General features: G+C 35.3%; 9 protein-coding genes and 1 long non-coding RNA gene across 22 annotated transcripts in view; 3 read left to right on the top strand and 7 right to left on the bottom strand.

The window, feature by feature from the left end:
• The window catches only part of cep170ba (centrosomal protein 170Ba), a 30,799-nt gene extending 18,239 nt beyond the window's left edge, over nucleotides 1-12,560 (bottom strand). For 4 of the 6 annotated variants that reach the window (XM_051868447.1, XM_051868449.1, XM_051868451.1 and 1 more), the window contains exons 1-6: nucleotides 12,363-12,559; nucleotides 11,188-11,325; nucleotides 7,320-7,409; nucleotides 5,939-6,017; nucleotides 5,567-5,625; nucleotides 4,795-4,927 (exon numbers count right to left, since the gene is read on the bottom strand). In XM_051868447.1, the coding sequence (XP_051724407.1) occupies nucleotides 4,795-4,927; nucleotides 5,567-5,625; nucleotides 5,939-6,017; nucleotides 7,320-7,409; nucleotides 11,188-11,292 (466 nt within the window). In that variant the 5' untranslated portion in view covers nucleotides 11,293-11,325; nucleotides 12,363-12,559. Of the gene's footprint in view, nucleotides 1-4,794; nucleotides 4,928-5,566; nucleotides 5,626-5,938; nucleotides 6,018-7,319; nucleotides 7,410-11,187; nucleotides 11,326-12,362 lie in introns of all 6 variants that reach the window. The other 2 variants (XM_051868448.1, XM_051868450.1) reach the window with 2 other exon arrangements.
• A 4,430-nt stretch (nucleotides 12,561-16,990) lies between these two features.
• Nucleotides 16,991-72,869, bottom strand: akt1 (v-akt murine thymoma viral oncogene homolog 1). Its single transcript, XM_051868325.1, has 14 exons — nucleotides 72,672-72,869; nucleotides 67,542-67,674; nucleotides 43,007-43,135; nucleotides 38,525-38,636; nucleotides 38,179-38,305; nucleotides 36,488-36,619; nucleotides 33,865-33,930; nucleotides 32,747-32,815; nucleotides 32,539-32,664; nucleotides 29,239-29,367; nucleotides 22,757-22,971; nucleotides 22,538-22,625; nucleotides 21,064-21,166; nucleotides 16,991-19,689 (listed from the first exon to the last, which is right to left on the bottom strand). Exons 2-14 carry the CDS (start codon nucleotides 67,588-67,590, stop codon nucleotides 19,610-19,612), a joined length of 1,425 nt encoding a protein of 474 aa, XP_051724285.1. The 5' UTR covers nucleotides 67,591-67,674; nucleotides 72,672-72,869; the 3' UTR covers nucleotides 16,991-19,609.
• Nucleotides 72,870-80,733: 7,864 nt separating this feature from the next.
• zbtb42 (zinc finger and BTB domain containing 42) lies at nucleotides 80,734-85,810 on the top strand. Of its 2 annotated transcripts, none has more exons than XM_051869028.1 (2): nucleotides 80,734-80,858; nucleotides 81,916-85,810. In XM_051869028.1, the coding sequence occupies exon 2, from the start codon at nucleotides 81,933-81,935 to the stop codon at nucleotides 83,307-83,309; it is 1,377 nt and encodes a 458-aa protein (XP_051724988.1). In that variant the 5' UTR covers nucleotides 80,734-80,858; nucleotides 81,916-81,932; the 3' UTR covers nucleotides 83,310-85,810. The 2 variants fall into 2 exon arrangements, with proteins under 2 accessions (XP_051724988.1, XP_051724989.1); XM_051869029.1 differs by lacking the exon at nucleotides 80,734-80,858 and adding an exon at nucleotides 81,414-81,564.
• A 10,302-nt stretch (nucleotides 85,811-96,112) lies between these two features.
• On the bottom strand, nucleotides 96,113-99,638 carry siva1 (SIVA1, apoptosis-inducing factor). The gene is made up of 4 exons (XM_051869067.1): nucleotides 99,355-99,638; nucleotides 98,775-98,960; nucleotides 96,443-96,596; nucleotides 96,113-96,363 (listed from the first exon to the last, which is right to left on the bottom strand). The coding sequence occupies exons 1-4, from the start codon at nucleotides 99,473-99,475 to the stop codon at nucleotides 96,315-96,317; spliced, it is 510 nt and encodes a 169-aa protein (XP_051725027.1). The 5' UTR covers nucleotides 99,476-99,638; the 3' UTR covers nucleotides 96,113-96,314.
• A 3,553-nt stretch (nucleotides 99,639-103,191) lies between these two features.
• adss1 (adenylosuccinate synthase 1) lies at nucleotides 103,192-114,356 on the bottom strand. The gene is made up of 13 exons (XM_051867376.1): nucleotides 113,916-114,356; nucleotides 112,723-112,825; nucleotides 111,338-111,400; nucleotides 111,161-111,211; nucleotides 110,995-111,061; nucleotides 108,740-108,847; nucleotides 108,586-108,667; nucleotides 108,384-108,510; nucleotides 107,662-107,816; nucleotides 106,045-106,169; nucleotides 105,843-105,940; nucleotides 103,655-103,804; nucleotides 103,192-103,573 (listed from the first exon to the last, which is right to left on the bottom strand). The coding sequence occupies exons 1-13, from the start codon at nucleotides 114,102-114,104 to the stop codon at nucleotides 103,521-103,523; spliced, it is 1,371 nt and encodes a 456-aa protein (XP_051723336.1). The 5' UTR covers nucleotides 114,105-114,356; the 3' UTR covers nucleotides 103,192-103,520.
• Nucleotides 114,357-115,657: 1,301 nt separating this feature from the next.
• On the bottom strand, nucleotides 115,658-150,977 carry LOC127498241 (inverted formin-2-like). 6 transcript variants are annotated; one of them, XM_051867370.1, is made up of 23 exons: nucleotides 150,689-150,976; nucleotides 141,290-141,724; nucleotides 139,503-139,618; nucleotides 137,542-137,701; nucleotides 136,725-136,758; nucleotides 136,486-136,627; nucleotides 136,270-136,402; nucleotides 134,144-134,785; nucleotides 130,271-130,413; nucleotides 129,909-129,970; nucleotides 129,718-129,820; nucleotides 128,814-128,899; nucleotides 127,222-127,322; nucleotides 126,996-127,066; nucleotides 126,655-126,762; nucleotides 126,499-126,569; nucleotides 126,289-126,409; nucleotides 125,697-125,861; nucleotides 125,476-125,578; nucleotides 123,681-123,833; nucleotides 120,678-121,316; nucleotides 119,091-119,144; nucleotides 115,658-116,273 (listed from the first exon to the last, which is right to left on the bottom strand). In XM_051867370.1, the coding sequence occupies exons 2-22, from the start codon at nucleotides 141,687-141,689 to the stop codon at nucleotides 119,092-119,094; spliced, it is 3,606 nt and encodes a 1,201-aa protein (XP_051723330.1). In that variant the 5' UTR covers nucleotides 141,690-141,724; nucleotides 150,689-150,976; the 3' UTR covers nucleotides 115,658-116,273; nucleotide 119,091. The 6 variants fall into 6 exon arrangements, with proteins under 6 accessions (XP_051723330.1, XP_051723331.1, XP_051723332.1 ...); XM_051867371.1 differs by having other exon boundaries at nucleotides 120,678-121,313; nucleotides 150,689-150,972; XM_051867372.1 differs by lacking the exon at nucleotides 119,091-119,144 and having other exon boundaries at nucleotides 150,689-150,977.
• Nucleotides 150,978-153,694: 2,717 nt separating this feature from the next.
• On the top strand, nucleotides 153,695-211,139 carry LOC127498244 (dnaJ homolog subfamily C member 17-like). Its single transcript, XM_051867378.1, has 11 exons — nucleotides 153,695-153,930; nucleotides 158,502-158,571; nucleotides 162,625-162,683; nucleotides 162,931-163,018; nucleotides 163,110-163,186; nucleotides 166,707-166,800; nucleotides 167,721-167,758; nucleotides 172,667-172,744; nucleotides 176,160-176,240; nucleotides 177,998-178,114; nucleotides 210,952-211,139. Exons 1-11 carry the CDS (start codon nucleotides 153,853-153,855, stop codon nucleotides 211,069-211,071), a joined length of 900 nt encoding a protein of 299 aa, XP_051723338.1. The 5' UTR covers nucleotides 153,695-153,852; the 3' UTR covers nucleotides 211,072-211,139.
• Nucleotides 189,732-195,712, bottom strand: LOC127498245 (cdc42 effector protein 3-like). The gene is made up of 3 exons (XM_051867379.1): nucleotides 195,212-195,712; nucleotides 194,904-194,971; nucleotides 189,732-191,042 (listed from the first exon to the last, which is right to left on the bottom strand). Exon 3 carries the CDS (start codon nucleotides 190,977-190,979, stop codon nucleotides 190,404-190,406), a length of 576 nt encoding a protein of 191 aa, XP_051723339.1. The 5' UTR covers nucleotides 190,980-191,042; nucleotides 194,904-194,971; nucleotides 195,212-195,712; the 3' UTR covers nucleotides 189,732-190,403.
• Nucleotides 211,140-211,808: 669 nt separating the features above from the next.
• Nucleotides 211,809-215,170, bottom strand: LOC127498246 (GTP cyclohydrolase 1 feedback regulatory protein). 2 transcript variants are annotated; one of them, XM_051867380.1, is made up of 4 exons: nucleotides 215,006-215,170; nucleotides 213,606-213,700; nucleotides 213,166-213,327; nucleotides 211,809-212,460 (listed from the first exon to the last, which is right to left on the bottom strand). In XM_051867380.1, the coding sequence occupies exons 1-3, from the start codon at nucleotides 215,039-215,041 to the stop codon at nucleotides 213,189-213,191; spliced, it is 270 nt and encodes an 89-aa protein (XP_051723340.1). In that variant the 5' UTR covers nucleotides 215,042-215,170; the 3' UTR covers nucleotides 211,809-212,460; nucleotides 213,166-213,188. The 2 variants fall into 2 exon arrangements, with proteins under 2 accessions (XP_051723340.1, XP_051723341.1); XM_051867381.1 differs by lacking the exon at nucleotides 211,809-212,460 and having other exon boundaries at nucleotides 212,691-213,327; nucleotides 213,606-213,697; nucleotides 215,006-215,156.
• Nucleotides 215,171-221,593: 6,423 nt separating this feature from the next.
• LOC127498530 (uncharacterized) overlaps nucleotides 221,594-225,000 on the top strand; it is a 6,701-nt gene continuing 3,294 nt past the window's right edge. The window contains exons 1-2 of the long non-coding RNA XR_007925911.1: nucleotides 221,594-221,928; nucleotides 224,398-224,511. This is a non-coding gene — a long non-coding RNA (uncharacterized LOC127498530). The remainder of the gene's footprint in view (nucleotides 221,929-224,397; nucleotides 224,512-225,000) is intronic.

Genomic DNA, 225,000 nt, shown 5'->3' with positions numbered 1-225,000 from the left:
TGACATGACATTTTAGAAATACAGAAAAAATAAAACCTATTTAAATAAATGTATAAAATTATAAAATGTAGGTAATTTAAAAAAAAAAAAATATATATATATATATATATATATATATATATATATATATATTAAATGAAAAAATAAACTATAAAAGAAATCATTAAAAATCAAATATGTGACTACTTATTTTAGAAATAAAGAAATAATTTAAAAAACTATTTTAATATTTATAAAATATATAAATTTAGGTATAAAAAAAAAGTACAAAATGTAAACATTTTAAACAAACAAAAAAGAAAAACTAAAATAAAATCGCTGACATTTTTTTAAAATACAATTATAAAAATGTAGGTAATTTTAAAAGTAGGTAAACTATAATAGAAATCATTGAAAATCTTTACGTGAATACTGATTTTAGTTTTAGTTTTTTAATAATTTAAAAAACTATATTTAAATATTTATAAAATATATAAATTTATGTACAAAAACCATTTATAAAATCTAAAAAATTTAAACAAAAACAAAAGAAAGAAAGAAAGAAAGAACCTCCTTTCACTGTTGAAAAGGAACCAAATTTGTTTTTAAACCCTATTAATGTCAGTGCCAGCAAACACAGCAGCTTGATTTAAAACCAAATTAAATGGTTGGAAAACGTTCCTGCATATTCTGCATATTTGGCCTGAAGCCCTCAGAGAAGCAACAGTAATTTAACAAACAACACACTGGCACTAGAAAATGAAGAACAGTCTCGACTCCACCCGACTCCATCTGTAATCAAAGCATCTAAACTGTCAGCTGCAGTGTTAATCTACCAGCCTACTGTCTGTCAGAGATAACCAGTCACGCTGGTTAAAGCAAGCCACAGCACGGACACTGTTGTCAGGGCGACGCTGTTTAATATCAACAAAGACAAAGATGGAGCATGCAGGAAACATGTCACTTAATCAGAGCAGGGAGCAGCCGAAAATCAGGACTAGCTTATTTGGAAAGTTATGGAGACACGTCACAGATGTTGACCCACTTCTGACCGAGGCAATCGAGTTTGGGTGGCGATACTATGTTTCACCCTTGATTTTAGACACACAGCAACATCCAAAGGTTCTTTATTGGCATTGATGGTTCCATGAAGAACCTTTAAACTTCCATTGCACAAAATGTTCTTTATACTGGAAAAAGTTCTGTAGATTTTTAAAATATTTTTCACACTATGAAACAGTGCAAATAGGACAATGCACACAGCCGTATTGCACCGTCAGCCCATTTCACGGTGCGGTTTCTCGGCCGCCACAGAGTTAAATTTGTTAAAGTGGACATAAGGCCATGAAATATGACTCACTGTCTGAAACAAAGCCAAATTTTGAGCACTTTTTACTGTATCAGTCTGTTTTATGGACCCTTAAACTTGGCAAATAGGACAATGCACACAGCCGTATTGCGCCATCAGCCCATTTCATGGCATGGTTTCTCGGCCGCCACAGAGTTAAATTTGTTAAAGTGGACATAAAGCCTTGAAATAGGACGCACTGTCCTAAAGAAAGCCAAATTTACAGCACTTTTTACTGTATCAGCCTGTTTTATGAACCCCTGAACTTGGCGAATAGGACAATGCACACAGCCATATTGTGCCATCAGCCCAATTCACAGTGCGGTTTCTCGGCCGCCATGGAGTTAAATTTGTTAAAGTGGACATAAGGCTGTGAAATATGATGCACTGCCCTAACGAAAGCCCAATTTTGAGCACTTTTTACTGTATCAGCCTGTTTTATGGACCCTTAAACTTGGCAAATAGGACAATGCACACAGCCATATTGCACCATCAGCCCATTTCACAGCGCGGTTTCTTGGCCGCCACAGAGTTAAATTTGTTAAAGTGGACATAAAGCCTTGAAATATGACACACTGCCCTAAAGAAAGCCAAATTTTGAGCACTTTTTACTGTATCATCCTGTTTTATTGACCCCTGAACTTGACAAATAGGACAATGCACACAGCCGTATTGTGCCATCAGCCCATTTCACGGCGCGGTTTCTTGGCCGCCAAAGAGTTCAATTGTTATAGCTTCTTCTTACTGGTACAGAACTAGGAAAAAAAAGTTAAATGAAATAAATAAAAGTAATAAAACATGATTCAGTCCCATGAGTCAGTTGGGCAGGACCAGGTCAGAAAGCACAGGAAGCTCAGGACAGAAACTTTCTCATGAAGTCATTCTGAGATTGAGTTTTTACTGTTATCCTTTCAAAAACCCATGCGCTTTAATGCTTTTTAAAATGTGTTTTCATAGGTAAACTACATACAATATTTATTTTCTTAATTTAGTAATGGGTTTAGTAGGTGTGTTTTGTTTTGATTGTTTTCAAATTCAAATTATGTTTTAATTTTTATTTTCTACATAATTATTAGCTTTTCATCCCCTCGGAGAACAACAGAATCCTGCTCTATGCCATGCTGTCCATCTGAACTTGGAAAAATCACATCATCTACAAACAGAAGTCGTTTTTACCGGATGATTCAGGGCTTCCAGTTCGCTCAGCCGTGAAACCTCTCATTTTCCCATGAGCAACACTATCCCTCTTCAAGATCCCTAAACAAACATGTCTCTGTTCATTCGCATTTCTCTATGCTGATGCTTTAATAGTTAGTGTTGGAGGTTTGATCAGATCACTAACCCTCAGTATGAGCTCTAGTAATAGTAATGACTGACTTAGCAAATTCTACTGCACATGAAGACAGACGTGTGAAGCACACAAGTCCAAACAAATCAAACGCACTCAGTGAGAGTCTGGTAGAGCGAGTGTGACGGTAGTTTAGCAGGGTTTAACAGTAATCCCCTAAAGGTACATGTTTAGTCAATGTGAAACAGATTAATCGAGTCCCAGTGTCTGGAGTCTTCAAGATAAAGAGAACGTTTAACATTACACTAATGGGTATTTTAAACACGAGTTAATGAAAGGGCAGAAAAGCCTTTTAAATCACTAACAGCCAGCAATATTCAAACTAGACTTGCACTTCCTGAAGGAAACAATAGCGACTGTTAAGGTAATTCAGCGAGTATGCAAATATTACAATGACATCATCGCTGTTGGTTAGATTCTGAACGCTGAACATTATATCAATCAATAATGATTTACAGACTTTAATCTTAAAATTTAAGCCAAGCAAAAAAAACACATGGCAAACCTACACTCTGAAAAAATGCTGGGTTAAAAACAACCCAAGTTAGGTTGAAAATGGACAACCCCAGCAAGTTGGTTGTTTTAACCCAGTGATTGGGTTGTAGTGATTGGGTTGTTTTAACCCAGCGACTGGGTTGTTTTAACCCAGCAAGTGGGTTGTAGTGATTGGGTTGTTTTAACCCAGCGATTGGGTTATAGCGATTAGGTTGTTTTAACCCAGCGAATGGGTTGTAGTGATTGGATTGTTTTAACCCAGCGATTGGGTTGTAGTGATTGGATTGTTTTAACCCAGCGATTGGGTTGTAGTGATTGGATTGTTTTAACCCAGCAAGTGGGTTGTAGTGATTGGGTTGTTTTAACCTAGCAATTGGGTTATAGCGATTGGGTTGTTTTAACCCAGCGATTGGGTTGTTTTAACCCAGCAAGTGGGTTGTAGTGATTGGGTTGTTTTAACCCAGCAAGTGGGTTGTAGTGATTGGGTTGTTTTAACCCAGCGATTGGGTTGTAGCGATTAGGTTGTTTTAACCCAGCGATTGGGTTGTTTTAACCCAGCGATTGGGTTGTTTTAACCCAGCAAGTGGGTTGTAGTGATTGGGTTGTTTTAACCCAGCGATTGGGTTGTAGCGATTAGGTTGTTTTAACCCAGCGATTGGGTTGTTTTAACCCAGCGGTTGGGTTAAATGTTTGCCCAACCTGCTGGGTAGTTTTATTTAACTCAACTATTGTTTAAAAATTACCGTATTGCTTGCTTAAAATGAACCCAAAGTATGTTGGAAATTAACATTTATTTATATTTTTAATACATGAACATTTATTAATAAGATTAATGAATAATAATTAAACAATAAACATTTATTAAATTGCTTATTAATAAATGTTCACCTTTTGATTATTATTGTTGCCTCTAGTAATTATGTGTCTGATTTTTAATTTCCAAACTATTTTGGGTTCATTTTAAGTCAGCCATACAGTCATTTTTAAACAATAGTTGGGCAAATATTTAACCCAATCGCTGGGTTTGTCCATTTTCAACCCAACGTGGGTTGTTTTTAAACCCAGCATTTTTTTAGAGTGTGTGACTGAAATTATCTAGAAAGTTTGTGCAAAAATATGAGATAAATAAATTTGAGGAATTTGCTATGGAAGTAATAAAGTGCAGAAATATCACATTTCATCTGTGGCTCAAAGTCAGGCATGGCACGGAAATAAAAATAGTGATCCGTCTTGTTGGCAAGAACTAGCTAAAAATATAACGTTTTATAAAAGAAATAGGTGATAAATTCATTCACAAGGCAAATCTTTGAAAGGATGCAAGTCTCATTTTTAAAGCCAACACGAAACAACGTTCAATAACCTATTTTACTTCTGTAATGTGACATTTCCAAATAAGTAGGGCTTGATTTTAACAATCAGAAATGATTGAATTGTGAAAAGTGTCTATATATAGATCGTTTGAGAGGTGGAGAAAGTCATTACATTATAATGAAAAATCATGAAGATAAACACTTATTTCTTTATAGTACTGATGAATCAATCACAATAAGACCAGAAACATGAATTAAGAAAGTTAATTTTGAATTAAGAGAGTCAATTTTGATTTCATGTATTTCAGTAGTACCGGTGATGTTTTTCCGCTCTGTTTTTTCGGATTTAGCACGTGGTGAGTCTCGGCGTTTCTCATCTGTCTGGATGTGCTTCTTGGTTTCCGGCGTCTCTTGACCCAGCTGAAGCTGACTGGTGTATTTTTCATGCTGGAACCCAGAGAACATATAAATTACATGAGCGATCTCTCAACACACAAATACTGTATGAAAAACCCACAGTGTTCAACAACCAATGGATCATTAATTAGCTCATGCCATTTCAATTATTCTGGTTATTTACAACTTCTTGTATATATGTATTCCTGTGACATGCTGCTAATTACCACACACAAAAATTAAAATCAACCTCTTATTTTTATCCGATTTCTTTCAAACTCAAATCAGTATGATGTCAAAACATGGCAGATGTAGATCTGTGAAAGGATTCTTGATGTCTTAAATACTGTTGCCATGGCAACATGTCAAACTTTAATATTGTTTTGGGGTGTTTTTGAGACTCTTAGCATGCTTCAAATTGCATGAAACTTGACACACACACATCAAAGATGTCGTCCAGTAAACATCGACAAAGAAATGGGAGGGGCACTATAGCGCCACCTTTTGACAAAAGAGGGGGGGTTAGTTTTGCCTAGTCACCAAACTCAGTACATATATTGGTCTCATCAAGCCGAACAACTTTCTAATTTACAGTCATTAGCTCCGACCAACCGGAAGTCAGCTATTTTGGTTTGAAAAAAAAAAAAAAAAAAGTCAGTCGTTTTTCCCCTTAAAATTTGAGAAATCTACCTTGAGGGCTTCCTCTGGCACTTTGTGTTGGCTCCTCTCCAGGATGTATATGTGTGAATGTGTGAACAGTCAAGAACAAACACACTTACGAAACAAACCATCCCACAATGATCAGAGAGAAAGGACACAACAGCGGGACAAAACTCATTCGAACTGCTTGTAGCATCATTTCTATCGAGCTGAGCACAACACTGTCCTGAACAAATCTGTCTCATAAACAAGAAAGCTGCTTTTCTGCTCATTATCTGCAAGGTTATTATTTCTCACGGCAGGTTTACTGGATTTTGCTATTAGCGAAATCAAAAGCCCTGAGTCAAACCACAACGGGCTTATATGCCCATTTTATTCCGTTTTGAGTTTGAGGAAGGATATCATATCCGAAGCGAATGACATCTGATAACTTCAGGGTGATGTACGTCTGATCAGGGATGCGAAGGTCATTCACGAAGGTCTGAGGAGACATGAGATGACAAAAAAAGGTTTTGTCAATGTTAAACGCTTCACCAAGACTCAATATAAAAGCAATACTGATAGTGAATCATGACTACACACACATATTCTTCAATGTTCATTTTTATACAAAAGTTTTCAAACTCAATAGTGAAATCAAGCATATAAAATCCATACTTGCATGCAGAAATTGAAGCCCTTCTTAAACATGAGAGCTGCTGTTTCAGTGTGATTTACACATGTTTTTCAAATAAATTTAAATTAAATTCATTTTCAAATTAGGCCCGTCACAATCATGAATTTTGTAAATAATTGTGATTTAATTCTGTTTTGTTTATGTCACTTACAGTGTAAGCCTAATACATTTTTTTTTACTTTAAATCATATATAATAAATAAAAATGATAATAAAATAGACCCACATGATTTACTTTAATGGTGTGAAAATTATTATGTATATAAAATTAACTATAATATAGTTTCATATATAATATATAAATAAATATATATAATATAAATAATATAATTTAATAAAACTATAAACATATTAATATAATATAAAATATATAATGTAATATATTTATATAATTTATATTATATATATATATTAATTTATAACATTAATAAATTATAATATAATAAATTACAATATATAATTTATTATATTATTTATATAATTTATATATTATATCGTTATATTATATTATAACATAATATAATAAATTATAATATAATATAATACAATAATATAATGCAGTCTGATTAAACCCATATAATATAATATATAATATAACATTTATCTAATTTATATTATTGTATTATATTATGTTATAACAATATAATAAATTATAATATAATATAATATAATTTATTATATTATTTATCTAATTTATATTATTATATTATATTATATTATATTATATTATATTATAACATAATATAATAAATTATAATATAACATAATATGATTGATATAATATAATATAATATAATCTGATTAAACCCACAAACCTTCATTTCGAATGAAGGAAGTCCTTTGACTATCTTTATGAACTTTACAACAGTGTTTTTTTTGGCAAAATGTGATTAAAATTTACACTGCACAATTATTGCGGTTATTTCAAATAATTGCGATTAGTTTGAAAAACGACGATTAGATACAGGCCCATTTCAAATGGTACTTTGTAAATTGCACCATTTGACCAAATTGCACTAATAATTTTAACCAAGAACAAGCAGCCCTATATAAAATCCACATTTGTATTTGTGCATGCAGAAACACGCAGAGGACGCAGTGAACTCACCCCGTTGAGGCTGCCCAAGTCTTTGACCAGGTGCTCGTCCGTAGACGTGTCATAGTTGATCACAGCGTGTTGTTTGTCCACACTGCGAGACTGCGAAGGTGCAAAGAACAGAAAGCAGATTAGCTACATGACCTTATCATAAAATAAACGTGCACGCAAATCCAATGTAAATGCTACAAAGGGCCAGAAAACAACCTTTAGTGTTAAAACGTCTGCTGATATATTTACACAGTGGGACAGAGTGGTTTAAAAGAACAGAAGGCCTGTCTGGAGAACAGAGCCATGGCCAAAGAGTGTGACTGCACAATATTATCAGCGTAGGAGGGCAGAAAACAGTCTTGTCTGTGGAGAAAATCCTATCAGTAAACTTGCAGATAAACATTTACATCTGGCCACAGGAAGGCACAATTACCCAGCATTATCAGAGTCAGCAGTCTTCATACATCAAAGCAGATCTGCCCACACTCATTTACAGCCTCATTAGTGAGCTGATGTCATTGTTCGGAGCCATCGAGAGACTCTGGGACTTCATTATAGTCTGCGCAAAATGTTCCGCTTATTGAATCTAACCGAGCCTCGGAGACCCGTGTTGAATGGGTTTATCTACGTAGGACATGATGCATTTGCCTTTTCTGTCATTTTTTACATGCATCATATGAATGAAAGTACACTAAAAATGTCATTGCATCAGATAACAAAACATTTTAAATGACTAATAATGATGCATCTTGAAAGAGATTTGAAGCAGCGCTCTGACATGGTTGAACGTACGCCAGAGTTCGCGGCTGGCGAGGAATGCAGCGGAAATTCATGAGCAGAGAGGGAGAGGCCGAGGTTTGGACGCATGAATAGACAGGACGAGGCTTTTGACTCGAGCAAACTGCTGCGGTGAGAGGGCCGTGCCGAACTAACCGCAGATGAACACAATCATATAAACAGATTCAAAACACTGCATTCTAGTGTCAGCAGAACAAGAGACAGAGAAAACAGAGCGGGACATTTGTTTGAGTTTGAGTTTAAGAGAAAGACTGTGTCAGTGTCAGTAATCGACCCTACGCTGAAGGTTACTGTTGCTCAGACTTCACAGCACGAGCTGTATGAATGAACTGGAGATTTTCGTGGAGTGTGCATTTCAGGGATAGTTCACCCAAAAAGAAAATTTATCCCATGATTTACTCACCCTCCAGCCATCGTAGGTGTATATGATTATCTTTGGAAGAGTGACCTCTGACCTGAGGCATGACGTATTGACGAACATGGAAACGCAGAGGATAGAGCAAAACAAAACACCAGTCACGAATTAGAAGTCTAAATTAGAGAAATATCGGAGGATTTCATTATAAGAGAAGAGTAGGCTTATGCTACTCCTACATCCTAAGGTGTCCCTCAGGGGTCTGTTTTGGGACCTATTTTATTTTTCTTGTATATTAATAATATTTGTGACAGGGTCAATGATGTGACGGGTCATTTTTTTTGTTCAAAGACCTTAATAATAATAATAATAAAAAACAAAGATGACATCCAAAGTATGTAAGGTAGTACAACTACATCTCTTTTATTGAATCCAAAAAGTTTTAATTATATTTTGCGACATATAAAAGGTATTTTAAAGATTTTGAAGTGTCAAAAGGTCATTTGGTTTAACCGTCCAAAGGCCAATACAGCCAATTCATTTGTGATTAAAATATCTTAAAATGTAATAAATGTATATATTTTTTATTCTGGCATGATTTTATAACATCATATATCAACATAGTGCAAAACGTTATTAAAATTATGTGTAGAAGTCGTTGCTTTGTTATGAGAAAGAATGTCCGGAAAAAATTATTTCATTGATGTCATTCGGAGTAACCGATATAAAGGGACCATTTTGGATCAAGTCATGTGGTCAATATCATGTGACAGGATGTGACATCATTCAGACACCGGCAAAGGACCACATGGTCATGAAGTAACTAACTCTCTCTTAACTATTTGAAAAATTCATGTTTTCACTTGATCATACACATGTCCCGAAACATCAGTTCATTCAGTTCAACCGCTATAAAAGAGAAAATGTTGTAATATTTTAAAAACTTGTACTAAATGTAAAATGTTGGATTGTCCTTTTTCTAGCTAGCTAGATATCAGCATTGTTTGAAAATATTGTCATTCGGGGTAACCAAAAGGGTCATTCGGTAAAACTGAAATTTTGGTTAAACCGAATGACTTTTTTGATGACAAATTTTGTCCATCTTGTAAAAAATGACAAAAGCAGTGTTAACTGATTATAAAAACCACATAATCTCATTGTTAACACTTGATAAATCTTCAAAATTAATTATATGATATGATTTGCTATATTTTAAAAGTTCCTCGGGTCGAACAGAGCTAGGCTTTAAATATAATGCTTCTTCTGCTTGGAAAAATTTACAGAACATCTTAAAGCTGACTATGCTTCCATCACCAAACGAGTTTAAGTTACTTTTAACAGATTGTGTTTTATCCTTTATCTTGATCTTTGATTGTGTTTTTATGTGTATTTGTATGTTTATATTATTGTAAAATTAGTTTTTTAACCTGGTTAAATAAAGAATGAATGAATTAATGAAATCCTTCGTCATACATCACGTCAGGGGTTACTCATTTGTTGCAAGTCGACTTGTGTAGGCCGTCTGCCGGAAGCTAGTTATTTTAGTTTATAAATATTTAAATATGGATATTTTTCTTACAAAAACCCATCGCTTTACTTCAGAAGGCCTTTATTAACCCCTTGGAGTCGTATGGATTACTTTTATGATGGACGGATGCGCTTTTTTGGGCTTCAAAATCTCGCCCCCCCATTCACTACCAGAAACAAAACACATTCTATGTGGAAATACCTCCAACAACTCCAAAACGTAAAGCGAGGCGAATCACCTTTATTTCTAAAGCGCTTTATACAAAACGGATCATTTCAAAGCAGTGTCACATTGATAAACAGGAAAATAACAACAGAATCGATGCAAACTTTAAAAAAAAATGAGACAAATTCTGCTGTAAAGCAGCTCTAAAAAAACAAAAATGTCATTATTCAGATCAATTCAGTTCACTGTTGATTCAGTTCAGTTCAGTAACAGTCAATGATGCAACGTTAGTGTTATTATCCATCTCAATTTAGTTCAATTTTGGTTCTCATCCGGTGTAGTCTTGTCAAAAGTACTGACCGCGATACCAACAGCGCTCAAAGCGTCACATTTTTAAAATTTCAGCACCGACTTGGTATCATGGTCGGTACTTTTGACAACACTAATCCGGTTTCAGGGCAGTTGAATAGATAGTATTAGTGAATATTAATCGTCTTTTAAAATAGTGATTACATCAAAAACATGATTTTATTTTTTTGCTTTGACACTGCAGCTGTGTGTGTGTGAGTGTGTGCATCTGTAAAAAGTGTGTATTAAAGTACTCCATGTGACTACAGTGGTTTATCCTCAATTTTATGACGCGAGTGCTTTGTTTGCTTTAATGTACTTTAATGATGTCTTCACTGCCTTTCTGAGGCTTAAAAGTGGTAGTTGCGTCGACTGTCAATGGAGGGACAGAAAGCTCTCAGATTTCATTAAAAAGATCTTCATCTGTGTTCAGAAGATGAACGAATGTCTTCTTACAGATTTGGAACGAAATCCCTTTAAAGCCACGGATCAGTAAGGCACTGCAGACACGTCCTATGTGAAAGCACAATGAGTGTGTGCCGATACGTACTACAATACATACTGCATACAGAGTATGTGGGAACCTGGCGTAAGGGTTTGGATTAGGCACTCAGGTGTGATGGGTAGGTTAGAGTAAGGAGATTGTGTCAATGAATGTCCTCACAAAGACAGATTGTGCGTGTTTAGTGTCTGACCTGTAGCATCAGTTCACAATCCTCTCTGCCCACAAAGATCATCTCACGGGGCAAACGGTGGCGTGTGCCGGAGCTGCTCACCAGGAACCACGACGTCACGCTCATCTTCAAACAGCTCCTCAAAACTCCATCAACTTCCTGCAGGAGGAAAATCATCCGTCATATTCTGAGAATTGAGCTTCAACTTCCTAATCATAACGCAGACTCGTGACAACACAACTGTTAAAACCATTTGAAACATTCTGATGTATAATATATTAAACACGCATATTTTATGATTTACATATTTGTAGTGAGATCATTTGAATATATGGGAACTTTCATTGAGGAACAAAGTTGTATCGATCAGGAATTGATTGTATGGAGGAAAAATTTATTTTTAACACCAGAATAGAGACAAACCCGGATGTGCGTTTGCTAAAATGGTGGATAAGGACTATTTGTCTATTGGTTAACATTATCCAACAGTCATCTAACAGCATTTAGAAAGAAAATGAGTGGATTTTGATTTCACATCGACTTTGAAATGGTGAAAAACATGAAATAGCAACATACACTTGATTTTGACAAACTGTTGAAGTTGTGACATAAAATGAAGGAGAAATTTTCTAGGTCAATTGTTAATTTGAACAGCCTCAAATCATGCTGGATCACATATAATCAATCAATCAAACTATAATCAATATGTCAAAGTGAAATGATCCTGGTTTGTGTTGCTGGTATCAAGGTAAAGTTGTTATAATATTCAGATAAGCAAGTTTTTTTAGTTTCTGATGTGTTTAAAATTGAATTGATCAGGACAAAGTTCCTTTAAAAGACTCTCTGACGGAATCTGTATGGAAAATAACACATTAAATCAGAAACAGACCAACATCTGTAAGGTGTACAGTGTAAAATAAACTATTAAAGCAGCAGAGACGGAATTAAACCCTATTAGCGACTAACAAACCTGTAAATCAACATTAATTAATATCAAACTGAAGAGTTCACGAACTATATGCGGATTTCCAACGGTAATCCAAACCTCACAGTCGATATTCCGCGTTCATGAGCCACAACTGCAACATGACAACACGAATAAAGCACAACAGAGCCATTTAAACATATAAACACACACAAAAGAGACTCAAACGAGGCAGAACTGATATCATTGTCCAGGTAAAACACTCACACACCTTCTTCAGTGAAGCTCCGGGCGGCTAAAGCTCAACAGGAAGTTTATTCCTGACATTCCCGAACATCCGAGCGCTTAACGACACACTTTACAACATCTAAATATGAGCTTAAGCCGTCTCCATCACTCCTAGAGGAAGTGAAATAATGTAGCTGGAGTTCGCGGCTGTTATTCCCGATATATTGAGACTTTTATCCGCCGTCCGTCCGCGCGAGAGTCTGTCAGAGTCTGTCAGGCCGGCGGGTGAGTGACGTCACAGCCGCCGCAGCGCCTCCACCTGAAACTCGAGCCAGAAAAACTAGATCCACCTTTAATTACTGGATTACAACATAAAAGCCTCTGTACGCGATTATATTGTTCAAATGCTTTTGTTGCATAGTTACATACAGAGGTTAATGTAGCATTCTATAGCACAAATAGTAGGCTATCTGGACACTAAAGTCACACTTAAAATGTGTAAATGTCATTGCATTCGATAAGAAAATAAGTGGAAGCAAGTGTTTTTAGATAAGATTCGTGCTAAAATAAACATATAAAGTATTGTGACACACACACACACACATACATATACGCGATTAATCGCGATTTGACAGCACTAGTTTTAACGTATGACAACCACAAAGTGTGTGTATAAATATATATAGTGCTGTCAAGCGATTAATTGTATCCAAAATAAGTTTGTTTACATAATATGTGTGTACTGTGTATATTTAATATGTAAATATATATATATATATACACACACACACACAAATACACACACATGCATGTATAAATTTAACAAAAAAAAACACACACAGACATGATATATATATAAATATATATACACAATATTTCTCAAATATATACATGTATGTTTGAGTTTTTATATATACATATTAAATATACACAGTACACACATATAAACAAACTTTTATTTTGAATACAATTAATCGCGATTAATCACTTGACGGCACTATATATATATATATATACATACATACATATACACACACATATATACTTACACATTTTTATGTTAGATGCGATTAATCGCAATTAATCGATTTGACGACATTAGATAAAACGTGGTAATTTGACGCTTTAACCTTTATTTTACATTAAACAAATCCACAATAATCCAAATATACAGTAAAGGGATCATTTCACATGAGTCATAATCATTATTATGGAAGCCCATTTCCACCCCAGGGGAAAATTGTGCTGTGGTAGATTGCAATTTTGACACAATTATGAATTCATTATTATGACATATGACATAAAAAGTCAAAATTATGACATAAAAATCAAATAATAAGTCATAATAATGACATACCAAGTCATAATTTTCACTTTTTTTTGTCATAATTGATATAAAAAGTCGAAATTATGATACACTAAGACAAAGTCCGTGACTTTCTGTCATAATTCTGAGTTTTAAACTCATCATTTTGACTTTCCATCTCACAAATAGGACTTAGTATGTCATAATTTTTATTTACAAAAGCATTTTTTTTTTTCTTATGCGTTGGAAATGTGCTTCCATTCTTTGCAGAACTGAGAAAAATTAACCCATATTCTAATGTTCCGTTGCGTTTGTTCTCCGCTAGATGGCGCTGTACGCCACAGGAAGATCATCTGATCTGAAGTCATTTTCAGACCAAGAAACAAAAAACATGCTTCAGTTGTTCTCAACCAGAAGTGACAACTAGGGGGCCTCAAGATAACTTAAAATCATTTGAAATCAAAGTTAAATAAAAAAAAAATAATAAAAAAAACTTATTTTACTGACCCTCAACAACCATGTGTTTCACTGAAGAATCAGGATTCACACTGTCTTGGAAAACCTGAGGAAATTTAGTTTTACTTTTAGTTGAAAATCATGACATTCAGTACTCATTATGAAGTGAAGAAGCTGATTCTGACCTCATCATGACTAAGTCATTTACAAACAAAACATTATTTTCTGTTATCATTTGTAAGAACCTTCATATAAGATCATGTAAATGTTGTGCATTAGTCTGGAGCTGTAAAGCACAGATGCTTTAATCGTCAGTGTTGAAAATAAACATGAGTAGCTTGTGGGAAAACTGTCCTGATGTTTAATTGTGTTGCAGTGGGGAAGGTCTCTGTGAAGCAGGTAATTGTGGGAGAAACAGCTGACGCCTGTTTTCTGTTGAATTGTAGGTGAGATATTTTTGCAGTCTTGCAGCATGTCGTGCGTGAGCCGCGGCCGGTCCGTTTCCTCTGGGTTTTGTCCTACACTCCATCCAGCTGTGAGGGTTTGTAACCAACATCTGGCCCACAGACTCCACCATCTGCTTCAGAACAACACATCTGACCAACTGCACGGAGACACCGGGGCTAGTTGTCACACTTCATACTCCAATCAATACTTGTCAGGATGGGTTTATTTTTCAAAGTCAGTTTAAATGGTAAAACAGTTTTGAAACAAAATAATTTATGCGATGACAAAAATAGAAAGGTTACTTCTGAAGCATTTCTCTTATCATTAATCTTATTCCATATTGATTTCAACATTTACTAATACATTATATGTGCATCTGTTAATATTATTTAATGGACTTGGGCTAACAATGAAGTTGTATTTATTCATATTTAAAAAGTTTAATAAAGTTCAATGTTATTTAATCAAATTATTAAGTACACTATGTAACTTTTGGCCCTCTAGCGGCTAAAAACTGCAGAAAACATCTTGCGGAGGAACATTGTTTTGGTTGTGCTTCGGCTCTGCGTGACTGTGCGGATGAATTTGTCGCGAACACTATGGCAATTTATCTGTTCAATAAAATACCTTGCTCACCTGTTGAGTAATAAAACGCCATCATCTCCACGTTGCTTTTACATTTCGTCTGCGTCCGAAAACTAGAAAATGCTGCCTTCGGAGGACACATTTCAAGGTAGGAAGGCATCAAGGCACGCCCGAATCCAATGTTAGCTTCACTTCCTGTTTCCTGAGATACCTTCATCTGATCGATTTTGGAAGGCAGCATAGATGTATTCTTCGCTGCCTTTGATATCCCACAATCCAATGCATTCTTTTCGTGACAGTTGAGCTAGAAAAATAAAGATGGCGTCCGAAAGTTGCGTGTAAATGTACATTTCTAACCAACATTTTCCAATTTTGATGTCATTTCTATTGAGAAATTAGTACTGTAGTAATTACATATTTGTTTAGTTCTCACCAAAGCTCGCGCTATTTTGCTGTAGATCATTAAACTGTTACGCTGCCTCAGAAGTCTGTCCGAAATCAGTTTCATGAGGCGCCTTCAAGCACAAACGCTGCCTTACAAGTCATTGCCTGATAAGGCATCGAGGCATCAAGTCAGCTGCCTAGGTTTTCGGATGCAGCCTTCAAATCCCTCAGTTCTAATCTCTGCCACTCCCACAACAGACACGCGTCAAAGTAGGCGGAGCAACTGTTCGGAGGCTGCGTCTGAGGTCGCATTTTAAGGCTGCATATGTGATCAAGGATGTCTTATTTAAGAAAAGTAACCGTAATCAAATTGACTGTTATTCCTCATGAAGTGTAAAGTACTGTAATTTCTTTCTTACTTTGCAATCTAACAGTTACTTTTCTTAAATGAGACCGCCTCGATGTTGTGTGCAGCCTTCAAATGCGACCTCCTGAGGAGGCAGTTACGGATATGACGAGACACGCACGGGCGAGCGATGAATGTACGAAATTTCCCGCGAAAACCATCCCGTCAGGTCTAATGCTGCTTCCAGACGGATTTTTCCTACCTCTTTCTAGGAAATAACGTCTGGAACGCCATTCAAAGTCGGATATTCGGCGTGTGAACTCGGAACATCGATCAATCCCGACCTCAGCGAGAGCGTCATTTTATGTCACTTCCAAGATGTCAGCGCGTCTCGTTTCCAATGAATATGAATGTAAAAACAAACTTTAACATTAGATAATACGTTAATGTAATGTTACGTTCGCTTTTCATCAGCTGTTTTCAAAGCTATTTATGTTATTTTTATTTTGCCATAATTGACACAGATATGCTCTCATGGTGTCATGGCGATGTCGTGCGTCATGTCGTGTGGTCAACATGTGAACGTGACGTATTGTGATAGGTCTGAAGCAGGACATTTAACTTGGGGTATTTCCAACCTCGTCTGGAACGCAGCATTATTTAAGAAAAGTATTGACTGTTATTCTTCGTTAAGTGTAAAATACTGTAATTTATTTCTTACTTTGCAATCTAACGGCTACTTTTCTTAAATGAGACCGCCTCGATGACGTATGCAGCCTTCAAATGCGACCTCCTGAGGACGCAGCCTTCGAAATGAGAATCAGCTTCTATTTACGGATATGATGAATGTACGCAATTTCCCGCGAAAACCATCCCGTCAGGTCTAAATTGTAAACACTTATAATAAGCTTACCACAGTGAATCAGCGTAAGACAAAAATACTTTTTGGAAGAAGAATTGGTGATATTATTTAAGTTTTGTTAATTTTGAACAAAAAAAGTTCCCTTTAATGAAACCTTATTGTAAAGTGTTACCAAAACATCAAACCTCAGGGTTACCAATGTTTAATTAACTGTAAATTTAATTTTTACTTGGAAGAACACAGATGTATAGAAGAGGTGTGAAATACTGTGAAATAATCAACCAGTACAATTTAGCCAAAAGTTTATTTGATCAATTCAATGGAAAAAAAGTCTAAATCATAAAAACAGCTGAACAATGTATACAAATTATTATTTGTATCCTAAAGCTGGTGTTCTTTAGTTTACGTATTAAAAAAGACAACAAAATTAAAGGATATAAAAGTAAAATATCTTCCCATTTAAAAAAAAGATCAGAGGACTGTATGAAAAAGCATAATTCATATGAAACATCAGATCTAAAAAAATAGGAAACAATTGTTTTGCATATATATAATAAGGTAATAAGGTGAAAAGAGAGGAAAGGCCTTTACATTCATTTACGTATGCTGACCAACATCTGTGTGTGTGATTATTACACATACCATCAACAATGATCAGAGCATTTCACAATAATAATAATAATAATAATGTTTAAAACACACATAACCAGCCAACAGATTCTCACACGTGTGGTTGTGAGTTAAATCACAAGTGCTTCAAAACAGTTTCGTTATATTTACACCAATGTGTAGAAATGTTGCTTTAAATAAGTTGTACAATACACTTTTAATGCACAAAATGAATCTGTTTTGCATGGTGTGTGTGTGTGGAGCACACAGTAAATCACATAAGTCCTTTCTAGTTGTTAATATTTAACTAATAAACGAATCCAAGCTAAAACACAAAGTCATTTTAAACAGTTAGAAGGTTTAGATGGTCCCTTGGATTGTAATTGTTCATCAGTCGCTAAAGTACCTCGCCGAGGCTGTGCAACACACTGGGATAAAAACACACGCAACAGAACATGGAAAACACAGAAAATAAAACAGGAAGAGGATTGATGAGATGGAGAATACAAAAAGCTCCTTAATACGAGACACTGAAACCCATCAAAACATGTCAGGCTCACATAAAAGAAGAAATTATAGGATTTAAATCATACATTTTTCAGGATGGATTAATTTTTATAGCCAATTTCTGCGTTGACCTTTTGTGACAACATGCCCCAGTAACATCCTCTATAACATTTGAAATGTATTGTGTCTAAGTAATGGCTTTTATGCAGTATTTATATGGTAAAACAGTTATGAAACACAAAATAATTTATTTATCATCAAACAGATATTGTAATGATTCAATTGTATAAAATTGCATCATATAATAAATTAAGAATTATTTTGGTGACACATTTAAATTGTATAATTCCTCATTCTCATGGATACATTTGAATCGTAAAGGCCCGTTCACACCAAGAACGATAACTATAAAGATAACGATAAAGATATAGTTCTAAAAATCGTTCTAAATATAAAAGAATGGCACTGTCCACACCACAGCTATAATGATAACGATCATTGGGATCACTTTCAGAACGGTTGAACGATAAAACACTGACAGCCAATCAGAATCCATTCTAATTCAACGTCTCGCGAATTTAAAATGGCGGACGATATTGTGGAAAAGTGAAAAACCACCGCGGTTTGACAACTCAAAAAATGAGATCATAATGCTAGGCTAGCAAACAGTGTAATATAAAATTACCTCAGGTATCCAGCGCTAATTTTAACTACAGCATTGTCTTGCTTCCTTTGAAGTTGCAGTGAAAAAGATGCAGTGAAAGGCGTTGTTTTGATTCCACTATATTGATTTCGTCACTGTTAGATTAGATCGATTACGCTAGCTATTCACTCGAAACATATCACGCTGAGGACATCTGCTGATTAAAGCCGTGTAAGTGCAACAATATCAGCAAAAACATGTTGTACACACTTTAAAACCGCAGCGTGTGAGCTTACAAAAAACAGACCGTTATCGTTCGTTGGAGCTGAACGCAAATATATTTTGACGCGTCCCGTCTACGGCGTAGGTATCGTTCTTGGTGTGAACGGGCCTTAATACCGTCATTTTTGGCCCTAAACTCAGGCTTTATTTTCTTAAAGAAAAATATAATTGTTTATTTCTCGCTTTTGATTTTAGGATTTGAAATATGATCCAGACATGTTCAGATTTCACTCCTTTGCTATATTGATGGTGGTGGTTTTTAATAAGTTAATTTCTAGTTTTGTGGAATTCAGTCATTTTAATAAGTAATTAAAAAAATGAAATAAAATAATAATTTATCTACATTTCTACTATATTGCACATTCCATGCAAGTGAAATTTAGACCAAAAATTCTTTAGGGGTCGAGACACAGTTCAATTCAGTCTATACATTTATACAAGCTGCTTTTTCATTCATTTCAATTGGTCGATTCATATAAATGGTGTTTTTGAATGGAAATAAAATAATATTTGGCATGAGGTTAGTTTTAATACTTCAATACTAGACTAAAGATGTGCTGTACAATCCATTTCTTTCAATGCTATATTAATGGACATTAATTTGGCAGTTCGAGTGGAAACATGTTTCAGTGTTCCCTCTCATATCCTCAGAAAACATCATGAAATCAAAGGCCACAGAAGCAAAGAGAAACTAGTTTCAGGACAAACATCACAGATCCAGACGTGCTGGTAAACATCTCCCTTCACGCTGATCTCAGAGCAGCTTCTGTGAAGCTCGTGTGATGCTGCGTCCGTCAGAGGAAGGGGAAACGTCTACCTAAAGTGTTGGAAATGCTGGAGCAGAGGCAGATATCGGGACGCTTTCATGCCATTCCACTGGCGGAGTAGGAGAACTGTGGGAAATGTGGCCTCCTCTCGCTGTCGAACGGCTCCATACCATCCTCTGTTTACAAGATAGACACAGTCATAAATGCTTATTTCCCCTTTACATTTTTTAATATGCTTCTTTTATAACTAAAGTTGGCATGAAAGTAATTGTGAGCAGTTCAGTAACACTTGTTAAGTTACCTAGAGACTCGAAACTTGGTCAGATGATAGGTCTCAATTTGGGGAGAGACTGATTGGCCAACAGGTGGCGCTACAGCGATCAAAAACGCTAAACTGCTCATAACCCCTACCTAGACAGTTTGTCTTGGACTCAAGTGCCTTGTATCTTTGGAAACGAACAAAACGTATATCTCCGATTTCATTTGCGCCTGGAAAAATTTTCCGCCATTTTGAATTTTGTCCAAAACCTAGTCAAACTAGTCCTAGGTTTTTCCGCCAGATCGGAACCAAACCAGTGCAGAAATGTTCTCTGGAGAATGAATATCCAAAGTTATCAAAAAAAAGTTGCAATTTTGATTCACGGTCGCTAAGGGGCGCCAAAACGTTCAAAATGGGCGTGGCCACTTTTACTAAAATGGCTGTAACTCTTGAACGGAACGAGATATTTTCACCAAACTTGGTATACTTGTGTATGGGCTCAATCTGTGGTCACAGTAAAAAAATCGTAGCGATTGGACACTTGGTGGTGCTATAACATGAAAAAAAAAACCATTAAAACAGCTGTAACTCCGCAACCGTTAGTCCAATTGACTTGAAAATTGGCATGCAGTGTCTTGGTCCAAGGGGGCATGATAGACTATGAGACATTGGCGTATCTCAAAAAACATGGCCGCCATCAGCCAATGAAGTTTGTGCACCTATTAGACAAGGTTAATAGAGGCCGATTGGAATGAAACTCAGTGGGCATGTTTGACTCATGGTCCGTAAGAATTTTGAAAGAAATCGGCCACTAGTTGGCGCTAAAGAGTTTTACACCTCTGTAACCACATGGTGTTTCACACATCCACACAATATGCATCATTTGATAGATCTCCTCATGCTGAACAACTTTGCCTCAAGAACCAATGCTGTTAATCGAATCGTTCATTAAATATTAACAATTATGTAAAAAAACTATTTTTGCGAACTAATCCTAGGTTTTTCGCCCGATCGGAACCAAACCAGTGCAGTACAATTCTCTGGACTCTCTAGATTAATAATTATCAAAAAAAGTTGAACTTTACCCTTTGGGTAGCTATAACAGGGTCATTTAGAAAAGGGGCGTGGCAAAATATACTGAAAAAGCCTATAAATCCTAAACGAAAACTCAGAACTTCACGAAAATAGGTGAGCACATGAGACCTGTTCTTTTAAACCAGTATTTTGTATCTGTGCATTTTGTCTTAAAGTGACAGCAGCCTAATATTCCAGGTGTTTGTGACGGCGGTACCTTGTCCAGGTGGTGTGATGGTGATGGTCTGTCCTGTGAACTCTTCATCAAAATATCTGGTGTCTGTTTCTGAGGACACTTGTGGTTTGAACGGAGGAATCAGCTGAGGAACAGAGAGAGACTGTTAGACAATCCTGATCAACCATTTTACAGCCATTCTACTTCACTACACTGAAAAACTGCTGTGGGATTTTCACTCAGAAATTGCTAGTAAATTTCACAAATAACTGCAGAGAAATGGCAAGTGACACATTTACTTAAATGTGAAATAGCATTAACTGCAATGTCATGACAGGCGCAAATGGGTTTAGATGTTTTTTGGGGTGTTGAATAATGGCACAAACACCAGTAAATTAACTAGCGCAAACCTTAGTAAATCAAGTTGCATGATTTATTTAAAAACTCCTGAAGGGAAACTCCTATAAATGCAAAAATAATTGTAGGATATAATTTATTTTTTTAATAAATAAATAAAATTGTGATTAAAAAAAAAAATTAGTTATTAATGTATTAAATAGATTAAATTAGATTAAAATAAATAAATAAAAATTAGATTAATATAAATTAATAAATAAATTGATTAAAATTAAATAAATGAATAAATAATACATTTAAAAGTACATTACTATAGGGAGTAGAAAAAATATAAAATAACGTAGCATATATTTATAATTTATTTATTTATATAAATTTTTCCATAATACAAATATAATTTATTTTTAATAAATAAATATTTGATTAAAATAAAACATTAGTTATTAATCTAATAAATAGATTAAATTAGATTAAAATAAATACAAAAATCGATTAATATAAATAAAAAAATAAATAAAAATTAGATTCAATTTAAATAAATAAATAAGTAAATAATGCATTTAACAAAATCGATTAATATAAAAAAGAAATAAAAATTAGATTAAATTTAAATAAATAAATAAATAATGCATTTAACATTCTACTTTATTTATATTAATTTTTCCATAATACAAATATAATTTATTTTTAATAAATAAATAAAAATGTGATTCAAATAAAACATTAGTTAGTTATTAATCTAATAAATAGATTAAAACAGATTAAAATAAATACAAAAATCGATTAATATAAAAAAAAAAAAAGAAATAAAATTAGATTCAATTTAAATAAATAAATAAATAATGCATTTAACAGTACATTACCATAGTAAAAGAATACATATATATAATAACAAAACTTAATAGAAACTAATTTTAGATTTATAATATTCATTTTTCAGTGTATAAATTCGGGTGTTTATAAAAGATAGATGCCTTTTAAATTTTAGGATGGGGTCCTTCACACGAGGATGATCATATTTGGGGGTTCATGGCATCTAAAAGACTGAAAAGCCCTGATCTACTGAACGTGAGTTTGGTGATCTCTCTGAGATATGATCGTGTGTGTGTGTTTGCTGTGCTTCTCCTTATATGAGATGTGATCATACGTGTGTTTTTACCTTCTTCTCGTAAACATCTTGCCACTCAATTCCAGTGAAGAATTTGTGCTGCATTATCTCTTTAGCATCATCAGGACCACCACCTAACCTAAAAACACACACACACACACACTCCATTACTGACACCAGAAACACTTGACATGCTAAATATCAGTAAGTGTGCTTTGCATGCTGGGATACAGTATGAAGAGCAGTATGGCAGTACGTGATGACACCGACCGTTGCTTGGGGTCTTTCTTGAGCAGGCCGGACAGCAGCGATTTTCCCTCCGGAGCGAGTGTGCGAGGGAAGCGGATGTCCTCCATCAGGATGAGCTCAAACAGACGCTCGTGATCCTGGTTATAGAAGGGCAGACGGCCACACATCATCTCATACATCACCACTCCCAAACCCCACCAGTCCACTGCACGGCCGTAGTCATTGTCCTCCAGCACCTGCACACACACACACACACACGTTGAGTTTTCATGTTTTATGGGTGTACAAACTGTATATTCTCTCCCCTATCCCTAAACCTACCCATCACACACTCACTCACACACTCACTGTTTCTGAACTCCCTGAAACGCCTCCATTGTAGTCTTGAGTTTTCTTCACAATATTCCTCATTTAAATAATTTATACGCAGAATAAAGGGGCGGGGCCTGGTTGAGTTAGTTAGTAGTGTGTTGAAACTGGAGGTTACGGTAAGGGGCGGGGCATTTCCCAAACACCAATCACAACACACTGCTCCAGCCGACCAATCAGAGCACATTGTGCTTTTCAGAAGGAGCGGCTTCATAGAGATAGGAACTAAACAGAGCGTTACTGACAGACGGAGCTGAACAATGGAGAATATGAGGAAAATAATCAACATTCAAGCATAAAAACCTGTTCTAGTAGAGCCCAAAAACACAATCAAGACATTATAAAAGGGAATAACAGGTCCTCCTTAAATAAGAACAGTGTGATAACCGAGAGCTGATGGTGCCGGTGTGTTTGCGTGTGTAACAGCTCCCACTGAGTGTTACCGAAACCCCGACCGCGGGTCACGGGGAGAGAATGACTCAGTCCGTGCGGTCAGTGGAAAGGTGAAGCCACGGAGCTGCTAGAATTACTGACCGCTGTCTATTTCCAGCGCCGCTGTCATGTGACTCACGGAGAGAGACAGCTGGGCCTGCAGCTGCCCCATATATGTAGAAGAACAGCACAGCTGTGAAGCTGCCAGGAGCCCAGGAGCCGCCGCCGAGCCCGAGGAGACCCACGTCTTCAGACGGACTGTGTAAACAGCAGTAAACACATCCCAGCGGCACTGCGCTGACGTGAACCAGTCGCTATTTCCATGACATGACCAGCAATGTAGAGTAAACTTCACTCACACAGCGCCAGTCCTAACTTGAGATAGTGCTATCAATATTTATTATTTTTAATTTTTTTTATACGTCTATATAGTTTTTATTAATTTTTATTTCAGTTTTAGTTTTAGTTATTTAAGGACTTCAAGTTAAACTAAATGAAATTGAGAAATGGCAATTAGCTGAAATAAAATAAGTATATTATTTCAGTTAAAGTTTATTTTATTTCAAGGAACTAGGTTTTCTATGGTTTTAGTTATCTATAATAACCCTGGTCATAACATCTCACCGTTATAATCACAATATTTAAGTTATTAGATTAACATTACTGGATTAACTGCATTAACACCTTTTTTTCTGTCACTACTTGTGTGTAAAACAATCATGACAATAAAGTACTTTGAAAGTGAAATTGAGGCAGCCCATTGAACCGTATGGTAAAAAGTTGTGAAATTTGGCACACAGATAGAGGACAGTCTGAACATTAACCACACCGATTTTGGAGTCTCTAACTCAATCCCTCTAGCGCCACCAACTGTCCAAAGTTGCACTCGCGTTTATGTAAATAACTTTTGAACCATTAGGGCTAGAAACTAAATTCTTCAAAATTCAATTCTAAAATTATAATTTTTTTCCTCAATTCCTTGGCTGAAGACGATTCAAATCCACCATATGACATTATTTTCCATCATGAAAATATCCCCACCATTTTGAATTTACCAAAAAACCTACTTTTTTGAACTCGTCCTGCCTGATTTTCACCAAAATTGCGCATAAACAAATTCGATGAAGAACACATCAAATTAGATGCAAGGCTATATCTCCACAACGCTTTAGGTTCTCGAGACGAATCTTGGTACATGTCATCACAAGCATGACCTGAGGCTACATGCAGCATTCTGGCACAGCGCCATCTACTGGTCAAGAGATATGGAAAATGGCTATTTTTGCTTATAACTTCTTATGGAAGTTGGGCATTTTGGGCGTCAGCCATTTCTAATTTTGTCGTAAAATGCTGTAAATTATACACACATTAGCATATCGTTACGAAATCTCGGTATATGTCATCGGGGCCATAAGTTTCGCAACAGTGCCACCTTCTGGTCAAAAATTATAAGGAAATTTTAAAAAATGCTAATAGCTTTTAAACAATTTTGTCTATTTTAATGAAACTCTGGTCTTTATAGATTCCTTGAGTCATATCGAGAACAATGATACCAATTATGCTATATTTAGTCGAACAGGCTGTCCGCCATTTTGAATTTAAAAAAAAAAAACTTTTTCAAACTCATCCTAGACCATTGGTCTGATTTTTACCAAAATTGGCTCAGATCATCTTCAGAACATTCCGCCAAAAAGTAACCAAAAGCTTTTCAATTGACCAAAACGTTCTCGAATAAGCATCAACGAAATTGTTGGCAAGATGCCAAACTGATTCTGAGGCTGTAACTCTGCAACGCTTTGGCATATTGACTCCAAACTTTAAATTTGGTGTCATTTTCACCTCACACTGACCACACCATAATAATTTGATAACAGTGCCACCTATTGGTCAAAAGTGATAAGCAAATAAAACGTATTACTAGTGTTTGTATTTGTGATTTTTCTGCCATTTTGACTAAAATAAACTAAAAATGTATTTAACCACTCATTGTTGCAATTACTCTGATGTTTGTCTGATTTTCACCAAAATTGACTCAGATCATCTTCAACATCATAAACCCAACCATTCTGGAATAACGCGTAAACAAATTCGACAAAGAACACGTCAAATTAGATGCAAGGCTATAGGTTTAGGTTCTCGAGAAGAAACTTGGTACATGTCATCACAAGCATGACCTGAATCTACATGCAGCATTCTGGCACAGCACCATCTACTGGCCAAGAGATATGAAAAAAGGTTATTTTTGCTTTTAACATCTGAACGTTTTTTTTTTTTTTTACAGAAGTTGCCTCTATTGGCCATTTTGGGCGTCGGCCATTTTAAATTTTGTCGTAAAATGCTGTAAATTACATACACATTAGCATATTGTTACGAAAATCTTGGTATGTGTCATCAGGAACATGCTCCGAAGTTACTCAAAAAGTTTCGGAACAGCGCCACCTTCTGGTCAAAAATTATAAGGAAATTTTTAAAAATGCTAATAGCTTTTAAATAATTTTGTCTGTTTTAATGAAACTGGTCTTTATAGATTCCTTGAGTCATATCGAGAACAATGATAACAATTATGCTATATTCAGTTGAACAGGCTGTCCGCCATTTTGACTTTTTCTAAAAAAAAACTTTTTCAAACTCCTCCTAGACCATTGGTCTGATTTTCGCCAAAATTGGCTCAGATCATCTTCAGAACATGCCGGCAAAAAGTAACCAAAATCTTTTCGATTGACCAAACTGTTCTCGAATAACGCATCAACGAAATTGTTGACATGATGCCAAGCTGATTCTGAGGCTGCAACGCTTTGGCAGATTGACACCAAACTTTGTATGTGTCATTGTCACCTCACACTAGTGCTGTCAAAAGTAAAGACTTCGGCACTGAAATTTTAAAAATGTGACGCTTTGAACGCTGTTGAGCGGATTGATTCATAAACACCTCTGACTGGCTATTGTGTTCACATGTTCATCAGATATGTTTGTGATTGGCTACAATGATCAACACTTCAAAAACATGTTGTAAATACTCATCTGTGATGCTCTTCACCGAGTGCTTACACAGATACACACGCAGACAGGTCCGCCTGCTTGCAAACGCTCCCGCTTTTAGAACGCTTTCAAATTTAAACGCTCCCGTGCGTTGATCGTTGTAGCCAATCACAGACATATCTGTTGAGCGCGTGAACACAACGGCCAATCAGAGGCGTTTACGAATCCGCTCAACAGCGCTTAAAGCGTCACATTTTTAAAATTTCAGTACCGACTTGGTATCGAAGTCAGTACTTTTGACAACACTACCTCACACTGACTCTAATAATTTGATAACAGTGCCACCTATTGGTCAAAAATTATAAGCAATTAAATTGTATTACTACTGATTGTATTTGTGATTTTTCAGCCATTTTGACTAAAATAAACTAAAAATGTCTTTAACCACTCATTGTTGCAGTTGCTCTGATGTTCCAGCCATGCTGGCATGACTCATTATGCCATTATTGTGATTGACCACAATAATTGCTGCTTGCTTTTTTGAGGTAACATGTTTTACCTTATTCTAAAACATATTTGTTTTATTTAAATTATTTTAAGCCATCTTTGGCCCCCTAGTGGATCCTGGTTGAGAGCCACTGCTCTGTAAAGCACACAAAACATCAATTTTTCCATGTGTCGTTGTGCATTTAAAACACTTCCACCTGTTTTCTTCCGAATTCTCTCATCCCTCCCTCACTTTTCTCTCTCTGGGCTGGTGGAATATTTCCAGACGTAACAGCATTCCAGAGCTCCACACGCACAACAAGGTCATTGTTTACAGCGGAACAACCTGTAACACGGCCTGGGCCCAACTCCAGAGAGGCCACCCGTCTCCATGGCAACACCCCCCGAAGTGTCCCGTGCTGGGCCGTGTTGTCATGTCAACATGGGGATTGAACTGAAGTTGCCGGGACGAGGAGAGAAAGGTGACACGGGTTCCTGGACGTCTCGTATGAGGGCGTCTAACAGAGCAATCATCATTCTGTCATCATGATGTTCCAAACCTGTATGACTCTGTTTCAGTGGATGTACAGATGTTTAACAGTGCTGTGGAGCTACAAAAAACTACAAAAGACTGTCTATGAGGAACAGAAATGAAATTTAAGTACTTATTTCCTCAAAAATCTTGTGATTCTTATTCACACTGATGCAAACACAAACACAAAGATACCGTATGACTTCAGAAAACTAATATTGCGCATAAGTCATATGGGCAACTGTTGTGACGCCTTCAAGCTGCTTATTTAGTCATTTTGCGGTTTTTATAGAAGAGATACTGATAAACATTTCCTTTTGTGCTTAACAGAAAAAATACATGTATATGAGCTGTAAATGATGACAGAATTAACGAGTTATTCCTTTTCTTCAGGGATTCACAAATTTTTTTGTCATCTAAACCAATTTATTATTATTATTATTTATTATTATAATTATTAAATGATCACAAAAATGATGTTTTCAAGTTAATTAAAATGAAAATTGTAATAAATAATTTTAAAATAAAGTACACCTGAGACTAAGACATTTAAATAATTTAACACATTATAACATTTAACAACAAATTATTATTATTATTATTAAATGATCACAATCATGGTTTTCTCAAGTTAATTAAAATATAAAATTGTAATAAATCAAGTAAAAATATTTTTACTTCGAAAAATATTTGTAACATTTAACAACAATTTAAAATATTATTATTATTTTTTTATGTTATTTAACTGAAATAAGTTACATTATTGAGTTATTTTACATTTTTATGATTTAACTAATTATCAGCTTTTTATAAACTCACAAACCTCTTGCTATTTTAGTTTGGGAACTCTGCTCTGTCTCGGAGAGTAACATATTCAAACATTATGAGTCAAAATGAGAGCATAGACTTTTAAATAAAACTAGTTACTATATACTAACCCTGAACCCTAAACATTTTTAGAACAATAAACGCACCATTTATAGCCAATCCACACATGCACACACGCAGCCCCCACAAGAGGGCAGAGGAAAGCCCCAGTCAGGGTGTTGTTGTCCCATGATATGATGTGGGGCAGCTGTGGGCGTCAGCTGGAGCGCTGGTGGCCCGTCTGACTGCACCGGGACGCTCACGTTTCCCGCAACTCTGCCAAGCCCCTTTCCCAGCAGATTCCAAAATGGTGGGCTAAAAACAACGTGGCCGCAACTGTGTCAACATGGGCAGCCCTTCTCCAAAACACACACACACACACACACACCCTTGAGCTGCCACATGTCATACCTGCAGTAGCGGCCTTTGCTATGCGCCTGGGGCAAAAATGCCACCAAAATTAATAAAAATGCTTCCAAAAACCAAGATATGGTGCAAAAAAAAGTCTCTGTATAAGTTCTTGTTTTTAATATTTCTAAGCAATATCACACGAGCAAAAGTGCTGTTTTCCTGAATATCAGCACGTTCGCAAATTCGATATTATTAGGCTATTAGTTGACTTACATTTTAGATACAACAATGTCTGTTTTTCCTCTATTTTGCCAATGAAAATATGTTATTTTGCCAGTGTTTATAAATAGACTTAAAATATGCAAAATACGATTTGTTTTGTGAATCCCTGCATTGGAGATTCAAAAGGTTCTTGATGTTTGATTACAGGCTCTTCAGATCAGCATAATGGGTTCTGTGAATGGTTTGATCATGTGGTTGGTCTCACCTCAGGGGCCAGATACTCTGGAGTCCCACAGAAGGTCTTCATAGTGGCTCCGTCTGTGATGCCCTCCTTACACAAGCCGAAGTCAGTGATCTTTATGTGACCGTCTTTATCCAGCATCAGGTTTTCCAGCTGTGAAAGACAACGGCAGAATAGAGAGAGCAAATATTTCAGTTGCGCTGTGACCATGTGATCATCTAATAAGAGCAGTTTTTTTTTCTATAGAATCACAACAGTGACCGCCAGAATTTCATAATTTCCATCAAAGGTATTTCAAAAAGGCCTTGAGCCAAACCAACCAGCTCCAAAAAGCTACAATCACACCATTTGAGAAGAAAAGAAGTAAATAAACATAAAATAGTAAATAAATAATTAGAATGTAAATAAATAAAAAAAACATGTAAAAAATATAGAAATAAATAGATAAACTAAAAACTAAATATATGTTAAAAAAAAAAAAAAACGAAATAAAAAAGTAAATCAATTAAGTTAATAAACACATTAAAAGTAAATATATAAATAAACAGTAAAATAAAAAATTAATTAATTAAAATATAACTGATAACCGATTATTCAGAATGATATATGCCGATGCCAATACCAATAACCGATTATTCAAAATGACATCTGCCGATGCTGATACCGATAACCGATTATTCAGAATGATATATGCCAATGCCAATACCGATAACCGATTATTCAAAATGACATCTGCTGATGCTGATACCGATAACCGATTATTCAGAATGATATATGCCGATACAATTAATTAATTTAAAAAGTAAATAAATAAATAAAGTAAATACATTTAGAAAGTAAATAAAAAGTAAATATATAAATAAAAAAGTAAAAAGTAATTGAATAAATTAAAAGTAAATAAATTAAAAGAAAACAAATGAAAATAAATAAAAAGTAAATAAATGAATAAAAGGTAAATAAATACATTAAAGGTAAATATATAAATAAAAAGTAAATAAATAAAAAATAATTAATTAAAACGTAAATAAATAAAAAGTAAATACATTTAAAAAGCAAGCAAATAAATAAAAAGTATATAAATATATAAATAAGTAAAAAGTAAAAAAAGTAAATAAATTAAAAGTAAATAAATTAATAAAAAGAAAATAATTAATTAAATAATGAGTAAATAAATTAAAGTAAATACATTTAGAAAGAAAGTAAATAAATAAAAAGTAAATATTTAAATAAAAAACAAATAAATAAATAAAAAGTCAAATTTAAAAGTAAATAAATAAAATGTAAATATATTAAATGAACAAACAAACACATAAATGAACAAACAAACACATACAAACATTTAGGATTTTAAAAGTACACTTATCATCACTTAATGTTTAAACTCATGGTTGGTCTTGAAATATTCGTTATTATTAAACATCAATGTCAAACCTCAAACTCTCACAACAGTGTTTCGTTTGTCTCCCCGTCTTCTGTTAAACCATTTTATTTTACAGAGAGCTTGCTGATATGTTATAATCCGGCCTGGCTTGTGTTGCGTTCTTGTGAAATAGAAATGTCAACCATCCAAGCCAGTTCCATACAACACTCCAGTTCAAATGTTGGAGTGGAAGAGTACAGGACGGCATCTGCGGGCACCTCTGTCGGTGTGTGTTAATATCAGCACGTCCTCACAGTCACCTGGCAGCTGTAGCTCACACGTGGCCAGAGGCCCGAGAACATTAGTCAGCACAAACACCCGTCCTGCTACACCGGCACTTTCACATGAACCTGAGCAGCCCAGAGCCAAGACAGAAAGAGAGGAGGAGGAGAAGGAGAAACGAAGAGAAAGCAAAACACGGGGTGTTCTGCTGACCTACAGTATCATCATCTGGACGGGTCAGAGAGACTTACAACATCAACTTCACAGTTAAAGGGATAGATCGCACAAAATTAAAATTTGCTGTTAATTGACATGCTCAGGACTGTTTGCAGAGACTGTGGATTACAGATTAATAATTAAAGATGCAGCAATACTAAATTTCTCCACCGATACGATAACCGATTATTCAGAATGACATCTGCCGAGGCTGATAACCGATTATTCAGAAGGATAAATTTCTCCACAGATACAAATACTAATAATTCAGAATATCTGCCAATGGCGATACCGATAACTGATTATTCAGAATGCTATCTGCCGATACCAATTATTCAGAATATCTGCCAATGTCGATAACCGATTATTCAGAATGATATATGCCGATGCCAATAGCGTTTATTCGGAATTATATATGCAGATTCCATTACCGATAACCAATTATTCAGAATGATACCTGCTGATGCCGATAACCGATTATTCAGAATGATACATTTCTCCACCGATACTGATAACAGATTATTCAGAATGATATCTGCTGATACCGATAATTCAGAATATCTGCCAATGGCGATACTGATAACCGATTATTCAGAATGATATCTGCCGATGTCGATAACCAGTTATTCAGAATGATATATGCCAATGCCGATAACCAATTATTCAGAATGATATCTGCCAATGCAAATACCAATAAACGATTATTTAGAATAATAGCTGATGCCAATACTTATTATTCAGAACGATATCTGCCGATGCCGATTATGCAGAATATCTGCCGATGCTGATACCCGATTATTCAGAACGATATCTGCCTATGCTGATAACCGATTATTCAGAATGATATCTGCCAATACGATAATTGATTATTCAGAACGATAGCTGATGCCAATACTGATTATTCAGAATGATATCTGCCGATGCCAATGGCGATTATTCAGAATGATAGCTGATGCCGATACCGATTATTCAAAATGATATCTGCCGATACCAATAGTTTGATTTTTCTTAAGGAAAGAAAATCTCTCCCAAATAATGCTGCAAACTATCAACAACATCAAACTTCACAGGTAAAGCTGCCTTACAAAACAGACTCTTAAATCTGACTGGATGATCCAAATCTGACATCAATATTTACAAATTTAAAATGTTAGAATACAGCATTGTATACAAAACAAATATAAATAATAATAAAACAAATATAAATAACAAAAATGATAAAACTAAAATCCTAAAATGTATTATTTATGGCTATTATTATTAATTAATTTAGGCTATTTATTTATTGAACATATACTTTTTAAGACATTAAGATGTGGATTCATCCATAATGACTACCATAATAATGTATAAAATGGTTTATTTAGTGAATAATGATGCCGTAGAGGAGTCACTGAGGATTTGGCAGCATTTCATTCCCACATGTAGACAATATATCTGAAATTATGAACAGTTGAGCTCCTGACCTTCAGGTCCCTGTAGACCACGTTTCGCTCTGAATGCAGGTAGTCCAGCGCAGACACGATCTCCGCCCCGTAGAAGCGCGCTCGGTCCTCTGAGAAAACCCGATCCCGTGACAAGTGGAAGAAGAGCTGCAGGAAGGAATGAATGCTGGAACGTTTATTACTGTAAATGATCCTTTCAAGCTCTGGTCTGAGAAGATCCCAACCTTACCTCTCCTCCGTTGGCGTACTCCATGACGAAACACAAACGGTCGTGGGTTTGGAAGGAGTATTTCAGAGCCTAAACATGTGAATTCATGCATAGAAATACAAGCAACAATGTATTAAATAATTATATTAAATATTAATTATAAAGACATTTAATAACACAAGCAAAATGTGATGTTCTTCCTCAGTGTTTCTGTCTTGTGTTCCAGCACAAATATCTAAACATTCTTAAATCAGGATACATTTACTGGAGATGCAAAATTACATATTAAATCTTTTTTTATGAAAAAATTATCAAAATGACGTGAGTTTATGCTTAAAATGAGAACAAATATCCTCCAATGGGATTCAAAGTGAAAACAAGTTTATTTTTCTGACTGAATTGGTGGATATTTGTTTTTGTTTTAAGCATAAACTCACTTCATTTTCATTAATTTCTCAGAAAAGAAAGATTTAATATGTCATTTTGTGTCTCATGTAAATGTATCTTGATTTAAGTGTTTAGATATTTGTACTGGAAAACAAGACAGAAATACTGAGGCGCTATTAAAGGAATAGTGAAAAATTCTGCAGTCTGAATCTCTGAAATACATTTAAGCATCGAATTTCTGCTTCACTATAGAATCACCAAATCTTGTTTTCTGAAAAAAAAATATCAAAATGAAGTGAGTTTATGCTTAAAACAAGAACAAATATCTGCCAGTGGGGTCAGAAAAATAAACTTGTTTTCCCTTTGAATTAAGTTTATTTTTCTGACCCCATTAATATTAATAAAAAACACTTAATATTGATATATTTTTCAGAAATTCAAGACTTAATATCTTAAGTAATTTTGCTTATCAAGTACATGCATCTTGATTTAAGAATGTGTGCTGGAAAACAAGACAAAAATACTAAGTAAGCAAACATATTTTGCAGTGTATGATCTAAGAGGAAACTTTTGCTATTCAGTGGTGAAGGAAGCGGAAACAGGCGACATTATTCAATTTGAAGAAGTAGCTTGAACTCTTCTAAAACGCATTGTGTAGATGGATAAACAGGCAGACGTGCTTGAGACGAGAGGGTGTTGAAGAAGAAGAAGAGGAGATCAGGAGTGTTTGGATGAGCCTGAGAGTCTCTCACCGTCAAGAAGGGGTGTTTGGAGTTCTGAAGCACACGGTTCTCTGTGAGTGTGTGAGCCACTTCATCCTGAAAGAACCAGTCAAGAGTTCAGACGCAGCTACTCACTCTTCAGCATGACTGTTTTACACATGTTAGAATAATAGTAAAGTGATGAAATCGCACACATGTAAGTACGGGAATGATGTAGTCATTAAACGTGACATAAAAAACTCACTGAAAACAGGGGCGTCAATTGGGTATATTATCATACCTTGGCTTCCTGGTCAGGTCAATGCAAAGTAACATTTTTATTGCAGGATTAACAGAGTTATATTACTACAGGTAACATATAATTTGTTATTGTTTAATACAGGAGAAAAGAAAGTAAATTAAAGCGATCTGATAGTTATATTCGTGTCACACAAGTTCAACGGCGCTGCAAAGGTGTCTATTTACAACATGATTTTGCAGCATTGAGTATTGTAGCCAATCACAAGCATTTCTGTTGAAAATAATGACCAATCAGAGGTGGTGAGAATCTCCTCAGTATCGCTCAAAATGCTGAATGAAGTGCGAGTTTACTAAGTTTTATACATGCACAAATCCTCTCATTATAACAAACAAAGCAGAGACATGATGTAAATAAAAGATTCAGTGTGAAGTTTAGTCAGATTCATTGATGCCGATACCGATTATTCATAATGACATATGCAGATGCAATATAGATAACAGATTATTCTGAATGTTATCTGACTATGTCAATACCGATAACAGATTATTCTGAATGATATCTGACTATGTCAATACCGATAACAGATTATTCTGAATGATATCTGACTATGTCAATACCGATAACTGATTATTCAGAATGATATTTGCCGATGCCGATACCAATTATTCAGAATGATCTATGCAGATGCAATACCGATAACCGAATATTCAGAATGATATATGACGATGTCATTACCAATAACTGAATATTCAGAATGATATCTGCTGATGCCGATACCGATAACCGATTATTCAGAATGATAAATGCCAATGCCAATACCGATAACCAAATATTCAGAATGATATCTGCTGATGCCGATACCGATAACCAATTATTCAGAATGATATACGCTGATGTCGATACGATAACCGATTATTCAGAATGATATATGCAGATGCCGATACCGATATCTGATTATTCAGAATGATATATGCAGATGCAATACCGATAACCGATTATTCAGAATGATATCTGCTGATGCCGATACCGATAACTGATTATTCAGAATGATATCTGATGATACCAATAACCAATTATTCAGAATGATATCTGCTGATACCGATAACCGATTATTCAGAATGATATCAGCCCATGCCAGTACGATAACTGATTACTCAAAATGATATCTGCTGCTGCCGATACCGATAACCGATTATTCAGAATGATATCTGCCCATGATGATAACCGATTATTCAGAATGATATCTGCCCATGCCAATACAATAACTGATTATTCAGAATGATATATGCCGATGCCAATACCGATAACCAATTATTCAGAATGATATATGCCGATGCCAATACCGATAACCAATTATTCAGAATGATAAATAAAAGATTCATTGTGAAGTTTAGTCAGATTCATTGATTAAAACAGGAATTTTCGCACTCAACGATTTTTCACTGAACTGACTGACAATGATTATAAAGGAAGCGCTCTTTACTCACTTTCTGTGTAATTTCATTCGCAAATGAAATACAAATATTTACTTCACACTTCAGTACAAAAAGTGACAAAAATAGACAAAAAAATTACAAAAACTGATTTTTTTAAATGTTATAATAGTGATTTGATCATCTCTAAAAAATAAATTCAAAAGCAAAATGTGAAAAAAAAAAAACTGTTAGGGAGTAGAAATGGCTAATGAGCCAATAAGTGGTCCTCTGTTATTTACATCTACTGGTTATGATAATAATTTAATGTATTTTTTATATTTTAAAATAAAAGTGTTTGTATTTCACCAAGTGTTAGTTTTCCTACATTGTGAAACGTTTAGTTTTACAAATTTGGACAATCTTTGAAGGATGAACAAAAAATGTTTTTGGTCATCAAATTAAAAATAACACTTAAATTGGAGAATATTCAGACTTTTGAGCTGTGCGAAGTAATTGAAAGTCCTAAAGTCCTTAATTCTTATAACAGTGGTCTATAACTGTCTAATTTGCTGGGTAATGATCAAAGCTATATGTGACTCTTGTGACTATATGTGAATCTTTGGACGCACCACACACACACACACACACACACACACACGTCGCCTTTTTTTTTCTTTCTTTTTTTTTCACACACACTTGTTGTCATGTAAAGAAAGTAAGATTTGATGAAGTCATCAAAGTTTGCCATAGCTTGGCTTTTGGTAAAATAACGTCACTGCTATAACCTAACCCACACCCTAAACCTAACAGAAAACTTTCAGCATATTTATTTACTTTATTTATACATCATTTCACATCAACTAAAGGAGGCTTTGTCAGATTTAGCTCACTTCTGTGGTCAAAACTGTACTCAAAATATGGTTAAGCACACAAGCACAAACACACTCAGTAGTCAAATATTTCTCAGTTGTCTTATATTTTTCCAGCTGTTACTCACTTTAGCTACAATCACTTCTTTCTTGAGGATTTTCATGGCGTAATATTTTCCCGTTGCTTTCTCCTTCACCAGAATCACCTTCCCAAAAGTGCCTTTTCCCAGGAGTTTGAGGTATTCAAAGTCATGCATAGTCTGAAACACACATCAGCTGTCAACAAACAAACACCTGCACGAGTTCAACACAAAATACTGACACGACTGACGGGCTGGAGCTATATGTGACGGCTCCGTGTTTGACCTTTGAACTGCTGCAAATGCTAAGAATGCCAGAAATGTGAGTGTGGGAACTGATGTTTTATACAGAGCAAGTGCACAATGTTCCTCATGCTGACATTTTATTTAAGAACTAATGAGGTTCTTTTGATTAAGATGACTCAATTTGGACTCATTAAGCATTTGAGTTTAAAACACATTAACCCTATTGTAGTCTTTGGGCATTTAAGACATTTTAGATGTGTTAAAAGTTTTTACTTAATTGAAATGGTACGAAACTTGGTGACTTTTATGGCAATCGTTATGTGAACACACACACAAAATCTGTAGGACAAAGCTATTTTTTGCATAATTTGCACTTCAATTCAACATGTCAAACAAATTCTAAACTTTTGACAAAAAGTAGCAGTTGATAATGTCTAAATACACAAATACAAACCTAACAAAAGTAAGTAATTATGTCTGAAAACACTGTTCTCTGCAACTAGAGATTGCACAACCCTGTTAATATATTATTATATAGGGCTATACAGGCATCTAGCGGTTACATCATTTTATAACATAAGATTTTCATTATTGTTTTCCATCAGATGGCACTAATCTGCCTTGATTCATTGGATTTTTGTTCTATTTTTAACTTGAATACTCAGAAATAATATAAAATGTGTTTTTTTCTCATATTTTATTATTTTAAATACAAATAAATGGTGCATATTGGAGAGGTGAATATTGTTAAGTTTCATGAAAGATATTAGTGAATTAAAATATTGTACATTAATTTCATATTTTAAAAAAATTACGTTGCACTTATTGTCTTAAATTTTTAATATTTTATTTTTTTATTAATTTAATAATAGTAAAAAATGTTAAACACTAATAAAATAAGTTTCTTTTTCCAATATTTTATTATTTAATATAGAATTAAATTTGTGCAAATTGTAGAGTTGAATACTGTGTGATGAATATTATTAAGTATCACGAAAGATAAAGAAAAAATACTAGTTAACTAAAATATAGTACATTAATTTAAAATCTTTAAAAAATTATGTTGCATTTATTGTCTTAAATAATAAAAGAATATGTTTTTTAAAAATATTTTATTATTTTTATTTATAATAAGAAATGTTAAAATAAAAAAAAAAAATGTTTTTTTTTTTCATTTTTTTTTCTGTAATATAGAAATAAATGGTGCATATTACAGAGGTGAATATAAATAAGTATCATGAAACAAAGAAAAAATATCAGTGAACTAAAATACAGTACATTAATTTCATATTTTTCATAAAAATATATATGTTTCGCTTATTGTGTTTGGTCAGTTTTGAACGCAAACTTGATCAATTTTACCAGAGTTTAAAAAAGTTTTCAAAAAGGTTGTGAATAGTTGTGAAACGCTTTCATTTTTTCTCTTTAAGTTACATTTGCAAAGTTAATATTTTATTAGCATTAATATTTAATAAACAAAAGAGTGTCTGTACCACTTTGTGCGGAGGTTTGGTCACACACGTCTCCATGTGCATGTGGTCATGTGAAGAGTCCATCATCTCCTCCTCTTGTTTCTTCAGACTGTTGGCCACAGTCTGAATGGCTTTGGTCCATTCCTCCCTACAACAACAACAACAGTGAACATGCAAAAAACACTTCTTCTTGTATTACAATTATTGTTGGTTCTGACAAATCGGCTGTGATATTCCTTTGTAAGTAGATAGTATATAATAACTCTGGTTCTTGCACACTATTTTGTTTGTAGAATAAGCGGTGAATATCTGAGCTCTGCATACAGTGAATAAAGAGCACATATACAGATATATGCATGTGTCTGACCGTTCCTCGGGCTTCTCCACATGGAAGGTGCGTTCAATGACAGTGGTCCACTGCAGGCAGCGTATGATGAATGTGTTGGGTTTGGGCCGTTCCGTCTTCATCAGCTGACACTCTGGACACATCCGGGGAAAACCACACCAGAGACACGGACAGGGAGAGAAATGACGGTTGCAATCGTTTATCTTTATCTGCGTGTTTCTGCAGCAGTACATTACACACACTCAGTAGGGAACCACAGCGGCACGCCGGAGCCGAACAGGTGTGCTTCGCACGGCACACGCTCAGATACAAACTTTACACAAGATTCAATGTCTGATTCCACTTTAAAATGGCCTCTTAAAAGAGAAAATTTTTGCTAAAACAGAACCTAAAACCTATCAACAGCATGCCGCAGAAAAACATTTCAACTCGCCCCTCAGAGAGAGCGTAATGAAACAGATGGAGGGTTTTCTGAAAGCCTTTTTAAAACAAAAGCATTTTGACGCAGCATCTTAAAATCTACGCTATATATATATATATAGAGAGAGAGAGAGAGAGAGAGAGAGAGAGAGTTTGTCAGACCATTACAGGGGGAAATGCAGGGTTTTCTAGAAGCATTTAAAAAAAAATGTATTTTTAATTTTTAAAACTATATTTAACTTGATATGGCATGTTAAAAACACAAAGCTCATGGCGTAAGGCGTAAAAAAAACAGCAAGACGTGACGCAACGGCCAAAAACACTTTGCATAGTAACCAACATTAATATAATGTGTAATACTATTAAATGAAAAGTCTAAAATAGTCGTAAGGATGCAAACAAATATCAAATTTATAGTTTTTCTTAATTTTTTGAGATATATTTTTATAAAATTATATTTTACATTTTGTTTTCGAAATGTTTCAGTAATTTTGTTCTATGTTTTTGCCATTTTTATTAGTTTTTTATATCATTTTTATTAAATGTTATTTATTAGTTTTAGTTTATTTAGTTTGTTATATTAGTACTTCATTAAACTAAATAAAAATGAGACAAAACAAAAATGTTTAAGCTTTTTTATATTTTATTTGAGTTAATATTTACTTTATTTCAAGTAACGAAAATGTTTTTTGTTTTTTTGTTTTTTGTATGGTTTTAGTTTTAAATAACGATAATAACCCTGCATCAGACCATTATAGGGGGAAATGCAGGGTTTTCTAGAAGCATTTGTAAAAAAAAAAACAACTTATTTTTAAAACACGCAATATTAATGTTGATTATAATGCTTATAAATTGAGAATATATGCTCATTTTTCACTGTTTTAGATGAACGTCTTTGGGCATTGCGTCGCATCTCGCTGTTTTTTTTACACCTTACGCCAAGAGCTTTGTGTTTTTAAGATGCCATGTCAAGTTAAGTATAGTTTTAAAGATTAAAAAAATAAAAATTGTTTTGCAAAATCCCTGTTTTGCAGGGTTATTATCATTAATTAAAGCTAAAACCATAAAAAAAAAACATTTTCATTACTTGAAAGAAAGTAAACATTACCTGAAATAAAATATAATATAAAAAAGCTTAAATTTGTTTTATTTCAGCTAGTTGCCAAAGCAACATTTCTCATTTTTGTTTAGTTTAATAAAGTACTAAAATAACTAAAACTAAATAAACTAAAACTAAGTTTTAATTACGGGCCATTACGGGGGGAAATACAGGGTTTTTGCAAAACAATTTTTATTTTTTAATCTTTAAAACTATACTTAACTTGACATGGCATCTTAAAAACACAAAGCTCATTGCGTAAGGCGTAAAAAAACAGCGAGACGTGACGCAACGCCCAAAGACATCCATCTAAAACAGTGAAAAATGAGCATATGTTCTCATTTTCTGCATTATTATCAACATTAATATTTCGTGTAATAATGCTGTTTACTCTTAACATTTGCTCACAAGGGTGTTCTAATGTCAGAAAGGAAGTTTTACATCTAAAAAGTTGTTGCGAAGAGATGCAAACAAACTCCACACGGCCCTTGCGAGATTCAGAAAGAAGCTGCGATGATGGCAATCTGATATCAATATATCTCGGTTGTGTTTTCGTTTCACACACAGATGCTTCTGCAATTCAAACTATGAATGCACAACTGCGTCTAAGGAAAACAGGAATGTCATCAGTTGTTAAAAACTCAAACTCACGTCTTTTTTCCGAGAGAAGCCGAAATAAGCTGTGTCTGTGTTCTCTCCCCTCAAAAATGCTCACTCAAAGAGTAAAAGTTATGCTTTCAGCGCGACAAAGCACAATCCGCTCGAACATCCAGCAGCGATTCTGCCAGCGCTTTCCCACAAACATATGTCGAGGAGAGACCGTGGAGGAGACATGTGTCACGTAAGAGACGACACAAGCGGCCTGTCGACGAGATGGAGGAGCGGGGTGAGACCACCACTGAGATCCAACCGGGCTCCTCGACAGCCCAGAACGCTTCAACCAGACCCTCCATCAGCGGCGAGATAAATAATGAGGATCAGCCACTTAATAACCACTATATTTCACAAGTGTCAGGGAGGAAGCGTTCTCTTGAACAAACATTATGGCTGTCTAATTAGTCTGTTCAATCATTTCAACAGTTTTCGCAGGGATGGCGGGGCTTCTTGGGAAAATTCTGCTGAGGTGCGACTCGAGAAGAGGCCCAAATATGCTTAATATGTTCTGCACGTCCCTCGAGGAAACATAAAACTGTTTGTGTTGATGGAGGTCAGATGGAAGCTCGCACGACCTCGTGTCGAACCAGTAAAGAATAAAATCAGGTGCAGTCATGCATAATATATTAAATTAAGCATGCACAAAATAGTTTTGGATGATATATTTAATTGTCACTTCTCATTTCCGTCTATTGAAGATGTGCTGAAACTTTTCCGCAACATTAGTCTGATATCCAGAGAATCCATTGTGTTCATTGCTTTTTCTGTGCCATTTATCAAACATGATATGTCAATCGATTTTACAAAATAAAAAGGTGCAAATAAAAACTACATATAATCTTGCAAATTAACTTGAAATTATATTAAATACAACTTTAATCATCTGTTTTGCCTGTCAAAAAGTTAAGACTAATTTTTACACAAAACGTTGTCAAAAAATGCAAAATGTGTCAATAGATTTTACAAAAATACATACTTAGAAAGTGCAAAAAAATATTTATAATGTTGCAAATTAACCTGAAATCATATTAACTGCAATTTTTAACATCTCTGTTTTGTCTGTCAAAAATTAAGACTTTATTTACACAAAATTTTGTTAAAAAATGCAAAATGTGTCAATCGATTTGACAAAAATACATACTTAGAAGATGCAAAAAATTACTGCAAATGTTGCAAATTAAGCTGAAATTATTTTAAATGCTACTGTAAACATCTCTGTTTTGTTTGTCAAAAATTAAGATGTTTTTCAGACATAATTTTGTAAAAAAAAATACAAAATGTCTCAATCGATTTTACAAAAATATATATTTAGAAGGTGCGAAAAGCAACTTAAAATGTTGCAAATTAACCTAAAATTATATTAAATACAATTTTAATCATCTGTTTTGTCTGTCAAAAAATTAAGATATTATATTAAATTATATTAAATGCAATTTTAAACATCTCTGGTTTGTGTCAAAAATTAAGATTTTTTTGTGCACACAATTTTGTTAAAAAAATGACTTAAAATGTTGCAAATTTACTGAAATTATATTAAATAAATCTCTAATTGTCTGTCAAAATTTAAGACTTTTTTGTTGTTGTTTTTTTACATAAAACCTTGTTAAAAAAATGCAAATTGTGCCTAACAATTTTTACAAAAATAAATACTTAGAAAGTGAAAACAATTACTTAAATTATATTAATTATATTAAACATCTCTGGTTTGTCTGTCAAAAATTTAGACTTTTTTTTTTTTTACACAAAATATTAAAAAATGCTAAATGTGTCAATCAATTTTACAAAAATAAATACTTAGAAGGTGCATAAATGATTTGTAATGTTGTAAATTAACCTGAAATTATATTAAATATCATTTTAAACATCTTTGTTTTGTCTGTCAAAAAAAATAACTTTTTTTTTTTTTTTAACACAAAATTTTGTTAAAAAAATGAAAAATGTGTCAATTGATTTTACAAAAATAAATACTTAGAAGGTGCAAAAAACTGTATAGGTGTATAATGTTGCAAATAAACCTGATATTATATTCCACGCAACTTTTTAGCATCTCTGTCTGGTCTGTCAAAAAAGATTATTTTTTTACTGAAAATTTTGTTAAAAAAAAGCAAAATAACTGCATTTATTGTAAAAAATCCTTCACTGAAGTAAACATGTAATGTGACAATACTACATACTGCATATCATGAAATAGTTTCATATCACCCCTTTTTATTGCTGCTGTTCACATAACATTTTTAATAAATACACACCGAACAACCACGACATGCGTTACCATCTCAGGCTTTACTAAAGAAGACTGCAGTGAGTTTCGGTGCGGGCGAGAGACTCACGTGCCACTGAGAAGTTGTTCAGCGGCGTCTCCAGCTGATCAACGTCCTGCGGACGCTCCTTATAGCCGATAAACGTACCGTCACTCTTCAGCAAGAAATACCGCGGCCTCCACGTCTTTATATACTCTCCTGAGGAACAGAGAGAGAAGAGAAAACATTAAATAAACCCTGTGTGTTTCTCATGTTAACAGAGTAAAAGGTCTTCTTGAGCTGTTTTTTCCTCCATATTCTCACTATATATAAGAATATATTATATCATGTCAGGCTTTATAGGGTTAAGATCGTTTATTGAATGGACAGCTGGCACAATGAAAGAATGACACAAGCATGCATCTAAATTTAGATTTAAAACCCTGTTTGAACTTAAAACACCTCAGTTTCCTGAACAGCACAAGAGAAAGCGGCAGAAACTGCTGCCGTATTCTGCTTCCAAAATCAATTTGTGCTGAGGAACGTGCAGAAATCACTGCACCAGATGTTGCGGAATTGGAAATGAAAAAAGAAACACGGAGAGACACGCAGCCGTGGAGTCTGCGGCACGTCAGAAACACTGAGACAGTTTGAATAGTTATCCAGGAAAAGTGTAATTTATTTTTAATTACGGGAGTTGAATATTAACCCCATGCAGGGTCTGAGCAAGCTGTCCTTAATTGGCCCATTTCCTCTGTCACTAAAGTGTGGATGTGTCACGGCAAACGTCTGTCTCGCTGAGTTTCAGATGCTTTTTGGCTCATTTCAGCTGTGACAGGCCAAAGGAGCAGCGAGTGGCCCAAAACAAGCAACTATACAGGCATTTATCATTTAAACTCATATTCCTGCTTCATAACATGAGAGTCTCATGGAGAGTTCAGATCAAATCACACCTTTCTTAAAGGAATGACCATTTTCTGATGTTCAAACTATTTCAACTTGTCCATTTATTAAAATAAATATTTGATTAAAACACCTACTAAAAGTGTATTAAATCGTTAAAAAAAGGTAAAATTATAAATATTTTGAGAATAAGAACAGCCGAAATACAACACTTACTAAAAATGATTAATATCATAATGTAAAATTGAAATAAATAAATGATAATTAAAACATACAAATGTAAAATTATAATAAATCATATAAAATGTAAAATTATAATAAATATTTCTTAAAAAAAGTCAAAATACAACACTCACTAAAAAGTAAAATCATAAGAATGTAAGATCAAATAAATAAATCAAAAATTTTCAAACAAAAGAAATCAAAATAAATTAATTAAATCATATAAATGTAAAATTATAATAAATATTTTTAAAATAACAAAGGTCAAAATAAGACACTTACTAAAAATCATTAATATCATAATGTAAAACTTAAATAAATAAATAATTTCCAAATAAAAACAATCAAAATAAAACACAAAAAAATTATTAAATCATAAGAATGTAAAATTGTAATAAATCTTTTTTAAATAAAAAGTCAAATTACAACACTCACCAAAAATAAGTAAAATCATCAGATGTAAAACCGAAATCAATAAATAATTTTCAAATAAAAGCAATATAAAACACTAACTAAAATTAATAAATCATAAAAATGTAAAATTATAAATTATAAAAAAATTATAAAAATATTTTTAAAATAAAAACAGTCAAAATTCAACAGTTACTAAAAAAATTATTAATATCATAATGTAAATTTTAAATAAATAAATAAATAAATAAAAATCAATTAAAATAAAAAAAACATACAAACCATAAACATTCAAAATTATAATAAATATTTTTTAATATAAAAACAGTAAAAATTTACTAAAAATATTAAAATAATAAGAATGTTAGATTAAAATAAATAAATAAATAATTTCCAAATAAAGGCAATCAAAATAAACCTCTTACTAAAATTAATTAAAGCATATAAAATGCAAAATTATAATATTTTTTTAAATAAAATAGTCAAAATACAACAAAATACAACTAAAATACAACTAAAATTATTAAAATCATAAAAATGTAATATTAAATAAATAAAATCATTCAATAATTTCCAAATAAAAGCAATCAAAATTAAACACACAAAAATTGATTACATCATATAAATGTAAAATTATAATAAATATTTTTAAATAAAACAGTCAAAATACAACACTCACTAAAAATTATTAAAATCATAAGAATGTAAAATATAAAGAAAGAAATACTTTCCAAATAAAGGCAAATCAAAATAAACCACTTACTAAAAAGATTTTTTGTGTGTGTGTGTGTGTGTGTGTGTGTGTGTGTGTGTGTGTGTGTGTGTGTGAATGTCACATGACCATTGACCTACATCAGAGAACCATGAGCATTTAGGCTCAAAAGGGTTCAGCAGACAAAAAGTTTGGGAATCCCTGGTCTAACAAGACAATCTGGAACAGTCTAGTAATAAAAAATTACTTACAAACCACATAATACATCCTATATAGACTCTATAAGGCTCCTGAAACTAGAGCAGCACAACAGCAGCCCGTCTCTGCGGATGTGGAGCTTCAGCACTTCAATAAACCTAAAGCATTACAAATGACTCCACCTGATTCACAACAACTGGGGAGGAGGAAGAGCAAAGCCCACAGCCGCGGGAACATCTGTCCTTGAGCCCTGTGTACTTAAGACTCTCATTCACACCAGATGCCCAATATGTTATTACGGCTGTTGCCATTTTTCATCGTGGCAAGATGGGACGGCATCTCGCTCAAACTTGTTCTGCAGGCTAAGAGGTTTTGGCAATCAAAAACACACACTTCCTGGAGGAAGTACTTTGATGAATCACTTGTTGTATTCCTCTTTTTCAAGTGATACAAGCATTTGCTAAATGACTAAATGTAAATATATACTTCCTGTCAAAAGTTTGGGCTCAGTACTCAGTAAAGACATTTATAATGTTACAAAAGATTCTGTTTCAAATAAATGCTGTTCTTTTGAACTTTGTATTCATCAAAGAATCCTGAAAAATAAATGTATCACAGTTTCCAAAAAAATATGAAGTAGCACAACATTATCAATGTTTTCAACATTGATAATAATAAGAACCATTAATATAGCTGCAAGCCACAATTAAGGGGTCAAGTAGAGGCAAAAGGATCATCAGACCAACTGCAAAAATTAGTAAAATGCGAGACGATTTTAAGCAAAATGGCTAAAAACCCATTAATACAATCACTTTCGATGTGACATAATTGTGTATTACTTTTGACCAATAGGTGGCGCTGACACCAAATTTATTTGGTGCGGTCAGTGTTGGATGGCAATGACACGCACCAAATTTGGTGTCGATATGCCAAAGCGTTGCAGAGATACAGCCTCCGATGCAGTTTGGCATCATACCATCAAATGTGTTGATGCGGTAAACGAAATCAGTTTTGTCTATCGACATGAAACCCATAACTTTTTGCCAGCATAGACTGAAGATGATCAGCGTTAAATTGGGTGAAAATCGGACCATCGTTCTAGAAGGAATTTGAAAAAGTATTTCAAAATGGTGGACAGGAAGTTCGGCCAATTATGGCATAATTGGTATCAATGTTCTTGGCTTGACCCAAGGAATATTTCAAGACAATAGGCTAATCAATTAGCGTTTTGTGAAATTTCATTAATCACAAGGTGGCGCTGCCTTGAAACTTTTTGAGTAACTTCAAGGCATTGTGTCGAAGACACATACTGAGTTTTGTAACGCTACGCCAATGCGTTCATAAAATATAGCGTTTTACAACACAATTCAAAATGGACGACGCCCAAAATGGCCGACATGGGAAAATCGCTATGACGAACCGAATCTAAAAAGACAAGTCTTGCGATTTTTAGTCAAACTATTCCGAACTGTTAATTTATCATTTTTTGTAATTTCACATCATGAAAATTTTTCCGCCATTTTGAATTTTCCGAAAAACCTGCTTTTTTTTTAAAACGCCTCCTAGGCTGTTGCTCTGATTTTCATGAAAATTAAACCAGATCATCTTTAGACCATGACAAAATTTTAAGGAAAATTCAAGTTGATTCATCAAACCGTTCTCGAATAACGCGCAAACAAATTCGGCAAAGAGCATGCCAAAAATGACTGTGAGGCTATATCTCCGCAACGCTTTAACGTATTCTGACCAAACTTGGTGTATGTTATGACAACCATGACTTGAGGGTACCTGCACAGGTTTCAGCTGTGCCACGTAGTGGCCAGGAGATATGAAAAATGGCTCTTTTTGCTTATATTTTCTGAACAGTTCGACCAAAATAGGTCTCTTTAGATTCGGTACAGCATGCTGACTCGAATAGCATTTACCCATATCGGCCATTTTGGGCGTCGGCCGTTTTTAATTTTGTCATAAAATGTTATCTTTTGGCTTATCGTTATGAAACTCTGTATATGTCTTCACCACCATGCCCTGAAGGTACTCGAAATGTTTCGAGACAGCACCTCCTTGTGGTCAAAAGTTATAATGTAATTTCCAAAAATGCTAATGCTATTGTAATGAAACTGGTCTTAATAGATTCCTTGGGTCATGCCGAGAACACATGATACCAATTTTGCCATAGTCAGCCAAACTTCCTGTCGGCCATTTTGATTTTCTTTAAAACCTACTTTTTCGAACTCCTCCTAGACCATTGCTCCGATTTTCACCAAAATAGAATCGTATCATCTTCAGACTATGGCAGCAAAAAGTTATGAATTTCGTGTCGATAGACGAAACCGTTTTCGTATACCGCATCAACAAATTTGATGGCATGATGCCAAAACGACTCTGAGGCTGTATCTCTGCAATGCTTTGACATATTGACACCAAATTTTGCATGTGTAATTGTCACCTCACTCTGACCACAACACATAAATTTGGTCACAGCACACATTCAATCATATTACTAGTGACTGTATTTATGATTTTTCAGCCACAAATAATCTTAATATGTCTTTAATTGCTCATTGTTGCAGTCGGTCTGATGCTCCCAGCCATGACTTATCATGGCTTCTTTGTGATTGGCCCCTTAATTGATGCTTGCAGCTATATTTTTAAATTGTAATAATAGTTTTTGCTGTATTTTGGATCAAATAAATGCAGCCTTGGTGAGCAGAACAGACTTCTTTCAAAAACAAAAAAATCTTACTACAAACTTGCAAAGTGCAAATTCTTGTGTGATTTCAAAAGCACTTAGTTACGTGACCCTTTCCTTAACCACATCCACTCAACAGAAACCCAGACCGGCTCTGGCCGGATGCCTGTCTGTCTGTCTGTCTGTCTGTCTCTATGCCAAGTGAGTCCCGGGACAGTATGTCCACAACGCAGAACACCGTATAACACGACACACGCTCATCAGCATGACATCGGGACCTTTTGCACACTTAAAGAAACACAAAACAAACTGATAAAGTTTCATTATTTATTCATGAACGATGTATCTTTCGCAGCACATTTGCTAATGTGGAAGTGTCTTAAACGGACAGGCGGCTCTTGTTTGAACAGGAAGCTGCTTTACACCGCAGGCCTGACGGGCACTGACAGATGTGTTTGTAGTTATGATGCCAAAGTTGTAATTGTGTAGGGTGTGAGATCAATCTACCACAGGGACACACAGAGTCCAGCGTTTTCATGCCAGCATCTCTGACGCACGCGGGTCACTCACTGCTGCCTCTTTGATGACGGACAGTGCCACCAAACATGCTGATCACATGCAGTGCAAAAATTGCCTTCAATAGTGTGCAAAAGACAAACGCACACGTGATGATTTACACCTCTGACTGCATGCATAAACAAACACTTCTTCATCAGAGCTGAACAAATGCGCCGGTTTAAAGAGAAGTTTGATCTTACACATTTTTTCAGTTGTCTTTGACAAGTTCCTGTATTTTGGTCAAACAGCTTTACATTGCAGCTCAATATAACCAAAATCTAAAAATTCAATTCATGTTTGTTTGTAGAGCGGTTTCCAAAATGCTTATCGATTCAAAGCAGCTTTACAGAAGTTGGTTGTTTTAATGATACAAAAATAGGTTCAGTTCAGTTAATCTAAATATAAAAACTAGATTCAAGATATCAGTGCAAAAAAATGCCCCTGTATGAGTTGTCGTCTCATATTTATATCATATGATATAGTTAAGTAATATCAACGCGGGTGATATCATAAGTGCTGTTTTTATTGCGAATAGTACAAGTTCAATAAATAATGTTAATATTGTGTTATATTTTAGACACAATACTGTCTTTTTTGTTATTGTACCAACAAAAATATTACCTATAAAGCCAGAGCAACACACAACAGTGTTTAGTTTCTGAATGAATCCGAGTTGAGCAAATCAAAATGGGTGAATCAATGATTCAATGACTCATCCATAAAGAGAGCCATTTACTTTATTCTTGAATGAATCAGCCGTTTGAACGAATCGAATGACTCAATGACTTACTCATTTAGATATTTACTGCCACCTACTGGCAGTTTTAGTTTCTTATTTAGAGTATAATTTCATTTAAAAAAAAAAAAAAAAAAAATTGTATTTTGGGGATAGTTTGCCCAACAATACAAATTCTGTTTATTTACATTTACTCACACTCATGTCGTTTCAAACCCGTATGACTTTCTTTCTTTTGAGGAACATAAAAGAAGAAAGAATGTAAAAGAATGTTGGTAAACAAAACTGTTTTGGTCTGTAGATAAATCTAAATACCATTTCAGATGCAGATTCTGGGAAAAAAAAAAAAAAAAAACCTAAAAGTTTGTGTGATAAATTCCATGTTGAATCAAATAAAATATTTCTTTCTAAAGCTGCTTTTTGTAATGTCTATTTGATGCTTTTCTCATTTAACACAATAATGACTTTAAATCATCTTTTGTGGGTAATTTCTCAGCCAAATTTGATGTGTGATTAAATTGCGATTAATTAATTGGCACATCATTTATTTAATTAAAATTGTAATCGCTTGACAGCACTAATATATATATATATATATATATAAATATAAAAGAGAGAACCACTATACAAAGCATTGTGGGAACAGCTGCTGTCTAACCAAACATCCAGTGTTCCACATTCTATCACAGAACACACACACACACAAATCATGTGACCCCAAACGCGACCACCACATCCGTCTGACCGCCTCATCTCTTTCACCTTCCTCTGTACATCAGCCACTTTCTCATCTAAACTCTAGCACTTTTCCTGTCTCAGCGTTCCTTCCTCTTTCTCACACTCAACACTTCTACTTTCCTTACACGCTGCTCTTGTTTTCGGCTCAGATCTATGACGCTGACATAAACCAGGAACAATGAGACAGCTGTTCATGTAGTTTTGCATTTATTTGTGTTGTCACACACATCACCTGCGACTGATGTTACTGCAGAAGTGTGTGTTTGTTTCTGTAAACAAAGAACATCTAAACAAATTAGACTCTGGAGAAAGAGACCATTGTTTGCCAAACATACTCACATCACCTGTGACAGGCAGATTTCAAAATACATTACATACAAACATTCATATTAATAATTAATATATAAGATATTAAAATATAATATAAATAATACATATACATAGTTATATATATATATATATATATATATATATACACACACACACACACACACAATATTTACTTGTTTTTATAATTTATAATCGTATTTTATATGTAATATATATATATACACATATGTGTGTGTGTGTGTGTGTGAAAAAATATATATATAGTATATAATATAAAATGATTACATATATTTTTTTTTCTCATTTTATATATGTAATAATATATATATATATATATATATATATATATATATATATATATATATATATAAATCATTAATATTTTAAATATATTTACAAATAAATATTTATATATGTGTGTGTGTATAATGCTCTCTATAAATTAATATATTATATATTTAGAATATTAATGATTAATATATATATATTTATATTTATATATATATATATATATAAACACACATATATACATATATATAAGTATTTATTTGTAAATTATATATATATATTCTATATATATATATATATATATATATATATATATATAGAATATATATATATAAATAATTGAAGATATTCTGCCGTATTCTACTAAAAATGAACATGAAAATTCAAGACGTGCAGAGAAGATTGAGAAAGACAGTAAAAACCGAGTAAATTAAAGCAACTATGTGAAAGGGAGCAACACAAGAGGAAGTAAAGAAAAGCAAAAGGTCAAATGAAAGAAAGCGCCTGAGAGCGCCGGCGCTGCACCCGCGTCCAGTGGGAAGAGATCCTGACACTTCCTGCGGCCGCTGCCGCTGCATTCATGGCTCAGGACGAGCGAAAGGACGGGAAACACGGTTGACAGACTGTGTGTGAGAGGAGAAAGGAGACGTTTAAGGAAGGAGAGGAGGAGAGCTTGAGGATTTAGGGAATTAAAATCTCTGAAAACCGGGAATGGGGGGGGCTCTTTTGTTGGTTTTTCCTGGGCCTCCCCCTCTCCCTCTGGAGCCCCTCTGAGCGGGTATCCTGCAGCTGTGGCGGTCGACCCCGTCCTCTGCATATCAATGAGCCAGCGGTCCACCAGTGGTCCAAAGAGGCTGAACAGAGGGTCGTCCCTAACCAGCACTCAGGGCAAAAAGGCCACCGACAGTGACAAACATGCCCTACGGTACATATTTAAAATGTATAGGCATCTTTTTATGGGTTATGTAATATTTACAACTGAATTTAATAAGTATTTCTTACTTATGTGTGTGTGTGTGTGCATATATACAGTATATATATATATATATATATATATATATATATATATACATACATATACATATACACACACACACATATATATATATATATATAAACATATACATATAAAATAAATGTAAAAAAAAAAAAAAAAATTACAATGTAAAATACTGTTTTTCATTGAAACAAAACAATGCATTCTGGGTAATATTTGTCGTTTTAAGAAAAGTAACCTATAGGCAACTTTCTTGAAAATAATATTACCCAGAATGCATTTCTATTACTGTTTCAATGGAAAAATGGTATTTTACAGTGTAATTTTTTTTTTTTTTTTTTACATTTATTTTTTAAGAGTATATCATATATACACACACTATATATATATATATTTATTACACACACACACACACACACACACACGTACATACATATGCTACATGCTGCATATATGTGCATATTTATTTAAATTGTATGTATTATTTATGCCTGCATATATTTTCTCAATTCACCCACCATAGATATGTCAGAAAGTTTATCATAAAGCTACACAAAACCCACTAAACTTTTGGCTAGACAGGCCTAAAATAAAGTATTATTAAATTAATTATCTATTCTTTGCATATCTAGTGACGGGTTTAATGTGCTTTATTGAATGTTTAGACAGTATGAAGTGGTTTATTGTGCAAAATTTAAAATCACTGAAATAAAAAATAAAAATAGTACTTAAATATTGCAAGGGAAAAATACTAGACTGATGGAAAAGTGAGAGGTTTTAATTTAATTTAAGAATTTGGCATAAATTGTGTTTTTATATGAGTAGAATGTGAATTTGCACTTATATAAGTAACAAACGCCCCTGTAAATCAGTTCTAGGAGGCAAATATTCCCCCTTTCAGATAAATGACACTGGCCCGAGCATCCTGGCACTGCTGCGCTCCCATGCCAACCAGGAGCTTAAACTCTTCCGCAGTTTCTCCATCTTCTTCTGCCTTTCTCCTTTTCTTCCCGTCTTTTGTTGGTCCCGTTTTTCATTGCAGCTGGATCAGAGGGAGCGTTTGGCAGCCACCACTGTTGCCGCTGGGGTGGGTTTTGCCACCGTACAAGAGAAAAGGGGGTGAACGGAGGCGCGGGGGAGGAGGAGAGGGGTCGGCCGCTCTTTCTCACGCTCGTAAGAAAGGCTTCACTTCTTCTCTGCGGCCACAGGCACCTGCTGATTACCATAGAGACACTGTGGGAAGTTTTTCCCCCTCCGCTGCTTTTTGTGTTGTAGATTCTTTCCCCCCCTCTTTTCGTTCCGGTAAACAAGCGCTCCATGGATTAGTTTACTGGGATAGTGCAAAGAAAACAAACAAACAAACAGGAGCGAAAAATTCCAGCGATCCGTACAGATGCTCGCATGAGTTCTGACAGAATGACGTTATTGTTGTGAGGTCGTGTCCTGCGCGATGAAGCGCTGTGAAAATATCCGCTTTTGTTAGGATGTATTTGTCTAAGTTTAGTGACATACAGACAACAAGTTTTGTTCTCATCTGATCGTGTCACTGCAGTCAATTCTATAACATTAGTGAATATTAAGCATCTTTTAAACACTAACTAAGCAAGCCAATGTCATGTGTGAACATCAACTGTTGTCCACGTTACCAGAAATGTTTCATATGGATGCTCTGCGTGAATGAAGCTGGAAGATTAATGGTTTGAGCATATACGATGTTAATATGTTCTAATGTAAGAAGTCTGTTGTCGAAGAAAGTCATGATTACGTTGTTAAATGAGACTCTGAACCATGTTTAAAGGTCATTTTAACAGCACAGTGATACTAAAAAGCTTGCAAGTTTTCTGTTGACTATCAGCATAACATCTGGAGTCTCATATATGAAACTTTGAAACAGCAGATTAAATGTTTTCAGATTTATAAGACCATATGCATGCCAAAACCTGTGCAAAACTGCCTTTAGAAATCCCAGTCAGTGAAAGACGTGCGTATATATGCATCCCCACCCCAAAATAACTGTATGCGGAGCTTGTTTTACTCATCTGCATTATTAACCTCGTCTGCATTAGGGATGTGCCCGAAGCCTAAATCCGAATTCGGAAAGGCACAGAAAATGAATAACGCATTCTACGGAGCCCCTGAAGGGACATGGTTAAGCTTTAGTTGGTTACATTACAGTACATCATGATTTCACTTATCACGTGAAGAGAGTAAGGTGACATGACTGACAAGACGATTTGGTGCTCAACAGATCCTGAGCGACATGGACAAATATCTTCAAATATCGTCATTTCCTTTCCAAACATAGTATTTGGCTTCGGGCACAGCTCTAATCTGCATAAAATTTTCATATGCATATTCACATCCATGTAATACTATGTTTAACGGTAGCCTCCAAGACACTAGGAAAATATGAGATATGGATTAAACCATAGTTTTACTTTCTTCACTCCGCTCACACCAGTAAACCAGTGAGCACTGCGCACACATATTTAAAATCTAAGGTTCTAAAAATCTTAATCTAAGGTTCTAAAATCTAATATTCTAAAATCTAAGGTTATAAAATTAAGATTCTAAAATCTAAAAATTCTAAAATCTAAAATCTAAGTTTATAAAAATCTAAGGTTATAAAATCTAAAAATTCTAAAATCTAAAATCTAAGTTTATAAAATCCAAGGTTCTAAAAATGTAAGATTCTAAAATCTATGGTTCACTCATAAAAATGATTTTTTGATGCTGTTCACTTTATTTAAACAACTTATTTGATTCAGCACCATTGTATCAGGTTTCTGGTTCAAATTGAATTGCTTCATGTTAAATTGACTTGAAATGATTACTTTTTGACTTAACTTGATGTTTTCATATTAAAATAACATGTTTCAATCAAGATAAACTCACTTAGATAAACTGAAGTAAACTCAACCAGGACTCAATCAAACAGGACTTTCACTTCCCATCATGCTTTGCAAAGTGGCTGATCTGGGAGAGTAAATGTTGAAATAAAGTGCTATTTTAAGCAGTATTTTGCAAGATGAGAAAATAAAGAGACTTTTTAATGTTTACTTTCTAATATGTTGGTATTTGAAAGTTCCTGTTATGTTAATAGTTTGGGGTTATTGTGGTGAAGTGTTGAGCTTGTGCTTGGGTTGAGGAGCTGCTAACAACAATTGAAGTTGCTTTAATAATAAAAAACAACTACTTTGGGCATGCCATGGGTGTAACAATAAAAGCCTAACAATAAAAGTCTTTACAGAGTAAAGATTTTGTTAATATTCTAACTTTTGTAAAAGTTGTGAAAATTGTTCTTGAATGCATTCACTAAATAAACTGATCAATTAAACTGGATTATTTTAATTTTTGTTTGATATTAATTTTAGGATAATTGAACTTAATAGTTTTGGACAAATTAAGAATGTTAACCTGATTCAACTAAATGGCATTGAATTGGCCTTATATAATAAACTTAAAGTTTACTGAAATAAATAATGTTAATTAAATGCAACATAACCCAGTTATGTGGAACCTGTTGACATAAAAAAGTTAATTAAATCCAACGTATCATTTTTTTGAGTGTTCAAAAAATCTAAAATTCAAAAATCTAAGATTCTTAAATCTAAGTTTCTAAAAAATCCAAGGTTCTAAAAATGTAAGATTCTAAAATCTAAAGTTCTAAAATCTAAGTTTCTAAAAATCTAAAGTTCTAAAATCTAAAATTCTAAAGTCTAAGGTTCTAAAAATTTAAGTTGCTAAAAATCCAAGGTTCTAAAATCTAAGATTCTAAAATCTAAGTTTCTAAAAATCTAAGGTTCAAAAATCTAAGGTACTAAAAAACTAAGATTCTTAAATCTAAGATTTTAAAATCTAAGATTCTAAAATGTAAGCTTCTAAAAATCTAAGATTCTAAAATCTAAGATTCTTAAATCTACAATTCTAAAATCTAAGATTCTAAGTTCTAAAGTTCTAAAAATGTAAGATTCTAAAATCTAAGCTTCTAAAATCTAAGTTTCTAAAATCTAAGTTTCTAAAATCTAAGGTTCTAAAAATCCAAGGTTCTAAAATCTAAGATTCTAAAATCTAAGTTTCTAAAATCTAAGGTACTAAAAAACTAAGATTCTTAAATCTAAGATTCTAAAACCTAAGATTCTAAAATGTAAGGTTCTAAAAATCTAAGATTTTAAAATCTAAGTTTCTAAAATCTAAGGTTCTAAAAATCTAAGGTTCTAAAATCTAAGGTACTAAAAAACTAAGATTCTTAAATCTAAGATTCTAAAACCTAAGATTCTAAAATGTAAGGTTCTAAAAATCTAAGATTCTTAAATCTACAATTCTAAAATCTAAGATTCTAAGTTCTAAAGTTCTAAAAATGTAAGATTCTAAAATCTAAGCTTCTAAAATCTAAGGTACTAAAAAAATAAGATTCTAAAATCCAAGGTTTTAAAAATCTAAGATTCTAAAATCTACGATTCTAAAATAAAAGGTTCTAAAAATATAAGGTTCTAAAACTCTAATTTCAGTGTAACATTTCCTGTGGTGTAACAGTAACATTAATCTGTGACACTTCAATCATATATTCGTGTAAGTGTGTAGAACAGGGGTGCAAACTCCAGGAGGGCCACAGCTCTGCAGAGTTTAGCTTCAACCCTAATTAAACGCACCTGATCCAGCTAGTCAAGTCCTTCTTGATTATTTGAAGACTACAGGTATGTGTGTTGGAGCAGGGTTGGATCTAAACTCTGCAGGGCTGTGGCCCTCCAGGCACCACTGGTGTAAAATGTTGTGTTAGTTTACTCGTATAACTTTACTCCTATTATCTAAATATAAAACAACAGCACTCTCTCACCCACTTGACAAATAGATTCTGAAACAACAGCGACTCTAACAGCTGAAGATATCTGTTTATGATGGATGACAGAGACGGGCGAGACCACAGCGATCAGAAACACGGGGAACGCCAGCAGACGCGTGGAGTGGAAAGAATTAACAGAAGAGGAAGGCAGAGAGAAAAATGGGCCGGACGAGCAGCACAATTGCAGAGCAGGAGGTTTCGGCACAGAAAAGTAAGCACACAGCGGGCGCACCGCTGCGGCAGATACGCAGACAGAAGCGGACCCTGCTGGCGCACACACACACACGCCCGCCCTCCCTTCTGACAGCTGCACTCTGGCAATTTACATCTCTCCAGCACATTTAGCAGAAGCCTGTCTGCCATCACCCGCAGCACAGGGACCTGCTGGCCTCCAGACAGCAGACAGAGCGCGCTCCACCCGGGGAGCCGTGATCCGCCGCTGCCCGTCCAGCCAGAGCACCGGCGCTGACGGCACGCCTCAGCTGTCATGTTTGGACAGTGATGAATAGAGTCGGAGGAGAGGAGATGTGTGTCGAGCTGGATACATGGGAAAGCTCGTCAGAGGGTCGTCAAATGTCTAATGAGAAATGATCTTTTATGTTTTATGAGCACTTCATGTCTAGCAGTAATGGACTACGGACAGGAATTAGTGTATTCGCTTTCATGGTGGGCGGGCATAAAAAGAGAAAATAACCAAGTGAGAAATAACTACATGCTTACATTTCTTCATTTCATGTTGAATCATCAGGGGGGGGAAAAAACTATATTACATAATGTATGCTACTCATCAAAGGTTTGGAGTGTTTTTTGAAAGAAATTAATACTTTTATTCAGCAAGGATGCAATAAATTAATCAAAAGTGATACTAAAGACATTTATAATGTTACAAAAGATTCTATTTCAAAAAATAAAAAATAAAAAATTAAATGTATACACATTATTAATATGAACTGTTTTCAACTGACAATCAGAAATGTTTCTTGAGCAGCAAATTTGCATATTAGAATGATTTCTGAAGGATCATGTGACACTAATGATGCTGAAAATTCAGGTTTGATCACAGAAATAAATTACAGTTCACTATATATATTCACATAGAAAACAGTTATTTTAAATTGTAAAAATATTTCAATATTTTTGATCAAATAAATTCAGCCTTGGTGAGCATATGAGAAAAGCATTAAAAATCTTACTGACCGCAAACTTTTGAATGGTAATGTACACATATAAATATACAGTTAGTGTGAAATTAAATGGTATAATATTTTGGACACACCCCTACAAGTGCTCATTGTATCAAGTACAAACGTGACTTGGACTGATATAAACATGTACACACTGATTCCAAAACATTGTGTAGAAGCAGGTCAATGAAATTGGCGCTTTCAGTCGGCTATGTCTGTGTGCGATACGATCCATGACAGTGTCGCCTGAAGCGGAGATGAGACAATTAGCGTTCAGCAGGTCCATTTAGTGATAATGTGAAAAGACCTAGAACCGCTTGTTCTGTATCTCTGTGCTCACAGATAAACACAGGCTATGAATCCCTAAGAACTACGTAAAACAGGACACATGGTACATAAAAAATAAAAGACAGAAAAAAGTGAACAAATTGATGTACTAAAAAGTGTTTAGTGAAAAAAAAAGAGAGGGTATGAGTTCTGTGATGAATGAAGGTTATAAAGTAAAAAAATAAATGCTAGTAAAAAATAAATAAATAAACATTCATAACTGAAAGAGAAAGCTATAAATGCGGTATGGCAGAGGTAACAGAGATGTGTCAGGACTATTACCTCTAGAACAGAGACTGAGATCTGAGTTTTGAGATCTGAGATCTGAGCACACCCACATACACAGACATACGCTATCTCAACCCACAGACACACCCAGATTAGACCACCAGTTCCCTGGAAGACTGACGCCCAGGTGCTCTCTAATCATGTGACCACCATGATGCGGGTAACCCGTCTTTACATGCGACTCGGCACACCCCAAACATGTGAAAAACACACAACTGTGTTTCTGAGGCATTATATTAAAGTTGAGTGTGTGTGTGTGTGTTATCCTGAAGAGTGTGTGCTGTTAAGGAGACTGGTACTTTACCAAGTAATCAGACGCACCAGTTTTACCTGCTGGACCAGAACAGAGCTGGAAAAATCCCACAGAACACTGAACATAAAACCTTAGCAACACCCTGGCGACCACTCAGAACACTGTAGCTTCATAGCAACAGCCTGAATACCACTCAAAACTTTCTAGCATCATCTTAAAAACCACGTAGCAATAGGCTGCCAACCACTTGCAACACTTTTGTATAATAGCAACATCCTGGCAACAACATAGCAATACCCTGGCAACCACTCAGAACACTCTAGAATCATAGTAACACTCTAGCAACCAAATAGTTACACCCTAGCAACCATTCACGACACTCTAGCATCACAGTAACACTCTAGCAACCTCTTACAACATTCTAGCATCATGCTAGAAACCACTTGCAACACATTTGTAACATAGCAACATCCTGGCAATGACATAGTAACACTCTAGCAACCAAATAGTTACACCCTGGCAACTATTCACAACACTCTAGAATCACAGTAACACTCTAGCAATCTCTTAAAACATTCTAGCATCATCTTAGAAACAGAGCAACACCCTGCCAACCACTCACAACACTCTTGTATCACAGCAACATCCTGGCAATGACATAGCAACACCCTGGCAACCACTCACAACACTCTAGCTTTATAGCAACAGCCTGGATACCACTCAAAACATTCTAGCATCATCATAGAAACCACATAGCAACAGCCTGCCAATCACTCATAACACTCTTGTATCATGGCAACATCCTGGCAATGACATAGCAACACCCTGGCAACCACTCACAACACTCTTGTATCACAGCAACATCCTGGCAATGACATAGCAACACCCTGGCAACCACTCACAACACTCTAGCTTCATAGCAACAGCCAGGATACCACTCAAAACATTCTAGCATCATCTTAGAAACCACATAGCAACAGCCTGCCAACCACTCACAACACTCTAGCTTCATAGCAACAGCCTGGATACCATTTAAAACATTCTAGCATTAACCCAGGCAACCACTCAGAACACTCTAGCATCATAGTAACACTCTAGCAACCAAATAGCTACACCCTGGCAACCATTCACAACACTCTAGCATCATAGCAACACGCAACCTCTTAAAACATTCTAGCATCATCCTAGAAACCACACAGCAACAGCCTGCCAACCACTCACAACACTCTTGTATCATGGCAATACTCTAGCAACCAAATAGCAACACAGTGACAACCATTCATAACACACTATCATCATATTAGTAACACTCCAGCATCCATTCAAAACATTCTAGCATTATAGTAACACTTCAGCAACCAAATAGCGACACCCTGGCAATCATTCACAACACTCTAGTATCATAGTAACACTCTCGCAACCTCTTAAAACATTCTAGCATCATCCTAGAAATCACATAGAAACAGCCTGGCAACCACTTACAACACTCTAGCATCATAGTAACACGGCAACCACATAGCAACACCCAGGCAACCCTTTAGAACACTCTAGTATCATCCTAGCAACAATATAGCAACACAAAAAACGAACGACTCACAACACTCTAGCATCATAGCAACTCCCTGGCAACCACTCAAAATATTCTAGCATCATAGAAACCACACAGCAACACACTAGCATCATACTAACACTCTAGCAACCAAATAGCAACACCCTGACAACCATTCGCAACACTCTAGCATCATGGCAACACCCTGGCAACCACTCAAAATATTCTAGCATCATAGTAACACTCTAGCAACCATTCAAAACATTCTAGTTTCCTAGAAACCACACAGCAACACACTTGCATCATACTAACACTCTAGCAACCAAATAGCAACATCCTGACAACCACTCACAACACTTTAGCATCATAGCAACACTCTAGCAACCAACATTCTAGCATCCTAGAAACCACACAGAAACACATTAGCATCATACTAACACTCTAGCAACCAAATAGCAACACTCTGACAACCACTCGCAACACTTTAGCACTATAACTACAACACCCTGGAAACTACTCACAATACTCTAGCATTATAGCTACACCCTGGTAACCACGCAAAACATTCTAGCATCATCTTAGAAAACACATAGCAACAGCCTGGCAACCACTCACAACACTCTAGCACCACAGTAACAATATAGCAACTACTAAAAACATTCTAGCATCAGAGTAACAGTCTAGCAACAAATTAGCAACACAACACTCTAGTATCATAGCAGCATCCAAGCAACCATAAAGCCACACTCTGGAAAACACAGAACGCAATAACATCACAGCAACACCCTGGCAACAACTCACAACACTATCATTATAGCAACACCCAGGCAACCACTCACAACACTCATGTATCATCCTAGCAACCACATAGGAACACCCAGGCAACCATTCAAACTTACATTAAAAATGCTGATATCTAGTTTTGCATGAATTTCAAAAAGTATCCTTATTCAAAAAGTATCCTTATCCAGTGAATATGTAATAAATTCTAATTGATTTTCCCTTCACTAGTTTAACGAGGGGCCGTTTCTTCACACTAGTAACGCAGCTCAGATAATGGAGAGCTCAGCTCGTGAATCAGGCCTCAGTTTTACTGGCCTTCACTGAGATCTTGGCCTTGATGTTCTTATGCTGGTTCTTTGATGTTTCGTGATGTCCTCACTTGGCAGAAAAACAGTGCATTTTTGGCTTTGTAAAACATAGCCTCTTTACGTTTGTTGGAATGAATCAGATGAGCGTATGACGTCAATCTACTCCAGATGCTGAAACATCTCAAACTGCTGAGCTCTAACAGACAAAACAGACCTACAGAATGTCTGAAAACACATCTGATCGAACAAAAGAGATCTTCTGCTTCAGTTTTATTTGCACTTACAAACCCTATAAAATAAAAATGGACATTTATTACTTTTTAATACATGCTTTTGGCCTTTCATCATCAGCGCACGTTATTCTAAGGAAGCAATATATTTGTCTTCATAATCTTTCGTCAAAAGTCGTTACATTTTGGTCAAGGATTATGAAGGCAAACAAGAATTTCTTTAGATGAATTCACAATAAGAACAGGAACACGAATTAAAGTACATTTTGATTTTATGCCGAAAAAAAAAACAGTGGTACAAAGAAAAGAAGGAACAAATAAATGCCAGTTTCCTGCACATGAACACATGACTAATTGATACAGAATCAGGAGTCTAATGAAGCTTCGCTAAAGGAAACAAAAGCACCAGGTTGTTCTCAGATTCTAGAATGTGACCTTCTCCGGTGCAGGGATTGTGAGGTCGATGTCGTTTATGGGAAAAGAGGAGCTTTTCAGTAGCTGGAGAATTGAATACAGACTAAAACAAACTCCTTATGACACAAAAGAAATCCCTCGGCTGCTGCTGTTAAACTATATTTATAGACAAGTGCACAGTGACCTGGATTCATAGAGGAACCATCGCTGAGATGAAAACGTCATTCTGTCATTGTATTCCAACAACAAATGTAGATGCTTTTATCCAAAGCGACTTGCATTGCCTTCAAATTATACATTTGATCAGTTCATGCATTACCTGGGAATCGAACCCATAACCTTGGTGTCACTAGAGACATGATCTACTGTTTGAGCTACAGGAATGCTATGCATTAAAGGAACAGTTTATATGAACAATAGTTCATTTCTTTGTCCTCTTTGACAGCTCCTGTGTTTTCTTTCAAAGCATGTGAAAAGAGCAGTGTGAACATCTAAACATCTCCTTTTGTGTACGGGGCGAGTAAATGATAACAGAATGTTTCATTTCAGGGTAAATAGGGTGAACTTTAGATATTTCTCAATCCAATCAAGCTTAATTAAACTGTGGGCATGTTTTATCAAAATGATCCTGAAGGAATCACAATGGGTTTGGTAGAGCTATTGTAAAAAAAATACTTCAAGATAAGAACAACATTTGCATTTCTATGCAGCTGCCTTGACAACAACATACATACAATCGTCTTGTTTTTCAGTATAATTATTTGAAAATCACAATATATTTACTGATTCGCAAGCATGCAGAACTTAGCACTAAACAAATACTCCGGCATTTTGAGTGGTGAGTGGATTCTGACTAACTTAAACCCCAGGTATGGCTGTGATTGGCTACATTGCTCAATGGTGCAAAAACACGTTGTAAATAGAAACCTTTGATGCTCTCCAGAGCACAAACACAGATACGCAATGGAACGTTTACCAAATATGTTTTGCCAGATCAGATAAGTGGCCACTTACCTTGCTTATTGGTTAAGTCCATGCTGAGTTTATGCTTAAACTTAGAACAAATACCTGCCAATGGGTTTAGAATATTAGAAAAATTAATTCAAAGGGAAAACAAGTTGATTTATCTGTCCCCATCAGCCGATATTTGTTCTTCTTTTAAACATAAACTCCCTTCATTTCGATCAATTTCAAACAAGACTTAAAGCAGACCTATAATGCCCCTTTTACAAGATAATATAAGTCTCTGGTGTCCCCAGAATGTGTCTGTGAAGTTTCAGCTCAAAATACCCCACAGATCATTTATTATAGCTTGTCAAATTTGCCCCTATTTGGGTGTGAGCAAAAACACGCCGTTTTTGTGTGTGTCCCTTTAAATGCAAATGAGCTGCTGCTCCCGGCCCCCTTTCCAGAAGAGGGCGGAGCAGCTCATGCTTCGGTCGCTCAACAACAACAAAGCTGGAGAATCTCACGCAGACAAAATGAGGATTGTCAGTAACGGTGTTCAGCCTTACATTGTTCAAACCGGAGTCGACACTGATGGAGAGACTCAGGAAGAAGTTACAACTTTTAGACGTTTCTGAATGGTTAGTGGATAAATTTATGTAGTTGCTGTGGAGTTGATTCAACTCATCGACTAGCATGTGTCGTCATGTTAATCTTTTGTGCAAATCCAGCGTTGAATTGACCCTCGTTTGTGAAGCAGTAAAATGACGGCATGTCAACAACACTCTACTACAACAACTCTTCCTCTTCTCTAAAGCAGTCCAACATGGCCCCGCCCCCTTTGTTGTGTGTTCCCGGGGGCGGGGTTTATGTAAATTTTGGGGTTTGTGATGTCACTAACAGGAAGAAACTCATTGTAGTTCCTACCAGCCATTTGTTGTAGTCCTTAAAAAGCAATTTCTGTAAAAGAAAATATCTCCCTTTGCATTGAACTTTGAGTGTCTTAACTTTGCAGATGTTGTTTATGATCAAACAGCAACATTACACACTAAAGTTAAAAAAGTCAAATCATAATCAACCACCCCTTTAATATCTTCAGTCATTTTGCTTCTCCAGTAAATGTATCTTGGTTTAAGAATGTTTAGATATTTGTGCTGGATAACAAGAAGAGCTCAAATCTACAGGCACACACTCACATTCTTGCAGCATCTAGAGCTGGACGGACGCTGTCAGATTCCACACTGTTGTATTAAACTCTGAGAGTGTGTTGTCTCTGGACAGCGGGCATTGAGACGTGGGTCAAACGCACTAAACAAACCGTCTGTGTGATGGCAGACGGTGGCAAAGGTGAGCTGACAGTGATGTGACATCTTCACCCATCCACCAGAAGCCTTTTGCTCAGGCCGAGGGGGACGGACGGCGTCCAATCAAAACACACGGACACTCCCGGTGACATTTCACTGGGCACAGCTGCTGGCGCTATGACAGCCGACCGGACAAACACTCCTGACGGGAGGGAGAGACGAACAGTGTGTGTGTGTGAGGATTTCAGAATGAAACTAGGTAGAATAAATCTGGAAATAAATGAAAGAATTTTATTTTCAAAAGAGCAATACTTTACATTCAAAATTACCAAATGTTTTTGAAAGAAGTCTCTTCTGCTCACCAAAGGCTGCGTTTATTTGATCAAAAATACAGTAAAAATTGTGAAATATTTTTAGTTTAAAACTGCTGTTTTCTATATGAATATATTGTAAAATTTTATTTATTCCTGCGATCAAAAAAACATCACAAACCCCAAAATTTACATAAACCCCGCCCCTGGGAACATGTAACAAAGGGGGCGGGCCATGTTGGGCTGCTTTAGAGAAGAGGAAGAGTTGTTGTAGTAGAGTGTTGTTGTCATGCCGTCATTTTACGCCGGACTGCTTCACAAACGAGGGTCAATTCAACACTGGATTTGAACAAAAGATTAACATGACGACACATGCTAGTCCATGAGTTGAATCGACATAAATTTATCCACTAACCATTCAGAAACGTCTAAAAGTTGTAACTTCTTCCTGAGTCTCTCCATCAGTGTCGACTCCGGTTTGAACAATGTAAGGCTGAACACCGTTACTGACAATCCTCATTTTGGCTGCGTGAGATTCTCCAGCTTTGTTGTTGTTGAGCAACCGAAGCGTGAGCCATTAAAGCTCCGCCCTCTTCTGGAAAGGGGGCCGGGAGCAGCAGCTCATTTGCATTTAAAGGGACACACACACAAACGGCGTGTTTTTGCTCACACCCAAATAGGGGCAAATTTGACAAGCTATAATAAATGATCTGTGGGGTATTTTGAGCTGAAAATTCACAGATACATTCTGGGGACACCAGAGACTTATATTACATCTTGTGAAAAGAGGCATTATAGGTCCACTTTAAGAGGTTTAAACAGATAAATACTACAAATCACTTAAAGTAACAGCACACTCTCCTCAACAAGACGCAGGATTTAAGGAATCATTTATGTCTGAAGCACAAACAGACACATTAAACAAGCATCTAATGAATATATATGAACAATTAGCTTTTGATTTCACCACACCATATAACTATAACTTGGGGGAAAGACTCAAATGTCAGTTCAGACATTATTTCTAGTAAGAGCACCAGTGGAAAACACACTTCCCATCCCTGCAGACCCTCCATTCACATTTTTCTGTATCAGCCACTGAGATCTAAATAACGGTTCTTCCCCCTTCGCCACCTCCTCTCTGTTTCCTGTTCTGGTTAACCAGACAGCCGTCTGACGTCACAGCAGAGTGGATCTTCTGCTAAAGCCATCACTGCTTGTGTGTCTAAACAGCAGTTCTGGTTAGCAGAGTGGAAGTGACACGATTTCATTCGTCATGCATGTACACAATTGTGGTAACATTTAGAAATGCACCTGAAAACCCAAAGAATATATTAAAGGCAACTAAACTAACCATATAGAAACACAAACCAGCAACCAGAGAGCAGCTACTACCATGATGTTTTACTAGTCATTTTGAGATGTGGGCGTGGCACTCAGAAATGGAGGCTGGGCATGCATAATTATGACTAGTTGCATCTATTCTATCTTGAGGTTTTATTTGAATTTTTTTCCACTATTAGTATTTTAATGGCTGTGACTGATTTTGAATGTGGCTGAATAAAGAAGCAGATAATCTAAACAAACATTTTCTCAGTGCAGCTAGTGAAGACAGGCTGAAACTGATAGGGTAGATCACTCTCTCTTATGCATTTGGGGAAGTTTCCATCACAACAGCCCTAATCGAATCACCACAGAGAAGTAAGTTCATACACACAATGACACAAGAAAACTAGACGTGAATGAATCCTCAGCGCTGACAGAGTTCAGAAACATTCAAATAGTGTTTGATCACCTCTGAATCTGGAGCAGCAATTTAAAGGAACGTCCTGGGTCAATGTGAAACACAGCTCGTAACCCATTTTTCTCACCTAATGTGACGTATTTCAGAGTGAAACAGGATATTCAATGGGCGGAACTTGATTCGATGGTGAAAAGTGTCTCTATGATGTCCAGATGACATTTTGATGACAGATTATTTTGTCTGTAACACTTTACAATACGGTTTTATTTAACATTAGTTAACTACATTGCCTCATTATGCTATTTTAATGGTTCCAAATTTTGTTTTAGTTTCTCCTACAGCAGGTTTACACTCATCCAAGGTCAAAAAACACTTTAATTTTCTCATAATATCCACTGCAGCATCAGCTCTTTTCTCACAGTGTCTGAAACGCTTCAGTCAAAAATTCGGTCTCTCTAAACCCCGCCTTTCTGAGAGCCTGCTCTGCTCTGATTGGTCAGACGGCCCAGTCTTGGAAACTAACCGCCCATTACCATATATGGATTTCAGCTCTTCCTCAGCTCTTGATTCACAGTGATACGAACAGTAACAGTTTTACCGTATCAATCTCTTCAAAGTGATTCGCAGCTCTGAAAACAGCTTCTTCTCGACATGAACAACACGAACCAAACTCTTCCAGTCTCAAATACAACTACAGAGTTTGAGGGCGGGGCAAAGCAGACGCTGTTCACCGGCAGCCAATAGGCTGGCATTATGCAAATTAGTTACAAACCTACGTAGGTTCAGCAGGAAGTGAAACTGGAATTACTGACGCCTCGTTTCAGACAGTTCAGAATCGATTCTTTCTTTTGGGAGAAATTAACTATTTGATCTTTGAAAGTTTGCAGACCTTTTACATTCACAAACAGCTCTATTACACACTACATGAAAGTTTATATCCAAAAAACCATAACAGGGGCACTTTAACATGAACTAACAATGTACAATACTTCTACAGCATTCATTAATAGTAGCCAATGTTGATTTCAACCTTTACTAAAACATTTTAAAAATCAAAAGTTGTATTTGTTAACATTAATGCAATGTAAGCTAACATGAACAAACAATAAATGCTTTAAAAATGTATTGCTCATTGTACGTGCGCGTGTGTGTGTGTGTGTGTGTGTGTGTGTGTGTGTGTGTGTGTGTGTGTGTGTGTAAAGAGCCTGAAGGAAAACCTATTGAGCTGTTGTGATGGTCTGTTCTCTCTGTTGTTCTCTCATGTTGTTCTTCCTCTCACATTTGCCTCAAGGCGCTGAAACCTACATGTTCTGTACATTATCAAAGCTGATCAATCCCTGCTACAGAAAGCACGCACCTCTCTTGTGCAGCCATCCCTCCTTCACGATCACCACGTCCGTCGTCATGCTCTCCAGCAGCAGCCCGTCCGTCTATCCAGATCTGCGGAGTCCTTCGTTCCGGCCAGCGTAAAGCCTCTTCACACGGGTCGCCTGCGTGGAGTAGAGATGAAGATCGGACCACTTAAATCAGTGCTGTCTAAACCAGATCATCACATTTAAACGCATAAAGGAATCATGGAAGCAAACACTTTCCAGACAAAAACACTTAAAGCAGAAGCCTAAAGACATTTAAGCCCTGAAAATAATTGATTATATTTCTAAAACTCCAGCTTGGTTGATGCAGAGCTTGTAAATGCATAAAAATGAACACACTGATCAATCTTTTAGGTTTTAACAGATGATGAAATGTGTAGAAAGACTTTATAATGGGAATTTAGATGAAATAAATTCATTAAAAGTGACAGTAAGGCATTTATGATGTTACAAAAGATTTATATTTCAAATAAATGTTGTTCTAATGAACTTTCTCAGTGTTTTCAACATTGATAATAATAAGATCCATTATTAATAATTGAGCACCATTAATAATTAATACTAACGGAGCAGCAAATCATCATATCAGAATGATTTCTGAAGGATCATGTGACACTGAAGACTGGAGTAATGATGCTGAAAATTCAGCTTTGATCACAGGAATAAATGACACTTTACTATATATTCACATAGAAAACAAGTACTTTAAATTGTAAAAATATTTCACAATTTTTAATGTATTTTTGAACAAATAAATGCAGCTTTGGTGAGCTTCAAAAACATTAAAAACGAGTTACTTTTGTATGCATTTCTTTGTTTAACAATATGTTAAACTTAAAGCAATTAAGGGATTCATCCGTTTACTGTAGTAAATCACTGTGAGTAAAACTAGCACACAACTTACTGCTTTATAAAACTTCAGCAATGACAATATGTAATGCTCAATAAATATTTCAATGTATTATTAATAATATTTAGACTGAATTGCCAAGATCTAGATTACTGTCACAAGCTAAAGGTAATCTGTGCTTTATAAAAGCCCCTCGACACGTTTGACACACTCTGACACTGAGTCACTCGGCAATCAAGTTATTACAATCCACTATCCACAACAATAAATGCTGCACTTCTGCAGCGCTCGACTGTCAGACTTTCATCGCAGAGATAAAGTATCACACTCACTGCAGAAGCCACCACTTCCTGTGCGAAAGGAAGACGACTTTAAAAGGTTGGCAGCATCATAAATAAACACAAATGTGATGACCAGTGACTGCCTGCTTCACAGAAACTCATTTATATACAATAAACAAAGGACCAAAAGGGAATCAGTAAAGAATTGACGTGTGTGTGTGACGGTATGAAAATTAATTTCCAGTTTCAGCAGAGACAGTGAGGTTTAATTAGCATTTCTTTAAAGGCAAGTGTCTATTTACACAACAGGTAACCATCAACTTCTCAATGATAACCTCAAAACAATTCATGATTCATGAACAGTATTTGTAGCACACCGGCCATTCAGTAATAAGCTTTGAGTTTTGTTACTTCTGATGTGAAACAAAAAGCTTTCTGTCAATTTTATAATGAAACACAAACAATAAATGTGGTTTTGACGCTTTAACGTGTGACAGATAACATGAACCGATCATCTCTTCCTCTTTACTACTAGTTAATAAACATGAATGAACATCAGAAGGAATGTTGAAAGATACTGAAATGAGTCACGCCTCATGTAATCGCTCTATTAGTGTTTCAACCGCGGAAAGACATCAATAAAATAGCCGGAGAATGAAATGTCACGCAATATATAATAATTACATATTCAAAATGTCTTTACTTAGCCTGTTGATGTCTTCATTATTTAATGCATGCACTAAATCTGTCATTTAAAGGAGTGGTTGATTATGATTTCACTTTTTTAACTTTAGTTAGTGTGTAATGTTGCTGTTTGAGCATAAACAATATCTGCAAAGTTACAACACTTAAAGCTCAATGCAAAGAGAGATATTTTCTTTTACAGAAATCGCTTTTTAAGGACTACAACAAATGGCTGGTAGGGACTACAACAAGCTTCTTCCCGGGTTAGTGACATCACAAACCCTAAAATTTACATAAACCCCGCCCCCGGGAACACGCAACAAAGGGGGCGAGGCCATGTTGGGCTGCTTTAGAGAAGAGGAAGAGTTGTTGTAGTAGAGTGTTGTTGACATGCCGTCATTTTACGCCGGACTGCTTCACAAACGAGAGTCAATTTAACACTGGATTTGAACAAAAGATTAACATGACGACACATGCTAGTCGATGAGTTGAATCGACATAAATTTATCCACTAACCATTCAGAAACGTTTAAAAGTTGTAACTTCTTCCTGAGTCTCTCCATCAGTGTCGACTCCGGTTTGAACAATGTAAGGCTGAACACCGTTACTGACAATCCTCATTTTGGCTGCGTGAGATTCTCCAGCTTTGTTGTTGTTGAGCGACCGAAGCGCGAGCTGGTAAAGCTCCGCCCTCTTCTGGAAAGGGGGCCGGGAGCAGCAGCTCATTTGCATTTAAAGGGACACACACAAAAACTGCGTGTTTTTGCTCACACCCAAATAGGGGCAAATTTGACTAGCTATAATAAATGATCTGTGGGGTATTTTGAGCTGAAACTTCACAGACACATTCTGGGGACACCACAGACTTACATTACATCTTAATCTGAGTGTTTGGCTCATAAAATAAGGATGGAAGGTAGTAGGTTGTGGCCGTGAGTGAAACCCATCTGCTTTTCAACATGACCAGAGTGTTTGCACTGCAGCGGTCCACACATACTGGAGTGGATGGCATCCAGCCAGAACCGGCCGTCTGAACGAACCCAATAACCTGCTCAGGGGTCACATGATCTGAGGGGCCTGAGGCCCTTCACTCTCAGTCCCCACCCTGTTTAAAGTCATTCTCAGTTCCGGTACTGTCTGTAAGCCCTATTCAATGCAAATCAGAGGCGTGTGGTCAGGCAGTTATATGATGAGGATTAGACATCATTTATAGACTCATAAAGCACAGAAGCAGCTCCAAACCACTGAGCTTGTGTCCCGAGTTTACTTCAAATCTTGTTCTGCCCACACTGTAAAGTTCACCGGATCTGGAGTAGAAGTGCAATCTCTCTCCAATCACGGAGGCAAGGACAGTCATATGATGGGATTTTTGCGTCAGAGTCTAAATTTCAGGCGAGTCCAACTCATCCGGGACCACTAGCGCACAATACGCTCGACTGTGTCTGAGTTTCTGCATTCTTGACATTCTGCATGTTACTGGTGGCACATCTGCGTCAGCGAGACTCGGAGTCATCCCGCAGAAGAATGTAAAACATTCCCTCAGCATCTTCAAGCAGCTTCATCCCTCATCCGCCCACACGTCACACGTCAGAGGAGAGTCTAACGGTTGCATGAGGTCTAGGCCGCAATTTTGTGTGCTATATAGAAATATATTATGATTATATTAGGGATGCATTATATATCGGCCACCATATCGGTATCGGCTCGATATATGTTCAGTTTTAATGTTATCGTTATCGGCCCGATATAGTAAAGCTGATAAATGATGGATTATTTCCTTCAGCTTAGATGCTTCAGATGCGCAAATTGCTTGAAATATGATTAAAAAAAATCACTTCAAAAAGGAAAATACAGTTAAGTAAGCGTAAGTTTGTCATATAAGCTACATAAAATTATAATAAGAACATTATAATCGTGTGATTGGGACATGGCTTTTAATGTGAGACTTTTGTTTTTGTAATCAGGCTCTTTATAATGTTACAAAAGATTCTATTTTAAATAAATGCTGTTCTTTTAGAACTTTATATTCATCAAAGAATCCTGAAAAACTGTTTTCAACATTGATAATTATAATATAAATGTTTCTTGAGCATCAAATCATCATATTAGAATGATTTCTGAAGGATCATGTGACACTGAATACTGGAGTAATGATGCTGAAAATTCAGCTTTGATCACAGGAATAAATTACATTTTACTATATATTCACTTAGAAAACAGATATTTTACATTGTAAAAATATATGTAGTGAGTATATGAGTGTAGAGTATATATGTAGTGTGTGTATATATATAAAATATATATATTATTTGTACTATTTAAAGTGGAAAGTGAAGGGAAAGTTCAAAGCATCATCATGAAGTTGATGAATGTCCAGAAGCTCATGTTTTGATCATTCCAATACTTTCATTTGTGTGATGTCATAGACTGAGTAACTTCACTATAATCCTAAAATGTGAAAAGCATGTAGAAAGTAGAACGAGTAGGTGTGTCTAAAGTTTGACTGTACTGTAGTCCTGATTTAATCATCAAAAACAACCCAGAATCAAAGACTAAACAAGTCTGAAGTAAACCAGACCCATCGTCACACAGCACAGAACTCATTTCCCTGACAGCACCTTCTGCTCAAGTCATGTGACATTTTGACAGTCCATCCAAACGACAAGTTCTGACAGATACACTTAAATAATTAATTATCCCTGTAAAGTGGCAGTACCATGATACTTTGATTACTATATTCATGGCAGACGACTTTATCACATTCATCAAATCCATTGTACATTTACACGTCAAAACAACATGAATCTTCTTTGTTACTGTAAACACTGTACCAGACATAAACCCAATCACCTGAGATTGCACTGATAAATTATTAACAGGAAGACAGAGAAACAGACAGACAGATCCTCTACTACTGTCTCTCAGTCTGTTCAGCACATGTCGCTTGTAAACACAGCAGGACTGTCACGTACAGACAATGGAATGTACGGAGAATAAAGAGAAACACAGTAACATTCGAATATTGCAACATTGTAAGATTGTAGCGCCGGGCCTGCGCGTGCACGCGCTTAAAGTGACACAAAGTAACAACTGACAGATGAATAAAGACGCTCCTGCACTAGAGGTTACAGCTTTAACCAGCAGCTAAACTTGTACTTTAATTTACTCCGTTTAATGTGAGAGTTAAAGTCTTTTATTTTAGGCCTCTGAGAGAGAAATAACCGCATCCTATTGAACACAGTCTGACAAACACTGTCCCGACAATAATTCACATCAAACTGAATGGAGAGAGACTTTACCGAGACAGATATCACTGAGGGCTCCGGCGCATTGCTCGCTGCTTCGGCTGCTACTTTAATCCCGCGGAAAACAGGTAAAAGTGTTTTGATGAGCACGAGCGTGTCCTCGCCTCGCCTCTCCTCCACTACACCTCCCCACAGCGCGAGACTCCAGTCTGCAGGGAGACTCCGGCGAGAGCAGCGCGCGGGTCCTAGAGCCCGCCGGATCACTGAACACGACAGAGATTATACAGATGTACAACAGAGGATATACACTCCAAAATGACATTTACATGCTTGTTTATTTGTTTATTCCATCATTTATTCATTCATTCGTTTAATAGTTGATTATGAGATATATATATTATTTATAGATTATATATAGATATGTATTATATCATTTATATTATTTATAATATTATGTATATAACTATAATATTACTGATATAAAAATAATATATAGTATTTACATAGTACAGTATGATAGTATATATAGTATTTTTTCTTATAAAGACAAACTATAATGATTTTATTGAATTCCAATTTTTATTTTTAATATTACAGTATTTTTTCCTCATAATGTCATAATGTTTATTTTTATTAATTTTTATTCAAAAATGTTATATATATAGATTGTTTTATATATATATATGTATATATATATATATATATATTGGGACATTATGAATGACATTATGAATAATATATTTTCATGTATATTCATATGTGTGTGTGTGTGTGTGTGTGTGTGTGTGTGTGTGTGTGTGTGTGTGTATATATATAACATTTTTTCTTATAGTTATAGACAAACTAATGTTTTTATTGAATTCAAATTTTTTATTTTTATTACAGTATTTTTTCTCAATAATGTCTTGATAAATGTCTAATTTATATTATATATATTTATTCTTTATTGTTATTCATTACTTATCACCTTATTGTGATACAAGTTTTATTGTTATTTGTTATATTATATTGTATATTTCTTATACAATAATTAGATAGATATTTATCATGATATTATGAATAATGTTTTTCATATATATGTATGTATATATATATATATATATATATATATATGTGTGTATATATTTATAGCATTTTTCTTATAGACAAACTATGTTTTTATTAAATTCCATTTTTTATTACAGCATTTTTGTTCTCAATAATGTCTTGATAAATGCCTATTTTATAATATATATTTGTTATTTATTTATTTTTATTCATTACTTACCACCTTATTGTAATACATTTTTATTGTTATTTGTCATGTTGTATATTTCTTTTTTTGTCATTACTTGTTTTTGCGTATAAAGCTTTGGCAATATTGTATGAAAACAATCATGGCTAAAAAGTCTTTTAAATTATATATATATATATATATAGTATAATTTAAAGTACTTTATTGCCATAATTGTTTTCATACTATATATATATATATATATATATATATATATATATATATATTAGTGCATATCAATGTGGTAATTTACATGATTTGATACACTAATTTATTAGAGAATTCAGCTAGTCTTGTCCTTCTGATCATCACAGAACATTTCTTTATATCTGTTCACAGATTGGTCAGTAATATTGTATTAATTACTGTATTTAAAGCAGCAGTCCTTAAGTTTTGCCTCTTTGTCGCCCTCTCTGTTTGAAACCTGCAATTGCAGTTGTTTGCGGAATTATCATCTGTACGTGGGTTGTGGATCGGCACGGCTCCTCAGAGCGGATGAATCTAATGCTGTCAGTCACTACACTGGAGTGGATGCTGAACTTCACAATCACAGATTCTACTCTTGGAAGTTTGAACAAAATAAGAATTTTCACCAGAAAATGTCCTCTGAAGGAATAAGTAACAAATCTGCCACTTTTGTTCTGACAAACTGAGATCACGTCAAATTATTATTATTGTTATAATTTGTTCTCAAATTGTTAATGTTAACAACATCAGCATTGCGTGACTATGTGTATTTAGTGTGAATTAGCGTTACCTGTAGATTTCAGATTTGCGATACAGCTGGGACTCTATTATGGTTCTTTATGTAAACAGACGTGATGTAATGACGCAATTTATTATAAAACATTATCACAAGCTTACTGTTGTGAATCAGGCTAAGGTAAGGAGATAGTTTTGAACACTAGCTGGATATGTACTCAAAAATTGATTTTGGATCATTTTTAACCAAAAAAAGTTATGAACAGCAGCTTTAAAAGTATTAAAATATCAGATTATAGCAATATTATGATTTCACTTCTGTTGTGTCTCACCTTGCTCTACAAACTTGTGATGAGCTAAGATTACATTTCTTCACTCTAATTCGCTCTATACTGCTCTAAATCCATTAAAAACAATCTTTTGTCTCTCTGTTTTTAAGGCTCCAGCCGTTCATTATATCATCAAGACGTACAGTCTTAAAAACATAATGACACGAGATGTTTCAATGTTTTAAATGAGCAATACGATGAGTTTCTGGAGCCTAATAGTATGATTTTTAACAGCTAAACAGATTTTTTTGTGTGTTTTGCTCCACAGAGGAAAGACAGTGTGACAAGATTTTCATTTTTAGATGATCAATTCCTCTAAGGAGCTAGACGATCTCTGGGCAAATTCCCTGTGGCCATCCAGAGCTGGGAAGCAGGCCGTGTGTGTGTGTGTGTGTGTGTGTTTGTGAATGACACAGAGAGACTGTGGATGGGCCGGGCCAGAGGACAGCAGAGGAATGTGATGCTTTTGTCTGCTCGGGGGAAGAGAGGCTCGGGTCGGAATGCCATTGATGAGAACGGACAGAAAGAAACGAGCCTGCAGGAAGTTCTCTCGCTCTCTGTCCTGTGAGAAACTCTGAGCCGCTCTCAGACGCTCCCATCCCATGCTGCACAACCACTGCATTGTCTGACCCGTAAACACTGCATCCACAAACTACAACCGGACGAGTGAATGAAACGCAGGGGCCCGACATTCCTGCTTACAGCAACAGAGACGCATTTACATGTTTGTCTTCAGAAGAATCGCTGATGTCAGACAGTGAAAACAGCTCCATTCACTGTGGATTCAGAAGCATTTCATTAAACACAATCATTTAGAAACATTGTCCCGGAACAGGGAGTTATTACAGAGATCCTATTTGTGATTTACATATTTGAGCAGATAATATATATCAAATAGATATTAACATTAGTTAACATCAACTAATAATGAACAACAGCATGTATTAATCTTGCAACCTTTACTAATACATTATTAAAATCAAAAGTTGTAATAGTTAATCATGCACAGACATAACATTAACGAAGATTAATAAATGCTTTAAAAAATATATAGCTAATGCATTAACAAATGTGACCAACACTCTAAAGAATGCTGGGTTAAAAACAACCCAAGTCGGGTTGAAAATGGACAAACCCAGCGAATGGGTTGTTTTAACCCTGCGATGTGATTGGGTTGATTTAACCCAGCGATTGGGTTGTTTTAACCCAGCGATTTAACCCAGCAATTGGGTTGTTTTAACCCAGCGATTGGGTTGTTTTAACCCAGCGAATGGGTTGTTTTAACCCAGTGATTGGGTTGATTTAAGTTAGTGAATTGGTTGTTTTAACCCAGCAATTGGGTTGTTTTAACTCTGCGATGCGACTGGGTTGTTTTAACCCAGCGATTGGGTTGATTTAACCCAGCGACTGGGATGTTTTAACCCTGAGATGCAATTGGGTTGATTTAACCCAGCAAATGGGTTGTTTTAACCCAGCGATTGGGTTGATTTAACCCAACGAATGGGTTAATTTAACCCAGCGATTGGATTGTTTTAACCCAGCGACTGGGTTGTTTTAACCCAGCAATTGGGTTGATGTAACCCAACGAATGGGTTGATTTAACCCAGTGAATGGGTTAATTTAACCCAATGAATGGGTTAATTTAACCCAGTGATTGGGTTGTTTTAACCCTGCGATGCAATTGGGTTGATTTAACCCAGCAAATGGGTTGATTTAACCCAACGAATGGGTTAATTTAACCCAGCGATTGGATTGTTTTAACCCAGCGACTGGGTTGTTTTAACCCAGCGACTGGGTTGTTTTAACCCAGCGATTGGGTTGATGTAACCCAACGAATGGGTTGATTTAACCCAGTGAATGGGTTGATTTAACCCAATGAATGGGTTAATTTAACCCAGTGATTGGGTTGTTTTAACCCTGCGATGCAATTGGGTTGATTTAACCCAGCGATTGGGTTGTTTTAACCCAGCGATTTAACCCAGCGATTGGGTTGTTTTTAACCCAGCAGTTTTTAGAGTGAATACTGTAAAGTGTTACCAATATGTTTAGTATCTAGTTTTCCGTCTCCAGCGTGAAAGAGCAGCCCCCTCTATAGCCAGATCTACACATTAACTAGTACAGGAGAAATACTAACCTCCAAGTATTGTGAAGAACAGCCTGATTAACCAGCCCTTTAGAGAAGCTTCAAATGGCCCTTTCAAAGTGTTCGACAGCTGGAGCTTGAGCAAAAGGTGACCTGAACAGTTGCAGAGGGCACGAGCTCAGCAGCTGCAACTCTGTGTTCACGTCTGCGCTGCGCCTAAAGGATCAACAACACACTGAGTGTTCATATAGAAGATCTAGAAATAGCCCTGGAACTATGCTGTTCTGCTGCATCTATGTGTGAATTACAGTTCTGCTGCATGCTTCTGATGTCTGCATGAGCAATTACATTTGCATGTATTCATTTAGCAGATTTAAATTGAATTGGGGTTTGCTGTTTTGTGCATTATTCCAAACTAATACAACATTTTCCATTACAAATGATGTGATCAGGTGTAGTTAAACGAGCATGAATTTGAGAATGCCTCAGTGTTTTTTGCTTTAAGGCTAAACCTGATGATGATGATGTTCTGCAGCACGATTTGAGATGATCCAAAGAACATCTTCAGTGCAAGAAAGAAAATCTGACCTTCTGTACAAAGAGGAACATGATCAATGACACTCACTTACATTTGATGGAGAGATTTGAAAGAATAAAAAAATAGGAGGCTTTATTAATTTTTAAAATTATTTTAAAAAATATATATTTATTAATATATTATTTAGATATTATTTTTACGTTTAAACTTGGTCTTAGATTTTTTAAAAATTATTTTAAATTATTTATTAATATTTTACTTATTAAAAATCCCTGATTTTCAACTTGGTCTTTTACATTTTTAATTTTATTTTATTTACTTATTTATTAATATATTATTTATATATTATATATTCCAAGTTTAAATGGAAAAAAAAAATCACAAATTATCAACTTGGTCTTAGACTTTTTAAAATAATTTTGTCTTTATTTTTAAATTATTTATTAATATATTATTTATATATATTATTACTATTATTATGTTTAAATGAAAAAAAAATCCCAGATTTTCAACTTGGTCTTAGACTTATTTTTAGACTTTTTTTTTTTTTTTTACATTTTTAATTTTATTTTCAATTATTTATTAATATATTATTTATATATTATATATTCCAAGTTTAAATGGAAAAAAAACACAAATTGTCAACTTAATCTGAGACATTTTAAATAATTTTTAGTTTATTTTTAAATGATTTATTGATATATTATTTCTATTATTACGTTTAGATAAAAAAAAAAAATCCCAGATTTTAAACTTGGTCTTAGAATGTTCTTAATAATTTTTATATTTTTAAAATTATTTTTAAATGATTTATTAATATATTATTTATATATTATTTCCAAGTTATAATTGAAAAAATCACAGATTTTCAACTTGGTTGTAGATTTTTAAAAATAATTTTATTTTTATTTTTAAAATTATTTTTATAATATATTATTTATATATTATTTCCGAGTTTAAATGTAAAAATCCCAGATTTTCAACTTGGTCTTAGACTTTTGGACCCCACTGTATGCGTGACTTATTAGTGGAACAACCTAACATGCACCGATAGGAAACCAATGACTTCAGAAAACATTCTTGTTGTTCATTTAATGTACTTTAGATGAAAGCTCGCCCACCCTACACACCACAGTTCAGAGTAACTTGGGTGAAATTAGTAAGACTAGAGGGCGAGTCAGTGCCAAGACATTCCAGCTCAGAGCAGGATTAGCTTCGATTAGATCCCAGCAAACTCTCTCTCAGCACACAACAAATCAGCGCTTCAACAATGAACACAGAAGGAGGGGGCAGCTTCTCAAAAGGCCTCTAATTATACACTTAAATGTATTGAAAGAGTGGAATGCATTTAGGCTGGACGGGTTTGTGAGGACAGTCGCAATCTGGAATCTTAAAAATAACTTTAGCAGCTCAACCATCTAGAGCCCTCTCCAGAAAAACACTTCATTTTCTAGAGAAAGGGAAAAGTCTCATATTGATGCTCTTTACATTAAGTTCCTCTTCACCTCACTTTGTACTTGCAAAAGTCTCTTTATTTTCAGCTTTTGTTCTAATCTAAGCAATCTTGTTTAAAAAAAATGCACCTGCTATTTTATTAAGCTATTTAATGTAAACTCACAACCTCAAGATTTAAATGCATATACAAACCCAAAAACATAAGTAATAAACATATATAAAATATATATATAAACAACCCAAGTTGAAAAAGTTAAAAAAACAACCCAAGTTGGGTTGAAAATGGACAAACCCAGCGGTTGGGTTGTTTTGACCCAGCGATTGGGTTGTTTTAACCCAGCGATTGGGATGTTTTAACCCAGCGATTGGGATGTTTTAACCCAGCGATTGGGATGTTTTGACCCAGCGATTGGGATTTTTTTAACCCAGCGATTGGGATGTTTTGACCCAGCGATTGGGATGTTTTGACCCAGCGATTGGGATGTTTTGACCCAGCGATTGGGTTGTTTTAACCCAGCGATTAGGATGTTTTGACCCAGCGACTGGGTTGTTTTGACCCAGCGACTGGGTTGTTTTGACCCAGCGATTGGGATGTTTTGACCCAGCGATTGGGTTGTTTTGACCCAGCGATTGGGATGTTTTGACCCAGCGATTGGGTTGTTTTGACCCAGCTATTGGGTTGTTTTAACCCAGCTATTGGGATGTTTTGACCCAGCGATTGGGATGTTTTGACCCAGCGATTGGGTTGTTTTGACCCAGCGACTGGGTTGTTTTGACCCAGCGATTGGGATGTTTTGACCCAGCGATTGGGTTGTTTTGACCCAGCGATTGGGATGTTTTGACCCAGCGATTGGGATGTTTTGACCCAGCGATTGGGATGTCTTAACCCAGCGATTGGGATGTTTTGACCCAGCGATTGGGATTTTTTTAACCCAGCGATTGGGATGTTTTGACCCAGCGATTGGGTTGTTTTAACCCAGCGATTGGGATGTTTTGACCCAGCGACTGGGTTGTTTTGACCCAGCGATTGGGTTGTTTTAACCCAGCTATTGGGATGTTTTGACCCAGCGATTGGGATGTTTTGACCCAGCGATTGGGATGTTTTGACCCAGCGATTGGGTTGTTTTAACCCAGCTATTGGGATGTTTTGACCCAGCGATTGGGATGTTTTGACCCAGCGGTTGGGTTAAATGTTTGACACAACCTCTTGGTTAGTTTTATTTAACTCAACTATTGTTTAAAAATGACTGTATGATTGCATAAAATAAACCCAAAGTATGTTGGAAATGAACATTTATTAAGTTTAATGAATAATAATTAAATAATAAACATTTATTAAATTGCTTATTAATAAATGTTCACCTTTTGATTATTATTGTTTCCTCTAGTAATTATGTGTCTGATTTTTAATTTCCAACATATTTTGGGTTCATTTTAAGCCAGAACAGACATATAGTAATTTTTAAACAATAGTTGAGTTAAATAAAACTGCCCAGCACACCAAAACAACCCAACCGCTGGGTTTGTCCATTTTCAACCCAACTTGGGTTGTTTTTAACCCAATCATTTTTTTAGAGTGAATAAGCTGTTATAAATGTAGAATGAGTAGCACAGCTGTCTTTTAAGTGAACACTGCTACTTACTGCCCCAGTGTGAGTTTGTCCTGAAGTACAGTACACTGGTGATATCGCGAGACTGGACCATTAACAACCTGCTTGACACACACACACACACAAACACGCGCAGCGCAGAGTGCTTCATGCGCACCAGACTCGAATCGCGCTGTGGAATAGAAACAGAGACTCCAACAACATCTGGACTCACACCATGAGCGCACGCGGGTCCATCTGAGGACACGACAGTGAGTATGAGCTTTGATGTGGACTTACATGCAGCTGAATGTGACACATTGTATCAGCGCGCGGCGCGTTTGATCCGCGAGTTCCGCTGCCGCTCCTCACGAGATCGGAGTTTATAACGTGCGATCCGAGCGACATCGGCTTGTGAAATGTGTTGGCGTTGATTAAAGAATCAAAGAAGACGCGTAAAAGTTATGCGTAATACCTAATCTTGTTCGAGCGCTTTACTCGAGTTGTTTTTAAAACAAAAGTGTCCTGTCACGAGCTCGTTCGCGCTTCAGAGAAACTTTAATATCAGTGCGACGCGTCTGTCTGTCTGGATCATATTATAATTATAACGTGTTAAAACGCATAAAGTCAGAGAAGTTTGAGGTTCCTCAGAGGAACATATGGCATAAAGACACAGCTGGAGATTTGAGGCTGATGTCAGAGCAGCTGACTCTACCAGATCTCTCTCTCACACACACACACACACACACACACACACACACTCTTTCTTTCCGCTCACATGGACGATCGGCAGCGTTCAGTCTTCTGCTGCTCTGGAGCTGTTCTTTTCTCTTAGTTTATGGCGTTCGTCATGTTTTAGCTGTGTTTTCCTGGTGTTTGGAGATGTGAGGTGTTGTCTGCGCATGACTGGATTCATTCACTGCTGCTGTTTGATGGGAAGCTCAAACTGAACTTGTCTGAGCGCTGATATAGAAGAGGGTATGTTGATGCTGGCATTAGTTTAACAAGAGCATAACAGGTTGCTTGACTATTTTTGACAGCTGATATTCAGCACAACTTGGTTTTAACGTGTGTTCAGTGGCTTGTATGTTGAATTAGAAGTGAGATAAAAGATTTTTCTTTGTAGAAACACAACTTTTGTTGCATTAGACGTTGACTGAAACATTTGTTGTGCTCAAAAGGAAAAGCAGCTCGCAAGTTGTGCGTTTTTAACGCACCAGGCACGGGTTGGGTCTACTTTTGTTCGTCTCCAGCGGCCTGTAGATGCGTCGTTAAGTGAATGGCTACCCAGCGTTTATTTAACATCCAGTTTTTCCTGTTTTCCGGCAGGTTCCCCGGGCATAAGAATGGAGTTCCCAGACCATAGCCGCCAGTTACTGCAGTGCCTGAGTCAGCAGAGACGGCAAGGTTTCCTCTGCGACTGCACCGTGCTGGTCGGGGAGACGAGATTCAAAGCGCACCGAGCCGTGCTGGCCTCCTGCAGCATGTACTTCCACCTCTTCTACAGGGACCAGCTGGACAAAAGGGACGTTGTGCATTTGAACAGTGACATTGTGACGGCGCCGGCTTTCGGCTCGCTGCTTGAATTTATGTATGAGGGGAAACTGGAGTTCAGCAGTCTGCCCGTGGAGGACGTCCTGGCTGCCGCCAGCTACCTGCACATGTACGACATCGTCAAAGTGTGCAAGGGAAAGTTGAAGGATAAGGAGGTGTGCGACGGGACTGCGCTTCAGGAGGACGCGCGCGCAGATTGCGACGGGCAGAAGGCGAACGGTCACCCGGACCTTGTAGGTGTCAATTATGTGTCAGCAGAGGCCGAGGCCTGTGTCCGAACAGCTGGAAAAACAAAAGCTGATGTCAGTAGTTCAGCCGTCCCCGTGTCCCAGAGGTCCCGGGCGTCGGATGACACGGACTGCGCGCTGGATTTGTCTTTCAAGCCTCTGTCGAGCCGAGACGCCTTCCACCCCTCCTACGTCTCGGGACAGCTGGCCCTCGACAGCCAGCAGCAGGGCACCGAGCCACTTGTTAAAGACGAACATGACTTGCTGTCAGAGCAGGAGGACGGTGATCCGGTGAGCCCGGAGAGCCAGCGCTTTGGGAATAGTGCCAGGAGCTCGGTGGTGACAGGGTTCGCTGAACTTTTCCCCGGAAACAAGGCCGCTGCTGCCCTGCTCCCTCCGGAGGACGATCTGATGGAAGTGGAGGAGGAGTTGCGCGTGCGTTCGGAGCGCCAGCTCGGAGACAGCGAGGGCGAGGATGAGGACGACCTAGCATCCTCGGACATCTCCACCTCCAGCGGGGTTCTCCTCCCGCCGGGCGGGCGACAAGTCTGCGTGTGTCCGCTATGCAGTAAGGTTTTCCCGAGCCCGCACGTACTGCAGCTGCACCTCAGCTCGCATTTCCGGGAGAAGGACGGCGTGCGCGCCAAGCTCTCACCCGACGGCTCCGTCCCCACCTGCTCGCAGTGCGGCAAGACCTTCTCCTGCATGTACACGCTCAAGCGGCACGAGCGCACGCACTCCGGCGAGAAGCCGTACACCTGCGGCCAGTGCGGGAAGAGCTTCCAGTACTCGCACAACTTGAGCCGGCACGCCGTGGTGCACACGCGAGAGAAACCGCACGCCTGCAAGTGGTGCGAGCGGCGCTTCACGCAGTCGGGAGATCTGTACCGGCACATACGCAAGTTTCACTGCGGCCTCGTCAAAACACTGGCTATTGGATAACTGAAGCTCATGATGGTGCAATCAGCGGTTATAATGAACAGGCTTGAGGCAGGCTATTATCAGTAATAATAATAATAGTATCCAGTATTTTGCAATTGGCAGAAAATTTCTTTATTGACACAATTGTGTCTCCAGCAATCAACAATTTGATGCACTTGGGACTTTGACATCTCATGTATAAATATATAAACACACGCAAACACACACATACATGCATATATATATATAATATATACACACACACATATATACATACATATACATATATACATAAACACACACACACACACACACATATATACACATGCAATGCACTGATAAAACAGTTCTGCAGCTCCGTCCAGAAGATTTGGTTTCATATCTGCTGTAATTTATTACAAATTACTTGATCATAATTACGTTTTGAAGATGTACTGTATGGTTGATGATTTCATTGATTTGTGCATAATCTCACACACACACACACTCTCTTATTGACACACACAAACTCATTCACACACACACACACACACACACACACAAATACCTGAAGTACAGACAGGCAGATTTTATTTCTATAAGCTGTTACAGTTTGTTATGCAGAAGTTTTGTGCGCTTTTTGTCTCCTGAAGGGCTTCGTCACCGAAGGTTCTGCACTTGCCAACATTTAAAGTGACGTTTATTTGCCTTTTAAAGCTACTGTCAGTCAGAATTACGACATTTTTCTTTGATAACTAGAGATATTTAGTTGTGTCCTCATAAAAAAGAAAGAATCAACCCTCATCAAATCTTGATGGCGGTCGGAGTTTAGAGGGAATGAAGGACTAGCTGAGTTAATACTAATATCTGAAAAACATTGATTCTTTATTTCGCTAACATCTACTGTTTTCTTTGTTTTGATTTGTTATATATTTCTGCAAACAGACATATGGTTGAACCACTGCTGACTGAATCGACGTGAGGCCGTTTTGAAGGTGTTTTCTTGACTTTGAACGCTTCACTAGGACAGAATGTTTATGTAGTAACAATAACTAGCACTAAAAAAAAAAAAAATCCACGTTATGCTGTACGTTTCATCGGTCCTGATAAACTTGATTAGTTATTTATTAGTTTGTTTTTTGGTTCAGGGTTTACTCTAGACTTGACATTTAAAGCATAGAACATGATTGTGCTGATATTTGCTCTCTAATATTGGGATAATCGATCAGTTGCTGTATGTGAGTACCTGATTTCATCATGCTTATCGAATGAAGTTTGACTATCAAGCACTTCTGTGATAGATACAACACTCATATACTGTAGGCTGCTATTTCTAACTGTGTATTTATTGTAAATATGTATTTTATTTATCAAATCCTTGTCACATTTCTTCTGGAGTATAGTATGACTGAACTCTCTGCAGTTTTTCACACTGACAAGACAGTCTTCCAGCTGTAGCCGACGTTAAAATCGCTGTCGTTGTTTCCTCGTTTCTGAGGGAAAGAACTGTTTGGTTCACAAGCACAAACATCTGAATGACCTGAAGACTAATAATCTACCTGAAAGACCCACAATAATGATATTTCTTACATATTAAAACAACCGTGCATCATCTGTCGAGGGACGTGCTTCATTTGTTCACACTCGATCCTTTATTGAGATCAGTGTTCTTGCACGTTTGTTGGACAAATCTAATTTTGTTTGTTTGTATTTTCAGTTCTGTGCAAAATAATTATTACACTGGAGTTTGTGAGCAAGTAAATCCTTAACAGAAGATTTCACATGCTGGTAATTTAGTTGATTTGTGGATTTCAGTGAATGTTTTTATACTTCTTTTCTCTTTATTTTGATGTATTTACATGATCACAACTTTGACAAGATGTTCAAAGCAACATTCAGCCAATATATGAATGCAATAATAACTTATAATCATGGACAGTAAGAAGAGAGAATGATTCGGTCTGTTTGTAAACACATATCACGCTACTTTACTGTCAGATTTTCAGTGACAGTAATAATGATTTAAAGATGACAGGTGTGTTTCTCACTTCAGTCTGTATATGTACATTAATACTGGATTATTGTCTTCTAAGGTTCAGACTGTGAAATTGTATAATCATAAGTAATATTTATTGGTTTGTTTCTTGTGCAGAATTTTACTGTATCTCAGAATTTTGACTTGTAAAATGAAAGATGATACTAAGTTGAGACTTTTTAATAGACTTTGTAGAAGTGCCATTAGATGTAATATAATTTTTTGATAAACAAAAAACATATTTTATAGGAAACAAAAGCTTCGTTGTGAGTCTTTTAGTGAATGTAGATGACAATCTGTTTGATTTTGAATTTGCTTGGAATTCTTTGGTAATTTATTTTGATTCTCTGTTTGTGTGCGCTTGCTTTTTTTCTTTCTTTCTTTCCTTGTTTCCTTCTTCGGACACATTTGACTTTTGTGCCCATTTGTTTGTGCTGTGAAGATGTGACAATCTTTATCTAGATCTTTATTTAGCTTAAGCGTAGATTAAACAACATTTTCTGTGGAATTACTGTGTTTGTCTTTTTTTTTTTAAACAATGACGTTCAAGCGACATTGCATGACTGAAGATTAAGAATCTTCAAAATGATCAAAAAACCTGGACATTTCCAGCACCTTTAAAATTCCCTAGAATAGGTATGAAAATTGCTAAAATCTTAGAAATTTCGATCACACTGTAAAAAATTATTTTCGTGATTTATCACAAAATTTTTTCTTTTGTCAAATCAACTTCAATAATTAATGTGGTTCAGATAACATAATAGTTTGAGTTTCTGTTGATTAAACCAATAGCCTTCATTGTATTAACTCAATTTTTTAATTTTAGTGAACTCAAAAATTTAAGGCAACCAGCACTTCTATTCAAGTCATGGGTTGAGCCTTATTAGTCATTTTTTGGGGTTATTTTTCCAGTGTTTGGGTGGTTTTTATGTTACCCAGCTCCTGGGTCAGACCTAATAACCCAGGGGTTGAGTTATTTATCGCGGGCTTTTTGCACCTCTTCAGGAGAGAGCAGTGCAGCTCCGTCAAATTGGTGCATGTCTTCGGTAAAATACAGGTTTGTGTACGTTTTATTTTATCTAAAAATTCGTTATTCTTCTGTATATCGTTTAATTTTATGCAAAGGGGCGCGATGTCAGTCACCTAAACGAGTGTCGCGTCGGTCTTTTCCGTGATGGAAACGCCTGATGCCAATTGCATAACATTTCGATTTATTCAAAAAGATACAGAATATAAATACTTAGGACGGTAAAATATTCTCAGAATTGTACACTGATTATTTATGGACAGGTTATGCCGGAGTCAGTCACAGCATTTCTCAGCTACGAGTGAAACGCAGGCGGCGGTCTAAAGTTATCAGTTCCCCCGCCGAACGCGAGCCATCTCCGGCACGAGATCCAGCGCCGTTACGGTGGAAACGGGACAACAGAAACTGGTCGATTACACTTGAATTACTTGTAAATGTTTCATTTTTACTTCTAATATTTGTTAAACGAGCTTAAAAACGATATAAAATATGCTATACTATAAAAAAAAATTGAGAGGAAGTTAATCCGTAAACATTAATTCATGTATGAATTAAAAGAAAAAATAAGCTAGTATTACAGTAAAATAAATCAACCCATTATTCTGGGTTAAATAAACAACCCAATTTGCTGGGTAAAATGAACCTAACGTGTTCTGTCCTATATTTACCCAGCCCTTGGGTTGAAAACAACCCAATGTTTTTTAGAGTGTAATTAGTTCACGGCTTCCTCTCAGCTCAATTATTTTATTGCTCTTTTTGAGTGTGATTTTTAACATGAATTTTTAAAAAAATCTCAGGTCACTCTTAGAAAACCAAAAACCAAAAAAGTTCTATAAGGAGAAATGTTTTAAAAGATTGCATAATACATTCACGTTTAATGGTTAGCTATGTCATTTTTCCCCTAGTGATAAAGTATGTGTATAAGCTGTTTAATTCATAAAATTGATTTAAAATTAAACATTAAAGTTAATTAATTAAAACCAAATCCATAAAATTATCGGGAACCGCTAAAAGGTTCTGTAGCTAATATAATGCGCCTGACGGAACCATTTTAAGGTTCTATATAGAACCTTTTCTTCTAAGAGTGTGGAAAAGTCGTGGAAACCCGTTGGGAACAAGGGATGAATGACCTCAAACGTATTTCCAAGGAGTTTCACGTCAGTCGTCTGTCGGTGTGGATTTGTGTACAGAAAACACTGCAGCTTCTCCTGAATACAGATGATGTGGAAGGGGAGGGAATATCACACACACACACACACACACACACACACAAACTAGATATAAAGCAGGTGCAGTGTAGAGTGAACCTGCAACTTTATTCCGTTTTTCGTGTTCAACTTGTTTGACTTCCTCGTTCAGCATTTCCTCAATGAAAGAACGCCTCCTTCGACTGGACGCTCATTTGCATTCTGAGCAAACAAACAATTCACGCAGGAAAAGAAATGCGTGGCTAATTCGGAATCTCAAAGCCAATTCACTGGTCATTTTCTTAGCGAGCGAGATCCTAATTATTCTCCGACTGCACATGTAAAGAAATCCAGCTGCTCGTGATGTGATTCCCATGGCCCTGCCCCCATCGAGACCACACGCTCCGAGAGAACGACCCCCATCTACCGCCGACTCTTTTGTCTGCGGTTAGTAGTTCAGTGTGTCTATTGTCCGCTACACCTCTCAAGTTCTGCCCTGGAGCTCAGCGAACCGCTGTAGTTACGGGTTAGACCCGATTAAAGGGAATGACGTGTAAATGAGGGTGTGTGATGGCGCGTCTAGAAACTCTAGAATTTAAACTGGAGGCCCGGAGGAGGACTGCGGTTTATTCTACTAACATTTCACCTGGCTGAGGTCAGTCATAAAATTAGAAAGCGGTGGTGGTTTCTAATGGGGTCGGACAGCACTGAAAAAACTGTTAGAGGGTAGTGATAAAGCATATCGACCCCTTTCTCATTATTTAACATTAATATGGTACAAAAATCAAGATAATACCAATTTTTTTCTCATTAGTGGTGTATTTATGTGCTAAATGAGCTACTGTAAAGACACAAAAAGCCTTAGCACCGCTCAGAACAGCTAGAAAATGCATTCTTGTATCAACAAGCTAATAATGCTCACAACACTTGAGCAACCACCTAACAACACCTTAGCACTGCTCAGAACCGCTAGAAAACAGATGATTATTATATTCATGCACCATTGTACATATTATATTTCAAAGAACAGCATATAGTCCTAACATGGTACCATGCCTAAAAATCATGTTAATACCACGACACCTTTACCTTGGAATATGATTTTTTTTCTTAGTAATGGTGTTTCTTAGCAATCACTCAGAACAGCTAGAAAATGTATTCTTGTATCAACAAGCTAATAATGCTCACAACACGTGAGCAACCAACTAACAACATCTTAGCAACCAATCAGAACACCCTAGCAACCCCCCAGCAACACCTTACCAATCACTCAGAACAGCTAGAAAAAGCATTCTTCTATCAACAAGCTAATAATGCTCACAACACATTGGCAAACACCTCAGCAACCAATCAGAACACCATAGCAACCACTCAGAACACCCTGCCATCCCCCCAGCAACACCTTAGCAATCACTCAGAACAGCTAGAAAATGCATTCTTGTATCAACAAGCTAATAATGCTCACAACACGTGAGCAACCACCTAGCAACACCTTAGCAACCAATCAGAACACCCCAGCAACCACTCAGAACACTCTAGCAACCCCCCAGCAACACCTTAGCAACCACTCAGAACAGCTAGAAAATGCATTATTGTATCAACAAGCAAATAATGTTCACAACACTTGAGCAACCACCTAACAACACCTTAGCAACCAATCAGAACACCCTAGCAACCCCCCAGCAACACCTTACCAATCACTCAGAACAGCTAGAAAAAGCATTCTTCTATCAACAAGCTAATAATGCTCACAACACATTGGCAAACACCTCAGCAACCAATCAGAACACCATAGCAACCACTCAGAACACCCTGCCATCCCCCCAGCAACACCTTAGCAATCACTCAGAACAGCTAGAAAATGCATTCTTGTATCAACAAGCTAATAATGCTCACAACACGTGAGCAACCACCTAGCAACACCTTAGCAACCAATCAGAACACCCCAGCAACCACTCAGAACACTCTAGCAACCCCCCAGCAACACCTTAGCAACCACTCAGAACAGCTAGAAAATGCATTATTGTATCAACAAGCAAATAATGTTCACAACGCTTGAGCAACCACCTAACAACACCTTAGCAACCAATCAGAACACCCCAGCAACCACTCAGAACACCCTAGCAACCCCCCAGCAACACCTTAACAACCATTCAGAACAGATAGAAAATGCATTATTGTATCAACAAGCAAATAATGTTCACAACACTTGAGCAACCAATCAGAACACCCCAGCAACCACTCAGAACACCCTAGCAACCCCCCAGCAACACCTTAACAACCATTCAGAACAGATAGAAAATGCATTATTGTATCAACAAGCAAATAATGCTCAAAACACTTGAGCAACCACCTAACAACACCTTAGCAACTACTCAGAACACCCAAGCAACCATTCACAACACCCTAGCAACCCCCCAGCAACACCTTACCAATCACTCTGAACAGCTAGAAAATTTATTCTTGTATCAACAAGCTAATAATGTTCACAACACATGAGCAACCACCTAGCAACAGCTTAGCAACCAATCAGAACACCCCAGCAACTACTCAGAACACCCTAGCAACACCTTAGCAACCACTCAGAACAGCTAGAAAATGCATTATTGTATCAACAAGCAAATAATGTTCACAACACTTGAGCAACCACCTAACAACACCTTAGCAACCAATCAGAACACCCCAGCAACCCCAGCAATCACTCAGAACAGCTAGAAAATGCTATACAACACGTGAGCAACCACCTAGCAACACCTTGTTAAATGGTAATGATAAAACATATCCAACCATATATTGTGCATTAATAAATTGCTTTTAAATGGGAGGAGAAAATCTGTATTTTTTGATGTTAATGTCAAAGGTCATGCTGTGTTCAATCAAACTTTTCTTCTTTTATTGCAGAACATAAACACATACACTCTTACAAAATAAAGGTTCTAAAAGGTTTTTTTCCCACAGTAATGCCATAGAAGAACCATTTTTGGTTCCATGAAGAACCTTTCAGTGAACAATTCTTAAAAGAACCATTTTAATAATCTAAACAACCTTTTTACACAATAAAGAAACTTTTGTGGAATGAAAAGGTTCCAGGGTTCTTTATGGAAGCATCAGTGCCAATAAAGAAGTTTTATGTTTAAGAGTACATGAATATATTCACATTTTGAATATGATACAATAACAACAACATAATAAACAGATGGATACACGTACACAAATCTCATTCGTGAGACGCCCTCATCCTCAAAAACCCTACAAAGTAAAAGCAGATCCAACCCAGACAACAATATGGGAAATATTTCAAATTAATTATTGTAAATCTTGTAAATGTAAAACTAAAATATTTGGTCAGTCATGTCACATAATTTTGCATATGTTTTAATTTCTATTGATTAAAAGGACATTTAATTTTCTGCCATAAATGATTCTGGTCTCCACTTGACGTCTAATATAAAATCTGGAGCATAAAACCAGTTGAAGGACTGGACTAGACAACTAGCAAATGAGAAACAAGCACGCCATGACTAGTTGTACTCTTTGATGAGCGCGCTGTCGTCTCTTTGACTTAATTAGATGTGTGTTTTGCCCTCGCTTATCAAAAAGCTTCATGTAATTTCCATTTCACCACAGCTAGCACATTTGCATGTATTCCCCAGACGACAGGAAGTCTTTGTAGGAGAAGTGAAGTTGAAACTTGGATGTCTTCACCTCGCAAGGCCAGCGGTGGGAGACCTTGACCTCTGAACGGACGGCCGGGGACATCTGGTGCTTGGCCATGTTTATTTATTTATTTACTTCATAACAAAAGACAGGTGGTCACACTTGAAAAGGAGCGATGCAGCCTCACACACACACACACACACACTCATGCACATAAAACAGGAAAATGAGCAACGCTCTGTCAGAGACGAGACCTTTGTGTCTTATATAATTAACTTCAAATCCTCATATATCCTCTTATATCCTCAATGTCACCTTATTAGCACTGTGGGGTCATACAGTGATGGTATGAGATGTTCATACTATGATACTTTGATAAATACCATGATATTGTATTCATGCAAGTATTCATCATATTTTCAAGGTATTTTAGAAAATTCCACAGTCCTAACATGGTACAGAAATCATGGTAATACCATACACTCGTTTTTTCTCATTAGTGGCGCTTCTATGAGCTGAATGAGTTACTGTATAAAAACCTTAGTAACCACTCAGAACACTCTAGCAACACCCTAGCGACCACTCAGAACAGCTACAAAACACATATGATTGTTATATTCATGCAACATTGTGTATTGAACAGCATGTAGTACACGCCTAAAAATGATGTTAATGTACCATACTTTTATGTTGGTATATCCTCATTTTTTCTTATTAACTGTGTTTTATTGAACAAAGTAACAAGCCAATGTAAAAAAAAAAAAAACGTTAAAAAACCACTCAGAACACCCTAGCAACCAGTCAGAACAGCTAGAAAACGCATATGATTATTATATTCATGCACCATCATAAACAAAATATTTATAGCAACTATAAAAAAACACCCAAGAAAACACCCAGCAACACCCTAGCGACCACCCAGAACAGCTAGAAAACATATATGATTATTATATTCATGCACAATCATACAAATATTTCAAAGAACAGTATGTAGTCCTGCCTAAAAATTATGTTAATACCACAGTACCTTTTGGTACTTTTATGTTTGTATATCCTCTGTATCCAACAAAAACAAGAACAGCTAGAAAATGCATTCTTGTATCAACAAACTAATAATGCACACAACACATGAACAACACCTTAGCAACCACTCAGAACAGCCTAACAATCACTCAAAACACCATAACAACCACCTAGCAACACCTTAACAATCACTCATAACAGCTAGACAATGCATTCTTGTATCAACAATCTAATAATGCTCACAACGCATGAACAACAACGTAGCAACACCTTGGCAACCACTCAGAACACCATATCAACCACCCAGCAACACCTTAAAGATCACTCAGAACAGCTAGAAAATGCATTCTTGTATCAGCAATCTAATAATGCTCACAACGCATGAACAACAACATAGCAACACCTTGGCAACCACTCAGAACAACCCAGCAACCACTCAGAACACCATATCAACCACCCAGCAACACCTTAACGATCACTCAGAACAGCTAGAAAATGCATTCTTGTATCAACAAGCTAATAATGCTCACAACACATGAACAACCTAGCAACACCTTAGCAACCACTCAGAACACCATAACAACCACTCAGCAACACCTTAACGATCACTCAGAACAGCTAGAAAATGCATTCTTGTATCAACAAGCTAATAATGCTCACAACACATGAACAACCTAGCAACACCTTAGCAACCAATCAGAACAAAACAACCACCCCACAACACCTTAACAATCACTCAGGAAAGCTAGAAAATGCATTCTTGTATCAGCAATATAATAATGCTCACGACAAATGAACAACACCTTAGCAACCACCTAGCAACACCTTAGAAACCACTCAGAACAGCCTAACCACCACTTAGAACACCATAACAACCACCCAGCAACACCTTAACAATCACTCAGGACAGCTAGAAAATGCATTCTTGTATCAGCAATCTAATAATGTTCACAACAAATGAACTACTACCTAGCAACACCTTGGCAACCACTCAGAACTCCATAACACATTTTCTAGCTGTTCCGAGTGATTGTTAAGGTGTTGCTGTGTGGTTGTTACTGTGTTCTGAGTGGTTGCTAAGGTGTTGCTAGGTTGTTGTTCATGTGTTGTGAGCATTATTAGATTGCTGATACAAGAATGCATTTTCTAGCTGTTCAGAATGATTGTTAAGGTGTTGCTAGATGGTTGTTATGCTGTTTTGAGTGGTTGCTAAGGTGTTGCTAGGTTGTTGTTCATGTGTTGTAAGCATTATTATATTGCTGATACAAGAATGCAAGAATCACTCTAACAACCACTCAGAACAGAAAGAAAACACATTTTTATATCAACAAGCTATAAATACTCAAAAAAAATGTTAGCAACCAACCAGAACACCTTCGAATCATGGTGGATAATTACACATAGCAAACTCATTTTCAAGACTCGTGAACATTGTAGAGCGTAAGAAGGAGGATATTAGTAACTTGTGTGATGTGAGCTGATGGAGGAGCAGCCGAACACCATCCTGCTCAAGCACAGCTGTCACTCCTTCGCTACACACACGTATTTATAGCAGTGGCATCAGCGAGGAAGGCCTGTGTCTCACTGTCTCTCTGTGCACAGCTGCTCCCGGATTCAGAGCCACACGCCTGGACTTAAGTCCGTCCAGGAGTCAGCAGGGCCCGTCAGGCCTTCAGGGTCCCTGGCATGTGGCGCAGAGAAAGAGGAGCCGCCTCGGAAGCCACGTCTGTGACCTTTTACAGTAAAACGCTCGTGATGAAAGTCTGGACAGCTGCAGAGAAGCCACAGACAAAAGAACACCGCCATATACACAGAGAGGAGCAGCGTGAGGAACATCTGATTGCTTTCCCATCTCCACAGCATGCATGAAAACTCTTGCCCTTAATATCATGATCTGTATTGTAATCATTTACTCACCTTCATGTCTTTCTCCTGTGGGACACAGGAGGAGATGCTCCGAAGACTTTTCATGAAATGAAAGAGGTTTTCAAGCTTCAAAAAGGATGTAAAAAAAGTATTATAAGACTAGTAAGAATCAGACCCACATTTACATCATTATTCGGTGATCTATCTTCAGGACTAGAGTATCACAGACAGGGCGTTTGATCACTGATTTAAGAGATGCATGTTTAATAGTGAGAGCATATAAATAAATACATTATTTAAATATTCATAAACATAACATGTATTAAAGGAAATGTTTTGTCATATAAGCCAAAAAACAGTGTTATGTGCAGTAAAGAGTTTATGAATGATATACAGTATTAAAGGCACAATATGTAACTTTTCGCCACTAGAGGTCGCCAATTCAAAACAGGCGTAGCTTGATGATGCCGAAATTGAGTGTGGAATCATGGGAGGGGAAAAGAATCTGATGGGACTCGAGCAGAAATCATGTTCATGGATGAGATTATTAACATTACTGTAGTATGAAGCAGAGCAGGGCTGGAGCGACTGCTAATGAGAGACGAATGCGACACACGCCTCGAGAGCAGCGGGACTTTTATTATGTCACAGTCGCTGCTTCCGCTTCTTCCAGTCAAACGTATGTGGGGTAACGCAGCACTGTTTATCATATTAGATACATTTGAGTGTTGAAAATGATGTTATAACATTACTCTGAGCGTTCGCTCGGTGATAAGTAATATAATCAAAACTAAACGTGTTGAGCTATATAACGATGATTCGTTTTCTGTCTATAAATGTATCCAAACAGTTGTTCCCTTGTCTAGTAAAACACAATATATTAAAGCGTCTTTGGTGTTTCCATGGTTTCTACAAAATAAAATCGGAAATCGAGGGTAATGTGGGTGTGACGTCACTGATAGGCGACGCACGGACATGGTCCGTGTCATGGTTAAAATTGCTTATTTCTTTGGATTTAAACATTCTTGGAAACATTTGGGATAATGTAAGTACACAAGTCAACAAAATATATAACACTGTTCTAGTGGTTTTTTGATACTTTAAACCAAAAATCTTACATATTGTGCCTTTAATTGCGGGGGGTTTGTTTCGATCAAATTGCGAATAGTACAAATTGTTTATTAAAAGAAATGAATTCTTTTATTCAGCAGTAATGCATCAAATTTATCAAAATTGACAGTAAAGACATTTATAAATGTTACGAAAAGAATCCTGAAGAATAAACTATCACAATTTCAACATTGATAATCATGTTTCTTGAGCATCAAATCATCATATCAGAATGATTTCTGAAGGATCATGTGACACTGAAGACTGGAGTAATGATGCTGAAAATTCAGCTTTGATCACAGGAATAAATTACACTTTACTATATATTCACATAGAAAACTATTTTAATTTGTAATATTTCACAATATTACAGTATTTTTGATCACATAAATGCAGCCTTGAGCAGAAAAGACTACATAAATCTTACTTAAACCATAATACAAGTACCATGGTAATACTATAGTACTTTCTCTCAGTGAAACACCCCAGAAGAACCCAGTTGCTCAAAGTCAAACGGAGCCGTAAACATCATGCAAGTATTCATGAGTTCAGTGTCTGATTGAGCTTAAAGTTTCCAATTTACACTGAAATCTGACTTCAGTTTCCTTAAGTGTTAGAATAAGGGGAGCATTAAACCTCTGCCTCCAGTATCTAGATTTAAATGCAAATTAATTGTTATATAAATACATTTTAAACAACTTTTAAAGACTTCCATTTCATTCTAAAAGAATTGCACAATTAAAGCAGCATTAATGAAGCTAGTGAATAGTCCTGACAGAAACACACGTCTCTTCAGAAGCACTAATGAACTATATTCAGATGCTGCCCTCTAGTGACCGACACATGATAGCATCACTAATGAAACTAATGCAAAGAATATATTTCACTGCATGAGAAAACATTATGCTTTAAGAAAAAAAAAAAAAACTCCAAGCAACAATTAGGAAAGCATCAACATCAAGTATTTATTTCAATAATCACAGGAGTATGTACACAAGTGGAGGGAAAGAGCAAGAAACAACGCAAGCATATATATATATATAAAATAGTAATCTAATTTACATTTCATTGATAATGCATTAAAAATGACGTCCGGCGTAAATCATCTCGGCATGCATCCATCAGTTCTGTGAACTCCGCCATCAGGACGAACAGCCGCAGCAGAGGACGCGCTCGTAACGCTCGCTGTAACTGAGGACAGAATCACGGTCAGACACAGATCTGCAGGATTGAGTTCAGTAGACAGTGTGTTCAGATGATGAAGACTCACTCTGTGACGGAGCACAAGGAGCAGCAGCGGTCGGAGCAGCTGCTGCACTGCTGGACGCAGGCGGGACACGCGGGACGCTCGCACTGAGAGCACGGCTTCCTCGAACCCGAGACCCGCTGACACACGCAACACGCTGAAGGAGCCGCTGCACAACCTGTATCATAAGAGCGGAGCTGATCAAACCATAATCATTTACCCATGTGACAAATTGTATTCTGAAGAATCTGTTCGTAAGGAGTCAAACAGGTTTGTATGGGGGTAAAAAAATAAAATAACTGCTACTTTTTCCCCCTCTCACAATTCTGACTTTTTCTTCAGAATCTGAAAATTATACCTCAGATTTTTTTTTTTTTTTTTTTTTAAGGCCTCAGTCTTGACCGCATTTGTACTGTCTTGGGCTCAGACTAAAGGCCTGTTCACACCAAGGACGACAACTATAACGATAAAGATGGAGTTCTAAAAATCGTCCACAGCACAACTATAACAGCATCTAGAAACGATATTGTTGGAATCATTCTCAGAACAATTTTTTTTCCAGCTGATAAATGATACAAACATTGACAGCCAATCAGATTTCATCCTGTTTTATAGGGTTAGTTCACCCAAAAATGAAAATTCTGTCATTAATTACTCACCCTCATGTCGTTCCACACCCGTAAGACCTTCGTTCATCTTCAGAACACAAATTAAGATATTTTTGAAAAAATCCGATGGCTCAGTGAGGCCTCCATTGACAGGAAGATAATTAACACTTTCAGATGCCCAGAAAGCTACTAAAGACATATTTAAAACAGTCATGTGACTACAGTGGTTCAACCTTAACGTTATGAAGTGATGAGAATACTTTGTGCGCCAAAAAACAAAATAAGGACTTTATTCAACAATATCTAGTGATGGGTGATTTCAAAACACTGCTTCATGAAGCTTTACTAATCTTTTGTTTCAAATCAGTGGTTTGGAGCGCCAAGGTCACGTGATTTCAGTAAATGAGGCTTCGTTGCGTTAGAAGTCGAAACGTTTCGAGATTTTAATGGTTCACGTGACTTTGGCAGTTTGATTCACGCTCTGAACCACTGATTCGAAACAAAAGATTCGTAAAGCTTCATGAAGCAGTGTTTTGAAATCATCCATCACTAGATTCTCCCATCATTACTTTTGTTTTTTCTCGTCACTTCTTAACATTAAGGTTGAACCACTGCGGTCACGTCTTAATGTTTTTAGTAGCTTTCTGGACCTTGAATCACAGTAATTGTTGCTTTCTATGGGAGATAAAAAAAAACCTCTCGGATTTCATCAAAAATATCTTAATTTGTGTTCTGAAGATGAACGAAGGTCTTACGGGTGTGGAACGACATGAGGGGGAGTAATTAATGACATTATTAATTTTGGGTGAACTAACCCTTTAAATTTTGAAAATCATCTAATGTGTTCCAGGCCTAAAGGGCTGTCCCAGACGAAAGACTGCCATCGTGAAACAATCGTGCAGTGAGAGAGACTCAAAGACAGCGGTTTTCTCGGTCTTGCGACCAAAGATAACCTACGATAGTTTTCTGACCGTGTCAGAAATTCAGCCTGATCATCGCACAGTGCGTTTGCTCTACAACCTACGTCTACTGATCAGCCAATAAAAATGCGATCTGAAATCAAAGCGACATGGCACTAAAACTTAAAACTGCTTACCTCAAGCTCTTTTCCCTTTCGCCACATCCTTTTTATTTAACACACAAATTACAACCGCCAAAGTGTGATTCAACATGATATTTTTGTTAACCACTATTTATTCTTTATTCTTCTATAGAAACTTGCGTCGTAGCCTACGAGTCAACAGGTGTCATCATCATACGGTCTACGTGCATGTCATGCCCGAGTTCAATTGGATCCATGTCGCACAGTGTGATTTGTAATGATCTTAAAGGATTGGTGTATCCCGGGCTTAAGACGACTCAGGATTATCAGTGAACTGCCGGCACACGGTCTGATTTATTTAACATTAATGTGACTGATGTAAAACTCCCTGCTTCAAATGCAATCAATAACTTATTTCTAATTTGGTTTCTTTTGTGCCGGGTCAGAAATTAACGGTGGATTGTCAAAAATGTCACCAAAATTAAAACAAACGCCTGAAAGTTCAAGATATGATATTTGTTTATAACATGATATAATAAGCATTTCTCAGGCAGTAAATGTGGATCTTTCAGATGATTTTAAGGAGTGTTGGTCGGTCTTGGTTTAGGTGTCTTGACTACAGCACTAGTTAATGTTATTTTTGTACTGACAGTGTTTGATCACCACATTATGACAACAAATAATCACACTGAATCTCAGGCTTCACCTGGAACAGCGTCCGCTCTCTTTAACCGTCCATCCAGCCCGATGGTGGTCTGTCCTCGGAGAAGAGTCTGATGTCCAGGAGCTGGATCGGACACCAGCAAGTCTGACACCTTCTCCTCCCCGTCCGCCTTCCAGATTCGACCCATCATGGCTTTGGTCCCGTTGAACAGCAGATTTTTGGTCTTTTCTAATTAAGAAAAACAAGTTGATACAGACAAAACAAAACCCTCAAAGTCTAGCACTAATGTTTAACAAATAAGCTAACCTGCTGGTAAGATTAGAAATATTCATATATAATATTCACTATGAATCTTTATATAAATATTACTGGCTTTGATTAATCTTACCAGCAGGATTCAATCGTGTTTCAGGTTTTAAAAGCAGCTTTAATTACACACAATTAAACACTGACCAATAATACATTATGATTGATTAAACTGATGACATTAACACCGCCTGCTGATAACTGGTCGTTATTAATTAGTAACATTGTTAATATCCTTAACATGATTATCAATCACTACAAGCAATAGTTTTGTTTACAACGATTTATAAATGTAATAAATATGTTTTAATCTTACCATAAATTTCTTGTCTGTATTTGAGTCCAAATACGCCACAGTTATTGATCTCCTTCTGACCAACATGAACTTTATACTGAGAGGAGAAGCTTTCGCTGAAAGGATAGGACCTCTTAGGCATTTTAAAAACGACAGGGTATAAAATACAACAAATAAAGCGGAGGAAAAAGAAAAAAATAACAATAAACAAACTTTAGAACCAAACAAACCGCGCGAACGTGAAGGAAAAACACACGCGTTCGCGCTTTAAGGATTCTGCTTCTTCTTCATCCGCTTCAGCGGCGGACAGACGCGAGGACGCGATTACCGCCACCTGCTGACCGGTAGGTGAATTACCGCAACTATTGCTTCTGGGACTGATCGCGGAAATGGACTGTTTAATTAAAGTCAATTATATCACTCTGATGGAGGATGTCTTGAAAATTTTTAATTTCTCCAGAAGCATAAAAAATTATATAGCAAAATATTTTTGTCTTCATTTTCAACACTAGAACTGGTAAAGCATAGCAATGCTAGGCTGCGTCTGAAATCGCATACTAGCCTACTATATAGTATGTGGCAAAAGAAGTATCTCTGAATTCTCAGTACTCATAAAACAGTCGGCTAAAAGTCCCCAGATGACCTACTACTTCCGGCGAGATTCTGAAGTGTGCATACCATGGACAGTGAATCGCAACTGACGCTGGTAGGTCACATGATAATGACATCATGGCGGATGTAGTATGTCTGGATTACATTCATACTACATACATACTTTTTTTAGCAATTGCAAAGTAATTAAAAAAAAAAAGTACCTACTCAAGAGAGTATGCGATTTCGGACGCAGCCCTTTTGTCACAAACTTTTTTTCGCCTACTACATAGTAGGGAAGTATACGATTTCGGACGCAGCCCTTTTGTTACATACTGTTTTTCACCTACTATATAATAGAGAAGTATGTGATTTCGGACGCAGCCCTTTTGTCACATTGCAACCTACTATATAGCAGGGAAGTATGCAATTTCGGACACAGCCCTTTTGTCACATACTGTTTTCACCTATATAGTAGGGAAGTATGTGATTTCGGATGCAGCCTTTTTGTCACATACTGTTTTTCGACCTACTATATAGTAGGGAAGTATGAGATTTCAGACGCAGCCCTTTTTTCACATACTGTTTCTCGCATACTGTATAGTAGGGAAGTATGCGATTTTAGACGCAGCCCTTTTGTCACAGTTTTTCGCCTACTACATAGTAGGGAAGTATAAGATTTCGGACGCAGCCCTTTTGTCACATACTGTTTCTCGCATACTGTATAGTAGGGAAGTATGCGATTTCGGACGCAGCCCTTTTGTCACATACTGTTTTCCACCTACTATATAATAGAGAAGTATGTGATTTCGGACGCAGCCCTTTTGTCACATTGCAACCTACTGTATAGCAGGGAAGTATGCAATTTCGGACACAGCCCTTTTGTCACATACTGTTTCTCGCATACTGTATAGTAGGGAAGTATGCAATTTCGGACACAGCCCTTTTGTCACATACTGTTTTCACCTATATAGTAGGGAAGTATGTGATTTCGGATGCAGCCTTTTTGTCACATACTGTTTTTCGACCTACTATATAGTAGGGAAGTATGAGATTTCAGACGCAGCCCTTTTTTCACATACTGTTTCTCGCATACTGTATAGTAGGGAAGTATGCGATTTCAGACGCAGCCCTTTTGTCACAGTTTTTCGCCTACTACATAGTAGGGAAGTATAAGATTTCGGACGCAGCCCTTTTGTCACATACTGTTTCTCGCATACTGTATAGTAGTGAAGTATGCGATTTCGGACGCAGCCCTTTTGTCACATACTGTTTTCCACCTACTATATAATAGAGAAGTATGTGATTTCGGACGCAGCCCTTTTGTCACATTGCAACCTACTGTATAGCAGGGAAGTATGCAATTTCGGACACAGCCCTTTTGTCACATACTGTTTCTCGCATACTGTATAGTAGGGAAGTATGCGATTTTGGACGCAGCCCTTTTGTCACATACTGTTTTCACCTATATAGTAGGGAAGTATGTGATTTCGGATGCAGCCTTTTTGTCACATACTGTTTTTCGACCTACTATATAGTAGGGAAGTATGAGATTTCAGACACAGCCCTTTTTTCACATACTGTTTCTCGCATACTCTATAGTAGGGAAGTATGCGATTTCGGACGCAGCCCTTTTGTCACATACTGTTTTTCACCTACTATATAATAGAGAAGTATGTGATTTCGGATGCAGCCCTTTTGTCACATTGCAACCTACTATATAGCAGGGAAGTATGCAATTTCGGACACAGCCCTTTTGTCACATACTGTTTCTCGCATACTGTATAGTAGGGAAGTATGCGATTTTGGACGCAGCCCTTTTGTCACATACTGTTTTTCACCTACTATATAGTGCTGAAGTATGCAATTTCGGACACAGCCCTTTTTCAACATACTGTTTTGCCTACTATATAGTAGTGAAGTATGCAATTTCAGTCGTAGCCACGAGTTTGATTCACATGGAACGCTTGGACAAATGAAAGATATAAACTTTAAATAAGTCGCTTTGGACTTTAAAAAAAAAGTCTCGATGGCATGAATGAAAATAAACATTTTTGTCAAATATTTGGCTTGAAAAGTGCTTGTGTTACACTACTTTGTCTTGCACAATAAATCAATAAATTATACTTTGTATCTAATGCAAGGACTTATCAGCATTTCTACATGTGATGCATGTGAAACTTTGGGGAATGCAAGGTAGAACAAAACAAAACAAATATAATTAATACATTTTAAAGATACACTATGCAACTTTTCTTTGTCCAAAATTAACAAAATTCAGTCAATACATCAATCCTTGTTCCAAAACGCGGTTTTGTCTTACCCTGATTCACTATGATAAACCTATTACACGTTTTTATATTTTAGACCTGACGGGATGGTTTTCGCGGGAAATTGCGTACATGAGTCACTCGGCCGCGCGCGTCTCGTCTGTAAATAGATAAAGTTGCTCCGCCTACTTTGATGCGTGTCTGGTGTGGGAGTAACATAGGTTAGTTGTCACATGAGCGAGAAAGGTTGACACGGAGCTCGTTAAATCTCGAACCTCCGGGGAATCACTCGTTTTAAACAAACGCCGAACAGAGGAGAGTCTGCTGGCAAAAAAGAGAACGTGAAAGAGCTCGTATTACAACAATCAACATTGACTTGGCTTTTCGGGGATGGCGAGAACTGAGGGATTTGAAATGTTGTTAAAGTGTCGCGAATATATGATGGTGTTTTTATACTCAACAGGTGAGTAAGGTATTTTATTTAACATATAGCTCTCTAGGAGTTCATTTTAAAGCATTATATTGTGAAGCGTCATATTCATCCGCACAGTCACGCAGAGCCGAAGCACAACCAAAAGTGTTCTTCCGCAAAATGCATTCAGTTTTGTTTTTTAGCCGCTAGAGGGCCAAAAGTTGCCCTTTACCTTATTCCTGAAGTGTTTGGAGTCACGTTTGGATCTTGACTGAATTCATTTCCACAGATAGTTGTTCTGGGATTGTAATGGCACTACAGTTCCTCTGAGATCAGATCATCTTGGCATACATGAGAAGAACACAGTGTTCTCTATCCCAATCTATTTCTGACGCAGCTAATGGTCGGCCTAACCTAATTATATCTGACATCAGACAAAACGCTAGGAACCTTTAATATGACAGAAGAAGCCTATGAATAAATCTGCTAAATCAATTTGGCACACCTGTTTTAATGGGAGGACATTCTTTTAAAGAGCAGCACCATCTTATTCAGTGCAGAAAATCAAATGAAATAAACAACAAGTCTTTGCACAGTTTTAATTTATGTGTCTCACATGTGAACACTGGAAACAATATAGTGCAATTCTACAACATAATGAAATGCCACTTTGACAAACAGGGTCAACTGAATCTCAAAAACTCAAAACTGCACTAATAAAGAAGATTGTAAACGTGTGGTGATGATCAACAATCAATCTGAGAGAAAGATCATTATAATGCCAGGACATGAATTCAGCCATTCAGAGTTGATCTTCTATCAGTTTTCTGGATAAATGAATGCCAACCAGTAAAAACAAGAGTCCCACTGTGCTGATCGTCTTCAGTTGATGAATCTTCATGATCCCAGAACATCTAGAACATCTGGATCATACATTCTCTGGATTTCCCAACACCAACCCACTTAACTGTGATGAAGAGAATCAAATGTGAGTTTTAATTCACAGACTGATGTTGTAATGCAGTTTATACAGTGTGGAATGACTTACTAGGAACACCAATATGATTCTCAATGAAGCGGATGTAGTTCTGAGCTTTTGGAGGAAGATCATTCCATTTCCTGGCCGCTGAAGTATCCGTCTTCCATCCGGGAAAAGTCTCATATTCAACCTCCACCTTCTGCAGAACCTCCATGTTGGCTGAAAGCGAACATATGAAGTGAACATATGAAGATTTGCGAATCATTTGTTTCAAACCAGCATATCAACCTGCCAAAGTCATGTGATTTCAGGGTTTGTTATGTTATAACTGTTTCCAAATGTTTCGAAATTTTAATGGCTTACAACTAGAGGGCGATGATCTCTGAACTAGAGCGCTGTGATTAATCGTTACAAGATCGCGATCTTGATTCAAACTCTCATGCAATCTGTGTCTATTAAACTTTCGACAAAATCACACCAGGAAAAATTCAAATCTGCGTTTGCACTGCCGTTGAGCCAGAGAGAGCCGTTGTCATAAACAGATATGAAACAGCTTCACAAACAGTCTTTTCAACCACACAGTATTGTTATTTCTGTCTTATAATGATTCAAATTATCACAGAATTATTGGATACAAGTTTATAGTTCGTATATAAACACTGACGTCTACGGCAGCGATTAAAATAGAGTAAATCACTATTTGAAAGTAATTTGGCGCTTAGAAAAAATGTATTCGTCATCGTTCAAAAACGCTGATTCATCCAGTAATGAAACAAGTGAAGTCTTTATAAGTGAGTCATTGAATCATTCATTCAAGAGATTTGTTCAAAACACTGATTCATCCAGTAATAAAACAAGTGAAGTCTTTATGAGTGAGTCATTGAATCATTCATTCAAGAGATTTGTTCAAAAACACTGATTCATCCAGTAATGAAACAAGTGAAGTCTTTATGAGTCACTGAATCATTCATTCAAGAGATTTGTTCAAAACACTGATTCATCCAGTAATAAAACAAGTGAAGTCTTCATGAGTCACTGAATCATTCATTCAAGAGATTTGTTCAAAACCGCTGATTCATCCATTAATGAAACAAGTGAAGTCTTTATGAGTGAGTCATTGAATCATTCACTCAAGAGATTTTTTTCAAAAACACTGATTCATCTAGTAATGAAACAAGTTGTCTTTAAGAGTGTGTCACTGAATCATTCATTCAAATTATTATTTCAGAAACGCTGATTCATCCAGTAATGAAGCAAATGAATTCTTTGTGAGTAAGTCATTGAATCATTCATTCAAGAGATTCGTTCAAAAACGCTGATTCATCCAGTAATGAAACAAGTGAAGTCTTAATGAGTGAGTCATTGAATCATTCATTCAAATGATTCATTCAGAAGCGCTGATTCATCCAGTAATGAAACAAGTGAAGTCTTTATGAGTGAGTCATTGAATCATTCATTCAGGAGATTTTTTCAAAAACGCTGATTCATTTAGTAATGAAACAAGTTGTCTTTAAGAGTGAGTCACTGAATCATTCAATCAAATGATTAATTCAGAAATGCTAATTCATCCAGTAATGAAGCAAATGAAGTCTTTATGAGTGAGTCATTGAATCATTCATTCAAACCAATTTTTTCAAAATAATTCAAATTAATAGACTGCAGCAATTAACATTTTGTCAGAGTCTGTAGTAAATTACATGTTATTTTGTTTAGTTATCTGTTCAGAATCGTGGGAGAATCATAATTTCTGTTTTAAAGCAAAAAATCGTGATTCTCAATCGAGTCGTGCAGCTCTACTGTGAACCCATGAACCAGTGTCTATATGTTTTTTAAAAGTTTTATATATTTGTTGACATTTTTAATGACACATTTGTATATTAAAAAGGAAGAGTTTGAGTTAATAGTCTCTTATTGGCCTGATTAACCAAGATCTCCATAAAACAAGCCCCGCAATTTAATAAAATAACAAATATTATACAGACACTTCATATTTAATGGTATTGGATGATTTGTTTATTGCATTTAATAGATACACTTTCACTAAAACATTTACTTTTGGTTTGTAAAAGGTGTTTTTATGCATGTTTTGGTGGAACATCAACATGCATGTTTTGGTTTTCCCATCATGTTTCAAAACAACATATACTGAACAAACCAGGTGACTACAATGACTAAATGCAGTTGAGTTACAGTAGTAGTGTCACTAGTTTTAGTTTTAGGCTCATAACACTTCTATGAAATATCTAGTTAATTTTACCTGGGAAATATGGGACTCTTTTGCCGTTGATCTTATAAGCCACGCCCACTTTAATTTCATCCAAAACATCAAGGATGTCCAATTTAGTCAAAGCAATTCTGAAGAAAGATAGAAAACAACCATTACAATCATATAATATTAAAAACAGTATATGGTTCAGTATGTTACCGAACACACTCATACACAGGACTGAAACACTCACGCAGTGAATCCGTTGATCATATGAGCATATTTGAGAATAACCAAGTCCAGCCAACCACAGCGTCTCTTTCTGCCTGTGGTCACGCCCACCTCGTGACCTCTGGTCTGCAGCAGTTCACCAACGGCCTGTGAAGAGACGAACACAGGTGAGATGCTTAATCTTGAATCAGAATATCTTCTCCTCCCTCTTGCAGCATCTCTTTTTACTTCTCTGATGAAGAGGGCGGGGCAACCTGTCACTCACATGAGATCCACCAATAGCAAACCACAACCATCCAATCAATTCCCCACAGACAAAATCAAGCCCCGCCCTACATTTGTTCTTGTTTGAGAAGCAGTTTCACTTGGATATACAGCACAATAGAGAAGACGTTTTATGATGACTTCAAATGAAACATAATTAAGTATAGATCAACAGATGCAAACATCTACAGATTCATATTTCTGTGCTCCACATGAATTTCATTAGGATTACAGGAATGTTTGTTGTCCGATGAATGTATCTGGTGGTGTTCATGTGACTGTGCTTAAGCACTTCTAGTTCAGGCTACAGCACAGCTGCTCAAAAGGGCAAATCCACTAAACCCAAACGTTCAAGTGTGAAAGTTACACAATCTAAATATAACTGCAGCAAACATCAGATCATATTATCACGAACAAGAACAGATTAGTGTTTGTTTGTGGTGGAATTTTTAGTTTATGATGCAGATTAAACACAAACCTGGAAGGCGTTTTGGTATCGTTAATATACTATTATAGTTTTTATTAATTTTTTTTTTTTTTTTTTTTTTAATTTTCCATTTTAGTTAATTTTAGTTAAAGTTTTAGGAATTTCTTTGTGTGTTTTTCTCAAGTTTTTGTTTCTATAAACAGCTTTTATTCTTTTTTAATTGTAGTTATTTTGAAACATCAAATTAAACTAAATGAAAAAGAGAAATGTTGCCTCAGAAACTAGTTAAAATAAAATAAACTGTTGATATTCTTTTTCAGATAACATTTATATTATTTCAAAAAAAAAAAAATGTAGTTTCCGTTAAAGGATTAGTTCACTTAAGAAATAAAATTCCCTGATAATTTACTCACCTCCATGTCATCCAAGATCTTTATGTCTTTCTTTCTTCAGTCGAAAAGAAATTAAGGTTTTTTGAGGAAAACATTCCAGGATTTTTCTCCATATAGTGGACTTCACTGGGGTTCAACGGGTTGAAGGTCCAAATGTCAGTTTCAGTGCAGCTTCAAAGAGCTCTACACGATCCCAGACGAGGAATAAGAGTCTTATCTAGAGAAACGTTGAACCCCAGTGAAGTCCACTATATGGAGAAAAATCCTGGAATGTTTTCCTCAAAAACCTTCATTTCGTTTCGACTGAAGAAAGAAAGACATGAACATCTTAGATGACGTGGAGGTGAGTAAATTATCAGAATTTTAATTCTGAACTGAACTGAACTAATCCTTTAACTATAATAAACCTGCTTGGCAACTAGCTGAAATAAAAGTAGAATTTTTTTGTATTTACTTTTATTTCAGTTTTGTTATGGTTATAGTTTTAGTTAACTGTAATAACTCTGCTGAAGTTGCCAGTTTCAATCTGACTTCACGCAGTCAATCCGACTCTTACGTTGAGTTGTTCAGTCGGAAAGGCTCCTATCCCGACTCTAGTGGTGTAGGCCTTCGATACTCCATACACATCGCCGATGTTTGCGGGAGGGATGCCGAGACCGGTGCACACGCCACCCACGGTGCAGTTGGATGACGTCACGAATGGGTATGTTCCTGGAAGGAAGGCAAACAAACATTTAAAGAAGAGCTATTCTGCTTTTTTCCATGTTCATCTTCCTTTAGTGTGTAATGTTGCTGTTTGAGCATGAAAAAGTCCCTCCAACAGGAGTTCTTCTCTATATCAGTGTCAGTGTCACTGAACTCCCTGAAACGCCTCCATTGTAGTTTTAAGTTTTCTTCACAATATTCCTCATTTAAATAATTCATATGCAGAATAAAGGGGCGCGGCCTGGTTGAGTTAGTTAGTAGTGTGTTGAAACTGGCGGTTATGGTAAGGGGCGAGATATTTCCCAAACACCAATCACAACAGACTGCTCCAGCTGACCAATCAGAGCACACTGTGCTTTTCAGAAGGAGGGGCTTCATAGAGACAGGAACTAAACAGAGCGTTACTGACAGACTGGGAAGAGAGGAGCTGAACAATGGAGAATATGAGGAAAATAATCAACATTCAAGCATAAAAACCTGTTCTAGTAGAGCTCAAAAACAACATCAAGACTCTGTAAAAGGGCATAATAGGTCTACCCAAGTATACGAACACAAAGCGGCAGCATGCCTTACCGAAGTCAATGTCAAGGAGGGCAGCGTTGGCCCCCTCCACCAGGATTTTCTTTGAGGGTCCGTGAATTGCATCATACATGAAATAGACACCATCTCTGACCAGAGGTCTGATCCTCTCAGCGTAGTCCTGTAAGCGAGTGGAGAGCGCAGATCAGGGTGAGCGAGAGTAACACATACCGCATGTGACTCCACTTTAACTGACCTTTAGCTTCTTTAGCTCGCTCTCGGCATCCACTTTAAGGGTGGGATACATCGACTGGTACTGCTGCACCAGGTTCTTCACCCTTTTGAAGTACGATATGAACAGTTCAGATGATCGCTGCATTGATGTAACCAGCATTAGGAAGATTATTTACCTCGTAGAGAACTCGTTGAAATCAGCCATTAGGTCACAGATGCGAAGCCCAGTGCGAGACGCTTTACAGGCGTATGTGGGCCCGATGCCTTTCTTAGTTGTTCCTATGCTGTGAACGAACATAAACATGGTTAAAATCAGCAAAAAAAACTATAAAACATCAACAACTATTAAAAACAAAGTTTTTAGAGGTCAGAGTGATGATCATCAACCTCACGAGGTCAAATAAAATATTATGAGCTGTTTTATTTTAAATTTATTTTACATTTTTTACATTTACTTATTGATATTTGTAGCACAGAAAGGTGCACTATAAATAAAAATACAATGTATGATTATTATTATTATTAATTTAATAAGTTTGCAATAATTGCAACACTGTTATCAAACTGCAGGACTGAATAAACCTTGATTTGTGTGATTTTGTTTACTTTTAACAATTAACAATAAATAAACAAATGAAATAAAGAAATTAAGTTAATCTAGAAAGTAAAGTTTGTCAGGACAAACTTTTATGTTGGCCTTGTCTGAAAGTTTTATAAGCTTCCTAGCATGTTTTATCATGTGTCAGCATTATTTTGCATTTTGCATTTTTGCATATGTATCAATGCAACTTTCATGAAGTAAACTTTCACTAAAGCCTTCCTTCCGCCGGAAAAAAATAGTCCCTGACCGTGAACAGCAACAGAAGTTACATTATTACGCCATTAGATGGCGGCAAAGACTGTCTTTATGAGTGTGTCACTCAGTAGTGAAGACTTTTACATTGAAATGACTGAATTGTTGTGAACACGGAACAAGACGCAACTGACAAATGCTTTGACTAGCGCTGTCAGTCACGGGAAAACCCCTTAAATGTTAAAAGGACAAGATATTGCAGCGGACATTTAAACAGATTTTTTATTATGAACATAGGACTGACCTGAAGGAAAACGCTAAATCTGAATGCAGGTAATACACTCGCTCACTCGATCTTTTTCTCACAATACTCTTCTACATAATACACTACAGTAAGATTCAATGAACAATATCAACTGAGAACATAGAGTTTACGTTTGGTTGCTAAGGGTGTTGTGTAGTGATACACAGAACCGTTGGGTGAAGCGGTCATAGCCATGTTTTATCGTGAATAAAACACAGCTATTGACCAATCAGAATCAAGGACATGAACTAATCATTTTATAACACATTGCTAGCATATTTAAGCACGTTGTTAGCATGTTTTTGCACGTTGCTAACATTAAGCATATTGCGAAAATGTTTTAGCACATCGTTAGCATGAATTAGCACACACTGTTAGCATGTTTTTACACAGTGCTACCATGATGTAGCATTGCTAACATTTTTAATAAGTTGATAACATGAATTAGCATGTTGCTAACATGAATTAGCACAGTGCTAGCATGATTAAGCTTGTTGCTAACATGCTTTAACACATTACTAGCATTATTTAACATTTTGCTAGCATGTTTTATCAAATTACTGGCATGATTTAACATTCTTCTAACATTTTTAACACCTTGTTAGCATGAATTAGCATGTTGCTAGCAGGTTTTAGCATGTTGATAGCATGAATTAGTACGTTGGTATCATGTTTAACACATTGCTTGCATGATTTAGCATGTTACTAATGTTTTAACATATTGCTAACATGAATTAGCAAGTTGTTAGCATGCAATAGTCAAATCAAGTCACATTTATTTATATAGCGCTTTTTACAATGCAGATTGTGTCAAAGCAGCTTTGACCAAGGCATGCTCTTATACAAGAAGAGCATGCCTTATGTTGCATGCTGATAGCATGCTGATAGCATGCTGTTAGCATGTTGTTGCTAACATGCTGTTAGCATGTTGATAGCATGAATTGGCATGTTGCTAGGATGTTTTAGCACATTGCCAGCATGTCCTAAGCTAGTTGCTAGGCTTTGCTAGTGATAGATCTTTGATGGATGCATCTTAAACACTCTATTAGAGTTATTGTGTAAAAGTTTTGACCCCCCTCGATGAAAGACTATGGGATTTTTCATAGTTTTGATTGTCCAGCCAAGCATATTAAAGCATGTGTTTGATCAAGAAGCTCACACTGGGCCAAAATCACCATTTTAAGGGAGAATACAGACATTTGATTGATCAAAAATGACCTACTTTTGATACTAGGCTAATTTTATGATGGATAATAGTTTACCTCACTATAAAAAGTGTACTTATGGAAAGTGTCTTAAACAGCTAGTTACGCATCAAACCAGTACAAACTTACTTTTTGCCTTCCTGAGCTTGTCTCTGAACCTCCTGAAGTCCGTCCACGGCCTGATGAAAGTCAAATACTGACACAAATAGATGGAATCAGAAGATCATTTTCCTCCATCATAGTATTCAGTATATCTAAAAAAAACACTATTATATATAGTTATAATTTTTATTACCAATGTGAGCCCGATCTGAGATGACCAGTCTTTTTTCCCATCCTTTCAGCCCTTATCGTGTAAGAAAAAACAAATTATTCCTGTGTGTGAATAGAACGAAGCCATCTGATAGTGAACAGTATTTGTGTAAAAGTCTGGTCTATTAAAAAGCATGTTTGTAAAAAAATGTGTTTTTACCTTTTTTCTCATTCTTGTCAATCTCCTCGAATAATCCTGGAAGATGAATGACTACGCCATTACCTGCAGACGGATGCACACGTGTCAACTTTACTGTCTTTATAATCTCTGAAAATATCAGATTTGATCATATGCAAAACAGTGACAAGAATTCTTAAAGGGACAGTTCACTCAAATCATTAATTACTCACCCTCATGTTGTTCCACACCCATGAGACTTTTGTTCATCTTCAGACATTTTTGATGAAATCTGAGAGATTTCTGATACTTCGTTATTCACCCAAAACTCTGACGCTTCAAAACGAGAGATTGTAGATTTAATTTAGGTTCTTGAGCTTCTGTTTACCATATTTGAGTCAATGTTTCTATATGAATAAAAGCTTAAATTCAATCATATAAAGTGATCGTGTCTCTTCAGAAGACCTGGATTAAACCGCTTAATTCACATGGATTTACTTTATGTAATCTCTTTATGAATGTTTTGAAGCATCAGAGTTTTGAGTGAATATTCAATGGAGGGACAGAAATCTCCCAGATTTCAATAGAAATATTTAAGTTTTGAAAATGAATGAAAGTCTTAAAGGGATAGTTCACCCAAAAATGAAAATTAGCCCATAATTTATTCACCATCAAGCCATCCTAGGTGAATATGACTATCTTCTTTCAGTCAAACACAGTTGGAGTTATATTAAAAAATATTCTGGTGCTTCCAAGTTTTATAATGGGAGCGAATGGGGGCCGAGATTTTGAAGCCCAAAAAAGCACATCCATCCATTATAAATATAATCCATACAGCTCCAAGGGGCTAATAAAGGCCTTCTGAAGTGAAGCGATGGGTTTTTGCAAGAAAAATATTCATATTTACAACTTTATAAACTATAATACTGGCTTCCAGCAATGGCCAAACACAATAGTTCTAACAGAAGAGTGACCTCTGACCCGAGCAAAACAAAACACCCGCCAGGAATTGGTCTAAAATGAGAATTTTTAAAGAGAAATGTCGGAGGAGCTTGAGTTTGTTGCCCAGCCCTATTTGTATGAATCCCTGGATTACTTTTATGATGGATGGAGGCACTTTTTTGGGCTTCAAAATCTCGGCCCCCATTCACTCCCATTATAAAGAGACGGGATATTTTTTAGTATAACTTTGATTGTGTTCGTCTGAAAGGAGAAAGTCATATACACCTAGGATGGCTTGAGGGTGATTAAATTATGGGATAATTTTCATTTTCGGGTGAACTATCCCTTTAAGGGTTTGGAATGACATGAGGGTGAGTAAATGATTACAGAATTTCCAATTTGTTTTGGTGAACTATCTCTTTAAATATGTCAAATGCAACTACATTTATCCAGCAAAGTTACTGCAGTCAGTCAGCTCATCTCACCGATGAATGATGTGCATTTGGTGCTGATTATTCCACTAGGGAGAAGATGGAAGTCATATTCTTTCTCATCCACCACCACTGTGTGACCGGCGTTATTTCCTCCCTGTGGAGAAACACAAAAACTCACTCGATTTCAGATGCTTTATAAACTTCACGCAGGACAGTTTGCAGTCAATGGAAACTTACTGCAAAACAACATCAACAACTTAAAAGATCAAGGTCCAAATTTACAATCTTATTTCCTTCAAAAGGGAGACCTGGAAACATGACTCCAGCATCCAGGCGGCCTGCCCTTTACTCAGACACACTGTGTCCAAAGCTGAACACAAACCTCCAGTCTGAGACACTTATATGCGACGGGCTTCTATGGCCAGCGCCGTGCCCTTCTCACATGTCCAGTAACGCCGGGAATGTGACCGGAGTTCAGCGAAGGGCAGTGAGGAATTCTGGGACTGACATTCAGGGAGATTCAGACTCTCACAGCAGCAGCCATGAACTGTTAAGAATACTTCATACTTTATAATGCCATAGCATTTTTTAAAGTAATTGCATGTGATTAATAATGATAATGAGTCTGAATAGTGCCGTAACCACTCAATAAACACTGATTTTGACACTTCCCTCCATTTTCAGATTAGATTTAGACTGATAAGGGTTTGTCAATGGCCAATTTTTAACTCCAGCAATTCTGAATATGCAGTAACATCCATAAATGTTTCAAACTAAAGTCAAAACATTACATTATCAAAGTAAAGACGAGAAAAAAAAGTATATATAAGTGATAAACATATTTTTATACATGCTCAGTTCAGTTGTATTTTCATAAACATGAGATGACATATTCAGCATAACTTTCCATAATATAAACATGTTAGATTATTGAATTTAACTAAAAAGCTTTAATTAAAACTAGTATATTATCTATATGAATTCATAATATTCATGAGAACTTTATTAATTAGTTTATTACATATTAAAGTACTTTTTTAGTATTATTATTTGTAGTGGTACCTATTAAATGTGTTATTGTTAATTAAATTATTGCACATAATGACTTAAAATAATTATATAATATTGATTATATATGATAATCAATTAAAATGTAATAAAAAATGTATAAAATAAATAAATATTTTTTTTAAAAAGTTTTTCAAATATAATTAAATTATATTTATATTTTATTATATTTTTACCTGACACCTGCAGACGATGTCGGACTCCGTCGCCAGTAAATCAACAACTTTTCCTTTGCCTTCATCTCCCCATTGCGCTCCCAGAACTACCGTGACTTTGTTCCCTGAGTCGTTTCTCGCCCGTTTGACGGCGGCCGTCGGCGGGTTCGAGTAGCTCTTGTGATCGTTCCCTGACCAGCCGAGAGACATGATGAAGAGTCCGCTGCGGAACCGATCTAATGACAGCTGTCATCCGCGCGCTCAGCCGCTCATACAAGCCGAATGGGCGGGTAGAAGAGAGAGACACAGAGCTCCAGATGCTTCAGCGACGGGCGGCTCGGAACTTAATAGATAATATATAATATTTCTCATATTTACGTCTGATTTTCATTTCAACATCTTGTAAAGTTTTTCTGCGTCATAATAACTGGTGTAAAATTATCCAGACCGCTGCAGAAGAGAGAGTCCCGTCACGCGACGCGTGTTACTTTTCTCACCGCTGGTTAGAATAAACCAATCGCAGTCGATGATGATCACTGGATAGCGATTTCTAAAGCAGATTTTTTTTTTGTATGCCAGTAGTTCATAGATCTAAACAATTATACTTGTAAGCACGCACATGTCTCCAATAAAATATCTGAATGTAACCCAGCACGCCCTCTGAAGGCAAAACCCCCCCGATACGCGCGCATGCGCAGTCGACGCGCTATTATTGCGTTACGAAGCCACTACAATGATCGGATTCTTTTAACTTTAGCTTGAGCATGTGATATGCCATCAGCTGATAATGCTGATTCTATGCAAGTAACTACTTCATGTCCTGACGGTGTCGTGACAAATCGGGTCCTCCCTCGAAATCGGGTCAGTTAATGATTATCTATGCTAATGATATTAATTTAAAATACGCATAGCTTACTGTATAATGTGTAAGAAAACAAATTAGTGCATAATAAAACCAACTGAACGTAATTTCTTACACTTTATTAACTGTTAATACATAAATAAATAATAATAAAAGCCTATTAAGTGAATAATTGAACATCGTTAATTTGTTGAAATATGTGGATATTTAACACTTAATTACATTAAAGATAATTGTGAATACATGTAGGGTAAGCGCAAATGCGTGTATGAACTAAGCTATCAGGCTAATCGGGTATCTGTATGCTATGCTAGTACAAGCTAACTAATACAGACATAAATAGTCATTATAACGTTGCTGAAACAGCATTTATCATAACATGATTTTGTAGGAATTGTAATCAGGTGCTAATAACATAATTGGGGATTGCTTGGGGTCCCAATTTAAGGGGGGACCCAATTTGTCACTACAACAGATATCACTTAAATTGATATCTACATGATGAATATCATCTTCTTTACAACATAGACATATGTCTATGCCTCACAACACATCCAATGACGATCACGTACGTGAGTGGGCGGGGAAGTAGGCGGGGCTTCAATGCATAATAATCACATTTGTTTTATTGACTACAAATATCCGATAACAAAACATTTTAAACCCAGTTTAAATTCTACCTGTATTTAGATTTTGTAAACAGAGTTGGGAGAGCGCCATCTGTTTTTCAATCATTTTGTGCGTTCGGAATTGCTGACTTTTGATTGGCTGACACGTCTTTGGGGGCGGGGCTTGAGGGCGAAATTACAACATCTTTAACTATAATGAATTTAAATTTGAACGCATTTCAAATTGCAATGAATGTGAGCTTGGGTGTCGCACCAATTAACAAACCTTGACACTGATTGCACATTTTTATTTATATATAATTTATAGATTTTCTTGACATACATCAAAATACATACTGACATCAATATGAAAGTCACACTCGAATGAAAATAACAGTCCAGCTCAACCACTGCAAGCGCAAAATATAATCATTTCTGCTAAGAAATCTTATGACAGTAATACTTTAGAACTGATATTATAAGAACAAAATACTTTTCAGGGTTTATGCCAAACATCTTCATAATATATAAAGCTAACATGATTCAGAGCGATATTAATAGTGAACAGCAGGTGATCTTAAAGGGTTCAGAAACAGTACAGACTCTTAAAGGTTCATGATCAGACATTTTTTCTCTCTCCTCTAACCGCTCTTTATGTAAACAAAGTTTTGGAGGATCATAAATGTATCTTACAGAGTGCAAATATTAAAAATAGTTTGGTCAAATCTAAATATGTAGCATTTAAAAACACTTCAGGCCAAACTCTTTTACACAGATTGTATTTCTTTAAAGTACGCCATTAGTTGTTCCTCCGCTCAGGCAACTCCAGATCCGGTGGGATAACAGGATCACAGCAGGAACGTGCTCAACTTTTCCTTTTCCCTTTTGTTCTCCTTTTCCTGGAGCTTCCTGAAATGTTTGAGGAGAAAATATGTTTAACAACATTGCAGCATAAGACATTTTAATAATACCAAGGTATCTTAAGAAAGGGATGATGGTCCATTTGCTGAAGAGGTTAATACTGAAGCTCAAACACGATGGAAACCAAAAATAAATTATGACAAAGAAACATAATAGAGCTTAAGCCTCAAATCTGAAGATAATGCTGTAAAACTCCAAAAACATGTTAATTGTGTGATATTCAGCAAAAAATGCCAGTGCAAGTTTAAACTCTTCTTAAACACAAAAAATCTCTCTATTTTACACACACTATTTGATGATCTTGGTATTTAGAGATGCACATCTGGACTCATTTCTAAACTATTTGCTTTGCTTATCTTCCACACTTAACAGACCGACAGAGATTAAAACCCTAGTTTAAAACCCACGTGTTGTAACTGTGATGGTCAGATAAACTGACCAGAAAGTTCAGAATCTTCACATTCTTCTGCTGTCAATCATTTACAGGCGTTTTACTGTGTGATTTACACTTACTTAAAGGGATAGTTCACTCAAAAATGAAAATTATCCAATGATTTACTCACCCTCAAGCCATCCTAGGTGTATATGACGATCTTCTTTCAGACGAACACAATTGGAGATATATTTAAAAATATCCTTAGTCCTCCAAGGTTTATAATGGTTGTGGATGGGGGCCCAAATTTTGAAGTAAAAAATAATGCAACCATTCATTAAAAAAAAAAAAAAAAAAAAAAAAAGTAATCCATACGACTCCAGTGGGTTAATAAAGGCCTTGTGAAGCGAAGCAATGCGTTTAAGAAAAATATCCATATTTAAAACTTTATAAATTCAAATAACTATCTTCCAGTGGACGACCGTAGTCGATTTGTGGTGGAAGAGTATCCTTTGACCTGACGCACAATGTAATGACGAACGCGGAAGCGCAGAGGATAGAGCAAAACAAAACACCGGTCACGGATAAGTCTAAAACAAGAATTTAAAGGAGAAATGTCGGAGGATTTCGATATAAGAAAAGAGGAGCTTGAGTTTGTTGCACAGCCCTATTTGTTTAAACCGCAAGAGGATTACTCATTTGGCGCAAGTCAACTTGTGCAACTTGTGTATGGTCGTCCGCCGGAGGCTAGTTATTTTTCTTACAAAAACGCATCGCTTCGCTTTAGAAGGCCTTTATTAACCCCTTGGAGCCGTATGGATTACTTTTTTTAATGGATGGATGCATTATTTTTGACTTCAAAATTTGGGCCCCCATTCACTGCCATTATAAACCTTGGAGGACTAAGGATATTTTTAAATGCATCTCAGATTGTGTTTGTCTGAGGATGGCTTGAGGGTGAGTAAATCATGGGATAATTTTCATTTTTGAGTGAACTGTCCCTTTAACACTTGTGTATTTAACCATCCATTTACATAAATATGCACTTTCGTTCAAAAGTTTGGGAGGATTAAGATGCATTAAATTGATCATTATTAAGACATTTATAATGTTACAAAAGACTCTATTTCAAATAAATGCTGTTCTTTTAGAACTTTCTATTCATCAAAGAACCCGAAAAAACAAATGTGTCACAGTTTCCACAAAAAATATGAAACTATTTTCACCATAAATAATCAAATGTTTCTTGAGCAGCAAATCATCATATTAGAATGATTTCTGAAGGATCATGTGACACTGAAGACTGGAGTAATGATGCTGAAAATTCAGCTTTGATCACAGAAATAAATTACACTTTACTATATATTCACATAGAAAACAGTTATTTTAAATTGTAAAAATATTTCACAATTTTTACTGTATTTTTTTTTTTTTGATCAAATAAATGCAGCCTTGGAGAGGATAAGAGACTTCAAAAAAACAAAACAAAACAAAAAATATCTTACCAACCCCAAACTAATTAAAGGGACTGTATGTAAGAATTGTCATGTATTAATCACTTTTTATTGCCAACGTGTGAACAGATTGTAACGAACTTAAAAAACAAGACCCACCCTGAATTTTTTTAGCTAGTAGACTGATTTTTATGTGAAAATCTCAGAACGTTTTTGCCGGGAAAAATCAAAAGAATGTGACGTTTACGTGTTTCATTACATGACACACGATACGAAGGTTCAGGATAAAATACAGAAAGAGTCGTTCTGTACTATAATATCAATGTGTCGTGATTCATTCAAACTATAGTCTCAAATATACTCTATAATCAAACTATCATAACTGTAATTTTAATGACCTCATCTGTCAACATGATGCAGTGAATCTCAGAGCTGGTTCAAACATATCCACATCACTATGATCAGATGCTTTCTCATTTTTGTTATTGTGAGAAAAGCGTGCGGCACACATTTACATATTCATCTAAACGTCACTCTCAACAGCGTAGACGGCGTCGGGATGTTCGTTAACAGTGTATCGCTTCAAAAGTATTTCAACTTCGAAGACCACAAAAGTTCACCATGAGTATATCGAGCATTGAATCACATTCAATTTTGAGCAGTAAGCTGCTGCTGCAGTTCACTTAACGGCCACCGGTGTCGCTAATAACAAGGGTTTCTGAATCCTGCACACAGCCCCTTTAAGAAAACTATAAAGATTCATCATGATTAAGATGCTGGTTAAAATTACAGACAGTTTATTTGAGGCCAAAGACGAGCCCTCAGAACAGATCCCCAGCGTTCAAGGAAAAGACAGATGTTAATAACATGGATGAAGAGTCGACACGTCGGTAAGTAGAGAGGTCTGGTTAGAGATCGATTAGGCGATTGTGAGCGGACGTCCTGCTCGGCCGTGTTAGTTCTCGGCGTTTGACCTACCTTACTGCAACACACATTCCTTTTTAGAGCGTCCATTGCCTCTGTTACCCTCGACTTCAGAGAGTCAAAGAGAAAGAGACACGCTGAAGAAATGACTGACATTCACTTCAAGGCTCTACAAAGAAAGGCAACGCACTAATGCCAGATATTTACATCTGACGATATGAAGCAGATGAATTCAGCCAGAATGAGTGTTAATGAAACTCGCTTCAGGAATTGTCATTATAAAATGACAATTTAATAACATGAAGTCCAGAAAATGTCTCACATTTCAACCAAAAATCAAAAGCCTATTTTTAGAACAATTAATTTTTTTCCCCATTATGACATAATGTAATGACAATTTTGGTGGGAGGATCTTTAATTACTATATATACAAAAAAAAAAAAAAAAAAAAAAAAAAAACTAAATAAATAAATTATAATTTAATAAATTCTAAATAAATTGTTCAAAATTATTCAAAATATATATATTTTAATAAACTCTTCTCCTTTTTGATTTTTAAAGAAATTGCGAATTTTGTTTTAAAATGCTATTTAAAAAAAAACAAGGTTTGCTGTGCATGTTTGTGATTATATATCAATATGACTAAAATAATAAATATTTTACAATGAAATATTACAATTGTAATATAAGAAATATTACAGTTAATATTTCATTGTAAAATAATTGTAATGACAATTTCAGTGGGAGGATCTTTAATTACTATATATACACACACAAAAATAAAAGTAAATATGAATTAAATTAATAAATTATAATTTAATAAATTCTAAATTAATAAATTGTTTTAATAAATTATACAAAATATACTTGCATATAATTTATTATATATTAAGTAAATATGAACAATTAAAAATATAATGAACCAAAAATTATAATTTAATACATTTTAAAATGAAATATAAATTTTATATATATATATATATATATATATATATATATATATATATATATATATTAAATAAAAAGGTAAATATTGACAATTTAAAAAAAGGTAACTAATATAATTTTAATAAATTATTTAAAAAAAAAAATGTGTATATATATATATATATATATATATATATATATATATATTTTAAAATTGTTAATTTTTGTTTACCTTTTTAAATGTAGTCAATATTTAAATTATTTTCATTATTTAAGTATTTTTAAATCTATTTTTGAAATATTTAATTATAGTATAATATAGTATAGTATTTGTAGTGCTTTATGCTAATTGTTAATAACTGTAAAATAAACTTTCTGGAAAGAAAACACATTTCATTTTTCCAAATGTTATCCAAACATTAATTCCCATTTTCTTTTGATTTTGGGCTGAAATGTGATTTTCCTGACTTTCAAACAATTAACACAATATCTGGGATTGTGAACTGCAGGAAAATACGTTTCAGAATTTTCCAGAAATATCCCAGCAGCTTGACGATTAATTTTAAATTGACATTAAACATTTACTATTATTAAAATATTAAGATATTTATTCACTGTTTGCAAACCAAATGTTTTAAAGACACATCGGACACGTTCATCTTCAAGCAGCAGTGCTGAAAAACATGAGCTTTATTGGATATATTAATAGATTACCTTCATTACTGCTTTTTTTGTTTCTTTGGAAGAGAGATTTCTTTTTTTCAGGTTTCGGGTGGGCGGAGTCTACAGAAGGAGTAGGCGTGGCTTGTGGTATCACTCCGTCTGCTTCATCAGGTGTCGGAACACGGTTTCCTGACGACTCCTTACTGATGTCATCGATGTAAGCGTTACTCGACTGCAGCGGGTCGTCGACACATCTGTCTTTACTCTCAGTTGTATTTACTGGTGCGGAGCGAGTCGCATCATTGTCCATCGACCTGATATTATTTGCATTATGATTTTGTAGTTGTGGATTTGTAAGGCTGCTGGGTGAGACGTCAGTCTGATCCGCTGCGGTTCGTTCCTGAGCGGGTGTGTCTGTGGAAGGGTTTTCCTCAGTCCTGGTGCTCACAGACAGGTTTTGTGGTAAATCCATGAGTGTAGAATCGATCGCAGCGATGGTTTGAGGTGGTCGAGGCTCCTTTACGTCTGAAGGAAGGCTCTCTGGCTCGCCGTTACTCAACGAGGTTACTTCACCTCTGGGATTCGTGCCGCAACCTTTGGCCGGATCTCCTGGAGAAGAATCCAGGACCGGCGGAGACGTTCCGACCGCAGACGATCCAGCTTCTTCTCCGACAGACCTGACACTTGCTGCTTCGGAAGGAGAAGAGATGGATTTGTTGAAGAACACGAGCGTGTTGATAAGAGAATGGAGACGTCAGCATCTTTCGGTCTGCTTACAAAAATATACACAACTTTCCCTGCAGAATGATAGATTCTGTGACTGAGTTTACATGCAGCTCACAGCTTGTGTTTGGGTAGTTGACATCAGTGTCTTGCGGTGTGACATGCTCTCACTTTTGCCCAATTCTTTAATTATTGCAGTTGAATAGAAATTGAGCGACTACATGTAGTAGTACAACTTTCAAAATATCTGTCTCACTGCAGGACCGTTTGAAATACAAATAAAAAGGCAGGACTGTATGATTTGGGAAAAAAAAATAAAAAAATATCAAAATGTTGAATAAAAATGTTGCAATTTTCTTTGTGCATTAGGTTTGCTGTGCTTGTTTGTGATTATATCAATATGACTGTAAAAAAAAAAAAAAAGAAAAAAAAAAAAAAAAACTAAACATACAAAAGAAATGCAACTGAAATATTTCACTGTAAAAATCAAAATACTGTCAATTTCTCCATTTTCAAGCTTGTATTTTGGTGGAAAAAATGCAGTTTTAAAGCAGCCATATTGCAATTTAGTTTTATTTTGATGAATCATGCAGCCCTATAAAAATCTGAAAAGAAAAAGGAATAACCTAAAAGAAATTGTCACCATTTACATATTTTAATAAACTCTTCTTCTTATTGATTTTTAAAGAAATTGCAAATTTGTTTTAAAATGCTATTTAAAAAAAACAAACAAAAAAAAAACAAGGTTTGCGGTGCATGTTTGTGATTCTATATCAATATGACTATAAAATAATAATAATAATAAATATTTTACAATGACATATTACAATTGTAATATAAGAAATATTACAGTTAATATTTCATTGTAAAATAATTACAATTACAAAGTAATGACAGTTTCGGTGGGAGGATCTTTAATTACTATATATACAAAAAAAGTAAATATGAACTAAATTAATAAATTTAATAAATTCTAAATTAATAAATACTAATATATATATATATATATATATATATATATATATATATATATATATATATATATATAAACACACACACACACACACACACACACACACAAAAGAAAAGTGCAACTAATATTTCACTGTAAAAAGTATTTAAGAAAAAATTACTGTCAAAATACTCTCAATTTCTCCATTTTCAAAATTTAAAGCAGCCATATTGCGATTAATCATTTGAATTAATCATGCAGCCCTATAAAAATAAAATAATTTTTTACAATGAAATATTACAATTGTAATATAAGAAATTTTACAGTTAATATTTCATTGTAAAATAAAAAAAGTTTTTTAAATGTATTATTATTACTATTATTATTAATAAATTTTGTATTATAGAAAAAAGGTTTTTTAATGAATTGTGAAATAATTTTACAATAATTGTAAAAAAAAAAAAATGTTTTTGTATTATTAATAAATTATAATATTTTTCTATAATAATACAAAATGTTTTAATGTATTATTATTATTATTATTCTTATTTAACAGTACAACTGTATAAAATCTAATATTTATGGGCGTCTTAATTTCTTCATTTTCAAGCGTTACACCAAACATATTTTTGATGGAAAAACCGCAGGGTTTTTAAGCACTTATCCATATTAGCGACTGTTTTATTTTATTTTTATTTTAATTGAGAAGCCCTGTACAAAGCTGAATAAAAATTGTGAATAACCTAAAAGATAACCTAACAGAAATTTCACCATTTATAAGCTATAAATAAATAAATAATTTTCCCCAAACATGCAAATGTTGATCTAAACCTAGTAATGTTGAAGAAAAAAAACAAAAAAACAACAACAACTGAAATGTCAACTACCCATTTTCAGTTTACAGCTTGTATTTTACATTCATTTACATGCAGGTTTGTTAACAATGAAGCATTTAGTATCACTGGCACGTGATTGACAGCTCAGACTGGTGTAAACCACCAATCAGAAGCGAAGAGAAGCAGCAAAGCCGATTGGTTCAGCAGCAGGACGTGAGGAATCAGGCTCAAATCCCAAAAGTCTAAACACTCCTCACCCTTCTGCTCACGCACGACTCTAGAAGTGACTGGACAAGCAAACGCTTTTGCCTTAAAGGGGTCACATGTTGTGTGTATTCGTGTGTCATAAACTTTTAGTAGCTCTTTTTGGACTGCAGAGAAAGTTAGTCTGTTTTAATCATACAATAAATGTTTCCTCACAATCGGACCCCTTTAATCCACTCACTATAGACAGCAGCGCACAAGCCAGAAGAGAAATAAACAGACGCGTTTGAGACTTTTGCATTGGAGCCGGTGGAGAGCCTGACAGGTTCATGTTCTTACCGGACGGTCCCGTATCCCTATGCATTTCACTAGAAGGGGCACTTTCCGTTTCGCACCTGGGACGAGTCTTTCTCAGATGGAAACCCTTTCGAATATCCGCCAAGAGTTGATCGACGATGCAGCCTTCTTCCTGCGGCACAGGCCCTCTTCTGACTGGAATGATAGAACATACATTTCTATTACGGTTAGGGGAACCAATGGAAACTTGTTTCTGAGACAATAATAATTAAAATAAATAAATAAAATTAATTAATAATAATAAAATTAATTAATAATAATAATAATAATAATAATAATAAAAAAAGGAATTGCTACTTCCCTCCCTCACAATTGCGAGTTTATACAGTATCTCACAATTCAGACTTTTTTTCTGACAATTGCAATTTTACATCTCGCAACTTACGTTGACGTTCCCCCCCCAGAATTCCGAGTACACGTCTCACAATTCTGCCTTATTTCCCCTCAGAATTCCAAGTTCATGTCTTGTAATTCTGCCATTTTTCCCCCCCTCAGAATTCCAAGTTCACATTTCGCAATTCTGCAGTTTTCCCCCCTCGGAATTCCAAGTTTACGTCTCGAAATTCTGCTGTTTTTTCCCCTCAAAATTCCAAGTTTACTTCTCGAAATTCAGAGGAAATAAAAGGCAGAATTCAGAGTTTACATTTCGCAATTCTGATGTTTTTTTCCTCGAAATTCTTTGTGTACGTCTCGAAACTCCGCCATTTTTTTCCCCTCAGAATTCTGAGTTTATGTCTCGCAATTCTGCCTTTTTTCCCCCCTCGGAATTCCAAGTTTATGTCTCCAATTCTGCTGCTTTTTCCCTCGGAATTCCGAGCTTACATCTCATAATTCTGCTCTTTTTCCCCCCCCCTCATAATTCTGAGTTTTCTTCTCTCAATTTTGCATTTTTTTTTTTTTCCCCCTTGGAATTCCAAGTTTACATCTCGCAATTCTGCCATTTTTTCCCCATCGGAATTCCGAGTTTACGACTCGCAATTCTGCTGTTTTTTCTCCTCAAAATTCCAAGTTTACATCTCGAAATTCAGAGGAAAAAAAGGCAGAATTCCGAGTTCACATCTCGCAATTCTGCAGTTTGTTCCCTCTCGGAATTCTGAGTTTACGTCTCGCAATTCTGCCAATTTTTTTTCTCAGAATTCCTAGTTTGCGTCTCGAAATTTAGAGGAAAAAAAGGCAGAATTGCACAATTCTGCCCTTTTTCCCCCTTGGAATTCTGAGTTTATGTCTCACAATTCTGCCATTTTTTTCCCCTCGGAATTCTGAGCTTACGTCTCGTAATTCTGCCCTTTTCCCCCCTCAGAATTCTCAGTTTGTTTTCCTCGCAATTCTGCAGTTTTCTTCCCTCGGAATTCCAAGTTTACATCTTGCATTCAGTTTTTTCACGTTAACTTTTTTTATATCTCAAAATTCTGTTTTCTCAAAGCTGCGAAAAAAAAGTCAATTGTGAGATCACAATTACCTGTCTTACTTTTTTTTTTATTCCATGGTGGAAATGAGCATCCACAAAATCTTATTTAATTAGGGTTTTTTTTATATAAATACTAGACGTGAATGTATAACATTTGGTTTCATTAACGGTTGTTGAACATCTGTATTCCTCCACTGACGTGGACTGAACAGCATAATGAAATACTGAATCTACAGCGTCACAACAGAAGAAAAGACGTTTGATCAACACTGCGAGTCTGAACTGAATATGATGAGGGACCATGGGTGCCAAGACATAACACAAACACAATAAATGGACATACGATGGTTAATTAGATTAACGACTCACTTATCTTCCCATCTTCTCCTTTCTGTCTCTTGGAGTCCTCCTCCGCCAGCTGCTGTTTTCTTTTCTCAGCTTTGGCAGCTTGTTCTTTACGGATCTTGTTTTCCTACAGGAAGGAACAACTTAAGTGGTGCTCAGGTACATTTCATGATCTCTGTGGCAGGAACAAACCACTCAGGAGTGTTATTTTAATACACATGTGAGCATCATAACAAATCACTGACCTTTAAGGCTTTGAGGAAGAGTTGACGGAAGGTTTTGATGGTGCTGAAGAGTTCATCCAGCGAGAGCTGACCGGCGTCTTCACAGAGATACTGAGCCAGATCTCCTTTCCTGTTGTCTATGTTTGTAAAACGCTCCTCCAGAGCTTTACACACCGTCAGGTTCCTCTACAGAAACACCACAGGAAAAAAAAGCAGGAAAGAGACAATAGCAAGTTATAATTTGTTGAATACGTTACACTTTAATATATATTAAAATAAAAAAGCAGTATATACAGTATTCACAATTTAATATTTTATTTTTTAAAGCCCCCCTGTGGAGAAAAATCAAGTGTCTTTGTGGTGTTTTTAATCAATAGTTGACCGAGTGAATCAGGTAATCCGAGCTGGTGTGAGTGAGTGGAGGCGGAGACTAATTTGCATATTCATAGCCGCATATACTAAATGAAGCAAGGGTGTCAAGTTACAGTACATTCAAGCTATTTTCACAGGGAAAAAAAAAGCTTAAATATATCATTTTGATGATCAAAGATAATTTATTGACTGCAGGGGGACTTAATATTCACAATATTACCAGTTAAGCAAGTCTTTCTACCTCTATAACCCCTAAAAACTGCTCCTTGACGTCCTCAACTGATGAAGACACCCTTTTCTCTGCATCTTTCAGTCTCTTTAGAAGATTATTTGTTTCTGCCTGAATCGAGTCCAGATTTACGCTGAAAGAAACACACAAAGCACCAGTTGAGAGTGAAATGACAGCGCTGATCTTGTGACACACACTCAGAGAACAGCAGCATTGTGTTACCCGGCTGCTATCTCACAGGCCTCGATTTCTTCTGGAAGTTTCAGCAGCTCTGGGTGGTTTAATTCGGCTTCCTGGGAATCACAAGATGCATGAGATTCACAACATAGCACATAGCAAAACTGAACACCATTTATTGCACTTGTGGCCATACTGTACCTCAAGGATGTGATGTAAGAGGGTGATGCGACTCTTGTTTGCTTTGGTTTCTGTGAGTTTCAACAGGGAACTAATCTTGAATCCCTCAGCGTTTCCTGTGTGACTTCCCTGGCAAAAAGGAAAAACAAAATAAAATAAAAATTCACAAAATGAGGAACTAAGACACTGTAAATACAGAAAACAAAAAGTATCCAAGGTGATTTGGGCTTTACAGTCAATAATGACTCTCTGCTGCCCAGAGACCAACAACATTTTCCATGAACAAGTGCTGTCAATCACTTTATTTACACTCTACATGAAAGGATACATTCAAAAAAGCACTTTATTGGTGTTTTCCTTACATAGTTGAGGAAGTTTCCAACATCAAGGATGAGCTTGCAGAAACTGGGCAGCAGTGAACTTTTCCTGAGACCTGCGGGGCGACACACACTTCACATTATAATTCTGTGTGCGCTCAGAAACACTGAATGATGTGACAGATTAACAAATGCATTGATGATTGGAACATGTAGTGTGCAGTAAACAAGTTAACATTTACTCACACACAATCTGCTGGTTTGTACTCACTTTCACAGGCCGTTTCCACCAGCTCAACCTTCGGCTTCAGGATATCGAGCACCGACAGCGTCTCCTCACACAGTAACATGCATTCAATCCTCAGCTGGTAACTGTGACGGGTCGAATAAAGAAACTCAATTCACAAATAGAAAGTAAAGTTTATCAGGACAAACTTATGTTGGCTTGACAAAGCCGTGTCTGAAAGCTTTAAAGTTTAATAAGCATGTTTTGTTTTGCTAGCAAGTTGTTAATGTAACATGTGTCTAACATTATTTTGCATGTTCTAGTACATTGCTAGCATGTTTTAACACATTGCAAGCATTTGTTCCTAACTTGAATTAGCATTATCAAATTGCTAACATGTTACTTGTTTTAACACTTTGCTTGTGTTTTAGCATGTTGTTAGTGTAGCTAGTATGTTTTAACACTTTGCTAGCATGAATCAGCATGTTGACAACACGATTTAACATGCTGCTAGGATATTTTAACACATTACTAACATGCTAAATCTAGCACTGTTTTAACAATGCTTGAGTTAACAAGTTGTTAGTGTTGCTAATATGTTTTAACATTTTGCTAGCACGAATCAACACATTGCTAGTATGTTTTAACACATCGCTAACATGTTTTACTATGTTGCTAACATGTTTAACAGGTTGCTAGCATTAATTAATGCATTGCTAACATGAATTAGCATGTTGCTAGCATGAATTAACATGTTGATAGCATGTTTTATCATTTTGCTAACACGAATTTACATGTAACATGACTTAACACTTTGCTAACATGAATTAGCATGTTGATGGCATTATTTATAACATTATAACATGCTGCTAAGATGTTTTAACACATTGTTAGCATGATTTAACATGTTAGTAATATTTTACCATGTTGCTAACATTAAGTAACACATTTCTAGTATGTTTTAACAAATTGCTAACATGTTTTACCATGTTGCTAGCATGAATGAGCATGTTTTGAACATGAATTAGCATGTTGATAACATGTTTAACATGTTGCTAGCATGAACTAACACATTGCTAGTATGTTTAAACACATTCTTATCAAGTTTTACCTGGTTGTTAGCATGACCTAACACATTGTTAACATTAACATGCTGCTGGCATGTTTTAACACGTTGCTAGCATGAGTTAACACATTGTTAGCAGGATTTAACACGCTGCTAACATGAATTAGCATGTCACTGGCATGAATTAGCATGTTTTAGCATGTTGCTAACATGTTTTAACATGTCCTAAGATAGTTGCTAGGCTTTGCTAGTGATAGATAATTGGTGGATGAAGCTTAAATATAAATATTTTGACCCCCACAATGAAAGTTTATGGGATTTTTCATAGGTTTAATAGGAAATTTAACGAAAACAGCAAATCTGATCAGTTAGAAAAGAACTTCAGTCTGAAGTCCTGAGTTTAGTGGCTGTAGATTTAAAGCTCTAGAAGGAGATAATATTTAAATTCAGTCTCAGAAGAAGAATAAGCTTAGGATTTCTTTATCAAGCCAACATAATAATAACTGCCTTATGCATATTCTGGAAGTGTTAATCAAACACTTCAGTAGATGTGGTTTTAATGCAACTTTACCAGGGTACAGCCAGCAGTGAGAGGTAAAAGCGGTCCACGTTGGCCAGTTTGTCTGGATCTCCTTGAAAGGATTTTAAGTTGTCAATCTGGAGAAGTTGAAGTAATAAAGTTAAATGCAAAACTGACCATAACAGGGTAGACTGAATATTTAATTTGATGCAAATGAAGCTCAGAAGCACAGATGTTCAGTGGGTTGTGCTGCTGATTGGTCATTAGATATATTAAAATGCCCCATTATGCTTTTTCGCATATTATAATTTACACAGTGTGTATTAAAGCTGTTTGTGAAAGTAAAAGCTCTGCAAAGTTTCAAAGATAAATTGAGTTTTTGTCTCCCAAGAGAAAGAAGTGATTCTGAACTGCCTGAACCTACGTTGGTTTGTAACTAATTTGCATAATGCCCGCCCATTGGCTGCCGGCGAACAGCATCTACTTTGCCCCGCCCTCAAACACTGTAGTTGTATCTGAGACTGGAAGAGTTTGGTTCGTGTTGTTCATGTCGAGAAGACGCTGTTTTCTGCTGCCAAAGCAAATCCACTTTGATGAGATTGATACGGTAAAACTGTTACTGTTCGTATCACTGTGAATCAAGAGCATAATCCATATATGGTAATGACCAATCAGAGCAGAGCAGCTCTCAGAGAGGCGGGGTTTAGAGAGACCGAATCCTTGATCGAACCGTTTCAGACACTGAGAGAAAAGAGCTGATGCTGAAGTGGATATTATGAGAAAATTAAAGTGTTTTATGACTTTGATGAATGTAAACATATTATAGGAGACTCTGGAAGGGTCACTTTAAACATTTCCAGTGGACAAAAATACCTTTATTTCATTCGCATCAAGATCTATGAATGTGAAATACTTGTGAATTGTCATTTCGATTGTACGTTTTATTGGGAAGTACCTCATGTTTTTCCGGAAGCAGTTTCAGAAGCTGTTTCAAAGACTCAACGTCAAATTTCGAACAGTCTCCTTTCTGCACCATCGCCACAAACTCTTCATGAGAGCTGTTTGGGAGCGAATCAAACATCTTGAACGTCTCGCCAAGATAATCACACGAACACACACCAGCGAGTCCAAAACATGTGATCTTACCACTTGAACTGCTTCAGAAATATATTCAGGTTCAGATTCTTCTTGGAGTCAATAAAGGAAATCTGAGAAACAGGAGAAAAAGCGATGAAATTAAATTATCATTACTCCAGTCTTCAGTGTCACATGATCCTTCAGAAATCATTCTGATATGATGATTTGATGCTCAAGAAACATTTCTGATTATTATCAATGTTGAAAACAGTTGTGCAGCTTCAGATTTGAATGCAGAACAGGAGAAAAGATAAACAACCTTTGACTGCTAGTGTATGCATTCGGCAGATGTTTTAATTCATGCATTCCCTGGGAATCAAACTCATGACCTACAGCATGCTCCACTATTTGAGCTACATTAAATCTCACACCTCTTTGGGTTCTTTCTTGACCGGGGCGGCCGGGTTCTTGTCTTTGGGTTCAGCCACCGGCAGACAGAAGAGCTGCTCAATGCTGGTGTAGTTCGGCTCCAGGGGTGAATCATTCGTGACAGACGCCCACAGAGAAGTACCATCTACACGGAAGGAAGAAAAACAAATACGCACTTAGCTTCAGATGTCCCAAACCATCCATGAGCAGAAATGCAAATTCTGTAATATAATCAGAGGCCTGTTGCATGAAGCTGGTTGAGTTTCAGAGTAGGGTTAGAATTGAGAAAACCATACAAATGCAGCCAGGTTTAGTGGGCTCACAACGCTCGGTATAAACGTTCTCAGTTTGTGATTATCTCGGTGTGAATCCAGGGCCGGATTATCCATAGACGGGATTGGGCGAGAGCCAATAGTGGGGCACCAAGTGATTAAGATAATGACTAGGCCTTTAAAAAAAATTAATGTTTTGTATATATATATATATATATATATATATATATATATATATATATATATATATATATATATATATATATATATATATATATATATATATGTGTGTAATTTTGCTGGAAAGATACGGATACAAAATGAACAGTTAATGATATATACAGAGAGAATATAAAATATGCATATAAATAATTGCGATTGGGTCAAATCTCAGTGTATTTACTCCCTCTCAGTCTGCGTCAATCAAAACAGATAGGCAGCATCATCTTAGCGGTTGTGCATTTGTAAATACATATGATATAAATATATGTAAATTAAAAAAAGAGAGAAAATATCACAACACACAGACACCTTTAAAAAGTACCTGCAATATCAAGTTTTCGAAAAATCGTTCACCAGAGGATATGCTGCAAATTCTACGAGAAAAAAAATGGGCTACAGACTGCTTTCCCGAGTGTATTCGTTGCACTCAGACTGTTCTTTACCCTGCCCGTTACCAACTGCGATGGAGAGAGATCCTTCTCTCAACTTGCTGACGATTCTGTAATTTCGGTCAAATGCAGGCAATTTTCGCTGTGTATAAAACATACAATACCCTTCAAATGATTACACATATATACAGTTGCAAGAAAAAGTATGTGAACCACTTGCAGAATCTGTGAAAATGTGCAAAATTTTAACAAAATAAGAGAGATCGTACAAAATGCATGTTATTTTTTATTTATTACTGTCCTGAGTAAGATATTTTACATAAAAGATGTTTACATATAATCCACAAGACAAAAAAAAAAAAAAAAGCTGAATTTATTAAAATAAACCCATTCATAAGTTTGTGAACCATTGATTCTTAACACTGTGTGTGGTTACCTGATAATCTACGACTGTTTGTTTGTAGTGTGATGGTTGTTCATGAGTCTCTTGTTTGTTCTGAGCAGTTAAACTGAGCTCTGTTCTTCAGAAAAATCCTCCAGGTCCTGCAGATTCTTCAGTTTTCCACCATTTTTTGCATATTTGAACCCTTTCCAGCAGTGACTGTATGATTTTGAGATCCGTCTTTTCACACTGAGGACAACTGAGGGACTCAAACACAACTATTAAAAGGTTCAAACATTCACTGATGCTCCAGAAGGAAACACGATGCATTAAGAGTCGGGGGTGAAAACAGGAGGAAGAGGTCCAAATTTTTCTTATTTCGCTTGAATATTTTTTTTCATTTAGTACTGCCCTTCGGAAGCAACAGAAAATACTTGCATGTTTCCCGGAAGACAAATTAAATACAATTTACCTTGATCTTCAAATTGCAAAAGTTTTCACCCCCCCGGCTCTTAATGCATCGTGTTTCCTTCTGGAGCATCAGTGAATGTTTGAACCTTTTTTAATAGTTGTGTTTGAGTCCCTCAGTTGTCCTCAGTGTGAAAAGATGGATCTCAAAATCATTCAGTCACTGCTGGAAAGGACAAACAAGAGACTCATGAACAACCATCACACAACAAACAAACAGTCGTAGATCATCCAGGTAACCACACACAGTATTCAGAATCAATGGTTCACAAACTTATGAACGTGGTTATTTTAATAAATTCAGCTATTTTTTTGTCTTGTGGATCATATGTAAACATCTTTTATGTAAAATATCTTACTCAGGACAGTACTAAATAAAAAATAACATGCATTTTGTATTATCTCTTTTATTTTGTTAAAATTTTGCACATTTTCACAGATTCTGCAAGAGGTTCACATACTTTTTCTTGCCACTGTATGTAAATGTTCATGTGCAATTTTTACCTAGGAATCTCGTATTTATGATAATTCTGATAGCACGTGAAGGCAGCATTAATTAACGATTTTGCGTGCACAAAATCTAGAAAAAAAGATTTTCTGCTGAAGGTAAGGCTTATTTACCATTATTTCTGGGCAAATGTGTGACGCTGTTGTCGATTTTTGAAATATGTGGAACGGTTTTCTCTTTTAGATGGTTGCTTAGATGCTTGTAAAGTTCAGTGTGTGTGTTTCGCTGCTGTTAATCAGCTGTTAATATGGTTGCTTGCAACAGTCTTTCTTGGGCTTGCTTATTTGGTATGCTTTTGTTAAACATATGGTTTTGCATGTAGTCCTCATACATGCCTTTTATGACAGAAATAAAGATATTTAGTATGACATGTTCATGTTGCACTAGCGTATTCGTTGAATTGGGGGGGGTTACTACTGTGTTAATCCGGGCCTGTGTGCACCTGAATGTGACGCGTGCAGTGAACTATTCTTTCTGTTATTGCGCTCTCATTCACACAGAGCTGTTCCTAAACGGCCCATTAAAAACCCATCAAACTGTGCTGCTCTCTCCACATGTCTGTTCTTGTCTAAATATGCTGATACTGGCCAAAAAACTGTGAACTGAGTCTTTAAACTTTATACTGATAATAAAAAGTTAATATTAAATCCAATTCAAAATATTAACTGTTTTTAATTTAAAGTTTTGTTGTGTTTTGTTTTCATTTTTATTAGTTTTTGTTTTTTTAAATATGTCTATTTAGTATTTAGTTTAAGTTTTAATTTTTTTTTTTTTTACTAATTGTTGTTTATCATTTTTATTATTTGTTTAAAAAGTCTCTTTTTATTGTTTTAAATGTAAAATTATTAGTAATTTTGTTGTCTCTCATATATATATATTATATATATATATATATATATATATATATATATATATATATATATATATGTTTTTATTATTTTTAATTGTAATTTTTTTACTAATTGTTGTGTTTGTCATTTTTTGAATTGCCATTTTTATTGTTTTCAATTTTTAAATTTTAGTAATTTTGTTCTGTTAGACATTTTAAAACAAAAAACTAATAAGTGACAAACAAAATGACTAAAATTTTAAAATTAAAAAACTATTGACATTTTTAAATAATAAAATAAATGACAAACAACAAAATTACTAAGGTTTTTAAATATAAAACTTAATTATAACTAAAGTAAATAATTATTTAAAAACAAAAAAAAAACTAATAAAAATGAATTTAGTTTATTAAGTTTTGAATTTAAAAACTTGTGTTTGTCATTTTATTAAGTTTTAGTTGTAATTATTTGAGTGCTTCAACTTTAAATGAAAATGAGAAATGTTGTAGCTGAAATAAAATAAGCTTAAGGCTTTTTTTTTTTTTTTTTTTTTTTTTTTTTTTACACATTTTATCTCAGTTAATGTTTACTTTATTTCAAGTTTTAATAGTTTTAGTTAACAATAATATCCCTGGCTATTATATTACATATTTACATTTCTATGAATGTGTCAGATGCTTTTATCCGCAGAGACTCTCATGACATTCAACAACAGATTTTTCCAGCTCAAACATTCCAGTCAGACTCAGACTCGTCTGTTTCACGCTCTGCTGTGTGTCACAGATGTGCGGTCTGAAATCTCACCAGTCACCGCTCTGGAATTGAGTTTCTGCCAGTTGAGTTTCTTCATCCTGAGGGTGGGATGAGGGCCGGTCTTCACGGGGGCGCTGTAGTATTGCCCAATTGGATGAAACGTCTGCGCCACGATTACGTCGCCCATACCAGGAGGAGGAGGAGGGCAGGGTGGGCCATTTACACCACAACCAGGTGGAGGAGGAGGAGGTGGAGGTGCACCCATTCCTGGCAGAGGAGGAGGAGGAGGCACACCCATTCCAGGTAAAGGTGGAGGCGGTGGTGGACCTGCAGAACCCAACCCAGGAAGAGGTGGAGGAGGAGGCGGCGGCGGCATCCCTGATCCTGGTACAGGAGGTGGTGGAGGAGGAGGAGGAGGAGGAGGAGGAGGAGGTCCAGCTCCTGTTTTGAGGGGAGGTTGCATGCCGGGCAGAGGAGGAGGAGGAGGAGGAGGAGGAGGAGGGGGAGAAGATACAGGCTTCGTGGAGTTGCGCAGTGGTTCATGGTTGGTTGATCTGCAAGAACATTCCAGTTTCTCGTCTTTCGCCTCAGTCTGAACGGCTTGATTCTTTCTTTTGACCTCAGAAGAACCTTTGGCTGCTTCCTTAGAGAAGACGAGACGCTGCAGAATCTTCTCACACGAATCCATCTCAGCTGAACGAAGAGAGAACATGTTTGAACAAACTCTCATCAGCACATTCCCGGCAAAATTAAAGCTCTATAGACAAAAAAACCCCAAAGCCTTACCAGAAATAGAGAAATAAATAATATATGCAAATAAATATGCAACTAGATGTACATGTAAATATATAAATAATTCATACAAGTAAATTAATATCCAAATAAGTAAATAAGCAAATGAATAAGTAGCTATATGTAAATAAGTACATAACCAAGTAAATAAGAAAGTAAAATAAGTAAATTAATATGTGAAGTAAATCTATAAGTAAAATAGCAAGCAAATAAATTAGTAAGTTAATATACATAAATAAATACGAAATTAAATATGTAAATAAGAGAATCTATAAGTAAATAAATAAGCAAGTAAAAGTAAATAATTAATATATGTAAATAAGCAAATTAATAAAGTAAATATGTAAATAAGTAAATCTATAAGTAAATAAGTAAATAAATTAGTAAGTTAATATGTAAATAAGCAAGTACATTAATATGTAAATAAGTAAATCATATATGTAAATAAGCAAATAAGTAAATAAATATATAATTAAAATAAGTAAATAAATTAGTAAGTTAGTAAATAATCAAGTAAATAAGTAAATAAAATAAGTAAATAATACTAAGTATACTAATAAGTAAATAAGCAACTGAATAATGTAAATAAACAAGTAAATAAACAACAAGTAAATGCAAATGAATAAGTATAAAAAATTAAATAAGTAAATAAGCAAATAAACAAGTATATGTAACAGTTAATTGCTTAATTTACTTGCCTATTTACATTATTTATACTCATTTATTTACTTGATTATTTACTCGTTTTATTTATTTTTTTTTATTTATTTACTTGATTATATACTTAGTTACTTGTTTACTTATTACATATTCATTTACTTTATGTATTTGTTTATTTATTTACATATTAATTTACTTGCTTATTTTATTTATATACTTATTTACATTTACTCGCTCGTTTATTTCCTTATAGATATAGACATTAATTTACTTGCATATATGTAAATAAGGAAATAAGCATGTGAATAAATAAGTATATATAAATAAGTAAATGTATAGATAAAATAAATAAGCATGTAACTAAATTAATATATGTAAATAAATAAAGTGATTAAGTAAATAAGTAAACAAGTAATCAAGTAAATAATCAAGTAAATAAATAAGTAAATAAGCAAGCAAGTTTATCTTAGTTTAAAAAGATCTGTGATAATAACAGCCAACCAAAACATTTCTGCAGCTGAGACTGATTTAATACAGATAAATGACATTTCTGTGATCTGATCAGAGAGCCTCATATACAACTGTGTGCAATTACAGCAAACTGAAAGACTACTAGAAACCGGTAAGTATCATTTCCATGAGAAACAGACTGAAGCGTACATCACATGGCAGCTAATGGGATTAGACTCGGATGTAGTAAAGTGAGAGTGAAGAGGGAAACTCACAGCTCTGAGCGATCAGCGTGGCCCGGTTCGTGAGCGACTCCAGCACCTGCCAGATATCTGCTTGCTCGGGACCCAGAAGAAGCAGCGCTTGTAATATAGACAACAGCTGCTGTGAAGATGGGAAACTGCTCACCTGCAAACACACGAGTTACTGAAACACCACAGACCAGTGAGAATCGGCGCAGATCAGAGGACGAGCGGTAACGCACAGCTCACCTTATTAAACAGAGATGTGAAGACTTCCTGATGGTTGCTCATGTCAATTCCTCCATACAGCCTCAGGAGCTCGTCCTCATCCTCAGCCATGGCCTCTTCAAACGCCTCGCACTGGATGATCAAGTCTTCATCGTCCTCTTCTCTGAAACACACACACACCGTGCTGTAACATTTCCTCACAAACTTGAGTTTTATTTCACGTTTAATTTTTTAAGTTGCCCAACTCAAAGTAAACTCACCTCAGCTTTGGCAGTAGGTGAAGCAGCTGTAATCCTGGTGGACAAAAATAAACGTAATATCCATGAATAAACCATAAATAACATCTAGAGCTGTGTGTTAGAAAGCTCAGACCTGAGGTGTGTTAAAACACAAAACATGAGGTGGTGCTACACCTGAACACAATTAACACTTGATCACTTCTGTTTGCCACTGCATACTAAGCATACTATTTTTTGCAGTATGCAATATGTATATCATGAACAATAGGATGCACACCCAAAATGTAGCATACTACTGTCTGAATGTTAGTTTGGATGGTTAGTATGCTAGTATTCTATAATATTAGGGTTATAAGGCTGTGTTCTAAATAGCATTCTTCCATACTACTCATACTATTTTTGCAGTATGCAATATGCATATTGTGCAAAACAGGTTGCACACCCAAAATTTAGCATATTACTGTCTGAATGTTAGTTTGGATGGTTAGTATGCTAGTATTCTATAATATTAGGGTTATAAGGCTGTGTTCTAAATAGCATTCTTCTATCCTTCTCATACTATTTTTGCCATATGCAATATGTATATGATGCACAATAGGATGCACACCCAAAATGTAGCATACTACTGTCTAAATGTTTGTTTAGACGGTTAGTATGCTAGTATTCTATAATATTAGGGTTATAGGGCTGTGTTCTAAAAAGCATTCTTCTATACTACTCATACTTGTTCTGCAGTATACAGTTATGTAAAGTTTCACACTCTATTTAAAAACTTTGTAGGGAACTTTTCAGGGTATATACTGCACAGTCTGTAGTATCTCAGTGTAGTTGAACGTACCGATAAACTCCTTGCGCATCTTGTCCCGTTGGCGCAGGTCGTCGGCGCTGAAGATGAAGGCGTTTATGACACTCAGAAGGGTCACCATGTAAGGCACGTTATCAGTGGCTCGTAGTTCGTTCATAATCACACTGAATCGATACTGCTGCGTCTTCACAGACTGTTAGAGAAACACAACGCTGCCTTTATTACAGGCATCTTAACAAGGTCATCTTTAAAGCTAGCATCACTGCTCTGAAAGAAAACCATCTGTGTCTTGTTTTTCAGAACAAATACCTAAACATTCATAAATCAAGATACATTTACTTGAGAAGCAAAATCAGATAAAAAGTCTTGTTTTCTGGAAAAATGATCAAAATGAAGTGATTTGTGCTTGAAACAAGAACAAATATCTACAATTTTTAAGCTTAAACTCATGTCATTTTGACCAGTTTTTCAGAAAACAAAACTTAGTATCTCATGTCTTTTTTCTTCTCAAGTAAATGAAAACATTTTCTAAGAATACTGACAATTTTGCATTGGAAAAAAATAATTTTTTTTTTGTATTTTTATCTTGTCTTCCAGCACAAATATCTAAACATTCTTAAAACAAGATACATTTACTGGACTCTAAAAAATGCTGGGTTGTTTCAACCCAAATTTGTGTCAAATATGGACAAACCCAACCGTTGGGTTAAAAAATAATTAAAAAAAATTTTAACCCAACAGCTGGGTTTGTCCATATTTGACACAAATTTGGGTTGAAACAATCCATGATTTTTTAGAGTGTGGAGAAGCAAAATGATTTAACCCTTGTGTGTCAAATAAAAAAGTTATATAGGTCCATAGAGGACAAAAATGTTTGTGTCATAAAAACTCTAAACTCTAAAACTGCTAGAAAATCAAAGCCATAAATCTAAAAAAGTTGTCTTCCAAATTTGAGGTTGATATCTCAAAAAATGAGCTTTCGGTAAGATTTTGTTTAGGTACCAAATTTTACCAATTAGATGCCAGCAAAGCCAGCCATATATTAATTTTTAAATAATGGTTGGGTTAAATAAAACTGCCCAGCACGCTGGGCAAACATTTAACCCAATTGCTGGGTTTGTCCATTTTCAACCAAACTTAGGCATTTTTTAGAGTGTATTTTCTTTATAGGCCAAACTTGAGAAAAAGGCACCATCTGGTAGAAAAAAAAAGTAAAAAATTAAATTTTGAAGACTTGCCAACAGAATAAAAGCTTATTAACAAAGACTGCATCATTTTATAGTTAAAATGACCCTGGGATTAAAAATTGTAGTTTTAATTAATTTCAAAGGGGATATTTTTGTCCTTACAGTCCTGAGAGGAACTATTTTGTGTTACTAGTGTAAAATAGATTTATTAAAGGAAATGAGGGTGAAATATTAAAATTCCAATAAAAATACACACCTGTACCAAATTTTATGCAGTTGGCATTAACACAGGCAAAATGATCAATAAAACAAAACTGAAAAAGACAGAAATGTCCATAAGGACGCACAAGGGTTTATTTGAATACATTTTCCAGAAAACAACACTTTCAATATCTATTTGCTATCTTAAGAGTTTATGCTTAAAACAAGAACAAATATCTGCCACAAGATTATGTTTCTGAGCAGATATTTATGCATGAACACTTCAAAAAACAAGTCTCAACATCTTCTGTCATTTTGCTTCTCAAGTAAATGTAAACGAGGCAGAAATATTGAGTTTTCTGAGAATACACCGATTGCGGTGCTAAAGTTTTTAACATTGTGCTGAAGTTGTGTACTGTTCCCCACACACTTATATATTAAATGATGAAATCCCATCACAGGAGACTTTTGAGCTGCATGATATCAGTCTCAGCTGACCACCCGAGAAGGATGTCGACATCAGGTGTAAACGGCACAAAGGGTTGTTTTCTGACCTGATATGAAGCCTCACCAATCCAGACAGACTTAAGCCATAAACACACTTGCCTTGTAATGGTCCAGTGCGTCTAAAGCGAGTCGGTGTCCCTCAGAGGAGAACATGCTGAGGGCCGCCAGCAGCTCGAACACCTGCTTCTTCACCATGGTGTTGGACGTGTCCAAAGCTGGAGGGAAAGGGAAAGGAAATACTGCATTTGTAGCTTCCTCCTCCATCGTTTTCTCCCTCTCCACATTTGGGATGTGTTAGCAGCTAATTTTTGGGGGATGTAACGTGAACTTTGTACTTCTGATGGTTAAAAAAAACAGCCAAAGCATGTGATAGGTGTGAAGATTGAGCAACGCAGATACTGTGAGCAACGCTTTGTAGGAATGCGTGTTTTCTGAATTTATCTCGACTACTGGATAGTCGGGACACAGTTTTAAAGCAACAGTTCGACAGGTGGAGATGTTTGCAGGACTTTGACAGGCTCTTTTTTGTGTATGCATCCTGACAAGAGAAGAGCGAACATTCTCCTTCAGAAGAAAGAAGCTCATGACAGAAGGGTGAGTGAAAGATTTTTGGGTGAAGTATTCTTGTAACCCTGTAAAGGCTGACATGTGAAACTAGATGAGTAAAGTTTGATGACAAACATTGATGTTGGCTTGACAAAACTTTGAAATAACTTTTAAAAGTTTGAAGTTTGAGAATTTAACTCAAAGCAGTCAGAAAAATGATAACATGTTCTAGAACATTGCTAACATGAGGGGCTTGCACACCAGATTAACCTTCTCATAGTTCCTAGAACTATTGGCTGAAGTATTTTGCCGTGTTCGCACCGGACGATTTTTGTTCTAGAAACTCCTTTTGGGGAACTAAATTAGCTCCTACTTCAGAGTAGGGTCTAAACCAGCACTATAGGAACTATCAGTGAAGTGAGTGTACTGGAATGATTGGAAACGCATGTCAAACACCAGCACACGCCATTTTGAAAAAGATGTGTAAACATATTTACTTCAAGAACATGGAAAACAGCGATGATATGTAATACTGAAAGTTGTCATTGGAGATTTCATCTCTTAGCCCTACTTTTTGCTCTTTCAGTCACATAGATTATGCGTTTACATTCTATCTCCGTTATCACGAAACCCACGACACACAACAAACACAACTCTGATCACGGCATCCTCCATCCACCGGTTTTTAGTGTTTGTAAATGCTGCGCTTAAAGACGTCGCTTTCGGCCCCTTCAGAGTTCCTATTCCCGGTGTGAATGCAACCAGGAACATGGCCCGGGGAAGAAATTAGTTCTTGGGGAACTATTCCTAGAACTATTCAGTGTGAAAGCCTCTATGACTTAACATGATCCTAAAAATTTCCAATCAAGACCATCTACAGTTGCTACTGGTGTTCCTCAGGGTTCTGTTTTGGGCCCGCTTTTATTCATCATCTATTTACTCCCTCTTGGCCACATTTTGAAATATGGTATCCATTTTCACTGCTACGCTGATGACACCCAGCTCTACCTGTCCTCCACCTCTGGCTCTTTTCCTTCACCTTCTTTCTCCAGCTGTTTAGCTAAAATTAAAGCTTGGCTTTCAGCAAACTTTTTAAAACTCAATTGTGATAAAACGAAGGTCTTACTTGTACTTGCCTGCATTGTATACTGTATTTATGATGTGTGATTGCTGTTATGCTGTTCTATTCTGTGATGCTAATGGGATTTGTCAATTGTTTTCATTTTTTGTATTCTTTTTATATTACTGTTTTGCTTGCATGTAAGGTGACCTTGTGTGTTATGAAAAGTGCCATTAAATAAAATGCATGATAGATAGATAGATAGTAAGAGTGGCTCTACCCTGCGACAGCTTGCGCACGTATCCCTCATTATCCACGATGAAGTGAATCCCGGCGGACGAGTTCATGACGGCTCTCACGCAGTTGACACACGTGAGCTGCAGCAGAGCGTCTGCGATCCGAGAGCATCCGCGTCCCGACAGCCGGTCCAGGGCTTCCAGCAGCAGGTCGAGCCCCGAGAGCTCCAGGAACTGCACCATCCAGGCCTGGTCGCTTTTCTCCAGACGCTTCTTCAGGCCGGAGTAGTTGACCACACTGGGCACCTGCAGCAGACGGATGCACAGCTCTGCCTCTGCGTTCTCCAGGTTGGCCTCCTGCGAGCCATCCGAGTCCTGAGATGAACCCAGTCGACCCCTCACGGCCGCCCACTTCTTCTGCACTCCGTCTGACTTCCCAGACATGATGATGATGATGATGAAGAAGATAGAGGAAGGTGCTGCGAAATTAAAAAGCAGAGAATACAATTAGACAATAACAATAATACTTTCATCCAGATGCACACAGAAACTCAAAGCTCTTCATTACAGCCCGCCAAAATAAAAGTTCAGTTTAACTATTATAAATTATGACAGAAATATTGTATTGCAAAAAGTACTTCTCAGAGTAATAATACAAAAACATTAATTCAATTATTTGAATACAAAAACATTAATATAATAATACAAAAACATTAATTAAATTAACATAATTAAAACATTAAATTGATTTATTATTATTATTAGTAAATAAGGTGCTGAGCAACAGATCTTGCATATTGTATGCATTAAAATGGATAATAAAATGTCTTGGTTTTATGATTTTCTTTATATTAATAATAGTAATATTAATAATAATTTATTAAAACATTACATTCATAATAATAATAATAATAATAATAAAAATCAATGTAATGTTTTAATAAATTATTATTATTATTATTATTATTATTATTATATTATTAATAAGGAAAATCATAAACCAAGATATTTTTTCATCCTTTTTCATTTTTACAGTATGCAAGTTCTGTTGTGCAGAACCTTTTTTGACAAAAAATGAAAATGCAATGTTTTGTTGTGAATTAATTATTATTTCTTTTGATTACAATTTAAAAGATTGATTAAATTGTTTTATTTTATGAAATTTAACATAAAATTGATACATTTTATGAATTCATTTCTTTAGACACCATTTTTGATGATAAATTTGTGCTGAAACATAAAAAACAGAATCCAGAAGGGAAAAAACTAAACAAAAAAAAATTGGGGTTTGGGAAATGCCCCGCCATTTACCATAATTGCCAGTTTCAACACACTTCTAACTAACTCAACCAGGCCCCGAGCATTTTTTATGTGTTTTAATTATGCAAATGAGGAATACTGTGAAGAAAACTCAAGACTACAATGGAGTTCAGAAACACTGACACTGATATAGAGAAGAACTGGATCTTTGCAGAGTTTTTCATGCTCAAACACATTACCAAGACATTAAAACTAGGCCTAAGGATACAGGAAAGTCAAGAGAGAGTTTCTATCAGAATTCCCATATTTAGAGGAAATGAAAGTAGAGTATGACAGGAAGGAAGGTTCGACACATTCTTGAGTCCATGGATGATCAGTTCAGACTTGCACAACTCAACACATTATTCGTGTTTAATTCTGATTCATGATCTGAGCTGTACTGAGCTTAACAGATGGCAAGAGTTGGCATAAGGCGGGTCATTTCAGTTCACTGACTCAATGTTTCTTCAGTAAGTGTTTTTATAGTGTGATGCTGAAGATTAAAGAAAATTATTATGTTGATTGAAGCATGTCCTGATCTATTCCACATCACCATAAGTAAATATTGACTAAAAGCACTGTAAGAACACACCCATTAAGTCAACACCACAGGAATCTCTCCATTATACAGACAGACACTGAGATACTTCACTGATCTCACAGACAGACGTCCATGTAGAAGGTCAGACTGTTACAAAGTCATGTACATACTAGACTGAAATATACTTAGTATAGGGTCATTCCGTGTCAAATCAACCAGAGAGAGGCCCCCAGTTCAAATTTTTGAAACATAAATAGTGATGAAAGCCAAAATATTAAACGTCACAGATGTATATTTACTGAGTAATCCACTATTTTGAGGGGGGTCAAAATGACCATTTACACCTGAGATTTGGAGCCAAATTAGAGGGGTGTAAAAATGACTTTAGAAAGATGGCAGCATCATTATTTTATTTTCACACAGAGATTGGTAGATCTATTAGTGAAATCTGTTGACTTTATCAATCTTTGTTTCATTATATGACAACAGTGACCGTTCAAAAATGGGAAAAAAGCACTTCTTGTGTTTTTTGCCTCAAGTTTGCATGCCTGTAACTCAAGAAGTATTAAAGACATCTTAACATCCTTTTAGATTCTGGTTCTTAACAAACTTTACTTATGGTATCTTCATTTTATAGGCTCTCGATGGTTCAATCCCAGAGATATGAAGATCTTAATGCGGCTCCATGAGTAAATTGGTCAATTGTACACATTTTCAGTAATCAAAAAACAAATATTCCTTTTCCAAAGTTGTCATTCCTGTAACTCTAAAAGTATTCAAGATATCTTAATATCCTTCTAGATTCTTGTTCTTAATAAGCTTTACTTTGGGAATCTCCATTTTTAAGACCCTATATAGTTCAGTCCCATAGATATTGGGACCCTGAAGAACAAATAACACTGAAACGTGAAATGTATCTTGTTTTCCTTTATCAAAACAATTGAACACAACACACATTTTCCCAAAGTTTACATGTCTTTAATTCAAGAAGTGTTAAAGATATCTTAATGTCATTTTAGATTCTTGTTCTTATGAAATTTTCCTTTTGGGTTCTTCATTTTATGGTTCAATCTCAGATATAGGGATGTCATTGTGGTAACATGTAGTTTCGATACTGCGTATTTTAACTCTTGGTAGCTTCCAAACATCCCTAAAACTGATTCAAATATAGATTCTTATAAATAAACTTTTGAGAGTAAGTTAATGTGCCTCAACTTGACCATTTTCAGTGGATTTATGGTACACAGAGAGAGTTATGTTTTATGTAGTTCATTTGATAGAGGGAAACGAGATACATTTCTAGTTTCAACATTATTTGTTCTTCAGATATTCCTCTTTAAAATAAAATAAGTATCAGCTGTGTGTAAAGTGAACCACATTTGGTTTTTGACCACTGAAAATGTGTACAATTGACCAACTTACTCATGGAGCCGCATCAATATCTCCATATCTCTGGGACTGAACCATCGAGGGCCTTTAAAATGAAGAAATCAAAAGGAAAGTTTGTTAAGAACCAGAATCTAAAAGGATATTAAGATGTCTTTAATACTTCTTGAGTTACAGACATCCAAACTTGAGGCAAAAACCTCAAGAAGTACTTTTCACCATTTTTGAACTGTCACTGTTGGCATATAATGAAACAAAGATTGATAAAGTCAACAGATTTCACTAATAGATCTACCAATCTCTGTGTGAAAATAAAATAATGATGCTGCCATCTTTCTAAAGTCATTTTTACACCCCTCTAATTTGGCTCCAAATCTCAGGTGAAAATAGTCATTTTGACCCCCCTCTACAAAACAGTGGTTTACTCAGTAAATATACATCTGTGATGTTTAATATTTTGGCTTTCATCACTATTTATATTTGTCTTTATACAGAAAAAATATCAAAAATTTGAGCCAGGAAATTTCTGAAATTTGGTTGATTTGACTGATAAAAAAAAAAAACTTATGAAACTGTTTTCAACATGATGCTGCTGAAAATTCAGCTTTGATCACAGGAATAAATTACACTTTACTATATATTCACATAGAAAACAGCTGATTTATATTGTAATAATATTTCACAATTACTGTATTTTTGATCAAACAAATGAGACTTTTTCAAAAGCATATTGGTTGACCACTACTACAAACAACTTTCAGAATATGTTTCAGAATGATCCTTGACTTTTTAACATAAACACTTGTATGTTACAGGATAAAGTCTATTATTATCCAGTTGTATCCATCTAAACTGCTGATTCAACACAATTTTCACTTCACACTCCATATCTGATTATCTTACACAAAACATCCTGCAATCTGTCCCATCAGCCACAGCGGGACGTTTGTCAGGGATTTACTGTGGACAAAAGAGCGTTTATGCCACAATGAAGCCAAACAAAAGTGCCAGACCATCTTTGGCACTGGATTCAACTTTCCTTTTTTTAGCCTAGTTGGTTTTGGCCAAGGGAGAGTACAATTTTTAGCTATTTTAGATTGAGGTGTGTTTTGCTTGGGCACATTCCAGACATTCCCGTTATCTTGACGTAACATGAACACCAAGAAAAGTTTGTCTGTTGACCAGAAGAACCTGAAGCTGATCGAGATCTTTCGGAACACAAACTGATGCAATGCCAATCATACTGTTGTGTAAGATCCCTCACAGCAGCTCAGATAAGACACAAATCACTGCCTTCTCTGAACAAATTGTGCAAACATTCATGCAAGAAGGAATCTCCTGTGAATGCCTGGAATGTCCTTCACACAGACACTCCACAGATTTCATTTCAGAGTCAAGAGAGACTTCGGGTCACACGCTTCCAGTGAGGAAGGAAAGACTTTCACGTGAAGGGAAACTCATATAACAATGAAAAGCACTGCTTCTGTTATTCTCAGTTTTGTACTGTACTTGCGGTCACTTTTCCTAAAGAGTGAATGTAAAAAAAAAAAGTCATAAAATCAGGTCATATTTCTACCCAAAATGATACAGATAGAAATCAGTAATTATATAAGTTTTTTTTAGGATGATTCATTTTCATGACCTTTTCCTTTAATAATCATTTCAACCTCACAAATCTCATTGCATTGTTAGAATCTTCAAGAAAATAATGCTTAAAAAAATAAATTATCCTTTAATAATCATTTTAACTTTTAAAACCCCATTGCATTGTTATTTTTTTTGGGTGGAATTGTCAAGAAAATAATGTCACAAAAAATACATTTTCCTTTAATATTAATTTTTAACATTTTAACTTTAAAAACCCAATTGCATCATTATTTTTTGGGTGGAATTGTCAAGAAAATATTGCCACAAAAACACATTTTCCTTCAATAAATTAATAATCATTTTAACTTTTAAATCCCCATTGCATTGTTAGAATTGTCAATTGCCACAAAAAGAAAAACATTTCTTTAATAATAATTTTAACATTTAACTATAAAAATCCCATTGCATTGCATTTTCTGGCGGATGGAATTGTCAAGAAAATATTGCAAAAATTGCACATTTTAATTTAATAATCATTTTAAGATTTTATCTTTTAAAACTCAATTGCATTTTTAGAATTTTCAAGAAAATAATGCTAAAAAAGTAAATTTTAATAAAATATAATAATCATTTTATCATTTTAACATTTTAACTATAAAATCCTATTGCATTGTTATTTTTAGGGATGGAATTGTCATGAAACTAATGGACAAATAGCACATTTTTATATATTATAATTATTTTAACATTTTACCTTTTAAAATGCCATTGCATTGCCATTTTTTGGCGTGGAATTACCATGAATATAATGCTAAAAAAAAAACTTTTTTTTTTCTTTTCAAAAAATCCATTACCATTATATTTTGGGGTGAAATATGACCTGGACGTGTTTTCCTGAAACTCTAACACTTCAAAGACACATCTAGAAAGTACAAACAGTCCAAAGGTTATTTCTCTGCAGAAGTGCAGATACCAGTAAAGCGTCTTCTCTGTGTTCGACCTTGATAAAGCTTCTCTGTGAGGTCAGAGGGTCTCATGGGCGATGATAACCTACATATGAACAATACAATCACGTGTGTTTGTGACAAACCTGCAAATACTGTATGAAAATCACTAGTGAAGTATTCACATCTGCATGATATTTGAGTGAAACTATATCTTTGCAATAGTGGAAAACCAGAGAGCCATATAAGTACAGAGATTTCACTCATGCAATCGACGGCTTGTTCCTTTCACCGGAACGGGGGACTTTTTTAAAGCATCAGAATTTATCATGTTTCCTCCTTTCCTGGGTGTCATGCTGACATGACACAATCTAATGGGACAAACAGCAGCAGTTTCCTGTCAGGCCATTTAATAACCACACTTACATTAAATGACATGGATCGTGTCAGAATGATAACAGCCTGCGGAGAGAGCAATGCAGTTCGGCTTTTGATGACTGCATGAATTATACTAAACGCTCTAGACTCTCTCTCACTTTATTATTCATCATCATCAACAGCAGTTTAGAGAATTACAATCATTCAGAACAATAAAAGCAGGTTTTTAGGCTACTGTCACTTTAAGAGCTTATGCACGAATCCAAGCTTTTTCTCTGAATTATTTACGTTCCAAAAACTAACTGTGTTTACCTGAATACTCACCACCAAGACAGGCATTTTGACATTTTGACATTTGACATTTTGACCATTTAAGTGCAATACGGCATGAAAAAGAACTCAATTTGGCACTCGCGAGCTGTCTGAGAGGTGCTGTTATGTGTGCGACACTTATATACAGTGCACAGCATAAATGAGTACACCCCCTCTGAAACTTCTGAAAGTCGGCAGTTACTCAATCACTTAGAAGACATGTTAGGGCTCTTCAGAGATATAATGTTCCAGCAAGTCTGCTTAATCAATTACCAAAGAAGCATGTCAAAATTATTCAGGAAAATAAGATTGTCTTATTAAGGTGATAAAATGAGTACACCCTCCTAAAAGTTACTAAATAAAACAAAATAAAAAATTTCTGGTTTAAGTTTAAGGCAATGTTTGATCAACAGGTAAGTATGTTGAACCAAAACATTTAAAGAGAAGTAATTTCTTGACAATTAAAAGTGTTATATAGCCCACTGAATCATTCTCAGACTTAATGCTGACAACAATGGAAGCGCTTGGGAGAGAACTGTCAGGAGACTTATTTCTTAGCACAAAAGAGGACAGTGGTACAAGAGGATTACCAAATCATTGTTTTAAGTGTGAAAATATAGCAAAAGTATCACAGAAATTCAAAAACAATGGACTTGTGACAAGCCCCCTGAAATAATCAGGCCTTCATTTTAAGCTTTTATTTAGGGATGAGGGATTTTTTTGCTAGACAAAGAGCAGGAGAAATACCAAGCGAGTGTCTCAGAGCCAGAAAAAGCTATGAAAAGAGTGACTGTTTTGATGCAGCCTGCAGAAATGACATGCATGGTTGTTGTTCTCACTGGATCTACCTACTGTAGCCAAAGCACAATAAAGTCAGTTAGCCATTTCCAAAGCCCATATTTCCAAAATATAGATTCTAGGAATCAATACTCTGGTCTCATAAGACCAAATCAATCACTTTGGATCTAACAGCATCCAAAATGTTCTGGTGTTGCTAGAGGAGGAGTACAGTGAGAAGTGCCTGGTTCCCACAGTAAAGTTCAGTGGTAGTAAAGCTCTTATATAGGGATGTATGAGTGCTGAAGGTGTGAGGGAGTTGTGCTTTATCAATGCTGTCATGAATTCCCACACCTCTGTGTAATTTAATACACAAAACTTGAAACAGAGGATGTTACCCCTTCCTCATTCCCTGCATTGTTGGGCATTTTTCACCATGACAATGAGGATATGCATTCTCCAAAGGTAAAAACCCTTCTGTGGACATGTATTGCACTCAATCTTAACATTCTTGAGCGCCTGTGGGACAGATATTTCAGTATTGATGATTCCCATTGAAATATCGATAGTTTTGACAACACTAACGCCCATTTTTGTGTTTTGCAAACTAAGCAGACAAGGCAGACTACACTAAAAATCAAAAGGTTAGTTCACCCAAAAATGAAAATTTCTGTCATTAATTCCTCACCCTCATGTCGTTCCACACCCGTAAGACCTTCGTTCATCTTCAGAACACAAATTAATTTTGATGAAATCCGAGAGGTATATTACTCGTCCTTAGACAGCAATATAATCAACACTTTCGAGGTCCAGAAAGGTACTAAAGACATCATCATGTGACTGCAGTGGTTCAACCTTAATGTTATGAAGAGACGAGAATACTTTTTGTGCGCAAAAACAAAACAAAAATAACGACTTTATTCAACAATCTCTTCCCTGTGTCATTCTCATACGTTGTTTACGTCCAGCGCTTCCAGGTTTTACGTCAGAACGCCGACTCATTATTGGCCGGCTCCTGCGTCAGCATCACACGCATGCTGATCACGTGACCAGCTTTGGCCAATACTGAGCCGGCATTCGGACATAAACACGGAAGGATGCGTCACCTGCATAAAGGATATTGACAGGGAAGAGAAAAGATAAAGTTATTTTTGTTTTGTTTTTGTGCATTCTCGTCTCTTCATAACATTAAGGTTGAACCACTGCAGTCACATGATGATGTCTTTAGTACCTTTCTGGACCTCGAAAGTGTTTATTATATTGCTGTCTATGGACGAGTCATATACCTCTCGGATTTCATCAAAAATATCTTAATTTGTGTTCTAAAGATGAACGAAGGTCTTACGGGTGTGGAACGACATGAGGGTGAGGAATTAATGACAGAAAGTTAATTTTTGGGTGAACTAACACTTTAAAAATAAAGGTTCTTTACTGGCATCTATAATTCCATGAAGAACCTTTAACATCCGTATAATCTCTCCATTCTTCAAAAGTTTCTTTAGATTATTAAAGTGTTCTTCACACTAAGAAAAAAATGGAATGTTCTTTGAGGAACCAAAAAATAGTTGTGAAAATTCCCATTTGGAATAATTTTTTTAAATAGTATAGATTAAACCATTTGATTTTGTCCTTCCATCCATGATTATTATACAGAGCAAATCCATCTGATATAATTCAGCAGGAGTGCAGCTTCATTTCAGCACAGCATCTGCTTCATATTAAGACTTCTCCTCGAGTCCAACAGGAAGAAGTGAGAGGATTGAGGCTCTTCAGAAGCTTCTCCTAACTGTTGTCCATCTGATCTCGCCCACACTGATGCATTTACACCCACACACTCGAGTCAGTCACAGACTGGGACAAAAACACTCCAGACAGGAGAGACGCGTCTTGAAATGACTGCCACGGTGGCAACAACATCACATGAAAATCATCTTTACAGAGCAACTTTTTTCCTACGAGGAAAACGACATGCAACGACACAAACAAACACTGATTTCAGCTGCTTGGCTTCATAAATGACAACTGATTCTCTTCGTGCAGTGAAGCTTCATCTCTTAAACATGGCGATCTTTCCTCCACAGCGCCATATGCATGATGCATAACCACAGATTTAGGACACTATTAAGGTAATAATGCAGATATGGCTGTTATTTGAACTCAGATATGTTTGCATGGATGCAACCCAATCATAAAGACATGAAATATTAATTTGTCCTTACCTGTGATTCAGTGAATGTCCTTTATGCTGTGATGCAGAAGAGAACTGATACGAGGATAAACATTCTTGAGAGTTTAAAACAGTCCGGGCGGATGAGGGTGAGATTGTTGGACTGACTCACGCTGCTGCTGCTGACACATGTGCTGACCCCGCCCCCCTGAGACCGACGGGGCGTGGCTCAACGCAAACCGTGCGGAATGGAATACTGGAGTACTGCATACTACACACTGCACAGCATATCTGTATACTGACTACTATCGAGTATGCAACAGTAGACCCTTACTCTCCCTTTTAATGCACAAAAGCTGAAGCTGTTTTAAACCACTGTCATAAACAAGACAAACTCACATATCTCAGATTAAAATGCATATTTCAGAGGAAGAATACATGCTCTGTTCGCTAAAAATTAGGTTCTTCCTTTTAAAAAATTATATTGTAAATATATTTTTATGTATTTATATATACTTAACAACATTTAAATAAAAATATTATATATATATATATATATTTATAATTTTAATTTTAAGTGTAATATATTTATATACATTACTATATATTTTATAATTTTAATGCAATATATTTATATATACATAACCAAAAAACTAAATAAGAATACACACACACACACACACACATATATAACTATATCTATCTATTTACAGTTTTTTACAATCGCTAGGACACATTTCTCAATACTTAGGTCACTTTTTCAAAACTCTTCACAGTTCTCCTAACCAACTTTCATCTTGGCACAGAGGTTAACTTCACATTCAAAATGCACCAAATCTACCAAAACACTTCACACATGTCTCAGATCAACTCATTCTTCCAGAACACTAGCAAAGGTTTTCACTGAGCAAACACACTTTGTCACTCATAAAACATCGAGCTAAAAACACTAACATCAGTTAGCATTATACAATGTTTTCTTTTTTAAAATTTCTTTACAAAACAAGAATGACACTCTCTACTGCTTATAATTCACTGCAGTTTATGTTACATGGTCCATGTTTACATTACAGAACAAAATTATTCCCAAGTTTCCCCTTTTGAATTGATGGTAATGAAACTGAAAGACTAATGCTTGTGTAGGTGTTCAGTTTCATCTAATTGTTTTGATAGTATTTGATTTTTTAGATTCAGAATATGTTTCATAACTATATTACTGTAGAAATGTAGCAAATTTCTGTCTTATTCAGTTTTGTATTATGTTATTGTTTTGAACTTAAGTTTAACAGTTTTGAAAACAGTATGTAAGCATGTGCAAATTGGCCTGTACATACAAAGAGTTTTGGCAGTTGTTGTGTCTGAGTGAGAAAATAATTCATGAAATTTGAGAGAAGTAGTCATTGAATGCATTTTGTGCGAAAGCAATGATAATTGATCCTCAGTTTAGCCCACATAGACTTCTGTTGTGCTCACTGTGTGAAGAGTTTTGCAAAAGTGACCAAAGTATTGAGAAATGTGTCCTAGCGTCTGTAAAAAACTGTAATGCAACACATTTATATATACATAACAAAAAATTTAAACAAGAATATATATATATATATATATATATATATATATATATACACACACACATATTCTTATTTAATTTTTTTTGTTATGTATATATAAATATATTACAAAAATATATAAAATAAAAATTATATATATATATATTCTTATTTATTTATTTTTTTAATTATTTCAATTTTATGTATGTATAAATATATTGCATTAAAAATTATAACATATATATATATATATATATATACATAAAAATTATCTTTATATATTTATATGTATATACATAATGTGTAATATATTTTTTATTTAAATTATGTTACATATATATAAATATATAACATTAAAAATTATAAATATATATAATATAAATATAATTTGAGGTGAATTATGACATGTTCATGTCTAGGCCTTATTATACATATTTATTATTTTATAATAACTTTTTATTTAATTTTTTTGTCATGTATATATAAATATATTACATAAAAATAATATAAAAATAAGGCAAAATAAAATGTGCGTGTATATATATATATATATATATATATATAATGCAAGATATAATAATATATAAATAAAATAAAAAATGTAAAAAATATTTTTCTTTATTTGGTTTTGGTTCTGAATTATGAGATGTTCATGTTCCTGTCTCATCATATGAGGAACATTAATGCTCCTTTATAATGATTTTTACAAGAGTTCTTTTACTCAAGAAGCAGAATTACGTGAGATATTGAGTCTTGTTTCCTGAAAAATGCGTAAAAATGAAACAAGAACAAATATCTGTCAATGGGGTCAGAAAAATAAACTTAATTCAAAGAGAAAACAAGATTATATATATATATATATTGCGGTGTATACTGTATGATTGCATTAGTTTTAACACTAGGCTTATGGTTATAGTTTATTGTACAGCATTGTACACTTGTGTAAGTTATTATACGTGTTCTTAAATGAACTTTAAAGATGAGAAATCTGATCCTGCTGGCTGGGGAAACACACCCAGTGTTACAACTCATGTGTTACAAAACTGATTTTCTCACTGATTTAAGTTTTTTTTTTTTTTTTTAACTAAATAATTGAAAAATAATGAAATGTCTGTATTCTAAAACTGTAACGATAGATCAGCAGTGAGTTTGTCAGTGTTTTGTTTGATTGAATTAAATGTTATCAGATGATAAGATATTTGTAGTGTGTGTGTGTGAGAGATTCTTTGTGTACGTCATACATATTTCTGAGTTCTAGTCTGGTGTGTGAGAGTCTCTGTTTTTTTCTCCAGGCAGAAGAAAATCTGATAAACTGAGAGCTGATGGGACGCACCGATGGTCACAGAGGACACACATGACAGCCAGAGAAGGACAGCATTTAATGCCTGTATTTAATGAATAGCTATACAAACTGTCACTATAGAACTTTTGATGTTTTATATTAAATATAGGCATATATTTATTAAATATAAATATTTAATAAACAATATCCCTATGGAAATGTGATTGGATCGTATTCGTTCATCCCGCACTGTAGGGGCGCTGTGCTCCTGCTGCATTCACACACCGACAGACTGTGAGTCGCACAGAAGAAGTCTTTAAAGTGCTGCTGAGGAACTCAAGGCTATTATTTTTACGCTTTTATTGTTTTATTTAGTTAAATTAAATCATGACGTCCACAAAAGAGCTCTTAGAGATGGATCTGTACGCTTTATTGGGGGTTGAATCGACCGCTACAGAGAAACAGGTGCGTTAATCTGAGAGCTGTATTCATTAGCATGTGTTGCTGTCAATAAATAAGATATTAATTATTATGATGAATGAAAATGTATACAATAACAGTACAACAACAATATAACAGTATCGTCTCTGTCACAAGTGGAGCTTATAGCGGGAATGTTTGGTGTCCAGAATATGAGTACATGAAACTGAAGTGTTCACATGTCAAATTACTGATTAATTCTTTACTTATTTACTTTAGGTCATGTTCACTATGTTATTTTTCTTCTACAACAGGTGTATAATGACAGTATTGAGTATTTTATGTATTCATTTTTTAGAAAATAGTTGTAGACATGATATAGAATCATATCGGCTGTTTTTAAGGTTGATTTCAGTAAGAAACACAGATATTGAAGGCAGGCAAGAGGTTGACTGTGACTTTGTCCAAAGTGAAGTTGTTTTGAGTGTTTTGAATGTTTTTGAGGAACCGATTGTCACTATAGTAGTGAATGAAGGGAGTTCGTGTTGATGATCAGTAGGTGGCGCTGCAGTTCAACAAATGACGACTAGTCAAGACCATCTGTTTATTGTCATTATGAAGATGCGAGATTCTGGAGTGAATATCATAAAGAAATGATTACAGATTATATTTTCACCTTAAGATCAAAGAAAACTATATTTTGCAATTAAAAAATTGGGCCATATATATATATATATAACTTTTTATTTAAATATTTTGTCATGTATATATATAAATGTATTATTTTTTATGTTAAATTATATATATAATTTTTTATTTATATTTTTTATCTTTTTATTTAAGTATTTTATATATATATATATATATATATATATATGAATAAATATATTGCAATAAAAATATATTTAATGTAAAATATAATATATATATATGTTTTTTTATTTTGTTATTTATATATAAATATATTACATAAATTATATTCATTAAAAAATATAAAATAAACGTGTGTGTGTATATACATATACACACACCCACACACACACACGCACGCACACAAATATATAACGTAAAGTATAATAATATATAAATATACATAATATAATGTAAATGTAAAAAATGATATCTATATGAATATATTGCAATAAAATATATATAAAAAAATAAAAAATATATTTAGTATAAAATATAATAATATAAATATATATAAATATAATAAAATGTGAAAGTTTCTTTTGGTTTTGAGGTGAATTATGACATATTTATATTTATTATTTTATTAATAAAATGTTATATATATATATATATACACAAACTTTTATTTTTACGTATATATAAATATATTACATCAAAAATTATATTAATTAAAAAAATATAAAATAATTGTATGTGTGTATATACATACACACACACACACACACACACATACATATATATATATATATATATATATATATATATATATATAATTTAAAGTATAATAATATATACATATATAATATAATAAAATGTAAATTATGAAAAAAAATTATTTCTTCTTTTGGTTTTGAGGTGAATTATGAGATGTTCATGTTTTAACATTCATGCTCCTTTATAATGATTTTTTTATTCAACAGTCCAGATGTTCATTGAGCGCTTGTGGTTTAGTGGTTCTGGTCTGCTAACTCAAGGTTGCTGGTTTAATCCCTTTTCACAGGTGTTTATAGAGTTTCCATTTCCTCCAGTTATGGCTTCGAATGAATGCAAAATGAATAAACATCAGTGTCCAGAGGGACGTTTGGCCCGTCAGTGCTGGAGTCGATGTTTAAAACCCTCCAGCTCAATCAAGACACAGACTTTATTAGGTTAAAGACACATACATGCAGTCGATCCACCAACTGTCTGACTTCTGTCCAGCACACGCATCAACTGGCTGGAAGCATCTTCAGTATCTGGAGTAGATGAAACTCTCAGTTATTTCATTAAACTGTGAAACTAGAGACTCCAGATAGATCTGTGTGTGGATAAACTCTGTTTGAGCTGCGGTCAGATGGATGTTTGTTAGAGACATTGACTGATCCATGTCTCCAGGCCTTCAGTAATCCCTTTAACCCTGACGTTTTTAAATTTGAATAAAATGAAAACTAAAAGACTTTCAAATCACATGAGCCAATATTTTATTCACAATAGAACATAGATAACATAACAAATGTTTAAACAGAGAAATTTTACACTTTTATCCACTAAATGAGCTCATTTCAAATTTGATGCCTGCTACAGGTCGTAAAAAAAGTAGGGACGGGGGCAACAAATGGCTGAAAAAGCAAGGAATTTTGAAAAGATTCAGCTGGGAGAACATCGAGCAACTAATTAAGTTAATTGATATCAGGTCTGTAACATGATTAGCTATAAAAGGGTCTTAGAGAGTCTCTCAGAAGTAAAGATGGGCAGAGCTGTGAAAGAGTGCATAAAAAGATTGTGGAAAACAATGTTCCTCAACGTCAAATTGCAAAGGCTTTGCAAATCTCATCATCTACAGTGTATACCATCATCAAAAGATTCAGAGAAACTGGAGAAATCTCTGTGCGTAAGGGACAAGGCCGAAGACCTTCGGGCCCTCAGACGACACTGCATCACTCATCGGCATGATTGTGTCAATGACATTTACTAAATAATACCCAGGAATACTTCCAGAAACCACTGTCGGTAAACACAATCCGCCGTGCCATCTGCAGATGCCAACTAAAGCTCTATCATGCAAAAAGGAAGCCATATGTGAACATGGTCCAGAAGCGCGTCGTGTCCTGTGGGCCAAGGCTCATTTAAAATGGACTGTTTCAAAGTGGAAAAGTGGTCAGACGAGTCCAAATTTGACATTCTTGTTGGAAATCACGGACGCCGTGTCCTCCGGGCTAAAGAGGAGGGAGACCTTCCAGTGTGTTATCAGCGTTCAGTTCAAAAGCCAGCATCTCTGATGGTATGGAGGTGCGTAAGTGCATACGGTAGGGGCAGCTTGCATGTTTTGGAAGGCACTATGAATGCTGAAAGGTATATAAAGGTTTCTAGATGACGTCTATTTCAGGGAAGGCCTTGTGTATTTCAGCAGGACAATGCAAAACCACGTACTGCAGCTATTACAACAGCATGGCTTCATCGTAGAAGAGTCTGGGTGCTGAATTGGCCTGTCTGCATCCAGATCTTTCACCTATAGAGAACATTTGGTGCATCATTAAACGAAAAATACGTATAAGACGACCACATACTCTTCAGCAGCTGGAAACCTATATCAGGACCAAATTCCAACACCAAAACTCCAGAATCTCATAACCTCGATGCCCAGACGTCTTCACACTGTTTTGAAAAGAAGAGGAGATGCTACACCATGGTAAACATGCCCCCGTCCCAACTATTTTGAGACCTGTAGCAGGCATCAAGTTTGAAATATTTGAAATATTATATACAGTAGAGCATACATCGATTATTAGTGATAATAATAATACAGTTTATTAAAACACACACAAACTCAAAGGTCTTCATTACAACCTGTCAAAATAAAAGTTCGGTATTACTTGAAATAACAGAAATATATTAATGTTGTACAGTAGAACATACATCAATTATTAGTGATGATGATAATAATAATAATAGTTTATTAAAACACACACAAACTCAAAGGTCTTCATTACAACCTGCCAAAATAAAAGTTCGGTATAACTTGAAATTATAACAGAAATTGCACAGTAAAACGCACTTATTATTATTATTATTATTATTAATTAATTAAATTTTCATTTAATTACATTTTAAACTAAATTGTTAGCTTTATGAACTGATTTGATTACTTTTTTTATTTTTAAATTTGTATTTGACAGACATCGTTTTTTATTAGTTCACTCCATTATTGTTTTGTTTCGTTCATAATAAGTGGAGATTGCAGAAGATAAAGTTGATAAATATGTTCAGAGAGCAGCTCGACACTTCAGTGTTAATTTGGGAGCCAAAATAAGCATATGCTGGCAGAAGCAGACCTTGTGTTTTGTGAATTTGAGCCAAAGCGAGTTTCAGTGTTTGTCAGCTGTCGTGAACTCGGCCAGCGGGACCACTGAGACGTGTGGTTCACATTCCCAAAGGCTCCTGGGAGTTTATAGACAGAGTTCTGAATGTACACACTCAAGCGTGTGCGTTTTACTCCGAAATGCATGTCATGTTTGAGACGCGCTGGCTGAAGTGTGGCTCTTGTTGTGGTTCGGCGTGTTTTTCACATGTGCACGTGTGCAGCGATGCGTGTGCAGTTTGACATGAGTGCGTGCCGTGATTTAGAGAGGCATTCGGATCGGATGTTTGGTGGGATTTCAGGGTTGTGGTGGATGTGACCACAGTCTATTGTTATAAAACATCTCTGGTTTATTCCTTCCAGGAAGCTGTGAGATCCGTGTCTCTTTGTCTTGAGTTATGTAGAACGTTTTGTATAATAACTTTTTGTGCGTGTGTGAACCACCAGAGAATGTGAAATGTGATCAGGAATATATTAAACGCTCAGTTGATCATGGGGTTGGTGGGATCTGGAACATGTGACGTTAACATGAAACTCAAGAGAAACGCAGTGAACGTCTCTGATTCTTCTTTCTTCTCTTTTACAGATCAAGAAAGCGTACAGACAGAGAGCGCTGTCCTGCCATCCAGATAAAAACCCAGACAATCCCAAAGCTGGTGAGTTTTACTGTAGTCACCAATCCATGTGATGAAGGGCCCAAACCTTATATAATAGGAAAAAAATACAGTTATGTTTATAAAAATTTAGTCCTGAATTTATTTTTGTATTTTTTTAATTAATTAATTAATTATTTTTTGTATTTATTTTTAACCTTTTTAAATTCTGTCATTTATTTTTTTATTTTTTTTATTTTTATTTAATTGTTTATTTATTTTTATATTATTTATTGTGCATTTTTCCATATTTAAATAATCCCACATTTATTTATTTAAACATTTCTTTATTTGTTTTTGTGTTTATTCTTATGTTTCTATCTCTTATATGATTTTTCTGTATTTATTTTTTAACTTTATTCTTTTTTTTTTAATTAATTAATGCATTCATTTATTTTTATATGTATTTATTTCCACATGTAATTTTTCCATATTTAAATATTCCCACATATATTTATTTAAACAGTTTTTATTTGCTTTTGCATTTATTCTTACGTTTCTGTTTCTACTCTTTCATTTTCTTGTGATTTTCTTATTTTTTATTATTATTTTTAACTTTGTTATTATTTTTAACTTATTTTTATTCTTTCATATTTTTTAAAAATATTTATTGATTTATTTATCAATTTATTTGTATATTTATTTATTTATATAAATAAATATACAAATTTGCTTTTGCATTTATTCTTACATGTTTGTTTCTATTCTTTCATTTTCTTGTTGTTTTATTTATTATTTTCTAAACTTTATTGTTATTTTTAACTTATTTTTATTCTTTCATAATTTAAAAAATATATATTCTTATACTTATTTATTTGTCAATTTATCTTTATATTTATTTATTCACATGCACTTATTTCATATTTAAGTATTCCCACATTTATTTTTTGTATTTATTCTTACATTTTGTCTCTTATATGATTTATTTTTAACTTTATTTTTATATTTATTTATTTATATGTTCATTTCATTTTTATATTTATTCTCAAATGCATTTTTTTCCATATTTAAATATTCCCAGATTTATTTCAAAAATTTAAAAACAGTTTATTTTTGTATTTATTCTTATATTTCTGTCTCTTATATGATTTATTTTCATATATATGATGCAAAAAATATGTTTTTACTTTAAGTATATATACATAAGCACTGCCTTAATAAAATAAAATAGTATTTAAATAAAATAAAATAGATCTATTTATTTAAATGAATTTAAAAAATAAAAAATACTTACATCACATTCATGAGAATCATAATTAATAAATGAAAATGACAAAAAAATCAAATCTGTTCATGCATTGCAATAATGGAGGGGAGGGGTGCATAATTGTCATGCAAATAATGTTATTATATATAATAATTCCATAAACACATTCATTTCATTATGCAAAATATAATTGATATTGATAATATAAATGACATAAGACGAGCGTTTGACGTGGCTAACATGTGCACAAACGCTCCAGCATGTGGCTTCTCTTACACCCCCCGTGACTCCGTCTGCCCAGAACATGTGAATAATCAATGCTGGGAAAATCATTCAGTGTCAGACCCCAGAACGAGCACCTTGGACGAAGATGGCGTGTTTGGAGGGGCGTTTTTTTCCTTGCGGTCTCTGGAGACTTTCAACAATTCCTGATTGAGTCAAAACTGGGAGACGAGGCATAATGGCTTATGGAGCAGGTTTGCTTTCTCCCAAATCATGGAATCTGCAGCCTCGCACGAGCCGTCCGTCTGCTCCGGGGTGAGGCAAAGGTCACGTAACATTCGAACCCGCTTGCGTGCGGACGCCTTCACGGCGACGCTCATAATCACGCAGGTATCGGGGTAACCCGAGCCGCCGGCTCCACGCGCTTCCCTTTGGGGGTGAAACCGGAGCTCGCAGACGCTTGTTAGTGGAGAACAGAACCAGTCGCGCCATCAGCGAGTCATTAGGGGTCTGCAGGACTGAAGGGGCCTCGCGTGGTTCCCCTGATTGCTCTGGCGGCCCCTCATGTGGCGCGGCAGGGACCCCCACGTTTACACGCAGGAACGCAGGAGGGGATCATTAGCGGGAACAGCTTTCGTGAGAGCGCCGGCACCCGCGTTTAATGCAGGAAACGTGTTGGTTAGCAGGATGTTAGTGCTGCCCTGCGCTAGAGTCAGACTGCAGCTATAAACCTGCTTAAAGAGCGCGATTCAGTTTGTTATATGTTATAATGTGTGTGTGTGTGTGTGTGTACATGCATATTATTGTTATTATTATTATTAATTTTTATGTATATTTTAATTATTTTGGTGGAAAGGGATATTAAGTAAAAATGTAATTTTTTTTTTTCAATTTTTATATTTTTGTAATGTTGTGGAAAATAATAAAACAATAAATAAATAGTAAATTAAACTGTTTTTTTAATGTCTAGGTATATGTTAATTTATTATTATTATTAGTAGTAGTATTAATAATTTATTTTGAGTTTTTTAATTAAATATACATAAAAATGTGTGTGTATATATATATATATAATATATATATAAAAATAATAATAAAACAATACATAAATAGTAAACTAAACTGTTTTATCAAGTGTTAAGTAATTTGTTATTAATGATATTTTTTATTGTACGGCCTATATTTTAATTACTTATTTTGGTGGAAAGGGATAATGTGGGGTAAAAAGATTTTTTTTTAATTATATGAGGTTTTTTAATGCTTTGTAAAAGAATAAAACAAATAAATCTTATGTCAAACTGTTTTATTAATAATCTTTGTATGTTAAAAATAATAAAACAACAAATAAAAAGTAAATTACATTTTTTAATTGTCTATGTATATGTTAATTCATTATTATTAATAGTTTTTAATGTATATTTTAATTATTTTGGTGGAAAAGGGGTTTAATTATATAATTTTTTAATGCTTTGTAAGATTAAAACAATAAATTAATAGTACATAAAACTGTTTTATTAATTATCTTTGTGTGTTGAAAATAATAAAACAATAAATAAAAATTTAATTAATTTTTTAATAGTCTATGTATATGTTAATTTATTAATTAATAATTTTAATGTATATTTTAATTATTTATTTTGGTGGAAAGGGATAATGTGGGGTAAATTGATTTTTTTTTTAATTATATGAGGTTTTTAATGCTTTGTAAAAGAATAAAACAATAAATAAATAGTACGTCAAGCTGTTTTATAATAATTATCTATGTATGTTAAGAATAATAAAACACCAAATAAAAAGTAAATTACATTTTTTTTAATTGTCTATGTATATGTTAATTTATTATTATTAATTTTTTAATGTATATTTTAATTATTTATTGTGGTGGAAAAGGATAATGTGTGGTAAGAATGTACAATTTTTCCAATTGTATTAGGCTTTTTCTTTATTAATGAAACTAAAAATAACTAAAGATATACCGTGTTAATACTTTATCACTATTTTTATGTATATTTTTGTATGCAGAAAAGGATAATGTGGGGTAAAATGTACAATTTTGCAATTATACTTTTCTTTTTAATGCTTTGGCAAAGAGTAATACAATAAATAAATAATTTTAAACGGTTTAATGTATTGTGTGCAGATATATACTAACATTCAGACTGAAATCATGAACACATCACGGCCTCATTAACATATGACCGCCCTCATTTACATATCATTCAGTATTAAGCAGCATCTTGACCCGCACTGAGGTGAACTATGACTGTGTAGAAGTTAATCAACCATAACAGAGGCCATTTACATAAAAATCTTAATGGTACAGGAGCGAAAACAGTCTGTTCAGTTGTAATTGTGAGAGAGAGGGTGAAAATTATACTAAATGATCAGTTTTTGGTGTAAGAATCTCATGGTAGATGTTTATATCAGGACCTAGACATCAAAGAAACAACTGCTGCAATGAACTGAACATGAATTTTACACACATTTAATTGTGTGAATGCATCAAACTCTTCAAAATAGCATGAAAAACAGGTTTTAACAGGTTCTTCAAGGATGTTCAGTGATCTGGGAGTTATTGATTCTGTTTAAGAGCTTTTTTCTTGATTGTGTGTGTGTGTGTTGTACAGCGGAGCTCTTCCACCAGCTGTCTCAGGCTCTGGAGGTGTTGACCGACGCCGCTGCCAAGGTGAGAATCACGTCCAGTCACTATGAAATGTTTCTACATTCATCATAAAACACAACTACACATTTACAGTCATGTTAGATCAGCGCTTCTCAGTCTTCTTGACACCACATTGAGGTTCATGTTGGCCAATAGGCTTCCTCTGCTGTAATCGAAAGGTCAAAACTCCATAAATGTCCATCAGTTAAAACAAGTAACCCAAATTGAAATAAGTTTTAGAATTCCATTGATTTGTTTTTCATTCCTTCAGGCTGCTTACGACAAGGTCCGTGCTGCTAAAAAACAAGCCGAGGAGAGAAACCGGAAGCTAGATGACAAGAGGAAGAAGATTAAACTTGGTCAGCTGCTCTTCCTCACTCATTCTGCTCCATTATTATGTCTTGTCAGTGTAATACACACTGAATGATGTTTGTTTTGTGTGTTGTGTAGATTTGGAGGCGCGTGAACGGCAGGCAGAGACTGTAAAAACAGAAGAGATTAAAATCACACGCACGTTAGAAGAGGAGGTGAGAGTGTGAATGAATGCTTGATGTGTGTGTCAGTTTTAGTAGTGAGACTCCTGGATTGTGCTTGGAAGTCCCTTGTTGTTGTTTTGGATGCATTTTGTTCTGTTGGATGACTAGTAACCGAAGAAAAAACTAATATCTACTTTTATATTCGTGCATTTGCAGATGCTTTTATCCAAAACGACTTATATTGAATTGATTTCTATCTAATATCTATCCAAATACCTAAAATCACGTTCGAACTATAACGCTTAACTTTTTTCTCAGTATTCTGAGTTTAAATCACAATTCTGACTTTTTTCTCAGAATTCTGAGTTTAAATCACACAATTATGACTTTGTTCTTAGAATTCTGACTTTTTTTCTTGCACTTCTGGCTTTTTCTCAAAATTATGACTTTTTTCTTGCAATTGTGAGTCTCTATCTCAGAATTCTGAGTTTAAATCACAATTCTGACTTTTTTTTCTTGGTATTCTGAGTTTAAATCTCACAATTCTGACTTTTTTTTCTTGGTATTCTGAGTTTAAATCACAATTCTGACTTTTTTCTCAGAATTCTGAGTTTAAATCACACAATTATGACTTTGTTCTTAGAATTCTGACTTTTTTTCTTGCACTTCTGGCTTTTTCTCAAAATTATGACTTTTTTCTTGCAATTGTGAGTCTCTATCTCAGAATTCTGAGTTTAAATCACAATTCTGACTTTTTTTCTTGGTATTCTGAGTTTAAATCTCACAATTCTGACTTTTTTTCTTGGTATTCTGTGTTTAAATCTCACAATTCTGACTTTTTCTCTGGAATTTGAGTTAAAATCTCACAATTCTGACTTTTTTCTTGGAATTCTGACTTTTTTCTCAGAATTCTGAGTTTAAATCACACAATTATGACTTTGTTCTCAGAATTCTGACTTCTTTTTTGGAATTCTGACTTTTTTTCTTGCACTTCTGGCTTTTTCTCAAAATTATGACTGTTTTCTTGCAATTGTGAGTCTCTATCTCAGAATTCTGAGTTTAAATCACAATTCTGACTTTTTTTCTTGGTATTCTGAGTTTAAATCTCACAATTCTGACTTTTTCTCTGGAATTTGAGTTAAAATCTCACAATTCTGACTTTTTTCTTGGAATTCTGACTTTTTTCTCAGAATTCTGAGTTTAAATCACACAATTATGACTTTGTTCTCAGAATTCTGACTTCTTTTTTGGAATTCTGACTTTTTTTCTTGCACTTCTGGCTTTTTCTCAAAATTATGACTGTTTTCTTGCAATTGTGAGTCTATATCTCAGAATTCTGAGTTTAAATCACAATTCTGACTTTTTTTCTTGGTATTCTGAGTTTAAATCTCACAATTCTGACTTTTTTTCTTGGTATTCTGAGTTTAAATCTCACAATTCTGACTTTTTTCTTGGAATTCTGACTTTTTTCTCAGAATTCTGAGTTTAAATCACACAATTATGACTTTGTTCTCAGAATTCTGACTTCTTTTTTGGAATTCTGACTTTTTTTCTTGCACTTCTGGCTTTTTCTCAAAATTATGACTTTTTTCTTGCAATTGTGAGTCTCTATCTCAGAATTCTGAGTTTAAATCTCACAATTCAGACTTTTTTTCTTGGTATTCTGAGTTTAAATCTCACAATTCTGACTTTTTTTCTTGGTATTCTGAGTTTAAATCTCACAATTCTGACTTTTTTCTTGGAATTCTGACTTTTTCTTGGTATTCTGAGTTTAAATCTCACAATTCTGACTTTTTTTCTTGGTATTCTGTGTTTAAATCTCACAATTCTGACTTTTTCTCTGGAATTTGAGTTAAAATCTCACAATTCTGACTTTTTTCTTGGAATTCTGACTTTTTTCTTGGTATTCTGACTTTTTTCTTGGTATTCTGAGTTTAAATCTCACAATTCTGACTTTTTTTCTTGGTATTCTGAGTTTAAATCTCACAATTCTGACTTTTTTCTTGGAATTCTGACTTTTTTCTCAGAATTCTGAGTTTAAATCACACAATTATGACTTTGTTCTCAGAATTCTGACTTCTTTTTTGGAATTCTGACTTTTTTTCTTGCACTTCTGGCTTTTTCTCAAAATTATGACTTTTTTCTTGCAATTGTGAGTCTCTATCTCAGAATTCTGAGTTTAAATCTCACAATTCAGACTTTTTTTCTTGGTATTCTGAGTTTAAATCTCACAATTCTGACTTTTTTCTTGGAATTCTGACTTTTTCTTGGTATTCTGAGTTTAAATCTCACAATTCTGACTTTTTTTCTTGGTATTCTGTGTTTAAATCTCACAATTCTGACTTTTTCTCTGGAATTTGAGTTAAAATCTCACAATTCTGACTTTTTTCTTGGAATTCTGACTTTTTTCTTGGTATTCTGACTTTTTTCTTGGTATTCTGAGTTTAAATCTCACAATTCTGACTTTTTTTCTTGGTATTCTGAGTTTAAATCTCACAATTCTGACTTTTTTCTTGGAATTCTGACTTTTTTCTCAGAATTCTGAGTTTAAATCACACAATTATGACTTTGTTCTCAGAATTCTGACTTCTTTTTTGGAATTCTGATTTTTTTTCTTGCACTTCTGGCTTTTTCTCAAAATTATGACTTTTTTCTTGCAATTGTGAGTCTCTATCTCAGAATTCTGAGTTTAAATCACAATTCTGACTTTTTTTTCTTGGTATTCTGAGTTTAAATCTCACAATTCTGACTTTTTTTTCTTGGTATTCTGAGTTTAAATCACAATTCTGACTTTTTTTTCTTGGTATTCTGAGTTTAAATTTCACAATTCTGACTTTTTCTCTCGGTATTCTAAGTTTAAATCTCACAATTCTGACTTTTTTTCTTGGTATTCTGAGTTTAAATCTCACAATACTGACTTTTTCTCTCGATATTCTGAGTTTAAATCTCACAATTCTGACTTTTTTTTCTTGGTATTCTGAGTTTAAATCTCACAATTCTGACTTTTTCTCTCGATATTCTGAGTTTAAATCTCACAATTCTGACTTTTTCTCTCGATATTCTGAGTTTAAATCTCACAATTCTGACTTTTTCTCTCGATATTCTGAGTTTAAATCTCACAATTCTGACTTTTTCTCTCGATATTCTGAGTTTAAATCTCACAATTATGACTTTTTTCTCAGAATTCTGAGTTTAAATCACACAATTATGACTTTGTTCTCAGAATTCTGACTTCTTTTTTGGAATTCTGACTTTTTTTCTTGCACTTCTGGCTTTTTCTCAAAATTATGACTGTTTTCTTGCAATTATGAGTCTATATCTCAGAAAAAAGTCATAAATAAGCTTTCTGTCCTGAAGCTGCACGCAAACATCAGTGCTGCAGTAGTGTTTGGTTTGATTAGTGAACAGCCAATAGGTGTCAGTGTTTGACATGTAGAGTCTGAGCGACGGGTTACTGCAGGTCAGTCTGTATGAACCGCTCTAGGAGATTGTAACGGCACAGAGTATTGTTTTGTTTATGCATATAATAATTCTGGGAATGTGTGTGTGGTTGCGTGTTCTTCTGTTGTAGATCGCCCGTCTGAGGGAGGAGGGTTCACGAGAACTACAGGAGCAGCAGAGACTCATACGAGAGCAGATCCAGAGAGAGACAGACACACACACAGGTGCTTAAACACACACTCACACACGTTAATGCATCTGGCAGATGCTTTTATCCTAAGAGACTTGCATTGCATTAAAAGCATTTTTTTTTTTTTTCTTTACCTGTTTATCTTCTTTTTTTGTTATGCAGAAGAGTCAGTCATACAGGTTTGGAACAACATTAGAGATCATGTGTATATAGTAACTGATGACTGAATGAACTATCACTTTAACGTCTAAATTACAAATCTGGAAACTCAAACTCTTTTTTATTTATTGTTTCCTCAATAGTCCAAGAATCATGTTTATGTGCATTTAAACCTTTAATTTCCCCAGTAGTTTGTTTTATTGTAATTGTTTTATTGTTGATTTCTGATCGGTCTGTTCTGGAAAACACACACTGCTCACAGCATCAGAAACAGCTGCTGCGTTTGCTTGACAACTCAGAGCTAAAAACCAGCGCAGGGAGTATAAATAGATAACATTGTCCTTATTACTGTATATACAGATTTTACGACACCTGATGCATGAACGTCTCACATAAATAGGTGCTGATGAATAGAAAAGACGCTGTCCGTCAGAAAACGCATAAATGAGGGACAATAAAAGTGGTGATGAAACACAGGCGCAGCGTGTGAGGAAGACATAGAATACTGGAAGGAGTGGTTGTGTGTTGGAGGGGTCTTGGCATGATGTCTGCGCTGAAACGGTGCTCACCTCTCCCAGAACGCAGCGTTTGCACGCTAGCGGGGCTCTCAGAGGGTCGCTCTGAAAGAAGATGTGCTGGAAACGTCCCTGCTGTGCTTTAAAGCGGGACAGAAGCTTGTGAATGTGTCTGTTGGATAGATGATTGACTGAGAGCATGAGATTGATACCTGAGCTGATGTCTAACTCGTGTTTCCTTTCTGTTCTCTCGCTGCATCCTCATTTGTCTCTTCAACAGGACGTCAGGGTGGCAGCGATGTGACTCCTAAACTGAAGGTACTGTATGTGTATAGAAGTGATAGACTCTCATTTTATGTGTAAGAAACCACATAGAAAAATAAACGAATGAATGAATTAAAAAAGCAGGATTTGATAGTTCTGACTTTGTGCCTTACAATCAACATCAACACCAGAGCAACTGTATATAGCAATGCAATAAGAAGAATTGGTCACAATGGCTGCGTGGATTTTTTTTTTTGTCCCACCAGTTTACATTCACTTTTTTTTAGACACGGCTGGTGTCCGATATCTCGTTTACATTAATCCCCACCCAAAATGATTCTGTTGGTGATTGCTTTACTATGCAACCCATTTTGAATGGCTGTACTAAAATTATTTATATAATTCACGTCGGGGGCCAACATGGATAAAGGTCCTTACACACTGAGCCTGAAATTCTCGTCAGCCAAATTTTCGCACGTTACAAAATAAAAAAACAACCTCACGTTGTGTCAATCATGCCTCCGAAACTTTCGTCCGTCATAAAAAAATTTGGATCAGGTTCAATTTTCTACATTTTTAGCATATGTAGCAAGCATCTTGAGAGGTGTTTTCAATTCAGAGCCACCGTACAAGCGAATGCCAAAATCCAAAAATCGTCCAACTGCTTTCCGATGCCACAGTTTGGTGTGTGTGTGTGTGTGTGTGTGTGTGTGTGTGTGTGTGTGTGTGTGTGTGTGTCCATACCTTAGACATACTGCCAGTCTCATTTCAGGATCAATTGGTTCACGGAAATTAGTGGTCTTCCTTTTAATATGTGCTCCAGTATCACTAGCAAAGCATCAAACTGAGCCACTGACATCCTGAAGTAAACTTTGAATCGCTCAGGATAACCCCGCAGCTGTTGAATAAGGAAGTGGAACTCTCCTTTCTCTCTACGCAATCTCAGGATTGGATGGACCTAATATATCCTCTTTCTTTTTCTCTTTTTAAGAAGAGAGAGGACAATAAAATCATCCTCACTACTCGAAGACTCCATTTTGTATTGTTTTGCGAATTTTTTCGCAACAGATTAATTAATACGCATCGGACTCGGTGTGCAAGGTTTCTGTGCGTGACGAATTTTTAGGATGACGCATACGAAAATTCTGGACTCAGTGTGCAAAGACCTTAAGTTAAAAGCTGTTATGGATGGAAGCTTGTGAGTTTAATTACAAAAACAGCGAAGTTATCAGCTTGTTACTGAGCATGTACAAGGTGAAAAGCAATGGTCCTAGTACTGAGCCTTGTGGTACTCCATACTGAACCCTGTCAGATGTGAGTAAAAAATCTTTTTTTTTTTTTGTTGTAAAAACAGCCAATGTTTCATGCACTAGTACAGGGATTCCCAATTTTTTTTTTTATTTTATGTTTGTGGTCGGGAAGGTTTTTGAAAAAAGTCTTTTTGATGCACATGGGGAGTGAAGGCTGGCTCTTGTGGTCCGATCCAACAGATGAGCTACTGTAGCTCAAATTGCTCAATAAGTTAATGCTGGCTCTGTATTAAAATACATTCATTTTAATAAATTCAAAATAATTAATGCTTGTGAGTTTAATTACAAAAACAGTGAAGTTATCACCTCATTACTGAGCATGTACAAGGTGAAAAGCAACGGTCCTAGTACTGAGCCTTGTGGTACTCCATACTGAACCATGTCAGATATGAGTAAGTCCGATTTTTTTGTGCCAGTGTAAAGACATCCAATGTTTCATGCACTAGTACAAGGATTCCCAAATGTTTTTATAAGTCCAACCCCTTCGACATAATTTATATATAGCCCCTCCTGAGATTTTAGGTTAATATTTCAATATATTTAATATTTCTCAACCGTTCTCTGATGTTGGTTAATGGTCACACTGGTAAAAATTACATCTTTTTTGTTATTAATTTTTTATTAATATTATTATTTTACATTTATTCTTACTTAGTTTTATTTTAATTTTTTTTTTTTAAATTATTTAAATTTTTATGATTTAACTCGTTCGCTTTTCATCAACTACCAATTCACTTACAAACCACTAGGGGTTTGTACTAGTACGTCGTGTACATACTAGAAAATCAGTGATTTGATGAACTTTAGGATACAGATGAAGTGGATTCTCCTAAAAGAATTAATCTGACGATGATTTAAACGTACTTCACATGTATATCCAGCTTTCTAACGTACATAATTCGAACTCAGTGACCCATAATTCTCATTAATGCACATTCACCCTGCTATCCTGTCTGTTCCTGTCCTTCAGTGTCATCGTATCGTCTGGAGAATATATAACTATGTAAAATAAGCAGGACTATATTTCCTTTGGAAACCTTTCAGTTTTCTTTATTAAAGGACGAAGGGGGACGTTAGCTAATGTGTTTATGTATTTAATCTCATTATTGTGTTCGGCGCTGATCCAAACATCCCATCCTCCGGTGAATTACCTTCATGTTTGTGTGCTCTATCAGCAAAAATAAACACTATCGTTGAATTAGAATAAACCCCGGGTGATGTACGGCTGCATTACGTGAGATTTGGCACGAACCCTGTTCTAAATAGTTTTCCCAGCAGCCTCTGATAGATCACCAGAGAACGGCACGTCCCGCTGCGTTTCAGACATATTCGTGCTCGTATATTTTTCTTTAAAACTGATTCGTCTTGACTTCCTGAGAGGAGCCGTCTGATTAAACGACTACAGGCCCTTTAAAACAAATTAGTCTTGCTCTTTCAATGGACCGCTCCATTAATTAAAGCAGATTCCTCCGACGGTGCTCGTGTTCGGTTTCTCTATTAGAGAGCTGATGTGTTACAGTTGATTATCGTGGCCGGTCTGATGTCATTGGAACATTGTGAGCACATGGTTTTAGTGCAGCATATGAAAAATAAAATCAATACTGAATATGAGGCGTAAGGAGAAACTTTATGGGTGAATCTTACCCAAAATAAAATATACTTTTAATTTATGTTTGTGGTTTTTGAAAGAAGTCTTTTCTGCTCACCAAGGCTGTGTGTATTTGATCAAAAAATACAGTAAAAACAGTAATATTGTGAAATATTCAATGTGAATATATTTGAAAGTGTTGTTTATTCTTTTGATTGCAAAGCTTGAGAATACTGAAAAAAAAAACTGCATCACAGTTTCCACAAAAATCTAAAGCAGCACGACTGTTTTCAACATTGATAATAATCATAAATGTTTCTTGAGCATCAAATCATCATATCAGAATGATTTCTGAAGGATCATGTGACACTGAAGACTGGAGTAATGATGCTGAAAATTCAGCTTTGATCACAGGAATAAATTACACTTTACTATATATTCACATAGAAAACAGAAAACAGATTAGAATATTACTTTTTTTTTTTTTTTTGTTTGTTTTTTTTTTGTGTATTTTTGATTATATAAGTGCAGCCTTGGTAAGCAGAAGAGATTTTCTTGCAAACAAACATTAAAAAATCTTACCGAACCCAAACTTTAAAATGGTTATATTATGGAAGCTTGTTTCCACCACTAACTAAAATTAAAAAGGTAATTGCGACTTTTTATATCGCAATTCTGACTTTTTATATCGCAATTCTGACTTTATATCTCGCAATTCTGACTTTCTGACTTTATATCTCACAATTCTGACTTTCTGACTTTATATCTCACAATTCTGACTTCATATCTCAAAATTTTGACATTATATCACGCAATTCTGACATTATATCACGCAGTTCTGACTTTGTTTTTCAAAATTCTGACTTTGTTTCTTGAAATTCTGACTTTATATCTCACAATTCTGACTTTCTGACTTTATATCACGCAATTCTGACTTTATATCACGCAATTCTGACTTTCTGACTTTATATCTCACAATTCTGACTTCATATCTCAAAATTTTGACATTATATCACGCAATTCTGACTTTGTTTCTCAATTCTGACTGTTTCTCGAAATTCTGACTTTATAACACGCAATTCTGACTTTATATCTCACAATTCTGACTTTATATCACGCAATTCTGACTTTGTTTCTCGAAATTCTGACTGTTTCTCGAAATTCTGACTTTATATCTCGCAATTCTGACTTTATATCATGCAATTCTGACTTTCTGACTTTATATCTCACAATTCTGACTTCATATCTCAAAATTTTGACATTATATCACGCAATTCTGACTTTGTTTCTCAATTCTGACTGTTTCTCGAAATTCTGACTTTATAACACGCAATTCTGACTTTATATCACGCAATTCTGACTTTATATCACGCAATTCTGACTTTATATCACGCAATTCTGACTTTGTTTCTCGAAATTCTGACTGTTTCTCGAAATTCTGACTTTATATCTCGCAATTCTGACTTTATATCATGCAATTCTGACTTTCTGACTTTATATCACGCAATTCTGACTTCATATCTCACAATTCTGACTTCATATCTCAAAATTTTGACATTATATCACGCAATTCTGACTTTATATCTCACAATTCTGACTTTATATCACGCAATTCTGACTTTATATCATGCAATTCTGACTTTCTGACTTTATATCACGCAATTCTGACTTCATATCTCACAATTCTGACTTCATATCTCACAATTTTGACATTATATCACGCAATTCTGACTTTGTTTCTCAAAATTCTGACTTTGTTTCTCGAAATTCTGACTTTATAACACGCAATTCTGACTTTATATCTCGCAATTCTGACTTTATATCACGCAATTCTGACTTTCTGACTTTATATCACGCAATTCTGACTTTATATCTATTTGTGATATCTAAATATATATATTTTTTTGCTACATTAAATTACAGTAATGAGTTTTTTTCACGTTACAGTAATGAGAACTGAAGGGGGAAATGTGCTGATTTCCAAAGAACGTCACAATATACTAGCGAATGTTACTTTTATGTCATTTTTAATTGTTGCTTTGATGCTGTTTTTTTCGTCCTCAGTTGAAGTGGAAGTGTAAAAAAGACGATGCCAGTAACGCCGGCTATTCTCACGACTGTCTTCAAAACCTCTTTCAAAAGGTGAGGATTCTGTTTATCTAGTGTTAACTGTGTAATTGTTTTTCAGCTAATGAACAGCGAGAGCTGTAGTTTAGTGTTTTATAGTTTTAATCAGGTTATTGAAATCCGTCTATCCAGCGTATACCGGGGTCCTGTGGGTCGTTTTAAAGGTGTGTGAGAAAGTGACCTTGTGTGTGAATGAGCTGTTTTCTGCTCTTAATGAGCAGGTTCTGCTGTCCAGCGCCGCAGGTTTCAGGTCTGCATGACATCAGCCATTAAAAAGCTTTTATTTCCCCCTGTGTGTGAGCAATATTAAGTTTTATAGCTGCTCAAAACGCCGAAGGCGATGCAGCGCACATGCCACCGTTACGACCCGGCTTCACGGACACGTTTAGTGCCGTCAGGGGACTCTAGGAAATGTGCTCTTCACATGCAAACGCTGCCACTCCCGTCTTCAATCTTCTGGCACCGTTGCCAGAGTGTTAATGACGTCAGGATTCGTGTTTGATTCAATTGTCCCTCTACACGCACCTCTTTATGGGTCGGCATCAGCATAAACAGCTCGCAAACCTGCGAAAAGAGTGGACGTGAAGGTTATGGGTGGTGTAACTCCAGCGAGATGTGTGTTTTGGACTCTGCGAACAGATCGAGCCCTTGGAAATCTTTGGAAATGTTCGGATGTGTGAAATAGGCTTCCAGTGGGACGCTCTGCTTTGTCACTGTTGGCGAGATTTCACGGTTCTGAATGTCAAATACATTCTTACTGCTTTTCCCAGGCAGCGATAAAGATGATTTTCAGGGACGCCAGATTCTCAGAAACATCTTCCCGTACTGATGCTCCTGGCTTTAATAGAAGAATAAAAGAATCTTATGAAAGTGATTTAGAAGAAAGAAATAAGAACTTATGTTTTATATAAAATATTTTTTAGCATTTTTTTTGCAGGAGATAAATGCAATAAATCCTTTAAAGTTTTACATAAAACTTAATTATTACTTCTTTTTTTTTTTTTTTTTTTTGTTATATATTTGTGGTTAAATTTTGTGATCATATTTAACCACACAATCAAAAGAAATAAAGATCTTTTATGTAAAATAATGTCTATTTAGGACCCTTTTTAGGATTTACTACATGAGATAAACTGTCTGAAAATTGGACAATGTAAACAATAAATCCTAAAAAAAGCTCCTAAAATAGACTTAAAACTTAATTTCTTCATGTTATTTTTTTATTGTTTTGTAGTTAAATATTTGTGGTTAAAGTTTGTGATAGTTTTTAGCAACAAAATCAAAAGAGTAAAAGTAAAAAATTATGTTTTATATAAAATAACATCTATTTAAGACCTAAATAGAGCTAAACTGTCATGAAAATGGCAATGTAATAAATCCTAAAAAATAGACTTTATTTTATAAAAAAACAATTTCTTATTTGTTTCTTTTAATTTTGTGGTTAAATTGTGGTTATATATTTTGTGATCATATCTGAACACAAAATCAAAAAGAAAGAAATAAGTAATTATGATAGTTTTTGTCTATTTAGGATCTTTTTTATGATTTATTACATGCAATAAAAATTGGACAGTGCAATAAATCCTAAAAAAAGCTCCTAAAATAGACTTTATTTTACATTAAAACTTAATAATTTCTTCTTATTTGTTATTATTTCGTGGTTAAATATTTGTTGTTAAATTTTTTGTGATAATTTTAACAACAAAATTAAAAGGAAAAAAGTAAAAATTAAGTTTTATATAAAATATAGAGCTAAACTGTCATGAAAATGGCAATGTAATAAATCCTAAAAATAAACCTTATTTTATTTACAAAAAAACAATTACATTTTTTTGATTTTGTGGTTAAATTGTGGATATATATATTTTGTGATCATATTTGAACACAAAATTAAAAAGAAAGGAATAAGAAATTATGTTTTCTGTTAAATAAAATGTTTTTAGGGTTTTAAATTCAATAAATCCTTTAAAAAAGCGCCAAAATAGACTTTATTTTACATAAACATTTATTTCTTCTCAGTTTTTTTAAAACATTATTTTGTGGTTAAATATTTTTGGTTAAATTTTGTAATCATATCACACAATCAAAAGAAAGAAAGATCTTTTATGAAAAATAACTTCTATTTAGGACCTTTTTTTTAGGATTTATTACATGAGATAAACTGTCATCAATAAATCCTAAAAAAGCTCCTTAAATAGTCTTGGCATAAAACGTAATTTCTTCGTATTTTTTTATAAATTTGTGATAAATATTTGTGGTTAATTTTTTTTAACAACAAAAAGAAAAGAAAAAAGTAAAAATTATGTTTTAAATAACATATATTTAGGACATAAATAGAGCTAAATGGTCATGAAAATGGCAATGTAATAAATCCTAAAAATAGTTTTTTTAAAAAAAAAATTTATTCTTCTTATTTCTTTTGATTTTGTGGTTAAATTGTGGCTATAAATTTTGTGATCATATTTGAAAACAATAAAAAGAAAGAAATGAGAACTTATGATTTTCTGCATGTAAAATAACTTCTATTTTAAGACCCTTTTATTGCATGAGCTTAACTGTCATGAAAATGTAATAAATCCTAAAAATGAAAAGCTCCTAAAACATACTTTATTTTACAGAAAACTCTTCTTTCTTTTTTTGTTTGTTTGTTTGTTTTGTGGTTAAATATTTGTGGTATATTTAACCACAAAATCAAAAGACTGAAATAAAAAAAATTTGTTTTCTGTAAAATGAAGTCTATTTTTTAGTATTTATTGCATTTTCATGACAGTTAAGCTCATTTCCTCCCAATTCTCATTGATATAAAAAATGACATATTATTTAAATTAAGTATACATACTATTATTTGTTATTTGTTGCCTTTACAGTATTATTTTATTTAAATCAACATTAATTAAAGTAAAGCATGGGGAGGAAAACGTGTGTAATTGTCATGACAATACAAAAATGTCTTAATGATCCCAAAATAGGCTTAATTTTCATTACTCAAATATAATTCTGCGCTCTTTTCTTTTGATTCTGAGGTGAAATGGACGTTTTTATTGGATTCACGTCATGTTTTAGAGGAATCAAGCGCTTATGTGTTTAGTCTTTCCGAGGGTCAAAGGTCAAATATTGCTCCAGATTCACTCCCAGAATTCCTGATTTGAAACCTTTTTGGCAGGAGACTGTAAGCGTGGAGCTGAATGAGCCGGAGGAGAATATGGAGCCTGAAGGTTTCTCATGCTCTGAACAGAAATAGAGAGCGCTCTGGTGATTTATGACGGACGTTTATAAGCGTCGACGACTTGGGGAGAAATTGTTTGCACTAAAAATAGTCAAATCCTTCTCACGGTTTTTATTTTCTTCTCCCCTGATTTCTGCCCACACACAGTTGAAAGCAGAGTTTGTAGCGGTTTTGCAGTGTGCTGTAATGATGTTTGCATTGCAGTATGGAGACGTCCTGAACATTCTGATATCCAGTAAGAAGAGAGGCAGCGCCGTGGTGGAGTTCGCATCAGTGAAAGCAGCTGTGAGTGTGATTCATCTGTGTAAGATCTCCAAACACACAACCGTTTGAAAACAAAACAGCAGTTCGGTTTTTATTATACCTAATTTTCAAATGTCTCAGCCACATATTGGGAGAATCACACATAAACATGTTGGGGAGTCATATAACAGCCCCAAATCAAAGGAAAATAATCTTTTATTTGGCTTTTTTTTTTTTTTTGCATTGGGACGTTATTTTCTGGACAATTAAACACATTTTCACCAAATTCTCATTATTGTCAAATCTGTTTTGAACCTTTTACTTTTTAAGTCTAATTTTTCTTACTGGTGATGATTTTCATTCTTCGTCTTTATGCAAAATATAATTTCTTTGTGACCTGGACATTCTTCACAGTTTTCATAAGATTCATCCAATTAAATACATGTTATAATAATAATTAACCCATTTTTTATAATAATTTGAACCTCTGATTTTTTTTTTTTTTTTTGGATGTTGCTGATTTATTTACAATTTCATTTGATATGTGATTTATTTAATTTTTTTTATAAAATATACATGCATAAAAATCAACAACAAAATAATAAAATAAAATAAAATAAAGACCAAATTGAACAACAAGTATGTTGAAAGTGAAAATAAAAATAGAAATAATCAATTCATACAGGAACGTAAAGCAGATTTTTATATATTTTGAATATACATTTTATTTTGTATTTAATATTATAATTCTCTAAATTTAGAATTGAAATAAAAAAAAATCTTTAAAAAAAAAATTCAAAAATTCTAAAAAAAAAAATTTATGATTTATTTGCATTTATTAAGATACATACAGGGTTTAAAAACAAAAAACAATAAAATAAATAAATAGAATTTAAAAATAGGATATAACAGAGGTAATGATGAATATAAAAATACGAATAATCAATTAATACATTAAAAAAGCAATATATGGAATATATATTTTGTATATATTGTTATAATTCTCTAAATATTTTTAGTATTCATGACTTATTTGCAATTTATTATATTAAATACAGGGAAGAAAACAACAACAAAAAAATAAATAAATAAATAAAAAAATAGGACACAACAGAGAAAATGATGAAAATAAAAATAGAAAATATAAATAAATTAATACATGAAAATAAAGTAGATTGTTATTGAATATATATATATATATATATATATATATATATATATATATATATATATATATATATATTATATATACATACAGTGTGGAAAAACAAAAACAACAACAAATAAAAAATACGACAAAATGGAGGTAATGATTAAAATAAAAATAGAAAGTAGAAATAATTAATACGTGAAAGTAAAGCAGATTTTTACATATTTTGAATATATATTTTGTATATATTATACATTTTATTTATAATATAAATTAATTCATTATAAAATTAGTGTGAATTCGTGACAGTCTGATGCTTTTCGAGCACAGGAATCTGTATGTAATAGAAAGCAGAGCGTTAGTTATTGTCCCGTCCCGTGAGACTGTCTGAGATTCGGCCCTGTCGCTCAGGGCACTGTTGTGGCTTCTGCTTCGCCGTGCGGTCTGTGCTTCCCGATTCCCGCTGTGAGAACATGGCCGTGTTCGTAAAGAACAGTCTTTGTGTCTCCTGGAGGCTCGTTCCAGTTCAGCACACAAACACTCAGTCGTTTATTATAGAAAATGATTTATTATGCAGCGTTTTGTACTACAACAACATTCGTTCTGCAGTTTTTAATGACATGTCAATCTTTTATGTGCCTTCATTCAGGACCTGGCGATTAAAAACGAGATCGGCCTGACTGGAAACCCACTGAAAATCACATGGCTGGAGGGACAACCTGCCCCGACGTCACACATCGACAACACAGAGAGTTACTCTTCACAGGTACGCTGGAAACAAATTAACGCAAATTTAACCGTAAGGCCCTGTGTCCACCAAAGCAGAAATCAAAATTACACAGTTATGATAGTTTTATAAAGTACGTTTGAGACTATAGACTATATAGATCTGACTGTGAGACTGTAGTTTGAATGAAACCCTCTTTCAGCATTTTATCTTGAACATTGTATAAGCATTCGTTTCACGTGTCGTTGAACGGAAGAGAGTAAACGTCACATTCAACACATTTTCCCCAAATTCTTATTATTGGATCTTTTACTTTTTAATCTAATTCCATAGAATTTCATCAAAATGTGAACAATTTCTTTTGATTTTGGGCTGAAATGTGACTTGGACATTCTTGACTGGTTGCATAAGATTCACCCCAGTATATTATTACAATTTTAAACCCACTCTACATATAGTTTTAATAAAATCACAATTCATTTTTTATGATGCATTCAGGGCTGGAAACAGCAACACAATAAAAAAAAATCCTCTCTCACATGTGCAGGAAAATCAGCATCTTAACCAGCATATGAACTTTAATTGGAAAGAAACGAGCGTGTAAACGTGGGCATTGTGCTTCTGTGCGTGAGCGTTTGTCTTTGTGTAAAGTTTAACAGAAGTATAACGTTACCGCAGCGTTCCAGATGATTCCTATGGATTTGGCATTCAATCTAAATAACATATTTCATGTATCCGTCAGAGGGAAGTATGTAAACATGCAGGTTTTGCTTTGGTACTGCTGTGCAAATACAGTACATGCTCGTGAGGCTCCTGAACAATGACTTGAGTGGGTTTGTTTGAGTTGGAGCGGCTCTCTGGACCCCCAGCGCGAGTCTCATTAAGCCCTGACCCTCAGACGGAGAGGCGTGTGTAATGTGTGACTGGCACGAGATCCTGCGCAACCAAACCAAAACAAGCTCTCACCTCCGCTGCCTCTCTTCCAGCCTGTTCTGCACATTCAACATCTTTATTTTTTTTTATTGCTGAGGATATATGAGGAGAGTTGGGAGTCAGTAATGATTTGCATTGTGTTTGGGTTCATTAATGCTTTATGAGTATCTGCGGCTTCGTACTGAAGTATACACTCTAAAAAATGCTGGGTTAAAAACAACCCAAGTTGGGTTGAAAATTGACAAACCCAGCGATTGGGTTGTTTTAACCCAGCAATTGGGTTAAATGTTTGCCCAACCTGCTGGGCAGTTTTATTTAACCCAACTATTGTTTAAAAATGACTATATGTCTGGCTTAAAATGAACCCAAAATAGGTTGGAAATTAAAAATCAGACACATAATTACTAGAGGAAACAATAATAATCAAACAAGCAGCTTAATAAATGTTCATTGTTTAATTATTATTCATTAAACTTAATTTCCAACCTATTTTGGGTTCATATTAAGCCAGCCATATAGTAATTTTTAAACAATAGTTGGGTTAAATAAAACTACCCAGCAGGTTTGGCAAACATTTAACCCAATTGCTGGGTTAAAACAACCCATTTTCTGGGTTAAAACAACCCATTCTCTGGGTTAAAACATCCCAACCCAACCCAACTGCTGGGTTAAAACATCCCAACAGCTGGGTTAAAGCAACCCATTCTCTGGGTTAAAACAACCCAACCCAACCCAACCGCTGGGTTAAAACAACCCATTCTCTGGGTTAAAACATCCCAACAGCTGGGTTAAAACAACCTATTCTCTGGGCTAAAACAACCCAACCCAACCCAACCGCTGGGTTAAAACAACCCATTCTCTGGGTTAAAACATCCCAACCGCTGGGTTAAAACAACCCATTCTCTGGGTTAAAACATCTCAACGGCCGGGTTAAAACAACCCATTCGCTGGGTTAATACATCCCAACTGCTGGGTTAACACAGCCCAACCGAACCCCTGGGTTAAAACATCCCAACAGCCGGGTTTAAACAGCCCATTCACTGAGTTAAAACAACCCATTTGCTGGGTTAATACAACCCATTTGCTGGGTTAAAACAACCCAATCACTGGGTTAATACAACCCATTCTCTGGGTTAAAACAACCCAACCGAACCACTGGGTTAAAACATCCCAGCGGCCGGGTTTAAACAACCCATTCGCTGGGTTAAAACAACCCAATTGCTGGGATAAAACAACCCATTCTGTGGGTTAAAACAGCCCATTCACTGGGTTTGTGCATTTTCAACCCAACTTGTACAAATAAACATGATTTGAATTGAATGGATAATAATAATATAAAAATAAAAGCTAATTTAAAATATTAATAAATATGATATGATAGTATATAATACTAAAATTACACTGTAAGAGAGAAAGACAAGGTTGAGTTTAGCATGTTGCTAGGTGGTTGCTAAGGTAATCTTGGGTTGCTAGGTGGTTGTTAAGGTAACTTCAGGTTGCTAGGTGGTTGCTAGGGTAATCTCGGGTTGCTAGGTGGTGGTTTATATTGTGTAGAATTAATTACTGACTGGTTGTGTAAAAAATTAGGGCTGTCAACATTAATGCATGTGATTTGATTCTAAATCCTTTCATAAATTAAAGAAGCACACAAAACTGCATCATTAACGTTTTTTTTTATTATTATTATTTATTTATTTTTGGCCTTTTTACTTTTATTATGATAGGACAGTAAGCCGACAGGAAGTGAAGTGGGAGGGAGAGAAAGGGGGATGGGATCGGGAAAGGTCCGTGACGCCCAAAGTATATATGTCATACTATGCGCTATATGTCGGTGCTGCCCACGAGGCTATCGGCGCCAACCATTAACGTGATTTACGTCACACAGTTAGATGATCTTGGGATTTGGGAGTTTATCACACTGATCATCTACAATGGTGCAAGCACCTGTAACCCTGGTAGGCTGAAATCTCTATTCTTAAAGGATGCGATTAACTGTGATTTTAATCTATTGACAGAAAAATGTGTTGTTAATGAAAAAACAGTAGTGTTACCATACCACATTGAACCCATATTACCATATTGTTCTTGTTTATTGTTTTTCTTTGATATAGCCTTGCTTTTTTGGTACGGAAACTAAAAATACTAAAAGAAACGTTAATTTAATCAATAAGGAACCGTTCACGAACCATTAAAGTTTCCCATCCCTGTTTCTCCTACAGGCCTTTCTTAAACAGGTCTGTTAAGGGATCTCAAACCTCTGACAAAATCTAATCTGGCAACAAAAGAGGTCCAGGCCTCCAGTTACATCAGTAGAGTATCGATGAAAGCCACAGATATGGAGTCTGATGGAAAATAAATCCAGTCTCCTGGATGCAGGTTTGAGAAGAGTTTGACTGAATTGAAAGATATATGTTCGTATATTTTTTGCATCTCAGTTTAATGTTCACTACATTTTCAAAAGTTTAAGCTCAGTAATATTTTTATTTGATTTTAACAAGGCATACTTTAAACAAGGCAGTCTGGAAATCTCTTGACATATGAAGTGTGATATGGTGAGCCGTCATTAGAGATTCTCAGCACACCATATTTAATCCGTTTGGCTGTTGTTCAACTCTTGCGTTAATGCCCCAGGTTCCTCATTTAGGGGGGATCATGATCCACATTCTGGGATTTTCCAGAATAATATGCATGAATGTTATTATGACAACTGACACTGAGTGCCGATTGCTTCATCAGGCCGCAGGTTTCTGAAGGCAAGTGAAGAAAAACAGGGGAATTTTTACATTAAACATTAGGCATCGTGTCACCGAACAGGGAGGTAAGATCTACCAGCTATGTTCTACATGCAGGCCAAGGTCAACTGAGACCACTGGAGGTCTGGCCGAGCCCTTCAGCATCCCATAATTCCCCCAAACACCAGCTGTGATTGCGGAGGAGCGGGAGTGCAGACACACTCCATCAGTCTCCCCGAGGTGTTAAATCGTGGGTGATTCTGGGAAAGCAGCACTGCTTCAGACCAGTCATGGTTTTAGGGACCTTCTGCAGCTGGGTTTTGCTCTTGGGTGGACTGTGGTCGGGTGGTGACCAGTGAGAAATATATATGTATTGATGCAGCTGTTTTTTAGCTCAGAATGAGTCTCAGTATTATTGATTGTTCTGGTTATATAGTATTGTTTGTTGTCTTGTGGCTAGAAATGTGTTTGTCACTTTGATAAATAACTGTTGTGTGCAGAATGATTCAACACTGTTTAGCTGCGGTGTGAACGTGACCTGATTGGAGCCAGGGTTATTGTAGTTAACTAAATCTAAAACCATAAAAACTACTTTTACTTGAGATGAACTAAACGGGCTCTGCACAAACATGCGGAAAAAAATATGTATATCATGGCCATGAATTAACAAATCATTCCAACGACGTGCGCACGATATAATAATTTGTTCCCTTGTTTTAGTTAAATCAAAACAAGGAAACAAATTAGTACAACGTGGCCACGATTTATTAAATCGAGGGAATTAATTAGTATGTCGTGCACATAATTTAGTAAAACGAGGGAACGAATTATGTTGTGCGCACTATTAAGTAAAACGAGGGAATTAATTATTATATTGTGCGCACAATTTTGTAAAACGAGGGAGCGAATTAGTAAATCGTGGCCACGATGTATATATTTTTGTCCACATCTCGTGCAGGGCTAAATATAAAATGGAAAAAAGTTACATATTTTACTTTATTATAGGCAAGATTTCTCGTTTTCATTTAGTTTAACTTGATGTACTAAAATAACTGAAACTGAAATGAATATTAAAAACTATATAGGCATATTTAAAACAAAAACTAATAAAAAATACAAAAACATGACAAAACTTGAACAAAAATATACTAATAAAAACTAGTTCAAAATATTAATAAAAAACTACACTGTTACTAAATTAACACTGGCTGAAATGGAGTAATTACTTAAATTAGTGCTGCACGATTTGGCCAAAAAATGTGGTTATTTTGTCATATATTGCAAATTATAATTATTATTATTATTATTAATTTAAGGAATATTTGAAAAATTAAGATGTAAATATATCGCTATAATAATATAAAAAAGTTTTATTTTATACCACAATAGTAAAATTACAATATCTGTCTTAATTTTTTCACTTTCAAACATTAAAACCAAGTTTTTATTTTGGAAGAAAACTTCAGGGTAACCTTAAAATGTTTGTTTAGTTGACAGAACACTTATTAATGTTTCTTTTTACAAATCTAGTAATGCTATAAACTTCTATCCATAAAAAATGTTGGATATTATGTTAATGTGACAATAAAGTGATCCTGATTTTACTTCAATTTATCATTCAGCCCTAACATGGCCATTTTAATATCTGAATAACGTATATCATGATAATGTGTTGTTATTTGAGCCTGAAGTAGTATTTTCTTCTCTTGAGTTATTTAGACAGAATCACTGGCCTCCGTGTTGCGTTTAATTGTTCCCTCCACATGGCTCTGACAATAAATCTACATTATTTGGATTGGATTTAGTTTCACGTCTATAGTTCTTGGGTTTGTGATAAATTCTCAGGGGTTGCGTGATATATGAAGGTTGTGAAACTTCTTGGACCGTGAAATAAATGACTAATAAGAGGTTTTTGGAGAGTGCGCTTATTTTTAAAATGAATGTTTGCACTTCTCATACCATAACAGAAATCATCTTGTTCAGCAGAAATGCAATTTGCACAATTTACTGAGTTCAGGGTTTTCACACACTCAAAATTTTGGCTTCACTAAAGCACTCAATGTTCCTTATAAGTAAACGTGTTTGAAACTAATAGATTCGTTCCCAGTAGCTTCCCTCCTCTTGTCCATTTGGGATTAAACATGTCAGTTTCCATTCGTTCTTCTTAGAAACTTTCACGAGGATTGTTGCTATCGCAAAACGCTCTTCCCAGCACTTTTGCTCGTAAATCATGGCGATCTCTCTCTCTCGGTGATGTACGTGTGTTGTTGCAGTGAGATAAAAGTGCAAACTCAGTGTGTCTGAGAAACGTCTGTTTTTCTTTGCTGTCAAATGCATCAGCGTTCCTGCCAGACACAACATGAACCAGATGGATTGACTATTTTGGGGAGCTTTCCTTTTTCAGCCATATCTGTAGACCTTGACTGAAACGTTCATTCTTGCCCAAAATAAATTGGGTTGTGGGTCGTGTTTGGCCCTTGGCAGCTGAAGGTTTGTTCTTGTTCCCTTGACAGAGGAATTTCTGGGAAGGCCAGCGGGATCTTATGTGCTGGATAGGGCAGTTGACCCGTGTTAGTTTGTGGTGAGAACGGTGATTTTTTTTTTTTTAGATGATTCAGTGCGCTGCTCTGAGGTGGCAGGGATATTATTTTAATCATAGATGCATATCTGAGCATTTGGGATGGTGTTCTTGAGTTTTTCTGCTATACTCTTAAAAATAAAGGTTCCAAAAGAGTTTTTTATGCCATAGAAGAACCATTATTAGTTCCTCAAAGAACCTTTTGTGAAGTTTCAGCTTAAAATACCCCACAGATCATTTATTATAGCTTGTCAAATTTGCCCCTATTTGGGTGTGAGCAAAAACGCACCGTTTTTGTGTGTGTCCCTTTAAATGCAAATGAGCAGCTGCTCCCGGCCCCCTTTCCAAAAGAGGGTGGAGCTTTAACAGCTCGCGCTTCGGTCGCTCAACAACAACAAAGCTGGAGAATCTCACGCAGCCAAAATGAGGATTGTCAGTAACGGTGTTCAGCCTTACATTGTTCAAACTGGAGTCGACACTGATGGAGAGACTCAGGAAGAAGTTACAACTTTTAGACGTTTCTGAATGGTTAGTGGATAAATTTATGTAGTTGCTGTGGAGTTGATTCAACTCATCCACTAGCATGTGCCGTCATGTTAATCTTTTGTGCAAATCCAGTGTTGAATTGATCCTCGTTTGTGAAGCAGTCCGGCGTAAAATGACGGCATGACAACAACACTCTACTACAACAACTCTTCCTCTTCTCTAAAGCAGCCCAACATGGCCTCACCCCCTTTGTTGTGTGTTCTCGGGGGCGGGGTTTATGTAAATTTTAGGGTTAGTGATGTCACCAACCCGGGAAGAAGCTCGTTGTAGTCCCTACCAGCCGTTTGTTGTAGTCCTTTAAAAGCAATTTCTGTAAAAGAAAATATCTCCCTTTGCATTGAGCTTTGAGCGTCGTAACTTTGCAGATGTTGTTTATGCTCACATTGTACATTTTAACCCTGGGTTAAGCTAATAATGTCATCAATTGCACAAACACAGTATGTGGCCAAAATGACTATGACATGAATTACCTAAATAAACTCATAAATCCGCTCTAGTTGTCTTAAATCTTCTGAAACACACTACAAAAATAATGTAGTCTCTTTGTAAGTCGAATTAATATCTTTGTCGTGAATTAACCCGGCTCTAGGTCTTCATAACCCGGAGTTAAAATTGGTTGAATATTAGTGTAAACCTTTGCTTTGCTCTGGGTTAAAATTGGCCTTGTTTTGGGGCTTAAAACGACTTTAACTTAATTGTCTCTATTGTGACTTTCAGTGTCAACAGTTTAAGAGGTTGTAGTTCATATTGTAGGTCTGAACTTGAACTTCTACGAATGAAGCAGAATCTGTGAGTATTTTAGACTGATAATTCATTCTGACAGAAGCCAGTGTTTCATCAGCGCTGTCAGATTGATCTGAAATGATGGTGTGTGTGTGTTCAGTAGCGTTTGGAGAGACTGTCAGCGGTAATTATGATAATGAAAAGAATGCTGGAGTTGTCAAAACAAAATATATAAAAAAACTTTGTTTATATTTCTCATGATACTCTTCTGATATTCAGGTAGGATTGTGTTGTAAGTGCTTCCAGATGTGATAGAGATGCTGTATGGGTCAGTCGTACACTAGCGAGATGATTTCTCTCATCTTTTCTAGCTCTCATTGTAGTGTGTGTTTGTGTAGGTTTTCCGTCTTTGGACGTGGTGAAGGATCTTTCATGTTTGCAGTCCGCTGTGTTTCTGCTGGAAACGGGCTGGTTTTGATGATGAACAGCACATAGCGTGCGTTACGCTTCTGAGAAGTCGGGTGAAGCTCAGTAATAGGAGTTTCTGCTTATGACTTATTGGACGATGTCCATCGTTTTAATGTCAATAATAAAATAACGAGGATCTCCCCCGTCTACCGTCTGCAGTGCGTTTTCATCCTGACGTGAACAGAGAAATATTCCTCCCTCTTTCTCCATGCTTTTCAAATCCTTCCAAGGTTTATTTTTCTTTCATTCTCCTTTCGCATTGATTGATTGAGCATTTTATGGTCTAAATGCTTTCTTCACCAACTTAGGACAAAGTATAACTCATATTTTGAAAGTACATCCAGTTCCCGTGCAATATTAATGCATGTTATTCTTGAACTCTGTACACTTTAACTTTTATTTCTGTTAGGAGACGTTTAGTTTGTGCCACTTCTTGGCCGCACAGTGCAGTGAAGAAACTGGGTTATTATCGTTCACTAAAACTAAAACCATAAAAACATTTTAGTTACTTGAAATAAAATAAAAAGAAAAATGTAAACTTATTGTATTTCAGCTAGTTGTTCAGCAACATTTCTCATTTTGGTTTGTTTAGTTTAAGCTGAAGTACTAAAATAAATAAAATTAAAAGTGAAATAACTATATAGACATTTAAAAAAAACATACTAATACAAATGACAAAAATACTAATATTATATATATATATATATATATATATACACAAAATATCAGTGAGACTAAAATAACACTGCTTCATGCCATCTCTCAAATTCTCTGTGTATGTTATCTTAATTTTTTCATAAGTTATATACTAGAAACTATGGTTGCATTATCTGATTAACTACAACTAGTGGTATACTAATAATTAAAGTGTAACTTCGCTGATTTTCAACACGCTTTGTATTGTTACAATGTCGGTAGTGTATGTAAATGAACAATGTTTACTTGTTCTCCATGTTACGTGGATCAAAAAATTCACGTTTTTGTTTGTAAGCAAAAGCCCGCCGGATGATGCAAAATGCCCCAGGGCTGTGTCCGAAATTGCATACTTCCCTACTATATAGTCGGCGAATTTGTCCAAATTTACAGTTTCTCAGATTTTCTGTCGTGATGTTCTCTCCGTATCTCTCCATTTTTAGCCGCTGCCTACAACGCACTGAATCCTTCACTGAAAACCCAAAGTAACTCACTCACGCTAAAAGTTTATTCTTTGAATTCTTGCACCCGGGAACAATACAAGTCGACACCATTGTGACTAAAAGTTTGCTAAGAATTATTTCCTACCAAAGCAAGGTGGTATCTGACTCATAGCGGACTGGTGGGAGTGTCCTTGGGCAGCAACATGCCCACACTTTAAAAAATAGTATGTTTAGGTTACATCAACTTAATATAGTCTGTAATTTAAACTCAAATTTCTGCGTTACATGGCTTTTTTTTTTCTTTTTTTTTTGTAGTAACTTAATGAAATTGTCTTGATAACTTCAGAAATTAGGCAGTGAATTTTGCATAGGACTGGATAAGGAGAATAAATGTTGAAATTAAAGGGTTAGTTCACCCAAAAATGAAATAATGTCATTTATTACTCACCCTCATGCCATTCCACAATCGGAAAGCAAATTAAGATATTTTTGATGAAATCCGATGGCTCAGTGAGGCCTGCATAGCCAGCAATGACATTTCCTCTCTCAAGATCCATTAATGTATTAAAAACATATTTAAATCAGTTCATGTGAGTACAGTGGTTCAATATTAATATTATAAAGAGATGAGAATATTTTTGGTGCGCCAAAAAAACAAAATAACGACTTATATAGTGATGGGCGATTTCAAAACACTGCTTCATGAAGCTTCGGAGCGTTATGAATCAGCGTGTCGAATCATGATTCGGATTGCGTGTCAAACTGCCAAACTGCTGAAATCACGTGACTTTGGCGCTCCGAACTGCGGATTTGACACAAAAGATTCATAACGCTCCGAAGCTTCATGAAGCAGTGTTTTGAAATCGCCCATCACTATATAAGTCGTTATTTTGTTTTTTTGGCGCACCAAAAATATTCTCATCTCTTTATAATATTAATATTGAACCACTGTACTCACATGAACTGATTTAAATATGTTTTTAATACATTAATGGATCTTGAGAGAGGAAATGTCATTGCTGGCTATGCAGGCCTCACTGAGCCATCGGATTTCAACAAAAATATCTTAATTTGTGTTTTGAAGATGAACGAAGGTCTTACGGGTGTCGAACGACATGAGGGTGAGTAATTAATGACATTATTTTCATTTTTGGGTGAACTAACCCTTTAAGTGTTAAATTATTTGTTTTTAGTGACCTGTTCGTGGTTAATGCTGTTATGTTTGACATTTAAAAGAGTTTTTAATGTTGAAGTTTTTGGTGTTACCATTGTGATGAAGAGTAGATACGTGAAGGTAAACACTACATTGACTCTATAAGTGATGATTGCGCTAATGCCAGTGACAAATAATACCTTACTTGTTCATTAAATATACATGTTACATGTGCTATGATAGCTGTTGATTTGAACTGAAATAGATCAGATTAATCTGGTAGTTGGAGCGACTTATTATTTTTGGGTAATCAACTTAAAAATTTGTGTTTATGCTACAAATTATTAAGTTCCTCTAACTCAATGTAGCTTGTTGGTTGAGTGTCTGTTTCGAGCGAGTGTCTGTCTCGATGGCCTCCTGTGGCGTGAGGCGTGTTTGTTCAGCAGCTAGTGTTTAAAGCCTCATGTTAATGGATGGCTGCAGCACCTTGCACATGTGGAAGTATCACGTTCCCTCACTTCTCCAGCTGTCAGGAGAACGCAGTGCTTGTTCTGCTACAGAAATAGCACCAGTTTTGACGTGTAACCGGGCTCCAGCTCTGGATCAGGGCTGTCCTCTCTCTCTCTCTCAGGCTGGCCAGGTTTCCCTCATACTCAAACGCACAACATTCAGTTCAGCTGCTGAAAATGCAGCTCTTTGTGTTAATCAATCGTTTTAAAGCTAATTTGGCTAATTTGTGCTTAAAACTGAGGTAACAGGAGTGTGTCGTCTCATTAGACCTGTAGATAGGCGTTAGTTAGACTTCTGTATCACCTGTATCAGGTTGGTTGATTAATTGGGTTAATTGAGGTTATTAGCAATGACTGTGCGCACACACACACACACACACACACACACACACACACACACACACACACACACACACACACACACTCTCTCGCACACACACACACACACACTTACACACAAATATTTTGTTTAATATTTTCTATTATATTTAGTAATATTTTTGAATTTAGAATAAATATTTTTCATAAGAATTCTCATATTAATTTTAATAATATTAAATATTTAAATATTAATATTTAATATTATTAATGATTTATTAATAAGCTAATTTTTGTAAGATTTGTAAGATTTTTTTAAATTTCAAATAAATATTTTCTTAATATAAATATAAATATTGAAACTTATTTTTTCTTAATTGCTGGAAGTCTTATTTATCTTTTAGCCTATACATCATAAATTGAATGATTTTATTACATTCTGTGGGGGAAATAATTTTTTTTTTTTAATAAAAAATTAGTAGGCTTGATAGTGTTTTGTTGCACTTAAGCACCTAATTGCATTTATATGATTACTGCATTTAAAAAATAAAGTATATATATATCTTTAATATGCACATTTATTAAAATATGTACAAGTAAATACATACATTTTTTAAAAAATAAACTTTATTTTATTAAGGAATAACTGTTGTTTCCTTCCACTGGTAGATCTAGTAGTTAATAGTTGGCATATTGTTACTTTAATCTGGCTAGTTGTCACTGAATTGATTTAGAAATAATATAGCTTGATATAATAAATCATACAGTGTTTTTAACCATTCCAGTGCAGACAGAAGCAAATCATCTCACAATGTTTTAAACATGCACCGATCGTTTCATCTGTAAATGCAGTGTACTAAAGCAGAGGAGTGGGGCTCAGAGAGCAAATGAGGAAATCACAGTTTTAAGTGGTGAAATAAAAGCCGCTTAATCATTAACTAGACTTCAGCACACATTGACTAACGCTGCCTTAAAATATCTGATTGTGGACAGTCAGCAACCGTTACACAACTTTAAATAATAATAATAACACATCCAGACTTCATTGGAAGGGGGATATTTCTTAAAAAAGGGTGTGGGGTTTGGACACAAAAACAGTCGAAAAATGAAAACAGTTTCCTAATCCTACATTTCCAAGAAGAAATATTTTGTTGAGCAATACGAAGCAGTTTTGTTATTATTGTCCAGAGTTCAGATGTTGATCAAAAACAGTTCACGGCTCCCATTACGATCTATTGCTGGACTTTATCCATCACCTGCAGTACAGCGTCCAGTATCGAGGGTCCCAGATCCAGACTGAACGTGAAGGTGCTGTCGGTTTGGTCTGGCTGCGTATCTTCTGGGTTTGTTTGTGTTGAATCTCGTCCAGAACTCAGGCTGCCACGAGCCGGACTCCTGCTGATGCTTCTGGGCTCCACGTGTGAACACTCTTCCTCGTCTTCCTCGGCATCCAGGAGGGGAAGCGAGCTGCATTTCTGCCTCTGATTGGCCGGCGCGTGTTCCCAGATCGGGCTGCATCGGCCCGGTTCGTCCAGGTTGACGCGGGGCGGCTTCGGTGGCGGCGCGCACGCGAGGAACAGGTTCTGCTCGCTCTTGGAGCTCTGAAGCAGGAGACTCTGGCCCTTCTTCAGGAATGAGAGGTCGCCGAAACTCTCCGAGTGTCCGTCGATCCCGATGTGAGAGAGGTGCCGGAAGTCACCGAGAGGAAGGCTGATCATGTTAACCGACACAACCTCCTTTCGGTTTGTTAATCTCCTCTGCCATCTTCCAGATGTTGGCTTGCGGTAAAGCGACGTCCTTAGAGGCATCGTAATCCTTGAGCTGTTTCTTCAGCACTGTGACAACATGTGATGAGCGGTGAAATCGTGATTCTGAAACAGATTACAGAAAAATAGTCATCAAACCTGACAGATACATATTTACATACACTACCGTTCAATAGTTTTATTCAGCAAGGATGCATTAAACTGATAAAAAGTGACAGTAAAGAGTAAAGACACTTATAATCAGGACCTAAAATTAACTTTTTGCCACACCTGTCAATGGCCGATGAAAATTTACCAGCTATGAAACCATTGGTTATGACACCAAAATTTTAGATACCAATAAAAATTCACAATTCTCTGTTCCATTCTCAATACCACAGCTTAAACTACTAGCCTATACATTTAAAACATCTTTAAAGACAAATAAACAGTCAGTAATAGCACAAACAAATACAACAGAACAATATGTTTTTAGGTACAGAAATTTAATAAAGCAATCAACTGTAAAATAATCACTGCATAGTCTTTACTGTATAAATTAAACATGCACTCTAAAAAATGCTGGGTTAAAAACAACCCAAGTTGGGTTGAAAATGGACAAACCCAGCGATTGGGTTGTTTTAATCAAGCGAATGCTTTACTTTAACTCAGCAGATGTTGTTTTAACCCAGCGAATGCGTTGTTTTAAACTATTTAACCCAACTGTTGTTTAAAAATTACTGTATTTCTTGCTTAAAATGAACCCAAAGTATGTTGGAAATTAACATTTATTAATATGTTTAATAAACAAACATTTATTAAATTTCTTATTAATAAATGTTCACCTTTTGATTATTATTGTTTCCTCTAGTAATTATGTGTCTGATTTTTAATTTCCAACCTATTTTGGGTTCATTTTAAGCCAGACATATAGTCATTTTTTTAAACAATAGTTGGGTTACATAAAACTGCCCAGCATGTTGGGCAAACATTTAACCCAACCGCTGGGTTAAAACAACCCAGTTGTTCATTAATGACATGGACAGCAGCAGAAATATTAGGCTGCTGTCACTTTAGGAGCTGCACGGATCCAATATACTGATGCTGTTACACATGAGAATTTATGTTTACTAGGATACTTTGTTTTTTTAAGTGCAAGAAGACGTGAAAGAGCTAATTTTCATGCACTATCTGAGACGCGGCTTTCTGTGTGCACGCTTCGGATGTTTGCACACAGAAAACTTCTCACAGCATGCAAAAAAATGAATTGAGTTCCCTTTCGCGTCTTCTTGCGCATTAATATATTTACATTGGCATGGCTTAAACTTTCGTGATGATGTAGCGCTGGCCCATCAACTGTCACGAATGTCGTTCACGTTTGTTCAAAAGATTCTGTTTCAAATAAACACTGTTCTTTTAGACATTGTAACATTTATAATGGTTTCCACAAAAATATAAAGTAGCGCAACTGCTTTTTCAACATTGATGATAATCATAAATGTTTTTTGAGCAGCAAATCGGCATATAAGAATAATTTCTGAAGGATCATGTGACACTGAAGACTGGAGTAATGATGCTGAAAATTCAGCTTTGATCACTTTGATTTCTCTTTTTAATAATGTCCTTTTTGAAGAGTTTAAAATGAATGCTTTTCTACTACCAAAACAAATAGCACATTTTACTATATTTAAATCCATTTTCCCTGACAATGAGCTCAAAGATTGTGAAAAAGTGCACAGATTGACATTTTGACTTTGGGACTTTAATAAAAACTGAGTTTTTTCCAGTTATAATTTTTTCCCTTGATAAATTTAAAATTATGTCTAATGTTTGAAATATATACTGTATATCCGGTATGAAACATGGTGTAAAGCGTCTGATCCAGCACATGTCCAGTACCATAACCAATATAGCTGTTCATTTTAATCAGTATTTGATTAAGATTAGTTCTTGTTACAGATTAACAGTTGATATTGCGTCATCTTTACAGCCGCTGGCATGTTTCGTCCTCGCTCATTATGAATGACTTGTGATTCTTCCGTGGGAACATTAATGAAATCACATTTACACATATTTTAATTGTGCAAGAATTATGTGTAACTGCTGACCTGCATTCTCAGAGCATGTTTTCACAGCGCTCAATGATTCAGTACAGGTTCAATTAGTTTGTAATAAAGAGTAATAAGTCCCATTTGTTGTGATAATGTACATAGGAAGCATTTTACTCTAGTTGGCATTCACGGCGCTGTTTTGCGGTTTACAGTTCACTCACACATTAGATCAGTGTTCGTGACTCGCAACACTCACTCTTTAAATTTGTATGGCACTACAGAAAACATGTTTTGTTGGCCAATAAAGGTTTTATCGGCACTTTAGTAGCAGCGGGAGACGGCGAGCGCGGACATAACGGCATTCCTTTTCAAACATGCAACGAGAGGGAGGGAGGATGCAAGTCAATTGTTTTGAAAGGAAATGCATGATTTTGAAGGTTTAAATCAATAAATCCCCAAAACAACCTACATTTTGAATGAATATTAATACACGCTTTCTTTTCAGAGCACCTTACTGGGGGAAAAAAAACGTTCTTCTCCAAAAAAAATATAACTCCAAGATTCGTAATAATACACTGGGTTAAAATGCTGGGTTAAAAACAACCCAAGTTGAGTTGAAAATGGACAAACCCAATGAATGGGATGTTTTAACCCATTGGTTGGATTGTTTTAACCCAGCGAATGGGTTGATTTAACCTAGAGATTGGGTTGTTTTAACCCAGCGGTTGGGTTAAATGTTTGCCCAACGTGCTGGGTAGTTGTATTTAACCCAACTAATGTTTAAAAATTACTATATGGGCTTAAAATGAACCCAAAATATGTTGGAAATTAAAAATCAGACACATAATTACTAGAGGCAACAATAATAATCAAAAGGTGAACATTTATTATTAATAAACAAACCAATCTCTAGGTTAAATCAACCCATTCGCTGGGTTCATTTCCAACATACTTTGGGTTCATTTTAAGCAAGAAATACAGTCATTTTTAAACAATAGTTGAGTTAAATAAAACTACCTAGCAGGTTGGGCAAACATTTAACCCATTCGCTGGGTTAAAACAGTCCAATCGCTGGGTTAAAACAATCTAGTCACTGGGTTAAAACAATCCAATCGCTGGGTTTAAACAACCCAATCGCTGGGTTTGTCCATTTTCAACCCAACTTGGGTTGTTTTTAACCCACTATTTTTTAGTGTAGTGTTAATTAATTTAGGAAATATGAATGCTGCCATATGATGGTTGTCTAATGAAAAAATGCCATTTTTATAGATAGTTGCATCAATTATATTCTTGCATTTATTCAAGGAAGCGTTTACCATGATATAATTGTATTCATGCATAAATATCATTATTATTATTATCTGTATTTCTTCTTTTCAGACAAAATTGAACATTTTATGCTTTATTTTTGTTACGCTTTTAGGAACAACATTGAAGATCCCATGATAATGGTTCGCTCAGGTTTTAGTCTGTACACTGTAAAGAATTGTTGGTTTAACTTAAACTAAGTTACCCGGTTGCCTTAATTTTGAGTTCATTGAAATAAAAAATTTGAGTTAATACAATGAAGGCGATTGATTTAATCAAAAGAAACTCAAAATATTATGTTATCTGAACCATATTAATTATCTAAATTGATTTGACAAAAGAAAAATGTTGTGATAAATGATGAAAATAATTTTTTACAGTGTAGAAGTTTCAAGTGTATAAATACATCAATTAATTGAATACATTTTGATTTAATTCAAGGGGGAAATGATCGTTTATAAGAAAGTGTTGATATTTTTTTTTTGGTCATTTCTCATTGTGGTACAGTTACCAAATGGCAGCATTTTCCTTTTTACTTTAAACATCCAACAATTAAGAATCAGTAAAAATCCTCGTTCTGGTCAGTGTTTAAAACCTTCAAAAGTATGTTTTATTGTTTTCAACCTACCTGGAAAGGTGTGCAGGTATTCACACCCACATCTGAACGTCTGAAGCCAAAAAACGTTAGAGGTGTTTCTGTTAACATGACAGGACTTGTTAGGCTATAAAACAGGTTACACAGAGACAGGCATATCCTGCCATATCCTCAAAAAGCCTAATTAATCATCACATTTTATTAGCATTAATATCAAATTGATGTAAATCTTTTTTGAGAATATTAACAATGGTTGTATAAACTTGTTTTATATAAAAGCAACGCCATATAATGATGGTGGAAGTGAAATAGTGGAAGTGATATGAAGTAATTCCTCTTACCGTAACCCAAGAACTCTTTACCGCCAAGATATTTGTAGTTAGTCTTGATTTTAAGATCTTCTTCTACAGTTCAGAGTCCTCCATAGATCCCAAGTGTTAAAGTCCAGAGATTGACGAACAGGTGAGGCTGACGTCGCTCAGGTGCAGATAGAGCCGCGTCTCCTCCCTCCTCTCAACTAAACCTCGCCGTTTGTTTGGTCTGCGCTGATGTCACGCCTGGCAACGTAACTCTTGTGAAGTGCAATCTCAGTTACAGAGGAAGTTCACCTGACTGGTCGTCATGTTCCTGAGAATGCTGGGAAGGGCACAGCTCAATTCTGTGGTGTTGCAGGGGCTTCCATAATTACTAATCTCCATGTCATTGTGCTGGTTTCCTGTAGGCTTTACTGAAGCGCCGGTGCTTTGTAATGACAGCGGACTCTCGCTCTGGGACGTGTGTGTACAGGCAGACCCGCGTTACACAAGTTCTGTTGACATGTAGCAATTCCTGCTTGCACTCCCATGACTGAACACACATGGATACAACCTGTTTCTTTTGTCTCCTGATTTTGAGTCAAGTCGAGGCAAGACTGATTGTTGTTGTTTTTATAGTAAAATCATAGTTTATTCAGTGTAAATCCATCACTGAAGGTCTGAGATGAAACACTTTCTGTACTAGTTTCGGAGGTTCGGCGCTCTAAATGTTGACTATGAAGCACATTACTGACTACGAATCGCCCGCTTAGATTGTATCTGACCAACCTGTAAAATCACCAACCGTTGTTTGTTTTTGCTTGAATGGCTTTTATTGGCAGGTAAATCTGAAATTGGTTATAATAGCCCTTGTTTTATAGCAAAATATGCAGGTGCGCTCTGGGATATTTTGTTAGCGTGCCAATGAGAACCTTTAACCCTGTATTATTTTCCTTCACTCTCTCAGTTTTCAGAAAAAAACTACCACATGCATTATTGGAAATAAAAGGCTGTTTCCTGCACCTCTGATAGGTTAATTAGATGTCATTGTTAACAGACACACATTACATAGTTTTATAGAAAATTTAGAAAATATTAATTTTGCGGTATGACAGCGATGCACCGCAGTGGAATTGCAATAATGCATTTTATTATGAAAAATCGCACCTTTTATATATTTTGGCATCAAATATATTGTAGCATTCATTCACTTATTTGGAAGTGTTTACTGCGTATGATTGCGTTTATGCATAAATACACTATTATTAAATACACAATTATTACACTATTATTACATAAAAACACTATTATTATCTAGATTTCTTCTTTTCAGACAAAATTGATCACTGTATGTGTTATGCAGAGGGCAAGAGAAACTTCTGTTATGCTTTTAGGAAGGAAATTGAAGATCCCATAATAATGATTTACTCAGTTTTTATTTTTTTATGTTTTTTAAATCTTGTTCTTTTTTTTAATTAATTTATTTTTTTATTAATTATTTTATTTAATTTTTATTTATTTATTTATTTATTTATTTATTTTTATTTTTATTTTTATTTTTTTATATTTTTAATTTATTTATTTACTTTTTTTTTTTTATTGTTCAGCTATTTTATATCAAAACATCCAAAGGATATATTTTTCCATCAGAACATGACATAGCTTTAAAATATTCTATACTAAGATCCTCACAAACTCTGTTAAATCTAGTAAACTTGTTCATTATTAGCAGTTGTTTTTTTTTTATTTATTTATTTAATTTTTATCTTAATATATATATATATATATAACATTTATTTTAAATTTATTTATATATTTTAATTTTTTATTGTATATTTATTTTTTTATTTATTTTAAATATTTTTTTATATTTTAAATTATTTATTTTATATATATATATTTAATTTATTTTAAATGTATTTTTATATTTTTATTTAATTTTTAATTTTTATTTTTATTTTATTTATTTATATCTTTAATTATTTATATTTATATATTTTTAATTTATTTATTTTAAATTTTATATTTTTTATTTATTATATATTTATTTTTTTATTCAAAATATTTATTTACATTTTTATATCTATATCTATATATATATATATATATATATATATATATATATAATATTATATATATATATATATATATATATATATATATATATATATATATATATATATATATAAAATTATATATATGTGTGTGTGTGTGTGTATATATGTATGTGTGTGTTGTGTGTGTGAGTGTGTATATATATATATATATAATATATATAATTTATTATATATTACATAGCTTTAAAATATTCAATACTAAGATCCTCACAGTCTCTGGTAAATCTAGTAAAGTTGTTCCTCATTATCAGCTGGTTTCCCAGCAGACCGATAAAAACCTGTTCACCCTGTCTGCTTGTGTAAAGACAATCATATCTACAGTAGGTTATTTCCAAACAATACAACATCCATTCACAGATTCTGACCACCAGACATCAGCATAATACAGTTACTGGGAAAGACCAGCTTTGATGTACAGTACAACGACCCTGAACACGTTATATTTCAGGACGGATGAGTTATGGAAACACTCATTCTTGCTACATTAAGTTATTAAATATCTTGTTTTTTCCTTTGAAAATGCCTTGAACAGAGTGGGTTTTTTTTTCTTCCAAACAATATAAAGTTCATCAAATGTTCCTTCCGCCTGCTGGGATCCTGGATGGACGCCAGATTCGAAGGGGAATCTTGCGGAGCAGAAGAACTGGGTTTTCTCCATGCTTGCTTTCCGTCAGACTCCTTTCAAACACGTCCAATAAACAAAGAGCCGCCCTTCCTTCATCTGCTTCAAAGAAGCAGGTCTTCCTCCACACATGCAATCATTCACATAAACCAAACATCAGCTCTTCATCATGAGGTTTATCCAGCGCTGGAACTGTGAATTTCAGCAGCTCTCATTCCTCTCTGACGAGAGACGGCTTTCTCTGTCTGAGGCCAAACGGCCACACCGACGGACTTTCACAATATTCCTGCTATGCGTTTTGGAGTTTGCTTGATTGCTTTGGCCTTATTTGTTGAGTTGGATCCAGACTCTGTTTTGTACAGGCTTCTTCTTGTACCCTGATGTTTTTGGGAAATGCCTCCTGTAAGAGCTCTTTCCGCTGATATATTGGTGTTCATCTTTTGTTTTCACTCTTAATCGCTCAACTAAACAATCATATGTGTGATTCTGATGAAATATCACCTGCTCGACACTCACTTAAACTGGATGCTGTTTCTGTTGTCTTCATAAGCAGCACATGTGACTGATTTGCAGCATAAAACCACGTTTAACTGTGTATATAACATTGCACTTTGAATTAGACTGTTGTAGCGCTCTGTTGCAGTGCATTCTGGGATTGCCTGTCTAGGTAGGCAGCACACTAGGTTTTGGAACGGATCTATAGTGTAGGCTAGACTGAGGTCAGCACGATTTTTTTTAATGGTTTTGAAATAAGTCTCTTCTGCTCACCACGATCAAAAATACAGTAAAAATAGTGAAATAATATTTCAATGTAAATCAGCTGTTTTCAATGTGAATGTTTAGTAAAGTGTAATTTATTCCTGTGATCAAAGCTGAATTTTCAGCATCATTACTCCAGTCTTCAGTGTCACATGATCCTTCAGAAATCATTCTGATATGATGATTTGATGATCAAGAAACATTTATGATTATTATCAATGTTGAAAACAGTTCATATTTTTGTGGAAACGGTGATACATTTTATTTTAAAATGTATATAAAGTTCAAAAGAACAGCATTTATTTGAAATAGAATCTTTTGTAACATTATAAATGTCTTTACTGTCACTTTTGATGAGTTTAATGCATCATTGATAAATAAAAGTATTAATTTATTTATTATAAAAATCGTACTGACACCAAACTTTTGAACGGTGTATGTATGGTAGGGTATGACCTCATATTATGTGAGAAACTACATGTAAAATAATTAATAAATAAATAAATAAAAGTTAGAAAGTGATTAAAAATTGTGGAAAAAGAAACAGTAAATAAAATACAAAAAAATAATAATAAAGCACAAAAGAACTTTCAAATATTGTAAAATAAAATATTAAATAAACAAATAAATACAATATAGTATAAATAAATAAATGAATAAATTAAAATAAGCAATTAAAAAATGATTAAAAATTGTCAAAAAAGAAATAGTGGTAAAATACTAAAAATAAATTATGTGCCAAAACAACTTCAAAGTATTGTAAAATAAAATAGAAAATATATAAATAAATACAATTTTGTATAAATAAATAAAATATAACAAATGAAAATAAGTAAATAAATAAATATTGCAGGACTATTTAAGTGAATTTTTAAAAAAAAATTAAAGGTGATTAAAAATTGCGTTAAAAGAAATAGTAAATAAAATACTGAAACAATAATAAAGCACAATAGAACTTTCAAGAATTGTAAAATAAAATATTAAAGAAAGAAAAAAGAAAGAAAACAGTATAAATAATTGAATGAATGAATAAATACAATTTAGTATAAAAATATAAAAATAAGTAAAATCAATATTGCAGAATTATTTAAGCGGATCTAAAAAAAAAAGGTGATTAAAAATTGTGGGAAAAGAAATAGTAAATAAAATACTAAAAAAAAAAAAAAAAAAAGCACAAAAGAACTTTCAAGTACTGTAAAATAAAATATAAGAACAATTTTTGTTGTCTGTGTGTGTGTGTGTGTGTGTGTGTGTGTGTGTGTGTGTGTTTATGCAGTGTGTGTGTTGACCTCCTCGCGTCTCCTGGCACCACATGATATGCGGTTATTAAATCAAGGAAGTTCTGTTTGGATTTTCTTGGGGAGTTTTAGAGCAGTATTTGGTCTCCGCATTCCACCGGATCGTTCGTTGCTCATTAATGAGATCAGATGGGATCACTCACACCAGCGCCAGCTTTACTGTAAATACAACACGCTTTTTAATGGATAATAATGAGTGTGTGTTAGATTCTGATGTGATATTGAAGAGAATGTGCTCTGATCAGCTGCTCCGTTAATGAGGTTTTACTCCGATGATCACTGTGATTATATATGTGAAAACATCTGTGATCTGTAGATGTTGGCTGGTGTTTTTCTCCAACATTGGCATGATTTGGAGTTATCACAGCCTGATGAAAGTTAAACGCATGCGAAACGCTCTTAACTCTTTCAGCCAGTTGAAGTTAGTTTAAATGTTTATTTCGCCCCTTTGAGTTCTGCGCTTCACACTAATGCATTTGCTGTTTGTAAAAGCCGGTTTTAAACACTGTTGTCTTTTATCAGCAGAAAAGCTCCATGTGTTCAACAACATCCTTGATGTGTTCAGACTGCTTTATTTGCTTTAGTCTGTCTGGATTGTGTAACCAGGTGTTCTGGGAGAGTTTTTATTCTTCAACACTGAACAGGAAGTTGGCGTACGGTCACACAATACTCGGAAGATCTTTTGTGCCATCTTTTGTGTTATTTATTATTTATTTTTCCACAATTTTTAATCACCTTTTAACCCTTTTTTTTATTTTTTTTAAATTTGCTTAAATAGTCCTGAAATATTGATTTTTATATTTTTATACTATATTTTATTTATTTATTTATACAGTCTATTTATTTATTTATTTTATATTTTATTTTATAATACTTGAAAGATCTTTTGTGCCACATTATTTTTTAGTATTTTATTTACCATTTATTTTTCCACGATTTTTTATCATCTTATAACTTTTTTTGAAATTCACTTAAATAGTCCTGAAATATTTATTTACTTATTTTTATTTTCTATACTATATTTTATTCATTTATACTATATTTTATTTTATTTATTTTATATTTTATTTTACAATACTTGGTAGTTCTTTTGTACCACATTATTTTTTAGTATTTTATTTATTATTTCTTTTTCCACAATTTTTTAATGACCTTTTTACTTTTTTTAAATCCTGCAATACTGATTTTACTTATTTTTATATTTCTAAATTTTATTTTTTATTTTTTCATTTATTTATACTATGATTTATTTATTTATTTTATATTTTATGTTACAATACAATAATTTAAGTTCTTTTGTGCCATATTATTATGTAGTATTTTGTTCACTATTTTTTTAATCACAATTTTTAATCAACTTTTATATATATATTTTTTTAAAATTCACTTAAATAGCCCTGCAATATTTATTTTATTTATTTACTTATTTTTATTTGTTATATTTTATTTATGTGCACTAAAATTTATTTATACTATATTTTATTTATATATTTTCTATTTTATTTTACAATACAGTTATTTTTTGGCACATACTTTTTTTTTAAAATTATTTTATCACTATTTCTTTTCCCACAATTTTTAATCACTTTTTAACATCCATTCATTCATACTATATTTTATTTTTATATTTTATTTATTTTACATTTAGTTTCTCACATAATATGAAGTCATAAACATTTCTAAATTACTTTCATCTGTAATAGACAATTATGGGTAATATTATAGCAGCATTTGAGACACTTTAAACACGCAACTTTATATCTCTGAATCTATCTTTAATCTGATTGGTGATTCAGATCATTTCTCCAGTCAGCCTGAGGGTCTGTTATCTCTGTTCTCATTTGATCTGTTCTTCACAACCCTTTCGTTTCTCTGTCTCTCTGTAGATCTTGATTTGGTGGTGTTATAGTTGCCGTCGCTTCACTTTTGAGTCTCTTACTATCTCACAATGATCTCTAATCACGTGTCCGACACACATTTATCAAGCTGACCGCTCCTGATGACAGCTATGGACCAGGATGAATGACGTTCCCCCTGTAAAGCTCTGGGTTTTCAGCACTCGTACCTGAACGCGCTTGAGAATAGCCATGCGTCCAGAGATCTGAGCGAGTGTGAAGAGGAGAGATGTTCTGCTTGTCATCTTCTCAACATCCTCCCGTTATCTCTAGTCATCATTCTTAAGTGTGTGTTTATCTGGCCGTGGGGAGTGAAGCAAGATGACGTCTGCCAGACGCAGAAGAAATGTGAGCGTCGTGTCTGTCTGAAGATGTTCAGTTCATCACATTCACTTGGCATATGTTTGTATGGTACTTTCCCTGCTGTATTTTCAGAGGTAAAACCTGTGGCTGAGTTTAATAGTGGTCGGTTTACAGATCAAGATTTTACTCCATGTCTGTTAGATTGGAGGTGATCTATACAGTGTTGTTAATATTAACTAAAACTAAATCTGGAGGACAAGGTTATGAGGTGTATAATGTGAATGCTTGGCAAAAGAGATGCGTCTTTAATCTAGATTTAAACTGGGCAAGTGAGTCCAGTTGTTATTCCAGGCTGTTCCAGAGTTTAGATGTGAAACGTGAAAGATCCAAACGCTCTCCCTCCTTTAATGAGCTTAGTATCATCAGCATAACAGTGGAAACTAATTCCATGATTTCTAATAATATTACCACCAGCAGCATGTATATTGAAAATAGCAGAGGGCCTAACACAGAGCCTTGCTGCACTCCATAATTCTCGCAGACCGATCGGCGCATGACACGAAAGCACCACGAGAGTGCTGAGAGTCATATGCTCTCCAAACACTCTGATGACACACGGCAATCGGTCCGCGCAGCTCTGATGCATCTCGAACAAGCCTTCCATCAACAATGGCGGTCGTTGCGTTATTAATGTTGCTCATGGCTTTGCGAACCTACGTCGGCATCCAAACAGGGGTATCTGTCAACTTGGGTAACTGAGATATTTAATCTGGTTGTGATGAAATCTATAACTGAGTATCATCAGAATAACAGAGGAAACTAGTTTCATGTTTTCTAATAATACAACCAACAGAAAATGGCAGAGGGCCTAACACAGAGCCTTGCTGCACTCCGTGATTTACTGACGTTAACTTGGATAATTCCCCGTTTAAATAAGCAAAATGGTGACCGTCTGATAGATACGATCTAAACCACCTTAACGCCTGTCCCTGAATACCAGTGTAATTTTGTAGTCGATCTAAGAGTATGTCATGATCTATAGTGTCGAACGCAGCACTGAGATCAAGTAACACTAGTATTGAGATACAGCCTTGGTCAGAAACTATAAGTAAGTCATTTGTAATTTTAACGAGCGCAGTGTCTGTGCTATGATGAGGCCTGAATCCTGACTGAAATTTTTCATAGATATAAATTTTTTTTTTCCAGGAAGGAGCACAATTGAGCGTAAACAACAAAATGACAAAAGAACCTAATGAAATTATTAAAACTTTAACTAAAATTAAAATGGAAACTGAAAATATAGATATAGAAGCTATATATAAAAATTCAAAATATTAATAAATGCTATAATAGTATAGAAATAACCCTGGATCTATATTCTAGAGTAAGCTGTGAATATGCTTCTGAAATATACAATTTTAGTTTAAATTGTCTTAAACTACGCTGAAAAAATATTTTTACTCAGAAATCACTAGTAAATGTAACAAATAATTAAAAAGAAATGGCAAGAAACACATTGAATTAAATGTGAAATTTTGAAGTAGAAAGACTGAAATAGTATTTTTTTTTTTTTGTAAGGGTTCAACTAAAACTAAAACTGAAACTAAAAACATTTTTGTTATTTGAATACCTGAAATAATTTTCATTTTGTTTAACTTGATGTACTAAAATAGAAATTAATAAAAACTATATAGACACATTTACACAAACTATTAAACATGACAAAAACAAATACTAAAACTTTAACTAGAATTGAAATGAAAATGGAAAAAATGAAAACTAATTCAAAATATTAATAAAAACTATAATAGTATCACAATGATACTAAAATAACACTTGGTGAAACACTCCAATAAAATTTTTTTACAGTGATCCTATTTAAAAAAAAATCCTTTTTTAATAGACAAAACATAGGAAAGAAAACAGTGTTGTCAAATTCCATACACATTATTTAACAGATGCATCTGTCTTGCGGTCAGCCACATTCACACTCACTCAGAAGCGTCTGAGAGTTTTGCTGAAGACGTCATGGCCAGACGAGCGCTGACATCATTAGCTGCTGATGTCACCTGCCCCGGTCCTGCTGTAGCATGTGTTGTTTACTTGCTGTGGTTTCGTCCCGTCGTGTCTTACAGGTCTGTGCATGTCGACACGCCACAGTATCCTTCTCTGATGCATGAACCACAAACAAACGCTGCATGCTGGGAAGCCCCGATTATGAGTTTGGAAGGTGTAATTATGTGATGATGTCGAGTGATTTTGGTCAGACAAACATGAGCACTTTGGGATCTTTTCACTTACTGGTAAACACAAGAACTAAATGAAGAGCAAATGAGGAGAATTAGTGTGACTGATGTTTTAACTTAAGCTTTTATTATATACAAAAATAATAGTATATAAATTATATAATACTAAGTTGTGTTAGCTTGTAAAATAAAAATACTGTAAAAATAGTGTAATATTATTTCAATGTAAAACAGCTGTTTTCTATGTGAATATATAGTAAACTGTAATTTATTCCTGTGATCAAAGCTGAATTTTCAGCATCATTACTCCAGTCTTCAGTGTCACATGATCCTTCAGAAATCATTGTAATTGCTGCTCAAGAAACATTTCTGATTATTATCATCAGTGTTTGGAAACAATTTCATATTTTTGTGGAAACCGTGATACATTGTTTCAGAATTCTTTGATGAAAAGAACAGCGGTTATTTGAAACAGAATCTTTTGTAACATTATAAAAGTAACGTTTCAGCGCTAGTGTACATTCAGACCTGTGACCCATTTTTGTGTCACGACCCGCTGGAAATCTGGGACACTTGGTCTCCTCCTGGGCCTGGATTCAACAACGTTCCCGTCCAGAGAGCGCTTCGGAAAGTTTGTATGTGTAAAGTGATGCCGTTCTCTTTTTTCTCCACTTTTGTTTAGTTTATTGAAGATGCAGCAGTTGTTTATTTACTTAATTGAGCTTGCGTGATATTTGGTGGTTAGGTGGGAGACGGAGGCCTGAGCTCATGGAGCTGGAATGCTAATGGCAGCCGTCCTTCCGGAATGCCGTGCTTCCCCTCCGTCTCTCTCTCTCTCTCTCCTGTGGTTGATGCGAGAGACCCCAGTCATCTCTTCCAGATGCTTCTAACCCTGCAGAATCACTTTCTCTTCATCTCTACTGCTTGTCTTAGTTTTCACAGACACGCACACGCTCTCAAACGCTGTGAGGATTCATCTCTGGCCGTTCCTGTTTCTGACACAATTATTTAGACATTGTTTAATTTATTTAGAAATGTATTTAGAGGTTTTGTTTATTTGGAAATTTATTTACAAACATTTAGTCAGAAAGTAAATTATAAATTAATTTTACAAATTTATTTAGAAATGTAATTATTTAGAATTTTATTTAGTCAGTACTGAGTGATGGCTATATTTAGGCCAAATCTGAATCCATGTTTCTCTCTCTGGTTGGTTATTTATGTATGTTATGTATGTATGGTATATATGTTACCGGCAATGTGTGAAATCCGGCATTGTATAGAATGCCTAGGGAATATATAGAATGCCTGAAGTTTGTAGGCAAAGTATGAAATGGTTTATATTTCACAATTTTCCTAGGCATTCTATACAATGCTAAAGGGCCAGCCGGCTTATTATTCTGTATAATACCTAGGTAATGTATAGAATGCCTAGGAGAAGTATGCAACATAATCACAAAAACCAGACATTACATACTTTGCCCACAAACTTCACGCATTCTATATATTCCCTATGCATTCTTTACAATACCTGCTTTTCACACATTGCCGGACACACACACACACACACACACATATATATATATATATATATATATATAATATAGGTATAGGTATATATATATATAGGTATATATAGGTATATATGTATGTATATGTATATGTATATGTATGCATGTATTTTATGTATGTATGGTACATATGTATGCATGTATGTTATGTTTGTATGTATGGTGTGTGTGTGTGTATATATAATGTGTGTATATATATATATGTATGTGCGTGTATGTAGTATGTATGTTACGCATATATGTATGGTATGTATGTATGTTATGTATGTATGGTGTGTGTGTGTGTGTGTGTGTGTATGTATGTGTGTATATATATATATATATATATATATGTATGTATATGTATATATGTGTGTGTGTGTATATGTTTGTATTTATGTATGTATGTAGTATGTATGTATTTAAACAGGGCTCCCAATGTCATTGATTCTGATCAAAGAATATTTCATGTCACATTTTGATTAGAATTTTTTTTTATTCTAAATATTTAAAGGTTTTTAAAATATTAATGATTTACAGAGGGCTGTTTATTATTTATTTATTCTATTAATTTTTATATTATTTTTTGTGATTACATTTGTTGTCGATGATGGTGTAGAAATTATGCAGTTCAACTTATTACATATACTATTTTATATGTATTGTATATCTCATTTTTTTTGTGAGAAGAAAGCATCCCTACAGCTTCTGAAGCAGTGTTGTACTGTAGCATTACATAAAAAGTAAGTGTCATTTTAACATCAGTGTACACCAGAGGGGTTAGGGTTTCAGGTAGGCCTACATTAGGTTTATTTAACAACAGAAATTGAATAATCAGATATAAAAATGAAACAGTGCTTAGTCTTCACTGTATAAACTGATTTTTATTAAAGCTACAAAAGTTATTCAGTCAAGAGCAGAGAGTGATTTTCTTTTGTTTAGTCTTTTGTTGTTTGATTAACATTAAGCACACTGACGGAAGCAGGTTTATTAGGCTGCTGTCACTTTAAGAGCTGCACGGATTCGATATATAGTGATGCGCGCTTTCTTTCTCAACTGTTTACTCCACTTAAGACTGAACTGACTGTGTTTACGTGAATATACGCACCAAGATGGGCATTTTGACATAATTTTGTGTGTATTTGGCCATATAAGCTGCAAAAGAGAACTGAATTTGGGATTACGCGCTGGGATTACGGGCTTTCTGTGTGAGTAGTTTGCATTTAATAACATTAAGCATGTCACACATATGTAACAGTCGTGTATCCAGTCTACTCTCAGTCTGTGTCAACCTAAAACTTGAACTTTTTGTGATCTTTTGGAGTATTAAAATCATCCAGTTATCACAAGCTGTTGTGATATGCATATCGATATATCGATAATTTAGATATATTGTGCAGCTCTGACATGTATTGACATATTAAATGACATATATTGAGGTTTAAGATCATATCAGCCACTCTTAAACAGTTCATTAAAAGTCGTGCCATAATACCTGATACCAGTGCCTGAGATCTTCACTCCTACAGCTGTTGAATTCTTGATTCTGATTGGTTGACCGACATTCCAGTGTGATGATTAATTATCTTTAATTGCTGTGAAGTCATTCCAGGTTTGTTGAGCGCATTATAGTTGCTTATCACGTCTTTCTGAACCGGTAATGAGCTGTTTGAAGCAAAGACAGTTAATCTGAGTCATAAACGAGTGTTTAGAGATGAAAACCAGTTATGCGTTACATTCTGAGGTTTTTATGCTTAGGGCTTGGGGGTTTTAACATTGAAGCACATGATTATACACTGAAAAATATTTGATGTAGAACAACTTTCTCTCAGAAATTGCTTGTAAATACTCTTTTTATTTATTTATTTATTTTTACAGTGTACCGCATTACATTTGCAATGAGTATCAGCTCTAAAACTGATTTTAGATGTTTCCCGCAATGAATGAGATGCTTTGAGTTTCTCTCTATGATCTAATGCTGAATCAGGGAGCAGTGACCCAAAACACAACAGGAACTCAACAAATGACTGAATCAAACACAGCAAATTCCACATTCTAGAAGGTCTGAGTCAGATTTCTGAGCTCAGCTGCTCTGAATGTCAGTCTTGATCTAAAACAGGCCATTCATGAGGACGAAAGTTGTATATGTAATACAGTCTACTTTACCTGCGTACAGTAAAAAACAATATACACTCTTAAAAATAAAGGTTGCAAAAGGAAGTTTGTACTGCACAGTGATGCCATAGAAGAACCATGTTTTGGTTTCCCAAAGAACCTTTCAGGGAACAGTTCTTAAAAGAACCATTGTTTTCTTGTGTAGAATGTTTTAAAAAACATTCTTAAAAAATGTTTATATCATTGCAAACATCTAAACTACACTCTAAAAAATGCTGGGTTAAAAACAACCCAAGTTGGGTTGAAAATGGACGAACCCAGCGAATGGGTTGATTTAACCAGCGGTTGTTGTTTTAACCCAGTGATTGGGTTGTTTTAACCAGCGGTTTAGTTTATTTAACCCAGCGAATGGGTTGATTTAATCAGTGGTTGAGTTGATTTAACCCAGCGATTGGGTTGATTTAACCAGCGGTTGTTGTTTTAACCCAGTGATTGGGTTGTTTTAACAAGCGGTTGAGTTGATTTAACCCAGCGAATGGGTTGATTTAACTAGCGGTTATTGTTTTAACCCAGCGAATGGGTTGATTTAACTAGCGGTTATTGTTTTAACCCAGCGAATGGGTTGTTTTAACCAGTGATTGGGTTGTTTTTAACCCAGCGAACGGGGTTGATTTAACCAGCGGTTGTTGTTTTAACCCAGCGATTGGGTTGTTTTAACCAGCGGTTGAGTTGATTTAACCCAGCGAATGGGTTGATTTAACCAGCGGTTGTTGTTTTAACCCAGTGATTGGGTTGTTTTAACCAGCGGTTTAGTTTATTTAACCCAGCGAATGGGTTGATTTAATCAGCGGTTGAGTTGATTTAACCCAGCGATTGGGTTGATTTAACCAGTGGTTGTTGTTTTAACCCAGTGATTGGGTTGTTTTAACAAGCGGTTGAGTTGATTTAACCCAGCGAATGGGTTGATTTAACTAGCGGTTATTGTTTTAACCCAGCGAATGGGTTGATTTAACTAGCGGTTATTGTTTTAACCCAGCGAATGGGTTGATTTAACCAGTGATTGGGTTGTTTTTAACCCAGCGAACGGGGTTGATTTAACCAGCGGTTGTTGTTTTAACCCAGCGATTGGGTTGTTTTAACCAGTGATTGGGTTGTTTTTAACCCAGCGAACGGGGTTGATTTAACCAGCGGTTGTTGTTTTAACCCAGCGATTGGGTTGTTTTAACCAGCGGTTGAGTTGATTTAACCCAGCGAATGGGTTGATTTAACCAGCGGTTGTTGTTTTAACCCAGTGATTGGGTTGTTTTAACCAGCGGTTTAGTTTATTTAACCCAGCGAATGGGTTGATTTAATCAGTGGTTGAGTTGATTTAACCCAGCGATTGGGTTGATTTAACCAGCGGTTGTTGTTTTAACCCAGTGATTGGGTTGTTTTAACAAGCGGTTGAGTTGATTTAACCCAGCGAATGGGTTGATTTAACTAGCGGTTATTGTTTTAACCCAGCGAATGGGTTGATTTAACTAGCGGTTATTGTTTTAACCCAGAGAATGGGTTGATTTAACTAGCGGTTATTGTTTTAACCCAGTGAATGGGTTGTTTTAACCAGTGATTGGGTTGTTTTTAACCCAGCGAACGGGGTTGATTTAACCAGCGGTTGTTGTTTTAACCCAGTGATTGGGTTGTTTTAACAAGCGGTTGAGTTGATTTAACCCAGCGAATGGGTTGCTTTAACCAGCGGCTGTTGTTTTAACCCAGCAATTGGGTTGTTTTAACCAGCGATTGGGTTGATTTAACCCAGCAGCTGGGTTAAGTTTTTGTGCAACCTGCTGGGTAGTTTTATGTAACTCAACTAGTGTTTAAAAATTACTGTATTGTTTGCTTAAAATGAACCCAAAATATGTTGAAAATGAACATTTATTGAATGATAATTAAACAATTATCATTTATTAAATTGCTTATTAATAAATGTTTATTAAATGATTATTATTGTTTCCTCTAGTAATTATGTGTCTGATATTTAATTTCCAACCTATTGTAGGTTCATTTTAATTCAGACATATAGTCATTTTTAAACAATAATTGAGTTAAATAAAACTACCCAACAGGTTTGGCAAACATTTAACCCAACCGCTGGGTTTGTCCATTTTCAACCCAACTTGGGTTGTTTTTATCTTAGCACGTATATTATTCGCACATCTCTCTCTATATAAAATTGGATATATGTTATATCTAACTTTATCCACATACATACAGTAGTGATGTTCAGTTCTTGAATGAATCATTATTTTAAGTCAGTAACCAGTCGAGTCGGTTCACAGAATTGAACTAAACTGAACTTTAGTTCCAGGTTGATGATGCAAGATGCACTGAAGTAGCACTGAATGAGCCAAGGAGCCTGTCCAAATGGGTCACCGAACCAGTTCAAAATGAATGAATCAAAGAGAACTCTGGAAAACTTTGACCGTTAGAACCGACTCATTTGGTTCTTCTTGAGTCTGATGTGACCAAAAAGCTGACTTTCAACTCTGCCTTTAAGTTTGATTCATTCATGTTTGATTCAGTTTGATTCTGTGAACCGGCTCGCCTTAAAAGAGAGATTCATTCAAGAATTGAACATCACTAACACACAGTTCACTCACAAACAGTGATATATGCTGTACAGCAAATCTCACCTGCTTGATTGTTTATATCATCTCAAAACTATATTATCAGCTCTACTCTGATTAATGCAACTACAAGGAATGAAGATATTAAGATAAACACTAACTTGCTGCTTTGAAACAAATACAATTGGCTTGACTTGACCAGGTTTCCTGACTGCATGTGTGTGAATGTAACACTCAACCAGCAGAAAACACAGTGTTTTATGTGTGTGTTTCTCAGAGTTGTCTACGTAACGAGCGCGACTACGAGAGCGTGGTGCTGATGAGACTGAGACAAGCTGAAGAGAGGAAGAGGCTGATCGAGGAGATGAAGAGGGAGGAAGAGCAGGAGACGGCGTGACCTCATACAGACTCACTTTTACCTTTTGATTTTACACCCGAACATCAATAAAGCCTTTTTGGAATAAACATTTTTGCCTTGAATATTTATATGCCACTTTTCTATGGCAGGAGTATCATGATGTATATATTATACAATACAGATGATTCCAGAGCAGATTCACAGAAATGAACAATGTTTATGTTGCAAAATTCTATTTCAGATTTGATTCTGCTGTAAAGCAGCTCTACAGACGACAGTGTCATTCAGTTCAATGTTGATTCAGTTCTGTTCAATAACTGTCGATCGATGTTGCAAAGTTCTTCAATTAAGTTAAATTCTGCTATAAGCAGCTCTACAGAAGACAATAGTGTCATTATTATATTATTCTGTTATTATTATCTATTATCTGTCATTATAAATATTCTGATACAACAAGAACATGAAGAAATATGGAAATGAAAACAGTTCCCAGTCAAATAAAGACTGAATCAATGCAGACTGAATGTCTGAATGTTAAAATATTTTTTCATCTATTGCAGTGACATTCAGTCATTTTAAAGTGCTTTACTGACTCAGATCTCTCTGTAGTATCTGGATGTTTGTGTCGGAGACTTGTTTTCTCATCCAGGACCTTTATTTTGACACCTTCAAATGGAGATGCGCGCAGACTTCAATAATGTACGCCGGCTCATTTACATCCATCATGAAGGTAGTTGTGAATAAATGATCAGTGGAGATGTAATGTGACACACAAGTTGCTTTTTCCTGATGAGATTTAATTTTCATGCATGATATTTTTTGGTTTCTCAGAGCACTAATATCTTTTCTCAATGCATGTGACGGAATGGACTTAAACACTTCCTCTCTGCTGACTTTGACAGTGAAGGTTTGAGACGGCGTGTGTTTTTGTGGCATCATCAGCCAGTCCTGCGGCTCGAGAGTCGTTAGTCACATGGCATTTACGGCGCAGGTGATTGGCTCAGAAAGTTCTATGATGGCAGTAAGAATTCCAAATCTGCCTTTGAGATGAACGTGAATGTGAGCAGATATAACTCCAGGTAATGTAGACATCCTTGGTGACGGCCAAAATGAAATTAAGCAGTGCATTTTGATAAATGTGCCAAAAAAAAAATTAATTTGCACCAATTAATTATTTACAAGAGCAATTAGAAATGCATTCTGATTTTCATGCTGTGTTTCTGCTTCTGGTTGTGTTTTGCATGCATGTCCGGTCCACATTCGGTCCTCATGTCATCTACACACCATCAGACCGCAGTGATCAGACTCCATCACCAGATTTCCAGTTAGTCACTTTTCTTAGAACACTTTTCTTCTGCTCCTTCTATCCATCATCCTCGCGGCCGTCACATGTTTCTGTTTACTTCTGTGGGCTTTTCTTTTATATTCCTGGAAAGAAGAGGAACACACAGAGTCTCGTTCACATTATAACACAGGAAACACAATTACAGCCGTCCTCAGGAGAACCGAGCAGGAACCGCAGTCCGCTCCGTCTTCAGCCGGCATGCCACGCCGGATCACAAGAGGCGGAAAAACATGCAAATGTTGCATAACTTCATTTATAATTTATCTTTTAGTTTTAACATTTTTTGTTTGCCACTAAAAATCAAAGTGACACATTTCAGAGAACAAATGCAGATACTTTATTCTACTACATTTTTAATTACAGAGTCTCACACAATCATACAGATGTCAAGATTCAACACACACAAAATATATATATACATTTACATATTCTGTAAACAAATTTAAGACTTTATATATAACAAAGAATTCAAATAATTAAAACAAATTCTAAAAACTGATGTTTCATTGCAAAGCATTTATTTAAGACAAAACCAAGTTGATAAAGAATATAGAGATGCTATAGATGCACATGAACACACTACTGATGTTCCCATTTATATTACTACAATCACAAAAAGAACTTTCCTTCCATACAGAAGTGTCCAAATGAATCAGAAAGCACATTCTGATGGTATTATTAATAATATTGCTCATTCAGACACAGATTTCAAATACATTTCTTGAGATAATTTCATCTCACATGTAGCTTCATTTCTTATATAAAATCTCTTATCTTATATCGTTTACCTGGAATACAAGACACAATGGAGTCACAGCGTGTTACTGGTCTCTTTATGAAGACACCAAACCAGCGTCTGTCCGACCCCCGTCATGCTAACAACTCTGTATCCGATCTTGTCGAGTTTGTCTAAGACGAGTCTCGGCGGTTCATCCACATGATACTCTGAGCTGTTAGACACACAGATATCACATAAACATGATTTAATTTGTGATTTAGTTAAAGATAACAAGCTATCTAAGCCTGGGCTTCAGCCTGTGATGTTGATCTACGTGTCGAGAACTTAAACGTGTCGACTCTGATCTATATGCTCGTGCACTTAAACATATTTGTTTGAGAAATAACTACAAACACTTACAAGTTGTTTCCCAGTAGGAGACAGAGACAGACAGACTGACTGATTGATTGACTGATTGATTTAGTGCTTGATAGATAGACAGACACTTACAAGTTGTTTCCCAGCATGGTGGTTTTCCGGGCTCCGAGGTAGTTCATGATAGATGGATCTGAATATTCATCTCCAACCATGGTGGGCCCCGTCTCCTGAAACAAACACAAACATGGTTTCTCCACGTAAAGGATTAGTTCACTTTCAAATGAAAATTAACCCAAGATTTACTCACCCTCAAGCCATCCTAGGTGTATATGACTTTCTTCTTTTTAGCTAGATATTTTACTTCATAACTTGTTAAATATGGATATTTTTTCACACAAGTGCATCATTTCGCTTCAGAAGGCCTTTATTAACCCCCAGGAGCCGTGTGGAGTACGTTTATGATGGATGGATGTGGATGGAGACACTTTCTTCAGCTCATACTCATTGATCCTGCTCACTACCATTATAAAGCTCGGATGCGTCAGGATATTTATTAATATATCCCCGACTGTGTTCATCAGAAAGAAGTAAGTCAAATACACCTAGGATGGCTTGAGGGTGAGTAAAGCTTGGGCTAATTTTCATTTGAAAGTGAACTAATCCCTTAAAGACGACACGAAATGGAAGTTGCGCTGGTCTTTTCTTCCCTATTGTGCTGTATATCCAAGTGAAACTGCTTCTCAAACAAGAACAAATGTAGGGCGGGGCTTGATTTTATCTGTGGGGAATTGATTGGATGGTTGTGGTTTGCTATTGGTGGATCTCATGTGAGTGACAGTTTGCCCCGCCCTCGTCATCAGAGAAGAGATGTCGCTGTGAAAGGGAGGGGAAGTTATTCTGATTCAAGATTACGAGGAATTTAAAAATAATAATGATGTGCAAGGTTAAATCATGTATAATGAATTCTGCAATATTCATTTTGATTTCATGGTGGCTGTATGTGTTTTTGTCTTCATTTCCAACACTATTTTATCAATGCAAATGTCTTTTGTCATTTTTTTTTCTTGTAAAATGTGTTTACATCTTTGATTTATGCATGATCTAATGCAAAACACATGCATCACACATGTTAATAACAAATCCTGTGCATTTAAATATTTGTTGTGTCTGAATCTGTCAACACCAAATGATTCACTTTCATTTTGTTTCAGCAGTTCATGACAGATCACACGGTCAGGTGCACGAGCTGCTCATGCACGTAATGCAACATTAAACTTTTTAATTTGAATATAATGATTCAGAACGCATCATGCAATGACACATCATGCAAGACTCACAGACCTCATGTCAACGCTTCTCTTGTGCACATGCAGGCTACTTATATAACAACAACTCCAGTGCAGAAACAGACATGCACCTGTAATCCTCTAATATCATAATCGCTGCTGTCACTAATACTCATGTACGCTGTGTCGCGCGCTTCTCAATAGTGCTCACGCATGTGTCGCGCGCTGCTCGTGTTTTATACGCACCAGTCTTATCTGTGTGCTGATGAGGATGTACGGCATCCCGGCGTCAGGTCGGGCAACTTTCCAGCGGAATATCGAGGAGGGTCTCGGATGCGTCGCGTCTATCTCTGCGCTGAGTTCGGATCGTGTGCGCGCTCCCAGCGGAATGCGGAAACACCCACCGCGCTCCACCAATCAGTGCCTGCGGGCTGTTAGTGGAATGCGGAAACACCCACCGCGCGCCACCAATCAGCGTCCTCCAAATAAGAACGCGCTTTGGATACAAACACTCCAGATTTTATTCATTAATGTTCTAGATAATTGAATATTATCTGGTTTATTAATCTTCTGCCTGGACAAAACCCTGACCAGACCATCCTAAATTAATGCTATTTCATTCGTGCATAGAGAAAAGTTGATATTAGGTGTCATTCTGTGATGTTATGGGAGTTTTGTAAAGACCTGAACACACACAGCCTGAGCTTGTTAATTGTAAGGTTCTTTTTCATATTACAGCATTTCGAGGCTTATTTCTTAGATTTCTTTTCAACCTTGGTGGTTGGACTTTTCATTTCCTTTTGGCAGAATTGCTAATTTCCTTCTAAAAGCAGTTCTAATCACTGTAATATGAGGTTCTAGTCTCTTAGAGCGCTGAGGAAATGAAGCTATCCCATCTGAACAACAGCACGAGCTTGATAACATCAGTAATAACACAGATCACAAAGCCTTCATCTGTGCTGCATTTACATCTGCTCTGATCATGTTGAAAAATCAGTGAGCAACACGATACTGTAACACGTTAATACTGAAACACCGTTAACACTCGCAGGCATGTCTGCATTAGTGTATACAGTAGTTACTTACTGAGAACTGTACTGTACTCACTGTATCCTATTGTTGAAGAATATTTATGTCATGACAACTCAGAGTGTTTGGCATGGTAATGGATATGACAATGTTGATATGTTTGGTCTTGGCGGAATAGATCTGCTACTCTGCTGCTGCTGCTGTTATTGCTGCTGTGCTTGTTGTTGCTGCTGCTGTTGATTATTGCTGCTGCTGCTGCTGGTTAATGCTGCTGCTTGTTGTTGCTTCTGCTGCTGTTATTGCTGCTGCTTCTGTTGGTTATTGCTGCTGCTGTTATTGCTGCTGCTTCTGTTGGTTATTGCTGCTGCTGCTGTTATTGCTGCTGCTGTTGGTTATTGCTGCTGCTGTTATTGCTGCTGCTGTTATTGCTGCTGATTCTGTTGGTTATTGCTGCTGTTGTTATTGCTGCTGCTTCTGTTGGTTATTGCTGCTGCTGCTGTTGATTATTGCTGCTGTTGGTTATTGCTGCTGCTGTTATTGCTGCTGCTGTTATTGCTGCTGCTTCTGTTGGTTATTGCTGCTGTTGTTATTGCTGCTGCTTCTGTTGGTTATTGCTGCTGCTGCTGTTGATTATTGCTGCTGTTGGTTATTGCTGCTGCTGTTATTGCTGCTGCTTCTGTTGGTTATTGCTGCTGTTGTTATTGCTGCTGCTTCTGTTGGTTATTGCTGCTGCTGTTATTGCTGCTGCTGTTATTGCTGCTGCTTCTGTTGGTTATTGCTGCTGTTGTTATTGCTGCTGATTCTGTTGGTTATTGCTGCTGCTGTTATTGCTGCTGCTTCTGTTGGTTATTGCTGCTGTTGTTGTTATTGCTGCTGCTTCTGTTGGTTATTGCTGCTGCTGCTGTTGATTATTGCTGCTGTTGGTTATTGCTGCTGTTGGTTATTGCTGCTGCTGTTATTGCTGCTGCTTCTGTTGGTTATTGCTGCTGCTGTTATTGCTGCTGCTTCTGTTGGTTATTGCTGCTGTTGTTATTGCTGCTGATTCTGTTGGTTATTGCTGCTGCTGTTATTGCTGCTGCTGTTATTGCTGCTGATTCTGTTGGTTATTGCTGCTGCTGCTGTTGATTATTGCTGCTGCTGCTGCTGCTGTTAGTTATTGCTGCTGCTGCTGCTGTTATTGCTGTTGCTGTTGATTATTGCTGCTGCTGTTAGTTATTGCTGCTGCTGCTGCTGTTATTGCTGTTGCTGTTGATTATTGCTGCTGCTGTTAGTTATTGCTGCTGCTTCTGTTGGTTATTGCTGCTGCTGCTGCTGCTGTTTTTGCTGCTGCTGTTGGTTATTGCTGCTGCTGCTGCTTCAGAGCGAGTACGAGACTTGCTACTGCCAGTAGGTTCTCAACTTGGAAATTAAATGGTTATTTTGCATGTCTTATTAATTTTAAACTTTTTATATGCTATATACTGTGTGTGCATACAGAAAAGCTGCATTGTGTGAACATGTTAAGTGTGCTATACTGAAGTGTTAAAAAACCCTTTTTGGTTCCCCAAAGAATGTTTCAGTGAACAGTTCTGTAAATAACTTTTTTTGCTTTTTGTAAGTGTGAAAAATCTAAACTTTAGTGGAATGGAAAGATTCAATGGATGTTAAAGGTTCTGTAGAACCATCAATCGCAATAAAGAACCTTGATTTTTAAGAATGTATAAACATTCTAGACAAATCATATGTTTTGTAACAAACATATGCCAGATATGGAGCAATTTTATCTTTACAATTGATAGATATTCATCAACATTTTAGACTCAATATACAAAATATGAGAAAGATGAACACGAGATCCTGGACATACTTTTAAGCAGTGTTTAGTGGATTATTCTCTAAATATATTTCAGAAATATTTAAGCTGTGTTTTGGTACTGCGGACCAGAAGAGCTTTGTTTCTTTTAAGCAAAGAAAACAGGAAACCGCAGAGCGTGAATCTTAAGACTCCAAAACTCTTTTTCTGTTATTACCGACCGTCATGCCAAAACATGTTCTTGGAGTTCCACCAACTTCCTGTGTCTCCTGCAGTGACTTCCTGCCCGTATCTCTGGGTTATTTTATTAAGTGAAGGTCACTATCGCCATATTTCAGGTGATAGATTGCTTTCCTTGGCCTGGAGGAAGTGGTTTAGAGCCAGAGCGAAGGTCGTTTCCAGACTTTCACACCACCGTTTCTTTTTTCAAGCCTTTTGTGATTTTTTTTTAACACACATTTATTTTCATTCAGAGAAACTGTCCAGTCTATTGTCATTACTGTCCTCCAATCTGAACAGACTAAGCAGAGTCTGAATGATGCCCTATAAATAATATAAAAATAAAACTAGAACTGTACGTATACCTTTAATGAATATTTAATCTCATTGTTGGCTTATTTTTCATTTACAAAATTAAAGCCAAAACTATATATTGTGCATGTCATGTTTTTATATTCTGATGTGTATCAAGATTATGTGTATTGGCTCAGAATCAGTTGGCAAGATGAAGAATGTCAGCTTTCTATTTTAAAGGTTCTCTCCTGAACTGAGAGGAAAACCTGCTTCACACATTCTGAGGAAGGAAAAGAGCCTCATTTCCCGCGTTGACTAATTTATGTACTGCATGTACAGTTATAAAAGAAACACCCTTAACAAACTGTTACTTACTTTTGCTATTTTGAGAAGTTTTTGTGAGCTAAAGGTTTTGTGAGGTTAATTGTTGCATGCCTTTTATGTGCTCAATATTGTAAAGTTGTAAATAAAACAGATTATTGGAGTACGTCTTACAAAAAATGTCACAAAATAATTTCACACTTAATTCAATGTTTTACTTGCCATTACTTTGTATGTATTTGTGAAATTTACTGGCAATTTCCGATTGAAAATTTTTTCAAAGCCATTTTTTGGTGCAGATTTGTATTATTAATTTGCTCTAGTATAGGGGGCCATTTACACAACACCATTTTCAACTAAAAACTGAAAACTTTTTATGCATTTTGGCCGTTCATTTACACGACAATGGCGTTTCGGGGGCCTGAAAATGCAAACTTTTGAAAACGGGTTTCAAAGTGCAAGTTTTTGAAAACGATAGCGTTATCGCCTCAATGTAAACTACAAAAACGCTCATTCGTGAAAACTGTGACATCATGCGCATGCGTGTTACATGTTCATTCTATAGGCGTGTAGTGTTTCTTTACATAGTGACATCGCCATCTACTGGCCTGACAGCAGAATTCACGGATCCGTGTGAACGGGGATCATTTTGACAGCGTTGTCGTCTTACACAAACCTTTTTTTGCATTGTACTAACAAACTAGAACAGTAAATCATGAACAAACATCACTTAAGTTGAGCTTTTGTTGGTTAAACTGAGGAAGAGTCGTTATTTTACTCTAATTAACACTCAGCAGTCTGTTTGCTGTAAGACTGTGGAGGAGGATCGTGTCGTATCTCATGCATCTGAAGCTCTTCTCAGGCCAGAATGCCGTGACAACTTCATTACTTTTATATGTTCCTCAAGAGAGAACAAAGATAGAGCTGCGATTCAGTGCCAAATATCACGTCAGACATGACATGTATATTATAAAAGGTCTGATTCTCTATTAAAAAGAGCAGATATGTGTGCTGCATCATGAATATCCATTTATTCCTTTATAATGGATTATGGAAAACACACATCGCTGGTCTATATTACTCAAGACTTCATTCTTTTTGGAGAAGGAATCAGTTTTCATGCTTCTTAAATGAACGCTCTGAACATTTTATATGATGATCACTTTTAGGAATCCTGAGAGTGTTTGTGTTTATGAACATCACTGAGTCTCCAGGGTGTTTAATTTACACAGACTCACAACAGGTAAGACTTTATTTGTGCTGTACAACAAGCAGCTTAACAGTTTCTAATATAGGACAGTAAACAGACAGAACACTCATTTTTGAACGACGACTACTTTTACATGCACCCTCATAATGCAATTATAATGAAATTTAGGCAATATTGTGATTAAACTTTACCTCATGCAAGCACAATACTTTGAGCAAATTGATGCAATTAAACTCATAATCGTAGCAACCATAATTGTAGTAAAACGTGATGTATGCAGATTTTAATCTCAATAAACAGCACTCGCATCTCTGATCAAAGTGCACATGTGCATTTTTAGGGTCCAAAGAACAGTCTTGGCCAATAACACACCGACAGTATGTGACTGTATGTGAGTTTTGTGCTTTATGCGTATGTGAATAATAGCAGTAAATATAACCACAATTCTTAACGAATAATCAGAATAATGAAAATTGCATGTTAGAGGTTTGCTCGTGTCATATAATCATCTTACTGCGATTAATGCCACCTTCACATGCTATCGGAATTATCATAAATCGACGTTTCCTAGTTGGAAGTCGTATTTACTACTGGGAAAGTTCCGAGTTGGACGGGCCATAAACTTTAAATATGGCGGAGGAGATGTGAACAATTGCTGCTGTGACTGACTGTTGTTCTTTATTATTTTTGTCTAGGGATGCACTGAAATTAACATTTTGGCCGATACCGATAACCGATAATTCTTTATACTCGAAAGCCGATAACCGATATATTGGCCGATAAATCTAAATCAAAATTTTTATATAATATTTGAGAGCCTGATTACAAAAACAAAAGTCTCACCATTAAAAGCCATGTCCCAAGCACACGATTATAATGTTCTCATTATAATATTATGTAGCTTATATGACAGACTTGTGCTGTACTTAACTGTATTTTCCTTTTTGAAGTGATTTCAAGAAATGCAAAACCATAATGGCGGACAGTGTGCATCTGAAGTGTCTCAGCTGAAGGAAATAATCCATTATTTATCGGCTTTAATATATCGGCCAAATTTTCTTATCGGGCCGATAACGAAAACATAAAAAATTAACATATATTGGCCGATACCGATATGGTGGCCGACATATCATGCATCACTAGTCACTAGCTATGTTTTCATCTGAAGTTGTGAATTTAATTTATGCGCAAAATTGTAATATCGCATAAAACATTTGTGAATAAAGCAGAGTTTCCATTCCATGTGTTTAAGAGAACAAAATCATCACTTCCTGGGAAATTGGCTCAGAATATCAGTAATAAAACTGTAAGTTGCTGCAATCAGGCTCTTTTTCCCTCCATCATAAATGAGTTTGTTTCATAGCATCTCAGAACGCTGTCATGTGATCTTGCGTTCGGATGCTGGTGTTTGGGAACACAATCATGTGAGACGCTTCCTGAGGGAATTAAATCAAATCATTCTGATGACAGACTTTGACTGAGATGTTTCAGAACCACCAAACCAACATCTGAGATGGTGCGATGGGATTGGTCCGCTGGTTAGTCCAGTTATCCAATCACAGCCTCTGCTGCGGCAAAGTCACGTGAGGTTTTGAGGGATTTATTCGGTAAATGTGTTTCCATCATAACATGGAAATGTGCCATATTGCTATACTAACAGCACACACAAATATTGAGTAAAACAGCCCATTTTTGTTATATATTTAGCATCATGGTGGTGAGTTTGCACAGGAAGAAACAAATTTTCTTTGTAAAATGTTAAATTGTTTGACACTGAGAATCTGTGAGGTGATTTTCCCAAGATGCTCAACTCTGTTTATATTTGATTTAAATCTGTCAAAATGTCTTCTGCCTAATATGATGAAATGCACTTAAAGTAGGTAATTAATCTTGTTTTTAAACAAATGTTCTCTTGATTTCAGCTTTTTGGATGTAGAAACAGGAAGCCTCCCGTCTCTGAACACGGGTCACGGTTCCTGACGCGTATCTTTCACGTGCAGCTCGTGAAGTAAAGCAGACAGATAAGATGGCGTTGGCTTAAGTGACAATGATGTAATTGTACTACTGCTTTGAGAAGAACCATATGTCTGTAGGGTCCTGTGAATTTCTTGCTCTCTCATGCTCGTAAATCAAAACCAGAGGAGGGAGTTGGAGAACGTGACTGCAGGGACCCGTGAGCGTCGTCCCCAGACTCGCGGCGTGATGCGTATCTTTACAGGATTAGCGACTGTGGGAGGTCATGGTTGGCGGGAGACCAGATGTGGATCCGTTGTTGCAGTTCTTTTTAAAGCAAGTGTCAGATAAGTGAGTGAGTGAGTAAATCTTTATATTTAATGATGCTTGATGCCAAACATTTTGCTCACTTCACGTTGTTTGACGCATGCAAAAATACTAACATTAGGCATTTTCTGTGAAGCTGCTTTGAAACAATATGCATTGTAAAAAAGCACTATACAAATAAACTTGAAGCGCATTCAAATTTAGCATCGATCATATGAACCTTTCTCTATTTCGCCATCACAAATGTGGGTAACCACTGTAACGTTTGGCTGTAGAAATGGCACGATGAAGGAGAAAACAACAAGAATTATCTTTATAATAGCAAATACTCAGGAATATTCAGGAAACAGAAATAATAAAGCACAACTATGCAACATAAACAAGACGGAGCAACAAACAAAGAAAACTAATGGCTTAAATACACAAGGGAGGATAATAAACTGAAACTGAAACAGGTGCGCAACTTAATCAGTAACTAAGGAAACTAATTAGTGGTGGGAAAATGAAAACAAAAGAAACTAGAATTAAACCAAAACAGAACATACACGTGACAAACACGCGTACACTGCAAATCTTAATGTTTGTTTCCAAACAGGTTTCCTGAACACTGAAGTTAAGAAACATTGATTTATATTTTGTAATCTGAAATTAAATGCAAAGGAAAAATAGCAACAGTGAACTGAAATTAAACATGACTATTCATTTTAAATAAGTGTATTTAGTCCACAAAAATAGTCAGGTGACTCTTATTTTGTCCAACTATTGGCAGATGGCAGTTTTCTGGAAACATGTTTGAAAACAGACATTATTTTTGCAATTCTGTTCATCAGTTGACACAAAATGCAATATTTCATGACAAAAAAAGCTGTTACACTTTTAATGTATTTCACACAAAGACAAAAGCCAGTTGATTTGAAAATGTAAATGTGAACAGAAATGTAATATCAGCACTTCATGCACAAATGCTTGCATTACACATCATTTTGAATTAGAGCTAACTGTTACGAAAAAGAAGTATACTTCAGGTTCATTTTATGAAGTATACTTAAGTAAAGTTCAAGTATATTTTTAAGTATACTTTTTAAGTATACTAATATCAATGTACTTGTAGTAAACTTATAAGTGTACTATTTCAATACTGCTTGGGACTAAATTGGCCCACTTTTTAGTATATAACAGTATGCGTTTAAGTGTGTAACAGTAAACTTTAAGTGCACAACTACTTGTTCACAACTACGTTTCTCATTTGTACTGCATCTGTACTACATAAGTATACTAGTAGTTTACTATTTTAATACTTGTAGAACTTTTTTTAGTTTATGAAAGTACACTTTGAAGTGTACTGTAGATTTATACTGCAAGTATACTTGTAGGTTGTAAGATTCAATATTTTCAAACAATGTAAGTTTATAAGACAGTATGTTAGCCTATGTAAAAAAAAGTATTTAATATGCTAGTCAATCAAAAGATTAAACATAACTACAAGCCAAGTATACTTAGAATACTTAATTATACTTTTGACATAGGAAACATATTTGAAAACAGCCATTATTTTTGCAATTCTGTTCATCATTTGGTACGATATACAATATTTCATGACAAAATGCATAAACTTTAATGGGATAGTTCACCCAAAAATGAAAATTTGATGTTTATCTGCTTACCCCCAGCGCATCCAAGATGTAGGTGACTTTGTTCCTTCAGTAGAACACAAATGATGATTTTTAACTCCAACCGTTGCGATCTGTCAGTCGTATAATGCAAGTCAATGGGAACACCATCTATAAGAGTCAAAAAATGACGACACATTGATGTCCTAAGACATGAAACGATCGGTTTGTGCGAGAAACCGAACAGTATTTATATAATTAATATCATGCCTTGAATGCACGGCATCCGGTGTGTGAGGTGTGTACGCGCTCTGGCTTAAAGGATTAGTTCACTTTCAAATAAACTTTTCCTGATAATTTACTCACCCCCATGTCATCCAAGATGTTCATGTCTTTCTTTCTTCGGTTTTTGATGAAAATATTCCAGGATTATTCTCCATATAGTGGACTTCAATGGTCTCCAAACGGTTGAAGGTCAAAATTACAGTTTCAGTGCAGCTTCAAAGAGCTTTAAACGATACCAGACGAGGAATAAGGGTCTTATCTAGCGAAACGATCGGCCATTTTCTTAAAAAATACAACTGTATATGCTTTATAAACATTGTCTTGCACGTGCTTCCGCTTTCTGTATTCTTCAAAAAGCTTATGCTGTATGTCCTACGCCTTCCTTATTCAACTTACGGAACGAATGCGGCGCCAGTTCTGTTTTTTCTGTAAGTAGAATACGGAAAGCAGAAGCACGTGCTAGAGGTAAAAAATGATATAAATACTGTTCGGTTTCTCGCACAAACCGATCATTTCGTGTCTTAGGACATCAATGTGTCGTCACGAGCCGCAGGGTTTAATTTGGATTTGTCTAAGCAAGTTTTATTTACTCTTATAGACCAAGTTCCCATTGACATGCATTATACGACTGACAGACCGCAACGGTTGGAGTTAAAAATCATTTGTGTTCTACTGAAGAAACAAAGTCACCTACATCTTGGATGCCCTGGGGGTAAGCAGATAAACATCAAATTTTCATTTTTGGGTGAACGATCCCTTTAATGCATTTCATACACACAAAGACAAAACCGTCTGCATTTCGTAAACAGAATTCTAAACCCCAAACCAATTTTATGCATGAAATTCACACTTGTACGTTCCACATTGTGATTCAGCATGTCCTAAAATGCATTTAGTGAATGAAATTGATTCTGTGCTTTTCATTTACAAAAGGACTTTTTGTGCATCACAAAATGCACTTTATTCACAAAATGCTCTTTGTACATTTTTGTTTTGTGATTCAGCATGTCACAAAATGCATGGAAAGGGGTTGTCTGGATCATGAAATACATGGATGTAATGCATTTCATGATATGATGCTTTATTCTCGATAAAATAACTCGAAATAGTCCCACACGTTTTATTCCATGATATAAAATACATCAGTAAAACACACTTTGTGATTTTACTTGTCTTGAAAATGGTGTATTTTGTCGAGGGA

Source organism: Ctenopharyngodon idella, chromosome 17 (assembly GCF_019924925.1).
Source record: "Ctenopharyngodon idella isolate HZGC_01 chromosome 17, HZGC01, whole genome shotgun sequence".
Classification (NCBI taxonomy): domain Eukaryota; kingdom Metazoa; phylum Chordata; class Actinopteri; order Cypriniformes; family Xenocyprididae; genus Ctenopharyngodon; species Ctenopharyngodon idella.
Note: the sequence above shows the minus strand (reverse complement) of the source record. Positions and strands in the feature narration are given on the sequence as shown.

What these genes read in the sequence shown, in the direction of transcription:
- akt1 (XM_051868325.1), bottom strand. Translation starts at nt 67,590, where the DNA reads ATGACGACGGACGTGGTGATCGTGAAGGAGGGATGGCTGCACAAGAGA. An exon ending in CAGAGTATCTGGCCCCTGAG is followed by an intron (nt 22,972 to 29,238) that starts GTGAGACCAACC and finishes GTGTGTGTGCAG; the next exon opens with GTGCTGGAGGACAATGACTA. An exon ending in AAGAAAGACCCCAAGCAACG is followed by an intron (nt 22,626 to 22,756) that starts GTCGGTGTCATC and finishes GTGTGTTTTTAG; the next exon opens with GTTAGGTGGTGGTCCTGATG.
- zbtb42 (XM_051869028.1), top strand. Translation starts at nt 81,933, where the DNA reads ATGGAGTTCCCAGACCATAGCCGCCAGTTACTGCAGTGCCTGAGTCAG.
- siva1 (XM_051869067.1), bottom strand. Translation starts at nt 99,475, where the DNA reads ATGCCTAAGAGGTCCTATCCTTTCAGCGAAAGCTTCTCCTCTCAGTAT. An exon ending in ATACAGACAAGAAATTTATG is followed by an intron (nt 98,961 to 99,354) that starts GTAAGATTAAAA and finishes TTTCTTAATTAG; the next exon opens with AAAAGACCAAAAATCTGCTG. An exon ending in TCCTTGTGCTCCGTCACAGA is followed by an intron (nt 96,364 to 96,442) that starts GTGAGTCTTCAT and finishes TTCTGTCCTCAG; the next exon opens with TTACAGCGAGCGTTACGAGC.
- adss1 (XM_051867376.1), bottom strand. Translation starts at nt 114,104, where the DNA reads ATGTCTCTCGGCTGGTCAGGGAACGATCACAAGAGCTACTCGAACCCG. An exon ending in TGACAAGAATGAGAAAAAAG is followed by an intron (nt 111,212 to 111,337) that starts GTAAAAACACAT and finishes TTACACGATAAG; the next exon opens with GGCTGAAAGGATGGGAAAAA. An exon ending in TTCCGACTGAACAACTCAAC is followed by an intron (nt 106,170 to 107,661) that starts GTAAGAGTCGGA and finishes GTCTCTTCACAG; the next exon opens with GCCGTTGGTGAACTGCTGCA.
- LOC127498241 (XM_051867370.1), bottom strand. Translation starts at nt 141,689, where the DNA reads ATGTCTGGGAAGTCAGACGGAGTGCAGAAGAAGTGGGCGGCCGTGAGG. An exon ending in CGTGCGCAAGCTGTCGCAGG is followed by an intron (nt 139,619 to 141,289) that starts GTAGAGCCACTC and finishes CTTTCCCTCCAG; the next exon opens with CTTTGGACACGTCCAACACC. An exon ending in TTTCTGAAGCAGTTCAAGTG is followed by an intron (nt 129,821 to 129,908) that starts GTAAGATCACAT and finishes GCTCCCAAACAG; the next exon opens with CTCTCATGAAGAGTTTGTGG.
- LOC127498244 (XM_051867378.1), top strand. Translation starts at nt 153,853, where the DNA reads ATGACGTCCACAAAAGAGCTCTTAGAGATGGATCTGTACGCTTTATTG. An exon ending in TGACCGACGCCGCTGCCAAG is followed by an intron (nt 162,684 to 162,930) that starts GTGAGAATCACG and finishes TCATTCCTTCAG; the next exon opens with GCTGCTTACGACAAGGTCCG. An exon ending in CAGAGAGTTACTCTTCACAG is followed by an intron (nt 178,115 to 210,951) that starts GTACGCTGGAAA and finishes TGTGTTTCTCAG; the next exon opens with AGTTGTCTACGTAACGAGCG.
- LOC127498245 (XM_051867379.1), bottom strand. Translation starts at nt 190,979, where the DNA reads ATGCCTCTAAGGACGTCGCTTTACCGCAAGCCAACATCTGGAAGATGG.
- LOC127498246 (XM_051867380.1), bottom strand. Translation starts at nt 215,041, where the DNA reads ATGCCGTACATCCTCATCAGCACACAGATAAGACTG. An exon ending in TCAGCACACAGATAAGACTG is followed by an intron (nt 213,701 to 215,005) that starts GTGCGTATAAAA and finishes TGTTTGTTTCAG; the next exon opens with GAGACGGGGCCCACCATGGT. An exon ending in ACCATGCTGGGAAACAACTT is followed by an intron (nt 213,328 to 213,605) that starts GTAAGTGTCTGT and finishes TGTGTCTAACAG; the next exon opens with CTCAGAGTATCATGTGGATG.